At 41.6% G+C, this 288,358-nt stretch overlaps 3 protein-coding genes, 1 non-coding gene and 1 pseudogene across 17 annotated transcripts; 4 read left to right on the forward strand and 1 right to left on the reverse strand.

Annotated features, from left to right (window-relative positions):
* Positions 1-6,385: 6,385 nt before the first annotated feature.
* Positions 6,386-29,893, forward strand: PNISR (PNN interacting serine and arginine rich protein). 7 transcript variants are annotated; one of them, XM_036871289.1, is made up of 13 exons: positions 6,386-6,499; positions 12,606-12,686; positions 14,524-14,642; positions 16,084-16,272; positions 17,644-17,867; positions 19,348-19,519; positions 20,658-20,848; positions 23,531-23,668; positions 24,835-24,934; positions 25,667-25,720; positions 26,793-26,963; positions 28,218-29,304; positions 29,552-29,893. In XM_036871289.1, exons 3-13 carry the CDS (start codon positions 14,555-14,557, stop codon positions 29,580-29,582), a joined length of 2,445 nt encoding a protein of 814 aa, XP_036727184.1. In that variant the 5' UTR covers positions 6,386-6,499; positions 12,606-12,686; positions 14,524-14,554; the 3' UTR covers positions 29,583-29,893. The 7 variants fall into 7 exon arrangements, with proteins under 7 accessions (XP_036727184.1, XP_036727182.1, XP_036727186.1 ...); XM_036871290.1 differs by having other exon boundaries at positions 6,410-6,499; positions 14,528-14,642; XM_036871287.1 differs by lacking the exon at positions 12,606-12,686 and having other exon boundaries at positions 6,404-6,499.
* Positions 29,894-34,113: 4,220 nt separating this feature from the next.
* Positions 34,114-58,251, forward strand: COQ3 (coenzyme Q3, methyltransferase). The gene is made up of 7 exons (XM_036871030.1): positions 34,114-34,269; positions 42,929-43,055; positions 45,572-45,724; positions 48,107-48,206; positions 52,207-52,449; positions 55,835-55,994; positions 57,320-58,251. Exons 1-7 carry the CDS (start codon positions 34,161-34,163, stop codon positions 57,538-57,540), a joined length of 1,113 nt encoding a protein of 370 aa, XP_036726925.1. The 5' UTR covers positions 34,114-34,160; the 3' UTR covers positions 57,541-58,251.
* On the forward strand, positions 42,469-42,541 carry TRNAD-GUC. Its single transcript has one exon. It is a non-coding gene; the product is annotated as a tRNA-Asp (tRNA).
* FAXC (failed axon connections homolog, metaxin like GST domain containing) lies at positions 48,151-146,170 on the forward strand. 8 transcript variants are annotated; one of them, XM_036871023.1, is made up of 8 exons: positions 69,528-69,545; positions 70,310-70,431; positions 72,627-72,797; positions 75,596-75,731; positions 92,057-92,253; positions 101,203-101,426; positions 134,979-135,095; positions 145,277-146,170. In XM_036871023.1, exons 2-8 carry the CDS (start codon positions 70,325-70,327, stop codon positions 145,564-145,566), a joined length of 1,242 nt encoding a protein of 413 aa, XP_036726918.1. In that variant the 5' UTR covers positions 69,528-69,545; positions 70,310-70,324; the 3' UTR covers positions 145,567-146,170. The 8 variants fall into 8 exon arrangements, with proteins under 8 accessions (XP_036726922.1, XP_036726923.1, XP_036726918.1 ...); XM_036871022.1 differs by lacking the exon at positions 69,528-69,545 and adding an exon at positions 69,657-69,831; XM_036871027.1 differs by lacking the exons at positions 69,528-69,545; positions 70,310-70,431; positions 72,627-72,797 and adding exons at positions 48,151-48,206; positions 65,110-65,208.
* On the reverse strand, positions 119,355-119,773 carry LOC118904915 (annotated as a pseudogene).
* Positions 146,171-288,358: the final 142,188 nt, after the last annotated feature.

Raw genomic sequence — 288,358 nt, forward strand, 5'->3', positions numbered from 1 at the left:
TCATACATTTTTTAAAAATTGCACTCAGGCAGAAATATCTAAAATGTTTGCATTCCCATATGTATTAGAATAGGCTGGGTTATGCTGCAGTAACAAATAACTTCACATCCCAATGGCTTAGCACAACAAAAGTTAATTTCCTCCTCACCCAAAATCCACTGTGAATCTGGTCAATCTGCAAAAGCAACTGTTTTCCAACCGGTGACTCTGTAATCCTGGCTGATTGTCTTCTGGCTCTATCATTTTAACGCCAGGCCTCTTCACTGGCAGGGGAGGAGAACACCAAAGGTCTTGCACCAGCAATTAAATTCTTCATCTTGGATGCGTCACGCACAACCCAGTGGCCAGAAGTTGTCACACTGGCCCTGCCTAATTGCCAGGAAGGATGCGTAGGAAAGAGTAAGTCTCCCAGGGCTCAGAAGAAAAGGAGAATGGACTAGAAGTCTCTCACAGTCTACCCTCTGGTCACCAAATACTCAGCTCTTCTTTCTACACGTGGAACACAGCGACTCCCTTTTCAAGAGAAACAGCCCCAAAGGACCATCCGCCATTCCAGAGCCAGCCTCTTTGGAAGTGCTATGTCAGGTCTGGATGTTGCTCCCACTGGTCTGGAGACCCAGGAGCCAAAAGAATATGTTCTGTTTTCCACAAACTTACTGTACAGTGGTGAAACCAGTGGAACTATAACCACAATAAACACTCTAATTCAGAAAGGGGAAGAAGAATGGAGATACTGTCAATCTCTTACCCTGGGCATGGGGGATGTTCATTGTTGACCTTTCCTCTATTCCCTAAGAATTCCCTTCTCCACTGTTCTCTGTGACTCCAGACTTCACCCCTTGGAAGAATATTGATTGATTGATTGATTGATTGATTGATTGATTGATTGATTGATTGATATTGCTGTGTTGGGTCTTCGTTTCCGTGCGAGGGCTTTCTCTAGTTGCAGCAAGTGGGGACCACTCTTCATCGCCGTGCGCGGGCCTCTCACTATAGCGGCCTCTCTTGTTGCGGAGCACAAGCTCCAGATGCGCAGGCTCAGTAGTTGTGGCTCACGGGCCCAGCTGCTCCGTGGCATGTGGGATCTTCCCAGACCAGGGTTCGAACCCATGTCCCCTGCATTGGCAGGCAGATTCTCAACCACTGCGCCACCAGGGAAGCCCGAATCTTTTTTTTATTATCCTCCTTGGCTACATCTGAATGGCTGTTGAGGAATATGCCATCCTTGGAAGTTGCACAGCTTTTTTTCAATCTGTTTCCTAGATAATTGGGGGCTGAAGTTGTTTGTTTGTTTAAAGTTTGGAATAGTCACAATTTCTGTTAGCCAAGGCTTATGGTTTCTTTTCCAGTACAGCTCTTAAAAGCTTAGTAGGCCTCTTTGTTTCTGGTCAGATTTATATGCCAGTAACCATACCATTGTTTTTGAGACAAGTAGTTCTTGGGTTGGTTGTATTTCTTTGATTTCCTACCTCCCTACCTCTCTCCTGACCTTATGGCAGGTACCTTCTGTCTATAAGCTTTGATGGGAGAGCCATCCTCTTAACCACATTTCCACCCTTAGGTTTGTTTTTTTTTTTCCAAGTGAGAAAATAATTAAGGTTACCTTAATTACATCCTTAATTAACCCACTGAAAATTTCCAAAATAACTATGATGTTTACACCCTTAGTTATGATCTTTGCTGCAAGGCTGAGTTTTAATGATCCTTTGTCATTTAAAGGCTTTCTCAAGTTTATCTCCTACTGCTTGGAGTTGAAAAACACAAACATGTGAGGCTCAAATTCTGGTTGCCTCTATTCCCTCGTGTCAGCTTTTACAAATCAACCATTCCTCTCTGAGCTCCACTCTTTCTCATAATACCGTGCCAAATGCATCCAATAGTACCCAACACACTTATTTTTCAACTTCTTCCCCTAGCTCAAAAGTCAGTAGGTACATTTTCTGCCTCCCAGGTTATTGGGGGTGACAGTGATATTAAATTTTTTACCATTGCATAATGTGACGTCCCTGTTTCTAGCCTCCAATATTAGTTTCCTATGTATACCAACCAACCTCTAAGCTAATGCCACATATTTTCAGTTCTTTGAGCAGCACCCGACTCCTGTTACCAATATCTATATTTGTCAGGATAAATTAGGCTTATGCTTTATTAACAAATGTCTCCAGAATCTCAGCAACTTATTTTGTGGTCATTGCAAAGTCTTTCGCTGATTTGGGGCTCTTTCTGGCCACTGTTTCCCATAAGGCAACTCAGTGATCGTGGCTGACAGAGAATATACCAACCTGTAGCTGCCCCTTTATCTGCCTGTAGAATTCTTGGTTGATGTGACAATGCTTACAGTTCTTGTAAGCTTAGGTCCAGAAATAACTGTCATCACTTAACCCACAGCCCACTGGCCAGAAGTAATTCACTGAGTACTACCTAAACTTTAAGGAGGCTTAAACCTTCTATGTGCTGTAAGTCAGTGGAGAATCAGATATTGGTGAATACTAATAATGTCTACTACATCATACAAGTGACTTAAGTATAGAAACAGTAGTTTGAATCACAAAAGATTTTTAAGTAAGAATATGCCAGTCAGTGAACATAGTAGGTGTACCTTACTTTCTCCAATCTGGTCTAAATGGTCATTACAAGCATAAAGCCCAGTTTGGTCCATTGTTTTTTTGGTTTTTTTTCTTAACTTATTTTATTGAAGTATAGTTGATTTACAGTGTTGTCTTATTTTCTGCTGTACAGCATTCAGTTATATATTTGTGTAAATTCTTTTTCATTATGGTTTATTACAGGATACTGAATATAGGTTCCCTGTGCTATACAGTAGGATCTTGTTTATCCATTCTATATATAATAGTTTACATGGTCCATTGTTAAATAACTGAATTATTATTGTATGTCCTCATATTTCATTATGACACATATTCTCACTACTTTCTAGGAGATGCTTAAGTAAGAATTAAAAGAGTTGTAATTTATTAAGAATTTAAACAGTTGTTTTAAGAATTATTATTATTTAAGAATTAAGGGCTTCCCTGGTGGCGCAGTGATTGAGAATCTGCCTGCCAATGCAGGGGACACGGGTTCGAGCCTTGGTCTGGGAAGATCCCACATGCCGCGGAGCAACTGGGCCCGTGAGCCACAACTGCTGAGCCTGCGCATCTGGAGCCTGTGCTCCGCAACAAGAGAGGCCGCGATAGTGAGAGGCCCGCGCACCGCGATGAAGAGTGGCCCCCGCTTGCCAAAACTAGAGAAAGCCCTCGCACAGAAACGAAGACCCAACACAGCCATAAATAAAAAAATAAATAAATAAAATAAAAAAAAATTAAGAGTTGTAATTTTTAATAATTTGCTTGTAGCGTATTAGCTTTATATACTTTTTAATCCTCCATTGTAGTTCTATTGTGGTAAAGTAGATGTAACATAAAATTTACCGTTTTAACCATTTTTAGGTGTACAATTCAGTGGCACTAAGTACATTCACACTGTTGTACAAATATCACCATTTCTAGAACCCTGTCCTCATCCCAAACAGAAATTCAGTGCCCATTAAATAATAACTCCCTCTTCCTCTCGTCCTCCAACCCACAGCAACTGCTATCTGTCTCTATGAATTTGCCTATTCTAGGGACCTCATAAAAGTGAAATTATACAACATTTGTTCTTTTGTGTCTGTCTTGTTTCACTTAGCATAATCTTTTCAAGGCTTATCCATGTTGTAGCATGTATCAGAATTTCATTCCTTTTTAAGGCTGAATAATATTCGATGGTATGTATATACCACAGCTTTAAATAATTTTTAATCAGATAAGTTTCATATATACAGCATTATAATTCAACATCTGTATACACTACAAAGTGATCACTACCACAAGTCTAGTTACCATTAAATAATTTTTATTCTTAAATTTTAAGATGGATGTGATATGGAACGTCATAACACCTTAAAGGTTCAGATCTCAAGAAGTAGGAATATTTCTTAATTCTGTTTCTTTTCTACATCTCATTTAACTTTTTTCCACTTTACCTTAAGGATAACTTGTTTTCATAATAATGCAAAGTACTAACTTGAATATATCCTCCCCTTCAAACACTCTGCAACGAAGGCAAGTTAATAAAAAATTTAACTTACAAAGCGCCCTGATTGTTAGTCATAGACAGCAGATTGCTAAGACTGGCAAGATGGCAACTGTTAACTGCACTTTCTAATCAAGGTGCAGAATGACTAGACTGCAGCAGCTCGTGTACACGATAGCTGCTCAAACAGACACTTTAACACGAAAATACATTGCGAGAAAGTCTGGTGTTGAAATACATGTAAGTGCCTGATGTCTCCTTCGAATCCTAAAGTTACAGGGAAATCCTAGGTGAAAGTAATGAGGGAAAGGAAAATATGGGACTGTAAAACTCATTTCCTGGTCTGGCAAACAGTGATTGCTGAGAGTGCCTCATTAAACTGGCAGAAGGAACAAACGTGAGTTATTTAATAATTCTCTCATTCGACAAATGGAGAACTTTCTGTATGCTAAGCAGTACGCTGGCCAGCTGGAGAACAGAGACGGGAAAAACAAAAAACAAAAAACTACCAGAAAACTGCTTCAACTTTACTAGTGAAACAAGCAAACAAATACAAGATGATTATAGAAAGTAGGAACAATATGAAAGTTTCTCTAGGGCAATCAGGTTTCACAAGGAAGATAGAATGTTTCTCTGATTAGAATGTTTCTCAGAGAAATAAACTTGAAAATCAGGCCCTGGGCAAAAACTTGGAAAATGATCACAGAGCAAAATCAGAGACGACCACTGATAATCTGTGGTAAATGTCCTAGTTTTTGTTCCATAAAGTCATTTAAAAAATCATACTAGGGAATTCTCTGGCGGTCCAGTGGTTAGGACTCCGTCCTTTCACGGCCCAGGGTCCAGGTTCAATACCTGTTGGGGGAACTAAGATCCCACAAACCGCAGGGCTGGCCAAAAAAAACCCCAAAATAAATAAAAATTGCACTAGACTGTTGTGTCGTCCTTTTTTGTGTGTGTGTGCTTTTTTTTGTGAAATTAGGGAAAGGGTCAAAGGAACCAAATTTTCTTTTTGCCTCCAGTAATACTATGCACTCACATTATTGTGTTGATAGAGGTGTAATTAGTTATCGTTTCTCCCAAGATGAAGTTGTATTTTGTGGGCCACTTGGATTTGAGGACCAGCGAATCTTTAGCTATTGAGGACTTTGTTCTAACGCTGATGCAGGAGAATCTGGGTTTCAAGTGTTTCTTCAAGAAGACTGGATTTCATGCAAACAGGGTCTATTCTCACGTCTATCTTTATCTTCTTTATCCATCTAGATGTATTCGTAATATTTTATTTCTACTGTTATTTGCTATTTCTTTTGCACGATTCCCAATGAAACAATTTAGATACTTGGTGCGCAAAAGTTTCATGTTACTCTCTAGAAAGGCACTTTCCAATATTTATTTCCAGTATTTATTTTCCAATGTATCTTTGGAACATTTTTGTTTTCTTTGTAGCTTCTAGCCTGTAAATCGATACTTTAGATACCTGAACGTCGTTCATATTAAAACACCATGGAATCAAAGTATTCCATTCGAAGAACTGAATTGCATTAAGTCCTGTCGGGAGGCCATCTTGTGGTTGAGAGAACGGGGCAGCAGGACGGAAACGGGACATCTCCGCCACTTTACCCTAAAGGTCCCGGGGAAGGAACGAAACAACGGGAGTAGCCGGGTAAGGCAGAGCTGAGCAAGTGTCCCCGGAAGAGGGCGCTATGTTTTCGAGGTTAACAAAGAGTGACCGCTGCGGGGGACAGCTAAGGTCTCCGCTATAGCTACCATCTACACCGGTCACTTCACCAACGTCCGGTCTCCCTGGAGGCGGAGCCCTCGGAGGCGCTCCGTGAGACCCAAGTCGGGAGTATTCCGGAAGTTCGGGCCAGACTCTGGTCTGTGTGAAATACGGCTAAGGGCGCACCGAGCAACCCGCCGGAGTTGGTTCATTTGACCCTGGGGCCCCTCCGTAGTCTGAAAGGAGTGCCGCGAACTCAGCCACCTTTTCGGAAGGGAACATACTTCCCCTTGAAGGAGGATCACGTTGCTAAAGTAAAAATTTTGAGCGCGCTCTGTACAGAACACTTAAACTCTTGGCTTTCTGCCCGCTGTAAAGATAAAAGTGGGTCGGGCATGGCGCTGGCTACATTAAAAGGTAACGTACAGGAATGTCCAGACATTTGCATGGTGTTGACTAGATAGTCGAGGTGGTTTTGCCCATAACAAAAATGGCGTCGAAACATGTTAACCGGGTACAGTCACGTGGTCAAAGACCTGGCTGGGGGACAGTATGGCTTCAGATGACAAACGGATGTTATTATTCACTTCCGGGTGAGACTAATCGGGCGCCATCTTGTCTTGTTCGCGAAGAAGTAGAAGCATCGAAAGGGTTGGAGAGGTATTATAGGAACGGTGGCGACGCGGTGTTCCGGAATCAGAGTGGGTAAGTGGAGAACGATTAGGCGTGGGGACTTGCCGGGTCATTAGAACCTTCTTGGTTTCTTTGGAGAAGGTAGCATAACTTAAACACGTAGGCTGCGTACGCTGCTTGGCGCGACTGCTGGAACCTTATCTCCCTTAAAGCGGTGGCGTCCGCCTGACTTGGTGAATCACGGCGCTGCTCCCGGTTTAAAGGAAATGTTCGTATTAAAGAGAGTGCTCGCGATCTCTCCCTCTAACTGTGAGAGTTCCCTCTAGGAAGAGAAGGGAGTGATTGTTGGGCTCCCGACCGGCCGTTAAGCTCTGCGCGTGCGCAGTGGGAACCCCCCTTATGGGGAGGGGGTGCAGGGGAGCAGAGGAGGCGGGGGCCCGGACCTGGACATTCTCTGCTGTGCACCTCCGACTCCGCAGGCGCAGCGGAGGGCAACTGTGTCCTTTTAACTACAGTTAGGTTCCTTAGTTTGTATTATCCTCGTGTTTTTAAAGTCACAGACACTATGTGTTAAGTACGCTTTGGGAAAGAAGAAGGTAGCTTCCAACGTTTCAGTTTTATTATCCTGTGATGGATATTATTGTCATCTGAACATCATGGGTACTCGACACATTTTGGTTGTTGGTGGTTAATTCATAGAACAACAAAATAAACTTGGAATTTCTGATTTGAGTGCAGCAAGGTAAACGCAACAAAAACCAGAACCCTGAAGGTGTTTTGTAAGGTGTTACGTGGCGATAGGTAAGGTAACAGTAAATCAGTTCTTTTAAGATGGTCTTGATTGAGACTCTATGTTAAAATTTTGTTGTTGTTGTTGTTAATAGACTTTACTATTTTAGGACAGTTTTTGATTTACAGAAAAATTGAGCAGATAGTACAGAGTTACCATATAAACTACCCCCCAATCCCCCACAGAGAGTTTTTCCTATTGTTAACATATATTAGTATGGTACATGTACATTTGTCACATTGAATGGACCAATACTGACACACTGTTGTTATTTAAAGTCCATAGTTTATTCACATTTCCTGAGTTTAAACCTAATGTCCTTTTTCTAGCCCAAGATCCTATTTAGAACACCCTATGACATTTAATTGTCATGTGTCCTTAGTCTTCTTTGGTTGTGACAGTTTTTCAGGCTTGTTTTCTATGACTGTTACAGGCTGAAAATTCATACAGTGAAGACCTAACTTCAGTGCCTCAGAATATGACTGTATTTGGAGATAGGGTCTTTAAAGAAGTAAAATGGGGTCATTAGGGTAGGCCCTGTGTGCTATAATGGTGTCCTTATAAAAAAGAGCAGTACACAGAGGGAAGACCACATAAAGACAAAGGTAGGAGACAGCCATCTACAAGCCAAGAAGAGAGGCCCCAGAATGAAACCCACCCTGATGACAGTTTGATCTTGGACTTCTAGCCTCCAGAACTATAAGGAAATAAATTTCTGTGGTTTGAGCTACCCAGTCTGTGGTACTTTGTTAATGGCAGCCCTAGCAAAGTAATACAGTGACCTTGACAGTTTTGAGGGGTACTGGCCAGGGATATTGTAGGGTGATCTGCTATTGGAATTTGTCTGATGTTTTTCTCATGATAAGACTGGTATTAGGGGTTTTGAGGAAGAAGATCACAGAGGTAAAATGCCTTTTTCATCACATTCTATCAAGGCTACATACTATGAACATGACTTATCATGTTGATATTGACCTTGATCACCTGCTTGAGGTAGTGTTTGTCTAATTTCTCCACCGTGAAGTTACTCTCCTCTGTCCACTCCCTCCTTTCCATATGGTACTCTTTGGGAAGGAAGTCCCTTTGCACAAAGCACACTTAAGGAGTGGAGAGTTAAGCTCTCCCTCCTTTAGGGTGGAGTATCTACATAATTTATTTGGAATCCCTCCGCATGGAAGATTTGTCTCTTCCCTCCAATTTATTTATGTCAGTAAGGATTCAATAGATATTTATGTCATAATTTGTGTTATAATCCAGTACTACTTTATTTTGTTGCCCAGATTGTTCCAGTTTTGGACATTGGTAGCTCCTTCAGTTGTCTACTGTGCACCTTTGACATGCCCCCATCTTCCCCCTCCCCCTTTTTCTGAGCATCTTCTTACTTCCTGGCACTACAAGATGCTCCAGGCTCATTTTGTATATTTCTTGCCCCAGTTCTAAGAATCAGCTATTTCTCTAATGATCCCTGATTCCTTTCCTTTGTTAGAGAATGGTATTAGAACCAAGATAAGTGTTCTTGTCGCCACTGGGGGGTTGTTTCCTTTAGGCTTTTTACATTTCTTTTTCTTTTTTTTTTTTCTTCCAAATTTATTTTTCAATTATCACTTTTTTTTTGTATCTATAACCAAAGTATTCAATTCTCCAGTATTTTTTGACTACCTCTCTTCAGCTGCAGACTGCAAAGTATTTCAGTATATACTAAAATGCATGTCACATCAAGTATCAAAAAAGGTTACTACATTTCAAATAATTACAAGATTAACTTCGTTAGTGCCATTTCCACCTAATGTGAATTGATCCAAATGAATTCTTTTTGACTTTGAGATCCATTACCTGGAGTGTAAGACTGAAATGGCAGGGGAGAAGAGGATTGTTGCGTTTTGTGGTTTCTAAACTTTGTGTTTGATGTGAGAAACATTTCTCTCTCTCTCTTCTTTTCTTTCTTCTCTCTTCTGTCTCTGCTCTAGGGAAGGATCCTTCCTTGCCTCTTTCTAGTTTCTGTTGGTTCCCAGCAATCTTTGGCTTTCCTTGGCTGTAGACACTTTATTCCAGTCTCTGCTTCTGTAGTCATGTGGCATTCTTCCTGTCTTGTCTCTTCTTCTAAAAGCACTAATCATTACTGGATTAGTACCCGCTTTAATCCAGTATGACCTCATCTTAACTGGACTACGTTTGCCAAGACCCTATTTCCAAATAAGGTCATGTTCACAGTTAATGGGAGTGGGGGTAGGACTTCAGCATATCTTCTAGGGGGACACAATTCAATCCATAACACTAGTCAAATTCATAAACTAGATTTTTATAGCTCTGTGCGATAATGTGCATAATCTGATGCAAACCCTGGTTGTTGATCTTTCTGTTCTTCCCAAATCCCAATTGTTTCCAAGGAAATAGCAGTTAATTTAACCCTGTAAAGGGAAAGTCTTGTAGCCTGGCTCATCAATAATCACATTTCTCTAAACTTGAGAAATGGTGCTTAAGAATCTTTAAAATTAAGGCTAAAGGAAGAATGAATAAATTGGAATTGATTTTTGATGTTATAAAGTCAGAGTAGCAGTACTAGAGTGTCATCTTCATTGTTGAATGTTAATATATTTACTTGATAATAAATTTCAGTGAATGAGTAAAATATTTTACCACTTAATATGGGCAGAGCACTTTGGAGAATTCAAATAACTATTAAGACATTTCCTCTGCCCTCAAGAAGATTCTCGTTTGAGCCAAGACGAAACACGTGAAGTTTTTCATGACCAGCTTCCTGATTCTTCGTATCTTTAAAAATCTGTAGTAGATTTATTTTAAAAAATACACACTCATGGTTAAATAATTCAAAGAATATAGAAAGAGAATAAAAAATTAAAATTAACTCATCTCTGTTTTCCCTCTCCAGAGCTTACCAATTTTAAGAGGTTTTTGGTAATTTAGGAATTTTCTATACTAAATTGCGTTCTTCTTTAAAAAAAAGGAACTTCAAGTGGCATCATTATTCATCCTGTATCACATAATTTTTTTCACCATACAGTTCATAATACAGTTCGTACATCAGTGTATGTCAGCATATAAAAGTCTACCTTATTCATTTTAATGGCTGAATAGGAGTCCACTGTATGGTTCACTCTTATCTCACCTACTGCCCTTTGAGTGTCACTGAAAGCAGATGTTCACTGCTGCAGACATGCTGCAGGTTTTTGAGTTACATGGTGTGTATGCTCATCCATGGTTTTAAGTCCTTGAAGTGGAGTTGCTGGGTCAGAGGGAGGATTATTAACAATTTTGATAAAATACTTTAATGCTAACTTGTCTTCCAAAAAGACTGAACATTTGGTGTTTTACCTACGCCCTTGTTCAGCACACCCTCTGTAGCCAAATAAAGTTTCTCAACTGCAGATTTAATTGAAGCATTTTATTAAATAGCTTCTAACTTCTTACTTGCTTGAGTTTTACTGTTACCTTCTTTGCTGCGTTTTATTCTGCTCTGTTTCTCACAATTTCACATCCTTTCCATATTTTTCTCAGCCTAAGTGTATCAAACATTGTATTTGAATAATAGCTTCTATAAAAACTTTAGGGGGAAAAGAGCTTTGGAAAGCATAGTAAAACTAGAAGCGGTTGGTTTTAACAAACAGAAAAATGGCTACAAATAATACAGATCACTCTTGAAAATATGCAAGTAAAACCTCTTAGTGCGTAGGAAAACATGGAAGTTTTTGTTTTGTTTTAATAAAAGCTGCAACCTATGATATTGTGAGAAGTAGGGACATTCCAGAGATAAAATGAAATCTGGATAAGTCTTAGATTGCTTTAAGAGAAGAAAATGGAATTGAGTAGAAGTGGATTGGCTTGATCACCCGTCCCCACCCCCAGTTGTAAACTTGAGTGCTATCAAAAACAATACTGAGAAAGTCTTAGTGGTGATATGACCACTACTTATTGAAGCTTTCTGTGCCAAGTTTTTATATGTTTCCCATTTAATCCTCACAATAACCCTATGAGGTAGACATTTATTACATTCACCACTTTACAGATGAGAAAACCAAGGATTAGAGAGTAGTTAATTTGCCCATATTCACACAGCTAGTGTGTGGTATAGGCAGGCATCATGAACCAGGGCTTGCGTTCTTAAGTCTAGGTGACAAGTGGTAATCAGAAAACTTAAAAGAGGAATTGAAAACGTTGGCCATGATAACCATTAAACAGGAGTAAGTAAAAGAAACTTAGTTTAGAGTGATTTCTAGAAAAGTAAATCTATGTATTGGACATGATGATAGGGAGTCAGTATACATCATTTTCATCATTAAAGTGGTTTTATTGTGTGCACATCTATTTGCAACTCCAGTAGGCACTGCATAGAGCTAGTTATAATGCCTACATTGTATGAGTTTACAACCTACGACAGAAAAATCTATGCACTGAACTCTGATGTGCCATTAGAGCTTTGGAAAACATAGCAAGCTCTGCTTACACCAGCTTTTTTGGTTCTCCTGTATATAGGTTAACAGCTTTCTTATCATTAACCTTTAAAAGTAAACAGAGGGAAAGAAGAAGCTATAGACCATTCATTTATTCATTTGTTGTTTAGTGACTGCTGGTCACTTGCTTTAGGACAGCAAGAAGCTGTCTGGTACCTTTGGAAGGTAAAAAGATGAATACATTTGTCTTTCTATCAGCTTTAAAAAGGTCTTAATCTGGGTATTAATCTGGGGACTTCCCTGGTGGTCCAGTGGTTAAGACTTTGCCTTCCAGTGCAGGGGGTGCAGGTTTGATCCCTGTTGGGGGGCTAAGATCCCACATGCCTCATGGCCAAAAAACCAAAACATAAAAACAACAGAAGCAATGATGTAACAAATTCAATAAAGACTTTAAAAATGGTCCACATCAAAAAAAATCTAAAAAAAAAAAAAGTATTAATCTAATGGGAAGAAGATGAAACCGTTTGAGGGACAAATTGTTCTCACCTTGCTGATGTAATTTTTAAACTTAGAATTCCATAGAAAAATCTGAATTTATTACCTTATTTGTACCATTTAAGTTCATATCAGATGGAAGAAATCTTTTAAAATGTTTGTTGTTCCTTTTTTTCTCAGCATATATGACAATTCCTAAATTGCTTGACATTGTTTTGTATTGTTAATGAATTGTTCAAGTAAATAAAAAAGATATTTTTGAAAGAAAAATGTTTTTAAAGCTTTGCCTTCTCATTTCTGATGTACCTGTTTCCCTTAACTTTATAATGGTGAATCTTTTCTATTATAAAATTAATGGAAGAGAAAGTTCAAATTAATTTGGAGATGATCACACTTCCGTGTTGCATCTCTAGAATTTATTTTTATTAGTTCAAATAGCTCTTCATAATTTAAGTGCAAACATACACTTTTTTTTTTTTTTCAGGGCATAAGTAATCTTGCTGCTATGCTTCCAAGCTGTAGTTCTGAATCAACCTAAATTTTAAACAGAAGGTGAACCTCTGAGGTCAGTCAAAATTGCAGTTGGTATTTCTTCTGGGTGTTCCTCTTTATTTATTTGTTACCTTTTAATTAAAGTTAATTAAAGTTTTCAAGAGTGCTAATGAGTTATTGGTCTTTAAAGGGCTTTAAAGGTATAGTTGGAAAAGAGGAGAGGGAAAAAAGAAGAGAGAAAATCGGAAGAGAGATTAGAAAAAGAAGTATTTTTAGCTTGGAATTGATACCCAGTACAGTTGTTGGCCTCAAGTGTGGTACTATTTAGTGCCTATTTTGACATATTCTAATAATCCCATTATAATAGAATATATTAATACAGCTAGAAGATAAGTGCACTTGACTCATAAGTAACAAGGTATAACAAAGGAATGCATCTTTCCTAATTCACAGTGTTCTTCGATTGAGAGGTCAGGATCTGCCATTGACAGAACTATGTAACATTCTGAGAATGCTGCAAAGACTGTGGTTGCAAGCTCTAAGAGCCTGGATTGTAGTAGCCAATTGTCGTATTAAAGTTGGTGTCTGTTACTTCCTTAATATCTGGCTTTCCCACTTTCTGTGACACTGCAATAAATACTAAGGCGTAGTTTTGTATTGTTTTTAGAATAGAGGAAAGGGTCAGTCTGAAAGGATTCATTTAGTAAACATTTATTTAATGCCTGCTATGTGCTAAGCCCTGGGGTACAAAAATGAAGAAACATACTCTGCTTACTGTGTGTGTCATTGGTTCTTGAATAGGGTTGTATATCAGTGTTGGATGAAGTACAGAGATAAAATGACTGTAAGCATTTAAAACTTTTCATTATGGACGTTTTCAAACTAGTTTACAGATAAGTAAACTAGTGTGATGAACCTCCCTGCCCCCATGCTCATCACCTAGATTTAATAGGTATTAATGTATGTTTTTCCCCTCTACTTTTCCATGTTAATTATATGTTAAGAAACCTGGTCTTGGGTAGTTCCCTGTTGGCCTAGTGGTTAGGATTCCGGGCTTTCACTGCCATGACCGGGTTCAATCCCTGGTCGGAGAACTGAGGTCCCACAAGCTGCGCGATGCGCCCCCCCCCCCCACCAAAAAAAAGGAAAGAAAAGATACCTGGTCTTCTGGACTGTCTCACCTTCTAGATTTGTCTGATTGTTTCTTTTGATACTATTTGGCCAGTACCTTTGTCCCCTAATATATTCCTTTACACTGAAAGTGAGAGCCAAAAGCTCAGCTGGATTCAGGTAAACATTTTTGGTGAAAATATTCATAGTGATTCTGGGGACGTAATTTTGTATCTCGTGAGGAGACACTTAATAATCTGTAGGGATGATATTTCGGCAACCTTTGAATTTTTGATTTCCCATCAACTTTTCTTCTAAGACTGCCTGAATCAGCTGTTTTTATTAGGTTTGACAATATGGCACTTTTCTAAATCTTTTCTACCTTCTGCATTCATTAACTATAATTTATAAGTAAGAGTTTTCCTTCATTAGCTAGAGCTATTTGGTTACCCTCTTCAATGAGCCTTGGTTTGAGGGAGATTAAATCACTTTTTTTTTATAATCTTCAAAATAATTACATTTCCAGAGAGTTATATTGGGAAAAATTAGATTTTTTCCCCCTTTTGAGCTAAATTGAATAGAGCTGTGCTTGCCCCCGAACTCTTGACGTCAGCATTAACATGAAATTTTCTACTCTTGGTTGCCAACTAAAAAATTCCAGTTGCCTTTGGCAACCTTTTGAGCAGAATTTTAGAGCTCTGATCACATAAATGTATCATCATATAATAATTTCTGATGTGTGAGCTTTAACATTAAAGAACACTCATTCTCATTTTTAAACTATGTTTATTTTGTTGAAGACAGAAAATCAGATACACTTTAAAAGTCAGGATGTGGGATCAAGGAGGACAGCCTTGGCAGCAATGGCCCTTGAATCAACAACAATGGATGCAGTCATTCCAGCACCAGCAGGATCCAAGTAAGGAAACAAATTGAATTTGGGGAGCGGGGGAGGTGGTTGTATAGAGATGAGTGGGACATAGGCACTGGGATTAAGGGAGGTAGAGTTGGGATTGGTTTATTGGATCATTTTTATGGTCAGATTTTAATTTTTTCTTGTAAATAATCTTACCTAGCATACATATTAGGGAATGGACTTCCCTTTGGAAGATTTCCTCAAAGAGTAGAAAGCTTTATGTAGATTTTAATATTTTTAAAACTGATTTAGTTCTTGTTTTCTAAAGAAAGAGGAAAGTCTTTCTTAAATGTGTTGCTTAATCATACTTTTGTTAATTCGGAATCTTAAAATTCTATGTAGATCATAGTCAACTGATGGTATGCTCTATCATTTTTAAATTTCTCTTTAATATGGAATATTTCAAGCATATACAGATGTAGAAACGAGTATAGGGAGCCCCCATTTATTACTTAGCTCTAGCAGTGGTTAATTCGTAGCCAATCTTGTTTAACTGATATGACCCCTTCCACTGTCCTGCCTTTACTGGGTTAATCTTATCCTATTTCTTTTTTTTAATAGCTACATAGCATTCCGTTATAGGACTGTACTGTAATAAATCCACTTTTAGATGATAGATTGTCTGTGACTTTACTTTTTGAAGTCATTCCCATAATTTTGTGTATGTACCATTATTACTTGTGCAGTTATTTTCTTAGGAAAAAAAATCTAAGATCACATTGATAGATTGATAGATCACAGTTGTACATTTGAAAGTTTTAGATATACATTGTCAAGTTTAACTTCATTTTCATCAAAATGTATGAGAATGTATTTAATCTTTGCTAAACTGAGATGTAAAAAACTATCTTAATCTACTTTGTTTACTTTATTAGTAGAATTAGATCTTAAAATGTTAACTATAGATATTTGATGAAAGGAGGAACTTTAAGATAGCAGAAACAATGAATTTTGAATAAAGAATGGCTAAGAAGTTGTTAAGGAGATATATTTTGACTAGAGAAGGGAGTTAAAGATGCTAAAGAAGGGTGACTGAGAAGGAACAAGAATAGCTATCTATATTCACGTGAGGTATATAGGATCCAGAGTAGACCTGGATGGGACCTGTTAGAGAAAGAGTGAGGTTAATCATTTGTTTTTATAGTGGTTTAAAAAAGGGATAAGAGTTTTTAAAAATTCAGTAAACTTAAGGTGCAGGGAATAAATTTTCTTATGAGTTAATATTAGAAATTGATTAAGAGTGTTTTTGTGGATGTCTTAAGTAATTTTTATTATTTTGTAGCCTGAATATGGGTTATTTTTGTGTATTTTTTTCAACTATAACATTCTGTAATATTTAAAATCTCTAGTAAGGAATAACTGAGAAGCTTGTTTTACATAGAGGCACTGTTCTTTTAGCTCCTACATTCTGAATGCCAAATTCTGCTATGTTAAATTATGTTAGGCCAGATTGACTGGGCTGCATTGGCTCAAGCTTGGATTGCCCAAAGAGAAGCTTCAGGACAGCAAAGCATGGTAGAACAACCACCAGGAATGATGCCAAATGGACAAGATATGTCTACAATGGAGTCTGGTCCAAACAATCATGGGAATTTCCAAGGGGATTCGAACTTTAACAGAATGTGGCAACCAGGTTTGTTGTTTATGTTTTCCAAATTTTAGGACTATTTTTACAATAAAATGAGGATTAAAATTAAATTGTTTAATTTGCTTAGTTTTATGACTTCTTGAAATTAATGCTTCTTAAAGACTAGGCAGTTTCAATTAGATTTGACCTTGAAATTTTGTGGTTAAAATTATTCTATACTCATCTGCTAGCATTGTGGCACTCAGTTTGATTCTTTTCTTGGTTCTTCATTCCTAGGCTGACAGGGGCTGGGAACACTGGAAACCTCACTTGGCATCTAGGGAAGAGAGCATTCTATGTCTCTCTGTTGCAACCTCTGGCCTTTTCAGCAGCAGCACTGGCAGAGCAAAACATGTCTAGTCTCTAATTAAAGAAAAACTGTGTCACTATGTGACAAATTAGTCTGTCAAATATACTCTGCCCCTACCATCCACCCATCTCTCTCTTCCCTTTTTTTCAGATAGTGAAGATCTTCCATAAGTTTTTATCTGTTTATTTTTTTTGTTTGTTTGCTTTTTTACTTCACAGTATGATTAGGTTCCTTGATGCTAGTTCAGTTTTCTATGACTTGTGTTATTAATTATTTTTAACAGTCACTTCACATTTTTATAGGTGAATCTTACTTTGATTATGCTAGTGGTGAAGTCATAGCTCCTTTTCCTTATTAGTACTTATTATTGTTTCTCAATGTAAGAATGGAAAACTCAGGAAGTAATCCTGTAATATCACTTTTAAAAGAATAACGAATATTCTAATCTTTAATACTGGGAAGTAGTTCATTTCTAGTTTTCTGGAGTCTGTGCCAAATTTTCCCACATTTGAAAATGTTTTGGTTCCTAAGTTCATCAGTGATTCACCCTGGCATTCCCACTTCCCCAACTCTACTCTGCTGGTGTTCTTTGTGTCCCAGGCAAGTGATTTACCTCTGTGCCTCAATTTCCCTTCCTGAAATTGGCAAAAATAGTACCTGATTTCTCCCTACCTCACAGGGATGTTGTGAGGATAAATGTGTTCATGGAAGAAAGAAATTATATAAAAATCTCAAGGTATTATTTTCATGGTATTGTTACTGAGCAGAAATAGAAAAATTCAACAGAAAATTGCTTTGGATTTTGTTATGTTCATTAAAAATAATTTTGGGCATTTGGTTTCCATTTGTTTAGGCTATGAATTAGAGTGGAAGTTAGCTCATTCTAATTATTTATTAGATTAATTCATTGCTTATTTTTAAGATATGCAAAAGAAATTGGACCAAGAAGTCATAAATTTTTTAATCTGTTTCTTTACTGAAAAATGTAGCTTTCTTGAGATCTTAAAGATGTGTGCTGATTTTGTTATAACCCCTGTTGAATGTTTTTATGCCTAAATCCTGAATAGAATGGGGAATGCATCAGCAGCCCCCACACCCCCCTCCAGAGCAGCCATGGATGCCACCAACACCAGGCCCAATGGACATTGTTCCTCCTTCCGAAGACAGCAACAGTCAGGACAGTGGGGAATTTGCCCCTGACAACAGGCATATATTTAACCAGAACAATCACAACTTTGGTGGACCACCCGATAATTTTGCAGTGGGGCCAGTGAACCAGTTTGACTATCAGGTGAAAGATATTTTGTTGCTTTAATATTGTAGATGTGCACGTAATCCATTCTTTGGAGGTGTCTCATCAAGAGTACCTAAGATATGTGTTTCACTTTTCAGTCTTGTACAGATAAGCACATATTATGTCTCAAAAAAGTTATCAGTTTTTGAGTATTAAAATCATTAGGTTTTTATTTTCTGGTTTTTGATTTGCTTAGGAAAATGGTATAAAGGATTGTTAGGGAAAAATTTGGATAAAATGAAAAATGTGTAAGTGCAATAGCCATATGATGTTTTGTTTTCTAATTTATAATTTCAAGATGGTACCTTTAAATATTAAATAAAATTTAGAAAATGCACGGTAGTTGAATACATTATTTATCAAAAATAGATTATGGTTAAGACATGAATACAGTACATGAAGAACATAGATCATCTTCCTAAAGGCAATTCCTTCTGCTATGTAGAGTTGAGACATTTTCTAGTGTTGTCATTTTTTTTCCGTTCTGACATGACATGTTTATGGAATTGTACATAATTTTCTTTGTAGCATCTAATTCATTCCTAGGGACATAGAACTCTATGGGGAATAGTGTCATTAAGAGGGGCTATATTTTCTCTAATCACTCTGCCAGGGTCCACCCTTAAATTATAGTGCTAGGTGTCATTTTGAAATAATTGATTGCAATCGTTACCTTTAAACTGAGCTATCATTTAAAATTTTGGAAAAAACCCATATGTTATTTCACTAATTGTATGGATAATGGGCATAATCGTAAACAGTATTCACCTTGAGACAGTAATCCTCTTATTCATACACATTCAGATACTTTTTGTATATGAGTATTTGGTATACAGATAGGACAGTTTTTGTTTGTTTTGAAAAAAATGTAGTAGTGCGGAGCTTCTACTTACACAACATTTGCTTGGTAGATCCCCATGCTAACAAGGCAAAGAGCTCTGTTGGCATCTGGCTTAGAAAAGCCTCTGAAAATGGCAAAATTACAAAAAAAAAAATATAATGTAATGATGCAGTAGCTTTTATCTTAGCTTAAAATAGATATTTCTTGCAAGATGATAGAAATAAGTTCATAACTAGGAAGTTGGAATTGATTTAAAACTTTTTTTTCCTGTGATTTTCTAGTTACAGAAAAACTGACATTTATTTGATTTCTTGGTAGTGGAAGGATTAGTTTATAAATGGATTCAGAATGAAAAAGCTCATTTATATATCCTTTTTTATACTTCTTGAATGTAGTGTATTACCAGCTGGATTTTATATGGCTCTTTGCATTTACATAGGCAGAAAATCTTTATCTTTCTTAAGAAAAGTAAGCCTAGGTTCTTGGGGCTACAGAAATATCGGTGGATATTAGAACCATGGAATTCTTGGATTTGCTGCACACATGGATTTCTACTGTCCCAGTTCATAACACACGTGTGTCCCAGAGAGTATATTGTATTAATGTGAAGAAAAATAAACTGCAATACTCTTTCAGCATGGGGCTGCTTTTGGTCCACCGCAAGGTGGATTTCATCCTCCCTATTGGCAACCAGGACCTCCAGGACCTCCGGCACCTCCCCAGAATCGAAGAGAAAGGCCATCATCGTTCAGGGATCGGCAGCGCTCACCTATTGCACTTCCTGTGAAGCAGGAGCCGCCACAAATTGGTAGCTATTTAAGTTTAGTGAACCACAATTGGCATGATTTTTTGATCATGTAAAAAGGATGTTTTATTTTCTTAAATTGTTCTAATACTCTGATATGTTAGGAAACGATACTTTAAAATCCTATCATTTTATAGCCATAAACCTTAAAATTACAAAAAAGATGCTATCTAAAATCTTTAAGGTTTTGAATATTTTCCTTTAAAATGAATCTTTACCTTAAACTCCAGATTTTGTGATGAAATTGAAATTTACTGTGACCATAGCATGTTGATATTTCTTCAATGTTGATAGCTACATTATGCCAGTATATGATCAGTTCCCCCTTTAAAACCTCCTGTTTGTTCTCTCTCTATGGACTCTTTCCACTCTCAGTTCATCTGATAATACTGCTGTCAGATTAATTTCTTTATTTCACTTTCCATAGTTTTTGGCAGACAATTTTAATTTTTAAATAACATAATAGAACTAGTTTATTGCAACTGACAAGTTACATATTTATGTTCCTTTTTATCTGGAAATCCAAATCTAGCACTTAATGGACATTTAAGTCTTTCTTTCTTTTTTTATCACAAAGTAGACATTTTAGGAAGATTCTAACTTCTGTTTTAACTTAAGGAATAATATTAGTTCAAATGAATTCTTACTGTGAAGGCTTGTGGTTTTGTTTAATTCTGTTCTGTTTTCACATTTTAGGAAGCAGCATAGTATAACAGTTGGCTCTGAATTAGCCCACATCACTACTTATTGTCTTTGTAACCTTGAGCACATCACTTAATCTCTTTGAGCCTCCGTTTCCTCACTTAAAAAGAGATGGAGTAATAGTAGTGCTCTTTTAGGGCTTTTTGGGATTAAGTGAGATGATGGACTTCCCTAGTGCCTTGGCACATTATAAGCATTAAGGCAGTGTTCACTCTTGCTATTAAAAGTGATGATTTTAAAGAAAAGCGTTATGTTTAGTGGATTGTTTTTATTACCACTGCCTTGCTGGAGAATGATAGTATTTGTCACTAGCACTCAAACGGCACCAGCATTATTTTTTTTTAAGTTACGAAGATTGTAGAAATTTAAGAATAAGAAACTCATGCATTTACAATTTTTACTTAGCTGACTTATGAATATTTTGTTCCACGTGAAACAGATGCAGTAAAACGCAGGACTCTTCCAGCTTGGATTCGAGAAGGTCTTGAAAAAATGGAACGTGAAAAGCAGAAGAAGTTGGAGAAAGAAAGAATGGAACAACAACGTTCACAATTGTCCAAAAAAGAAAAGAAGGCTGCAGAAGATGCTGAAGGAGGAGATGGCCCTCGTTTACCTCAGAGAAGTAAATTTGTAAGTAGACACTCCTGACATAAAACTCCTTGTGACATCTGTGTGAAAAGTTAATTGACTTTTTCTGTCTTATTTGACTTGGTATGATAATCTCTAGGTCCATCCATGTTACTGTAAATGGCATTATTTCATCTTTTTTATGGCTGAGTAATATTCCATTGTGTGTATATGGAATATTACATATGCACGCCACGTCTTCTTTATTCATTCATCTGTCAGTGGCCATCTAGGTTACTTCCATGTCTTGGCTACTGTAAACAGTGCTACTGTGAACATCAGGGTACATGTATCTTTCTGAATTAGATTTCATCTTTTCTGGATATATGCCCAGGAGTGGGATTGCTGGATCATATGGTAACTCTATTTTTAGTTTTTTAAGGAACTTGCATACTGTTTTCCATAGTGGCTGCACCAATTTACATTTACAATTTACAAATATATCATTTATATGTGGAATCTAAAAAAAAAAAAGATACAAATGAACTTATTTATAAAACAGAATAGACTCACAGACATAGAAAAACTTATGGTTACCAAAGGGGAAAGGTGCGGGGAGGGATAAATTGGGAATTTGGGATTAACAGATACACACTACTATAAGTAAAATAAACAACAAGGACCTACTGTATAGCACAGGGAACTTTGTTCAATATCTTGTAATAACCTATAATGGAAAAGAATCTGAAAAAAATATATGTATACTGAATCACTTGCTGTACTCTGGAAACATTGTAAATCAACTATACTTCAATTTTTAAAAAGTATTGAAATAAATAGATATTAATTTAGCTTATAAAAAAGTATTAGAGTAATGTCCTTGAGATTACTTTCAGTAAGTATATTGGAGATTGTTTTTATGTATGTATTGTTGAGGGTAGTAAGGAGAAAGGGGACAGCAAATTTATAAAACATTTCATTCCAGAGAGAAGTTATTAATTGGGGTGCTAGATAATAGGTTTTACCTTGACAAACAAATCTGTGTTCTTTTGTTGTAGTACAGCTAACTCCCTAGTGATGGACTCTAAAACAAAACTATACTTACACCAAAGGATGTAATAACTTTCATAGTTTTTGACATAGGCACTGAAAGTAACAAAGTTTTAACTCTTTAAATCTCCATCAGTGGGCTTCCCTGGTGGCACAGTGGTTAAGAATCCGCCTGCCAATGCAGGGAGCATGGGTTCGAGCCCTGGTCCGGGAAGATCCCACATGCCGCGGAGCAACTAAGCCCGTGTGCCACAACTACTGAGCCTGCATTCTAGAGCCCGCGAGCCACAACTACTGAGCCCACGAGCCACAACTACTGAAGCCCACATGCCTAGAGCCCATGCTCCGCAACAAGAGAAGCCACCGCAATGAGAAGCCCACCTACCGCAGTGAAGAGTAGCCGCTGCTTGCTGCAACTAGAGAAAGTCCGCGTGCAACAATGAAGACCCAATGCAGTCAAAATAAATAAATATTAAAAAAAAAAAAAAAAAGAACTCCACCAGTTAGATGGCATGAGTGGCTTAGAAATTTTTTTGTTTAGCAACAGTATGCTCCTAGACGGTATGACAGCCACAGCACTGGCCAGTATGCAATTCAGGAAATGGTTCTTCCTCCCAAGGCCATTTTCTGCTTCAGAAATAAGTCTCAAGGACAGCAAATTAACTAGACTTAAGCAGATTGGCTTTGCTTAAATTCCATGAGTGCCATAAATTACTTTTATTTTTTAACAAAAGAACCATGCCGAAGATGTGATTTTATCCTGGGTGTTATACCGATAAGAAACAACAGGATGGCACTATTAACGTTTACCTTTAACAAAGAAAAAAAAATTTTTTTCAATCTTTACATGAAATAGTGGATTTTCAGGTTTGATGTTTTTTTTTAAGTGTCAAAAAAACTGTTTGGAGATTATCCTCCCTCTCCTCCCAGATGCCTTTGGACTTGTGTTACATGTATCTTCCCCTGGTTCAAATAGTCTTTCCATAGTTGTATTTAGGTGATCACCTTGTCTTTTACTTAGTAGGATTGTTAAGAATGACTATGGAATACTTCTTTGCTTAAAGAAGAGTCCCCTTTTTAAGGTATGCTATCTGGATACTGAAAACTTAAAACCATTCAGAGAGAAAAACTGCTGGTATTTCCTCTATCTGAAGTAGACCTCATTTCTTGCTTATCTGTCTGTTACGTAGCTAAAAAAAGCAAATTTCACTAGCCAGCTGAGATCTGGAAACTGACTTTAGATTTTTAAGTCACATGATTTTAGGTAAATAGCTTACATTTACAGCTGTAAAAGTTACACTGAATAATATGACTGTGGTGCATTTATCCAAAATTCTACACGCCACTCATGTCAGGACCATCATATATAATGGATATTAATTAAATCAGTCTCTGGGCCTGATGTGCTTCTAGTTATTTATAAAATAAGGTAAAACTTAACTAAGGGGAAAAAATGGAAAAATAATTGAAATTGATCCTCATAAGTCATCTTGTAATCTTAATATTTCCTCTCAGGTAACATTTTAAATTATCAAATGAAATCTATAGCACAAAAATGTAATTTAGAGAAATTTCATTTTTATATATCTGTTTCATAGACTTTAATTTGGGGTTTTAAAATAGAATATATAAGATAATTATTTTATATTATAAGCATGAATTTGGGCTACCCGAAAGTGCTATTACTTTTTTTAGGATAGTGATGAGGAAGATGAAGACACTGAAAATGTGGAGGCCGCAAGCAGTGGAAAAGTCACCAGAAGTCCATCTCCAGTTCCTCAAGAAGATCAAAGTGAACCAGAAATGACCGAAGAAGAGAAAGAGTATCAAATGGTAGAATGTTAAATTTCTTACCTTTACCATGTACAGGCTTAAAAAAAATTTTTTTTTAATTGAGGTATAATTGACATGCAACATTATATTATAGGGTTTATCTTGTTTATAATTTTTTTAAATTATTGGTTGGCTATCTTAAACTTGAGAGAGAACTTGTGAAACAGTTATAAAATGTATATTTGCTGGGTGATAATGTCTGCAAAATCCAAGTAACATAATACGAAATCACAGCTTATAAAGCAGTTATTTAAGCACATTTTAAATTAAACAGTGTTTTACTGCATGAGACCCAAGAGAACATTTATTATTTATTATTTTTCTAAAGTGTGTTTTTTGAATACTGAAAAAGATTAAAAGGCTGCATAGAAAAATAAATTTAGGAAGCACTGGATTGAACACAGTTAAACATATTTCTTCATTGCAAGAATTCTCAAAGCCTTCAGTGCCTATAATGTGTATTGTCAGTTTCTGAGATTGGGAATATAATGTGCTGCGTTTCTCGTATTGAAAGACCAGTGATATTTGAAATGTCTTTAGATGAAGCTGATTCAGTATACTCTTATTTTAGTAGATGAGTAATCTGAATCCCAGAGAGGCTCACATTTGAAACAGCTGTTGGTAGCCAAACCGATGCTAGAATCCAGCCCTTATTTCAAGTCTATTGTACGCTGTGCTATAGTAATCAAGAAAAAAAGGACTTCTTCTCACAGAATGGAATGACTGCCTTTTTGTTATTTTCCTTGTTTTTTTCCCCTCAAATTTTACTTTGAGCTGAGGGTTAATGTAAGTTCCTAAGTGACATAAGAAACTAGTATTGTGCTGCTTACTAATAATATTATTAAATGAAGGGATAGTTCTCTCAAAACACTTGTGGAAACTTATTAATAGGGACTTTAAAAAAATGTTTTGTCTCTAGAATTAGAATTCAGTTTCTCTACTGTACAGATAAATTCATATATATATTTTTTAATCCACATGATTTTAAAATTTTTAAAGTTTTGATAATACAGTAATTTTCAAGATACTCTATTCCTTGGAATAGCTGGTCTGATCTCTAAAAATGTTTTATAAAACGGCTTTGCCTTTTAATTTTTTTGAAAATGTCAAACTGTATCAGTAACTATAATAAATTAGAAAAAAACATATAAAATATCCTTCTGTAGATGTTGCTGACAAAAATGCTTCTGACTGAAATTCTACTGGATGTCACAGATGAAGAAATTTATTATGTAGCCAAAGATGCACACCGGAAAGCAACGAAAGGTATATTGTGGGTGTTCTTGGTTCTCTTTTTCTGGGGGTCTTTTGGTTTTGGTGGCTACTTTGGACTTTTTTTGTTGTCCTTGTTGAATTACTAGCAGATTTTCAATAGTCTCTTGCATGTTTTAACTCTTTGGGAAAGGTTAGATTTGTAGACACCGTATTAAAAACTATACAGATATTTTTGTTTTATCCAACCTACCTGAGCACAGATTAGCAATTTTGCTGTTGTTCTATAAAATGTATTGTGGAAAATTCTTGATGTTCAATTTCACCTGATTTTTTTATATATATATAGATACCATGGTATTGGTATATGATTTCTAATATAATTAGTTTGCCTAATGAATTATGAACCTTCAGAATTTTCACAGTTTACCACTTATAATTTTTACAGAAGCAGCTAATGTCCCCTCCCCCCCCATATTTTTAGTAACACTTAAAAAGTATATTGAAAGAAAAATTTAAATTATGGGCCATACCTCAAAAAAAAAAAAATACCACTGTACTGGTCAGCATTTTTCCTCATTATCAACCAATTTCAGCTCACATCAGAATTATAATTTCAAGGCCAGACATGCTACTGGTTTAAAATGAATGTTATGTTTTTAATGTTTCTTCTCTCCCCAAAAAGCAGCAATAGTAGTAGATTTAACAATACCATAGACTCTCATGACTATGAAATCGTGGCTATTTGTGTTAACATGTTGTTCCTGTTGTTGATGTGATACAAAGCTCCTGCAAAACAGCTGGCACAGTCCAGTGCACTGGCTTCCCTCACTGGACTCGGTAAGTGTTCTCCTTATTTGTGAGAGGGCCTTAAAGGGAAAAATCACACTTACCTTGTCTCTCTACGTGTTCTGTTTTGAAACTGTACTAGTCCTACACAGTTTATAAAATTTAGGTTTTAGGGTTATAGCCTCTAAAAGGTTTGCTTTTTTTTTTTTTTTTACTAAAGCATTCACAGTGGGATTATTATAAATGTGGTGGCTAATTCATAGTTTATTAGTACAAGTTATAATAGTTCATAATTTAGCCATGATAGCATTTAAGCTCACTTTCAGAATTATTACATACATGCCTTAGGGAAAAACCTATCCACTAATGCTCTTAAGGACCTTTATTTAGATTGTGTTGCAGCAAGTCAAGTTTTTACGTAGAGGAAAGGGTATCTTACAGCATGATAGTAGTGATGTGTTCGTAATTTGCAATTTGCATGATATATTATCAAGTATATAAGAGCTTGAATTTGCCTTTTCCACATCATCATTTCAAATTAATATTTGTGAGGGTCAACAGAAATGGGTAAAACCAAATGCCCATGTGATTTTGTTATGATTACTATTTAGATCACTTCAGGGTGGGGAGCAGTTTTAGCACCATACCATTTCTGTATCAGTGAGAATTACAGTATTCCAACTTTGTTAGGAAAAAAATATTTAGCATCCCTTGGATTTCTAAGCTTTGAACAATGAAAGAGTTAATTTTAGAAATATTTTCAGGATCTTCATAAATTTGAGTAAGGTAGTTTGAATTGATTATGCTTTAGTAAGGCTTTGTTACTGCCCTATTAAATGGCTTTGTTGGTTAGCATGCACAGTAAGACAATCATTTTCAAGATTCCCTTATGGTGAGAAACATATGAAATATTCTTGAAAGAATAAGATACTAAGTATCAGTTTTCTTTAGGATTCTGTGTTCTCCTTAAGCATTGTAATTTATACTCCTCCCCACCCCGAATAAGCATATTCTTCCAAGAAAAGGCAATGAAAAAAGAAATGAGCTTTCTTCTCGGGCCTGAAAAAGTTTTTAGTGCATGGAGTAAGTTTGACATATGATAGACTGGGCTTTATGCACACAGGTGGACTGGGCGGTTACGGATCAGGAGACAGTGAAGATGAGAGGAGCGACCGAGGCTCTGAGTCATCTGACACTGATGATGAGGAATTGCGGCACCGAATCCGGCAAAAGCAGGAAGCTTTTTGGAGAAAAGAAAAAGAACAGCAGCTGTTACATGATAAACAGATGGAAGGTATATCTTTTAGACTCAGTGTTTGTACAGTTCTGTTCATATTTCTTTTTATTTTATAACCAACTTAAAAATACCAAACGATAGAATCAAGGCTAGATTATAAATAATATGTGATGTAACTGAAACTAAGGTTTTTTGGCTCATTTGCAGTTTTTATCAAAGTTAAAGTCAAAACTGATTGTAAAAAGTTATAGTTTATAAAAGTTTTTTTGTTTTGGGAGACATTAGTTCCATTGGCTGTAAGTTAAGCTATTTAGTGTATTTTTATTTCTTATTAAAGTTCTTAACGGGACTACCCTGGTGGTCCAGTGGTTGAGACTTCACCTTCCAATGCAGGGGGTGCAGGTTTGATTCCTGGTCGGGGAGCTAAGATCCCATGTGCCTCAAGGCCAAAAACCCAAAACATAAAACAGAAGCAATATTGTAACAAATTCAATAAAGACTTTAAAAGTGGTCCACATCAAAAAATCTTTAAGAAAAAAAAAAGTTCTTAAAATGAAAAGACTTTTGAAAGGGGAAATATATTGTAAACTATTGAAAAGTAATTTGTAGCTAGCATATTTAAGGATAATAGAGGACTTTTTAGAAGGTTTTTTATGTAAAATGCTGTACATGTGTACAGTTCTTAGTTTATATAATGATACTAGGAATAATGAAAGAATATTTATTTAGAATTTCTTTTTTGAAAAATCTTATTTGGACTATTTGAGAATTACTTACTAAGAGTTAACAGCCAAAAATTTCATATAAATTACTTACTTACCTTCAAGTTGCCTTATTATACAAAAGGGAAATCTTTTCTTACTTGCTTTACTGTACCTCTACACTTTGGTACTCTATTGCTGTACTGTCCAGGAAGGCAGCTAACTGCATGTAGCTATTGAGCATTTCAAATGAAGCCAGCCCAAACTGAGATGTGCTGTAGGTATAAAATACACACTATATGTCAAAGACTTTACATTAAAAAAAAAAAAAAAAAAAGAGCAGAATATCTCAATATTCTTTTTAACATTACATGTTGAAATGATAATATTTTTTATATGTTGGGTTAATAAAATATGAAAATTAATTTCACCTGTTTCTTTTTACTTTTTAAATGTAGCTGTTAAAAAACCCTGAATTGCTTATTGCATTCTATTTCTGTTGAACAGTGCTGCTGTATTTTTGTAGTCTGGTAGCTTGAAATTTGGTAGCATGGGAGTTTTTTCATTGCACATTTGCCTTTCTTACTGTTTTTGTCTTTTTCTGTTTCAGAAGAAAAGCAACAAACAGAAAGGGTTACAAAAGAGATGAATGAATTTATCCATAAAGAGCAAAATAGTTTATCACTACTAGAAGCAAGAGAAACAGATGGTGATGTGGTTAATGAAAAGAAAAGGACTCCAAATGAAACTACGTCAGTTTTAGAACCAAAAAAAGAGCATAAAGAAAAAGAGAAACAAGGAAGGAGTAGATCAGGAAGTTCCAGTAGTGGTAGTTCCAGTAGCAATAGCAGAAGTAGTAGTACTAGTAGTACTGTCTCTAGCTCTTCGTACAGTTCTAGCTCAGGTAGTAGTCGCACTTCTTCCCGATCTTCTTCTCCTAAAAGAAAAAAGAGACATAGTAGGAGTAGATCGCCAACAATTAAAGCTCGGCGTAGTAGGAGTAGAAGTTACTCTCGCAGAATTAAAATAGAGAGCAATAGGGCTAGAGTAAAGATTAGAGATAGGAGGAGGTCTAATAGAACTAGCATTGAAAGAGAAAGACGAAGAAATCGAAGTCCTTCCCGAGAGAGACGTAGAAGTAGAAGTCGCTCAAGGGATAGGCGAACCAATCGGTCCAGTCGCAGTAGGAGTCGAGATAGGCGTAAAATTGATGATCAACGTGGAAATCTTAGTGGGAGCAGTCATAAGCATAAAGGTGAGGCTAAAGAACAAGAGAGGAAAAAAGAGAGGAGTCGAAGTATAGATAAAGATAGGAAAAAGAAAGACAAAGAAAGGGAGCGTGAACAGGATAAAAGAAAAGAGAAACAAAAAAGGGAAGAAAAAGATTTTAAGTTCAGTAGTCAGGATGATAGGTTAAAAAGGAAACGAGAAAGTGAAAGAACATTCTCTAGGAGTGGTTCTATATCTGTTAAAATCATAAGACATGATTCTAGACAGGATAGTAAAAAAAGTACTACCAAAGACAGTAAAAAACATTCAGGCTCTGATTCTAGTGGAAGGAGCAGTTCTGAATCTCCAGGAAGTAGCAAAGAAAAGAAGGCTAAGAAGCCTAAACATAGTCGGTCGCGATCCATGGAGAAATCTCAAAGGTCTGGTAAGAAGGCAAGCCGCAAACACAAGTCTAAGTCCCGATCAAGGTAGTATACTTTTTAAAGTATTTTGTCTGATTTAAAAAAAAAAAAAATTTGACTGAATTTATGCAAAGTTGAAAGTGTCCTTTCTCTCTCTCTCTTTAATAAACTCAGTTTGGTACTTGATAAATGATCATAGTCTTAAGTAATTTTAGAAATCCTATATAATATTATTTATTTGAAAATTGCAGATTCTTTAGTATAAAATACATTTTTATTTTTAAATTTTATCTTTTCCCTTTCTTTTTTTCAGATCAACAACCCCTCCCCGTCGTAAACGCTGAGGAATGATGTGGCAAGAATGCCATGATGTTTAAAAAATTCCATGAGTTTTAAGGGCTTGTCTCATTATAGAGGCACATTGTGGCTGTGTAGGTGAAACCAGAATTTTTTTTTTTTTTTAATCTGTAAATAGGTGTACTTTTTCCAAATGCTGCTCCAAGTTACTTAATAGGATTTCTTTGTATTACATTTTTTCAAAAAATAGTGCATAATAAGACTATAAACATGCCATTCTCTTTCAGCTGTAATGTTCTTAAAATTATTCTTGAATGTACTGTGATGTCAATAAAGCTCTTTAGTTCATTTTTGTTAACCTCTTGCACATTAATTTTATGATTTTAATCTAAGGAACGTACTTTTATAAAAAGGCAGCTGGAGTTTTGTATAACAGGTTTTAAAGGTACTTCCTCTCATCTCCCCCAAAGAAAATGGTTTTAAATTAATAGTTTGTCAAAATCTGTAAATTATACCATGGATTTTTGTCAAATTTCAACTATAAGGGTGTAGAAGAGGGCCAGAAATAGATCTTCACGTTCATTTGGAAGCATTTGACAGCTTTCTAAACTTTTCTTCCTGTTCTGGGGATTTTCAAGTAATATGTTCTCTGTGTGTATAAAGTATGGTTCACTCCTGTAAAATGAAAGTGCTGGAATCAATCAGAGCAGTGCACCGTTAGAATTATTTATAAGGAATGACTGTGTTTGACACTAGCAGCAGTGCAAGTCTGGAACTATATTCTGCAGTTTCCTACTTCTGTTTTAAAGCATATTTTAAACACTTTGGGGTTACTATAGAACTAAAACTCACAATTTGATATATTTATTTATATTTTTAAAGTGTAATATGACCTCAGCTCAGTGGAGGAATACTGTATTATTCAGGTTTGTGTCAGTTTCATAACATTAAAATGATCTGGTTTTGTCAGTTTCTTAAAATTATGATCAGTGAGTTGTCTAGCAGTTTAAGGCAGTCATAACTTACGAGTAAAATGAGGCTCTGCAGGCACTGAAATGCTCAACTGAAATGCTTTTAGGGTCTTTATATGATTACTCACTTATGCCACAATAGATAAATCTTTGAAAACAAATGCTTTTAAATTTTAATTTAAAAAGGAAAAAGCAGGTGCAGGTCACAAGAGTTTTAGAGTATGCCTTGTTACCAGCAGTAGTTCATTTTAAAGTAAGCCAGGTTTTTGCCAAGATCAGTGTTTCCTCAAAATGAAGGTAGAAATAGACTTGTAATAGTGTGCTCTTGTACCTCTACATAGGTTCTTAAATAATTTTGAGCAGTTACGCATTTATCTAGAGGAAATCAACTGTGAATAAATGCATGTTTACCAAAAATATTGTTTTACAGTGCATTTAGTTCTGATATTTATTAAGTTGACATTTCACACAATAACTTTTAAATAGTTTGGAATTCTATATAGTTTAGGCATCAGTCACATCTGAGATAAGTAAAGGAAAATGTGCAATATTTTTTATGTAGGTGAGCTAACACAGTATACCTAATTGCAGAATTATCTGATTAATTTGTAATAGATAAGTTGTATAACATTTTCATATCTAAAAATGTTTTTTAGATCAATCTCAAGTGAAATAATATTTTCAGAATAAAATTCTACAGAAAAAGTCTACTGGCTATGATATGCACATTTTTAAGCAAGATATGAACTAGAGCCAAAAGTAGCATTTGACAATTTGATTTACTCTGCCATAATATGCAAGCTTCCTATCTGTAGATATTTTTAAAAACATAGTCATGATGTATGTGATTATTAGTAAATACATCAGTATTATAATTAGATATTTGGGTTTTCAGTTTAGAGAATTCATCATTTCACTGACATTAATGGAGTATGTTTACCTTGAATGGTAAGATTTTATAAACAGGGCTTCCATGATTTGGGATGTGAATGCTAAGACTTATACGTAAGTTAATTAGATGTGTAATTTGGTTATGAAGCCTTTTCTAAAATGATACCACCAGAAAATTAATAGATTAATTTTTTGAGACAATCATTGGTCTGGATTGGTTAATAAAAACTGTCTTAAGAGGTTTTCTTTTCAAATATTTCTAGTGTATTAATCATACTTGTTTTTGTGGAATGGGGGTAAACCACACCATTAAGAGAATAAAATGTAATTTGGAAAGAGGTAATTATAAGATTTGTTTCAGGCCCCAAAATATAAATAAAGATTGGTGTGGAATTTCAGTGTATGTTTCCTGCCCTTGTAAAATGTCTTTTTAAAAAAGCATCTATTCCTAATGGTATAATACACAATAGGTGAACTTTCCAAACATCATCTTTTTTTTAATGTCTGAGTTACTTTGTTTCTTCAAAGGAAGACATGAAGTATATAAATAGTATTTTTAATTTATTGAAGTTTCTAAAATGTGCAAAGCATGGTTTAGTGGAAATAGTATTAGATTCATTGGCTTGTCCTGCCTCTGCTGTTTGATATATTTTGGGCAAATCAATCACAGTGGAACTCAGTTTCTTCAGCTGTATAAGGGTGGAATTAGATTATCTCTAAGGTCTTAAGTTCTTCAGTTTTAAGTAGAATTTGGTTGTAATGTCTAAACCTTATATGAGAAAATGGGCTTAAAATAACGTAATAGCCCTTAAAATAACTCGTGTGATGAGTTACATTGATACCATGAAGGTTTACTAGGTGTCATCCATAGAGGTTTCCTATAAAAACACATAAATTAAATCTGCCACATTCTGATTATGGTAATGTTAAGATAAAATTATCTTAAGTTACCAATTTATTGAATATATCGAATTTTGTAAATACAAAAATTTATCAGTTAAACCGAAGTGGATGTGGTAGTGTTATCATTTCAAAGAGGTAAAACTGTTAGCTGTAAGGGAGCACTTTACCCTTAACTTAAATGAAAAAAGTTTATATAAAATTATAAAATTGAATTTCGGGCTTCCCTGGTGGCGCAGTGGTTGAGAATCTGCCTGCCAATGCAGGGGACACGGGTTCGAGCCCTGGTCTGGGAAGATCCTACATGCCACGGAGCAACTGGGCCCGTGAGCCACAATTGCTGAGCCTGCGCGTCTGGAGCCTGTGCTCCGCAGCAAGAGAGGCCGCGATGGTGAGAGGCCCGCGCACCGCGATGAAGAGTGGTCCCTACTTGCCACAATTAGAGAAAGCCCTCGCACAGAAACGAAGACCCAACACAGTCATAAATAAATAAATAAATAAATAAAAGTACGTGAATTTCTTAAAAAAAATAAAATAAAATTGAATTTCAAAGTATTAAATAGATTTTTAGTTTTATAGCAAAATAAACTGTAGACTCTATAACACGTTTATGGGTGAGACTATGGGGATGATCTGAGGAATATCTCACAACAGCCATACATCGCATTATAGCTGCTGTTCCTCCAGTACAACTTGGGTTTAGGTGTCATTGGAAGAGCCTTTTATTGATATTTGTAGAGAAAAGTACTGCAAGCTAGTTTTGCTTATCTGAGCCAAACTAGTGGGTATTCAAGAGGCTTTTGTTTCCTATTGGTATTAAGGCAAATCACTGATTGCCTTTGTTGTTGAACTGAAAATGTAGTGGAGAGGCTCTGCAGCCCAGTGAGGGGAATCATTCAGAGAAAGTACATGTAAATCAAGCTCTTAGAACTTTAATCATACTTGCACTTTGCTTTTTCCTGGGATCTGTCACTCCAGCAGACATAACACATGCAAAATGTTCTTTTGTGCAGAGCTTTCTGCCTTCAGTTGGAGAGATGGTCATGCATCTTGAGAGAGGAGCTCTGAAGACAACTGAAAAATCTGCAACCACTCTTAGGAGGAGGTCAATATTTTACTAAGAAGCCATAAGAGAGAAAGACCATTACTGAGCAGTAAATTTGACTAATTCAAAGAACCCTTTACCAGTCTGATCCTGCCTGTTAAAAATGTATAATGATTTTGTTTGTCTTTGATGTTGGACATTTATCATTGTTCTTACCCAAGGAAAGGCTGTTACATATTTAGAAGTAAAATGTTAGGTTGCCTGTTCTAATCCTTAAGTGAAGTTTGCCTAGCCTGAGTGATTAACAGTTTCCTGCTATGTCATGTGTGCCCTGTCGGGAACATTATCAGGTCACTCACAGAAAACAAACTTTCAATTTAGACTTCTGGCCCTCTGACATTTGAGTGCCTTGAAATGGGAAACAATTCTCTTAGGGAAGAAGTGCTTCGGATCTTTTGTGATTGTAAGTTTTGGTCAGTGTCTTACAGGAGTGTCCTTGGGAGACATCTGTTAAATATGAAATAATTAGAGCTATACAGGAATAAAAGCTAGATCACATAGCTTGAAGTGGTATCATGACTGATGGCTACTTTGAGGTGGTCATACAGGAATAGACAGAGGATCTTGAAGTTAGTTTATGACAATAGAAACATTCTATAGTTTAACTGCATGCACAATTTGACATGTTGAGCGTGTAAGAGTAACTACAGTCACACATCTATAACACCCATCACTGCGACCATGATTAGTTTGGCTCTCGGAACCTTTCTGTTCGGGATGTTTTGCGGGAGGGACCGGAAGAGGTGGATCCTTTCGCGATGTGGGGAGGCCGCAAGCTGAGCTCCTCCGGGAGTCGGTTTTTAGGAGCGCATAGGTCGGCGTTCCGGGGCACACAGGCTGATTGTCCTCGCTTAACCACGTCGGCAGGTGAGTGTGTGCGTGGGGGTCGCTCGCACACAGCCCACGGCGCGGGCCGGCTGTTCTGCGCAGGCGCGGGCGAGGGCGGCGGGCTGTCTCGGAGCTCCGCGCGGGGTCAGCCAAAGACCTGTACGTTGGGTCCTGCGTCTCGCTGTCCGTTGAACGCTCGGCCTGGGCTCATACCGTCCCTTCCCCAGAGGCTGGGAAAAATAGCTGAGGACTAGCGGTCCGGGCCGAGGAGAGCGCAGCCTGCGGGCCGCCGCCATGTATCCAGTGACCTTTTGTCTTATTTTCGTTGAGCTCCTGCAGGAGCCGGCCACCACTGTGCCGGCTGGAGTCTCAAGGTCATGTGCCTTTTTCCTTTGCCCCGGCGGGAAAAGACACCAGCTGTCTCATTGGTCGCCTTTTATTTGTGTTTTGTTTGCACGTATCTTGCCATGTTTCAGAATTTAAGGCAGCAATATTATTTTTTTTTAATTTTTTATTTTATTTGTTTATTTCTTTATGGCTGTGTTGGGTCTTCGTTTCTGTGCGAGGGCTTTCTCTAATTGCGGCAAGTGGGGGCCACTCTTCATCGCGGTGCGCGGGCCTCTCGCTATCGCGGCCTCTCTTGTTGCGGAGCACAGGCTCCAGACGCGCAGGCTCAGTAATTGTGGCTCACAGGCCTATTTGCTCCGCGGCATGTGGGATCTTCCCAGACCAAGGCTCGAACCCATGTCCCCTAGCATTGGCAGGCAGATTCTCAACCACTGCGCCACCAGGGAAGCCCAGCAATATTACTTTTTGATGAATAGGTTAATTCAACACATTGTATTGGCAAATAAGATCAAGAAAGTAACACACCGAACCTGATGCTTGTAGAAGACAGTTTGATTATTTAACTCCCAATATTAACCAGAACATTAAATTCATTTATTACATGAAACTCATTTAACGAATACTGTTTGCCAGGCACTGGGAATTTTTAAAGAAGTGATACCTAAGGGTCTCTTTAAAAAAACGTCAGGATGGAACTAAGATCAGGTTATAAAGAGCAAAAACTGGGAAACTTAAAGGCCTCCAATAGAATTGACAAGTTGTGGGAGTTCCCTGGTAGCCTAGTGGTTAGGATCCCGGGATTTCACTGCGGTAGCCGGGGTTCAGTCCCTGGTAGAGGAACTGAGATTACGCAAGCTGTGTGGCCTGGCCAAAAAAAAAAACAAAAAAAAACAAAAGAAGAATCGATAAGCTGTTACTCTCAATAGAGTGAAAAATAGTGCAGCCAATAAACATGATTTAAATCAATGTGTAGCCACATGGAGAATGATTAGATGTAGTGTTAAGATTCTTAAGTTGCAGAAGACCTAAATAGACATTTCTCTGAGGAAGGCCTACAGATGGCCAACGGGCACATGAAAAGATGCTCAGTATTGCTAATTATTAGAGAAATGCAAATCTACAATGCGGTATCACCTCACACCAGTCAGAATAGCCATCATTAAAAAGTCTACAAATAATGCTGGAGAGGGTGTGGAGAAAAGGAAGGCTCCTACACTCTTGGTGGGAATGTAAATTGGTGCAGCCACTATGGAGAACGGTATGGAGGTTCCTTAAAAAACTAAAAATAGAGTTACCATATGATCTTGCATTCCCACTCCTGGGCATATACCTGGAGAAAACTCTAATTTGCAAAGATACATGCACCTCAGTGTTCATAGCAGCACTATTTACAATAGCCAAGACATGGGCGCAAACTAAGAGTCCTTTGACCGATGAATGGATATAGAAGACGTGGTATATATACACAGTGGAATATTACTCAGCCATAAAAAAGTGAAATAATGCCATTTGCAGCAACATGGATGGACCTAGAGATTATCATACTAAGTAAGTCAGACAGAGAAAGACAAATATATCATTTATATGTGAAATCTAAAAAAATGATATGAACGAACTTACTTACGAAACAGAAATAGACTCACAGACATAGAAAACAAACCTATGGTTACCAAAGGGGATAGTGGTGGTGGGGGAATAAATTAAATTATGAGTTTGGTATTAACATATACACACTAATATCTATAAAATAAACAAGAACCTACTGTATAGCACAGGGAACTCTATTCAATATCTTGTAATAACCTGTAATGGAAAAGAATCTGTCTGAATCACTTTTCTGTACACCTGAAACTAATGCAACATTGTAAATTAACTATACTTCAATTTTTAAAAAGGTAAAAAAAAAACCTTACAAATCAGTTTGTATTATGAACTTGGAGATATATAGTGAGAATAGAGATACATCAAAATTTTAACAGTGATTATCTGAGGTGGAGTTGGTGATCTGTCATTTTATCATTCGTTATATACTTTTCATAATTTTTTTCAGTAAATATGTCTTTTATAATCAGAAATTCGGAAAAAATACAGTATAAATATTTCCAAATTTTGGAAGTGAGCATAGAAGGAATAAATATTTGGGGTGAGGGAAACTTCTTAAACAAGATATTTAGGGAGCTGTCTTGAAGTTGTCCAGTTTTAGAAGAAGTTGGAGTGGCCAAAGGACCAGCTTGAGTATCTGTGAGGAGGTTTCTAGGAAACTGCGAGGTGTTCCTTGAAAAGTACAGTGTGGATGGAGGGCTGGAAAAGAGGGCAGAGAATGGCCAGGGATAAGACAGACTTTTTAGGCCATGACAAGTACACGAAAGACCATGTACACCTCCTGGGATTGACTTTATCTTCAGGACAGTGGGAAATTACAGAAGGAACAACATACTCAGACTTGTTTTTTAGAAATAACACTTGGCAGCTGTGTAAACAGTGGGACGGAGGCGGACAAGACTAGGCTCAGGGAGGCCTTAGAGTAATCCAGACAATAAATGATGAATGCTGGAACCACGCCGTTGGCACGGTAGAGGGCTCGTTCACTGTCAGCATGGTACCTGATAGGTGCTGATAAATGACTTTTTGAATAAATTAAGTGAAAAATGTCCCCATTCCTTTAAAATTTCAAATACCAGAATGATCACAGATTCGAGGTAAAGAAGGAATTGGTAGCATTCTATTAATACGAACTTGATGAGTTTCTCTCAGTTATGGTGAGGTGGATTTTAAGGCTCTTAAGAATTCTGGCCATACTGATGACTGAGGGACTAATTTTCCAGAAATAGGGGAGGTGAGAGGGAGATTGGGGTCATCACTGACCAGAGAGCAAGGACTGTGTTGAAATCTTTGAGGCTCAATTTCATGATAATACCTTACACAGTTGACCCTTGAACAACACAAGTTTGAACTGCACCAGTCCTCTTAAATGTGGGGAGTTTTCTACCAATAAATAAGTACTACAGTACTACACTGCCTGAGGTTGGTTGAATCCAAGGACGTGGAGTAGCAGATGTGGAGGGCCGACTGCAAGGTTATACCTGGATTTTTGACTGCACGCATGCCTTGGCGCTGCTAACCGCCACATTGTTCAAGGGTCAACTGTAAATCCTTATCTGTGTATCACAGTCTACATAATTCTCTGATATCTCATTTACCTACCTAAAGTCATCAGGGAGGTGATATTTGACCTGGATCTTAAAAAATAATACAGATAGAAATGGTGGAAGAGAGAATAACTTGAGCTAAAGCCTAGAAGCACAAACTTTTTTTCTGAGGATGTTAAAATGAATTTTGGCCAGGCTGTGAGGTCCTATTAAACAAAAAAAGAATTTTTAAAACATAAAAAGCTCAGGAGAAAAATGTTCAGAGACTATGAAAAGACAAGACATGAAATATAAATGACCATTTGTCTTAGTCCATTCCTACTGCTACAACAAAATATCACAGACTAGGTGGCTTGTAAACAAGAAAAATTTATTTCTCACAGTCCTGGCGATTGCAGAGGCCAAGATTCGGTGTCTGGTGAGTGCTCACTCCCTGGTTCATAAGTGAAGCCTTTTTGCTCTCTGGGGTCTCTTTTTATAAGGGCACTAAACCCAATCATGAGGGTTCCACCCTCAAGGCCTAATCCCTCTCAAAGACCCCCGCCTCCTAATACCATCCCCTTGAGGGTCAGGATTTCAACATGTGAATTTGGAGGATGGAGGAGACACAAATATTCAGACCATAGCACCATTAAACTTAAAAAAAGACACTTAACCTCACTCATGATAAATTAAAACTGTAGTGAGATACCATTTTCACCTATTGGATTAGCAAAGATAAAGTTTGATAATACACTGCATAGGTGACTATCAAAGTATTATCAGTGTGGGGAAACCAACACTAGAAACTCATAGTTTCTAGTGAGATTGCAAATTGGTTTAACATCTAAGAAAGTAATTACAAATTTATAAATACACATGCCAATTGACACAATTCTTGCGGTTTTACATACAGGTACTCTCAAAAATAAATTACCTATGTAATTCAATCTTATGTTTTCGGAATAGCAAAAAATTAGAAATAACTTAAATAAATGTACATTAATACGGCACTGCTTAAGGCAGAAATAGAGACACAGATGTAGAGAACAAACGTATGGACACCAAGGGGGGAAAGTGGCGGGGGGTGGTGGTGGTGGTGTGATGAATTGGGAGATTGGGATTGACATGTATACACTGATGTGTATAAAATGGATGACTAATAAGAACCTGCACTATAAAAATAAAATAAAATAAAATTCAAAAAAAAATAGGGCACTGCTTAAATAAATGACGAGTTACAGCCATACAATGGATTACCTTGCAAACCTAAAAAAAAGGAAGTTCTTTATGCTCTATTATGAAAAAAATCTCCAAGATACATTGATAGGTGGAAAGAGCAAGGTGCAGAACAATGAGTATACTGTGCTACATTTTGTATAAAATAAGAGAGAAATTGATACACAAAAATGAAATATGTATAAAATATCTGGAGGCTTACATGCAAATCTAGTAACATTGGTTGCCTGCAGAGAGGGAAGCTGGATACCTAGAGTCAGGGGGAGGAGAAGCACTTTGTAGTGTCCACTTTTATACTTTTTAATTAAAAATTTTTTATTTTGAAATAGACTCATAAGAATGTGCAAAAATAATACAGAGAATTTCCATATGCCCTTCACCCAATTCCTCAGTGATAACATCTTACATAACCATAATACATTGTCAGAGTCAGGAAATTGACGTTAGTATGATACCATCAACTAAACTACAGTCCTTCTTTGGATTTCACCACCTTTACATGCACTCATTGTGTGTGTGTGTGTGTGTGCGTGCGTGTGTGTGTGTTACCACACATAGAGATTTGTGTAATAACCACCACAATCAGGATATGGAACTGTTCCACAATCACAGCGAAACTCCTGGTAATACTCCTTTATAGTCAAACCCTACCACCAACCTTAAACCTTGATCTATTTTCCATTACATTATATTATTATTTCCATTATAATTTTGCCATTTCACAAGTGTTATGTAAGTGGAATCTTACAGTATATACCTTTTGAAAAAATATTTCTGCACTCAACATAAATACCCTTGAAATCCATCCAAGTTTTTGCATGTATCAGTAGTTCATTCCTCTTGATTTCTGAGTAGTATTTGATGATATGAATATGCCACAGTTTGTTTAACCATTCATCTATTGTAGGATATTTTGATTGATTCCAGTTTGGGGCTGTTATGGATAAAGTTGCTGTGAACGTTGATGTACAGGTTTTTGTGTGGATGTAAGTTTTCACTTCTCTGGGATAAATGCCCAGGAATGCACTTGCAAAGCTGCATGATAAATATATGTTTAACTTTATTAGAAACTGCTAAACTGCTTTTCATGGTGTCTGTACCATTTTACATTCCCACTAGCAATATATAAGAGATCTAGTTTTTTCATATCTTGGTCCACACCTGGTAATATCAGGGATGGTTAAATTTTAGCCAATTCGATAGGTATGTAGTGGCTTTCATTTGCATTCCTCTAATGGCTACTGCTATTTAACATCTCTTCGTGTGCTTATTTGCATCTGTATATCTTCTTTGATGAAATGTCTGTCTCTTTTTATACCCTTTTTATAATACCCACAGCCATTTTAAAATTGGATTGCTTATTTTGTTTTCCTGTGGGAGGTTTTTTGTTTTTCTGTTTCGTTTTACTTTTGAGTTTAAAGAGTATCTTTATATATTCCAGATACAAGTTCTTTATGGGATATATGTTTTACAGATATTTCCTCCCATTCTGTGACTTGACTTTTCTTTTTCTTAACAAGGTGTTTTGCCAAGCAAAAGTTTTAAACTTTGGTTAAATCCAATTTAATCAATATTTTCTTTTATGGATTGTGATTTTGGTGTCAGATGTGAGAACTCTGTGTGTAACCCTAAGTCAGGAAGATCTTCTATATTTTCTTCTAAAAGTTTTATAGTTTTGCATTTAGATCATTTTGAGTTCAGTTTTGTATAAGATGTGAGATTTCGGTCAAAATTTTCTTTTTTGTCGATGACGTCTAATTGTTTCAACACCATTTACTGAAAAGACCATTCTTCCTCCTTTGAACTGCTTTTGCACCATTGTCAAAAAATCAGTTGGGTGAATTTTTTTTTTTTTTCCCTCTCTCTGGACACTCTTGTTGCATTGATATTTCAGTCTGTCTCTCTTCCAGTACCACACTGTCTTGATTACTGTAGCTCTATGATAAGTCTTAAAATTGGGTATTTGATTTCTGCAATTTTATTCTCCTTTTTAACATTGTTATATCTATTCTGTCTCTTTTGATAGAAATTGTGTCAAACATATAGATCAGTTTGGGGAGGATTTACGTTGACTCTTCCAATCCATGAACACAGTATGTTTCATCATTTACTAGGTTGTCCTTGATTTCTTTCATCAGTGTTTTATATAAATTTTCAGCATACAGACTCTGAACGTATTTTGAGGGATTTATACAACAATGGAAGTATTCTTTCTTGTACTGATTTTAAATAATAGAGCATTTTGATTTTTGCTTTCCAGTTGTTCATTGTTAATGTATAGAAACAATTGACTTTTTTGTGTGTTGAATTTGTAGTCTATTACCTTGCTGAACCGACTTATTCCAGGAGCTTTTTATTTTTATTTTTTAAAGATTTCTTGGGATTTTCTACATAGACAATCATATCATCTGTAAATAGGGACCGTTTAATTTCTTCCTTTCCATTCTGTATGCCTTTTATTTCCTTTTCTTGCCTTATTGTACTGGCTAAGATTTTTAGTAGTACGTTGAATAGGAGTCATGAGAATTCTTGCCTTGTTCTTGACTTTAGGTGTAAAGCAATTAGTCTATCACCATTAAGTACTTTGTGAGCTATAGAATTTTTATGGGTGTTCTATCAGATTGAAGAATTTCTCTTCTATTCTTAGTTTGCTGAGAGTTTTTAGTCGTAAGTGGGTGTGGAGTTTGTCAAATGTTTTGTCCACATTAATTAGTAAGCTTATGTGTGTTCTTCTCTCAACTATTAATATGGTAGATTACATTGATTGATTTTCTACTCTTGAACTAGTGTTGCATAGCTAGAATAAATCCTACTTGGTTATGCTGTATTTTTCCTTTTATATGTTGCTGGATTCTGTTTACTAATTATTGAGAATTTTTGTGTCTGTTCATGAGAGAAATTGGTCTGTGGTTTTCTTTGCTGTGCCATCTTTGTCTGGTTTTTGTCTGTTTTTTGCCAGAGTAATTTGTCTTCTTGGTGGATTCTCTCTCTCTTTTTTTTTTAATTGAAGTATAGTTGATTTACATCTATATATGTAGATTTATATATAGATGTAAATCTATAGATTTACATCTGTATATGTAGGTTATTACATGTATATATAACCTATATATCCTATATATAACCTATATATCCTTTACAGGTTATTACAAGATATTGAATATAGTTTCCTATACTATATAGTAAATCCTTGCTGTTTTGTCTCTTTTAGCATAATGTAATGTCCCTGGTAGTTTTCTTTGCTCAAAGGTCTACTTTGTTTAAATGTTTGTTGAACAACTGAATGTTCTGCAGCAGAATAACTAGTTCATAAAGCAGGTCCCTGTGTAAGTTGGAACATATAAACTGGATGACTGTTTATTTTAGGAGATATATATGTCTAGAAGTGCACATTTTTTTTCCTCTGTAAAATGTGTTGAGCATACGTATAAATCCATTTCATGTAGCTAACATGAAAGTGACATAATTTGAACTGGTTTTGATAAATAATCTCAAAATTAACATTACCCTAGTTTGTGGGAATTCCCTGGTGGTCTAGTGGTTAGGACTCTGTGCTGTCACTGCTGAGGGCCCAGGTTTGATCCCTGGTTGGGGAACTAAGATCCCACAAGGTGCGTGGTGTGACAAAAAAAAAAAAATTACTCTAGTTTAAAAGGTAATGTAGTTTTAATTTGAATATCATTTTTTAATAATTTTGTGCAGCATAATGTGTATGTAAAAACAAATGGCATGAAAAACTTTACCATAGGCATTACTTATTTTTGATGATTATTATTTCAGAAATATCTGATTGGAGTTAGATGGCAGAATGCAAGATTTTTATTTTATAATTTAAAGTAAAATCCAAAATTAAGGGAAAAAACCCCTTTTGTTTATCAACTGTAATATAAGATTGCTGTATAAAATAGTTTCTTCAATTACATGCATTTCAGGGATTCATACTGTGCAATGCTTTCTCTAGACATTTAATTTTCTTTTTTCAGCTTATTCAAAAAATCAGCTCAGTTGGACTCTACAAATTAGACCATCGGTTTTCAGTGAATACAGAATCATGTGTTTCAAATCCTATAGCATGACTTTTGCCTGCCTGAATAGGATGAAAAGTTACAGGTAAGTTTATTCATTACTGTGGCAAATATTCACATAATTATGTGCAATAATAGTTTAGTATCGATTGTGTTTAATAAACTTTGTCAGTATAGCTCATGTGGTTTGATTAAGGTAGCTTTTATTTATTTAAATATTCTTATTTTTCCAACAACTTTTAAATTTGGGAAATTTCAAACCCACAGAAAATTTGTAATATAATATAAATCCAGTGCATGCCTTTCATCCATATTTAGCGATAGCTTTTATTTTTAATGCAAGACTATATTACTCAGAGAACTACTTTTTACTTCCTCATAATATCCTTATGACAGGACACAAATAACGCAGTGCTTAAATCGTAAATGATTTGGGTGCAACATAAATATAAGGTGGTTAAGTATACATTCTAGATAGTAAGATTGAATCAAAGTAATATCTTTATGTATTCATATATTAGAAACCAATTTCTAACTTTGTGAAAAATATTGCATTGGTTTAAGGTATGAGCTCTGTTTTCCAAGTGCATGCTCTACTTATAAATGAACTGGCTCTTTTAAGATTGGATGTCTGTAAAATCATTCTTAGTCAACTGAGCAACCACCTACTGTTAACTATTGTAAGTTAGTCCTTTTTAAAAAAATTTTATTTTATTTATTTATTTAATTTATTTTTGACTTCGTTGGGTCTTAGTTGTGGCATGTGGGACCTTTTGTTGCGGCACACAGGCTTCTCTCTAGTTGTGGCGTGCAGGGCTTTTTTTTTTCCTCTCTAGTTGTGGCGTGCAGGCTCCAGAGCACGTGGGCTCTCTAGTTGAGGCACATGGGCTCAGTAGTTGCGGCGAGGGGGCTTAGTTGCCCCGTGGCATGTGGGATCTTAGTTCCCTGACCAGAGATTGAACCCACATCCCCTGCGTTGGAAGGCAGATTCTTTACCACTGGACCACCAGGGAAGTCCCTGTAAGTTAGTCCTTGATTGCTGAGGCTTTGCATGAAGCATGATAAAGAGGGTAATATTCATAAGATAATATTAAAGAAGAGTGATATTTAACTCTTAAAAGGATATTAAGTAATCAATATAGAATGTACTCTATGTAGCTAAGAAAAACGTAGTAAAAATTTAAATGGCATTACCTTTGCTACCATAACAACCTATTCTCTTTTACCCAAGAGCTTCTGGAGGATTTTCCTATCATGTACTTTGACATGGGACCTGGTGTAGTGTCTGTCTGATCCCCATTTAGTCCCTGTTTGATTCCATTTGATTAAAAAAAATATTTACGTGAATTATATACTTTTCTGGGCCTTCTCCTTCAGATTATTTATTTGACAAATGTTTCCCGAGCACCGTGTTTTAGGAACTGTGCTTGTCACTAGGAATAAAATGGTAAGCAAGACAGCTTACGTTCTAATGGAGAGACATGATCAACTAATCACGTAGGCTCACAAAGAAGTACAGAGTTGTATAGGAGTTAAAATAGGAGAGTATTAGATGACGTTCCGTTTAAACTAAGGTCTAAAGGATGAGAAGGAATTAATTAGGTGTGTAGAGGAGGGAAGGGGGGATGCGAGAACAATGTTCCAGGCAGAGGGAATGACATATCCAAAGTATCTGGGGAATGATCAAGCATGGTCAATTCAAAGAACTTAGAGAAGGCCCACGTGGCTGGAGTGGGGAGGACGAGGAGAGTAGTGGGAAGTGACTTTGGAGAGGGAAGAAACTGGGGACCAAATAATTCAGAATATTTTATGCTATGCTAAGGATTTTGGTCTTTTTCCCACTGTCACTGGAAAGCCATGGAAGCATTTTAAGTGGGAAAATAGCATGATCGTATTTATATTTCAGAACAGTCACTTTGGGTGCATTGTGGGGAACAGATTAGAGGGGGATGAAGTCGTAAGCAGGCCAACTAATTAGAAGGCTAGGACAATAGTTCAGGCAAGAGATGACGGGAGCTTGGATTAGTATGATCAAGCAGTAGAAATGGAGAGAAGGCTGAGGCATCTGAGTTCAAATCCTGGCTCCACCACTTAATCTCTCTGAGCCTTCCTTTTCTTGTCTGTGCACTAGAGATAATAATAGTACCTACCTTATGGAGTTGCTGAGGATTAAAAAAGATGACATATGACATATAGGGATTTCTTAAACAAGCAGTACCTGGCGTTTAGTAAGTGTTCAGTAAATAGTTACTACTTCTACTACTACTACTACTACTACTACTACTATGTGACCCAAAAGACCAAGTTTTATAAAGTTTCATTTTTGTTGTAACTTACTTCGAAAGCAAATTAATTTGTTTCATCTGTGACTATATATATATATATATATATATATACACACACACACATATACATATATATATTTATTTACTTATAAGCAATGTGATTATAATAAAACTTGTTTTGAAGCATCAAAAATAAACGATACATGTATTTAGAATCTAATAAATTGCAAATTAGAATATCTTTCTACTTAATATATCCCATGTTACATTTTTTTAAATGGCAGTTTTTGCCTGGCTTTTCCTTCTGACCTCTTAGACTCCCTTGGACAAGACTGTACAGTACTTCCCGGACCACTGTAGACAGCAGCGAGGTGAAGACCTTCCTGGCCTTGGCGCACAGGTGGTGGGACGAGCAAGGAGTATATGCACCTCTTCACTCTATGAACGACCTGAGGGTGCCGTTCATTAGGTAACATTACAGAAATTCTAGGTCTTTTAAAATACAACTCTTTTCAATAATTCATTTTCTTTCGAGTTCATTTTTCTCTCGGTTTATGCCTAGGTTCAAAATGCTGCATTTTAAATTTGCTTTAGAAATTAGGGAGATTCTCTTCAATGTCCATTGTTTGATACTATTAATTTTTAAAAAAATATTTTTAAAAATTTTATTTATTTATTTATTTTTGGCTGCGTTGGGTCTTCATTGCTGCACATGGGCTTTCTCCAGTTGTGACGAGCAGGGGCTACTCTTCATTGCAGTGCACAGGCTTCTCATTACTGTGGCCTCTCTTGTTGCGGAGCATGGGCTCTAGGCGCGTGGGCTCAGTAGTTGTGGCTCGCCGGCTCTAGAGCGCAGGCTCAGTAGTTGTGGCTCACTGGCTCTAGAGCGCAGGCTCAGTAGTTGTGGCGCACGGGCTTAGTTGCTCCGCGGCATGTGAGATCTTCCCGGACCAGGGTTCGAACCCATGTCCCCTGCTCTGGCAGGCGGATTCTTAACCACTGTCCCACCAGGGAAGTCCCGAAACTATTAATTTTTTAATAGCATCACTCGAGTTCTACAATGTTTCATAAATTAACTTGAAGTATTTTTGGATATTATCAAATTAATTAGAATTAAATCCATATGAAAAGGAATTAGGGTCCTATGGCATCAAGGTCATTTTATAGCATCTTTGGCCTTTAGGCAGTTCTGATAAAGGGAATAGTACTGAGAAGGTTCAACAAATATTTTTTTGAGAACTTACCTTGTACAGAGCTTGGGGGCTAGAATCTGTAAAAGCTACTGAGATATTCATCATTCAAAACACAGTGTGCTTCAGGAACTTAGAGTTTGCCATGGGAGATAAAGGCAAGGGTTCATCAGACTCCACTTATCAAGACTCCACTTGTCAATTGTTCATTCGTTCTTCTGCCCATTTATTTATTTATTTATTAAACATTTTTGAGCAGCCGACATGGGCAAGGCACTGTGACAGACACAGAATATCAGATTCAGACTGCCCTCAAGGAACTTCCTGATTGGTTTTTGCTGGTTTTATCAGTGCAGCAAAAAGGAAAATATTGGCGCATTCTTATTACCACTGAATTAGTGGATCATTGAAACACTAAGGCAGAGAAAAGCAGAAATGTCGTTCTGTTAGGCTAGATCAGTGGTTCTCAAGGTTAGGCCTAGACTATAGCAACATCAGTATCACCTGCGATCTTGATAGAAATACAAAATCCTCAGGTCTCACACTGGACCTACTGCTTTGGGGGGTCAGCAGCCTGTGTCTTCCTTCCAGGTGATTGTGATGCGCGCTCAGCTTGAGAGCTACTCTATTCCAACTAATGTGATACTACTAGTTAGACATCACACTAAAAAAGACCATCCAGGGCAGTACAAATTATGGTTAGAAGCTTAGATTTTATTCTGATCATAATTAAAACCATTGAAAGGGAGCAATGTGATCTAAACTATGATATAAAGAAGTCATTTTGGCCAATGTGTGAAGAATGGATTGGATTTCATTTGAAATGGGTCCTTTCTGTATATTATAATGTTCTGAAATTATCTACTTAACCACTATCTAGGTTCTTCTTAGAAGTCAATTAATTTGAATAGCAATAAAAGATTTCCTAAGATGTCCTTATTATATATGACATTTATTTTAATATAAGTATAATTAGAATTTGTATGTAGTCCAACTTAAAAGTTTAGTTTACGATACTGTTAGCTATATATATCTGTGTGTGTATATGGGTGTGTATGTGTGTGTGCTTACATTTGTGTATGTGGTAAAATATTGCTATGATTATCTTAGAATTAAGTTTACTTGATTTGGATGCCTGTTTACATGATCATGAAAACACCATTAACTTAGAAGATGAAAAGTGACTCAGTTTAGAAGGGAATATAGGCAAATTCTGAAAATACAGATCTCCAGTCTGCTTCTATTAAACCCTGTAAAATAACCTGTTTGTTGCTGATATGAAATGGGTCTAGCAAGTACTAGCAACATAGCTAATAATACCTCAGGTGACATGATATCTCAAGTGAATAAAATTAGGTTAATCTAAACTAGATTATTTTTAAAGTTTTTCTTTAGATTATTACTAAAGTAATAGTTAAGTCATAATTATTACTAGATTATTTCAAGAACTTTACTTTAAACCTCTTGCTTCTGATTACTAAAAATATCTTATAAATTAAGCATAATGTCATTTTATGCTGAAAATAAAAAGTTTTTTTACCCCCAAAATCAATAGTCTATTTAAAAAGAGAGTTTAATATTTCTTTGGAAATAATGCACTTTTAAGACTTTATTGATAAAATTAATAATTTGTTTTTATATATTTTGAATTTTTTTAAAAGAGACAATCTTTTAAAAACAGTTGCTGATCACCAGCCAGGAAAACCTTTGTCTGGGATGAAGATTCTTGATGTTGGCTGTGGTGGTGGATTGTTAACGGAGGTAAGTGATTTACAACTTTCCTGGCATTTTTCTTTTTTTTTTTTAAAGGGAACTTTATTTTTATTTATTTATTTATTTATGGCTGTGTTGGGTCTTCGTTGCTGCGCGTGGCTTTCTGTAGTTGCAGTGAGCGGGGGCTAGTCTTCATTGCGGTGTGCGGGCTTCTCATTGCAGTGGATTCTTTTGTTGCGGAGCTTGGCCTCTAGGTGCACAGGCTTCAGTAGTTGTGGCATGCGGACTCAGTAGTAGTTGTGGCTCTCGGGCTGTAGAGCGCAGGCTCAGTAGTTGTGGTGCACGGGTTTAGTTGCTCCATGACATGTGGGATCTTCCTGGACCTGGGCTCGAACCTGTGTCCCCTGCATTGGCAGGCAGATTCTTAACCACTGTGCCACCAGGGAAGCCCAAACTTTCCTGGTATTTTTAACTGGGAAAAAAAAAATTGAGAAAAAGTGGGCTTATGCCTCTTTTATCCTTTTAACAAATAATATTGTTCATTTTTAAAACAGGAAGTATATAATGTTGTTTTTAATATTTTTATGATTATAAACTAGTACATGCTTTTTACTTTCTTAAAAATATATAAGTATTTCAGAAAATTATAGTGAGGAATTTTTTTTTTTTTTACACAAAAATGGGGCACTGGTAAAAATAAATAAATGGGACCTAATTAAACTTAAAAGCTTTTTCACAACAAAGGAAGCCATCATCAGAACAAAGAGATAACCTACTAAATGGGAGAAAGTATTTGCAAATGATATGATTGATAAGGGGTTAATATCCAAAATATATAAACAGCTCAGACAACTCAACATCAAAAAACGAACAACCAGGTCAAAAAACAAACAACCAGGGGCTTCCCTGGTGGCGCAGTGGTTGAGAGTCTGCCTGCTAATGCAGGGGACACGGGTTCGAGCCCTGGTCTGGGAAGATCCTACATGCCGCGGAGCAACTGGGCCCGTGAGCCACAACTACTGAGTCTGCGCGTCTGGAGCCTGTGCTCCGCAACAAGAGAGGCCGCGATAGTGAGAGGCCCGCGCACCGTGATGAAGAGTGGCCCCCGCTTGCCACAGCTAGAGAAAGCCCTCGCACAGAAACGAAGACCCAACACAGCCAAATAAATAAATAAATAATAATTTAAAAACAAACAAACAAACAAACAAACAAACAACCAGGTTAAAAAACGAGCAGAAGACCTGAGTGGACATTTTTCTAAAGAAGATATACAGATGGCCAATAGGCACATGAAAAGATGCTCAGCATTGCTAATCATCAGAGAAAGGCATATCAAAACCACAATTAGATATCACCTCACACCAGTCAGAATGGCTATCATTAAAAAGTCTACAAATAACAAATGCTGGGCTTCCCTGGTGGCGCAGTGGTTGAGAGTCTGCCTGCTAATGCGGGGGACGCGGGTTCGAGCCCTGGTCTGGGAAGATCCCACATGCCACGGAGCGGCTGGGCCCGTGAGCCACAACTACTGAGCCTGCGCGTCTGGAGCCTGTGCCCCGCAACGGGAGGGGCCGCGATAGTGAAAGGCCCGCGCACCGCGATGAAGAGCGGTCCCCGCACCGCGATGAAGAGTGGCCCCCACTTGCCGCAACTAGAGAAAGCCCTCGCACGAACCGAAGACCCAGCACAGCCAAAAATAAATACATAAATAACAAATGCTGATGACGATGTGGAGAAAACAGAACCCTAGTACACTGTTGGTGGGAATGTAAATTGGTGCAGCCACTACAGGAAACAGTATGGAGGTTCCTCAGAAAACTAAAAATAGAACTACCATATGACTGAGCAGTTCCACTCCTGGGTATACATCCGAAGAAAACAAAAAAACTAATTCGAAAAGATACACGCACCCCAATGTTCATAGCAGCACTATTTACAAGAGCCAAGATATGGAAGCAACCTAAGTGTCCATCAACAGATGAATGGGTAAAGAAGATTTGACACACACACACACACACACACTGGAATAATAGCCATAAAAAAGAATGAAAATTTTGCCATTTGCAACAATGTTGATGGACCTAGAAGGTATTACACTTAGTAAAATAAGTCAGACAAAGACAAATACTGTATGTTATCACTTATGTATGGAATCTTTTTTTTTTTTTTGTGATTTTTCAGGCTTTATTTATTATTTATTTTTTTCGGCTGTGTTGGGTCTTCATTGCTGCACACGGGCTTTCTCTAGTTGTGGCGAGTGGGGGGCTGCTCGTTGTTGCAGTGCGAGGGCTTCTGATTGCAGTGGCTTCTCTTGTTGTGGAGCACAGGCTCTGGGTGCATGGGCTTCGGTAGTTGTGGCTTGCGGGCCCTAGGGCGCAGGCTCAGTAGTTGTGGCTCGCGGGCTTAGTTGCTCCACGGCATGTGGGATCTTCCTGGACCAGGGCTCGAACCCGTGTACCCTGCACTGGCAGGTGGATTCTTAACCACTGTGCCACAAGGGAAGCCCTGGAATCTTAAAAATAAAGCAAACAAATGAATATAACAAAACAGAAACAGATTCACAGATACAGAGAACAAACCAGTGGTTGCCAGTGGGGAGAAGGAAGGGGACAGGGGCAAGATATGGGTAGGAGGATTAAGAGGTACAAACTACTATGCATAAAATAAATAAGCAACAAGGATATATTGTACAACACAGGGAAATATAGCCATTATTTTATAATAACTTTAAGTGGAGTATAATCTATAAAAGTATTGAATTACTATGGTGTACACCTGAAACTAATATAATATTGTAAATCAACTATACTTCAATTAAAAAAAAAAGCACTGGTCATTTGAATAGCTTTGGAAATTTTGTTGTCTCTTCTCTCCCAAGATATTAGGCAATTTCCGCTGGTTTAAATGCACTGATAAGCTGTCCTTTTGCACTTGCTTCAGTATGAAAACGTAACAGAATTTTGCCTGCTTTGGGGGCTCTCCCCTTCTTAGGTGCTCTAGAGTACTTCTCCCTGTGAACAATACTTGCTTTAGCTGACAGAATATTTATGCCCTACAGTTCTATTTTGTAATCTCCTATCAACACAATAACTTTTTGTTTAAATGCTGCATCATAATCTTTGCTTGAAAGATATTTTAAGCAAACAGTATAGGATACAAATGTAAGTGAAGATACAATGGTGTGTGTTACTGTCAAGGTCATAACAGCCAAGTTGACAGTGAGGTTAACAGAGGCCTTTGATACATAGTTAAGTTTCCATATGCACAGAAAATGTGTTCTTCATATGGCAGTGTGCTGGTTTCTCTTGACATCAATTATAAAATTTCAGGAAATGTAAAATATGTGAAAATACATCCCTTAGAATCAAGAATATGAGGTGTATCAAATTGTAAATTAGTACAATTTTACTGTATGTGTTCTATGATCTTCTCCGTGTATTATTACAGATCTATGTCTCTAAAGTTAAAATAATTTGATTTATACTTTTAACTTATTAACTAAAGAGTTATAAAATAAATGCTATGCAGTTTTGATCAAAATAAAGGCTGTGTTTAAAAACTCGGGCATGTCATGGGAAGTGACTGAATATAAAGGCTGAAAGAAGAATTAGCTACTAAGAATCGTTTTTAGTCAGTCACAAGAGAAACTATGGAGAAAAAAATGTGCTTTAGAGAATTTGAGTATTAGAAAATTTTGCTCTTTTTACAATGACATGTTACATTTATTGCACTTTAAATATGTTAATACTGTGCTATGTGCCTGTAAATATATCTAGAGAATGTAGACAAAAATTTCCTCACTATTCTTAAGCAGTTCTTGATAAGTTTTGTTGTTGTTGTGATTATTGTTCTCACTTTTAAGCTTTTTATTATGGAAATTATCAAACATGTACAAACTAGAGAAAATGGTATATTGAACTTTCGTGTACCCATAAATGATCTCCAACAATTATCACCTTGTGCCTAATCTTGTCTCCTTTTTGAGAAGCTTTTTATTGCTAACATGTGTTCTATTTTCTTCGAGGGTAATGATTTCTTATGCCATTAGCCTCTAGGGCGGCTTGGGGCTTCAGTTATTGGAATTGATCCTGTGAATGAGAACATTAAAACAGCACAGCACCATAAATCATTTGACCCAGTCCTGGATAAGAGGATAGAGTACAGAGCTTGTTCCCTGGAAAAGATTGTGGAAGAAACTGCAGAAACATTTGATGCTGTCATAGCTTCTGAAGTTGTAGAACATGTGATTGATCTAGAAACGTTTATACAGTGCTGCTGTCAAGTGTTAAAAGTAAGACTTACAGAGTTTACTTATTTGTTTTTTCTTTTGTGTATGTATCCATAGCAATAAATGTTTTATAAAACTTGAAACCAGGAAGACAGGATGAGGGGACAGCATCTCTACTGGAGATTACTTCTGCCTCTCAGCCTGCCCTCAATATCTGGGGTTTTCCACATCCAGTATCTTGATGTCCAGGGATCTTGAAAAATGTTGGTGCTGAACAGTGTAATACAAACAATAGATTTATAGTGGTATTTTTCTTTGGTATAGTCTGGATTAATTACCTAATAGGCATTGAATGACAATTACTAAGAAATTGACTTGGATTAATACTTAAAAATAAAAAACCATTATTAGCATAAATTGGTTAGCCAGCATTTGTTAAGTCACTCTGTATATGTGATATGTGTAACAGTTATCAGCTTATAAAAGAATATTTCATACAAATGATCTCATCAGATCTTACCTACAACCAGGTGAGGAAGGTAAGGCAGGCATTGTGACTTCCTTTGACCCAATGAAGATCAGAATCTGAGAGGTGTCAAAGGTCACATGGTCTCTAAGTCAAAGGTCACTAGGCACTTAAGTAGGGCTTAAGGCTACCTCTTTTTATTTGAAGTCTGGTTCTCTCCATTATATTATTATCTTTTTTTATAAATTTATTTATTTTATTTTTGGCTGTGTTGGGTCTTAGTTGCTGTGCGCGGGCTTTCTCTAGTTGCAGCGAGCAGGGGCTACCCTTCGATGCAGTGCTCAGGCTTCTCATTGTGGTGGCTTCGTTGCAGAGCACGGGCTCTAGGTGTGTGGGCTTCAGTAGTTGTGGCTCTCGGGCTCAGTAGTTGTGGCTCGCGGGCTCTAGAGTGCAGCCTCAGTAGTTATGGTGCATGGGCTTAGCTGCTCAGCGGCATGTGGGATCTTCCTGGACCAGGGCTCGAGCCTGTGTCCCCTGCATTGGCAGGCGGATTCTTAACCACTGCGCCACCAGGGAAGTCCCTACATTATTATGCTTATATAATTTGACACAGTCCTCTGAAGGTGGTTCCAAATTTTCTTTTAATAAATATTTCCAAAGTATTATTATTATTATTACTATATCAACTCTGTTGTTTATGTATTCAAGAGGTAACTCCCTAAGGTCAAGAGCTAAAGGAATTAAATGCTTAGCCTTTATCTAAATAGAGGTTTTAAAAAATACTTTTTGTTTTAAAATAATTTTAGATTTATAGAAGAGTTGGAAAGATATTACACAGTGTTCCCACTGTGAAGGGTGGTGAAGGGTGCCCTTCACCCAGTCTCCCCTACTGTTAACATTCTACATAATAAGGGTAGGAACTGGGGTGAGGCAGGTGTGGCAGAAAGTCAAAGGCGGCACTCGCTATTCTGCGCCAGTCCTGCATTTGCATGCCCCAGAGAGTGAGTGCCTCCTTGGATTTTGTGCCCTCAGTACTTCACTTGCCTCACGGTACTCCTAGCCCTGTATGTAGCCCATGGTATATTTCTCAAAACTACAAAATTAGTTGACATTATACTATTAACTACACTACAGACCCTGTTAAATTTTATTAGTGTTTCCACTAATGTCATTTTTCTGTTGCAGGATCCAATCCAGTATTCCATATTGCATTTAGTTGCCATGTCTCCGTAGTCTCCTTCAATGTGTATAGGTTTTTTTTTTTTAATGTGTATTTTGTTGTTTTTAATTTTATTTATTTATTTATTTTATTTACGGCTGTGTTGGGTCTTCATTTCTCTGCGAGGGCTTTCTCTAGTTAAGGCAAGTGGGGGCCACTCTTCATCGCGGTGCGCGGGCCTCTTACTATCGCGGCCTCTCTTGCTGCGGAGCACAGGCTCCAGACGCGCAGGCTCAGTAATTGTGGCTCACGGGCCCAGTTGCTCCGCGGCATGTGGGATCTTCCCAGACCAGGGCTCGAACCCGTGTCCCCTGCATTGGCAGGCAGATTCTCAACCACTGCGCCACCAGGGAAGCCCTGTATAGTTTCTTGGTGGTGTTTCCTCTTAAACAAATTGTATTAGGTGTACCTCCTATTTTCCAAGGAAAATTCCTTAATTATTTCTTTTTGTGTAGTGTCTCAGTCAGTGTGTATGGATGGAAGTTCTCACATATATTAGGGATACTGGCATCGTGGAATTTAAAACTAATTTTTGCTTTAATGGAAAGCCTATTTTAAAAAAAAAATGACCAATGCTCATCACTATTTCCTTAGAGTAAGATTTTATGAAACACAGATTAGATATTTATAAGTAATTTTTCCCTTAGCTCTACTGAGATATAATTGACACATAAGTGATTATTAATGAGATGTTTTAGAATACTAGAGTTTTACAGAGAAAAGTTATAATGTGTAATGAAGTAGTGTGTGATATTTTAGTTTTAAGGGCACATCCCAATATTTCAGGGCCTTCTCTTATCATTTTTATTTTTGGTTTAGAGTGGTATTTGAGATATTTTCATACATATATATCTTAATATGATTATTTTGGAAGGGGTCTTTGGCATTTTATCTCCATCAGGTGCTAATGAGAATGTGTGGAAGAGACATTAATGTTCTAGCCATTTGTGGGAGTAGATACAGGAAACACTATAAATATAGTCACTAAAAAATGGCAGACTAAACAATCCTGTAAGTGGTTTGCATTCACTGAAGTTCTTATCTTGATCTCTTTATATTCTTTATAGTAATGAAATCAAAACAAAACAAAACACTTTCATACCTTAATCATTAAGGCTTTTGTCGGAGGACACTTATTGGCCTTGCCAGCCTGCACAAACCATGGGGCAGTGTGCACTGTACCAAACAAGTTAGGCAGGCTCGGCACCCGAAAAGAAAGCAGTGTTGACACGTTAAGACGTCAATGTGGACATGTAACAAGGAAGAGCAGCCGGATCTCATTTCTATATTTTTATTATAACTTATTTGATATGTACCAAAGAATGTATATAATATAAACATAAATCATAGTAATGTACGATTTTAGGAGTTAGTTGTAAGCACTGTTGCGTAAATTCAGTACGCGCATCTGTAGTGGACTGCCCATAACAATGAACTTCCCGAGAGAAAAAAACCCACTATTTTGGTAGATTATATTTTATTCACACTTGTGGGTTTGTGTTTTGTTTCTGTTTTTTTTTTTGTTTTTTTTTTGGCCCCGCGGTGTGGGATCTTAGTTCCCCAACCAGGGATCGAACCTGTGCCCCCTGCCCTGGGAGCACGGAGTCTTAACCACTGGACCCCCCAGGGAAGTCCCCATATTTGTGTATCTTAACTGCACTTAAATTGTTTGGAAAGAAGGAGGAGGGTGGGGGAAGCCAAGCCTTTATCTAACTGATACTCCTAACATTTAAAATTTTACTTCTACCCATATTTTTTTTTAGCCCGGTGGTTCTTTATTCATTACTACAATCAACAAAACACAGCTGTCCTATGCCTTGGGAATTGTTTTTTCAGAGCAGATTGCAGGTATTGTACCAAAAGGTACTCATACATGGGAGAAGTTTGTTTCACCTGAAAAGCTAGAGAGCATTCTGGAATCAAGTAAGTATTAAAATTTTTTCCAATTTCCAAGGCCTAACTGAACTTTTAATGTGCCTATAATTATTAATCACATAACCTAGCACTTAATGAAATAGGCCACTATCCTTTGGATGTTGGTTTTCTCTCCTCAACTAGATCATAAACGCCTTGAAGTTAGGATTAAGTATTACATCCACTTTTCTCTCACCTGTGGCACCTAACCCAGGGCCAAGCAAATCATAGATGATCAATGAATACTTTTTGGCTGTTTAGTCCTCACCTGTTTAAGGATAAGGTACAAATGTCTTTTAGTTACACATCCTCAGTTTGTCCTATTGAGGCCGTGCTTGAATCAGCTTATTTTACGTATTACTTTTCCTGATTCCTTCATAGTCAGATATATTTTGAACTTCCTTGTCACTTTTTATGTAGTGTTTTATGCTAGTTATAGCATGCCTTATAGTACGGTTATTTTAGTGTTCTTTTTTTTAAAATTTATTTATTTATTTTTGGCTGTGTTGGGTCTTCGTTTCTGTGCGAGGGCTTTCTCTAGTTGTGGCAAGCGGGGGCCACTCTTCATCGCGGTGCGCGGGCCTCTCACTATCGCGGCCTCTCTTGTTGCGGAGCACAGGCTCTAGAGCGCAGGCTCAGTAGTTGTGGCTCACGGGCCTAGTTGCTCCGCGGCATGTGGGATCTTCCCAGACCAGGGCTCGAACCCGTGTCCCCTGCATTAGCAGGCAGATTCTCAACGACTGCGCCACCAGGGAAGCCCCTATTTTAGTGTTCTTAGCCTCTTTCTGGCTTGAAGGCAAGACTGTCTCCTTTTTGTGCTCCCCACAATGCCTAGCTCTGCTTTACACCTCGTGAGCACTTGATTTACCTGTTGAATTCCTGTCAAGTAATAACACTTGTCAGTTCATTTATTTGGCATTTGGTATTCCTCTTAGGCTCCTGTGTGTCTCATGCTTTTTGTTCATATAACAGTATATCAATAAACTTGATTTTACTTGGAATAATATTATCTGTCCAATGAAATGTGGTAATTTCTTCTCTGCAAGTAACTTTGTTGAAAATAGAGTAGAAAAAATATTTTAAAGATTGGAACAGTCAGTTGTTGGCAGGTGTTTTCTAAAAACAGCTAACATTTATTGAGTACTTACCAAATTCCAAATACCATGCTAGAGTTTATGTTCTGCTGCAGTAAAGAATGAGCTGTACGTGGCTACAAAGTATTTGTGCCTATTGAGTTAGGAATCCTTTTTTAATTTGGAGAGTTGCATGAGACTCTTGGCATGTGGAAGGTAAATATTTATTAAATATGCTCTGTCTGATATTTTTTTTCTCAGACGGTCTGTCAGTTCAAACTGTGGCAGGAATGCTCTACAACCCCTTCTCAGGTTACTGGCATTGGAGTGAAAACACCAGCCTTAATTATGCAGCTCATGCCGTGAAATCCAGCATCCAGGAACACCCAGCTCCTGCCGAGTTTGCTTTAAAGGAGGAAACAGAAGAGCTCAGAACTGAAACCTCCACCAACTCAGGTGTGCATGAAGAGCTGAAGAAATGAATTGTTTCTAAGGACTGTAGTAAAATGGCTTGAAAGTCTGATGTTTACAAATACACAAAATATACCATTTGTCTTTTGAGACAGGATCCTAAAGAAAAGAAAGTCAATAGAAAGGGCTAAAACCTTAGATAAAAGCTTTTGTTGTTTCATCTAATAGCTACCTTCAAGGGGTTAGTCTATGGATTAAAAAAAGTTTTGATGAGGTATTATGTGATCTAGGAGTTTAAGTTTCTCAGCCTTTGTTATATAAATAGGGTATACATATTTCACTTCATCTTACAGATTATATATTTTTCCCGCATGTATGCACATACATATATACTGTAATGTTTTAATTTAAGTAAATTTGTATCATCTAGGTTCTTCTTTATTTGGTTTTAGTTAAAGGCAGTTATGCTTCTGACTGGTTTTATTTTATACCAGTTATATTTAGGAAGATAAAATGTCTTTTTTCCTTTAAATTTTGGTTTTTGGAAAGCAAATTGATTGTTAAATATATACTGGGTTTGGTCAAACATTAGAATCAAGAATTTCAGATTATGTTGGACATTTTTCTCTGTACAGTTCTATAAATGTTTTGTGGTGCCTTTTTTTTTAAGTAGAAAAAATTTTTGAACTCAATTTAAGAGTTTAGTTATGGAAATTTTCTTTTTTGGCTAACATTTTGTAATTAGAAGGACTGACTTGAAATATACTTTCACGCCTCTTGAAGTATGTGATTTTTTGGCTTTTTCTGAAAGTCCAGAATGTATAAGGACTTTGATAGAGGGTGTTGACCAAATATGAGAAATATAGATTGAGCGCCTGTGACTCATATAGAAAGTCAGCTTTTAGTTTCTAGCCTTTCTCACCGTTTTTTTGTTTTTTTGTTTTTTTTTGGCTGCACCCCACTGGACCACCAGGGAATTCCCTAACCTTTCTCACTTTTAAGCTCATAAGCTTTCTGTATTTCTTTGTCAATGCCTGTTGGATTGGGCTCACCAAGCAAACAATTCCCAACCATCTTAGCTTATCATTTGCTTGTTCTCAGTGGCATTCCAGGGAGGAAACTGAAATTTAAAGGGTTAAAAGAAATTTTAACTTCAGTTGCTAATGTCTAGTTAGGACACTAAAAATCAGGAGTTCCCACTGGGTTTCATTTAAAAGTTTTATTCTTAGTCTGAATTCTAGTAGTTTTGTTACCAAAGCAAAGCTTCTTCATTCTATCTGTTGGGGAAAAAAAAAAGTGTTGGTATTAGAAATTAATCTAAATGGAAAACCAGAAACCATAAAACTCTTAGAAGAAAACATAGGTGGAATACTCTTTGACATAAATTGTAGCAATGTATTTTTTTTTTTTTTTTTGGTCTCCTAAAGCAAAGGAAACAAAAGCAAAAATAAATGAATGGAACCCAATTAAACTTAAAAACTTTTGCACAGCAAAGAAAACCAACAACAAAACAAAAAGACAACCTACTGAATGGGAAAAAGTATTTGCAAATGATATGATTGATAAGGGGTTAATATCCAAAATATATAAACAGCTCATACAACTCAACATCAAAAAAACAACCAGATTAAAAGATAGACAGATGACCTGAATAGACATTCTTCCAAAGAAGATATACAGATGGCCAATAGGCACATGAAAAGATGCTCAACATCACTAATCATCAGGGAAATGCAAATCAAAACCACAGTGAGGTATCAACTCCCATCTGTCAGAATGGCTATCATCAAAAAGTCTAGAAATAACAAGTGTTGGCAAGGATGTGGACAAAAGAGAACCCTTGTACACTGTTGGTGGGAATGTGAATTGGTGCAGCCACTACAAAAAAACAGTATGGAGATTCCTCAAAAAACTAAAAATAGAACTACCATATGACCCAGCAATTCCACTCCTGAGTATTTATCCAAAAAAAACAAAAACAAAAACACTAATTCAAAAAGATACGTGCACCACAATTTTACAATTGCCAAGATATGGAAGCAACCTAACTGCCCATCAACAGATGAATGGATAAAGAAGATGTTATTTATATATATATATTGGGTTGGGCAAAAAGTTCGTTCAGGTTTTTCCACCCGAACAGTTTTTTTTTTTGCCACCCCAACACACACACGCACACACGCACACACGCACACACGCACACACGCACACACACACACACACACACAATGGAATACTACTCAACCATAAAAAAGAATGAAATTTTGCCATTTGCAACAACATGGATATTGTTGGAGGGTCTTAGATGCTAAGTGAAATAAGACAGAAAGATACGGTGAAGGGGCAAGATACAAGAGATACAAACTACTATGAATAAAATAAGCTACAAGGATATATTGTACAGGGACTTTCCTGGTGGCACAGTGGTTAAGAGTCCTCCTGCCAATGCAGGGGAGGTGGGTTCGATCCCTGGTCCAGAAAGATCCCACAGGCCATGGAACAACTAAGCCTGTGCGCCACAAGTACTGAGCCTGCACTCTAGAGCCCGTGCGCCGCAACTACAAAAGCCGGCAAACCTAGAGCCCGTGCTCCGCAACAAGAGAAGCCATTGAAATGAGAAGTTCTTCCCCAAAACGAAGAGTAGCCCCTGCTCACCGCAACTAGAGAAAGCCCGTGCGCAGCAACGAAAACGCAATGCAGCCAAAAATAAATTAAAAAGTTAAAAAAAAAACGATTAATCTAAGGACTGTGTAATGAAATTGATTAAAAAGCAGCCCCCAAACAAAGGGCATTTATTTTAGAAAGAACACCCTAACTTTCAGTTATTAAAAATATACATTGTTAAGTGATGGAAATTCAGTATGATTCAGTAATAGCCCCATGAGGTAGGGACTACCGTCTACTCCATTTCACAGAGATGTTAAATGTATTCAGCCTCACACAAGTAGTAAGATGCAGACCCAGGCAGTCTGATTGCTGAGCTTGTGCACATCACCACTTTGATACTTGTACCTAGTATCTGTGCCATCATATGGTCATCGTGGTAGCATAACCACACACAACTGGATTATTATCACTTATTTGAATTGTCTGTATGCAAGGTAGCACCTTCAAAAGCATTTAAATCAAACAGCATCACAAAATCTAGAGTCTGGGCTATTTGCCTCAGTTCTCTTAGGGCTTCATTGCCTTTCTATGACTAAAACAATTACATGCTACTGATGGCAACTTAATAAAATGCTTTAAAGACCCCAAATAAAATTGTAGCCTTACTTTCTATTATAGTTACAGGTTTTACTACTGTATTAATTATAAATTGAAGAGAAGTATTGAATTCAAGTACTACACAACAAAAGTATCTCAGTCAAGCCAAAAAGTAAAAAATTTTGACATCATTTGAAATGTCTTTTTGATGTGTGCTAGGGACACTCACAAGGGCTTCTGTGCTACCGTTGACCTGGAATACACGATATTGAGAGGCATCAAGTAAAGATTTAGAGAGACTGCTCGGTAACGAGGCATAGGAAGAAGTCACGCTTACTGGAAATATTTTTTAAACCTGGATTGGCAAGGTCCCTGCAATTCTGTAAAACATATTTGTATAATTACAGGCTTACAGACATTGATCCAAAAATCTACGAATCCTAAGAAAATGTCAATGGAGAAATAAAATCGGAAACGAAACCAAATGAAAGTGTTAGAACAGTCAACACATAATTGCTTTTATTAACTTACAATATGACTCTATTAGAAGGGAGATTCTTACTTGACTATTACTAATGAGATGCAAAAGACATGCAAGTCTTCTCTGTATCAAAAAAAAAAAAAAACCAAAAATCCTGACACTGATGGTTTGCATGAAAATCAAGCAAAAGAATTTATTGTGAGATCAATAAACCTCTTGTATCCCAGCAAGAAAAGGATGCAGCACATATAAATGAGCCACTGTCTAGGAACTAAAAGGCACCAGTTGGAGCCAAAGGAAGAAAATATGTTCTCAAGATGATGTGAACAGAACTGAGAATGGGGTTGGAGAGTTACAAAGTAAATATGGACATGAGATGTTTCCACTCTGATAGATTTGAATCGTTGTTTCCTGTTGACAGGTGGGACCCAACGGACATAAAGTCACTGACATCATGTAAGATCTGCACTTGTCTTTCCGACTCTAAAACAGGCTCTGTATCTGGGGTCCTGATACAGGCTTCTGAGGTTCTAGGAGCTGCCTGAAATAGGGAACAAAATTTTGCGTGTGTGTGTATTTTTCTGCCGAGAATGTCCCATAGCTTTCATCAGAGTCTCAAAAGTTTCATGACCCCCCAAAAAGGTTAAAGGTGACTATAGTTAAAATACTGCAGTAGGGAAATAAAGAAATTCTGTCTTTACTTGACAGAATATGTCAGGAAAAGAAAAATGTGGTCACTCTGTCTTCTGCTTATACTTTGTAAAAGTGAACATGAAGGCTGTCAATAGCTGTGAAAGGTGAAAACTGGATCATGATTTAAATTGCCTCTTTTTGCTCATTCTTTTGATATTAAATTGAAGAGACATTCTGGGATTCTGTTTTTAGACTTAGTTTTGTCAGGATGGGATGGTAGAAGGCCAGTCTAGATTAATTAACAATCAGATTTATGCAACGTTTAAAGAATTTCAACTCATTAAAAAAAAAGGATTGATTTTATTATTTATGTATTTATTTATTTTTTGGTCACGCCCTTGGCAGTGAAAGCACAGAGTCCTAACCACTGGACCGCCAGGGAATTCCCAAAAGATTGATTTTAAATAGAGATAAACAGTTGGATTAGCCACCTAGGTAGCTGGCTAGGTGGATGGATGAATGAGAAATATGCAACCCAATGTTATCAAAGAGCCTAAGGGAACTGCCTTATGCAGTGGGATATCCCAGCAGCTCTCCTCCTCATCCCCATCTGCCCCCATCCTCACACACACCACCAGGTAGCACCCAGACTCACCACATAGTAACGAGGGCTTTGCGCTCTCAGGCCTCTGCTTGTTTACCTGAGCACCCACAGACCTGGCAGTTTTGCTCTCGTTTTTCCCTGAGAACCAATCAATGGATGCTGAACCTTAATTCTTCCAGAGGCAAATCTCTCTGTGCTCTTGAGATGACATCTTCCTCTGAGATCAATCAGTTCAGGCCCAGGTGACTGGTACTCCACAGACCTGCTGGGGCCAAATGTTTTTGACACTCTTGTAGCCTGATAAGGATCCCTGCAATCCCTAGTCGTTGCCCAAGATTCAGACACCCACACTGATCCTTTTCTATAATCTCTCCCTAAGACTGTTTCTTGAATTTGTCTTTCCTGACTCAACCTCCCACTTCTCCCTTCTACACTTTTTTTGCTGTGACCTCTATAAGCACCAGTTCATGATTTATCAACTACCCTACTTCTCAAGTCTGCATTGAAGTTTCCTTTACTTTCTACCTTAACTGAAACCTGGCTTTCCTCTGAGGATATGGTTTCACCTGCAGCCATTCTGAGAGGAAGTTTCATATTGTCTATGAACCTCAGAGTTGTGAGATGGGATTTGAGTCCTTTTCGCTCACTGCCATTATTCTTTTTTTTTTTTCTGCTTTTTAAAAATTCTTTTACAGAGGTGGACTCATACTACATATGAGGTTTTATAAATATACTGTTTCAAATTTATTTATTTATTTTAGGCCCCGCCATGTGGCATGTGGCACCTGGTTCCCTGACCAGGGATTAAACCTGCACACCCTGCATTGGGAGTGCGGAGTCTTAACCACTGGAAGTGGTTAAGTCTTAACCACTGGAAGGGTTCCCTTAACCACCAGGGAAGTCCCACTGCCATTACTCTTTTTTTTTTTTTTTAATATTTATTCATTTATTTGGCTGTGCCAGGTCTTAGCTGCGGCATGTGGGATCTTTAGTTGCAGCATGCAAACTCTCAGTTGTGCATGTGGGGGTATAGTTCCTTGACCAGGGATCGAACATGGGCCCCCTGCATTGGGAGCGAGGAGTCTTAAACACTGGACCACTGCCATTACTGCCATTACTCTTGAATAAAAGCTCTCATGTCTCCAAGCCTCATGTCTAGCTCTCCTAACCTCTACTCCCCGTTTATTGCCAAACTCCACTTCTGGCCACACCCCTCAATCACAGTGTCTTTGTTCTTACCTAAGTCCTCTCAGCTTCCTGAGTAACTCCAACGTCTATGTGGATGGTTTGTGCACTACGTCATCAGCAAGAGAACCTTGTCTCTAGAGGCTTCTACAATACCTTTATGGTCAACACTTGAGGTTACCTAAGAACATCTGAAGCCATAGATTGGAACATCCCACTGAGAGGAGAAGGCCTCCTTGAAACTATGATAGAAAACTAAGAAGCCATAGAAGAAAAAATTGAAAAATAGCAAGCTGGGGAAAATATTTGCAAACTAATTTACAGAAAAAGAATTCTCTTTCTCAATTAGGACCTCATATAAATCAATGAAAAATACTAATAACCCAGTGAAAAAAATGAACAGCTCATAGAAAAGTCAATACAAATGCATCTTTCAAAAAAATGTACTCAACCTCACATGTAATAAGAAACACAAATTTAAAACTACAATGAGATACTGCTTTCTCATTGACAATTAGGAAGGATCAAAATACTTAAGAATATGTGTGTAGGCTACGTATGAGAAAAGAGACACTTTCAGAACTACGGAGAGTGTATTGCTCTTTATGGAGAGCAATATGGCAACATCTATCACAATTACAATGCATGACTCTTTTGACCCAGAAATTCCAGTTCTATATATATATATGTATCTGTGGTGTTCTATGAAGAAAGAAAGAAAGGAAGGAAGAAAGGAAGAAAAGAGAAAGAAAGAAAGAAAAGAATCAAGAAGCTTGGAAGTTCTATGTTTAAGATAAAAAAGAAAGTAAGGTGCAGGACAGGCAGTTAAATGATACAATTTGTGTAAAAATAAATAGAAAATGCTTTAATAATGCATAGACTATCTCTGGGAATAAATACAGAAGCTGATGGTTGTATTTGTCTCTGGGGAGGGGTCTGGGGAACAGTTAGGAGGAGACTGTATCCTTTAGCGTCCCAGCAGGAAACTGAAGGCACATGCAAACTGGATATTTTGAGGACCATTTAATAAAAGGGCTATTTACAAAAATGCAGAACCCCAGGCCTAGCAACAGCAGGAAGCCATTACCAGCCCTCCGGCTGAAGGAGAAATGTGTGGACTTAGTTCCTGAAAACCACAGAGGGAGCCACGTGAAGAGAGACACAGCATGGGGCAACTCTGCAGGAAAAGATACTAAGGGTTTGTCATCCCTTCCTTACTCCCCTCCGGTCCTCCGATCTCCATCACAGGCAAGCTCCACGATGGCAGCTTGGGTACCCACAGCCACTGCTGTCCTTCACGAAGGTCAGCATCTGGGGCAAGGAGCAGGGTGCATCCGGAGGTGACATTGGTGTGTGTGGGGGGATATCTGGGTAGAAATTGACTTTTCATTGCATTCTTCTCTGTAGCTTTTGAATTTTGTACTGTGTTTATGTATTAATATTAAAAATAATGCATGTGATCTCTTTTTAAAAAGAATGGAGAAATATTTATTCCCCTCTCTGACGATCAACCTTTGCTTCCTCCTTTCACAGCCGAATTCATTGTGGGTGTTTTCTGCACTTACTATCCCACCTTCATTTTTCAAGCCTGGCTTCTGACCCCCTGACACTTGAAAGTGCTCACCTGCCAAGGTCAGTAATGTCTACGCTGCTGGGCTAAATTTATTTTACTTGACTTGTTAGGAGCATATGATGCGATTGATCCCATCTCACACTTTCTTGAGACACCCTCTTCCCTTGGCTTCTGTGGCCCTACACCTGTCCGGCTTCCCTCCTGGCCTCTCTTTCCTTCTCAGTTTCCTGGATGGTCCTCTCTTCCTCTGGCCATCCTCTAACTGTGGTGTTCTCAGGGCTCTGTCCTTGGCCCCTGTCTCTTCTCACTTAGCATTCACCCTCACATTCTCATGTCTACCCTTTAATGACCCCCACCTATCTCATTCCCAGGCCCAAAGCTCTTTTCTAAACCCACACATTCTGTTGCCATTGGGCATCTCCATTTAGGCATTCAATAGGCTGTTAGGGGCTGAACTGTGTCTCCCTAAAATCCATATGTTGAAGTCCTAATGGTCCAGTACCTAAAAATGTGACTGTGTTTGGAGGTAGTGCCTTCAAAGGGATAATTAAGGTAAAATGAGGTCATTAGGGTGGTTGTAATCCAATATGACTGATGCCCTTAGATAAAGAGGAGATTAGGACACAAATATACAGAGCAAAGACCACATAAAGACACAGGGAGAAGATGGCCATTAACAAGCTAAGGAGAGAGGCTTTAGAAGAAATCAACCCTGACAACAGCTTGATCTCAGACATCTAGCCTCCAGAACTGTGAGGAAATAAAATTCTGTTATTTAAGCCACCCAGTCTGTGGTACTTTGTTACAGCAGCCCTAGCACACTAATGCACTGCCCAAGCTGAAAATCTTCCAAACCCTTTCATGACCCACCTTCTTAATTGCCCCTCACTTATCTGAGCCTGGTTATTATTTGAATATCTTTTCTCAGCATCAAGTCAATCTTGAGGAAATGTTTTCTGAGTGTTGCATACTGATTAATAAAATGCCCAAGTCCAGTGGATCAGAAAGTAGATAGGCAAAGTCACCTTATGGTGACAACAAGCTTCCAGCTATAATGTTGGATATCTGGGTAGGGGAGTATTAGATCTCTTCTGCACAAGTCAAGCCAAGAAAGCAGAAGCTTTACAGTAAAATTCAGGGTAACATTATCAAGTAAACTGTTTATTTTTTGAATGATACAGAGATATTTTAATAAAGTAACATTAAATTTCATTATATAAAACCAGCAATAATGCTAACATCACATCCACCTTTTTTATTTTTTTATAGTATTTATTTGTTTATTTGGTTGCTCTGGGTCTCAGTTATGGGAGGCGGGCTCCTTAGTTGCGGCAGGCAGGCTCCTTAGTTGTGGCTCCAGGGCTCCTTAGTTGCAGCTCACCGGCTCCTTAGTTGCAGCACGTGGGCTCCTTAGTTGTGGCATGCATGTGGGATCTAGTTCCCGGACCAGGGATCAAACCCGGGCCCTCTGCATGGGGAGCGCAGAGTCTTATCCACTGTGCCACCAGTGAACCCCACATCCACTTATTACTACAAGAGGAGGATCTTAAATCTCTTAAGCTATATTTTGAAGCATGAAGTATAACATTCTTGTGAAAATGTTTTCCAGGATAAAAGAAACTTATAAAATATTTTATTCACTTGTTTATGCTCTTTGTGTTGGTTCGTGAAAAAAGGTGCCATGATATCACTACTCCCCCAGGATACTCTGTCTTCTCCCTCTTCTCCGTCTAACGCCCTACCCCCACCTCTCCGGCCCCGGGGCTTCCGCCCTCAGCTCCTATCACTTGAGCATCAGATCAACTTCTCATAAGGCATATGCATTATTCTCTGTTCTAATTGCTTTTCTTGAGTCTTGATTCATTTTCTTTCCATTTCTGATTCTACTGCTGCCCCAACCCTTTTATCTGTGTGTCTAGTGTCCAGACTCAGCAAGAATGGTGACTTAATTGGGTTGGTTAGGAACCATCCCACATGGGGTTCTGTCTCTTTGGGGCAGAGTTTTTGTTTTTATTTTCTTTTTTTTGTGTGCTTCATTTTTTTTTTTTCTCTTTTAAACATTTTTATTGGAGTATAATTGCTTTACAATAGTGTGTTAGTTTTTGCTTTATAACAAAGTGAATCAGCTATATGTACACATTTATCTCCTCCCTCCTGCATCTCCCTCCCACCCTCCCTATCCCACCCCTCTGTGTGGACACAGAGCACCGAGCTGAACTCCCTGTGCTATGCGGCTGCTTCCCACTAACTAGCTATTTTACACTGGGTAGTGTATATATGTACATGCCACTCTGGGGCAGAGTTTTTGATGCCCCTCATAAGCTAGTGTTCTAGACCACTGATAATCAAAGTGTGGTCTGGCTTCACCTGGAAGCTTGTTAGAAATGCAGAATCTCAGACCTCACCCCAGAACTCCTGAGTCAGAATTTGCATGTGAACAAGATCCCCAGTGATTCGCATACACAGTAATGTTTGAGAAACACTGATCTAATTGTCCCTTTTGATCATTGTGGCAGATTCCCAGATGATACGTATACAATGTTTGGGAAGCACTGATTTATTTGTCCCTTGTCATATCATTATGGCCAGGCTGCAGAGTGACATGACACAGGCATAGCCATATCTGCGTAAGGAATTTAGACCGGTCTAAATCTACCTTTCTCAAAAGGTGATAGCATAACAGGCAGGCGTTTGAGGCTTTGTAGTCATTGGATTTAGACGTGGTTCAGAAGACTGAGCCACAGACTGATGGCCTAAAGAAGAAATGCCATGAACAGCACTCCAGCAGTGGTACCTGGGATGAGAGCCATTGTCGGTGGTGGGAAGCCCAAAGGGCTGCTGGTGTGGGACTCATGGGGTTTGAATCCTGGCTCTACCCTTACCTAGCTCTGGGACTTGAGCTTGTTAACTTACCTCTCTGAGCCTCAGTCTTCTCATTTGTGAAATAGGGATGCCAATACTTATTTAACACAGGTTGTTTTGGCGAGTTACTGAAAAATGTATCATCACTAGACAGACAGGTGTTCAATAAATATTAGCCCCTTCCTTTTTTTTTTTTTTTTTCTCTTGTAATACCTCAATAGTTAGTAAAACAAGGTTCTTGAAAAAAAAATAATAACAAGATGCCTCTAGCTTGGAGCTAATGTCATGGTTGCGACGCCAAGGCTCTCAGAATTGGTGGTGGTGGTGGGAGGGGTGGAGTAAAGATGCTCACTCTGGCTCCCCAGGTCTTCATACCATCTCACTAGGTCCTCATGGCTGGACCTAGACACTCAGGCCAGTAATTAGGTACAAACGGATATTCTTTGAATACTGGCTCAACATTTAAAGAGAGCATAGGCTGATGCCATGGGGGAAGAACAATGGAGAATCCCTGGTGCCCTTGCTCCTTATCCCCTCTCTGCACAGGGCCTTTAGTTCGGATCCCAAACCTGTCCACTCTGCTTCCTATGCGGCCTCCTGCTCCCTCTCCCCGGAAGACAGTCTGGTGACCACCTCTGTCTCTCCAGCAGGCCCTTGGGTTCCACTCCTTGCAACCTGCTCGTGGAAGGTTCACTTCCAACCGCACACTCTGCTTCTTGCTGAGAGGTCCCATAAACGTCTGCAGGGGTGTTTGAGACCCCTCACGTGCTGGTGCTTGGGCGCCAGCCTGGCTGGCCCCTGCCCTTATCTGGTGGGGGCTGGCACCACGCCCCACATTATTAGCTGTAGGACCGCCCTCACTGCCTGTTCTAAGGGGCTGGGGCGGCAGGGGAAGTAGAAGGGCGTGTCCCCCTTCACTCCAATGTCCGCTCTCTACGCGAAAGCGTGGAGGCTTCTTATATCCATCCTTTCACCGTAAGAGTGATAACCGCCCCCCCCCCCCCGCCACTTCAATGTTTTTTCAATTCCTTCAAACGATTTTAAACTATCCATGCTCTTGCTAAAATGTGTGTGTACATCATACACTTGCATGAAGCACAGCCCTGTTCTTTGTACGTAGGAACTTTTAAAAATGAAGTTAAAGAGAAGAAAATTGATCACATACACACACACACATCCACGTTTGACAGATTTTCTGCACCGAAAAGGAAAGGAAAAACAACAACAACACCCCACATTCCCTGAGTTCCCTGATAATGATTTCCAAGGGGAAAGACTAGGACTTGGGCTGCGTCTGTCGGAGGGGAAATCGCTCTAGAGTACATTTTTGTTGTTATTTATCAAAGCAGACATCTCTCCGTGGGCACACTGCCGAGACTTAGGTAACTGTGTAATGTGATAAGTGTTTTTATGAGTTATGCAAAGACACAGCGCTTTCCTGGCGGCCGGAGCAACGTAATTCGCAACCTTGTCCGGGCCCCGGTTACCGGCTCGCGCGGGGCGGTGTCTCTGCCCGAGCTCCGCGCGGCCGCAGGTGAGTCCTGCGCGCGCCCTGCTCTCGCGCCTGCGGGAGGGGCTGGAGCGGAGGCGGAGGACGGGCTGGGGGGGGCGGTGGGGGACGGAGATCCGGGCCCGACTGCAGCTTCCTCCGGGGGGAGCCGCATTTCCAGCCACGTCCGCAGCCCTGCCCTCGCGCGCCGAGCCGTTCCCGGCCGTGCCGCCTGGAGGCGCGGAGCCCGCCCGGCTCGCCCAGCCCTGCAGCTCCGGCCGGGGCGGAGGCCGCCGGACCGCGGAGATGCGGGGCGGGGGCAGGGCGCGGGGTAGGTGACTTTATCCCGCCTCTGTTTCCCTGCCCCAGGGAGCAATGACATCACGCGGCCTTCTCCCGGCGCCGACACAAAGAGCGGCGCGGAGAGGCCGCTGCGGGGGGAGCCGGCGGCCGCCGCCGCTGCCGCCCCGGGCCCCGGGGCCCCGCCGGCCAGGCCCGCCGCCCGCGGCCCGCGCCCTCCGTCTTCCTCCGCCGCCGCCTCGGTCGCCGCCGCCCGCGCCGCCCGCACCGCCAGCGCGCCGCTGAGCCCGCGCCCGGCCGCGCCGGCCCCTTCCCATGCGGGCGGCGCGGGCCCTGGGAGGGGCGCCCGCAGCCAGCCGCGCAGCATGCACTGGGGGGTTGGCTTTGCCTCGTCCAGGCCGTGCGTGGTGGATCTGAGCTGGAACCAGAGCGTCTCCTTCTTCGGCTGGTGGGCCGGGTCCGAGGAGCCCTTCTCCTTTTGTGGGGACATCATCGCTTTCCCTTTGCAGGATTACGGTGGGATCATGGCAGGGCTGGGCTCCGATCCCTGGTGGAAGAAAACCCTTTACTTGACCGGGGGAGCTTTGCTGGCCGCAGCTGCGTATCTGCTCCACGAACTCCTGGTCATTAGGTGAGCCGGAGAGAGGGCCCCGCGCAGGGGCGCAGAGAGGGACACCTGGCCAGGGCAGGGTTGGCGCGAGGGGGGACCCGTGCCAGCCCCTCGGTCACAACGCCCAAACGCCCGAGTCCTGTCCTTCCCTTTCGCCAGAGGCAGTCCGTGGTCACCTGGCCGTGAGGGGCAGTTTGGAGTTGACAGGAGAATTAAACTGGTACTGGGAGGGAAAAACACTTGTCTCCCTATCATTCGGTGCTAAAAGCAAAAATTCTCTGGGCTGTTATGGAGCATAATAGTCTGTTATGAAGATCTTAACTGCAGTGTGTTTGCAACAATAGAATTAGGTCCTGCAGAAATACTAAGTTACATTTTTATGCAATGCCCTATTTGTTTATAGATGATAATGCTGGGATATTAACCACTAACCTCATCTTTTACTTAAAGGTTAGTTCTCCACTGTCCATCCCCAAGTGTCAACATCATCAAAAGGCTGAAATTGCAAAAGCTCCAGAGACCTCTGGGTCCCTGTTAGGGATGCACAGCGGAGTGTGCAATTTTGATGCAGCCTTAACCCGGTTATGTGCTAATCTGGTATCTAAAGCTAAGCACAAGCTTTAGGTTTAAATGCCATTGTTGTGCTAACAAGAGGAGATCCGAGGACTGAACTAGCACATGGGCCTGCATGGGAGTTGCCCCAGGCCCTAAACAGTTGCCTCTGCCGCCTGCCGCAGAATGTTTACAGGATTGACTTGGGAATACCAGAAAATGGAGGCCCCTGCTGTTGGTACATCCAGCCGGACATGAGATCTTTGTTTGAGTAGAATAATGCCATAGGCTGCCGGGACCAGTGGTTTGGCTAATTGATACGTCAATTTACGGTTAAAATTTCCATGCGTTTGAGCCCTCTGTCACTGGGGGGAGGACCAGGAAAGAGCAGTTTTCAATAGCTCAGAATGTCCCTCTTGGCCAATATTTTCTAAAGAGTGAGAAAATGTGTCTTCCTGTCTTCTTCCCGTGGGGGAATCCTACACAATAGGTTTATAAACAAAGACAGTGATAGGTGACCTTTAACAGGCCTGCAGGGATTCCAAGAGGACACTGTAGCAGCCTAACAGGTATTTTGAATATTTTTAGTCTCAGAGACTGGAAATCATTTAGGTCTGGGGAAATGTATTGTCTTTCATAATTGGGAAGTTTTATTTTAAGCTTATCATTGAATTCTCTCACTTAGCACAGTGTCTTGAATCTAGTTGAACCAAATTAAAAAAATTAAGTGAATTATTTCTTTAGATTATTTTGTATATTTTCCAGTTTTAGAACTCTACTTCAAGCTAGGTTTCAAGCCATATGGAAAACGAAAACATTTGTGCAGTGCTTGAAATGGTAACCCAGTTGTTCTGAAATTCATATTCCAGTCCAAAGCCTTTGGAGGATTCCGAACCATGTGGCTTCTCACCGGTCTTCCACTTTGAGGAGGGAGTGAGGCACAGCTTCACAGGACTGAGTCTCAAACTTGCTTAAATGACCTTGCAGAAATGGGGAGGCGGGTGGGGGAGCTCAGAGTTGACCTTGGGAGCAGGCCACGCCCTGGTAGATGTGGTCTCTGCGCCCAGAAGAGCCCGCTGCCCACTTGGACACTTATTTGAAAAAGTGTTTTTAATCCTTGGTTTATTCACTTTTGTTTCTTGACAGATGTTTACATTGAGTTGGGAAACCGTGTTGTAATGCAGATAATAAACAAATGGCTGCCTGTTTTTGAGCCCTTAATAGGGGGCTCTGCTTAGAAGTGCTTTACCTATGTGATTGCATTTAACCTTCGCAACTGCCAACTGCTGTTGAATGCTTGATCTCCATTTCTTAGATGAGGAAATTTAGGCTGATAGAGGTTAAGCAATTCACCCAAGATCCCGTAATAAGAGTAGTAGGATCCAGATTCAAATCTGAGAATGTGTGTCTGCGGAGCCCGCACTTCTACTACTTTCTCCTAACAAGTACCAATTCTGGAATAAGTTTTGATGGCGGAGAGGAAGAGAACTGGGGCATTGCTCAGGGAAGACAAGTCTGTGGCACAGACCTGAGTTTTTGACAACCGCTAGGGGCACAGAGGGAATAGGGGAAGAAGACCAAGGAAAATGCGGCACTGGGATTTGGAGGTTACGCGATAGAGACCTTCACTTGACGGGAAGTCTAAGTTTCAGTTGTCTGTGTAGTTTAGGCAAAACACAAAACAATCTGAAATATGTGGGATGGAAAATCCATCTTGAAATGGCTACGCTGTCTGAGTTCACTGGCAATCATATTCTTCACCACGGTACTTGGATTTCCTGCTGCGTAGACTTAATCTATGGGTACATCTCCAGAGTGGAAAGTAAAGTTGACAGGTAAGAATTATTTAGGAAGTTTAATTAATGAGTATAATAACCAAAGTAGGTATTTTGGATTTTACTCATATTTTTCCCATCACAGTATTTTTAAAGAAATAGAGTCCCAGCCCTTTACTTTATCCTCCCCTAGTGGAGAGAGCCTTGCAGCTCTCTTAAATTCAGTCCAGCATTTGGCAATGTGTTGTTTGTAAATTGAATGACCCAGGAATGGCTTGTTACCCATAGCTTGTTTGTACTTTAGGCACGTGGGCTCAGCCTGCCCTAGAAAACTTAGGGAATCAGAGCAGCCCATGGGTCATGTGATCTCTATAAACTAACAGCCCATCAGCCGTACACAGAGGCATGGTCATCTGTGATATCCTTCATCATGGGAGTAGGGGCTAGTCTTGCTGCTTGACAGGTGTTCTCTTAGACAGTCCTCACTATGAGGGCACTTTATAAAATATAGCTGTCCAGATTACCTGCTCCTCTGGTCCTCAATTACAGAGAGAGCTTCCTGACCTGGAGGGAGGGCTCTGGAGCCAGATTGGGTTCAAATTCACTCTGCCTTTAACCAACCATGTAACCTTGGACCTGAGAGTAAGCTTGGTTACTCAGTTTTCTCATCTGTGAAATGGAAATAATAATAGTAGCCTTCCTCACAGAGGTGATTACATGAATTAACACATGTGAAATGCTTAGCCAGAGTTCGACGTTATAGTGAGCATTCAATAAAAGTTGGCCATCATTAATTATTACAGACTTTCATCAGAAAGTTCCAGGCTTGCGTGGTCTGAGTCAAACCAGCTACTTTAATAAAATTAACTGAGGTATTGCCCATTTTTGGCGTAGTCGAAGTGCTTAAGAGCTTGGGAACTAGCGTTATTAACGACTTGATCTTAAATTGGTATTCCTTGGGCAAGTATTTAACCTCTCTGAGCTTCAGTTTCCTTGTCTACTGTAAAATATAAGTATGATATAATATTCTAAATTTAAACTATAGCAATATCCACTCTGTAGTGGTACTATCAGAATGAAATAATTTAATATGTATGATGTACACAAAGTCATTGGCATATGCTGGTCACATCCATTCTTATTATGACATGGCCCAAGTTAACCATCAGAATTAGATTGTTCTGGCCAGTGGAGCGGGGGATTTTACATTTATCTCCTCTCTTTCAGTTCTTAAATTTTTTGCCTGGCTAATTTACATGAAATTACCACTCTGAGTTGAATTACTTGACTGGACAAAGTCAGTTAATTGTCAAGTCTACAGTTTGCACTTTTTAGAAACATAGTCTAAGTGGCTTCTTAATTTTAGTATCTGACCTCCCAAACATTTCATCTAAGTGAAAACCTTTGTTTCATAGCAAGTATTGTCAGAAGGCAGCAAATTTCTGCAGGAAGTGGGCATCGTTGTGATGATGATATGAAGAGCTTGCCCTTGCTTGCTTGGGTACAAGGAAGTACACGAGGATTACATGAGGAACAGTGTGAGGGAACCAGAGGCTTAGGGAAGGCCAAGGGGGAAGAGGGAGGTTTATCTGACTGGGAAATGGTTGGGAAGAGTGAAAGATGGAAGTTGCAAAAGGTTCCCCAATGTGGTGTATGAGTGCCACTGTTTGGAATGAGATTTTGTAGTTTAAGGGGATAAGACCATGTCTCTTTGAATGAGAATAAAGTCCACCACTTAATGCTTGATAGCTCACCAAATGTTTACAGATATTATCTTATTTAGTTCTCGAGATAATTGAGGCAGAATTGGTACTGTCCTCACTTTCCAAATGAGAGAGGAGGAGAGGTCTTGGGTGATGTGGCCAATAGGAAGTAGGGCTTGCACTTGACCCCAGGTATCCAGAAGTGGAATCCAGCATTTGATCTCCTACATGGTGGCTACTGAAAAACTCTACCAGGGAAGTCCTCACCACCCAGAAAAGTAGCCAAAGGAAAAGATAGATGTGTGGCTGAGACAGAAGAAAGGGAAAAGGCAGGGGTACTGGGATATATGCTGTGTGGTGAAAGTGGGGAACCTGTGAAGGTAGAGAGGAGGAGAGAGCACCAGAAGCCAGGTTCCTTGGCACCACAGGTGAAAGGTCAGGTGAGGGCATGGATAGTTTGGAAGAGGGACCAGAATATTCAGAGTCTCAGATTCCCTGCAGACTTGAGTCGTGGCAGAGCAAATCTGCACTGTTTTTCCAAGGTCCTGTGGATGAATAGACTGTTTCATGGTACAGTCTCGTGGTCAAGAACATAGGCTCTGACTACATGGTTTAGTCCAAGTTCTGCCATTTACTAGTAATGGGACTTTGGGCAAGTTTATTCTCTGTGCCTCGGTTTCCTCATCTACAAAACATGGATAACGGTAGTACCTACCTCAAAAGGTTATTGTGAAGATTAAATGAGATAATACCCGTGAAACCCTCAGAACAATGCCTGATGTACAGTAAGCACAGAATATCTTTTTTTATCCTTCCAACTTGTCCCTGGCAGGTAGACATAGCCAGCTGGAGAAGAGGTGGACCTATACCAGAAAGTACACATCCTGCCCATAGGCCACAGGTACCAGAAAGAGGTTGACATGTAGTTACTCTCCTGAGCCCTTGCAGTTATGGTAATAGCAGAGTTTGTGAGGTTCTCTCATGTTTTGACCAAGCTTTCCCCCTCTAAGTGCTTGTTGGTGAGGTAAGCCCCTGTGACAAACAGACCTGCTTGTTCATTGAGGAGCTACAGCCCAGCAGGGGCCTCTAAGGAACTAAGGGAACTGCATGTGTAACACGTGGATTGTTCTTTTTTTTCTGTTTTGGTTTTGACAGGAAACAGCAAGAGATTGACTCCAAAGATGCTATTATTTTGCATCAGTTTGCAAGACCTAACAATGGTGTCCCCAGTTTATCTCCTTTCTGTTTGAAAATGGAAACTTATTTAAGGATGGCTGACTTACCCTATCAGGTACTTTTGTGCAAATATGTTTTATCCTCGTGGCAGCAACATTGGCTAGGGGGGAAGTACTTAATCTCACGGGGTGGGAAGGGCTCGGTCTTGGTGCCAGAGGGGTGGGTATGAAAGCAGCGGTGCCCAGTCCTTAGTAGATACTTAGGAGACTTGATTCCAGTCTGTTGATTTTTACATCCAATTTAACGAGTGATCACAAGGGCCTGGACTTCCGTAGCGTTCAGGGCCATGTTATTTTTTCCTGACATAGAGTATTCTTTGGTTAATAGTTTGGCCTATTGGGGACCTATAAATAAAGGTGAGCCTGACGTGGTTCTTTCCTTTAGGTTTCTATTTGTTGGAAGCATTATATTTATCTCTTATGAATCCTGGGGACAAACGTCCAGCAGGCCACCAAAGAGATGTTTGTAGATTTTGTGAGAGTTTTTCCTACTGCTTCGTTGTTCTGTTTGGGTGACTTTCAGGGAAGCACTTGCTCATTTCAGCCTTAGAGAGGGAACAGAGGAATGAATGCGTTTAAAATATAAATTTTTCTCTGAGTAGTGCTTGAGCTTTGTCTCACAAATTTGACAGGTTGCGTTTTCATTGTCATTCAATTATATTTTTTTAAAAAATTCCCTTATGTTTTTCTTTTTCACCTAAGTTCTAGTCATAGGCACTAAAAAAAGCTTTGATTTTTGTTATTGTTTTTTAATTTTATGGTCAAAGCAGGTAGTCTTTGTGATATTAATTCCTTGGAATTTACTGACATTTTAGCCTTGTGTATGGCTACTTGTTTATAAACGTTGAAAATAGAGACATATTCCCTGGGAGTAGAGCTCTCGCTTTATCTACTTGTTTGAGCATGTTTAGTGTATTGTTTAGACCTGTTATATCTTTGTTTTTTTAAATTTAGTTTTTTAAGTTAAAAAAATTATTTTATTTTATTTATTTATTTTTGGCTGCGTTGGGTCTTTGTTGCTGCACGCGGGCTTTCTCTAGTTGCAGCGAGCGGGGGCTACTCTTTGTTGTGGTGCGCGGGCTTCTCATTGCGGTTGGCTTCTCTTGCTGTGGAGCACGGGCTCTAGGCGCGCAGGCTCAGTAGTTGCGGCTTGCGGGCTCTAGAGCGCAGGCTCAGTTGTTGTGGCGCACAGGCTTAGTTGCTCCACAGCATGGCATCTTCCTGAACCAGGGCTTGAACCCGTGTCCCCTGCATTGGCAGGCGGATTCTTAACCGCTGCGCCACCAGGGAAGCGCCTCTCTTTATTTTTTGCCTGCCTCTTCTAGCAGTTTCTGGAAGGATTGGGTTAAAATATTCAAGTGTATTTGTTGATTTCTCTCTTTTCCTGTCATTCTGTCAGTTCTTGCTTTAGGTAAGAGTATGTATCTATTCGAGGTTATATTGTTAGGTCCATATAATATGAAAGATCACATCTTTTACTGTTTTATTTCTTTTTCTGGTATATAGTACCCATCTTTGTCCCTTATGATTTTTTTAACCTTGAATTCTGTATTATCAGATATTCAGATCGATTCTCCAGCTTTCTTTTGGTTCATATTTGTTTGGGATATCTTTCTTCATCCTCTTTCTCTATTATTATTACTTTTTTTTGGTGTTTGTCTCTTGTAGGCAATGTATTAGTTATAGCCAATCGGAGAGTCCTTAATTGGTGAGTTTAATCCATTTCACTTGCAATGATTATTTTATTAGGACATATTTCTAACATGTTATTTAATATTTTTCTCCTTACTATACTTTGTTTTTATTTTTTCTCATTTCCTGCTTTCTAATAGGTAAAAATATTTTTCTTGTCATTTAAAAACAAATTCTATTTTTGTTGTTAAATGGCGGTTGCTCTTAAGATCCAAATTTGTGTTTATTTATCCCCACTCACTTCTTATATGGGTCAAAATCTGTGCTTTCCCTCTAATACTACAAGTCTGTTAGTAGGTTTGCGTGAACCTTGGGTCTCTTTCTTCCCAGGGCTTATCCCAGGTGTGTTGCTGTTATTTAATATTTTAATTCTGGAATTTTGGAAATCCTTTCTCTTTTTATGGTCCTTTCTTAGGCCAGAAAACTTACTAAGTTATTTGACTAACTTTATTTCCCATATATCTTATCCTACAGGATTTATTTATCTTTTTATATGAGTACATCCTTGATGAATATTTTGAATGAGCCTTTATGGGGCAAACTTTCAGTGGCTTTGCTTGCCCAAGAACATCTTTATTATGCCACACATTTGATACTTCTATGTCCAAAGTTCGTTTCCTTCAGTGCTTTGAAAATATTACTCCATTGTCTTTTTGGTTTGCTGTTGCTATTGAAAAGTCTGATGTTAATCTGGCTCTTTTTTTTTTTTTTAATATATTTTTTTAAATTTTTATTTATTTATTTATTTATTTATGGCTGTGTTGGGTCTTCGTTTCTGTGCGAGGGCTTTCTCTAGCTGTGGCAAGCGGGGGCCACTCTTCATCGCGGTGCGCGGGCCTCTCACTATCGCGGCCTCTCTTGTTGCGGAGCACAGGCTCCAGACGCGCAGGCTCAGTAATTGTGGCTCACGGGCCCAGTTGCTCCGCGGCATGTGGGATCTTCCCAGACCAGGGCCCGAACCCGCGTCCCCTGCATTGGCAGGCAGACTCTCAACCACTGCGCCACCAGGGAAGCCCCAATCTGGCTCTTTTTCTTTCTCTCTGGAAGCTTTTAGAATTCACATTGAATCTCAACATTCTTTTTTTTTTTTTAATCTCAACATTCTTAAATGTCATCATAACTGGCTTGGTGTGGGTCTTCATGTATCTTGTTTGGTCCTTTATAAACTCTTTTCACCTGAAGTCTTTAATCTCTTTTTAATTCTAAGAAATTATCGATGTTCTTCACATGTTTCCTTTTTTAAAAAAAAAATTTATTTCTTATTTATTTATTTTTGGCTGCATTGGGTCTTCATCGCTGCTCACGCGCTTTCTCTAGTTGCAGTGAGCAGGGGCTACTCTTCGTCGTGGCACGTGGGCTTCTCATTGCGGTGGCTTCTCTTGTTGCGGAGCACAGGCTCTAGGCATGCGGGCTTCAGTAGTTGTGGCACGCGAGCTCAGTAGTTGTGGCTCGCGGGCTCTAGAGCGCAGGCTCAGTAGTTGTGGCGCACGGGCTTAGTTGCTCCTCGGCATGTGGGATCTTCCCGGACCAGGGCTTGAACCCGTGTCCCCTGCATTGGCAGGTGGATTCTTAACCACTGCGCCACCAGGGAAGCCCTCCTTTTCTTTTTTGTTTGTTTGTTTCCCCTTCTTCTTTTCTATTCCTGATTATCTGGATCCTGGAATCTCTGGTATTATTTTCTGTGTTTCTGAACCTATCTCTTTATTCTTTTCTTCTTCCTTCTTGGAGAATTCGTCTCTCTGAGCTTCCATTGCATCCCTCTGTTCTCTTCTTGTATCCATCCTATTATTTATCTCATCCATTGTGTTTAACTTCTACGTTTTTCTTCTTAATATTTTCCCTTGGTTTGTATTACAATCTCTTTCTTTATCCCTTGGAGGATATTTCTTATGCTAATTAAATTTTTCGGTCTGTCCCAATCATTCTGCCTCATGTTGTATATATTATCTATTGCCCTTCTCTTACAGTAACTGTACCCCTCAGGTGTCTAGTTATTTTGGTTTGAGGTCTCCTTTTACCAGGGGTGTCAGCTTCCCTGCCCAGGAGTTTGCACGGGGCAAAGGCTAAAGTTTAGGACACAGGTTGTGTACCTCTGAAGGAGTTTAAGAAAAGTAAGGAGGTGAGACCCAGGCATCCCCACACCACCGTGGTTCCTCCAGTTTGCTGCCACTTCTCCAAATGGCTCCCACTGGTCAGGGGTTCACCTTTAAGCTCTTACAAAGAAGCAGCATAGGGAGGGGGTGGTCTTCTTAGCAGGAAACAGAGCAGCTGGGAGGTTGGAGGGGGAAGGTTCCTCACCCAGCCAGGGTTTTGGCACCCTGTTAATGATATTACCCCCCAAGTCCCGCCTCCCCATGGCCTGTGCTTTCTGAGCTGGTTTCTGTACAGAAGAGGGCATGGGGGTGACAGTGAGGCTCCTAAGGCAGTGCTGGGACAGTTGAATGACATGCTCAGCTTGGTAAGTGGTCCTCTGGGAATATGGCACTGAATCTGGACTTCAGTTAGGGGATCTGACAGGCATGAGGTGTTTGGGGAACAGAAAAAGGGTCTTTATTTATGACGGGGAACTGGAATGCAAGGGGTCAGTCTGGACAGAGAAGCAGGGAGGTTATTCAGGACTTTCTAAGCCAGCAATGGAGGAGAAAATAGCAAAAGACCAGACAAGGCTTGAATCATCTACATACATTGGATCGGATTTGAGAGATCCTTGTTCAGCTCGGCATTGGCTGTCAGCACTTGAAGGTGTGTGTCACTGAGGGACTCACGTTGAAGGAAGAGACTGCTCACTGGTCACAACCGCTGCCTGCCTCTGGGCCGTTGTCACTCCCCACCAGATTGCTGCATTTAGCCAGGACAGCTTTGGGGCAATTAGGGCCCCAAACCTGAGTTTTGTGCGCTGCAGCCTCTGGTGGCTTTCTGGATCTCCTGTGCCCCCCGCCCTTGATGAAGTCCTCTTGCCGTTGGCAACGGCTGCAACAGCTGCCAGGCTGTGCTGCCCTTTCCTTTCTTGCCTTCAAGCCATCAAGCACTGATTGCCCCAGCCTTGTCTCTGCCAGCAGCCTAACACCTCTGGTCATGTTTCAGAGCATGATGCTGCACTGTTACGCAGTAACAGTGCATATACTGCTTTTAGTTAGTATAACTGGAACAACTGGATACACGCCTTGCTATGAAGCCTGGAGAGACTTTCCAGAAGGGGACTGCTTACCCCCTTCCAAAATTAGTATTGCTTGTTAAGTATATGTTTTAGGAAAGGAGTGTTTTTTCTTCTGTGAGGTCTCTATGGAAAAGAGATGAAGGGAGCATTCAGCAGGGTAGGTAACAGGAAAATGGTCCTATGGTTTAGAAAGGGATGCCCTGAGCCCCCGGGGAGGGGAGCGGGGGAGTGGGTGGCGTTGGGGTGGGGGGAGGGACGGTGCCTTGAGACCCGTGTGCCGTCAGCGAGGGTTTGTGTGCATGCAGGTGGTTCCTGGGAAGTGCTGGTGGGGCTCATCGCTTGGAGGATGAGTAGAGAGGTATTCTGTCATAGACCCAGGGAGCTCTACCCTCCGCCCCTTCTGTGCCCTGTACCTTTTAAAAAAAAATTAAAATGTCATCCTCCTAAGAGCACAACTTTATATTTGAAGCTTTTTTATTTTTTAACAAAAATGAGACGGGGTAAGTATTTGATGACCATTAGTAGGAACTCACAGGGGTTTTCTTAAAAAGCCTGATGTGTTGGTTAAAATCAGAATATAAATATTGGTGGGTCAATTTTTAAAAGTTTTCATTTTGTTATAATTATAGATTCATAGGAAGTTGCAAAAAAGAAGTCCTGCAGGAGTCCTGCAGATATGGCTAATTTTTTTCAGACCAAAAACGGATTTACCGTTTTCTTGTTTTTTGTTTTTTCCTGATTACATATAGATGACGTAAGGTCCTTATAAGAATTTCAAACACTACAGAAAAGTGTAACGGGAAAATGAAAATCGCCTGACATCCTACTCGCTGGAGATTATCATCACTAATTCTTCCGACCATCTTTCCATACTTGTCTTTAGACATACATACATAAAGACATCGTTTGCCATAACTGGTTGTATAAGAAGCATGTATTTGACACAATCATTCTTTTTAAATACGAGAAAGAAAAAAGAAGGAAAATGGCTCCTTTGGAACTCTCTGCTTTGGCTCTTGGCCCTAACTTCTTTTTTTTAAAATTTATTTATTTTATTTATGTATTTAATTTTTGAATTTTATTTAAAATTTTTTTATACAGCAGGTTCTTATTAGTCATCCATTTTATACACATCAGTGTATACATGTCAATCCCAGTCGCCCAATTCAGCACATCACCACCCCACCCCACCGCGGTTTTCCCCCCTTGGTGTCCATACGTTTGTTCTCTACATCTGTGTCTCAATTTCTGCCCTGCAAACCGGTTCATCTGTACCATTTTTCTAGGTTCCACATACATGCGTTAATATACGATATTTGTTTTTCTCTTTCTGACTTACTTCACTCTGTATGACAGTCTCTAGATCCATCCACGTCTCAATAAATGACCCAGTATTGTTCCTTCTTAGGGCTGAGTAGCATTCCATTGTATATATGTACCACAACTTCTTTATCCATTCGTCTGTCGATGGGCATTTAGGTTGCTTCCATGACCTGGCTATTGTAAATAGTGCTGCAATAAACATTGGGGTGCATGTGTATTTTTGAATTATGGTTTTCTCTGGGTATATGCCCAGTAGTGGGATTGCTGGATCATATGGTAATTCTATTTTTAGTTTTTAAAGGAACCTCCATACTGTTCTCCATAGTGGCTGTATCAGTTTACATTCCCACCAACAGGGCAAGAGGGTTCCCTTTTCTCCACACCCTCTCCAGCATTTGTTGTTTGTAGATTTTCTGATGATGCCCATTCTAACAGGAGTGAGGTGATACCTCATTGTAGTTTTGATTTGCATTTCTCTAATAATTAGTGATGTTGAGCATCTTTTCATGTGCTTCTTGGCCATCTGTATGTCTTCTTTGGAGAAATGTCTAGGTCTTCTGCCCATTTTTGGATTGGGTTGTTTGTTTTTTTAATATTGAGCTGCATGAGCTGTTTATATATTTTGGAGATTAATCCTTTGTCCGTTGATTCGTTTGCAAATATTTTCTCCCATTCTAAGGGTTGTCTTTTCGTCTTGTTTATGGTTTCCTTTGCTGTGCAAAAGCTTTGAAGTTTCATTAGGTCCCATTTGTTTATTTTTGTTTTTATTTCCATTACTCTAGGAGGTGGATCAAAAAAGATCTTGCTGTGGTTTATGTCAAAGAGTGTTCTTCCTATGTTTTCCTCTAAGAGTTTTATAGTGTCCAGTCTTACGTTTAGGTCTCTAATCCATTTTGAGTTTATTTTTGTGTATGGTGTTAGGGAGCATTCCAATTTCATTCTTTTACATGTAGCTGTCCAATTTTCCCAGCACCACTTATTGAAGAGACTGTCTTTTCTCCATTGTATATCCTTGCCTCCTTTGTCATAGATTAGTTGACCATAGGTGCGTGGGTTTATCTCTGGGCTTTCTATCTTGTTCCATTGATCTATGTTTCTGTTTTTGTGCCAGTACCATATTGTCTTGATTACTCTAGCTTTATAGTATAGTCTGAAGTCAGGGAGTCTGATTCCTCCAGCTCCGTTTTTTTCTCTCAAGACTGCTTTGGCTATTCGGGGTCTTTTGTGTCTCCATACAAATTTTAAGATTTTTTGTTCTAGTGCCATAAAAAATGCCATTGGTAATCTGATAAGGATTGCACTGAATCTGTAGATTGCTTTGGGTAGTATAGTCATTTTCACAATATTGATTCTTCCAATCCGGGAACATGGTATATCTGTCCATCTGTTGGTATCATCTTTAATTTCTTTCATCAGTGTCTTATAGTTTTCTGCATACAGGTCTTTTGTCTCCCTAGGTAGGTTTATTCCTAGGTATTTTATTCTTTTTGTTGCAATGGTCAATGGGAGTGTTTCCTTAATTTCTCTTTCAGATTTTTCATCATTAGTGTATAGGAATGCAAGAGATTTCTGTGCATTAATTTTGTATCCTACAATGTTACCAGATTCATTGATTAGCTCTAGTAGTTTTCTGGTGGCATCTTTACGATGCTCTATGTATAGTATCATGTCATCTGCAAACAGTGACAGTTTTACTACTTCTCCAATTTGTATTCCTTTTATTTCTTTTTCTTCTCTGATTGCCGTGGCTAGGACTTCCAAAACTATGTTGAATAATAGTGGCGAGAGTGGAAATCCTTGTCTTGTTCCTGATCTTAGAGGAAATGCTTTCAGTTTTTCACCATTGAGAATGATGTTTGCTGTGGGTTTGTCATATATGGCCTTTATTATGTTGAGGTAGGTTCCCTCTATGCCCACTTTCTGGAGAGTTTTTATCATAAATGGGTGTTGAATTTTGTCAAAAACTTTTTCTGCATCTATTGAGATGATCGTGTGTTTTTTCTCCTTCAGTTTGTTAATATGGTATATCACATTGATTGATTTGAGTATATTGAAGAATCCTTGCATCGCTGGGATAAATCCCACTTGATCATGGTGTATGATCCTTTTAATGTGTTGTTGGATTTTGTTTGCTAGTATTTTGTTGAGGATTTTTGCATCTATATTTATCAGTGATATTGGTCTGTAATTTTCTTTTTTTGTAGTATCTTTGTCTGGTTTTGGTATCAGGGTGATGGTGGCCTCATAGAATGAGTTTGGGAGTGTTCCTTCCTCTGCAATTTTTTGGAAGAGTTTGAGAAGGATGGGTGTTAGCACTTTTCTAAATGTTTGATAGAATTCACCTGTGAAGCCATCTGGTCCTGGACTTTTGTTTGTTGGAAGATTTTTAATCACAGTTTCAATTTCATTACTTGTGATTGGTCTGTTCATATTTTCTATTTCTTCCTGCTTCAGTCTTGGAAGGTTATACCTTTCTAAGAATTTGTCCATTTCTTCCAGGTTGTCCATTTTATTGGCATAGAGTTGCTTGTAGTAGTCTCTTAGGATGCTTTGTATTTCTGCGGTGTCTGTTGTAACTTCTCCTTTTTCATTTCTCATTTTATTGATTTGAGTCCTCTCCCTCTTTTTCTTGATGAGTCTGGCTAATGGTTTATCAATTTTGTTTATTTTCTCAAAGAACCAGCTTTTAGTTTTATTGATCTTTGCTATTGTTTTCTTTGTTTCTATTTCATTTATTTCTGCTCTGATTTTTATGATTTCTTTCCTTCTGCTAACTTTGGGTTTTGTTTGTTCTTCTTTCTCTGGTTCCTTTAGGTGTAAGGTTAGATTGATTATTTGAGATTTTTCTTGTTTCTTGAGGTAGGCTTGTATAGATATAAACTTCCCTCTTAGAACTGCTTTTGCTGCATCCCATAGGTTTTGGATCGTCGTGTTTTCATTGTCATTTGTCTCGAGGTATTTTTTGGTTTCCTCTTTGATCTCTTCAGTGATCTCTTGGTTATTTAGCAACGTATTGTTTAGCCTCCATGTGTTTGTGTTTTTTGTTTTTTTCCCTGTAATTCATTTCTAATCTCATAGCGTTGTGATCAGAAAAGATGCTTGATATGATTTCAATTTTCTTAAATTTACTGAGGCTTGATTTGTGACCCAATATGTGATCTATCCTGGAGAATGTTCCATGCGCACTTGAGAAGAAGGTGTAATCTGTTTTTGGATGGAATGTCCTATAAATATCAATTAAATCTATCTGGTCTATTGTGTCATTTAAAGCTTCTGTTTCCTTATTTATTTTCATTTTGGATGATCTGTCCATTGGTGTAAGTGAGGTGTTAAAGTCCCCCACTATTATTGTGTTACTGTCAATTTCCTCTTTTACAGCTGTTAGCAGTTGCCTTATGTATTGAGGTGTTCCTATGTTGGGTGCATATATATTTATAGTTGTTATATCTTCTTCTTGGATTGATCCCTGGATCATTATGTAGTGTCCTTCCTTGTCTCTTGTAACATTCTTTATTTTAAAGTCTGTTTTATCTGATATGAGTATTGCTACTCCAGCTTTCTTTTGATTTCCATTTGCATGGAATATCTTTTTCCATCCCGTCACTTTCAGTCATATGTGTCCCTAGGTCTGAAGTGGGTCTCTTGTAGACAGCATATATATGCGTCTTGTTTTTGTATCCATTCAGCAAGCCTGTGTCTTTTGGCTGGAGCATTTAATCCATTCACGTTTAAGGTAATTATCGATATTTATGTTCCTATGACCATTTTCTGAATTGTTTTGGGTTTCTTTTTGTACGTCCTTTTCTTCTCTTGTGTTTCCCACTTAGAGAGGTTCCTTTAGCATTTGTTGTAGAGCTGGTTTGGTGGTGCTGAATTCTCTTAGCTTTTGCTTGTCTGTAAAGCTTTTGATTTCTCCATCGAATCTGAATGAGATCCTTGCCGGGTAGAGTAATCTTGGTTGTAGGTTCTTCCCTTTCATCACTTTAAGTATATCATGCCACTCCCTTCTAGCTTGTAGAGTTTCTGCTGAGAAATCAGCTGTTAACCTTATGGGAGTTCCCTAGTATGTTATTTGTTGTTCTTCCCTTGCTGCTTTCAATAATTTTTCTTTGTCTTTAATTTTTGCCAGTTTGATTACTATGTGTCTCGATGTGTTTCTCCTTGGGTGTATCCTGTATGGGACTCGCTGTGCTTCCTGGACTTGGGTGGCTATTTCCTTTCCCATGTTAGGGAAGTTTTCGACTATAATCCCTTCAGATATTTTCTCAGGTCCTTTCTCTCTCTCTTCTCCTTCTGGGACCCCTATAATGCGAATGTTTTGCCTCCATCTCTTAGGCTGTCTTCATTTCTTTTCATTTTTTTTTCTTTATTCTGTTCCGCAGCAGTGAGTTCCACCATTCTGTCTTTCAGGTCACTTATCTGTTCTTCTGCCTCAGTTATTCTGCTGTTGATTCCTTCTAGTGTAGTTTTCATTTCAGTTATTGTATTGTTCATCTCTGTTTGTTTGTTCTTTAATTCTTCTAGGTCTTTGTTAAACATTTCTTGCATCTTCTCTATCTTTGCCTCCATTGTTTTTCCGGAGGTCCTGGATCATCCTCTCTATCATTATTCTGAATTCTTTTTCTGGAAGGTTGCCTATCTCCACTTCATTTAGTTGTTTTTCTGGGGTTTTATCTTGTTCCTTCATCTGGTACATAGCCCTCTGCCTTTTCATCTGTCTGTCTTTCTGTGAATGTGGTTTTTGTTCCACAGGCTGCAGGATTGTAGTTCTTCTTGCTTCTGCTGTCTGCCCTCTGGTGGATGAGGCTATCTAAGAGGCTTATGCAAGTTTCCTGATGGGAGGGACTGGTGGTGGGTAGAGCTCGTGTTGCTCTGGTGGGCAGAGCTCAGTAAAACTTTAATCCGCTTGACTGCTGATGGGTGGGGTGAGTTCCCTCCCTGTTGGTTGTTTGGCCTGAGGCAACCCAACACTGCAGCCTACCTGGGCTCTTTGGTGGGGCTAATGGCAGACTCTGGGAGGGCTCACGCCAAGGAGTACTTCCCAGAACTTCTGCTGCCAATATCCTTGTCCTCAGGGTGAGAAACAGCCACTCCCCGCCTCTGCAGGAGACCCTCCAACACTAGCAGGTAGGTCTGGTTCGGTCTCCTCTGGGGTCACTGCTCCTTCCCCTGGGTCCCGATGCGCACAGTACTTTGTGTGTGCCCTCCAAGAGTGGAGTCTCTGTTTCCCCCAGTTCTGTCGAAGTCCTGCAACAAATCCCAGTAGCCTTCAACATCTGATTCTCTAGGAATTCCTCCTCCCGTTGCCAGACCCCCAGGTTGGGAAGCCTGACGTGGGGCTCAGAACCTTCACTCCATTGGGTGGACTTCTGTGGTATAAGTGTTCTCCAGTTTGTGAGTCACCCACCCAGCGGTTATGGGAATTGATGTTACTGTGATTGTGCCTGTCCTACCATCTCATTGTGGCTTCTCCTTTGTCTTTGGATGTGGGGTATCTTTTTTGGTGAGTTCCAGTGTCTTCCTGTCGATGATTGTCCAGCAGCTAGTTGTGATTCTCGTGTTCTTGCAAGAGGGAGTGAGAGCACGTCCTTCTACTCTGCCATCTTGGTTCCAATCTCGCAATCCTCCCTTTCCTGAGCAAGGATTAAATTAGCCTTTTACATGTTAAGACTGAACAATCGTGATTTATTTAACATTTTGAATATAGAAGCTAAAAATAGGTATTGTGAGGTTATGAGGTTAGGAAACAGAAGCTGGCCTTTCCCCTAACTTCTGATGTTCTATTTATTTGCTGTTTTTTTTTCTATACACCACCCTCCCACACCACCTGCACAATCTTTTTGTTTCGGAATTTTTCTAAGCTACAGACAAGTTAAAAGAATAATACAACGAACATCCATATGCCCTTCACCTTGTTTCACCAATTGTTAACATGTTGCCTTCTTTCCTTTATTTCTCTTTATATATACTTTTATGAACAATTTTTTTTATGCAGCATTTGAACATAAGCTGTAAGAATCATGACGCTTCACCCCTCAATTCTTCAGTGTGCATCTTCAAAAAAGAAGGACATTCTTCTACAAAACTACTTGTAAAGGGAAATACTCGGATTTTTCCTCCCTGTGTAGGGAAAACCAGTTCCTTCCTACTGCGTGTTTCTCCCCATGAGTATCCTTTACCACTCACGTGAAACACTTCATTTCTGACACTTTTGGTCAGATGTGTGGAGGCTTTTCCCCGCACCAAGTGATTCACTGACACCAGCTGGACATCCTACAGTTTAATTCAATTCTGACGCTACCCAGAGATAGTGTCAGATCCCACAGCTTAAGGACTCAGTCCCACAAGACTGCCCCCCCAGACCCCCAGATGCTAGTTGCAAGCCCAGATTGTCACCTGTGCTTCTGACCAACCGACTGTAGATCAGAGGTTCTAAGACCCTTCCTTAGGTCTGATTAATTTGCTAGAGCAGCTCACAGAACTCAGGGAAACGATTACTTACATTTACCAGTTTATTAGAGGATATGATAAAAGATACAGATGAACAGCCAGATGAAGAGTGAGGTTTGGGAGGGTCCTGAGTGTAGGAGCTTCTGTCCCCGTGGAGTTGAGGGTGTCACCCTCCCAGTGTGAATGTGTTCACCAACCTGGAAGCTCTCCAAACCCGAGACTTTGGGGGTTTTGTGCAGGCTTCCTCCTGTAGACATGATCAGTTAATAACTCCATGTCCAACCCCTCTCTCCTCTCTGGAGGATGGGGGAGGGGTTTGAAAATGCTAAGCTTCTAATTGTGACTTGGTCTTTCTGGTGACCAGCTCATCCAGGAGCCCACTCAGAGTCACCTCCTTAGAGCAAAAGGTGCTCCTAGTGCTCTTAGCTTTTTATAAGGGCTTTAGGAGCTCTGTGCTGGGAACCAGGGGCAGAGACTAATGCCTCTATTTCTTATTCACAATAGCGGTTGCATGAATTTTTTTCAACGTGTTATAATCCACAAAAGTTGCTCAAATTATCTCAAATTTAGCCAGTGGGAGACCTTTCAAGATGGTTCCAGAGGTGCAGTGAATGTAATGGATATAAATTTAGCTGAAAAGTTTGGGGCACTGTGGCCAGTGTAGCATGTCAGTTTCCCAAGACTCTGGGATTTCTTTTAAGGCCTCAAGTTCTCCATTTTGAAATGGTGATGGTGATGTTAATACTTCTGATGAAGGCACTCTGTCAAACACTTGGTGTGCATTTTCTCATTTAATTCAAGCAACTGTTTTTATCCCCATTATATAGATGGGCCCAGGGGGGATTAAGGGAGACCAGGGAGGTCCAAGGTCACAGATTGACTAAATGAGGGAAGCAGATCTTTAAACCCAAAGCCTATTGCTTTCACTGCTGTGCTAATAATGTAGTGTAAGTGTAGATGCATTCAACTCATCTAGGACAGACTTGCAGGGGGAAACATCAGCTTGGAAAAGAGGTAAAGAGGATTTACCTCTTCATCTTTCTTCTCCAAATTACTTTCAGAAACTACTCTTGGTGGGCCAGTCAGACTCCAATTGCTTAGATAAAAATAGACCAGGAGTTCTTTAGTATATTTAAGGAAGTTAAGGAAAATTAAGTATTATTTTAAAATTATATATATTTATTTAAAAAGTAATATAACCACATTCAGAAAAATTGAAATTCATGGAAAAAGATCACCTGCCTCTCACACATAGTTTTGACAATTACTTTGGACATTTTTGTGTTTCTTTTTAAAAATATTTTTTGAATTCATCTAATTTTTAGATATACTCATATTATCTCTAAAATGTTGTCTCCTGCTTTTTTTATCCAGTAAGCAAAAAAAAAATTTTGATGATGAAAACCTACTAGAACTTTCATTCCCATAAGAGTTCATCACTGATTTTTATTATCCCAATTAAAAAGAATGGTCTAGATAAAAATGTACCAAGTCCTCAGGGAAGGAATGGACTAGAGGAAGGGCAGATGTATAAACAGTAATTCTGAAAGGGGAGGGGAATATACACTGCACAGTAGAAGCATGGAGGAACGGCAGATAATGGTTGTGCCTTGAGGAAATGGTTCACCAACAAGGTGAAATTTGAACTGAATTTTTTAGGATGGATAGGACTTGCAGAGGATGGGCAAAGGGATTCCTGTACAAGGTACAGGAGTGTACAAAGTCAGAGAGATGGCAGGACTTTGACTTGGTTAGGGGTGGGCAGTTGGAATTCAGGAAATCAGAGGCACTGGCAGCAGGGAGGCTGGGCAGGTGGGTGGTGACTAGATGGTATGGGCCTAGACCGCTTTGTGAAGGGGGTTAGACTAGACCTATAAAAGCCGTTGGGTAATTTTGAGCAGCAGAGGTCCTGCATCTCATTTGCACTACAGACAGTTCCCTCTGATGTCAGTGTGCAGGATAGAATCCATCTGTGAAGGACAAGAGTCTAGAAGGGGATGTGGAAGGAGGATATGGGTGGTATCAAGAGCAATCTGAAGCAGATACTATGTTATATGGTAAATTCACATCTTTAGTGGACAAATTTTAAAAATGTCAGATGTACTAGCAACTTTTAAAACTTGACATTTCGCAACATCAGGAGTAATGTCTAGGGCTGCCATGTATAGTTGTGCAGGTTGTTCACTGCACAACAGTGCCTGGACAAGGAGTGGGGGCAAAATCTGGACCCACCTCTTGCCAAGCTGTGAATCCTGGCATGGACTGTATCCACCCAGAGGAGGCTCTATTTTCCAAATTGCACAAAAACAATATGGCTAGCAGCAGCCCCAATAACTCCCTTTTCCAGGCTTAGGCCTAGAATGAATTTCTTTAGAATAATCAATGAGATAAGAAATCAAGACACCAGGAGTCAGAGAACAGTTGAAGTCCCCATTGTTCTCTACCAAATTCATTGTGTGTATCAATAGTTCATTCCTTTTTATGAACTATTGCTGAGTAGTATTCCATGGTAAGGTTATACCAGAATTTGTTTATTCATTTACCTCTTGATGAGCATTTGATTTTTTTTCCCTGTTTTTGACAATTGCAAATAAAGCTTCTATGAACATTTGTGTACAAGTCTTTGCACGGACATATGCTTTCTTTTCTCTTGGGTAAATACCTAGGCGTGAAATGGCTGGATTGAGTGGCAGGTGTGTACTTCACTTTTTAAGAAACTGTCACATAGTTTCAAAGTGGCTGTGCCGTTTTACTTTCCCACCAGCAATATTTGAGAGTTCAGTTTCCTCCACGGGAACCAACACTTGCTATTAGCCCACAGTATCTGAACTATCGACTTGTATGAAGTATGAGGAAGAGTTGGTAATAATCTGATTAATTTAGTCTGTGTAGACCACCCAAAAATGGATTCAGATTTAAAAATCAACTACTGTGAGAAAAGGGATTGAGTAAATGCAATCATTACCACAGAATCCCCTCCATCAGTGTGGTTAAGATCTTTTAATATAGTGAGAAGATGTTACTCTGTCATTCTCAGTGTCTATGAAGTGTGTGACTCCACCTCCACCTCCCCACCCAACCCCATTCTGGGATCAGAATCCCCTCTGAGACACTGTGAGCTTCTAGTGTGGGTGTGAATCAAAGGGAGCTTGTCAAAAACACAGATTTCTGGGCACTTTTCCCTGGATTCTGACCCAGTGATCTGGGCGGGGGCCCAGCAATCTGCATTTTCACAGGCACTGGAGTTGAGTCTGTTGGACACCCTTTGTTACACCTAACTTATAATTTCTGGGACCACTTGTTTGCAGTGTAGTGGTATTAAGCATTTTCAAGTGTAAGCTACTGGGTTTCAAGTGAGGTTTTTGATCAGTAGCCTGGTCAGTACAAGCCTTCTCATGGCTTATTTTTACTTTTTGCATTTTTGGGTTGTTCACATATTATAACTAGACTGACTCTTACGAGGATCAGGATCATTTCAACACTTCCCTTCCTCCCTGCTCTTTTTTTTTTTTTTTTTTTTAAAACAGTAAGCCAGAACCCATGATAAAATCTATGGGAGTAAAGTAATATTTTCATGTGAGACAAATCTTTTTTTTTAAGAGTAACTCCTTATTCCCTTAAGAGTTTATATGCTGAGTTCATTCACTTGAATAGTGCAGTCACTATCAAATATGCCATTGGAATATTTGTTTCTGTTAATCATACAGTGAAGTTTAAATAAAACATTGCTTTTCTCTTTTTAAAATTTACTTTGCTTAGAACTATTTTGGTGGAAAGCTCTCTGCTCAAGGGAAAATGCCTTGGATTGAATATAATCATGAAAAAGTTTCTGGGACAGAATTCATAATTGACTTTCTGGAAGAGAAACTTGGAGTGAATTTAAACAAAAACCTTGGTCCTCATGAAAGAGCCATCTCCAGGGCAGTGACTAAGATGGTGGAGGAGCATTTCTATTGGTGAGTCCCCGCGGGCACCTGGGTGGGTGTCCAGGGCCTGTCCCTATCATTTGGAGTAAGCTAAGTTGTTTCACTTTTCAGACACTCCCCCCCAACCCACCGCCTTTTCCAAAGTGTTCTACATTCTGACTGACTTAGGGGTCAAAGTTACGACTGTTAAGTTTCTAGGTGTCTAGAGCAGGGTTGACATTTTCTGTGGAGGCCCAGCTAGTGCATATTTTAGGCTTTTCGAGCCATATGTGTCTGTGGCAGCTACTTAACTCTGCAGTTTTCGTGCAAAAGCAGCCACAGATTGTACACACATGAATAAGTGTGACTGTGTTTCAGTAAAACAACAAAAGCACTGAAATTTGAATTTCATTTAATACGAAATACTATTCTTTTGATTTTTTTTCCTCAACCATTTACAAATATGAAAACTTCTTAGCCCATGGGCTATATAGTTGGCTGACCCCTGATCTAAGTCACTGAGGTGAGGGAGATATTTCAGTAGACTGGGCTTTTTACCAGTACAAACTGCTGAATTAAAGTGATAGTACATCAGATACCCAGAGGAGGGAACAGAAGACTAAGGCAGGACAGAAGTCTCAGGTGACATAAATTAAGCAAGCTTTGGCAGGGTATTGTCAGTTTTCCTTGGATGACAAGAGCTTCTCTATGATCCAGAAGTAAAGCATACTACTATTTTCTGAGCAACTTTGCCCGGATTGGCTGACTGCTAGCCTGTACTTTGCTCTGATTGGCTGACTCCTATCCTGTGCCTTGCCTTGATTGGCTGACTCCTAGCCCGTATTCCCTGAGTCCGAAGCATAACACACACTGTGTGGATGAGGTAGGTGCCCCTGTGCTGCCCCTGGCGTGCTGGCTGTGACATCGCCTGAGTTAAACAGACTTGGTTCTTCTTGCTTTACAAGCTCATTGATACGTGGGTTTCTTCTTTTTCTTTCATCCGTCTTCTGGAGTTTTAGCATCTTTCTATACACTCCAATAGATAAGAGACGTTTTCTCCCTGATTTCTGCACTTTATCTTGTTCCAAAGATTTAATAAAGAATTGCTGAGCCCACTTTTTTTGGCATTAATTGTTACTCCTGGGTTATTGCTCACCGAGTAGCTTTTTACCTCTTCCACCAAGAGATTCACTCACTGTGGGGTTGATTGTAGAAGGTTTTTTGCCACCACATTCCTATTTCATCCATTCAGCTCTCTTTCTAAATGGAAAACTTGTCTCTTGGATTTTGTGACCGTCTGTTTTTCTTTTTCTTTTTCCACTTTCAGTTCTTGCTCACTTTATTCCAGGGCTGACCTGAAGCAGCACTTTCTTCCCCTTCTCACTGCAGAGGGTGGGAGGAAGGAGGGAACCAGACAGAGAGTGGAGTCAGGGGTGCAGATCAGCCTGGGGGTGATCACAGACTCCGTGTGCCCAGAATGAACTCTGGTCTGTTCCTTATAATACCTGTGGAGAACTGATGACCCTTCCCTCTCAAAGAGTGCAGGGGTTGCAGTGTGGACCAAAATGCATGAGTACAGGTGACATGCTTAGTCTCAGGGAAAAGCCTTTGAGGAACAGAGTCGTCTCACCTGCTTGCCAGGTTCGAGTCCCCGCTTTGCAGCGATCAGGGAAATGAAGAACCAGCACAGGCACCCAAACCCTCGGTGCCTTCCCTTGCTGAGGCCCCCATCAAAGTGCTGCATCATTTAATGGATGGGCCCATTAATGTGGAGAGCTAGCACTTTGTCAGCTGCCTGAAAAGCCGAAAACCTTACATTTAAGTTGATATTTTTCTACACTCTTTGTTTTCTGTAGTGGTTCATAAAATTTATATTCCAGTTAGAAAGACTTTGATCCAGCTAGATTCCCAAGTACCACCCATCACTGCTTCTTGCTCTGGGTTTTAGTGACGTTTTATATATGTTTACTCTCTGGTAGAAGTTCATCTCCTGCTCTTCCCTTCCCTTCTCTTCCTAATGAGAGGATCCCTGCTAATGAGATGGGGTGTGGTGGGGAGGGGTGGGAGGGAGAGTTGGGAGGTGGTACCCTGGTGGGGAAGAATCTTAATTTTACAGACTACAAACCCCCAAGTGCTTGGGAAGTTGCTTAGGTCATTTGTAGATTCTTCTCTTTTTTTAATTAAAAAAATACTTTTTTGGGTTAGCTACTGTTTCTCATTTGTGTCTCAAGGGTTAATTTGAGGAACAGATAGTGAAGGTGGGAGGTCAGGTCTTGACTGAGATATAAATATCCAGTGAACTTTCAAAAAAAAAAAATCCAAATTCCTCCAATTTCTTTTAGTCTCTAGTAGCGGAAGGAAAAGCAAACTTTCTCTGTTTCATAAAGTTCCCAAACCTTTAGCCAACTTCTTGCTTTGGGGAGATCCTGAACAGGCTTTCCTGAGAGCTCTAAATCCCAGGGGAGAAAAGACACACCCGCCCCCCTCCCAGCCCCACACTGCCCGTGCAACCCATGGTAAGAAAATGTGTACCTGTGGAAACCAGGGGCCAGCATAGGGAACTGACCACAATATGTAGGAAAACATTACAAGTATGAGCTTTCCATGAGAGCTTGTTAAATTCTGACCATCAGTGTGCTCTAAGGTTGTGTTTGTACTTACAGAAGTGGAAGAGATGGAATCAATTGTTTGACTCAGTTGATTCAGTTATCTGGAGTTTTCAGATATGTTTATTTTGGTCTGAAACTTTAAAAATACTCCACTTCACATATGATTTTCTGAAAAGCAAAGACATTGGAAGGCTGTCATTATATAACATCACATAATTCTGAAGCTCTGAGTTAGGTCTGTTCAAATAAGCACACTCAGCTATAAAGTGGTTTTTCCTGAACTTGAAATCCATACGCTTGCATTATACAGCTATTATTGAAGATGAGGGAGATGGGTTTTCATTCCCTTTGTTCCACTGGATGCTCAAGTTAGATCTAATGCAGGGAAGCCGGTGTAAAGCGAAGTCTGATTACTGGAACGAAATTGAGTTTTGGTAACAGAAGCTATAGCTGCTTCTGTGTGACATACTGCCCCCTTGTGGACACTACTGAGTGTCTTGAGCGTCTTCCAACCCCATAGGGAAGTGTGCAGGGCACCGTTGTCAAACTATCTATAGCCATAACAGTTTTACCCATAAAAATATAGGGGTTAGAATAGAGGATTCAAATTCATTTTTAGGTTGGCCATAATTTTTAAATTTTGATTTTGGCTTTTGGTGAATGGGAGAGATGGGATGCTTTAATAAAATGACTTACCCAAGATCTCCTTCTCTAAAAGCCAAGGAGACACTCTCTCCCTGATTACAGCTCGATTGATGTGGTCCCTTCTCCTTTCTTTTTTTGTCCCCCTCCACCCCTACTTTTAGACGTAGTGAGGACCCCTGTTTGGAGAGGCTAATCTAATGCCTGTGAAACGTGGTGAAATTACAGAAGCATATCATATGCTCTCGCACCCTTGAGCATTTAGAGTACAAGTGAAAGATGGCAAGGATGTAGCATGACCCAGAAAAGGGCATTCTCATGGTTGGGAAGGCAATATGCTAAGACTCATTCGTCAAACAGTAGTTTGCCATGGTTTGCAGTTTCTCACATGTGTACTAGTAGTCATTTCTGCTATGGGCCAGGCCTCATGTTAGGTTATAATGAGGGATGTCTTCATTAAAACATCAGAGGTCTGCTTTTCTTTCCTGCCTTCCTAATCTGCTTTAAAAATGTTTGAGCAGGGTTTACTCTTCTGTTCTAAGATAATCAATACTGAAAAAAGAAAAAACCTCTTTGACCTCATTTTGTAGGAGAGACCAGATACATCAGTTGCGATAACGAAAATGAGTATCAACTTCCTGAGAGAGGCTCTCAGAATGAGAAATTATTTTAATTGCTCAGCCTGGTCTAGTTTCCAAATTGGCCTTCCCCGTCCTCTCCAGTTAATAATTCATGATTCCTTGTGCAGTGGGCCTCTTCCCAGTGTAGAGTGAAGAGGCAGATCCCAGAAGAGAATGGTGGCAGCCCCTTCTTGTTCCTTCTCCATAGGCATCTCTCTTTCCATTTTTCTGTGTAAATATTGTCAGCCCTTAGAAACACTACTTAGCAGAGGCTGGCTCAGAAGTGAAGGCTTTTCATTCAATTGATAATTCATTCTTTCAGCAGACTTAGTGAATGGATGACTACCAGTAGCTGGCACTGTGCTGGATGGGGGCGGGGAAGCAAGGTGACGAGATGCTGTCCCTGTCCTCAGATGGCTCACAGGACAGGGAGGCACCCAGCTTGCACAGTGGCCAACGCCAGGGGAGCGTTTGAAGAACCGAGGCCAGGCAACCAGCACCTGCTGGAGCGATGCGGGGAAAGCTTCCTGAGGAGATGGTGCCACAGCAGAATCTAGGGCCAATCAGGGTGGCAGGCGAAGGGGCCAGGTGGGAGGGGAAGATGAGGATGTCCAGGCAGAGGGGGCAGCAATCTGCCAAAGTTTAGAGGCAAGAAAGTGGTGTCTGGGGTGGGGGCATGTGTAATTCTGTGTGGTGGGTGCACGGGAGGTGATGCAGGTGTTGGGGTCAGGCTGTGGGGAGGGATGGGAGGCTGGCGTGCCAAGCTAAGCAGCTGTGGGGAGTTAATGAATGACTCTGAGAAGCAGTGAGGTACCGTTCAATTTGTGTCTTAGGAGGCTTTCTGTGGCTGCTTCGGGGGAAATGGATTTCCAGAGGGCCTTGAGGGGCTGTCAGGAGCCCTGCAAGGAGGCCACTGTCCTCAGGGTTGAGCAGTGGTGCAGCCTGCACTGCAGTGGTAACTGAGTTGGAGAAAAGGGCAAAGCCACAGGGTGACGGGCCGTCAGGAGTGAGGCGTGGGGAGCAGTGAACAGGAACTCCTGGGGTTCTTTCTGGTTTGGGTGAAGAGTAGCAGAATTGAAGGGAAGGAAGAGGATGAATCCAACTTTGGAAATGTTGGTCTGAGCTCCCGAAGCTCCTTCACATGGATCCGTGGACCTCAGGGCAGAGGTCTCGTGGGCAGTCCTCACTTTGAAATCATGAGTGTGAAAATTAGATCACCCCATGAGTGACGTGTAAGAAGGTGGAAGGAATAAAGAGAAAAATCTTGGCAACGTGGAAGAGGTGAGAGGAAAAGCAGTAGAGACGTAAGCTAAGGGAGAATTCTAAGAGGATGATAGTGTTGGCTGCTGCCGAGAGTTCAAGAAAGGTAAAGATGGAAAGAAAATGTATTTGAACTTTGCAATAAGAAGGGATTGTTGACTCAGACGAGAGTGGTTTCGGTGGAGTGGTGGGGATGGAAGACCCACCACGTGGAGAGTTTTCAGGAAGCTTGGGTGTGGGAGGACGTGGATTTGTGGTTGTTATGATATGGAAGCATGCATGAGTGATGTCTTTGACCTGTAGAAATTGACTTGACCTTGTCGTTTATACACACCTTATGGGGCTTGATCCTGGAAGAGCCTGCCTGGCCCTCATTTGCTTCTCTTCCCTGATACTGGTCTGTAATTTGGGGCACAGGGAGTGAAAGAGAGGAAAGAAATAGAGAGCAGGGTGGGAAAGAGAAGGGAAGAAGGCCAGACAGTTTCTGAGGTTACTTCTAGCTGCAAAATTCTGAATCAACCCAATGTTTCTTCTGTGCCCTGCATCCGACCTGCTAACGCAGGTGGAGAACCTTACACCATTGCATCGGGGCTGGGAGGTGTTTCTCTTCCCTGCTCAGCTGTGTGGCCCAGACAACAGCTGCCTCTTCCCTCCCCACCTGCTCCTCTAACCCGTCAGTCTTCTCAGACTCTCTTGCCAGTGCTGCGTCCTCGTCTTCTGCCTTTGCCCTCATTTCCTGCTCTCAGAGGAGACCAAGTTCATCAGGCGGGAACCTGGAACCTCTCTACAGCCCCTCACATCTCCATCTCACAGAGAGCGGTGTCCCTACTTCTCTCCAAGCTGGCCCTTCCAGCCTGGCCTTCTAGTCTTCTCACTTACCCTTGAACTAGGTTTCTCCCAAACCACTCCTTACCCTAGAGACTTTCTTAGGCGACCTCAGCTCCCCTCACAGCTTTGAAACTGCCACCGCCATGCCCCTGCCCGTAAATTCTTTATCTTGAGTCGAAACCTATCTTGTGAATTCTCAACCCTCGGGACGTCCTCCCTTGGAGGTTCCATGGAACCTTCAAATGCAACAGGTTAATTAATCTTTCATCACCTAAATCTGTCCCGCCTCGTGTATGTTGGCACTGGCTACCATCCACTCCAGCCATCAGCCTGGGAGATGGCTTCCTCTGTGGTTTCTCCACCTCCAGTCCTTTCCTCACCTTGCCACACATCTGAGTATGTTTCTCGTCTGCTTAAAACCTTTTGGTGGTTAAACTCTGCATTCTGAATAAATCTTAGCACCCTTTGCATCAGACCCCTCCTGACCCAATCCTTGCCCACCCTTCTAGCTTCAACTCTTACAGGCTCCCTCAGGCATCCCGGACCCCACCCGCCCGTCCTGAAGTTCTTGCAGTTCATAGAGCAGCCAGGGCTCTTCATGCACATGCCTTCTGCCTCTGCTTCATGCCTGGTGAACTCCTGCTCATTCTTCAAGATCAGTTGTGCTTGTGAGAAAGCCCGTGCAATTTGTCTACAAAGAATGTATTCTTTTTCACATCAACCTGTCCGTTTACAGCCACCATATTCCTCATTTTTATGCCTTAGATGCTTCCTGGATGCTATTATTACCTGGTCATACTTAACTTAGGATAATTTAGTTTTATTCTCAGATCACTGACTTCCAAAATAATCAAGGATGGTATAGGCCTTTTATTGTGAATTTAGATCTAGTACAGTTAGAATCAAAGTGCTGATTATTCTAAAGAAATGTGAAAATTGACACCCTCATTACTGCAGGTATAAAAAGAAGAGCAAATAGAAAAACGTTTTGTTTGCATGTTTATAAAGAATCTATTAGAATAAATGAAATCTTTTATATCAAAAGTGTTATTGACTCTCTACATATTAATTAGTCACCATTGCAATGTACTTTTTCCTCTTTTCAGTCCAAATTTCTTGCCTCCTCAATACTTTATTTTGAGATCCTTACAAAAAGAGGTACACAAATATTTCTAATAAGATTTGTAAGCATCTTTTAAAAAGTTAATAAAGAAGAGTTGTGGTTGTAGTACAGAGTATGTTGAAATTGGTTGTGGGACTTTTCAGTAAAAATCAGGAAGGCTTAAAAAAATGAGAGAAATCTTTTTTTTTTTTCTTATTTTCATACTCAGGAAAGAGCACTGAAAAGAATAGAACTATATAAAATGATCAAAATTTCAGGGCCTTCTTTTCCGCTTCTGTTTCTTTTTCTTGAGGTGGAAAGTAGCTACGGTTGGCTATCAACCCTTGCGTTCTCTCTGTAAAAAATATTTTCATTCCTCTGATGTTTTCCAAGTGACCATTACTGCTGTATCAACCAACAGTGGGAGTAGGGATGACTCCAGTACAGCTTTTATTGCTCACTGTGAGGAAAAGCTAAAACATCTTCTGCCTGTACGCCTACAGCTACGTTTTTCTTAGCCTTCAGTAGGAAAACCTTTTAATTTCTATCTACCAACACTATGAACCATAAAAACATTCCTGCGATTGCCCAGGTTCAGAGAACAACCTCAGCAAAGGCCTGGGTGTTGCAACCAGCATAGCACATGAGCAGGGAATAGCTGCTTAGCTGTCCACACATATACGCAGGAGCCCCTGGAAGGGTGGGTGTTTGCCAAGAGCACCACCCAGATGGGAAGACTGATCCAACTCAAGTTACTTTGGTGTTCATGCTCGCTCTAGGGTCCTGGAGAACAAACCGAAGCAGAGAGTTGCCTTTCTGGAGAATGAATCATTTATGTACTACTTATAATTTATATGGTTTATAGTAAACATAGACAGCTATACCTATTCCCTGATCCTGTCAAAAAGGCAAAAAGATTTCTTTTTAAAAAATCCTTTGATATCAGGAAATATAAAGTGCATACACAAAGTGTACAAGACAAAAATGTGCAGCTTAATTAATTAACACAGAGCATAAAAAAGAATAATGCCATCTGCAGTAACATGGATGGACCTAGAGATTATCCCACCAAGTGAACTAAGCCAGACAGAGAAAGACAAGTATCATATGATATCGCTTATATGTGAAATCTAAAAAAAATGATACAAATGAACTTATTTACAAAACAGAAATAGACTCGCAGACATAGAAAACAAACTTATGATTATCAAAGGGGAGGAGGGATAAATTAGGAGTTTGGGATTAAAATCACACACTACTATATATAAAATAGATAACCAACAAGGACCTACTGTATAGCACAGGGAACTATATTCAATATCTTGCAATAACCTATAATGGAAGAGAATGTAGAAAAAGAATATATGTATATAAGTATATATATATATTTATAAAACTGAATCACTTTGCTGTACACCTGAAACTAACACATTGTAAATCAACTATATTTCAATAAAAATTAAACAAAAAAACCCCACAGAGCGCAGACCTTTGTAACCATTACTTTGATCAAGAAAGAATGAAGCCAGCACCCCAGTCCTTGCCGCCTCCTTCCCGATGCCCCCCACCCCGCCACGTAGGTACTCACTGTCTTGTCTAAAAGCCTTTTAAAGTAGGTTTCTACTTGTTTTCTGTGGGGCTGCCTGAGAGAAAGCAGAAGCATGGCCTTGTGGGCTGGGGGATCTGCAGGCAGCTGCAGTTTGGTGGGATGGTAGCATGGCAAGCTCTCTGCATTTGTCACTGTTTCTCCCTCAGTCCCTAAATCCAGGCATGGACTAGAGTCTGTTGTAATACCTGCCGTGCAGACTGCTCTTTGGAAAAGCTGCAATGATTCAGTCCTCCAGAGTGTGCTAAATTCCCAACCCCTCACTGGAAATTGACTCTGTGGACCTGCTATGTATCTAACGCACAGTAGTAACTTGTTTCCACGCAATTGCAGGACCTTAGCTTATTGCCAGTGGGTGGACAATCTCAATGAGACCCGGAAGATGCTCTCTCTTAGTGGTGGCGGTCCCTTCAGTAACCTGCTGAGGTGGGTCGTGTGCCACATAACGAAAGGAATCGTGAAACGCGAGATGCACGGCCACGGCATTGGCCGCTTCTCAGAGGAAGAGATTTACATGCTGATGGAGAAGGACATGCGGTCTTTAGCAGGGCTTCTGGGTAACGTACCATGTCTTCTATTCTATATTTTCTATCCTTACTTTTTGCATGATTAGTAAAGCATTGTTAGTTTACTGACTTAAAGTTTTATTTTTGTTCGTTTCTTTGCTTCCACATGTAGGCTGCAGTCGCACCATTTAACCAAGTCCCCTAATTTTCAGGAGCACATGTCTCTCTTTTTAATCACTAGAGCATGACTGTTTCTAGTGTGGCGAGGCCTCGTGTAAAGAGAACATGGAACATGGTGTAGCATTACTAACTGGCTGTAAGTGATGCTGGCGTTTCTGAATGTGTTGTGAGCCAAGGGGGATTTTGAGCAAGGAAGCTCTTCTATTTATGAACAGGTCAGGGTAAAAGGCTGTTTATAAACACATCTGCTCAGAAGATTCGACTGGGTACTGTCAACATCAAGCTAAGAGAGATGCTGACCCAGCCCGAGTACACGTGTGACATTTGACATTTTCTCACCTCTTTCATTTCCCTTTGTAATCCGAGTCCTCCTCTTATTAGCATGTTTTAACTCTTCTGATTTTGTATTTACTGCACCCAGTGGGTTTAGCTGTGTTGGGAAGCCTCTCAAAGAGAAGCACAGAGCGGCATCTGTTCACGGGTGGGTGAGGACGCTGAGCCGGGTGACACGCGCTTGCTCACCTGGTCGGCTGGAGGTGGCTGGGCTGATGTGACTTTGTACTGGACAGAGTTTGCGTCTCAGCTCTGACAGATCACAAGCAGATCATTTGAATTCAGGAGCTTCAGTATGTGGAATGATGGCCTCTGCTGGGAACCACTAACGTATACGGAGCCTAGGTCATAGGACCTAGTCCTTCGGGGCTGCTGATTTTGTCTGGGGACAGTGGGTTTTCACTGACCCTCTCTCAGTACCCTCATATCTATTCTGGAGCACACTAGGTACTTCACCTCCTCCAGGAAGCGGGGGTTTGGGATTTGTTTTGTTGAAACCTACCTGGTGCCGAGGAACTGGGGGCTGTGCTGGGTGTTACCACCCCTGTGCAGGGTGACCCACTCTGATGGGCTCCTTCATGCTCTTCGCTCCACCTACTGGACCTGGAGTCCTCCCCTGAACCTGGCCTGCAGGGGGAGAGCCCAACAGGGCATGCAGCTCTTGGCCAGCTTTGTCATGTGGGGGGTTTGACGCCGCTGGGCTCCTGCTCTAAATAGACACTCAGGAGCTCTGCCTGGCTTGGAGGTTGACGCTGTCTGGACCTCCTGGTGCTTTGCGTCCCTGGGCCCAGGTGGGCCTGCCGGATGTAGGTATGATGCCTCGTTCCTTTGGAAACTCTCAGCCTCACACAGAGCAGGTGCACAGAGGGCCGTTTCCTCCTAGCAGTGGCGCTGTCTGCTCCTGGCTTCCTTCCCAGCTCATGCTGTTGGGAGCCCCAGAAAGCCAGGAGTGGAGACCCTGAAGTGATGACAGCTCATTTCTAACAACAGTGCTCGTTCCTTAACCAGAGCGGGCTGATCCTCTCCCTTCTAGAGCATTTTTGGTTGGGAGAACCTGGGGGCAGGGTGATAGCAATAATAACGATAACGCCAGTGTCTCTGTGGTATTTAATGACTCAGAAAAATGCTTCCACCCCAGTGACGGTGAGATGGGAGACAAATGAATCACTGGTAGCTAGGCTGTCAGTGGCAAGTATTCACAACAGCATCCCAAGTCCAGGTGGTTTTCTAGGATGAGAAACTGAGTGGGTTACTTGCAAAGCTGGATTTTACTAGAGTTATATTCTGTATGGGGGCCCAGGGAGCAGTCTTAGCTTTGAACTCTGTCACAGGAGAAGCACTTCTTCTGCATTTGGGGAGGGAGAGGCTCTGGGGCCGAACATCATAGTTTTTCTTACTAAATGAGGCAGAAAGCAGCTATTTCTCCCTTCACCCAGGGTTATAGCTTACTTTTAATGTCCAGCTGCCTAAGAGACTCAAAATGCAAAATGACTTTTTATTGAGCTATTTCAAGACTTGGGGAAATTGTCCAGGGATGTATTTGACTCATTAGGATAAATTAGTTATTGCTGTTTCAGTTCAACTAACTTCAGTGATTTGACACCATCTATGTGCCAGGAGCTGGGAGATTGAGTACAAAGATGAGTTAGAGCTTGTTCCCGCTCTCAGGTGCCTAGAGTCGAATGGGAGGGATGAACCTATAAGCCAGGAGCACGCAAATTACAGCCCATAGCTGGTGGCCTATTGTTGTTGTTGTTTTGTTTTTTTAAATGGCCTGTGAGCTAAGAATCATTTTTTTTTTTTTTAAAGTGCTTCTATAGCACCTTGGTTTGTTTTTTTTTTTGTAATTTTATTTTATTTATTTATTTATTTATTTATTTATTGCTGTGTTGGGTCTTTGTTTCTGTGCAAGGGCTTTCTCTAGTTGCGGCAAGTGGGGGCCACTCCTCATCGCGGTGCGCGGGCCTCTCACTATCGCGGCCTCTCTTTTTGCGGAGCACGGGCTCCAGACGTGCAGGCTCAGCAATTGTGGCTCATGGGCCCAGTTGCTCCGCGGCATGTGGGATCTTACCAGACCAGGGCTTGAACCTGTGTCCCCTGCATTGGCAGGCAGATTCTCAACGACTGCACCACCAGGGAAGCCCCAAGAATCATTTTTACATTATTAAAATGTAAGGAAAAAATCCAACAGAGATCAGATGTGGCCTGGAAAACCTACAGTTTTTACCATCCGACCCTCCATTGAAGAAGTGGTTACCACGCACAAGTGCACAAGTCAGGCTGCGGTAGGGCCCGTGATAGAGGTCTGTGCTCCCAGGGGCAAAGAGGCAGGAGAACCGTGCAGGGCTGTAGGAGAGGTGGCAGCTGTGTTGGCTCAAGAAAGTAAACAGTTGTCCCCATGCAGAAAATAAGGAAGGATCTCCCAGGCAAATCACGAGAAAAGGAGTCCTGGGTGAGGGGCATTTTGGGATCATGGTTGAAATGAAGATCCACAGGTAGTTGGGGCCATATTATAAAGGGTAATAATTATCATTCTCAGAGATGTATACTTTATCATACAGGAAACACAGAGGTGTTGCAGATTTCTGAGTATAAGAGAGAAAGAGCCATGTTTGTGATTTTAAAAAGTGGCTCTGTTGGTGTCTTAGAGGAGGGATTGGTCCAGAGGTGTAGCTGGTAAAGAGACTGAAGACAGGCAGCGAATATCTATGGATATAGTTTAAAAAATTCTAATTAAATTCAAATTAAAATAAAAAATTAAATTTAAACTAAATAGAAATCAGTTAAACAAAATTAGTGAATTTTAATTTTGGTGTATTAAAAAAACTCTACAGCCAGATCAAGTAGAAACTGAATAGAAAATATGATTTGATGATATAAAATATATTAACAACATCGATTATGAATGGCTAGGAGGAAATCATAATTTTCTCGGTACTGAAATGGCATTTGAAAATGAAATTCAGGATCCATTCCCGATAAAAACTCTTAGTAAAAGACTAGTTCCTTAACTTGAAAAAAGGGTGTCAAGCCAATAGCAAATGTCATATTTAATGTTGAGCCACTAGGAGCACCTCCAGTAAAATAAAGTACAGAACAAGGCTGCCCGCTCTCATGTTATTTAATGTACTTTTGGGAGAGCCTGACAACATAGTTGGACAACATGAAAAAATGATACCTTCATGTTGGAAAGGAGGAATCAAAATTATTATTTACTGAAATTAAGAGATTAAGTAGGGGCTTCCCTGGTGGCGCAGTGGTTGAGAGTCTGCCTGCCAATGCCGGGGACATGGGTTCGAGCCCTGGTCTGGGAAGATCCCACATGCCGCGGAGGGGCTGGGCCCGTGAGCCACAACTACTGAGCCTGCGCGTCTGGAGCCTGTGTTCCGCAACAAGAGAGGCCGCGACAGTGAGAGGCCCGCGCACCGCGATGAAGAGTGGCCCCCGCTTGCCGCAACTAGAGAAAGCCCTCGCACAGAAACGAAGACCCAACACAGCCAAAAATAAATAAATAAATAAATTTATTTAAAAAAAAATGTATGCTGGTCATCACTCCATGGCAGTATATAGCGATATTAAAAAAAAAAAAAAAAGAGATTAAGTAGCTAAAATAATGTAGAATCAACTAAAGTTATAACAGATAATGGGAGTGTCCAGTAAGTTTGCAAAGGTTACAAGCATGCAGACATCTATAGTTTTTTTGAGTATCCCAAATAAGCAATTAGAAAATATAATTTAAAAAATCCACTCACAATAGCAATAAAAATTTAAAATATTAGAAATAGAATTTGTCAGAAATATTTAGTACCTAGAGAAATAAAAATAAACAATCCTAGTAAGAGAGAGAAGGATTTTTAGAAAATGGAGGGTGTACCTTGATTGATTGATTGATTCACTCATTCGAGAGTGATGACCCAAGAGCCAGAGGCAAACCCCAGCTTCCTCACTAACTAGCTCTGAGACCCTGGGCACATTTCTTAACTTCTCTAGGCCTCAGTTTCCTTATGTTTGAAATGGGGACCATCACCACGAGAAGACAAGTAATACATGTAAAGTGCTCAGAACGGTGCCTGGCATGTTGGAAGCAATCAAACAACAAGCAAATTAAAGTACCAGGAGGAGAGGAAATTCAGGAAGGAGAGGTTCAAGGTGCTGTGAGAGCTGATAAGGGGGGTTGCCTAGTGGTCAGTGCTAGTCCCTGTTTAGTTCTGCGTGGTCCCCTGACCTCTCTTTTTTTTTTTTTTAATAAATTTATTTATTTATTTACTTATGGTTGAGTTGGGTCTTTGTTGCTGCGTCTGGGCTTTCTCTAGTTGTGGTGAGCGCAGGCTACTCTTCGTTGTGGTGCGCAGGCTTCTCATTGTGGTGGCTTCTCTTGATTCGGAGCACGGGCTTTAGGCGCGTGGGCTTCAGTAGTTGTGGCATGTGGGCTCAGTAGTTGTGGCTCACGGGCTCTAGAGCGCAGGCTCAGTAGTTGTGGCACACGGGCTTAGTTGCTCTGCGGCATGTGGGATCTTCCTGGACCAGGGCTCGAACCTGTGTCCCCTGCATTGGCAGGCAGATTCTTAACCACCGCGCCACCAGGGAAGCCCGACCCCTCTGTTTAAAGCAGAGATACCCTCCATGTAGTAAGTGCTTGATTGTCACCTCAGGCAAGAAGGGCACACATTGTCTATTTCCATCCTCCTCCCCAAAGGGTAAGAGTCCGAAGAGCATGAAAGATGTAAAAATTAAAAACAAATGGTTAGGTTTTAGGAAGCAGTGTGGGTGGAGGCAGGCAGCCTCGTGGCCGCACAGGAGGGAGTTCTGGAGTCAGATCCCTGGGCTCAGACCTTGGGCTCCACCACTTGCCAGCTGTGCAACTTCACATGAATAACTTAAGTTTTTTTCACCTGCAAAATGGGGGTTGGAACCTAGAGAGTGTGAGGACTAAAGGTGATAATTTATGCAATATACTTACTACGGTGTCTGGCACATAATAAATGCCAAGTAAGTATTAGCTATGACCATTATCACTTTTACAGATTTTTGTATGTAATACAGGTTCACTAGGAACATTGTTTTCTGGGGAAAAAAATGTTTGTGAAGAAAACCTTTTTTCTGATTTTTAAATTTATTAGTTAATTATAGAAATTTGAGGGACTTCCCTGGTGGTGCAGTGGTTAAGAATCCGCCTGCCAATGCAGGGGACACAGGTTCGAGCCCTGGTCCAGGAAGATCCCACATGCCACAGAGCAACTAAGTCCGTGCGCCACAACTACTGAGCCTGTGCTCTGGAGCCCACGAGCCACAACTACTGAAGCCCACGTGCTACAACTACTGAAGCCCGCATGCCTAGAGCCCGTGTTCCACAGAAGAAGCCACCGCAATGAGAAGCCTGCGCACCGCAACAAAGAGTAGCCCACGTTCACAGCAACTAGAGAAAGCCTGCGCGTAGCAACGAAGACCCAATGCAGCCAAAAATAAATAAATAATAAATTTATAACAAAAAAATTAAAAAAAATAAAAATATCAGAAAAGTATTTTAAGAAAAAGAAATTTGGTAAGGTTCCGAAAAGCATAGAGAAGGAAGATTAAGTCCTTAATCTTATAATGTACTGCTAACCACAGTTACCATTTTGGTGTGTATCTTTCCAATATTTTTATGCATAATTTTGAATCTTATATATGATTACCTGTATTATATATGTATGTGTATTTGTGTACACACACATATATAATTTTCCAACCTGTCTTTTCCCTGTTTAATATATTGCACATATTTTCCTCTATTATTAAGTATTCTATACCATGCAATTCTTTGCGCCTGGTATCACATTTGATGCCATAAAAGCTGACTAAGATTCATCAGTAAAACTCTGTTTTGCCCTCTGCCTCGCTCATATTTCTGTCCTATTATTATTAATCCTGAGTCTACAGGTATGCACATAAAGTGGAAGGAAAATAAGACAGAATGAACATAAGAAGTATGTAGCTGTATCCTTCATTAGCATAGAGATCCCCAGCTGTGGCCATTAGAGATGAGATTAAAGTAAGAATAGAGGATGGAATCTGGTATAAAGTAACAGCACCCATTTGGCTGATGAGGAAACCGAGGCACAGGAAGGTTGAGTGAGTTGTCCACAGCCGCACCAGTCGTAAAAAGTGGAGGCAGGAATCAAATCCAGGCTGTCTGACTCTAGTCCCCCGCTATTTTCTGGCCCAACAGCTACCCTGCAGTTCCTTGGGAGCTGAGACTTAAAGTGGAGTGTGTGTTATGTTATGTCAGGATGACTCCTTTAGAGCGTTGTCTGAAGTTGCCAGAACTTTCACTGGCAAGTTAAAATGTAATCTCCAAGGTAATTTTACAAGCTGTTTTTTATGGTGCTGATCTTGGAGGCTGAGAGCAGCACAAACTGTGGAGTCTCATCATTGATGTCCGTTTCCTGGGCTTTGTGAGTTGAAGTCACCCCCATCCTGAGGAGGCTGGCTCCCAACAGAGATGTGTTAAAACTCCAGGCTGAAGTGTACAAGTACTTGAGGAGAAAAGGTCTCTTTTTTAGGAACTGTTATTGAAAGAGCCAAGTAATAAAGTGGAATTTGTAAATGAAAGTGAGAAAAACAAGCTGATTTCCAGCAAACTATACTTGACTAATATAAAGTGAAATGCACTTTCCCCTCCTGGTCTGAAGCCTTTTGTTGAGTCATGAAAATGGCTTGGGGAGTCTTTATTTTTCAGAGTCCTTGTTGCCATTGGGTTGGCACATGTCAAAGAGCCAAATCTATTGGTTATTTTAATAAACACCAGTGTGTGATCTTGGCTATTTAATAAAGAGGAAAGGGATGCAAAGTAGTGCTTCCTTTCAAAGGCAGCAAAGTGAGTCACTTGCCACATGTGCTTCATGTCACCCTTTTCAGCATGTATAGTTACAGTGTGGTATAATTTTTCAGAATGACTGTATTTTGCTATTGAACTGAAAAATAAAATCATTTAAAATTTATTTATTTATTTGTTTATTTTTCAGGTTGTAAATAATTTCATTTTTTAAATATATAGATATTCAACTGATCACTTAGTTCTTTAGTTAAATAATATATAGAAGATTAAAACTGGCTTTGTGATTAGTAATAGAAAATCTCTAGCCCATTTTTAATCAGAAATGCCTTTGGGGTTCCATCCCTCCAGACTGAAAAACCTTGCTATGGAGCAGAAGTGGTGATGTGGTATATTAATTTTGTATGCTGCAACTTTACCGAATTCACTTGTGAACTCTCGTGGTTTTCTGGTGGCATCTTTAGGATTTTCCATGTATAGTATCATGTCATCTGCAAACAGTGACAGTTTTACTTCTTCCTTTCCAATTTGGATTTCTTTTATTTCTTTTTCTTCTCTGATTGCTGTGGCTAGGACTTCCAATACTTTGTTGAATAAAAGTGCTAAGAGTGGTCATCGTTGCCTTGTTCCTGATCTTAGGGGAAATGCTTTCAGCTTTTCACTGTTGAGTATGATGTTAGCAGTGGGTTTGTCACATATGGACTTTATTATAAGAGAGCTGGTCTCAGAGAGCTGGGACTCCAGAGCAGGAAGCTGGGCTCGGTAAGAAATAGATTGGGGGTCTTGTAGCTGCAGCACGGGAGCTGCTGTCTTTGGGGAGTGTGGCTTAGGTTGTTGCCAAACTTTTTCTGCATTTTAAAAAAATATTATTTATTTATTTATTTACTTTTGGCTGTGTTGGGTCTTCGTTGCTGCATGTGGGCTTTCTCTAGTTGCGGCGAGCGGGGGCTACTCTTCATTGCGGTGCATGGGCTTCTCATTGTGGTGGCTTCTCTTGTTGCAGAGCACGGGCTCTAGGCACGCGGGCTTCAGTAGTTGTGGCATGCGGGCTCAGTAGTTGTGGCTCGCGGCCTCTAGAGCGCAGGCTCAGTAGTTGTGGCTCACGGGCTTAGTTGCTCCACGGTATGTGGGATCTTCCGGGACCAGGGCTTGAACCCGTGTCCCCTGCATTGGCAGGTGGATTCTTAACCACTGTGCCACCAGGGAAGTCCTTTTTCTGCAGTTTTATGCTCCATGTCTTGTGGTTCTCAAGCTTCTCCTAGTCACAACGCAAGATTGCAATATGATGCTTTTGGAAAGCAGCTTTTGTCAGGTGGACCGGAATTAAGGGTTATTAAGGAAAGTTGAGGTGGCAGCTCCTTATGTGTGGGCATTGGGGGTGGGTTGAGGCTGGACCTGAGTTTCTTCTCTTGTCTCTAACTCACCCTCGGGTTCAGGCGGGGGAAACAGGCTGCAGGATGGGGGTGTCGGTGGTATTGATAGTTCAGACTGTTACAGAGGGTCTTAAAGAAGCCGTCCATTTACCTGATTGTGATGAAGCAGCACAGATGACTGAACTCTAATGTTTGTTTGCTTTTGACTGGACTTTTATAGAGCCTGCATGGTGATACAGCACTTACATCATGGGAAAAGCAAATGAATAATTGGCAACTAGAGTTGGTTTGGGAGACATAATCATATGGGGGAGAATAATAAAGGTACAGTTTCAGTTATGAGGCTCAGCTGGGCACTGTTGGTGGGCAATAAATAACTGCTGGACGAATGAAGGAAAGAATGAATGAATGTCAGGACACGTTTAGCAGGTAGCCAATGTGGCAGTCCAGGATCTGTGGATCTGAGAGTACTTTCTGAGCAAAAAACTGAAATTTGTGAATGCTTTTAAGAGGTAGGATCAGAAATAGTGCTGGGCTCTCTAGGTGGAAACTGCAATTTCCTATCAAAGAATGTTCTTTTTAGCCATGGCTAGAGACCTTAGGAGGGAGAGTATACTTGTAATAATTAGAATGCAGACGGAAAGATAATGCCTTTGACTTAGGACTGTATGAGTCTGACTGTATGGGCACACATGCCTTCAGCTCTTTGAGAGGGGCTGTGAGTAAGGTGGCGACAGCCCTGGCTGCTAGAACTGCCGCCTGAGGGAGATCTTGTAATATTTATAATAGCAACACTTGTGAGAAGTGCCACCCTGGAGAAGTACCAGGTGCAATGAGGACGTTTTTTGCAGGGGAAACTGACATGGTCAAGGCTACTTTGAGGGGATGACATTTAAGCTGGGCTCTGAAGATAAACGGGGGTTAGGCAGGCATGTGTGTGGGGAAGAGGAATCGGATGCGGCAGGGAGGAGATGAGCACGGAACATGGAAGGAACTTGGCCCGTGAAGGCTCTGAGTGGAAGAGCAGCTGGGGGCCTTCAAGGAATGAAAAGATGGCCAGTGTGTCTGGAAACTGTGTGAGAGCAGAGGTGTGGCATGAGGTGGAGGTAGGCAGGGGCTAGATCATACAGGCCTTCCACGTCACGTAAAGAACGCAGGCTTTGTTCGAAGAGCAGTGAAAGCCATAGGAGGTTGAAAGTAGGGGAGAGGCGGGACCTTATTTACGCGTAACGCTCTGGAGGGGCCGAGGGGGATTCGGGGCCCAGTGAGGAGGCTGGTGCAGTCCAGGAAAGGCAAGATGGCGTTTGGACTACGACCATGGCCATAGAGTTGGGCATAAAATTTAGTGATTTTAAATGTGTGTGTGGGCGTGGGAGGTGGTGATGGAGAGGGCAGGGGTGAGGAATAACCAAGTTCTCAACACGAAAATTGAGTAATAAGCAAAGTAGCCATTCCCAGAGCTGGGGATCACTGGAGAGAAGGGGAGGATCACGAATTTCACTTGTGGCTATGCCGAGTTCCAGATCCTGGGAGACAGGTGCCTGAGTGGAGAGGAAGTATATGAAAAAGGCAGCCTTTTGAGTTAGTGGAGAAAAGATAAATTAATTCAGTAAAATGGTGTTGGGACAGCTGGCTAACCATCTGGAACAAAATAAGTATAATCCAGACTTTGTCATATACCTGAATAAATTCCAAATGGATTAAGCACTTCAGTGTAAAAAATAAAACCCTAAAGATGCCAGGATAAAATACGGGAAACATTTATATAATGTTAACTTGGGAATATTTTTCTAATAATGGCACCAAAGGGAGAAACTATAAAAAGAAAGGTTGAATTGGTGGATTACGTGAGAAAAGGAAAACAAAAATCTCCATAAGTAAAGTTAAAATTGAAATGGTAGGTTGAAAAATGTTTGTGACATGTGACAAAACAATATTACTGAACTTGTGAAGAACTTCCGCAAGTCAGTAAGAAAAGTGAGTGCCTGAAAGGGAAAATTGGGCAAAAGACATAAAAAGGTAATTTGCAAAAATAATACAAATAATAAACACATGAAAAGTGTTCAACTTCTTTAGTAATCAAAGCAGTGCAAGTTAAAAAATCAGGCACCACTCTGTCAATCAAACTGGAAAAACCTTTTTTATTTTTTTAATAGTGTGAAGTAGCTGCAAGGGTGTGGAAGAGGCACTAACCTCCGTTGGTAGGAATAAAAACTAACACTTTCTGAAGTTGAGTTTCACAGTTTCAAAAGTCATAAAATTGTACATATTTATCAATACAGCCGGCTGTCTTTATCCGCCTGGGTTCCGCATCTGCAATTCAACCAAGCGTGGATCCTGTACTATGTTTAGGATCCGAGATTGGCTGAATCTGCGGATGCGGAACCTGCGGATATGGAGCGTCAAGTAATGGACTTGAGCATCCGCGGATTTTGATATCTGCGGGAGTCCTGGAACCGATACCCCGAGGTACGACTATTTACTAGATAATTAAGCCTGTTGGGGTTTTTCCTAAGAAAAATATTACAAAGATTTTTATCTATAAAGAAGATTATAATACTGAAACATTGAAATCTTATGGTTATTAATAGTATGGATTTTTTTTTTTTTGTCCAGAGTGCTTGGTTTTTGTTTGAGATGGTAACAGGAAACTTAAGTTACTAGGCACTCACAACTCTCTCTTTCCCCACCCTCCTCTGCCCCCCTTATATTGTCAACTTTCCCTTCTTTTAGGGCAGCTCAAGGTTTAACCATGGCAGAACACATAAAAATTGGTATATCCTTAGGTGCCCACTTGTGGATCGTTTGTGAGTAATTTGCATTTTTCTCTAGAAAGAGTGATGCATTTCATCAGTTCTCTTTGGTCACAGGCATACCCAAAGAAATTATTATTACTGCCAAGGGTGCTCTATAGAGCTGAGCAGAAAGCTGTAATGTCAGGAGATTGAGGTTCATGGTTTGTAAGAGAGCTCAGGACATTTAAAGGTTTTTTAAGGATACGAAGTTAAGTGACAGCAAGGATAAGGTCTTAACACTCAACTCATAATTTGCTTCTATATAGAAAGTTGAATTGAAATCTAAACTAGGTGAGAAGGTCAAAAGAGAGCATTTCAATATTTTTTAACAACTAAAGACTAACAAGCAAACTATTTGAACATTATTTTTGTATCGGTTATGCACCGGGTGCTATGTTAGGCTCTTGGGAAACAAAGACGAATAAAAATGGTGTTTACTTTTAGGAAGCTTATAATATAGCAGAGCTCACGTTTCTAGGCTCAGACAATATCCTTGGATGTGAAGAATTTCCCATGTGATCTTGGAACTCTGATTGTAATCTTTCAGAAATGAGGAGGCCAGGAAAAATGTCAGAAGATGGAGATAGGAAATCATCCCTGTTTCCAAAAGGGGATGGAGAAAGTAGATTCTCATAATTAAATAAAACACTAGAATGAGTTATTGAACAGATGGCTGGTTTTCTTGAAGGACTATTTTTGGTTCATTGTGAATAAATCATACCAAAAAGGACTGTAGTCATCCCTCGGTATCCACTGGGAATTGGTTCCAGGACCTGCCGCTGATACCAAAATGCTCAGATGCTCAAGTCCCATGGTTGGCCCTTTGTATCTGCGGGTTCCACATCACTGAATTCAACCAACCTCGGATCACATATGTATATAGTGTATTTATTGAAAAAAATCCGCGTATAAGTGGGCCTGCAGCAGTTAAAACTCATGCTGGGGCTTCCCTGGTGGCGCAGTGGTTGAGAATCTGCCTGCCAATGCAGAGGACACGGGTTCGAGCCCTGGTCTGGGAAGATCCCACATGCCGCGGAGCAGCTGGGCCCGTGAGCCACCACTACTGAGCCTGCGCGTCTGGAGCCTGTGCTCCGCAACAAGAGAGGCCGCGATAGTGAGAGGCCCGCGCACTGCGATGAAGAGCGGCCCCCACTTGCCACAACTAGAGAAAGCCCTCGCACAGAAACAAAGACCTAACACAGCCATAAATAAATAAATATTAAAAAAAAAAATCACAACCCTAAGAGGTACAGAAAATATTAAAAAAAAAAAAAAAAGTTGTTCAAGGATCAACTGTACAGTGTTTTCGTGACTTGCTGGACCTACTAATCGGATAGACGATCCCTTGATTTCTTCAGATCACTGGAGACCGTCTCTCATGATATGCTTGTGCAAGATGGCTGGTTTTTGCAGGGGGCTTCGTGGATGCATGTGGTGCCACCAAGGTTTCTGGAGAGGTCTGGTTGGGGGTGGGGAGAGGGAGCCCTTGATGGTTGGATCTTTCCCCCCTTTCTTCACCTAGAGCAGCTCCTGTGTTGTCTGGTTTTGTATTGGGAATCCCTTTCATTTTGTTTGATAGAGAACTTCTCCTACCAAAGAAAAAAGTTTGAAAGCCCCTGGATTAATTGGTGGTGGGTGCATGCTTGGTTGAGTATCTGTAACCGCCACAGTACCCATTAATGGACTGATATCACCTGAATCTCCAGGGACACTGCTCTTGACTTTTCTCCAAGACCTGTTGACAACTTCAAAGACAAGCTTAATGGTTTTTGAATGACTCCAGGGGGAAGGATAGCTAAAAATTGGACAGAAAAATCAGGAATCAAAGCTGTCAACCTTAACAAGAAGAAACCTAATAGGGATAAATGTCGAATTCTGTACTTAGGTCCCCAAATTGAATTGCACAGGGTGGGGAGAGGCATATGAAAAAAGATTTAAGAATTTTAGTTGATTTCGATCTCCGTATGTCACCAGCATGATGGGCTTCCAGAGGTGCTAATAAAAACCTAGCCTGTTTAAACAAAGCATAATGTCTCGGCTCAAAAGTTGTTTCCTCAAGGAAGCCTTTCTGGAACTTTCTCCCCGAGTGTGTCAGGCAAACCTGTTCCAGGTCTCCCAGGCCCCTGGTACTTTCTTCCCCAGAGCACTGCCTGTACATTGTCTGCATGGTGCGCTTGACTGTCTCCTCCGCTGGACGGGGCACCAGGCCTGGTGGGTTGGTTTCTGTCTCTAGGGCCTGAACAAACGCCTGGCACACGTTAGGCTTTCAGCAAGTGTTTGTTGAACAAAGGATGCAATTTTCAGTTCTGGGAGCCATCTTTTAAAAGGAATGTGGCCAAACCAGGGTATATTCAGAGAAGGGTAGTTAAGAAGGTGGTTAGTCTCAAAAAATTTTCCTATGAGGAATTTGAATATACTGGGCATGGATAATGTGGAAAAGTGCAGATATAAGGGTCATAAACTAGCTTTTTTCAAGTGTTGAAAGTGGGTAGTGACTTAGGCGTTGTTGCAGGTGTTGGGCATGTTTGGGCAGAGGAAAGGAGGACAGAGGGGGACTGGGGTGTGTATGAGGTGAAATAACAGATTGCAACTCAGGGTGAGACAGCACTGTAGAGCAGACCCATCCAAAGTTGGGAGGGCTTGTCCTATGATGTGGTCAGAGCTGCCGTTTTTTGGAGTCACGCCCTGAGGGTGAGGACCACCATCAGGATAGCTGAGGAGTCTTTTTTACAGGCAATACGATGTTTAAGTAGAAATGGTCTCTGGGGGTCCTTTCAGTTCTGATGATTTGGTGATTTTATATTCATTCTCTAGAGAGAAGAGCAGAGACAGTTTTCCAAGTTATAAAACGAGGCAGATTTATTCACTCGTGTTCTGGTTGATCTCTTGGATTGTGATTTATGTTTGGGCTGCCACTCATGCCTTCTGAAGGCACGATGCTTTAAATGATCTATGTTTACGCTATGTCCCTTGTTGTTAAATCTACTTTTTGAACAATGGTTGATTTCCAATAAACCTCTCTTCTAACCTTCTACTTCTTTTAAAGTGAGTTTTACTCAAGGGCTTTTGGACAGTAGGAAAAATTGTTTTTTATTTTTTAAGAGAGCTTGGGAATAGGCTATTTTAATAGCTGCTCTTCCTACCCTGTTTAATTACATCACGCAAACAGCACTGCATTCACATGAGGCATTCAGGCCGAGGCTGGGAGCCACCTGGCACGCACTAGCCATGCCCCAGGCCTCCCACTGTGAATGGCGGGGGGCGGGGGGGGGGTAAGTCTTCAGAACTAGAAGAGGCTGAGAAACATTAGGTTATATCTATGTACATATTAGCACATTTAGCATATGTTGAGTAACTGAACAGAGGGCAGAGGAGGAGAATAAAGATAGGAGTAATTAAACCTGTCAGTCTAACTAGGAAGAGAAAACCCACAGATAAAGAAGAAAATAATAGACACTAAAAGGAATGTTCTGGAACTGCAACGCAGTGTTTCCTAATGCAGGTTCTAAGCCCTTTCCAAATTACAGGGGCCTGTCTAGCACAGTGGTTCTCAGCCCTGGTTGCTCGTTAGGATCAGGTCTGGGAAGGGTATTTTTAAAACCCAGGAGGTGGTTGGAACATGTTTGTCATTTACTATAGGGCAGACAGAAGGGCTGGTGTGGGCGCTGGAAGGAGGACAGGTGGGTAGAGGGCCATGGAAGGGGCCACATGAGGGGACTGTCTTGGTTAGGGTGACCCTGGGTGGGTCTGTCTTCATGGTTCTTTCCATGTCACAGACCTATTACGCAGACTGCAGGGGTTTTCTTTGTGTGTGGATAAATTTTAGACCCTGTTTTTAACAGCATCCTGAAGATGTTGTAGTCTTACAGCACCCCTGAGAGCTAGTTATTTCACAGAAGGGAAAGCCAAACGAGGGTCAGAGAGACGAGGGAACTGGTCTCGGGCTGTGCAGCTAATGACAACGCATTTCTTTTGCTGCAGGACAACTTCTGTATATTTGCATTGGTGGTTTGCTAAAACCACCTGCAAGAAGAGTAATAATTTGACCTGGAAACCATAAATTCTATTTTTACCTGTATTGATTGGGTCCCCGTGAGTGCCTAAGCTTTTTTTACAACTTCATATCGGAATCCGATACTAACTGAAGTGAACTGATCTACTGTGAAAGATCCTTACATATTATTCAATAACTCTAAATGGCTTGCAATTGCTAATGGAGAGGACATTTAGATCAGATGCTCAGAGAGCAGCAACTCTTCTCTTCAGGCATCACATCCATTCCAGACTTCCAGAAAGAGGGAGCAATGGAGGCCTGGGGGCCTGGCCATCTTAAAGAACCAGGGATTGGGGGGGCCAAGCCCTGCTCATCCTAAAGTGTTTGCAGGACTTCCCTGGCGGTCCAGTAGTTATGGCTCCGTGCTTCCACTGCAGGGGGCACGGGTTCCATCCCTGGTCTGGGAGCTAAGATCCCACAGGCCGTGCAGTGCAGCCAAAATAAATAAATAAATAAATAAAGGGTTTGCATCCTTATGGGGACGAGGCAGTTGTGGCTCATTTCTTTTCCAGGTTCATTGTCACTATCTCAGTTGGTAAAAACATGTTGATTATTCACGAAAACAAAAAAAAATTACTTTTAGCAGATTAAAATGAAATGCTAATCAGTGCTGAGTTCTTGGAAATCTTTGTGGCTTATTTAGCAACACAAATTGGTTGATGTAATTCTGACAGAAGCAGTCTGGTTTTTGCTTTATCCTGGGGGTGTTCTAGCTGTTTCTTCCCTGAGAAAAGTGACTTTGTGTTTAAATTTTCAGGGTTCCAATTCCTGAATGATTAAAATAAAAGAAAAAAAAGAGTAAAAAGGTTCACAAGCTAGTGCCATGTAGACAATAGATTCTTAAATCTTATGTAGGTATGTATGTGTTAGGGATGAGCACAGAATGAGAAGTCTCAGTGCTTTTCCTGTGTCTCCAGATATGGAAACCCTCCGCATTTGTGTCGTGGGGTTGGGGAACTTTCCCTTTCCACTCCTCTCTAGTTCTTGTGGCTGGACTAACACACAAGACAGATTAACAGGAGAAAAAGAAATTTTCATTTGCGAACATGCAGGTCTCATAGAAATGGTACCTAAGAAGTGGTCAAGGAAGGGAGCTTTTATATTTTTTAGGCAAAGAAACAATATGTGAGGAATTGACAAGACAAAGAAACTTGGGTTTTGGGTGCTCAATTAGTGAAGAATCTAAACAGGGTTTGGGCTTGGGGTAGTCAATTAAAGACGTAAGGAGGTTTGTTTATACAGGCTTCTCAGCCCCGAATTCCCAGTCTCCGGGTGGTAAGGGTGTCCTTCTACTTCCAGAGGCAGGGAGTGCACCTTCCACGTTGGAGACTGATTTCCTGTTTTCAGGGAGACAGAGAGGAGGGTCAGAGTGTCCCTCTTGCACTGGCCATTTCTTAAGTGACTTTAATTCAGAATAATCAATATGCCACTCTGACATATTTTGGGTGGCCTGCCCTGCGTCCCAACAGTGTTCTTTTGGGCTGATTTGACTGGATAAAATTCATTGACTAGACTGCCTAACTCGGGAGGAATTATAATTAAATGGTGACTTGATGTATCCTAGTACATTAAGTCAGTTGCTTGGTCCTTGGTGAACCAATCAACATATCTTAGCCCACCTCGCTCCCACACTTGAGCATTGATGCCTCCGGACCTCAGGCTTCTTCCTTCTTCCCCTTCCCCCCACCCTATTATTTTATTTGCTCCTTCCCAAATTTACTTCCCTCCCGCTCAGCCCAGCCTGAGATCCATCAGGGAAGCTGCCATCTCCCCAGGGTCCTCCATCCCTCAGCCCAGCCCTCGTGGTCTGCACCCTGCAGCGCTCCGGGCAGCTGGGAGGCCTCCCTCTCCTCACTGCACTCAGTTCCACCCCCTCCACCCCTTCCCCTCGAATTCTCTCTTCCCTCTTTCAACCCTTATTTCTTTACAGCCTCCTTCTACGTACCATATAAGTCTTTCCTGTCTAAAAAAGATACCACTCCATACCTCATTATTTTGTAATAACCTATAAGGGAAAAGAATCTGAAAAAGAATATATATACATATATATATATATAACTGAGTCACTTTGCTGTACACCTGAAACTAACACAACATTGTAAATCAATTATACTTCAGTTTAAAAAAATACCACTCCACTTCTGTCCTGTCTCTTGCCTTCCCTTCACACAGAAGCTTTTTATGAAATGAATCAATAGTCATTCTCTTCACTTACCTCCCATTTACATCATGAATCACTGTATCCTGACCCCTGGCCCCCAACCCACCTGTCTGCAGAGTGCTCTTGAAAGGGTAAATAACACCCTGCCTTATTGCCAGATCTTATTAAAGCCAGGTCTTATTGCCTGCCTTATTACAAGACTTATTTTTATTTTGGCCTTTTAGTTATTAACTATTATTATTTTTCAAGAGCCAAGTTTTTTTATTTGTTCATTTCTTGCATTTGAAGTAGTCCTCAGTGACATCCTTGGCCAGACTGAGACTCTTTGCCTTGTCCTTGGTCCTTGGCCACCACGCAACTGCAGCGACCACTTTGCGGAGCTCCCCTCTCTTGTCAGCTTTACAGAGGCCCACTCATTCCCCTAGTTTCTTGTTGGCATCAACTTGAATCAGGTTGATTTGGTGCTCAGCACAAACAGCCTCCACCAGCTTGACCCACACAGGCTTATCACACAAAGATGGGTGCAAGCACACAAAGGTGGGCTTGGCGCTGGTCTAAGGCTTTGGCAGCTTCCCGAATTCCACGTGCGAGGCCATTGGTGGATGAGGGTGGTCTTCGGTACCTCCTGTAAAGTGTTGTTAACGTCCACTACACCTTCCAGCAGCAAATCAATGCCTTCCTCAGCCATGGCTGTGGGTTACAGGTGGAGCCGAACCTGGAGTACACCCTCCAGCTTGGTGGCAGCAGGGAAAGAGAACCTTTTATTTATTTTAGTTTTTTTTTTTTTTTTTCCAAACTTATTTATTTATTTATTTATTTATGGCTGTGTTGGGTCTTCGTTTCTGTGCGAGGGCTTTCTCTAGTTGCGGCAAGCGGGGGCCACTCTTCATCGCGGTGCACGGGCCTCTCACTATCGCGGCCTCTCTTGTTGCGGAGCACAGGCTCCAGACGCGCAGGCTCAGTAGTTGTGGCTCACGGGCCTAGCTGCTCCGCGGCATGTGGGATCTTCCCAGACCAGGGCTCGAACCCGTGTCCCCTGCATTGGCAGGCAGATTCTCAACCACTGCGCCGCCAGGGAAGCCCTTATTTTAGTTTTTAATTTTGGATTTTTAGAAGTAGGAAACTTTTACCTGAAGGAGAGACTTTGAGGCGTCTCTTCCCTGATGTAAGGCTGATGGGAACGACGTTTCTTGGGTGTGTTGAAGTGCAGAGGGTTCAGGCTTCCTCTTCCCCCGGAGGCTCCATCCTGCATTTCAGCTCTACAGATTTCCGGGCACGAGATGAGGAGGCATTAGTCTCCTGCTGTTTCAGGTGTCCCCCGATTGTTGGCTGGGTGGGTGCAACCTTCTAACACACGCAGGTGCATACTTTTCACGTATTAAGTCATTTACTGCTCACAATGATCCTGTCCATGGGGAGATTTAGGCACAAAGAGCTAACTTGTCTGGGAACACCCAGCTATCATGGATTTGAACTGAAGTAGTCTAGGAGAAGCCAGAAATCATTGCCGAACACTTTTTAGCCTTTATCTTACTCATTGGCTCTCTCTGACCCTCTTTCCCTGCTCTCCTTTTTAGGTTCCTTAAATGTTGATTGGTCTCAGAAGTCAAGCCCCCCACCCTCTATTCATCTCCTGAATCCAGCTGTTTTCTGTATCTTCACTTAGATGTCCCACAACCACGTGAGATTCAGCACATTCCCAAACAGAACTCCTCACCCTCCCACCAAACCAGCATCCCCTCCTGTGGCCTCTCTCTGTGAATGACACCATCCTTCATTCAGTTATTCAAGTTGGGTGCGAAAAGTCTTTCTAGATTGCTCCTTCTCTATTATCTTCCACCTGGCTTTCAAAGTCCTAGACTGCCTGGGCCCTGCCTTCTTTCCAATCTCATTTCTTAACCCTCACCCCTTGCCCACTCTGTGCCAGCCATCCTTGTCTTCTGTCCACTTCACAAACACACCAAGCTTATCCTGACCCTGGGGCACTTGTCTTAGCTGTTTCCCTTGCCTGGAATTCCCAGTCTCCAGATCTGTGCATCGGTAGATCCTTCTCGACATTCATGTCTCTGGGTAAATATCAGCTCCACAGAGAGGCCTTCCCTGACCACCCAGTCTAACATAGCTGTCAGTCACCCTCTATCACATCACCTTACTTTAATTCTCTGCATTGCATTTATCACTGGCTGATGCTTTCTTATTTATTGATTGATTTGTTTATCATCTCTCCATGGGACGTAAACTCCATGAGAGCAGTGACCTTGTCTGTTCTGTTAGTCCCAGGATCCCAGCACCCAGAGCTGTGTCTTGCATATAGTCAAAATAATATTGATAAGAGCTGACATTTGTGGAGCATTTCCAGTGTGCTTAGGCAAATAGTAGTACAATATATAATACCCTCATGCGGTAATATGTACTTTCTTAATGATATACATAGTGTGTATTATATATTAATTATATAACATACAATATAATACATATATTACACATATGATATATGTATACTATGTAATATAAAATACCTACTATATACAATATATATCATATGTACATATATATGTGTGTGTGTATGTATATCCTCATGGTAATATAATAACAATACCTATTCTCATATGGTTTGGTGAGAATTAAATGAGGCAGTATTAGTAACATCTTATTATGATTATGATTATCATTAGTATTATTATGCCTGGTTTGTAAATGAGGAAACTGCGGTACATAGTGGTTAACTAACTTCACAAGATCACGTGGCTGAGACGTGGTGGGGTCAGGCTTGGACCCAGGAGTCTGGCTGTAGAGCCAGATGCTCAGTAAGCTCACTGGGAGCTCACCGAACACCTTAACCTCTTAGCTCCTTTCTGCCCCACAACCATAGGAGGAGCGCCCAATGTCTGTTGCCTGGATTTTGCCACAGATTCTTAGCTGATGTCCCAACCTCCAGGCCTGCTTTTGAGTTCTACTAGCGTGGTCAATCTAAAACGTAAATCAGAACTGTTAGGCTCCCAGTTCTCTTAGACTAAGATCCAAACTCCTTTTCTTCATAAGCTGAATTCTCTTCACATCTCTGCCCATGTTTCCTACTTCTTCCCCATGTGCACCTTTATTCCTAACGCACCAGATTACCCTTGGGTCCCTGAACACACTGTGCTGTTTTGCAGCTTCATGCAAAACAGAGGCTGTTTCCCTTGCCTTGCTTAATTTGACAGATTCTTAAAGCTTGTTTCTATTACTTAGAAACTTTCTTAGTGTTCTCCCTAACCTACTCCAACCCCATGGGGCCGCCTACATTGGGTGTTCTCTTCTCTCCTGTTTCACTTTGTGCACAGTTCAATCATGGAAGTACTGTGTTGTACTCTTCTGGGCTCCTCCTATGCTCCCCTACCCCCCAACCTCCAGCCTTCCGTCAGCCTTTCCTGTGGACGTTATCATTTTGACTGGCTTCCCTCCAACCCTGGTACCTAAGAGAAGGCCTGGTAAATATTAGGCACTCAGTAACTATTTGCTGAAGGAATACTAACTTCCAAAAGGAATTTGAGGCAATCATATATAAGACAGAGCATTATAATATATTCAGTATTAATACAAACATTTCAGAAACCAACTAGAAAAAAATTACGTTCTTGGAAGGAGTTTATTCCTGGAATTGGGCACAATTTAACTTTGAGTTTTTTGGCTACCAAGATAAAAAGGGAGATGTGTGGGGGCAGTTTCATCTTTATTTTCTAGGAAAAGGAAAAGGTTCTTCAATTGAGACAAGTTTTTTCGTGGTCCTGAATTCTAGGAAGAGATTCTTCCATGGAAGGGAGATTGGATTTCCTTAAGGACAGTGTTTTTGAATGTAAACATTTGTAAAAAATTTTTCTTAATAAAAGCTCAAGGTTTAACGTTGAATTGCAGCTCCAAAGGCATTTGTTTGGGGTCCCACTTTAATACAGTGCCTGTATTTTTTATTTGGATTAATTTATTATAGGGGTGGAGCTTAGAGAGCCTAGAGATTTTGATAACTTACCCAACAACCATAGCCCAGGCACCTCTTATCAATAGATCCACTTTCCAATGTAAGTTATTTTTTGGGAGGGGAAGTGTGTGGGTTTAGGGCAAGCTTTGGTAAGTCCTGAGTCAACTATTTTACATTTGGGTCTTTGGTGACTACCAGGGGTTTAGCTTTTCCATGTTGTTCATTGAAGAGATTTCTTGCATTAGACACCAGGTGGTCCATCCACCTTTGGAGGATCTCTCATCAGAACTTAAGGGCCTGCACAACTACTGAGCCCGCGTGCCACAACTACTGAAACCCACGCGCCTAGAGCCCATGCTCCACAAGAGTAGCCACTGCAATGAGAAGCCCACGCACCACAACGAAGAGTACCCCCTGCTCGCCGCAACTAGAGAAAGCCCGCACGCAGCAACGAAGACCCAACACAGCCAAAAAAAAAAAAAGAAAAAAAAAAGAACTTAAGGGCCTGACTTGTGCTGCCTGGTTCGAAGGCCATCTTACCTTCATGAAACTGTGAGCTCCAGCAGTGTGGGGCAGGGCCACTATAGTTCTTCACAGACTATTAGCTCAAGCACCTATGTAAGCCCTGGCTGAGCCTCAGAGTTGTACATCCTAGAGTTCTGTGCCATCAAGTATTGGGAGGGATAATTTTGGTCTAAAAGATTTAAGGACAAAGTATTATAAAATAGTCTGCCTTCACTGAAAAATATATTTACTGAGCACCTGTTGGGCGCCGGGCACTGGTGGGTACCGGGGGTACAGTCTTAGTGCCCAGGTAGAGCTCACCATCTAGTATGATTTCTGTCTTCACTGATTTTACAATCTAGACAGAATCATAAGAGAACCATTCTGATGAGACTGTCAGGGCATCCATGTGCCAAATAAACTCCTAGGTAGCTGAGTTCGTTCACCTATTAGATGAGGATGATTTAGGATTGTCCATTTAAACATTGGGGGGTGTCTGCCAAATGTTATCATTTGAGATTTAGCATAGTCGATACAGTCTCGTCCCTTGGCCCCTTGTCAGTGAACAAGATCAGGTGTTTTTTTTGTTTGATTTTTCATTATGAAAATTTTCAAACACACAGAAAAGTAGAATAGTAGTCCAATGAACAGCTTTATAACCATCACCTCTATTCAATAGTTGTTAACATTTTGTCATATTTGCCTCAACTATGTTTTTTTCTTGATGCGGACGTATTTTAAAATTAGTTACAGATATCATGACATTTAACCTCCAAACACTTTTGAATGCAGCGCTGATATTTTCCTCATGTGATCAGCAGCCTCCAAGGTGGCCCCAGTGATCCCTGCCTCCCGGGATTCACCCTCTTGGGTAATCCCCTCCCATTGAGTGTAGGCTGGACTTATTGATTTGCTTCTCAGAAATAGAATATGGCAGAAGCAATGGGATGTCCCTTCCAAGATTAGGTTATGAAAAGATTGTAGCTTCTGTCTTGGGCATCCTCTCTCTCCTGTCCTTGATCTTTCACTTGCTCTGATGCAAGCCAGCATGGTTGTGAGCTGCTCTATGGAGAGGTCCACATGGCAAGGAACTCATCTCTGGCCAGGAGCCAGCAAGGACCTGAGGCCTGTTAACCATGTGAATGAGTTTGGAAACATCTTCCCCTAGTCAAGGCTTGAGATAACTGCAACCTGGCTGACATCTTTTTTTTTTTTTTTTTAATATTTGGGATTTTATTTTATCTTTTTAATTTTTAAAAATTGAAGTATGGTTTATTTACAATGTTGTGTTAATTTCTGCTGTACAGCAAAGTGACTCAGTTATACACATATACAAATTCTTTTTTATATTCTTTTCCATTATAATTTATCCCAGGATATTAAATATAATTCCCTGTACTATATAGTAGGACCTTGTTGTTTATCCATTCTATAGGTAATAGTTTGCATCTACTAACCCCAAACTCCCAGTCTGTCCCTCTCCCTCCCCCCTCCCCCTTGGCAACCACAAGTCTGTTCTCTATGTCTGTGAGTCTGCTTCTGTTTCATAGATGAGTTCATTTCTGCCGTATTTTAGATTCCACCTATAAGTGATATCATATGGTAGTTGTCTTTCTCTTTCTGACTTACTTCACTTAGTATGATAATCTCTAGTTGCATCCCTGGCTGACATCTTAATTGCAGCCTGTGAGAGACCCTGAGCCAGAGGCACCCAGCTAAAGCTGCCTGGATTCTTGACTCACAGAAACTGTGAGGTAGTAAATATTTGGCCTTTTTAAGCTGCTAAATTTTTGAGGAAATTTATTACACAGCTATCAATAACAAACACACCCACGTAGCTCCAATCCCATTAATCCTAGTAGGAGCCTCTTTGAGCAGCTGCTGAGCTGTGAAGGGTACAGCCAGGTTGTCAGGAGGGAAGAGTGCTTATCCTGCTATGATGGGCGGCAGGCATCAGGCAGCCAATTTCAGTTGCCTCAAGTTACATAGATAAAAGGTTTTACATCTTTTAGAAGTAGAATCTTATCTTCTGGTCTCTCACGAGACTATTATTACTACCCATTCTGATTTTAGCAGTGTTCTTGTCTTGGCTGTGAAGAAACCTGGATCTATTCCAAGATTGTAGAGCTTGGCACACAGGAGGTTTCTGTCTCTGGATTCAATGATCTTTGAGAAAGTAGTGTGCATTGGGGAGAGAGTTATGTGGGACATTCTTAACCATCTAATGGCCGGGATACATGAACAATAATGTTCAGTAGGGGAGTAATAAGGCCTCCCACAGAGTAGGAGCTAAAGACTCAGTCTTACACTCGGAAAGAAGCATCACACAGAATTCTATGTGCTATCCAGCATACTCATGGGTATATCATTTGAGAACGTATCAGATTCCCAATTTTTTTTTTTTTTTTTTGGCCATTCTCAGACCAGGGATCGAACCCAGGGCCCGGCAGTGAAAGCGCTGAGTCCTAACCACTGGACCACCAGGGAATTCCCCAGATTCGCATTTTTAAAGATGAGGTCAATAGCAGTTTGATTTCCTCCAAAAGGATCTATGCCTATTGTGTGAATCTGAGTAAGGTCCACCACTCTGGGCAGGTGCTAAACAGTTCTGGTGGTTAAAGGTTTGCACCAGTTTTTGGTGATTGCTCAGATGTTTGAAAATGGTTGAAGATCCTGGATTCCAGCTAAGGTGAAACCTGGAGTCCATAAAATGATGACAGATCCTCCAGAAATGTGGAGTCTGCTTGCAGGGCCCTGATGACCAGGCACAAAACCTGCCATTAGAATCTGCTACTATTCAACTTTCTTAAAAGAAGGATAAGTTCCTTATAAAAGGATTTGAATATAAATTTCAGCATGACATTGAATTCAGTCTGATGTGTTGTTTCATTAACTAAACCATATTTGGAGGCTACCAGATAGTCTTTATTTTTTTTTTTTTTTTTTTTTTTTTTTTTTTTTTTAATTTATTTATTTATTTATGGCTGTGTTGGGTCTTCGTTTCTGTGCGAGGGCTTTCTCCAGTTGCGGAGAGCCGGGGCCACTCTTCGTCGCAGTGCGCGGGCCTCTCACTGTCGTGGCCTCTCCCGTTGCGGAGCTCAGGCTCAGTAGTTGTGGCTCACGGGCTTAGTTGCTCCGCGGCATGTGGGATCCTCCCAGACCAGGGCTCGAACCCGTGTCTCCTGCATTGGCAGACAGATTCTCAACCACTGCGCCACCAGGGAAGCCAGATAGTCTTTATTGAATAAAGAGACAGAACAGCTGGTTCCTCTGATTGCCCAAATACAGAATAGCCAGGACAGAAATGAAATGAAGGGGAAAGCCTCTCTTGGGATGTAGTTTGAGTTGGGTGCTCTATATTCTTTACCCTCAGAAGGTGTACTTGGGAAAGTGAAACAGGGGAGACCCATAGAACTTTTATACCCCTCAAATCTCACTGTTTCAGTTGAATGTCTAGTCAGACTCAAAAGCAGCAATATTTCAGCAACTTCAAGAAAAGAGAGAAATAAGAAGGCCGATCATCAGTGAGTCAGTAATGCTGCGTCATCGTTAGAGATATTAGCTATGGTTCTTGAAGACTTCCAGAAGCTGCTGTTTAATGTTATTAAATTATAATACTAAGTGAGTCTGAGCAGGCATCTGCCTCCTCCTGAGAAATATTTTCCTAAACCGGATTTCCTGTGTGTGAAGTTTTTCCACAACTGGTACAAATCCTTTATCCAAATTTCCTAAAATTACAGTATATGTGCATGAATGCTTTGAGCGCATGGAGTTCAGAAGGTGCTCAGAAACATTAATAGGAGGACTGAAGTACAGAAGAGCAAGTGCAATCCCATCCTTATAGTGGGGAATGTATGTTCATCCTTGTCTCATCCATAGGGAGTTTTAAGAGCCGGGACATCAACAAAGAGAAGATTGGGAGGAAGAGGCGAGATGATTGGTATTGGTGGTCATTGGGGAAGGGGTCAAGATAGTTCATACTCTCTGGAAAAAATTTTCCTGTACGTTCTTCTAGAGAATTTTGTAGAAGATTGGAGGAGTATCTAGTTGCCTTCCAGAATGAAATCTGAGGAGGGATTAAATTTAGGGGCTTCTTCTGGTATCCCCCCACCCACCTTTATTTTTTCCCAGATTGTGAACCAGTTGGTGCAACCAGTAAATGTCAGAAAGTTGTCAAAGTTAATGGTTTTAATTCTGATATTTACTCATAAGGACCATTAATAACCTCATATATAAGATAGCACCACCCCCCTCATAGTTGAAAGAATCACATATTCAGTGATTTTAGAGTATGCTGGGAATATGAACACGAGCTCTTTAAAGGAAGTGGCCTGTCATATGACTTCTGACAAAGAGAGGTCTGACCAAGAGTGTAAGAGAGACTAGAACATAGATTTCCTTCAGCTTTGCCCTCTGGGAGTCACATGCAGGAAAAAGAGCTTCAAGGATGTGTTCTTTGAAGGTTGGCTGGTAAGATTACTGTGACCTGTGCTATCCTTGGGGAAAGTACTCAAAGTCTTTGTCTTTCAATTGTTCTTAAAGTCCCAGTTAATTAAAGGTTGAGAGAGGGACAATTAGAAATAGGAATGATATCAACATTGACTTCACTGGAATTATCTGCTTATAAATCCCATCAGTGCTCAAGTATAGGGAACACTAAGTAGGTGAAACGCGGAATTACTCTTAATTCTTAGATTAATAGAAAAATGAGTGCTTGAAAGTCTTTTGACTATTAATCTTTAATTTCTCTCTAGAACGATATTCTCCCCACAGCCAGTCTTTTCTCTTCTGCCACTTATAGCATTTGGAAATTTAGCTAAATGGCAGGAATGGAGCTGATAGTGGCCAGTAAAAGCTGGGAGCAGAATTAGTAAGGGAATAAGTGGATATAATTCAGAGGTTCATTTCTATAGCTACTTCCAGTGCTCTGAAACAAACATTCTACCCGCTATCGCATAGTGATATATGTGAACACAAGTCATCGGTTTTTACTTAGAAGTGTGTTAGTGGAGACTTACTTTCCTAGGGTGTTGTGCAAAATAAATATGGCCGTAAATTCTTTGTGTGATTCCAGAGGAAAGAACTGGGATCAATGGTAGATGTACCAAGGGGACATATTTTGTCTCAACGTAAGGAACTATCTAACCAGAGAATTGCCTGCCTTGCCCAGGAAATGAGGGAGAAGTCCCTAGAGAGGCTGCCGTTGGGGACTCTGGTAGGGAAATGGGAGAAGGGATTTCTACACTGCATGGGAGGTTAGACTGTTCCGCCCACAGCTGTAGTACTTGTTCTGTTATTGTCGATGAGTGTAAAATAATTCCTTATGTTAGAATAGCACCTTCTAGTTTGCAAAATGCTTTCACATTATTACATTTTTCAATCCTTATAATAGTTCTCTAATCTAAGAAAAGACAGATCAAACATACTTACGGCTATCAACACCTTAATTGATGATTTCTACTGTGATAGGTACCAGAGGGACAGAAAAGTAAAACAGAGGGTTACCTGCCCTCAAGGAGATTAAAAACTACTTGAGGAGATAGGACACACACATACATAAGACTGTGAGATGACGTGTGAATTACCTAATGAGTGATCTAGACCAGTGGCTCTTAAAGTGTCGTCCCTCGACCAGCAGCATCAGCATTACCTGAGATCTTGTTAGAAAGGCAGATTCTTGGGTGCCACTCCATACCTACTGAATCAGAAACTCCTGGCCTGGGGATGCGTGGGGGATAAATCAGTATTTTTAAAAAGCCCTCTAGGTGATGATGATGCATGCTCGAGTTTAAGACCACCGATCTACTCCAGTCTAGACCAGTGCTTCTCAAACTTTAGCGTGCATAAGAATCATCTGGAACAGCACTATTCAAAGTGTGGTGTAAGAACTGCAGGCTCTCCAGGGAATTTTTATGCCTCTAAAGTTTAAGAAACACTGACCTGGAAGCTTGTTGAAACACAGATTCTCTCCCAGTCTCACCCCCAGTTATTCTGATTTAGTAGATGGGACCTGAGCATTTGTGACGCTGATGCTGGCATCAGGCTATCCTCTGAGCAGCCCTGCTCTAAGCAGTTGTCCCTCTGGGGTTTGGCAGGGGAGTGGGCAATGAGAGGTGCTAGTGGACTGGACAGTGCAGGTAGCCTTCCTGGAGTGGAGGAGGGAGAACTTGATCTGAGTCATAAGGGAAGGGTTGGGTTAGACAAGTGGAGGTTGTTTGAGACAGGAAGGATGGGATGAAGGGTGGTGATGGGATGAGCTCCCGGCATATTTGACTGAAGTAGAGCATTCACATGAGGTAGACCTTGACTTGTCCTGCCAGGGCCTGGAGAGACCTATCTGCTGGCAGCTCTCGTGTACCCTCCCCAGGGAAGAGGCTGAGAGGCAGGCAGCAGGCAAACAGCCTAGACCAGGACTGCTTCCTCATTTGCGCTGTTTTGTGGTCCCTCCCTCTGGTGGGACTTTTAAGATCCATGTTGCTCTCTGTTTGTCCTCTCCTCATTCCTCGGTTTCCTTGCTCACTAAGCCATCTTGCTTCAACTCTGCAGCTTCCTTGTTCTCTGAGTTTGGTCTGAATCTTCAGGATTGGATTCCGGCCACTCTTCTCAGCCTCCGTGTTGATTTAGTTCTCCCTGGACAACTGTGTGGCTTTGCCCTCCATATGTGCCCTCCTCTCACTCAGCTAGCACCTCAGTCAGTTCTAATGGGGTGGGGGCAGGTAATGGGGTGAGGGACCTAGCTGACCTGTGCAGTCTTCTTCCACATGTTCTCATCTTTGTTGCATCCTGCTGTCTCCTGGTCAGCCCTGTGTTGCTGCCTGTGACAGAAGTGGAAGGCCATGTGGGAAGGGCCAGAGGTCAGGCTTGGAGGTCAGAATAAGCAGCCTTGAGTTCATGGGGCCACTTAAGGTCTTGACCCATGATCTATGATAAAGTCCGATCACAGCGAGCTCAAGTCTGGCATACAAAGAGCAAATATCCTTCAGGGCCCTAGAACATTCTTCTTATTCATGACTTAGTGCTCGCCACTCAAGTTTTGGTCATCCTTGGGTGCTTCAGTGGTTCCTCCATCTACAACATGATCTTCCTCACAGAGAAGAGCTGCTCAAACCACCCAGGAGAGGTAGGATCAGATTCTAGAAACACCCAGGACCAGCTATCGTTCTCCAGCCCTCAGTGGAGCCAACCCCTGCCCCCCTGCCATGGGCTCTCCTCAGGTCCATGTGGCCCCTCCCTCTGGCTGCTTGGTTGCCATCCTTGCATTTCCTCACTGGTCTCTGCTCCCTGGTGGCTGCTTGAAGACCCAGCCAGAGAGGTCTGTGAAATCAGCCTGGCCACCTGAAGTCACCCTGCCACTGCTGGGATGTGGGCTCACCCTCACAGTCAGGAGGGCCGAGCATCCTCAGAAAGGCTTCTGTGGTTTTGGAACCTGGCCTCTGGTGGACCATCCCTTAGGGAGTCCCATGTACCCTGGGTCCCTCACCTCCCAGTGTTTCTGATATTTTCAATCTTTATTTGCTCTCACCAATGGTTCATGGTCCACACACCAAATCTGGGCGCTGGCAGGGTGTTACAGGTGCTCAGATATCCCTCAGCTCCTTCTGTCCATCTCTACAGAAACTGGTGGGGTGGTTTACCTACTGAAAATGAGGCTTGAGTTGCCTCGTCACCCAAGCCTGCTGCTTCAGTGCCCTTCAGAAGTGCCCTTAGTGTTTTGTTTTTGCTAATACCCTCCAGTAATGAAAAATGGGCTCACTTGGTGAAGCCTGGGGGTGCTGCAGACTTGAGACTTTGGCTTGTCCTCTTCATCTCTAAGCAGAGTCTAATCTAAATTCAGTCTCCCTCTTAAAAATACTTCCTGCCAAGCTCAAAAGGCCAAATCTGGAACAATTTGAAGAGCAAAAAGAATAATGAGAGTACTGGATTATAGGCCATAGAATAAAATAAATATTGACAAGTGCACACTTAAATAAATAATGGAATACGTCAGTAAATGGGGGATGAAGGGAACAGTAGTATTTGGATCAATACATGTAGAAGGATTGAGAGAAATAGAAAATCCTGATTAGGCAAACACCACAGTAATAATTATTTCAGATGACATCTACTGAGGGATGTTAAAATTAGTGGGCCCAAGTTTGAGGAGAAACAGGATATTTATACAGTCTCAAAGTTTCTCTCCCAAGGCTATTAATTGCAAAAGGAAAAATAGTAACATTACAGTGAAGAAACCTTATAGACACCACCTTCACCGCATGGTCAAGGTTAACATCCCCAGTGATATGGACATATGGACATTGTGGACCCCCTGATATGATGCCCTGAGAAGGGTTATTAGGGTTCTCCAGAGAAACAAACCAATAGGAGATCTAGATATAGATATCTAGATCTATCCATGTCTATTTCTCTTATATAATAAAGTTATATTGACTCATACAACTATGGAGGCTGACAAGTCCCAAGATCTGCAGGGTGGGTTGGCAGGGTAGAGACCTGGGAGGGCTGATGGTGTAATTCCAGTATGAACTGCTTCAAGACCAAGGAAGAGCCAATGTTTCCATTTAAGTCTGAAGGCAGGAAAAAGCCCATGTCCCAGTTCAGAGGCAGTCAGGCAGGAGGAATTCTCTCTTACTCCAGGGAGAGTCAGCCCTACTGTCCAATAAGGCCTTCATCTAATTGGAGGAGGCCCACCCACATTAGGGAGAGCATTCTGCTTTACCCACTCTACCACTTAAATGTTAATCTCATCCAAAACACCCTCATAGAAACACCCAGAATAATGTTTGACCACATAACTTAGCACCCGTAGTCCAGTCAGGTTGACACACAAAATAACCATCACAGAAGGGTTCATAAAAATGCATGACTACTCTAATTATTAACAACCTTAGACAAACCCAAGTTGATGAACATTGAACAGAATAACTGACCAGTATTCTTTAAAAGTGTCAAGACTATGAAAGACAAGGCAAGACTGAGGAGGTTGGAGGAGACTAAGGCAACCTGATAACTAAATGCAGTGTGGGATCCTAGCTGGGATCCTGGAACAGAAAAGGATACTAGTTGAAAAACTAATAAAATTTGAATGAAGCCTATAGTGCAGTTAATTGTTTTATATTGATGTTAATTCTTTAGTTTTGGTAAACGTACTGTGGTTACCTAAGATGTTAATCTTAGCAGAAGCTGGTTGAAGGGTATACAGAAACTCTGCTATTTTTGCAACTTTTCTATAAGTCTAAAATTAATTAACTAAAAAATTTAACTAAAAAAGCTTAAAAAAAAGTTTCCTGCCATTGGGTACTCTGAGGATTTCTTAGTAACAGAGGGTATTTTTATATTCTTTAAATTTTTAACTGTCTTGTGTGTATATATACATATAATTGTGTATCTACCGTGAATGCTAAATTCTATCCTTTTTTTTGGCAAGTTCCTTTAAAAACCCTTAGACTTTTGTTCTTTTTTTCCTTCTATATTCTGTGTTCCCTCCTGACTAAAGCATCCTTTTGTAAATGTTCACAGCTCAACCCTCTTGCTGTTCCATGGAGGGTCTTTATCTCTGAGGTGGTGCTCCTCATGGCATATTGTACAGAGCAGAGGGCATCAGGCTGGGAGTCAGGAGACCCGGGTGCCAGCATTTTTAGTCTGGTTCTGTCACTAACTCAGTATCCTTCCAGTTTTAACATTCTGAGCCAAATGGCAAATTTGGGCTGAACGCTATAGGCATTAGTTGATGTATGGATTCAAATGATTATATTTAGTATTTTTTCCCTTTTATCAAGGTCTGAAGTGCTCTATTTTTAGATTTCCTAAGTTTTTATAAACTCATGTACATTTTTTCCTCTTGCCCCCCAAAGTCTTTGGAGTCTACAACAGAATTCACAATTTACTCTGGCATTTCCCTTAGACTCTTTCCTTTTAGCCATTTAAGGAAATCAACATTTTGGGGGGCCAGGAAGCCAGTGTAGCTCTCCTTTAACTTGTTTTCTCCTCTCTGAAACTGGGTCATATGTGTAAAAGTGAGATTTGAAAAAGGGCTGTCTGAACTGAAAACTTCTATTGCCCTGAGACGGCTTTGAAAGGAGGCTTCTGGTGGAAAGATGGATGGAATCTACCAGATGGAGAGAAGTGGGGGGCACATATGGGTTTTGGGGGGCAGGGAAAGGGGTGGGCACAGCATGAGCAGAGGCGTGGCAGTGGGAAGCATGAAGCATGCTGGGGAGCGGGGCTGTTCTGGGTCTGCTAGGGTAAAGGAGGATGTGGGATAAAGCTGGAACGTGGGCGGGAACAGAGTGCGATGAGCCTTGGATTCCAGGTTGAGTTTGGACTGTATTTCATAGCCCATTTCATAAACCACTGAAGGTCTTTGAGAAAGGGAGTGCCACAGTGAAAAGAGTGTCTTAGAGATTTAAGTATGGGTGGGATATGGAATGGACTGGAGAAACAGAGGGTCTCTCCTTATGAGTGCTGGTGTTTGATGAGTTAACCAGATACGGCGCTAAGTGCTTTACATGTGTTAGGTCATTTAATCCTCACAGTAGCCCTAAGAAATACCCTTAATATCATCCCCATTTTCCAGATGGGAAAACTGAAGCTTTGCGAGGTTAGTTAATGACCAGGCTTTCCGTAGTGAATAACAGTGGTGGCAGGATGTGAAGTAGGATGGATCCGTTTCCACTTGGGCTGCCTCTTTATCCTGCAACACAGTGGCCTGGAGACAACCTGGGCCAATTGTAGTAGGTAAGATGTGATAAGTCCAGGTGACAAGGCCTGAACTAGGTCAGCCGTGGTGGAAAAGGAGAGATGGGAGCGGCAATGTGAGACATCCCTGTATGGGAGCCTGATCGCAGGGCTGGGTCTGCAATTTTAAAGCTTCTCTTTATGTTTGTTCCCTGTTGGTGCTCAGTGGTGAGAACTTTGCCAAGACCATGGAGACCTCATGGAAAGCCTTGCCTCCAAACTTCCTAAGTAGCTTAGGCTTCTTGTTTTTCCCGAGGAAATGAATTAATTTAATAAAGTAAGTGCTGAGGCTGGGTGAGCTTGGCTGGGGTTACTAGAGATGGTTTAAGCAAACTTCCAGGTGTTCTCAAGCACCTCAAACTTTAATGGCTAGAGTTGGAGACAAGGAGGTGCCTCTGGAGGTCTGGGGGTGATCAGTTCTTCCTTTTTTCCATGAACCCCCTCTCTCATCCACTTATCTTGATATGTTTCCAGTTACTTCCCTGCTTTGCTGTTGTGTGGGTTGATATATCACAGAATTGTTTAATTTGCTTTACTTTTGTTTCTAGTTTTAAGTCAAAGGGGGTACATGCATTTGGTTTTGCAAAGCTTTTGATGTACACTTAAACGGGCGTATAATGGGCGCATGCTGAATGCTGTTGTGACGTAGTGGGACGGTGAGGGCCGGCCCAGTGACCTCTCTCTGCTGTCTCTGCTGCAGGTGATAAGAAGTACATCATGGGGCCCAAGCTTTCCACTCTTGACGCCACCGTCTTTGGACACTTGGCACAGGCAATGTGGACCTTACCAGGGACGAGACCTGAGCGGCTGATAAAAGGCAAGCCCTACGAAGCTCTTCAGGTTTTGGGAGTTGCTGGGGGGTGGACGGTGGGAGCAGCACAATGGAGAATTCTAGGCCAATGCCCCTGAGCTTGGCTGTGCTTTATGGAGGCGCCAGGCCGTGGTGTCTGGGGCCAGGGTCGGTTTCCTGTGCTCAGGATATGTAGAGGCTGAGGAGAGACCCGGCTTCTCACCTGCCGTCTTGCTCAGACCATGTTCTTAGCAAAGCTGACACAAATCCTGCTGTGTTCTACACCAGGGCTTTTCTTCCAGCTCCTAACGTAGTGGACTTAATACTTGTCGCTGAAACAGGGCTTGCATTCCCCCTAGTGCCCTTGTTTTGTTGGTCTTCCTTAATTTCCTTTGGACTGTGGTGGCTCACCAGTTTCTGGTTTATCCAGCACTGTGGCAGCCGTGGTCGGGTGGGACTGATGAGCTCACTGCCCATCTCACATGCTCCTTTTGAATCTGAACTGGTCTCAGATATTTCACACAAGCGTATAGGTACATAAGATTCTGTGTCATTTGAGTTCAAAGCACTCCCTTCTCCTATTCCAGTGGGGTGTCTGTAGATCATACACTGAGAGTAGTAGAGCTGGAAAGTTCAAGATAGTGGGAAAATGGGGAAAGTGTCAACAAATGCTTTGTAAGTCTAGTGCTATGTGAGGTGTTACTATTGATATTATTGTACATGCATTTTGGCCAAAGAAATGGTAGCTTTGTTGTGTGATCTTGATGTAAGGCCCATGAGAATTACAATTCTAAACTGGAGGGGTCGAAGTGGGATGAGTGGGACCGGAGCTAGAGGATGCACATATGTGTGGGGTAGGGATGGGGGTGGTTGCCAGGAGTAAAATTGGCAGTGGGGCAGGGAAAGTCAGCTCAACCTGGATTGATGTCAAGGGACCACATCTTCATGTGTGTATGTGTGTGTGTGTGTGTGCATGCGTGTGCGTTGGAGTGGGGTGGTGGGATATACATGGCAGCTGGGGCCTCTGGGAGAGGCTTCCTCTGCCTTGATGAATGGGAACCATTTTGAGTCATCTCTGGTTTTAAACAGTACCTAAGCAAGTGCCCGGGACCTGGGAATGTGGGCATCAAGGTTCCATATTTCGATTTGGGGAAGGGGATTGACAAGAGTTAATCAGGATTTTTATACCCCAGCTGAGAGACTGGAGGTGTACATGAGATCACCAGTGAATAACTTATAGAGTACTCTTAATTAATGTTGGATGGATGGATGGATGGATGGATGGAACCAAGCAAGGCAGAATCATACAAGAAACTGAGGCAGGTGAGCAGTCATGTGTGGTAGTCGTGGATGGGTAGGTGGGGAGGTTGGTGAAGGCTGTAGCTGTTTGTGTGTGTGTGTGTGTGTGTGTGTGTGTGTGTGTACTCATGTGCATGCCCAGAGATTCAGACCAGGCTAAAGGCAGTAGGAGTAACTCTCCAGATTGGTGGGGATGGGGCTCTAGATACATTACCAGACTTGGTTGGAATGGATCAGGCATTGACTGAAGGTCTTTTAGAACGATAGCTAGGTGGGGATAGGGATAGTATGGACTTATGTTTAATTTCCTAAATGATCAGCATGGAGGTGTTCCTTGTCTTGTGATGTGCTGGAAGTTATCTAAATTGAATATGTTATCATATTGGTGATGTTTGTAGCACTTAAAGTAGTTTCCCTTTATTTTAATCAGATTTTCCATGGTGGTCTAAAAGATAGTGATTCCTTTTCGTTCATCTAGGGCTGTGTTTTGTATTTACTCTTGCTTCCTGTTTCTTCGTACTCCCTCCTTCCCTACCACACCACCTTTACACACCTATGCGTACACACACACTCACATCTACTCATATGTTTCTATACCCACATGCCCTGTACACACTCACGTGTACACATACATTTACACTTCTACCCAAGCACATACACACACACACCCTATGCATACACACTCACACACACACCCTATGTGCACACACTCACACACACACTACAGTTGACAAACAACACAGGTTTGAACTGCATGGGTCACTTATACGTGGTTATTTTTCAGTAGTAATGACTACAGTATCACACAGTCCATGTTGGTTGAATCCACGAATGCAGAGGAACCTTGGATACAGGGGACAGACTATAAGTTCTATGCGAATTAACCCCCATGTTGTTCAAGGGTCAAGTGTATTGAGGCCATCTGTTATTTAGTCAGAAAGGTTTAGGTATCCAGTATCAGTAGAAATCTCAGATTGTACAGAATCCTTTCTCGAAGGAATGAAGCATCTTTTGTGAATTTATTTATGACTTGGCCCTTTCCTCTGTTACTTCCTGGAGGGACTTGAGGCATTTAGTGTTCTTTTTAAACAAATGATCAGTGTTTTTGGAGAATTGATTTTGAGTCCCATGCGGAGACGCCCACATTTGGGGGAATCTGATGCTGTCACCTGCAGGGCACTTTGGCACGTAGATGCAGATCCTTAAAATAAGCCGGTAGCTTCCAGCTCTCCGTGGGGATTGGAGGAGCACGAATCATTCAAGTCCACAGCAAGCCTCTAAAGCTCACTTCAGTCATTATTCTATGCCCCTTTCTAACCTTTTGATCGGAGCTGCTAATGCGGGCAGACTACTAATTTGATCTCAACTTCTTTCTCTGCCTTTGCTCTTTTTGTGGTGGAGACCTTCAGAGGAGAAGTAGAAACAAACAACCAAGAGTCTGGATAATTTAGAACTGGCTCACATCCCGGAGTGGAAGTGGCTTGGATCTGGCAGTTTTCTGCCTTAGCTTTGGAACAGCCAAGCCACTATTGTCCTTGCCATCTGTGTGAGTGTGTGTGTATCAAAATTAGCCTTTTGGTCCTAGATATTATTTAAAATAATCTAGCCACACAGGCTACTCCGGGAAACATCCAGAGTCATGAGAACTTTTCCTTAATTTAGGTGAGTAGGAGGACAGACTTTGAATATTCAGCAATTCTTAAAATATGCATAATATGTTTGTGTATGATATGAAATGTCATTTCCTTACTAGAGAAAATTTAGAAAAGATAGAAAAGTTTAAAAAAAATAAAATTAACTTGTGACCCCATCACCCGCAGAGAAATTCTGTTAATATTGTGTTATGTTTCCTTATCTTTTATCAAGTACATGTATATATGTATGTTTAAAAATTGGGATCATTATGTCGATATAGTTAAAACCTCCAGTTTTTTAAAAAAATTAATTTATTTATATTTGGCTGCGTTGGGTCTTCGTTGCTGCGCGTGGGCTTTCTCTAGTTGTGGCGAGCTGGGGCTGCTCCCCGTTGCGGTGCGCAGGCTTCTCACTGCGGAGGCTTGTCTTGTTGCGGAGCACAGGCTCTAGGTGTGCGGGCTTCAGTAGTTGTGGCACGCGGGCTCTAGAGTGCATGCTCAGTAGTTGTGGCGCACAGCCTTAGTTGTTTCGCGGCAGGTGGGATCTTCCCAGACCAGGGCTCGAACCCATGTTCCCTGCATTGGCAGGCAGATTCTCAACCACTGCACCACCAGGGAAGCCCTGCAGTTTTTAATTAACTATGTATTATGGCCATTTCCCTTGTCATTAAATATTCTTCAAAACAGTGTATTTAGTAGTTGCATAATATCCTATCCCATGGCTACATTGTAATTTATGTGATTAATCTTTTTCTGGACTTGTGGGTTGTTTCAAATAATTTTTACTAACATTCTATATTAACCACTGTGCCACCAGGGAAGTCCCGAATCTCAGTTTTATTATCAGCAAGTTTTTTTAATTAAAGTATAATTGACATACAGTATTATATTAATTTCAGGTGTACCACAGTCAATGTCTGTGTCCATTTTGAAATGATCACCACAATAAGTCTAGTTACTGTCATCATACAAAGTTAATACAATATTATTGACTATATTTCCCCATGGTGTACCTTATATCCCCATGACCTATTCTCTTTATAACTGCAAGTTTGTACCTCTCAACCTCCCCCATTCATGTCCCCACCCTCTGACCTCCCCTCTTCTCTGACAACCACCAGTCTGTTCTCTGTATCTGTGAGTCTGGTTTTGTTTTGCTTTTTTTGTTTGTTTTTAATTAAAAATTTTATTTTTAGTAGCAAGGATACTTTACTTTTTTAATTAATTTTTTTTATTGGAGTATAGTTGATTTACAATGCTGTGTTAGTTTCTGCTGTACAGCAAAGTGAGTCAGTTATACATACACTGCTTGTTTGTTTTTTAGATTCCACATATAAGTGAAATCTTATGATATTTGTCTTTCTCTGTCTGACTTATTTCACCTAGCGTAATACCCTCAAGTTACATCCATGTTGTCACAAATGGCAAGATTTCATTTTTTATGGCTATGTAATATTCCATACTATGTATGTTTATGTGTGTGTGTGTGTATCTTCTTTATCCATTCATCTATCAATGGACACTTTGGTTGCTTCCATATCCTGGCTATTATGCTGCAGTGAACATAGGGCTGCATGTATCTTTTTGAATTAGTGTTACTGTCTTCTTTAGTAAATACCCAGGAGTGGAATTGCTGGACCATATGGTAATTTTATTTTTAGTTTTTTGAGTAACCTCCATACTGTTTTCCATAGTGGCTGCACCAATTTACAATCCCACCAGCAGTGCACGAGGGTTCCCTTTTCTCCACATCCTCACCAACACTTGTTATTTCTTGTCGTTTTTAGCAACCCTCTTTTTTTTTTAATTTTTATTTATTTATTTATTTTTTTTAAACATCTTTATTGAAGTATAATTGCCTTACAATGGTGTGTTAGCTTCTGCTTTATAACAAAGTGAATCAGTTATACATATACAATATGTTCCCATTTCTCTTCCCTCTTGCATCTCCCTCCCTCCCACCCTCCCCATCCCACCCCTCTAGGTGGTCACAAAGCACCGAGCTGATCTTCCTGTGCTATGCGGCTGCTTCCCACTAGCTATCTATTTTACATTTGGTAGTGTATATATGTCCATGACACTCTCTTACCCTGTCTGTCATACAGAGTGAAGTAAGTCAGAAAGAGAAAAACAAATACAGTATGCCAACACATATATACGGAATCTAAGGAAAAAAAAAAAAAAGGCCATGAAGAACCTAGTGACAAGACGGGAATAAAGACACAGACCTACTAGAGAATGGACTTGTGACAGGGCAACCCTCTTAATGTGGAGTCACATTTGATATTTTGATCAGAGTATCCTTATTAGAGAATTGCATGTGGATTTGGCACTCTTTAAAATAGACATGGAGAATTGAAGAGCCTAGAAAAGTGAAAGTAAAGCACAAAAGGGAACCGGTTCTGCCACATAGCTGCTTGCCCTGGAGAGCGTTATCAAACCCAAAGAACCTAACACTGTTTTTCTGAATTTGTAAGGAACACAACCTTCTGTGTTTTAAGAAAAACAAACACTGTTCAGCAGCTCTTTTAGCAACAGTTATTTATTGTACGTGGATTATTTTTTTCTTGGCTTATTATTTGATAGATTAAAAGGTGGAAAAAATGCTGGATATCTTTGAAAAACATACACATATATGCCCACCCCATACTCTTACTGTTCTCCATTCAAAGTGTTTAGGAAGAGGTTGTGGGAGAATTCGGGTCTCAGGGAAGGGCTGGCTCAAATGATCTTTGCTGGTCTTTGTATCCTGAGATCTGTGAATTAGCTTCAGGGAGACTGGGGAAGGGGGTTGTCCTCATTACCGCATTCAAGTTTGCTAAGAACTTTTTTTTTTAATATTTTTAAAAAATTTTATTTACTTATTTATTTTTGGCTGCGTTGGGTCTTCATTGCTGTGCACGGGCTTTCTCTAGTTGTGGCGAGCGGGGGCTACTCTTCGTTGCAGAGCATGGGCGCTAGGTTGGTGGGCTTCTGTAGTTGTGGCACATGGGCTCAGTAGTTGTGGCTCGCGGGCTCTAGAGCACAGGCTCAGTAGTTGTGGCGCACGGGCTTAGTTGCTCCGCGACACGTGGGATCTTCCCGGACCAGAGCGCGAACCTGCGTCCCCTGCATTGGCAGGCGGATTCTTAACCACTGCGCCACCAGGGAAGCCCTGCTAAGAACTTTCCTGAAAAGGAAATGTTCAGCGCCCTTGCTGCCTGTGTGACACAGCGTTATAGGGAGCAACCAAGGACACAGCCAGCACCTACCACAGGCGTGGAGCCAGGAGGTGCCGAGTAAATACCTGGAAATCAAAAGAGTGTGTGTGAGCGCCAGCCCTAGGTTTTCCGGATATTGGCTGGTTAAGAACCCGGGGCTGGCAGTGGTGCTGGGAGGAATTGGAGAAATATAGGAAAATAAAAGGAGTCACTTTTTTCAAAGAGCCGTGGGGAATGTTTCCATTTGAGAAACTCCAAGAGAAAAGCTCTTTATTCTGTCTGGGAGTGTCCTTGGGGTAGAGGGCCATTTGGCTTTCTGATAAATATCCTCTCAAGTTGTCTGAGAATATCAGTAATCACTCATTAGTCATTTTACTAATTTATTTTATTGGATTTTTAAATTAAAAAGGTAATACATATTGTCACAATAAGTTGAATTAAACAGGTGTATTTTAAAAGATTTATTACCTTCCCCTCACCCATGTCCAGTGTCACTCCCATAGAAAACTAATATTAAGGATTTGGAGTGAACCCTTCTGTGTCTTTTTTTTTTCATATACAAATTTACATACATGTATATAGCTGTTTTGGTTTGTTTTTATTGTTTTAAAACTAAACAGTGGAATTGCATTATACACATTACTTTATAACTTGTTTTTTTCACTTAATAGAATATTATGTCTTTTTAACAGTTGCCCAATATTCTATAGAATTGATACACCAGAATTTATTCAGTCAATCCCTACTGATGGACATTCAGGTGTTTCCATCTTTCTTTTCTTTCTCTTTTTTTTATTGACATAATACTGCATTCGACATCCATGTTCATCTATCTTTACATACTGATGATTTTATTTTAGTAGAATAGAGTACTAAAAGTGGAGTCCTGAGCCAACAGGTAACTGAATTTAAAATTTCAATAGATAACATCAGATTACTTTCCTAAAAAGCTTATAGCAATTTATACTTCCACTAGCCATGTAGTATAATGCCTGACCCTCCACACTGGATGGTATTAGACTTTTTTACCAGTCTGATAGGTGACATTATCTGATTGTTGAGTACACTTTGAAAAAAACCCTGCAGTTTAAAAAAAATTATTTCACAAAGTTTACATCTTCAGTATAGACATTTATGTTAACATGGGCATCTCTCTCTCTCTCTCTCTCTCTCTCTCACACACACACACACACACACATATTACACACAGGCTGTTTCTACTGCCGACTTTTTTCATTCTTTTTGGCTGGTAGCACATTGAGTGGGTCAGCTGGTGGAGAATCTAGGAACAAGCAAGGATAGGCAAAACCAGATAAACGGAGAACTCAACTGTAAATTTTCACTCTTTGTTTCACTCTTTTTATCAGGGGCAGGATATGAGGATGGGCATGTGAGCTCGCAGCCCTTGCTTATCAAAAAGCACACCCTTTCTTCACTGTGTGATAGAGAGATCTCTTCTTCATGACAACCCATTATCTTTGAGTGACAACACCTGTCTCCTCAAAATTCTTGAGACTCCAGAAAGAATTACAGAAAAATATTCTGTAACAGGTAGTGGGAAGCTATTAATTCCCAGGCCAGGCTGTCAGCTCATCAGGAGAGAGGCAGAGTTCAGTCATGGTGAAGGGGATGGAGTCTGGAGACTGCTTGTGTCTGAATCCTGGCTCAGCCACTATATAGCTACGTGACCTTAGGCAAGTTAATTAACCTCTCTGTTGCTTCAGTTTTCCTATTACAGATGGAGATATTAATAGTTCCTGCCTCATAGGATTGTTGCCAGGACTAGAGATGGGAGTTAATATAATTCAACAATAAATAAAGCACTTCAAGTAGTGCCTGGTACACAGTAAGGCCTATATACATGTGTGCTATTATTAATTTTTATTATTGCAGACTGAAGGGGTTCTAATGTCACACAATCATGAAGGGGGCAGCTCTCCTGGAAGAAAGGTAAAGAAACAGGCTGTAGAGAGAATGGCTACAAAAGAAGTAGAGACAGTCATATATTGTGTAGATCCCATGGACATTGTGACTAGATTCTTACTTTCTGGGAATGGACTTGATTGAAGCAAACAGGGTTGTCCCCAGGGCCTGCTGTGAAGTGACCACAATTCATCTTTGATATTCCCTGCCCCCAATGGCCCCTTGCTGCTGCTTCTGCGTCTTTATCTAATTCTTGGTTACCAGCAATACCTGGTGAGGCGTTTTGTAACTGCTTCCCTGAGGGAGAAAATAAGGGAAAGTTTTGCATGCATCTGCCCAAAAAGGAGCAATGATGTTGGCTTCTTAGCTTCTGAGTGTGTACAGAAAGTCTTCAAGTTGGGGGCAATCAGAATGGACTCATATAAGTGTGAGTTGAACTGTTTTGATCTGAGAAGACTGAAAATGGTGACCTGGAACCAATACAAATCCACTGGTTTACAGGATCCATGAAGCAGGGGGATTTGCCTTATTATGTTTTGTAGTGGATGTATTTAAGCAGAACAGCAATCAAGTTCTGAAAAATTTTAGTGGGAAAATGCTTATAATGTTACAGGAAGTGACAGGTAATGATAATAATGACAATAAATAAATAGAAAAAAATACTGAAAGAAATCACACCAAAATGTTAATTGTGATTACCTTGGATTGGTGAGATTATAGGTGCTTTTGTTTTCTTCTTTATGTATATATATATATATATGTATTATGTATATTTATACCATTTCTATATACAGACTTCTCATTTTCCAAAATGAGCATATATTATTTTCTCTGATAGAAAATAAAATAGAGTTGTTACAGGCTATAACCACTAGAGCTGTTAATATGGAAACAGCCTAAATGGCTATAATAGGGGATTGGAAAAAAAAAAATGAAACTATGGTACATCTGTATAATGAAGTACTGTGCAATTATCAAGGTGGTCATGGACTGAAATTAAAAGGTTTACATTATATGTTGCTAAGTGAAGAAAGTAGCATAGGAAACAGAATATATAGTAAATGCTATATAGCAAATGTAAATATATGTAAATATATATATAAATATGTAAATTTCAGGAAGAGTTTAAGTGAAAATGTTATGGCAAATGGGATTATTGGTAATTCTTTTATTTTTTGCTTATCTGTATTTTCTAATTTCCTGCAATAAAACATGGATTACCTACACAATAAGTGAATGTTTATATAACTTTTAAAAAATAAACATCCAAAGAATATTCTTAGGGCAATAAAGTCCTATAAGAGACAGTGACAAATTATATGCTTATGAGGAGTGTTGCCATCTGGTGGATCAAAAGCAAAAACTCACCCTCTTTCTACTTTTTTCATTTGGAATTAGGAAATGAAAGCCATATACCGTGCCGTATTTCAGATGAATGCCTGGACAATTTTAGCAACTTAACAAAAATGTTCCTTTGATTCACAGGAAAAAGAAGTAGACCAATGACCAAGCCCAGCAAACCCAATAGTGGGTGCAGTGTTGAATTTTATTTAAAAAATAAAAAAAATCTCTGTTTTACTAAATATGTTTGCAGGCGTGCTCATCCATAAAGACAATTCTGAGTTACCTATTTTTTGGATGATTCAGGGCAAAATTTCCATCCTAACCTAATTTTTTTCAACTAGTTGGCATACTGACCAGCCCGTAATGACACTACAAATATTTGTGGAATGAAGGATCACTTCTGGCTGACTTAATCCAACTAACAGTTGGTGTGTTTTCATGGACTATAAATTAATTAGATATGAACCAGTCGAAGCACTAGTTCTCTTGATATGCAAACATAAAATAATAAAATACTTCACAAAGCCAAATGATGGTAGTTTAGCTGCCATTTTGGATAAGCTACCCCCTCACTTCTCACCACCATCGGACTCACCCCGAAATTTCATTCAGCCCATTCACTGAATTTAACTTTTCCCACTCACCTTTCTCCTTCTGTGTATAAAAATCTAAACATTTTGACAGTGCCTCTGTGGAAAAACATGGTTAATGCCTACTCTACCCCATCCTTCTAGTTTCCCAGAAAGCCAAGCGGCTGGTAGATTGTTGCCTTTGAGAACTAACCCTCGCTTTCCTCACCACCCTGCAGGTGAGCTGATCAATCTTGCCATGTACTGTGAGAGGATAAGGAGGAAATTCTGGCCTGAGTGGCACTATGATGATGACAACACCATCTATGAGTCCGAGGAGAGCTGTGAAGACAGCAAAACGCATACGCCCCTGCTGGACTTCAGCTCTTACTCAAGGACAGAGACCTTTGAAGATGAGGGAGCAGAGAACAGTTTTTCCAGAACCCCAGACACGGATTTCACTGGACACTCGCTCTTTGATTCTGATGTGGACTTGGATGACTACACAGACCATGAACAGTGCAAGTGACGTTCAGCCCCGCCGACCCTCCTCTGTTGGAGCTGCCATTCCCTGGGGTCAGTCCAGTTTCCCGGGTGGAAATCCATCCGCGCTGGGAGGAGATCTTCGTGCTTGACACAGTTCTCACAAGCTAACAGGACTAGAGCAGCCTTATTTCTTTTTTGTACAAACAAGACACAGAACCATTCCGATGGCTCCATTTAAAACAAACAGGCAAAAAAGAAAGTCAGCATGGTTCCTGAAATCCACTTTTGTTTTCATTAGAAAACTAAGATTGTGTGGTAGAGCAGGTGCAAGAGCAGGTTGTCCGCAGATGGTGTGTACATCGATCCCCTGCAACCCGAGGGCTTAGGTGCAAGATGGATTCTTGAACGTCCTTCATGCAGCAGGGTTCAAAGTCAGGAGAGATGTCATGAGAAGGAATGTAGGAGATAAATGTTCTGTGGTGGCTGCTTGTATTTCCTGTGTGTATATTGTATGTTGAGATATAAGTCAAATAAAATCCATAGATATTCAGTGAACACCTACTATGTGCAAAGCACTGTGCTAGGTGCTAGCCAGTATGAGTTTTATCCTAAGCCCTGCCAGTGGCTAGCTGTGTGATTCTGGGCAAGTCCCTTAATTCTTGTGTGCCTCATTTCCCTCACCTGTAAAGTGGGGGTAACAATAGTCCCCGCCTACCTACCTCACAGGGGTGTTGTGAGGATTTATGTGGTAACAAACCTCTCGGAAGAGGTGTGACATAAACACATTTTATTCTTTAATGTGCTTCGTGTGTGTGGAGATTGGAGGGCAAAGGAATTCCACATCCAGGCAACAGCGGCCACAGTCACTCGCCCAAGCGGAGCCAATGGAACACACACCAAGGCACAGTTAAGACTCTGTCATCATCCTCTTTGTGATCTTGCTTGAATCGAAATCTTTTGTTCAAAGAACCTTGGAAATGTTTCTACAGATCATCAACAGCTACAAACAGTCTTCAATTCTACTGTACATTTGCAGAGAAGCCTTTCTTTCGTTGCCTGAACGCACACTGGAACGTTGTCCTTTGTTGATTCTGGAGTGTTAAGTTGCCTACGTTTGGTTTACTTGGGGGGAATAAAGCTCAGGAATAGGATGGATTTAATAGTGGTGAAGGGGAAAGGATTTGATTGATTTTTGTAAGCAGAAGCTCGCCAACTTGTAATGTCTTTTTTGAAAACAAACCTTGCAAGATGTATTGGAAAGATGAAGTAGGAAGAGGATCGTTGTAACTGGTAGCAGAGCACTTTGTGCAGTGTAGACCCTATGCAGTTTTATTAGCGCAACTTTTCTGGTGTTCTCAGCCATTGTCCGGTGAGGGGAAGGCAACGCTGAGGAAAGTCTTAATGTTTCTTAAGGATTTTTCCTCCCCTCCCCGTCCTCTCTCTCCCTCCCCATAGAGCCCCTGAACTCTTGGGGTTACTGTGTTGACTGAGGCACTCCATCTCTGAAGACATAGTTTTGGTTGACTTAGAACATTTTCTAGTGAAATATAGGTTGAAGATCCTAGGGTGATGGCTGTGGATTTGGGCTTCTGACCACAACTGACTGGGGAAGGGTTATTCCTTATGGGGTTAAAGAGGAACTTCTTAAAAGACAGCGTCTTCTGGTAAGTTCACGTACTTTATTTGAAAAAGACTCTCTTTGAATATGGTTTTGACAAAATAGTCCTAAAATGCTGTGGATTCACAAAGAAGTAAAGGGGGAGAGTTTTTGAGGCTATTTTCCATTTAAGCAACAGGGTAGGGCATATGTAACTGGGAAGAAATGCTGAAATACCCTAAGCTAGACATTTCTATTGCACAGAAAACTCAGTTGTTAGTATCTTATTTTTTTTTTTTTTTTTTAAAGAAAGCTGCGTTTTTTTTTTTTTATAGCTACTTTATTTATTTATTTATTTATTTTTGGCTGTGTTGGGTCTTCGGTTCGTGCGAGGGCTTTCTTCAGTTGCGGCAAGCGGGGGCCACTCTTCATCGCGGTGCGGGGACCGCTCTTCATCGCAGTGCGCGGGCCTTTCACTATCGCGGCCCCTCCCGTTGCGGGGCACAGGCTCCAGACGCGCAGGCTCAGTAGTTGTGGCTCACGGGCCCAGCCGCTCCGTGGCATGTGGGATCCTCCCAGACCAGGGCTCGAACCCGTGTCCCCTGCATTAGCAGGCAGATTCTCAACCACTGCGCCACCAGGGAAGCCCTGTTAGTATCTTATTAAAGCCCTTCATCTTTTGAGAGGACTATTGGATGACTAAGAAGAATGTGTTGGAAGATGTATGAATGGATAAGCCTGTTTTGTTTCCAGCATCATTTGGACTGTTCGCCTCTCCTCTCTCTAGCTTAGTGAGTTCCAAGGCCAGCTGGTGGTAGTTCTGTGTGACAGGGAAACTCCTGGCCTGAAAATGTGAATGTAGTGAACAGGCAAACTGTGGACCAATCTCCACAAGGACTGAGTTCCCCTTTCCCCACCCTCAGCTGGAAAGAGTTGTGTTTGAAATTTTGTCTACAGTTTATTCTTCCTGTATATCACCAAGTGTGCTGTATCTTCACGCCAAGAATGATTAAGTTATGAGTATGTAGAAGTCACAGATATTTTTTATTGTGTGTTACTTGAAGGGCAAGTCCATGAAGAGCCAACATTCAAAGTGAAGTTGTAAGACCTTCCTTCATTCTCTTCAGGAGCCTCCCGCAGGGGCTTGAATGGACATTGCTGGAGTCCTGGGTACTCCCTGACAGCTCATGACTGGGTATTCAGTATTTTGTACGGGTAACTTGATTAGGAACCCTAGAGTAGACCGAGGTTTTACTTTCCCAAAGTTGGTTATGGAAACAAAATGACCAAGACAAAACCCACTGTGGAGTGGGTGACTGATGCACTCTTGATTGGGAAGGCTTTAATTTTATGTGCTTCATTCTAAAGCTATCCAGGTTTGAAGTGTTCTCCAAGTTGATGAACAGGTGCTACTTATAAGAAAAATAAGAAATTAGGGGATATTTTGGTCATCTGGCTTACTTGTTCAAGTTCTGTATTTCTTTTTACTGGAAGGTAACTTAAGGAAATGTGATCTTTAATGGTAGTAGATGCTTTTGGATGGACAGAAGACCCATGGGCTACCTGTTCTTTTTTTTTTTTTTACCTCTCATTGTAAAGTTAAATTCTGCCCTTCTCTCCACTTCCCTTTGCCTCAGCCCACCCCTGTCTCCACTCATCAGGATGAAGGAACAGCAGCGCCACGCTGTGCCCTGCATACCCCAGAGTAGATACAAGGATGATTTAAATTTACGCAGGAGTAAACTGTATTGTCGGAGGTTCCCATTTCTTGTTGTAACATCATGACTTGTGAATAGTGACACTACCAAGGCCACATGCTACCCAGCTGACTGATCACAGACTTAGAGCAACTGGACTTGAATCAGAACTGCAGTCTGGTCTTCACGTGAGCCCTGCCTGTGTGCACTGAGGTATGAGGATATGTGTTTGTGAAACAACTAGGGTTCAAGGAAAGGAAGCGTTAAGGATTATAGCCGTGGGGGTCTTACCCAGGTTATTTGAGAGAAAGTATAGACTCATAGAAATGGATAGCTGGGCCGTGGATTCGCTCTAGAAAGCCATATTTATTTGGAGGACAGGCCCGGAACGGAGGTCTTTCACCTTGCCTTTTACAGGGTTCTTCCCATTACATCATCTTGACTTGGATTCTTTTTAAAACCCACCCCCCAAGAGGTCACTCCATGTTCATAGAACCAGCACGTCCCTAGTCTCTCTCTGACAGTGCTTGGAATTCTCCACTCTTGTCCCCTGTATCTCTTCAGCCTGGTCTAGGCCAATTCAAAGGATCTTTCTTCGGTATCTACTCTGTGCAAGGCGCTGCTGGGCTCAGTGAATGATACCAAGAGGATATCCAAGTCACCAAGACTCTTCATTCTCGGATTATATCTTTTAAGGAATCCATGCCCATATGCTCTCTCACTGGATATTTACTCACTGGTGAGTTGATAACCACCTACCCTGTGCCTGGCCCTGGGATCCACACTGGATATAGAGGGGTGAACAGAACAGACATGGCACCCTGGTTTTAGGGTATTCTCTTTTACCTAAGCTTCTGTGTTAACCTCTTTTACGTGCTTAGCCACTTCCCTGATCCATTCCACTCATCATCACTAGATTAATATTTCTAAAAAGCTCTAATAGGGCACCGTATTGCTGCAGGCTGAGGTATTCCTTAGGGCCTGGTGTTCTCACCTCTTTCTTCACCTTGTTTCCTGGGGCTCCTCCACATGGTCTGTCCAGTGCATCCACGCTGGTCCATTTGCCATCGCCTAGACATGCCTCACGTGCCTGCGCTGTGCCTGTGCTCATGCCAGCCCTCTCCTGAAATGCCTGCCCTTCCTCTCCACTGGCGCAAGTCGTATGCACCTCGCAAGGCCCAACTTCGTCAGTTCTGCAGGAAGAGGTCTCATTATAATCTCCCCTTCCTCTAGAAACACAGCTCCCATCATTTCCTTCCCTGAAGGCTGCATGGGAAAGGTATGCCCAGAAAGTAGGCCGTACACTAGAAAGTAATGGTTTTTAATTTTTTTGTCTCCATTGATAATCTAATTCAAGTCCTATGCCCTAGTCCAAGAAAAATACGTATCTGCAGATATATGAAATTTTACATGTAAGTTCAGGAGATTTAGAGACATCTTGACATTATCCGTGGATTCCTTAGGGGGTTCATGGACTGCAGGTGAAGAAGCCTTCTTCTAAAGAGTCTTGAAAAGTCACTGTTGTTAGTGTTTGTTCTTGCTTGCTTTTATCACAGCCAGACAGGAGACAAATTGGAATGGGATGTGCAAGCAAAAGTGGTCTCTGTCATTATCCCCGCGGAGAGTGTGCTGAGTGACAGGGGAGGAGGGTAAGGCCTCTCACATTAGTTGAGAAAATATCTTTGTTTTGACAAGTGTGGCATTTTGAAAGTGACAGGGTTTCGTTGTCATCGTCATTGTCATCTCCCTTCTGACCACCCAAAAAGTTGATTTCGCAAAATCAGTTCAGGGCCAGGGGAGCTTCCCTTCAGCCCTGAAACCCACCACTTCTGCATGGGTAGGCTGGCCGACCTGGGCTTAAGGTGGGAGAGAAGACGCTGGATTTTCCTTACAGGAAAAAGTTCTGCACAGTCAGGTTTTTCTGCATTAATTAAGCAATTAATTAATTCATAGAACAGTTGAGTGTATTTTCAATAAAAGGATGGTGCCTTTTGTTGATAGGGAACAACTCAGGTTCTTCCTCTTCTTCTTGTCCTTCCTCTTCTCCTTTCTCCTCCCCCTCGCCCCCCCTTCTTCCTTTTTGTTTTCAGGGCAAAGCTCCTTTCGTATGACCCAGGATCCTTTGTTCTCCTTTATATGTAGTGCTGTTTAAGATGAACACAGACTGATGAAAGTACATTCAATGACAAATACTTCTTGAGTCTAAATGCTGAACTCTGGCAACCCATTTCTAACAGGTCCGGGGTCAATGGCTTGACCTTCCTTCACTTGCTTCTGGTGGTCTGGATGCAACCTGCAAAGCTCAAAAGGACCCCTTGGTGGGAGGGACCCCTCATCTGGCTGGCAGAACCCTTGCTAGTGCCAGGAGTAAATGCAAATGGATGTGAGGCTTTCCTCATTTAAATTTCTTACCAGAAATTTAGGTTTTTATTCTCTGACTTTAAAGAATATCTTAAAGATATTTAAGATTCTTTAGTCTTTAAGATAACTGGAACCAGCAACACATTGGCCTTGTGCCTTTGAGAAGGTTACAGAGAATATGAAAAATAGCGTAAAAGGAAGCAACTCACTGTTTTGGGGCTAACAGTGTGACCTTCTCAACCATTCTGGCTCTTGCCAAAGCAGGGAACTTGGCCCCAGACCAAAGCTTCTTTGAAGCTTCTGCTGCTGGCTAGACCATTAAGGTGGTCTCAATGTTCAAGAGGATTATTGCCCCTAATTGTCAAGTTTGTAGACAGTAAAGGGGACCGTTGCAATAATAAGACAACTTATGAATGTGGTCCAGCCAGCACCAACACTCTTGATTATTTCCGTGCGGAAACAAGTTATCTAGAGCAAAAGATTGGTACAGTACTTTTGGTGTTCCGTACACAAATAATTTCAGCAATTAACTTGATGGCCTTCTTGAATATTTTTCACTTGCTGTTATCCCTAATTACAGCTTTAAATATTTTGAAACAATTCACTATAGAGCAATATATATTTATGATGATATTTCATTTTATGAAAAGTAGTATTACTAAATGTGACCAATTCACCTCCTTCCCCCCACCCATTGGCAAGCATCCCCCCCCACCCCCCGCTTTTTTTTTCTGTTTTACTTTTAGCTCTAGAATAGAGTAACTTTTATTTATCAGTAAAATTTAAACCTTTTTTAGCATTAAAAAAAAAAAGTTACCCCATGGCTTTAAAAACAATAGGATTTAGCTCCTGAATTGTCAAGTTAATCAGCAGTGGCTAAACAGATAGCAGAGGGAATGTGATATAATTGGAGGCTAGAAAAGAGTAATGCTTTGGGTATTTACTATCTCCCTCCCTTAAAAAAATACAGCAACCTATGGACTTTTCTCTTTAATAGTTGTTCAGAATTGGAAGTGTTCCCTCATATTTTCTTCTAGCCGCCAACAAGAGATCACATTCGGCTTATTAAAACATCAACGATGTCCAAATGATTGTATTTTTACCTTTAACAAATTATATCTGAAATTTTTTGCAGCAATAAGACTAAAGATAATGCTCAACCTTTGGAGGGATCTCTGCTTCAGTAGGGGCAACATGTTTGTGTTACTTCTGTCAAAATGATTTTACCTCAAGTGATCAGTCTCACAGGATCATGCTTATTGTAAACATGTTTTTTTCCCAGCGATCTGTCTCCTGCTGAGTGTCTGACAACTCCACCGTTGATGAGGGTGACGGTTCCTCGATGGTGGTGACTGAAAAGATGAGGGTCCGAGTCCTTCATCCGGTGGTATTTGAATTTCACTGAGTGGGAGGAGAGGAGGAATGATGAACAGATACTGGGGCTTCAAGGAACCACGAGGTGTGGCTGTGTTAGAGATGCGTCAGGCACACTGAAAGTTTTCTGGGTGGTAGCATCTTACTAACACCATCCAAGGGACTACGGGTTTAAATCAAAAACAAATGCAGTCTGTAGGGAAGGATTGTCTGTGAATATCCTGTTGATCTTTGTCCTGGTTTCTGGCTTGTTCTCCCGGTTTGCCCCGCCTGAGGCTGGGCCTGGGAACTGGAGGAATGGTCCCTGATTCTGGAACTTCCTTCTCATCTCTCAAAAGTGTTTGTGGCATATAGTTTCCATTTTACGATAGAAAATGTACAGAGTATATTTGTATATTCGTTTTATAGAAGACCTTTAAATGTTTAGAGACACCCCAAAGCATTCCTATGTAGGCAGTGGTTTCCAAGCCTTTGTGCTCATTGACCTCATCAGTAAAACTATCTGAGCATGCCCTGAAGCTTAGTTATTTATAAACACACACACACTGCTCTACTGATATGTTATCTACATTAAAAACCATAGCAAACTTAGAAATTTACAAAGAATAGTCTCTACTCAATAGAGTTTAGAGTATGGGGCGAGGAAGGCTTAGGCGTAGCACCCAGAATGTAGCAGTTGGTTAAAGAATGCGTAGGTAACGTTGGTGGGAAAATGGATGTAAAATAGGCATGGACGCATGATTTTAGGTCAAGGTTATTCATTTATTCATTCAATCTTTTTTCTTTTTTGGCCATGCCGCACAGCATGCGGGATCTTAGTTCCCTGACCAGGGATGGAACCCGTGGCCCCTGCAGTGGAAGCGTGGAGTCCTAACCACTGGACCTCCAGGGAATTCCCCATTCATTCATTCTTAAAACATGCATTTTTGGTTAGGAGAAGAAAAGAGTGAATAACTAGATATGACATTTACAAGAGCTCTTTTAAATTCTGTTTTTGGGACCACTTGATCTAGAACGTCTTGTCAATTCCTGCAAGATTTCCCAGTACAGTGATTTAAGCAAAACAAGAAAAGAAAGGAGGAGAAAAATCCCCATTAATGCAGATGCTGGCTCTAATGCCTGAGAATTTCTGAATCTGAAAAGCAAGTTTTGGTAATTCCTGGTAATCATCATCTCACTGATTATGTGTCTTTTTTCTTTCCTTCTTTCTTTTAATAGATCTTTATTGGAGTATAATTGCTTCACAATACTTAGTTTCTGTTGTACAACAAAGTGAATCAACCATATGCATACGTATATCCCCATATCCCCTCCCTCTTGCGTCTCCCTCCCACCCTCCCTATCCCACCCTTCTAGGTGGTCACAAAGCACCGAGCTGATCTCCCTGTGCTATGCGGCTGCTTCCCACTAGCTATCTATTTTACATTTGGTAGTGTATATATGTCCATGCAACTCTCTCATTTCAACCCAGTTTACCCTTCCCCCTCCCCGTGTCCTTTCTTCTATTTGTTTATTACCCTGTGTCTCCAAATGTGTGGAAGATGTACAGATTTATTTTCAGATGTCTGAGATAGGAAGGACCAATGTTGGTGTGATTCAAACCCACGTTTCAGCTGCTTGGGGGCTGATGGGTGGACACTGCCTGGAAAACATTTACCTGCACCATCTGTTTTGCAAACACAATGAATAGCATCTTGCTGAATGAGGGCCTTGACGTGGAGGTGGCATTCCAGTGTTTATTTCTGGACCTATGAGTTACTTTAGCAGTTATTGTTAGTAGTTTATAAAGCCATATTTAAACTTGTACACTTGACTGTAAGATAGATTTGAATTGTGCACTATGTTGATTACTGTATATAAATGTGGAAATTCTGTATATTTGGTCTTAATGCTGTATGTATTTGATGTGTAAATGATAACTAACAGATATGAAATAGCTGGCTGTGAATGTCTTTATTCCAATTCACTTCTCTTTTGCAAATTTGAATGTTTAAACTTTACACCCATGGGGAAAATCTGAGATTTTTGCATCTAATATACTGTTAAGTGGTGGTCTCAGATGATTGGGAGAATATTTTAGTTGTAAGGCTCTTGTATAATTAGAACAGAGGTAATGAATTTTTTAGGCATATGACTTTCTGATAGAATTTTAAATGAACGTTTTTTAAGTAGAAAAACAGGTCTCTGGATTATGTTGTCTTTACTCTCCTGCCTTGGTTTCATGCCCAGTGTTCCCGTCGGAGCCCTGTAAGGACTGATGTCCACTGGCAGAGAGAAGAGAAAGGAGGTAGAGAGACTGGAACACATGTGAACCTTTACTGTGGCATCTGGGCCTGATGATAGACCAATTTTCCTTCTATATAAATTTGTCTCAATTAGTTTTCCCGACTGTTCAGTGAAGTAATTCTGATTCCCGTTTTGCAGATGAGGAAAGAGGCTTGGGGAGGTAAATTAGGACAACGTGGCTGAGATGCTCAAGTTACATATATTGGGATCAGAGATTCACAGCGAGGTTTTGGAAACACAAATCTTATTACTGTTTCACACACATGTGCCTGGCAAGGAACCGCGCAGGATAGCTGGGCCCGCGGGCATTTCAGGATGGGTAGAGACATTCGGGATGTTTGAAATCCGATCTACAAATTTGACCAACTATTATTCAAATGTTAGCTTCTTACCATTTAGAGCAAATTACATTAAAATCCCAAAATCCCAAACTCCCCCAAATATGGGAATATCTATTAAGTAACAAATGAGAGAACCCCCTAATCCCACATTCTAGAGATAATAGTTTGGTTTTTATCCTTTTAGAACTCCTTCTCTCTTGACCTATAAATCCTAACTATTCATCTCTGCTTATTTTTTTTTTAAATATTTATTTATTTATTTATTTATTTATTTATTTATTTATTTATTTATTTATTTATTTTGGCTGTGCCGGGTCTTAGTTGCGGCATGTGGGATCCTCAGTTGCAGCATGCATGTGGGATCTAGTTCCCCGACCAGGGATGGAACCCGGGCCCCCTGCATTGGGAGTACGAGGTCTTACCCACTGGACCACCAGGGAAGCCCCTTCAGCTCTGCTTATTAATAACACAGACGCCGATTGGAAATGCTTTGGGGCAAATCTATTGTATATCTACTTGTAGAACATGTGTGGGGTCTTGCCCTCAAGCTTGGTGTCTGTCCCTTTACGGAAGCTTTATTCTCCTTGCTTTCAGGAGGAAGGGGGTTGTTTGCCTTTCCAACGCGCAGTGCTCTCAAAAGTGTTAAGAGAAATACTTTGTGAACAGTTGTACCGGATATTGCATGAAGCCATTTTTCACATTTTTGTCCTTCTTTCCTTTTAGGGCAGAGACAGCATGGTCGGCCTCCTGTTCTCTCGGGCTGCCTGTGTTTTTTGTAGATGGTGCCACTGTAAGCACCCATTAAACGCTGCCCAGCTGGGCTGGTACCCATTAGCAACAGACTTTTAAAATCTGCCAAGGTTAAAGTAGCTTATCCTTCGGATGAAAGGGGACTTTGGAAAACAAAGAGGAAAGAGAACCAGATTCCTTCCTCACGGGAATGACTGCATTGCTGCCCCGTGTGCCTAAGAGGTACCTGGTCGGTTTCAGTGATGGTGTTCTTGTTGTGGAGACACGGGGGGCATCTCCGGGTGAGGGACCAGCAGGATTGGAGTTTACCTCCCTGGGTGTTTGGCCTGGGCAAGCACACTGGGTAACTCGTGCTCCGCACGGATCCAGGAAAACCCTGATTAAAACAGCATCCCAGGCAGCCTTGAAAGGGAGGCGACTTGAGGAAAGGTCTGAGTGTGGGAGACAGCGGCCCCAGGCCTCTTCCCAACCCTACCGTGTCCTCGGAAGCCCGGCTGCTGCTTCTCCGCCCTCACAAGGCTCCTCGGCTTCAGCTGGCGCATTCCAAGGAAAAGAGCAGAAATTTTAAGGGCTGCTCAGGGGTGTCAATAGTCCCGATTCACCGGTGGCACAGAAATGGGAAGTGGGGGTAAGTGGGGAGGAAGGACTCGGGGCCAGACTGTTTGGAAAGTCATCCCTTTAAGGGATGGTTTAAGGAGGGTTTCTGAGCAGGGGACTAATGTGAGGAGAGAATATTTAAATAAGATTCACTGATGACAGCCTGGATGCAGGGCTAGTCAGAGAAGAGGCTGCAGCGGAGCAGCTGGACCTGATCTCAGTGGCTCAGAGAGAAGTTACAGGTGGGAAATGAGGACAGGGAGGGGAAATGTGGGTGTGGGGAGAGTAGACCTTGCACAAGGACACACTGAGACCCCCGGATGCGGGGAGCCCCGGGGGAAGGTAACGCCGGGAGATCGGGTTCCTGATGCTGCTGCCGCCAGATATGGGAAAGATGGGGGAGGGGGAACTGATTTGAGGGAAAAGCAGCGTTTGGTTTTAGCCACCTTGAATTTGAGGAACCAGTAGGAGATGCAGGACTGGAACTTGTGAAGGGGTAAGAGCGAAAACACAGCCCCCGAAGGGATGGCTGAAGCAAACGGGCTGGAGAGAGAATCAAAGTTATTGGCACCTTGCATTTGCATAATGTATATCTTTGAGATACTGTTAGAGTCAGTAACACCCGGACCAGACCACATCACTTACTATCTTCGTTTACAAAATGAGAGTCTTATAGGTTGATCTTTAAGATAGCTTCTGGCTCAAATCTCCTTTTATCCTTCCCTGAGGCTGAAAACCACTTCTCTGCCAACACTGATTCTACCTCCTGCTTTGCTGATTCTCAAGCGCTAAAGAGAGGAGTTTTTTGACCAAATCAAATAGTAATAGCTAATTAATTAATATTGATAATATCAACTCTAACAATATAATTATAATGTAATATTATATATAATTATTATTCTATATTAATATTAATAATAGCTAATTAGTTAATTAGCACCATATTAATTACTGTGTACCAAGCGCTGTGTTCTTAGCAGCCTACTTCTATTTACTCATCTGCTCCTCACCACAACCCTGTGAGGTTCTGTCATTCGTCATCATCCTCATCACCACACCTTCATCCTCGTCATCTCCATCATCACCATCTCTAGTTTACAGATGAGGAAACCGAGGCAGAGAGAGGTTAAGTAACTTTCTCTAGTCTCTGCCAAGTGATTGGCAGAGCTGTGGTTTAAATGCAGAGAGTCTGAGTTTGAGTCCAGCTTTAACCTAAGTGTCCATCAACAGATGAATGGATAAAGAAGATGTGGCACATATATGCAATGGAATATTACTCAGCCATAAAAAGAAGGGAAATTGAGTTATTTGTAGTGAGGTGGATGGACCTAGAGTCTGTCATACCGAATGAAGTTAAGTCAGAAAGAGGAAAACAAATACCGTATGCTAACACATATATATGGAATCTAAAAAAAAAAAAAAATGGTTCTGAAGAACCTAGGGGCAGGACAGGAATAAAGATGCAGACATAGAGAATGGATTTGAGGACACGGGGAGGGGGAAGGGGAAGCTGGGACGAAGTGAGAGAGTGGCATGGACTTATATACACTACCAAATGTAAAATAGATAGCTAGTGGGATGCTGCTGCATAGCACAGGGAGATCAGCTCGGTGCTTTGTAACCACCTAGAGGGGTGGGATAGGGAGGGTGGGAGAGAGATGCAAGAGGGAGGGGATATGGGGATATATGTATACATAAAGCTGATTCACTTTGTTATACAGCAGAAACTGACACAACAATGTAAAGCAATTAGACTCCAATAAAGTTGTTAAAAAAAAATATCCATACTACAAAAAAGAAAAACAAAAAACAACCCAGCTTTGGGGACTTCCCTGGTGGTCCAGTAGTTAAGACTTAGCCTTCCAATACAGGGGATGCGGGTTTGATCCCTGGTTGGGGAGCGAGGATCCCACATGCCTTGCAGCCAAAAAACCAAAACATAAAGCGGGAGCAATATTGTAACAAATTCAATAAAGACAAAAAAAAAAGTGTAAAAAAAAAAAAAAGAGTCCAGCTTTTATACTACCGTCTACCACTAGCTCTACAGCACTGAAGAGGAAAAGGAGGCAGAGGTATGGAAAATGGGCTAAAATGGACACAAGTGCCTCTGTGGTGGCAGCGACAAGGTTTTGCTCAAGAGACACCATGCCAGTTGCTTGGAGGCAGGTGGTGTGGGCAGATTGGGTGTCTGTTCCTTACGTCTTAGCATCAGTGAAGTCAACCCCTTCTCTTTAAAAGCAGCCTCCCCAAGTCACTGGGCAGCTTTTCCCTGTGAGCGGAGCCCAGGAAACTACTTAGACAGAGCCCCGAGGATGGAGCACTCGGGGAACCCCACTCCCAAACACCTGTGGCTGTAGCTTCCTAAAACATTTGTTTTACTTCTTTGTTGCTGTTGATGGGTATTTACTCCCCAGGCAGGGCTCTGTAGCTGGCTGTAGGATGTCTTATTTCAGGTGTTGGATAACTTTAAGGGTTTAAGGCCTGCAGCAGCTGGCGGCCCTCAGGGGAGAGGCACACTGCAGCTCTCCCCATAGCTCGGTGCGTGTAGGAAATGATCAGTAAAGGTTGGTTACAGGAACGGACAGATTCTCAGGTAAAAGACAAATCAAACTGCAAAGAAATATCCAAAGTTTGAGGTTTGACAAGACAGACTGTGCAAAGGCAGCCCGTAAATTACTCATAGGACAAACCGCAGGTGACTGAAATATAGGGTAGTGATTTCTGGAGGCTCAATTGGTTTATGCAGTCCTCAGGATCCCTAGATGGAATTATAGCCCCATAATTCAAACAGCTCCCATTTCCTTGACACACAGATACCACGCATCTGAATCCCAAATCCTGCCCATGGTTGGCACTGCCTTCTTCTCCACCCCTGCACTCTTATGTTGCCCAATAAATTCTTTTGTTAGAGCCTCTGGTGTTAGGTACCTTCACCTGCTCTTTGTCTTACATTGTTTCTATGTATTATAGGATATTTAACTTATTAATGAGACTGCATACATTAAAACTCTGTGTATAGCTTTATTTTGGGGTTTTGGAAGCTTATGCCTTTTAGCTCTCACTTTTTGTATCCTATAGGAAGCAGAGCGAGGTTAGTGATGCATTCTTTGGATTTAGCTTGAACTCTGCACATAAAGATAGAGGGAGAATTTCCTGGTAGGTAGGAGATAAGTCTTCTTCTTTTACGTTTTTCTCCTCCTGCTCTAACTCTTTCTTTACATTAGGAATTTGAATTCATAGTAATATGCCATTGTTCTTAGCCCTATTTCCTATACTGTCTTATGAATATGTAACTAGTACCTTAAAAGCAGACATGTCAGGTATAATTATAAATTATTATTTTTTAAAATAACTGCCCCTGCAAAGCCACTCCACGGTGCTAGTATTTCCCCTAATGTTGGATGAAATTTTAGGCGAGTCTCATTGTTTCTCTGCTCACTCTTAGGCAATTGAAAGCTGGGGATCCCTCTAGTCCCTCAAAACAGTTGCAGTTCTGTTATTAATATGTACAGTCGGGCTTCCCTGGTGGCGCAGTGGTTGAGAATCCGCCTGCCAATGCAGGGGACGGGGGTTCGAGCCCTGGTCTGGGAAGATCCCACATGTCGTGGAGCAACTGGGCCCGTGAGCCACAACTACTGAGCCTGCGCGTCTGGAGCCTGTGCTCCGCAACAAGAGAGGCCGCGATAGTGAGAGGCCCGAGCACCGTGATGAAGAGTGGCCCCCACTTGCCGCAGCTGGAGAAAGCCCTCGCGCAGAAACGAAGACCCAACACAGCCATAAATAAATTAATTAATTTAAAAAAATGTACAGTCAAGGGCAATAATACAAATTCTGAATTGCATTTAACGCTGAAGCTGCTTCTCTGCTTAGCCAGAGTCTCCATCAGAAGAGGGGCATGGTCTTTTTTTTTTTTAAATAGTTGCTATTTTACACAGGGTCATCTGGGAAAGTTTTTTAATTTAATTTTATTTATTTATTTATTTTTTGGCTGCACTGGGTCTTCGTTGCTGCACGTGGGCTTTCTCTAGTGGCGAGCGGGGGCTACTCTTCGTTGCGGTGCGCGGACTCTAGGCACGAGGGCTTTGCGGGCTCAGTAGTTGTGGCTCGCGGACTCTAGAGCACAGGCTCAGTAGTTGTGGCGCACGGGCTTAGTTGCTCCACGGCATGTGGAATTTTCCCAGACCAGGGCGTGAACCCGGGTCCCCTGCATTGGCAGGCGGATTCTTAACGACTGTACCACCAGGGAATTCTGGGCATGGTTCTTTTATTTTCTTTATTCTATCAACTTCTCCCTCTCTCCTCCTTTCCCACCCCATAGATGCATTGGTCAGCTGCAGCTTCTGACCCTTCTAGGGATAGACCAGAGAAAGGCAGAGGAGTTTAGAGAGTTTAGAGGTCTAACTCGGCTGCCACCAAAATGGTTGTAGATATTTGCAGGTGTTTAAAGATGACTCTCTTGTGGGCACTTTCACGGGCCCTTTGGAGACCGCCTTAGTATCAGGAAATATTTCACCTGGATGTTCCCATGATACAGGCAAATGCCTCTCCTCTGGCTGAGCCCTTATGACTCTGCCGTTGCCCCACGGCTGGGGTTGGAATTCTAGCACTCTTCCAGAAGGCCTCATAAGCAAAGTCTCTTTTAGATGGTGCCATCATCTCTGTTTCTCTCTGTGCTAAAATGTAGACCTCTCCACCAAGCCCCACTCACAAAGCCTGAGGCAACTGGAAACTTCCCCTGCCCCCTTGCCCACCTCTGCTTATGTGTCTAAGACCCCACTGCAGAGTGGGATTAGTTGATGCCTACTGTCTTGGGGCCTCAGTGGAAGGTGAGGGTGCAGTCCTGTAAAATGTAGCATATACGTGTGAATGAGAACCAGATAATCATTTTTAGGTGAGTTTAATGGTCATGAGTCTGTGAATGTCCTCCACTGACGTCCTCACCTAAATGGGCAGCATTCTGGCGTCTCTTCTCAGGCTGGTTACGGGAGGCTCTTATCACAAGGGCTCAGGGAAGTTATAATGATTTGTGTTTTTATTATGCCTGTGTATAAGATTAGGGTTAATCTAAGACTTGTCAAAAATAGTAGAAATCCATGCTTTTAAAGTCTGGGTGTTACGTGCCGTCATGCCCCTGGTGACAGCAGGTACAACCAGGAACAAAAACCCACCTTAAGTGCTGAATTTGTTTAAAAAAAAAAGTTAAAACTTTCTGACATCTTAAAATTATAAATGATGAATTATAATAATAAGATGAGTGGAAAAGATTATAAGTGCAGATGAGTTCCTAGTAAGTGAAGCCAGCATGGGCAAGAGAGATCACTGATGACCGTGGGGAAGATGTGGACTCGAGCTTCTTCTGGGTGAATGGGTAGGATTCAGGCAAAAAACAGTGGAATGGGTGCTCCATTGGATTGCGGGTCTTCCAAAGTAGCACTCTATTTTATGACCCTTTCATTTTCACATCTAGCACAGAGCTGGGCACAAAATGTGTGACCATATATGTTTGTTCATAATGAACTGTGCGTATGTTGGAAATAGAGAGCAGCATGTTGACAGTGGAAAGGTCTTGTTGTAAGTAAGTGGCAAATGAGTCTGTAGTAGATCTGTGCAAGGGCATAGAGCATGGCGGGTACCAAGAGGAGGACTTTGGACTTTGTGTGGGATACAGTGAGGACTTTCCGGTGGGTGGAAGATTCGTTAAGATGATAAAGGAGGATTAATCCAGCAGCAGTGTGCATTAGAAGGGAAGAGCAGGACATCCTGTATATTTGTTCCTTCCTTTCTGTTCACATTGTTGCTCTCACCTTGAGTCCTTCTTGCTTCTTGTCAGAACTTCTTGCTCAGACACCTTTGGTGGCTCTTCCCCTTCTACAGAGTAGTCTCACCTCTTTAGCCTGCTTGTCAAGGACTTCCTGTACAGAGTTCCCCCACTCTCAGAAAGTACGAAAACTTTCATGAGCTGAAATGTTATAAAACAAAGAAGCAATTACCTTAGAACTCATCTTGCCAATGGACACGAAAAATAAAATGAGATAAAGCCCAGATGCTCACAGACACAGTTCAGAGTTATGGCGGCTTGATGCTGTGATGCCAAGTGTAGTTCCCAGGGAGCAACTTGGGGGGACCACGCCCCCTGCCTCTGTAACAGCTCACTGCAAAACAATCACTGGATGCTATTTTCTCTTTTCTCCTTTTTTTTTTTTTTTTGTAAAAGTGAAAATCCTTTTTGGATTTCTTTTGGTTAGTGGAGATAGGTAGGTCTTTCTTAAAAGTGAAGTCACACAAAACAAACGTTCAAAAACGGGGGGATTCCTATATTTTGGTCCTAATGATTTCATTTTCCTACTCTTCAATGTGAACGCCGTCCTTTACCCAGAGAGCTGATTTACTCAAAAATGTGTCAAACCCTTGGCCACTTTCATGCCTTGGCTCATGGGATTTCCATCCTGTCTGCTTGTCTGTGCCCTGAAACCCATGTATTATGGCCATATCAAGCTCATCCTTCTCTGCAAGTCTTCCTGCTCTGAGAAATGGCCCTTTCTTCTTCATTTCTGAAGCAATCCTTGTTCATCTGTTCACTGATCACCTAGCATATGCTCACATGCTCTCCTAGTCACCTCTTGCCGTAAACCATGTCCCACTTTCTAGATTATAAACTTCCAGAAATGACACCTGAGTTCTTGTGTTTTGTAAAATTTCCTCTGAGGCTTCGTGTTGTCCAAAATGGGGACAGTGGAAATAGAGGGGAAGAGACAGAAGCATGAATGATTTCAAAGGAAGAATTCACAGAATTTTGTGATTACTGCCTTATCTAAATCCTTCTTGGGGACTTATTTTTATTTGTATGCTGTTCAAACTCTTGAGATAATAGGTTCCATATACATCCATACTCCTGTGTAAAGAAATTCTTCCTTTTATTTGTCCTAAATTGCCCTTTATACTGATGATCCTATTTAAAGCATAAGGTCTATATGCCTTTTAAAGGTTAGGGCACTGTTTAGCCAGACGCCCAAATATTTATATACTGAGACCTACAGGAGTGTTGTCTGATTAATACCTGTCTTCTTGGGAAAGCTGTGAATAATGTCAACATGAACTACATTATTCCTGCTAAAAATTCATCCATTTAGTTTAACTTGCATGTAACTGACACCTGAAAGTCAGGAGTTGTTTGCTGAGCGCATTTGCAATACTGTTGTAGCTCATTCATAACAAATGGTGATGAAGTACCTTCAGCATACGAAATGGGAGCCTCAGCATAAATTGGAAATTTAGGGGCTCCTGGAAACCTTTAATATGCAATGAATGTAAACGGAAAATGCAATGGGTCTCAGAGAAATCCTTGTTTTGGGAAAAAAAAGACGCCTTTAGTAATAAAATTGAATTGGGTATTAAGACGACGGTATTAACCACATGCTTTATGTTAATGCCAGTGGAAATTTATCAAGATAGCTGAACAATAAAGAAGGTGGAGATGGGGGTATTAAATAGAGCTAGGAAGGGCTGGGGAAGGCAGAACCTCTCCGTCTTTTCATCTTTCTCTTTCCTCTTTTTTGATTTCTTCTTTTCTCTCCTGTTACATGGTTCTGTTTATGCTTTTTCTTCCCTCTTGAAAGCTTTTACTTCCCTCGGTCTTTCGTCAGCTTCTCCTCTTTCCTCTAACTGCAGATTCCTTTCTCCCCTCCCACTTCTTTCCTACTCTCTGTGAATCTACCCTCCCTCCACTTCAGATGATCTGTTGTCCCTCTGTTGTAAATTATGGAGGTTTGCAATGAGAGGGACCTTGAGACCATGTAGTTTAGTTTTCTCTTCTTACAGATGAGCCTGAAAAGCCCAAGAGAAATTAACTTGCTTGCTCAAGTCACCTAGATAGTGAGTGACAGGATCTACACAAGAGGTACCACATCTTAGTATTGAAAGGGACTGGAATGTCATCTATGACATTCTTCCATCTGATGCAGAAGCACTTTCTAAACTGTGTGGAAATATTTAGCTTGTTTGTGAATATATCCAGCAGGACTGAGAGCCCATCCCTAGGAAGATTGACCCTTGACTTGTCTCTAAGAATCTGGTGGCTTGACTGAGGTAATAGGCCTTGGAGTTATCCAGCTTGGTATGAGTGAGGGGAGAATAAGGAGAGGTTTAGATTTAGTTTCCAGAAGCTTCATAATGGAGAGTGGGGTGTTCTGATCTCCCAGTTTCATCACCCTGTGTTTCCACCATTCTCCCATTGGCTGCCTGCTTAGATGTAGGCCCTGGAAGAACTCAGACGGTTCTTAGGAATAATCAGACCCAAAGCTTCATTTGATAAATGAGAAAACAGAGAGGTTTTAACCTCTCACACAGCTAGTTAGGGCAGAGCCAAGGATTTGACTCCAGGTTTCCTGTTTCCCAGTTCAATTCTTTTTCTCCAGATCACCCTAACCCTGAAGCTAGAGGAGGTGTTTTTTTTTTTTTGAGAACTGTACTTCAAACTAGGGTGGGATCAAAGCTCACATTTATTTTAAAAAATAATTATTTCATAAAATTTCCAAAGATACAATTACTGTTATTAAATAAGAAAATATTTTATAATCAAATATATTATGTATTAGTAAAATATATTATTAAGAATAATTAATAAGTTACAAATATTTTATAAAAAATAAACAGCTATGGAATGACTCACAAGAGGCCAATTAACCGTCTAGTTGTGGGGTGGGGTAAAGTAGATCATGGAAAGCTGCAGGGAGGAGGTGACATTTACCCTGGGTTTTGAAGGATGAGTAGTAATTCACCAGGTAGTGGGGGTGGGAAGGACAGGGGAGACATCCCAGGGAGATCAGCATAAGTGATGAGTTAGGGGGCCATGTAGTAGGATGTTTGGAGGAGTGGCCAGAGAGGAGAGTAAGAAGGTGGTGGGACCAGGCTGTAAAGGGCCTTGTTTGCCTTGCCAAAATTTTTCAACAATATCTTATAGAAAAATTCTGTTCAAGAGCCCCTTCTGATGGACAGGGCCACGTCAGGGGGTGTGTTTTGGGGTGTCTGTGAGCTTAGTACGACTTTAGACAGCCTGTCTGCTGGTGGGTGGGGCTGTGTTTCTGTCTTGCTCATTGTTTGGCCTGAGGCATCCAGCACTGGAGCTTGCAGGCAGTTGGGTGGAGCTGGGTCTTGGTGCCCAGATGGGGACCTTGCAGAGCTCAAGCCGATTAATATTCCCTGGGGCCGGGAATTCTCTGGCGGTCCAGCATCCTGGCTCCAATCCCAGGGCCGCAGGCCTGACACCCCGCTGGGGGACCAAGACCCTGCAAGCCTAAAAAAAGGAAAAGAAAACACACAGTCAAACAAAACCCAAGACAAATAACAAAAACAAAAACTAACAAGCAAATAAACAAATAAGAAGGCCCCTTCTGTGATCTTGGAAATGTTTGACATTTGTATTGTCCAATATGGTAGCCACATGTGGCTACTGAGCACTTGAAATGTGGTTGGTACCATGGAGGGGCTTTAATTTTAATGGATTAAAATGTCAATTTAAATAGACACACGTGGCCAGTGGCTACCATATTGAATAGTGCAGCTCTACAATATGCGGGACCATAAGAGATGCTACGTAGGTGAGATGTATGTTTAGGGATTCCTCCATCTGAGGAATCATGACTATGAAGCTGCATTTATGCGATGCTAGGACAGTCAATCAAGTAGGAAAAAAATAAATTCATTGATCAATTTCTGCACAGACCAGCCTCAGAATGAAAACAACAGTGATCTTGGGATAGAGGATGCTCATAAAACAGGCATGAATTCTCACGGGATCAGAATGGATGCTGCTTTAAAACCACAACTCCAGCAATGGTATCAGTAGCCTTTGTATTGTGATATAACAATAAGGAGATGATAGCAAATAAAACACTGTTTTATTAAGGTTCCCCTCTTTCCTTAGATTATTAGACTATGCGGCTGCATTTCTATAAGATGTCTGAAATTTCATGTATACATTAAGAATATAATAATTAAAAAAAATTCATTCCGGTTTATTTATCCATCACTAGTTAAGTTGCAAGCAATGAGTCGGCAAGCGAGGGAATCTTCAATGTTTCATTAGCACAGGTAGTCCCCAGAGAGACAGCAACTTCAACACACATTCTGGATATATTCTAAGCTAGGGAGTATATCTTTCAACAATCCTAAAACAAAAACAATTTTTTGAGCTCCTGATGGGCTAAGGACTTGTTTGGCCCAGTGGGGATAGGACTGGGGCTGCCGTGGGTGTATAGCACCTGCTCCCCGCCCAGGCTGCCTTCAGTGTGGATTCACCTCCCCTCCAGCTCCCTGGAGCCTGGTTTGGTTTCATAGTTGATCTAGTCCAGGATTTCATAATGGGCCTAAGCCCCTGACTTTAGTAACCCTCAGGATTGGTCCTGGAATACCTCACCTTCCTAGCTCTTCCCCCCCCCCCCCCCCCATTACCCTTGGCTGGACCCAGGTTGGGCCAAGAGCCCAAATCCAGATTGTAGCACAGGAAAATTATAAACACTGTAAATCAGACGTTTTATTGTTTCTCCTCCTTCACCTTTTCCTCCAAGGCTAAAGGTATACCCAGACTTCCCTTGAGTACACTGAGCCTTGGCTAGAACTAGACCAATTTCCGGACACACATGGGATGGTCGGGAGCAAGCAAAGGTACAGTTTTTCCAGGTGCCTTGCAGAGGTGAGCAGAGCTTTTGGACACCAAGTGTATGTCCCTCCTTTTTGCCTGTGTCTCATCTTGGAAACTGGAGGGACAGGATACCAAGTCACCCACAAGAGGGCAGCAAATGATTTCCATTCTAGTTTTGTTTCCCTTCCGCAGAGCTTCTATTTAGTCAAGAAATAAATATTTGATGCTGTTGGGAGGAGCGGGACCTGGGGCTCATTTCCCTTCGCAGCTTTTGCACATTTTCCTGGGTATCCTTGTTAGTACAGCTTATCGCTGGAGTGTGGCAAGTCCTGGCTGGAGGTCCCCCGGCCCAGGCACGCAGGATGGGAGGCCTGTGGGGATGGGGCCTTGTCTCCACTCAGCTTTCGAGGTCAGGGTTTATCCCTGAGGAAAGGAACATCACAGCCCTGCATTTAGTAGAGTATTTATACATTACCTCGTTTCAACTTCCCTCGTTCTGAAAGATCCCTCAGATTGTGATAATTTGTGGACCAAGTTATCAGATGCTGCTCAGTTGCCAATTTACCTACACAGGAGACTGAACTCGGAGGGGGTGTCTGGAGGGCAGAGGTCTTTGCCTTGGTGGTCATCGTCAGGAATCCACCCTGCTGGTGATGAGGCGTGATAATTCCTGTGTTCCCACCACGTGAGGCGCAGACAAGCCTAGGCTGAACTGTGAGAGTGGCCCCAACCTGGCATCGTTTGATTACCTCCTTCTCTATGCCCCTCTCTTGTGGGAGGGGTTTTCTGTAGTCTCCAAATTCAAATCGAGGAATATTTATTAAGCACCTCCACTGGCAAGTCACTGGGTAGATGCTGAAATGGCCCTCAAATGACACTAATAATAACTTAATTATTAAGCGTGTATGCTTAGCTCATTTCATGACTGCCCTAAAAAACCCTGGCAGGTAGGTATTGTTCCCAGTTTGCAGATGAAGAAATTGAGGCTGGGAGAAGTGAAGCAGTTTGTCACTTAGCTGGTCAAGGGGAGGAACAGGAATTGGAACCCAGGCTTGGCCAACTCCAGGACCCTAACTGCACTGCTATATTGGTTTTCTTCCTAGAAAGGCCTTTAGTCTCAAAGACCTTGTAATTTACTGCAATGGGTTTTTAAACTTGGGTCTACATCAGAATCACTTAGGGAGCTTTTAAAAATCCCAACGCCAGGGTCTTATCCCAGGCCAGTTAAAGCAGAGTGTGTGTGTGTATGTGTGTGTGTGTGTGTGTGTGTGTGTGTGTGTGTGTCTTGGGTGGGGGGTGTACTAGGCATCAGCCTTTAGAAAATCTCCCCCAAGTGTCTCCCTGTGCAACCAGATTTGAGGAGCCCTAAACGGAGGGGGAGGGATGGGTGATATGAAGTCCAGGCACCAAAATAACGAGCAGAATATATTTGTTTTCGCTGGGATTGCCTGTCTGTGTTCCTGCAAAGATGGGTACCTGTGTCCAAAAGGAACTCCCAGTTAATAATGGTTATAATAACTAATATTGGTTTGAGTGCTTGCCCCTTGTGAGGCAGTTTTTAGATTGTCACCTATATTAACTCTTTTAGTCCTCACAAAAACCTAATGCAGGAAGTCCTACATTTTCATCGACTCTAAGAGGCCAGGGTTCCAAGATGCGTCGTCATCGTATGTACACTAAGAAATAAAGAAAAAACACCATCAGTTCATTGTAAGTCACCATAAATTATGATTTTTTTTTCAGAGATGTTAAAATGTGGGAAAACATGCATCTTAAAATTAATGGAATAAAAAGAAACGAAATTGAGTTATTTGTAGTGAGGTGGTTGGACCTAGAGTCTGTCATACAGAGTGAAGTAAGTCAGAAAGAGAAAAACAAATACCATACGCTAACACATATATATGGAATCTAAAAAAAAAAAAAAAAATGGTCACGAAGAACCTAGGGGCAGGGCAGGAATAAAGACGCAGACCTACTAGAGAATGGACTTGAGGACACGGGGAGGGGGAGGCGGAAGCTGGGACAAAGTGAGAGAGTGGCATGGACATATATACACTACCAAATGTAAAACTGATAGCTAGTGGGAAGCAGCCGCATAGCACAGGGAGATCAGCTCAGTGCTTTGTGACCACCTAGAGGGGTGGGATAGGGAGGGTGGGAGGGAGACGCAAGAGGGAAGAGATATGTGGATATATGCATATGTATAACTGATTCACTTTGTTATAAAGCAGAAAACTAACACACCATTGTAAAGCAATTATACTCCAATAAAGATGTAAAAAAAAAAATTAATGGAATGTGGTTGTATTTCCACTTATATATGAGGAAACAGAGGCGCAGAAAACTTCAGTACAGTGTCCAGGGTTGCTCGGCTAGGAAGCATTGTAAGCATTTACCATGTCATTAGTATTCTTCCTAGACATTTTTTTTTTTTTGGCCACACCGTGGGGCATGCAGGATCCTAGTTCCCCGACCAGGGATAGAACCCGTGTCCCCCCTGCAGTGGAAGCGTGGAGTCCTAACCACTGGATTGCCAGGGAATTCCCTTCCTAGACATAATTTTTTTTTTTAATTAATTATTTGTTTATTTATGGCTGTGTTGGGTCTCCGTTTCTGTGCGAGGGCTTTCTCTAGTTGTGGCAAGCAGGGACCACTCTTCATCGCGGTGCGTGGTCCTCTCACTATCGCGGCCTCTCTTGTTGCGGAGCACAGGCTCCAGACGCGCAGGCTCAGTAATTGTGGGTCATGGGCCTAGTTGGTCCGCGGCATGTGGGATCTTCCCAGACCAGGGCTCGAACCCGTGTCCCCTGCATTGGCAGGCAGATTCTCAACCACTGCGCCACCAGGGAAGCTCCATAATTTTTAATGGCAACAGTAAGTTTCATATAAATAAACCCTAATTACTTTAATTACTCCCCTAATTTTAGTTGATTGTATCTCAATGTAGGTTTTTATATGTGTCTTTTCCCAGGGCATTGCCAACCCTGCATTGGGTGCTGACTATTTTACAGCTGATAATTCAGTTAAGTCGTCCCCACTGGTGTGAGATAGATGCTGGGACAGTGCAGGCCTCCGGTAGAGCTTTCGCTTTTTCACCCGACTGGGTTGCTGATTGGCTACACATTGGCTGGTTTCATTATGCAGCATCTCTAGTCCTCTAGCTTCTGACTGGTCCTCCCCTCTGGACTGGGCCAGTTAGTCGCTCTTTGAGACTGACTGATAATGATTATACGGTAAATCAGGTCTTGGGTGCATTGCTTTTCCTGCAGTTTTGGCAAGTGAATGGAGGATTGCCACCTGAGGGTTGAGCACACTTGATGATCAGGAAAAAGCGTCTGGGGCTTTCTGATTGTGGGAGATCCAACCCTCTTTACTGCAAACCCCTGTAGACATTCCTCTTGTGTGATCCGTGAGGAGATGCTGGCACTTCTACGAGAAGCCTGACCCGTCTTTTGTCGAGTCTATCCTTTCCTTCAGCAGTGTGTTGCGGTTTGGAGTTCAGGCATTGATGAAAGCGACATAGTTCGTAGCTTATGGGGGAAGGTGGCAGGTTACCTCAGCTGGTTGAGGGTTTGGTTGGCGACACCTGAAAGCAGGTGTCTCACTCTGAAGAAAATCAGCCGGACGCCCACTTCCCTGTCCTTTCTCAATCGCCCTCTTTTAGCCAAGTGTTACAATGTTTGGTCCCCACGCACTGGGATGCAGGTGATGTATCAACTGACCGCTGGTCGGTCATCTGGAAGTTTTGGTTATTTTCTTTCACCCAAGGTAGATTTCTGGTAGGTAGGGCTAGCTTCTTGAGATCCCAAGACTATTTCTGATTTACCAGAACTGTGTGGTATCAGTTATTTATTATTGTGTAACAAACTTCCCCAAAACTTAGGGGCTTAAAACAACCACCGTTTTATTATTTCTCATTTGGTTCTGTAGGTTGACTGGGCTCTGGGCTCAGCGGAGCAGCTCTGCTTGTGTCACTTGGAGTCTTTTTCAAGGAAGCGCAGTCCGATTGTGCATAGACCTCGAGTCATGGGGAGGGCTACCCTAGCTACCCTCAGTGGGAGGGCTGAGCCTCCGTCCCTCTCCACAGAGTCTCAGGACCTCTTCTGTCCATGGGGTCTCTCCATCAGGAGAGTCAGATTACCTGCATGGTGACTCAGGGATCTCCAAACAGCAAAGGTGGAAGTTGCCAGGCTTTCTTAAGGCTTAGGCCTGGAACTGGTGTGGTGTCACTTCAGTTCGTTAGGGAGTCACAGTGCCAGTCTAGATGCAAGGGGAGCGGTTCATAAATGACTTTTTAAAATTTTTATTTTTTTATTGAAGTATAGTTGATTTACAATGTTGTGGTAGTTTCAGGGGTACAGCAAAGTTATATATATATGTAATTTTTTCAGATCCTTGTCCCTTAAAGGTTGTTACAAAATATTCAGTAGAGTTCCCTGTGCTATACAGTAGGTCTTTGTTGGTCATCTATTTTATATATAGTAGTGTGTATATGTTAATCCCAAACTCCTAATTTATCCCTCCCCCTCTTTCCACTTTGGTAACCATAATAAATGACATTTTTATGGAGAGAGTTACAAAGAATTTGAGGCCACTGTTACTCTGCCACTTATGTTCACATGTGGTGGTGATACCGGCGAAAGTAGGCTAAGAGAGGGATCTGACCCCAAGGGTTTTAGGGTGTGCAACTGCTTCCCTACTGTTGCTTTGATGAGGATGCCAGATGGGTCTTGTGTGCATTGGCAAATGTTTATTAGGAAGAAACAGGAAAGTGTAGTGGACAGATAGGGTGCCTGGTGGTCTTTCTGCGTTGGGCGTTGGCTGTCTCATCCAAGTACAGGAAGGAGAGTTGGGCACTTTTCCTAATGAAAACTGAATTCTTACCTCCAAGTTCAGCTATAATTTGTTTGTTGTCGTGTTTGCTCTGTTTTGGCCGGTGAAGCTCTTCTCTCAGTTGTTCGTGGTCTTGGAGAGCTCCCAGCAGAGCTGCTGCTGGGCTGAATGACAAGAGAGAGTCTAGCTCTCCCCGTGTGGACGTATCTCCTGGAGGACACGCCAGTGTCTTCGCTCCCTTTGTTAACTATAGCGCCTGGCATAGGGTAGACAAGCAATTGATTGGTTTCAGTCGAGTCACAGGTGTTATGAAGGAGACAGGGCAAACCTAGGTAAGGTCAGATAATGAAAAGCACAAGAGACAAAATAAAAGTACTATCTTCCTACACTCAGCCTCCTATATGGGCGGAGATGGGACAGGGTAGCAATAGGGACTTGAGGCTGAAATCAGGACAGAATCACTGAGAAAACCTTCAGGGATGTTAATCAAAAGAGGGAGGACTCGGGAGGGCCAAGTGGGTTGAGGAATGGAGAGACTATGACGTAGCACAGGCTTTTCAGACTTTTACGTGCAAGGAAACCACATGGAGGTCTTGAAAAAAGAGAAATGCTTCTTTAGTGGTTGGCATGGGGTCTGAGAGTCTGAGTTCCTAACAAGTGCCCAGGTATTGCTGATGCTGCCCTGTCCAAGGAAGATGGGGTGGAAAGGAGAAAAACGAGGCAAGTTTTCAGGATGGAGAAAAGTAGGTGAAGCTCGGAGGTGATGCAGAGGGCCCGGCTAAAGGAGCCCTTTCCTCTGGACGGCTCTTACCTTGGAAATTTTCTCTGTGAAAGGACATGTCCTTCCAGAAGGCAGGTGCGTGGGAGGCAATGGGGGGAACCATGTCAGGTTTTTGTCTGTTTATTTTGTGCCAAATAGACCTCAGATATTTTCTTAAACATTCCTCACCTGACACTCCTCTCCCTCAGGGGTGCTGGGATTCCATCTTTCCAGGTTACCTGTAAAATGGTCTCAGAGATTCCTTCTGGGGGAAATAGGGAATTTGCTAATTTTGAAACTGCTTTGAGATGTGGACAGATGCCATGATAGCCCACAACACATTTGAAGATCAAAGTGATGTTTGAAAAACCTCAGATGGTCAACAAAGATGAGAAATTCTTGAAAAATCTATATCTAAAGACTCTTCGCCATTTCAGGATATTATTTATTTTCATTCTTACCCGGCAAGACTTTCATTTTCCCAGTTCAATATGGTAAACATTTTAAGTAGTGTGGGGTTACTTCTAATTCTAAGAATATGCTTCTAGGCTCCCAGTAAAATCCTGTTCATCCTAGGAGCACTCAGTACTGACTGACTAAAGCGGAGATTATACCCAGGAAATGTCTGGCTTCTGCTGTAGCTGCACAGAGTTCAGTGTCTCCATTCCATCTGAGACACATGGGCCCAGGACCACCATGCCCTCCATGGTGAGAGCAGTTACGGACTGTAATGGGAAGTGAACACCTCTGCAGGTTTATGACCTCCAACCACCCCCCGTGACTATTCAGATAGACGATATCTCCTCTTATCACATCCGTTCTGTCATAACCTGGGAGGTAGTGGTCAGGGTCCAGATAAATGATACCACTGGAGTTCAATTGGTGATTTTTGTATCACAGTAGTGATTTCAGGTATATACTCCCAAGCTCTATGAAATGCAGCCTCATGTCTTTCCTGTAGAGGAACTGTTGATTTTTAACACTAATTTTCCAGATGATTGTTTTCCTTGGTCTTGTATTGCTGCAAACCACTCCCTAGAAAGCTAATATTGTATCTTCTTCTTCTTTTAAAGTGGTCCAGTTTAGATAAGGAAACATGCTTTCAGATTCTTACCCAAAGCCTATGCAAACCACTTAGGTTTAGAAAATTGGTCTGTTAATCTTACAGGGTCTGGGATATTCTTGGGCACTTACGTGGTTTCAGGTGGGTCAGAAATTGATGCAGTGTGTCCTTGGAACTACAGCATTGCCAGCCTGTAACTGCAAATACTGGGCAGTGTTACGAAAGGGATAGGAGAGGTACCTGGATGCTTTGAGCTCTGAAAAGGACTTCTGTTTCATTTCCATTTCAGCTTAAAGGTCAGTTCTCTCCAATGGCAAAGCTTGTCCTCTGGGGCTCACCTCGCCTCGATAAGAACAGTTTGCCTGCTTTCCAGGGGTGCCAGCTGAAGGCAGCCAGATCGGAGTGACGCTGTGTCTGCCCTGTCTGCTGAGCTTGAGCTGTGTGTGGTACTTGTGGTAGCCGGTGACAGAGACAGTAACAATGATATGCAGGTTGCTGGTGTGCATGGCTTGTCCGGGGAGAAAGCAATGATACCTGCTACCGTTTATTGTATGCTTACTGCCTGCTGGGCTCTGCGCATTCATTATATCATTAATTCCCTCAATAGCCCTGCGAGGTAGGCATTGTCATTCTCCAGCTTTCTGCCAGGGTGACACGGAAGGGCCTGTCAATACAGCTAGCTTGCAGTATCTTAGTTCCCTGACCAGGGATTGAACCCCCTCCAGTGGAAGCGTGGAGTCTTAACCACTGGACTGCCAGGGAAGTCCCCAACAGTGGTGAAAATTAATTGGGTTGGTCTCCACTTCCAACTTTATCCATCCCTTTAGTTTCTTTGTCCTGCCTCCCTAACCCTGCTTTGCTCTTTAGGGAATCCAAGAAGGGCGAGAGGGGAGGAGGAGGGGCAGAAAAAGAGGATGGTGTTAGTGGTTCAAGCTAGGACAAGCTCTCAAGGAAGTGGAAGTGAATGGAATAAAGTTGCTCTGTCTTGAGTTCCAGGCCCTGACACACATGAGAATTTTTTTCACGGGAAGGAGACATGAGTGGTCCAGCCAAATTCTTCTTTTTTTTTTTTAATTAATCAATTAATTAATTTATTTGTGGCTGTGTTGGGTCTTCGTTTCTGTGCAAGGGCTTTCTCTAGTTGTGGCAAGCAGGGGCCACTCTTCATCGCGGTGCGCGGTCCTCTCACTGTCGCGGCCTCTCTTGTTGTGGAGCACAGGCTCCAGACGCGCAGGCTCAGTAGTTGTGGCTTACGGGCCCAGCTGCTCCGCGGCATGTGGGATCTTCCCAGACCAGGGCTCGAACCCGTGTCCTGTACATTGGCAGGCAGACTCTCAACCACTGCGCCACCAGGGAAGCCCTCCAAATTCTTCTTTGAAAGAGCATGGAGGGCAGGGCTGGAGGAGTGGTTCCCTGGGGTGAGATCTCCTTGGCATCACTGCCAGCACCAAGGGTGCTGTGGTGTGGAAGATACAGGCATCTTCCATTAGTATATGGGGGTACTCTCCTACTCTCTAACGACAGACCAGTGACTGCCAGCTTATTAACATTCAGAATTCAGGCAGTTTTTTTTCACTTTTCTCAGTGCAGGGAGCCAGACTTTAGGGAAGCACTTCCTTTCCTTTGTTACCGACACTCCGCTCCAGGGGTAAGGCTGCTGCCGGATGGCGCTTCACAGAGCTGTGGGATGAGGTCCCACAGACCCTGGCTCTGGAAAGTCGAGTCTTCCTTCTGGAATCCTCCATTGCGGCTCTGGGTTTACAAGGCAGCTTGTCTCTCTTCTTTGAAACCAGGGTTATTTGCTAAGCAAAGGCAGCACTATCACATCTCACTGACGCTCCCAGAAAACCTCAGCAGCAAACGATCCCCTTAAGCAAGTGCGAGGGGCTGGAGGCAATGCTGGGGGCGCAATATATGGAATGGACTCCAATCAAAACGGCTGCTCAGCCTCAATGCCACCGCACGTCAGAGGACACCTTCAGAATGCTGATGTGGAGAAGGCTCCTCAGAACTGCAGGTGGGAGGATGGGAGAAGGGGCTGCCCTCCATGAGAGCAAGCTGCCTCCATCCCAGGGCACCAAGTCGGTGACCTCAGCTCTTCAGCTTTGCCTTTTTTGGCTGGAGAGAGGCTCAGCCACGGAGGCCAGCTTGGATGAGGGCGTAAGAGGACTGGACCTGGGCTGGAAAGGGAAGTGCCTTCTGCACACTGTGGCGCTTTGATTGCAGCAAGTGGTATATCCGTGAGTCCAAATGGACCCTTCCCATCAATTTTATCTTTTAATTAAAAAAATTGTTTTTTGGCTGAACGGCATGCAGGATCTCAGTTCCCCAACCAGGGATCGAACTCGTGCCCCCTGCAGTGGAAGCGCAGAGTCCTAACCACTGGACCGCCAGGAAAGCCCCTCCCATCAATTTTAATAGGTGGCAGAAGTCCCTGCTGCTCGAATGTATGGTCTCTGTTCTGATTTTGGAAGAAAAAATCCTTGGCTATTTTTCACATCATCTTTGCTCAGTCTTACCATTCCTGTCATCAGTTTATTCTAAATCAAAGGAATTCCCTTTCCTGATGGAAACCTGGGACAGGGCTCTTTGCACAGAAGAGAAGTCAAGGAATATTAGTGGCTGGTGGCGCTGGTGTTACCAGGTTACTAGTGTAATGGCGGCGCATAGAATTGGGACCACATGAGGATTCAAGCTCTCAACCACAACGCTGTTGGTCTGCTTTCAGATGACTGTTGGAAAGGTCCGTGGAATTTGATGTTTGCATTTTTCTGGAACTTCATCTCAGTTCTCCTTTCTCTTCACTGGCGTTATTAGGGTCCTCTTTGCTCCCCAGCTTGTCTGATTTCCAGCCACAGTTGTCTCTTCGCCCCAAGGCTGGGTCTTCCTGAACACACCTGTAGTGTCAGCTCTGCCCCGGGCTCAAGGACTAATCCCACTTGCAAGCAAGAGGGATTTAAGGAGTTTCAGGTTTGAGCATCAAGTGGCCTTTGGTGCTGGTACAGCTTTGACCTCATGCGCTGATTCTGATAACTGAAGTTGTGTGCCAGTCCTGAGACATCCATCTTACCCTGTGCCTTACGTCTGATAACTGAGCTTCTGTCTAGTACTCAAGACCCAATTGTTGGCATTTTCATTGGAGAGTTTAGTTTTTTTATTATTTGCCTGTTATAAATTATTGTTTCAGCAATCTGCCATTTATTTTTCTTTCTTCAGGGTGAGGGTTCTCTTCATTCTCTCTCCCTGAATACCTTCTATCTGCAGATGGATATCTCTGATACTGCCTGCCTGTCAAGGCTGCTGGGTTTCTCCTGTGTCCCTTTTATCCCCCGATTAGCTGCCTTTTTAGGTAGCATGCTGTCTCTTTTTGGACTCTGAATCTGAATGCCCATTCGTCCATGCATTCATCCACCCATCAACCTCCTATCCACCCTTTCATTCACCCATCTACCCATCCTCCCACCCACTCATCCATCCATCCACCCACCCATCCATCCATCCATCCATCCGTCCATCCAAGCATACCTCCTGTGTGTCAGGCATCATCTTCTCTGACTATACCCTTTAGAGACGATATTGCACCTGTCAGGCTGTGTTTCCTCCCAGCGCTTATAACTAGATCTCTCTTTCAACTCCATTGAGTGGATATAGGTGTGGGGCATTCTTCCCTGATGTCAGACCCTTCCAGCCGCTCTGTCTAGTTGTACTTTACTGAGATTTCTCATTTGCCCACATAAGCCAGAGGCTTCAATTCAGTTTTCTATTTTTTCTTTTATGATTCTGACACCATTATGAAAATATATAGTTTCACATTTCTAATCCAATTATTATGAACTCCATAGTATTCTTTGAACTTTATTAAGACTCTGGATCTGGTCAATGTAAACATAATTTTATTGTTTCAGATATGTTCAGATTCCTTCGAAGTTGTACAATTGGTTCATATTAATTCTACTCCTACTTTGGTCTTGATAAATTTTAATGTTGTATTCTTCTGAGAAATTTTGTGTCATTCTATCAAAATCTCTCATATTTTCAATACACTTATGGAAAACACTTATGGAAAAAACAAGGTGCAAAAGAATAAATGTCTTGCCCAACTCAGGCAACCTCAGAGAGTGACAAGCCTAGAGAGAAAGCCATTCCGTGTTCTCTCTTCAGACTCCTCAATGGGCAATTATTGCTCAGCTTTGCAAATGAATTGTTTAAAATTATTTCCTTTAAAGTGGCAGATTTGTTCTGCAAAACAGTAAAGTGGTAGAAAGAGTTAAATTAAGAAGACATAATAAAATTATTAGGTTTAAAGGAGTATGAAAAGACATCTAATAATTTGAAAATATGGTGCAGGAAAAATTTTTTTAACTTAGAGATTAGTGGCCTACACAGATGTAGACAACAAATGTATGGGCACCAAGGAGGGAAGTGGGGGGGGGTGGGATGAATTGGGAGATTGGGATTGACATATATACACTAATATGTATAAAATAGATAAGTAATAAGAACCTGCTGTATAGCACAGGGAACTCCACTTCGCTGTACAGTAGAAACTAACACAACATTATAAAACAACTATACCTCAATTAAAAAAAAATCAGTGACATAGATAATAAGTGAGTCCAAAAGCAAGCACTAAATGCAAATTAAGTGCTAAACTCAGCGAGTGGGTAGAATACATAAATCTCTCAGGGAGAGGAGATTGGGCCTTTTTGAGGAAGATTGTTGGAATCTGGGTGACATACTCAGGAAGGTCAGAGGTTCCAGGACAGGGGTGGAGACATTTAAAGACAAGCAGACCCCACCGGAATCCTGGACACTTTCATTTATGCTTCCAGACAGTGTTTTCTGAACGAGCACTTGAATAGTTCCTCTGGGCAAAGTCCTTAGATGTGGCAGCTGAAAGCCAGTCCTATTATCTCCACAGTCGTCCTTCTCGCTCTTAACTTTATAACAGTTCACTCGATTCCCAAATGAAATGTTTCTCACCCGTCAGAGTCTTTGATCTGGCATGTCAGCGTCACATCAGATTGCGTCACCTGCTCCCTTCTCTCCTTGCTATATCATCTTACTCTGTTTCTTCTGAACTGCATGTCCCTTCACATTTGGATGATTATGTTTGAAAACGCTGCCTCGACATTTTCCCTATTGTATCATGTGTCTCGTGCTCCCACTCTCTGTTGGAAATGAGAATGCACAGTTAAAAGAAACCCAAACATTTTAGTTAACAAGATAGGATGGAAACCTCCCAATGTGTACTACGCACTGGAATACGTCTGAAGAGACACCCTTAAGAAAAAGCACTCTTCTTTAAAGCATTGCATATAATTCATTTAGAGTAGTTAAAGTTTAGCAATCTCTAAATTCTGCATAGACTCTGATTGGTCCATTCTCTTCTGCATTTTGGCAAATTAAGACCTACCTGCTGAGTTACTTGGTTCTCTCTGCTCTTTATACAGCATAGTATATATTATTTATCATAGAATAGTATTACAGTATGTTGTATTGTTACTTAAGCATGATCACAATCATCTGGATCCTCATCAAATTTATAATAGGTCCCACTTATTAAGCACATACTGCATGGAGTAGCGGTTTTCAAGCGTGGGTGCACCTCAGAATCGCCTAGGAAGCTTTTAAAAATCCCAAGGCTGGGACTTCCCTGGTGGTCCAGTGGTTAAGACTCTGTGCTTCCACTGCAGGGGGCGTGGGTTCAATCCCTGGTCGGGGAACTAAGATCCTGCTAAGATCCTGCATGCCATGTGGCATGGCCAAAAAAAAAAAAAAAAGAAAAAATTCTCAAGGCTCAGGCCACACCTCCATATCAACTAAATGAGAATCTTGGGGGTGGGACCCAGTCATCAGTATTTAAAAAATTTCCTTGACAAGGTGTAGCCAGGTTTGAGAACCAGTGATGTAAAACCTCGCTCCTCAAAGCTTGGTCTGTGTACCAGCAGCATTGGTGTCACCTGGGAGCTTGTCGGAAACCTCATCCCAGACTTAATGAATCAGAATCTGCATTTTGTCAGGATCCCAAGAGGCTTCCTTATGCACCTTAACACTTGGGAAGCACTGATGGCCCCGGAAGGGCACGCTGCTAAGCATTTTAAGGCCGTTCATTCACAAACAATTTATTATGTTTCCATAATGTGCTGGACACTGGACAGGGCTTAAATTCATCGCTACCTGGCAAAGTAGTACTTGAGCATTATTTTATGAGGAAATTGAGGCTTAGCCAGGCTAAATATCTCAAAAGACACTCAGCCAGGATTTGAATCCAGGCCTCTGTTACTCTAAAACACAATTTCCGCCCGCAACACCAAGCAGCTTCTTAGTTCTTGGATATTTTCTACAGTAAATCAAATAAACAACACTCCCTAAATCTTTACGCTATTAATAACATCTTTAATCTATTTATCAAGAACAGAATTAAAGGCAGTTTCGCCTGGCAAAACATGTATTTCCTCGCAGGGAAACAGGAAGGTGATTAGTCGTTTGTTAGGCACTGATGCAGAAGGCAGGGGGCAGGACTAAAATATCCCCCTTTGGTTATGAGGGCGTCCCAGTGAGCCCCACTGAATACTCATTTTAAAGATGAAATATCCTCAATTTAGCTACATGGGGGCTCTAGTGTGCCAGACTTCGGGTAACAGGTCTGGAAGAACCAAAATTGCCTGTGGGGTAGCTTCGAGGAATTCAACATACATTCTTGTCATCTCACTCAGTTGCTTGCCTCAAGGGGATCATTCTGGGGTTAGTTGTTCGAAGATTTTGTGTAAGCAATTCACGGGGACTCTGGCAGCTAGGATGTGAGGGATATTTGATATGACTGAAAATGTGCTCAGCGATGTATATTGTATGTATGGATATTATTTCTGCTAAATAATGATAATGATCTGCCACTGTCATTCTCTTCCACAAGTTTAATTCTTGGCTATCTTGTGTCAGTTTCCTTCCCAAATTAGAGATGGTTTTAGTGGGACATTTCTAAGTTATATGAGATGTAATAAAATGGAATAGGTAAAATAAACCCTACCTTTTCCCTTAATCACAAGTATTTTTTTTCCTATCGTTAAAAACCATAAACATGCGACAGCTTTTCAAAATTACTGTTTAATATTGTAATCTATGGATACATCTTAATTTACTTCACCATCATCATACTTTGGCTACCTCACTTTTTTTCTATTTTATATGAACATTTTTCTCCACAAACTTTTGCTCACCATTTAGATCTTTTCCTTAGGATGTGTTTCCTAAGTGGAGATAGTGAGTTAGAGAGCATAAACATTAAACTCAGAAAGGGAAGGTATTCATTTACAATGAAAAAGATAATTATCAAAAAGACCACTCATCGACACATTCTTTCCTTGTCGTAGGAAAGTACAGATATTTTAAAGGTTCATGATCCATATTGTAAAGTTCCTTTCCAGAAGTTTATGCAAGTGTGCATCTGCACCAAAGAGGTGGCGTTTGAACACCAGCTGCCCCTGCAGGGCTTCTGATGGTGATCAGCCTGGTGGAAGAGTTGTCAGAATGGGAGCCGGTACAACAGGAAGCTAACCCAAGCTCTGCCGCTGGAGATGCATTGGAGACTTAAAATGGGGGGTCAGACTTTGTCTAGAGAATTAATTAAGCTTAATTAAAAGGAAAGTGATAGTTCTACTGAAACCGAAAGGGTCAGCTGCCTAGAGGAATGATGGTAGAGAATCTTTCAGGCAGAGGGAATAGCTTATGGGAGACATAGGAAGAGCTGGGGTTGAGAAGGATTACAGTCCAAATAAAGAAGTCCAAAGTGGCTGGAACAGAGAAAACAAGAGCGGTGCAGGCCGTGGCTGGACAGGTGGGTAAAGGCCAGATCATGTGGGTCTTGGAGGCCACGGTAGAGAGTCTGTGTCTTGTTCTAAGGACAGTGGGGAGCCACCTTAAGGTTTAAGCAGCAGAGGGATGTGATTATATTTGCATTTAAAAAAATCACTCTAGCTGAAGTGTAGCTAAGAGAGATGAGCAAGACTGGGGAGTGTGGAGTCCATGAGGAGGCTGCTGCAGTGGTCCAGGAAGGACAGGGTAGTGTCCGAACCAGGTGAGGATGGTGGAGGTAGAAGAAGGAGGAGAGGTCTCAGAGACATAGGAGACAGAATCAGTAGGATTTGGATGCAGGGGAGGGGGAGGAGGAAAGGGTGCATTCGCTAGAGGGTCCGCCTAGATGACGTGCAGAGTCCTTCGTACCTCTGAGGTGATATTCCATGAGCAGGGGGCATATGCAGGGTCACATGAATTTGAAATTTTGTTTTTGTTAAGAAACACACTTGGGGCTTCCCTGGTGGCACAGTGGTTAAGAATCTGCCTGCCAATGCAGGGGACACGGGTTCGAGCCCTGGCCCGGGAAGATCCCACGTGCCGTGGAGCGAATGAGCCCGTGTGCTGCAACTACTGAAGACCGTGCACCTGGAGCCCGTGCTCCGCAACAAGAGAAGCCACCGCAATGAGAAGCCCGCGCACTTCATAGAAGAGCGGCCCCCGCTCGCCACAACTAGAGAATGCCCGCATGCAGCAACGAAGACCCACAGCAGCCAAAAATAAAAATAAATAAATAAATTTTAAAAAAAGAAAAAGGAAAAGAAACACACTTAGCTCTAGGGAGAAAATGACAATCCTCAAACCCAGGAGGAATCCTCAAAACCAGGATAAAAATAAGCATAACAATGATAATATTTTTTTAATATTTAAGGCTTATTTATTTCCTTCTAAATAGCTTTATTAAGAGATAAATGACATTCAGTAAACTGCACATATTTAAAGACTACAACTTCAGGGCTTTCCTTGTGGCACAGTGGTTAAGAATCCGTCTGCCAATGCAGGGGACACGGGTTCGAGCCCTGGTCCGGGAAGATCCCACATGCCACGGAGCAACTAAGCCCGTGCGCCACAACTACTGAGCCTGCGCTCTAGAGCCCGTGAGCCACAACTACTGAGCCTGCGTGCCACAACTACTGAAGCCCATGCGCCTAGAGCCCTTGCTCCGCAACAAGAGAAGCCACCGCAATGAGAAGCCCGTGCACTGCAACGAAGAGTAGCCCCGGCTCACCGCAACTAGAGAAAGCCCGCGCGCAGCAACGAAGACCCAATGCAGCCATAAAAAAAAAAAAAAAAAAGGACTACAATTTCATAAGTTTTGACATATGTACACGGCCATAACACCATCATCGCAATCAAGATAGCGAACATACCCATCACCCCAAAATGTCTCCGGGTGTCCCTGGTGGTCCCTCCCTGCCACCCCATCCCCAGTCAAACACTGATCTCCTTTGGTTACTATAGATTAGTTTGCATTTTTTAGAGTTTCATATAAATGGAATCATACAATGTTGTACTCTTTGGGGGGGAAGTTCTGGCTTCTTTTATTCATGAAACTCTTCTATATACCTTATCTGATTATTTAAAAAATGACCCTTTATCAAGGAACGGATATTCAGAGAGGCTAAGTCCCAAGTTCTCCCAGCTGAACAGTGGCAGCATTGGTCTTGGAGGCCATGCCTTCCCTGTTGCCACACACAGCCTGGCTGGTGCACCCCTGCCCCCGTAGCACGCGTAGTCTCTGAGGTGCTTCATCTTCATGGCATGAGTCTAGGAGGCGGGGCCTAGCCCACGTCTCATGGGTTTGGAGGTTGGAATCAGGACCTGGTGAATCTGAAGATGAGCCCCTTACCTCCACGACAGTGTATCTGTGAAGAATTCCAGTGGCAGAGAAACAGACATGGGTGGCCTGAAGTTTTGTAGGATTTTCATTTGTGAAGGACACCAGAAGCCTGGGCTGGTGGAGACAGAAGGGATTAGAAGGGTGGGACACATTGTCTGCTCCCTTGGTTTTGAAACAGAACCCAGTGCAGACCTGGGTTCAGCGAAAGGTAGGGGGAGGGCTCTGGCTGCCCACCTCTGCCTCAACCATAGCAGCTCTGTTCTACCTATTCCATACATTGTGCTTCTGGGAAAGATTTTTTTTTTTTCGGCCATGCCATGCAGCACGCGGGATCTTAGTTCCCTGACCAGGGATCGAACCTGTGCCCCCTGCAGTGGAAGCACGGAGTCTTAACCACTGGACTGCCAGGGAAGTCCCCAAGACATTTTTTTTTTTTTGACAGGAGACCTTCGTTCTTTAAAAAGTCTGAAAAATCACTGATCTAGTTTAATATTCCATCTAGAGATGAGGAAACTGAGGTCTCGATAGAGCTGCCAGATAAATAGCAGGATGCTCAATCAAATCTGAATTTCAAATGTACAAAGAAAAAAATTTTAGTATATCAAAAATATTGCATGGGAATACATATTAAAAATTATTCATTTTTGCTAAATCTGACGACCCTAAGCCTAGAGAGCGTAACTGCCCTGCCCAAGAGAAGGTCAGGGCTGGAGTGTAGGAGAGGCTTATGTGGCTGATGCAAATGGGTAGCCTCCTGTCCGGATGTGGACCTTGGTCAGAACATGTTGTGTAGAAGTTCAGATCTTCACACGCTGGAGGGCTGAAAGTTGTTTGCAGCAGAGCCACACCCCTTTCCGGGCTGGAGTGAGGGAGGTTAGTGGAGACAGAGCCCTGGATGAAGCCAGTGGCCCTGCTGGTATCCCCCGTGCCTGCTTCCTCCCTTTCCAGCTGTGCCCTGGGGTCTGGGGATAGAGCAGCCCACGACACTTGGGGTGGTGGAGAGCCATGTACGGCTCCAGTACTGGCGCCTGCGGAAGGGGGCGCGCTGAGTCCTCGCCCTGAGAGCGCCCAGCTTTCTCTGGAGCAGGGAGAGAGGAGAGGAGTGCTGGGGGAGAGAAGGGGCTGAAAGTTAACAAGCAAAGTCACTCAAATGATCTCTTGTCTTACTCTTCCCTGACTCGGCCTCATTAACACAAGGAGGCTAATATTTGGCTCCGGAGCGAAGGCAGGACTGAAGCTCTCTCCAGTGACTCTGTTAAATGTCATAAATTGCGAGAGCGCAGCTTGAGGAGTTTGTAAATGGCATCTGAGCCCGAGGCCATCTAGTAATATTTATACTGTGGAAGTTCAGCCTTTTCCCCCTTTAGAAAAAGTTTCCGATTTGTTTCAGAGGATGTCCATCTTAATCACTGTTTCGGGCGCTCTAATGGGCAGGCTTCTCAGTTCCCGGCTGCCAGGGGAAGGGCGCGGAAGACGCAAGACTCCGCACTGCGGCTGGCTGCTCGGTGGCGCTCAGATTGCTGACCTTTATTCCGCCCGATGCCTTCTTTCTTTTTGGGGTACACTTAGGAAACAGATGTCTAGCTGTCGTGGGCCAAGAGAGTCATACTTATTTTTAGTCTATAAAATCCAAAGAATGAATTAAATATGCCTGTTTAACCATGTCCAAAGAGCGTGAAACTCCTCAGGTGGGTTGATGAATCTCACCAAAAATAAGAAAATAATAACATACCTAAAACTTATTACTTGCCAGGCCCCCTGTTCTAAGCTATATAATATATCATATTATATTAGCAGTATATATACATATATACTGTATATATTAGCTTAGATATATAAGCTATATAAATGTATGTATTTTGATATACATATATATTATATATACATACATGTATATATATTACCATGAGTTAGGCACTGTTATTATGCCCATTTTAAAGGCTGAGAAACTGAGGCTGGGGTCTTAACTGCTAATCTCTATTACACATCCAAGTAGAGGGTCATGCTAGCTGCTCACACTTAGGCTGGCTCCTGAACCCCATAGTCTGGCATTCTAGGCCCCTCAAAGTTTGTCCCTAACCTGTCTTTTCAGTCTTATTTTGCACAACTCATCTCTGGGTACAACTCAGATGTGGCCCTACTGTCCCTGAGGTCACCAGGCATACTCCTCCTCTGAGACTCTGGGTCTACTGGGCATGTTGTGAATGTTGGCTGCCCATCTCTTCATTAAAAAAAAAATTCCATCCACCCTTGGATCAGGTCCTACCTTCTACCCAGACGTCCTCATGGCCACTCCAGACCATCGAGATTTCTCTCTTGCTCTGAATTATTGGAGAACTGCTCCTCAGTCGGTTAAGCCTGGACAGCCTTGAAGTTGCTTTGTGCTGCCGCCCAAGTCTGATGCTGTTTCTTAATGACTCATCTCTTTGTCTTGTTCCCAAACTAGATTATAAGCTGCAGGAGGGAAGAGGCTTTGAATGAACATAATGGTCCCTTGGTCAGAGATACTGAAGGATAAGGGACTGAGTGCTTTGTGTTACACTTGCTGACTCTTAAAAGAACCACAAAAGAGGTAAGTGGTTCTCTTCATGGGCAGTTGGGATACTCCTGGTGTCTCTTGTAATAGGCAAGTTCCGAGATTTAATATTGGATATAAGCAGACACTTATGCATTTCTGGTCTTACCCAAATTCTATTTTCCTCAAATAATTCTATAAAGCCACAGTAAGATTTTAGAGTCACAGAAAGATAGGGTTCTTGCAGGAACAAAGAGTCAACGGTCAGAAGCAGCAGCCGCTCTGAGCAGGGCTTTCCCTTTCTTTCTGGGATGATGTGGGTGACCACGGGACTCAGGAGGAGTTAGCCTGGGGTATGTCAGTGTTATCCGTGTCATTGTCCTGTCAGCTGCCATGAGTTCCTGTTGATCGCCTCACTAAGTGCAGAGCACCGACTCTGGAAAGGCTCGAGCTCTGACTGCAGACGTAAGGGTGAAATCCAGCGATGCGAGCACTCACTTTGTGCCTAGTCACCGATGGTTCAGTAGATTCAGCTCATGCTTATTTTTATAATGTGAAAGTGAGCTCCGATGGGGGATTGAAAGGAAGAAAAAATTATGCTGAAGTGTTTTTGACTTTCACAAAATTTGAATTTTGCAGGACTTTTGCTAACTGAGCATTTGGGTGTCTTAAGGAGCATTTGTTATTTGTGCATCTGGGTGAGATAAACCAAAGGTGAACTCTTTTTTATTTATTTATTTATTTATTTTATTTTTGACTTTGTTGGGTCTTCGTTGTTGCGCGCGGGCTTTCTCTAGTTGTGGCGAGCGGGGGCTACTGTTTGTTGTGGTGCGCGGGCTTCTCACTGCAGTGGCTTCTCTTGTTGCGGAGCACGGGCTCTAGGCGCACAGGCTTCGGTAGTTGTGGCTCGCAGGCTTAGAAGGTGAACTCTTTCTGGAAATGTGTAAGCATTTTGTGCCTGTGCCCTTTGCGAGGTCTCCAAGCTCACATCCCTGGTTCTTCTGGCCTCCAGGCTTTTCCTCAACTTTCCTTATTGCCCAGAGAGAGCTGTTTGTCCTCATGATAAGGGGAGGAGACCTGCTGGGGACAGAGAGTGATGACTGCTTTTCTTTTGTGTTCATCCTAAAGATCGATAATCTGCATATCATTTCCACATTGGGCGTAAGGAGGAGTAATTATGAAATAATTAAATGTGCTAAGGGTGGCCAGGACTGTTAAAAGAGCAATTATGTAGCTAACTCCTCTGGCTGCCTTCACTCTGAGTCAAAATGAAATAATTTGAAACATAACATCAGGTTTCAGAGTGAACATTTCAGAGTCCTCTTCTGTTACTCACTGTTTACCTGTGTGTTTATCTGTTCATTTACTTAATGAACAGATACCAGTCTTAGGACGTCAAACCAGGGCAGAGACAAAGGGAATTCAAGACTGAGCCAAGGTAGGGCCATCCCTGCATTTGTTCATGCTGCTACTAGCAGCCTGCCAGCCTTTCAGCATCTAGTTCAAATACCACTTTGTCTTGAAAAAATTCTGTGATCTGAATTATCTTGAATCCCTCCCTGACCATAGTACCTCCACTTCTATAGTAGAACTCTGTAAAATCTGTCTTATTTTATGGCTTTTTGATAATAAACATAAGAAAAACCTTTCTAAAGTGCTTTGTAATTGATAAAGCATTTTCACATATCTTATCTCATTTTTATCCTCATAATAACCTGTTAACTATACAGAGTATTGCAAATTTATAGCTGAAGAAACTAAAGCTGACATGACTTAAAACTTTTAAACTCAAATGCCCATAGGAGCTAAGCAAATACAAACACAAAATAATCTCTTCAGGTATGTATCAGTCAGCATAAGCTAAAATATGGGCAGTAACAAAGTGATCCCCCAATCTTGGTGGCTTGTATCAACGAAGGGTTATTTCTCAATCAGGTTTTATGTTCATCGCAGGTTGACTGTGGTCCTGCTCCATATATCTTCACTCTGGGATCCAGGCTGAGCAGCAGGGGCATTGCTGGGAGTGAGGCCAGAGGTAATATGGTACAGCCGTGTGATGGCGTCTAAAGATCCTACATGGATTTGGTACACATCTCTTCTGCTCACTAATTAAAACATGTCCTTTTCCTCAGGCTTCTCTAGTAGATCTGTATGAACCAGGCATTCATCCTGAATTGGGGTTGGCCAACTGATTAATGCTCATGGGCCGGATCTGGCCCACTACTTGTTTTTGTATGGCTTGTGAGCGAAGAATGGTGTTTAGATCTGTAAAAGATTGAAAAAAATCAAAAGAAGAATAATATTTTGTGAGATGTGAAACTTACATGAAATTGAGATTGTAGTGTCTTTGACAATAAAGTTTTACTTAGACAAAACTACTCATTTGTGTATTGTCTATGGCTGCTGTCACGCTGCAATGGCAGAGATGAGTAGTGGTGGCAGACTGCATGGCTCACAAAGCCTAAACTATTTGCTGTCTGGCCCTTTACAGGAAAAGTTTGTTGCATCCTCTCCTGTATCATCGGTCAGAAATCAACTCGGCCAGGTAGGAGCTCAGACTAAGTCTCAGCTGCTTTTTTTCCTTTACAATCTCTATGGACAATGTGTTTGGAATCCAGGACCACTGCATACCTGGTGGGTGCTGTTCAAATCACTTCCAACCTAACTAGAGCCCCTGAACTTGTGTGATGTGGTGCCTTGCTCCCATCAGTGGATGTTAGGGTCTATATGTAGAAAGTTTCTTACTTGGAGCACTTTCAAAATGGCATATAAATTATAACTAATGTAAATATCCTAAGTGATATTAAAAAGCAAATGTTAGCCTGTGGGAAATCCTGGCAACAAATATGGTAGACCAAAGATGGATATTTTTAATGCATAAAGAGCTCTTAAAAATAAATAGGAAAAGATAAATACCATAATATAAACAATGAATAAAAGTTATAAATATTTAAGCAAATATCCAAACAGCATATGATAAAATGTCCAAGCTCACTAATAAACAAAGAAATGCCAATTAAAACAGTGTGCTCTCAATTTCACCTATTAAACTGGCAAAAATGTGGAAATGCCCCCTATTGGCAAAGGTACAAGGAATAGAGCATAGTCTACAAATATGTACAATTTTTGACGGGCGACTTGTTAATATAAACCAAAATCTTAAAAACATTCATACTCTCTGACTTTGTCTACTTCAAGGGATTTATCATAAGGAACTAATAAGTAGAGATGCACAAAGAGATTTATGCACGAGAACTTTTACTACTGATGTTATTTCTAATAGAGAAAATTAGAAACTACTTAAATATCCAACAGCAAATATTATACAACCATTAAAATTATGTTGTAGAAGAAAAATTAATGTCATGGGAAATTGTTTGAGATATTAAGTAAAATAAACAGAATACACACAGTCTATACAGAATGTTTCCATTTTTATAAAAAAACAAAAAACTAGGTGAGACAAATGTACATGCACAGAAAAAACACTGGGATATATTCACTAAAATGTTAATAGCAGTTATCTCTGAGTTAGTGGATAACGATTGATTTTAAGTTTTACCTTTGTGGTTTTCTGTACTTTTCTAATTTTCCACCATAAATATATACTTGGCAATCAGAAAAAAATTAAGCATGTTTGGACTGAGGAAACTTTGTACTTACAGGATTCTCATGACTATATTGAGGACCATATAATCCTCTTCATCACTTCCTTCAACTTGGAAGAAATCATTTTGGAATGACTTTTTAGGTGAATCATGAGCTTTGTCTTCCTTTTTTTTTTTTTTTAAAATATTTATTTATTTATTTATTTTTGGCTGTGTTGGGTCTTCGTTTCTGTGCGAGGGCTTTCTCTAGTTGCGGCGAGCGGGGGCCACTCTTCATCGCGGTGCGCGGGCCTCTCACTATCGCGACCTCTCTTGTTGCGGAGCACAGGCTCCAAACGCGCAGGCTCAGCAGTTGTGGCTCACGGGCCTAGTTGCTCCGCGGCATGTGGGATCTTCCCAGACCAGGGCTCGAACCCGTGTCCCCTGCATTGGCAGGCAGACTCTCAACCACTGCGCCACCAGGGAAGCCCTTGTCTTCCTTGATACTAGAAAATGTGTGAGTCCTGAGCACGCTGGAAAAGGAACATCCTGATTCAGTCTCTCTTACCTGGGTATTAAGATGCATTAAAGAGGAAATAGTTTGTTTGGATGCTCTGAGGTATTTAGAGAATTGCCCCAGCTCAACAGACTACTTTATTACAGCAGCTATGGCTTAAGACCGTTGGAAGCCAGGGTGCTTTCTGAGATGCAGTGGTCCAGCTTTGAACAGAAATGCTCTTCTAAATTGGGGTAGGACCTTGCAGCCTGTGGTTTTCATCGAGAGTCAGCATGCTTCCCCACCCCCTGAGATGAGTGGGCGCCTGCTCGCCCAGTCCAGGCACGCCTGAGCATCAGGGGGAGCGGCCTGATGGGGCCTCCCCTTGGAAAGGTTGCCGACTGCTACTCAAGAAAATTGCTTTTGTTCTCCAGCTCTTGTTACTGCTAGTCTGGCCCTGGGTGTCTGCGGTAAATGAAATTCTACGTAAAGTTTGGAGAAAGTTGAATACTTTTCTTGGGTCTGAGGCTAGAAATCTAGAAAGTTCTGGGCAAAAGCCTGTTCATTTTTATTTTGGAAGTCAGCTTTTGCTCGACCTCTTGGACATGGTGCCATCACAGAGTCGATTACCTGCTATCTCTGGTGTCGTGTCCTTTTTTGGGGATTCACACTGCCCTGGATCAGGGGCTCACAGGCAGATGGGGCAGATTGAGGGAAACTGGGAAGAGGCCAGGAACGGCTCTTGGTCTGCTTGCAGCAGCCGAGGGAGGCTTGGTTTGGCCAGAGCAAGAGAGATTCCAAGGCGCAGGGAAATAGCCTGGCAGAGTCAGTCATGCAGCCAGCAATGGGAATCCAAGACAAGGTAGCCGGGGGCCCCAGCAAAGAGGCAAATCCCAGCAGAAGGAGTTAGTCAGTGATCTGAATACCCAGTAAGCAGCCGGTCAGTGGGTAGCAGGGCACCAGACACCAGGTGAGGGTTCAGAGACGCTGGACACTTAGCACAAGAGAGTAGTATGGTCCAGCATTGGCCATGTGGTACGGCTGAAGGGGCATGGGCTTTGGGGTCAGACAGACCTGGATTTAATCCTGGCTTCACCACTGACTCACCATTGGTAAAGACCTCAGGTGTCTTACCTTTGAGCTAATGCCAACTAGCTCTGGGGGGTGTTGGGAGAATTAAGTAAGTTGGGATATATTGTATAATGCATTCAGAGCAGACACACAGAGGGACCTTCTTAAGTTCTATTGCCCCAGCTCAGGATTAGAACTGGGAGGGTCCCTGGGCTTGCAAGTGGAGAACCAGTTGTCCCAGCCAGGAGACCTGTTGTGCTGAGGCTGAAAGCCAGCCTGGGTCTCACACTTTTGATGGGAATTTTAGGAAAATATTCCCGCTGGATTTTTCTACTTTCTTTTCTAATGGCTTCTCTTTGGAAAGCCAAGGACTTTGATTTTATTTGATCATCATCTGAGATGATTAGAAGAAATGGGGGTGGTCTGAAAAGCAACTGAAGTTGGACTTGTGGAGAGAATTCCAAGATGCAGCAAGAAATTCCTGCAAAGAAATAAAATTATGAATGTCTGTGGAAAGGGACAATAAAAATGTAAAGATTATTGTTTATCTGACACATTGCTTTCCAATTTCAGTGAAAGAAAATGAGTATGGACCTATTCTTATGGTTTTAAACTCTTTGCAAATAATCTAAGAAGAGTTATTGAGGTCAATATTTTTTTTATTAGTTTGTAAAATTACTACCACTGTCACCCTTTCAGCACTGCATTAAGAAACTCCAGCTTTTCTATAGTCATGACATAATGCCCACTATGACATTCAGTGAAAATAAAATAAGGATGTTAACTCCTTGAACCTACAGGAATGTGCCACATTAACCTCTGCCTCACTGACTCATTAGCATAGTGCTTCTTGCTTCCTTGCAGGCTCTCAATAAAGGGTTGAACTGAAATGAATGAAGAACAACATTTTATTTTATAGCTTTATTGAGGTATAATTGATTTACAAGAAGCTGCATCTATGTAATGTATACAATTTGATGAGTTTGGACATATGCATACACCTGTGATGCCTTCACCACAATCAAGGTAATACACATACTCCCCACCTTCAAAAGTTTCCCAATAAACATCATTTTTAATTGAATGCTCCATTTATGCTCCATTCTAAGAAAACCCAAAGAACATTGAGATTACCAGACAGATACATAAGATGATGGTGGTTTGGATGTGAGGGAAGTTAAAATTCATACTACAAATGGTTTCTTATTTTACACAGTAAAAACAACTTTAAAGAGAAGGTTCCTGTGTTGAGTTAAAAATAAGATTCAGCTTTGGGAAATTCATCTTTGCATCCCATTTTGGGGATGTGTTTAGTTTCATGAACTAAGGAACATAGATACTTATTTTTCTATTAAAGTCATTTTTAAAAAAAGCTTGATTTGGACTTCCCTGGTGGTCCAGTGGTTAGGACTCCACACTTCCACTGCACGGGGCACGGGTTTGATCCCTGGCTGGGGAACTAAGATCCTGCATGCTGCATGGCCAAAAAAAAAAAGCAAGCTTGGGACTTCCCTGGTGGTGCAGTGGTTAAGAATCTGCCTGCCAATGCAGGGGACACGGGTTTGAGCCCTGGTCCAGGAAGATCCCACATGCTGCAGAGCAACTAAGCCCGTGCGCCACAACTACTGAGCCTGCGCTCTAGAGCCCATGAGCCACAACTACTGAGCCCGTGTGCCACAGCTACTGAAGCCCATGCGCCTAGAGCCCGTGCTCTGCAACAAGAGAAGCCACCACAATGAGAAGTCCGCACGCCACAACGGAGAGTAGCCCCCGCTCGCCACAACTAGAGAAAACCCACGCGCAGCAACAAAAACCCAACCCAGCCCAAAAAAAAAAGGTTGATTTCCCTGAGGTGTCAGAGAATATGTAGTCTCTGACCCTGATGAGAAAAGGAACTTTCCCAATTCTGCTATGGACCTAAAACCTGAATTCCTAAGACCGAGATTCTAAACCCTTCTCTAATTCACCCGCTGAAGCCTCTACCCCAAATCTGCGTCCTTACACATGTGGTGGAACAACAGTCCTAGGCACAGAAAGTCCCTGGACAGGACATGTCTGTGTGTCAGAGTCTCTTGGCCTCCCAGCACTGGTCATTCTTGGCGTGGGAGTTCTCTGCAGAGAGCTGAATGACCCTGTGGGTGCTGGGCTGTGGGGAGAGATTCTAGTTCTAGAGTAGCCAAGGGGCAGAGGCAAGACCTCAATATAATGGTGATACACTCAGAGAAGACGATTCCCAAACTATAAGGGAGGAAGTGGGTTATTTATGGTTCGGCTGTAAGATTCAGCCTTGTTTACATTGCCCTGATGTGTTTGTTTACCAATGCTGAGAGCCATGCCACTGACATATTTTGAAGCATCTTCCGTGGGTCATAAAGATTAACTGTAGTTCACCAGCAAGAGCACTTCATAATCAATATTGGAGGCCACTCAAAGACACAATTTTAGCCACAAAGACAAGGTAGAGTCAATCTGAGCCTGCCTCTTGGTCAAGCCAAATAGTTTGCCATTGAGATAGAGTAAGGTTCTTTATGCAGGGATTGAATTTTTTAAATGTCATCTATATTTCTAAAATTATTTCAAACTATCCACATTACATATTGATCCTATAGCACATTGATGTATAATCCAGCTCTCTCATACCTACCCTACTGCATTTCTCCCAGCCCCACTATGTGTATCCCGAGGTCCAGATTTGCTGAATTATTCACTGTTCCCTTTGTACAGTCTGTGGTTATTTGCCTCTGTGTCTTTGTTGAGGCTGTTCCTTCACCTGAAATATCCCTGCCCTCCGCAAGCCAAATACTGTCTTTTCTTTAAGACCCTGCAATGGGACTGAATATTTGTGTCTCCCCAAAATTTGTATGTTGAAACCTAATGCCCAACGTGACGGCATTAAGAGGTGGGGCCTTTGGGAGGTGATTAGGTCATAGGGGTAGAGCCCTCATGGATGGGATTAGTGCCCTTATAAAAGAGGTCTGACAGAGCTCCCTAGTCATTCCCATGTGCGGTTGCAGTGAGAAGATGGCTGTTTAGGAGCCAGGAAGTGGGTTCTCACCAGATAACAAATCTGCTGAGAACCAGCCTTGATCTTGGACTTCCCAGCCTCCAGATCTGTGAGAAAAAATGTTTGTTGTTTACCAGCCACCCAGTTTATGGTATTTTTGTTATAGCAGCCCAAACGGACTAAGACAGACCCTGCTCAAGTACTGATTCTCCATGACGACTTTCGGAGCGCAGGCTAGATGCCCCACCCCGTTCCCTTACCCCATCCAGAGGACCCGCAGATGGGTCCTGTAAACACTGGAACTTCCTCTGGGGAGTATTCTCCGGCCACAGGCTGGGGTTTGAGCTGCCAGGCAAAGAGAGTGAATGTCCTAGGAGCTACCTTCAACCCTGAGCGATGAGAGTTGAGGGAAGAACACTCCAGCTTCTTCCTCCCTCACTGCGATGATTCTGAGGTGTGTTCAGGCCTCCTCCAGTGGCTCCGCGTGGAGGTGAGCCCCAGCTGCTCATAATGGTAACCTACTCATTACAATACCTTGTTTTGGTCTTCCTCATTTTGCTGCCTTCTACTCCCTGTGCTTCCTGAGATCCTCTCCCCCACCAATAAACTACTTACACTCAGATCTTTGTCTCAGGGTCTGCTTTTGGGGAAATAAACTCCCAGACAACTTCCCCGATATTCCAAATGCCAGTAATGTCTTTCCATTCCCAGGACACATGCCACTCTACTTCTTCTTTTATCATTGCAACAATTATATTTTACCTTATCTTTGAGAAATTATATCCGTGACTTATCTCCTCTATTAACCTTTTTGAGGGCAGGATCCTCTGGTGAGCTCTCCTTTCATTTCCACACTGCCTCACACAGTACTTTTCACGGAATAGATATTCAATATCTATCTGTTGAATAAGTGAATAAGTGACTGATGAATGGATGAACGAATGAATGACAAAGCTCCTTGTGCTTTGTCCGTATCGGTGGAGACAGAACACATTCCGGAGGCTCTGCCTCCCCACTCTTTGCACATGGGAAGAACTCAAAAGGTGTCAGTGGCAGGAAAGAAAAGCATATTTGGCAGAAACAAAGCGATCCTCAGGAGGGGCCAGAGTGGTTTACCAGGCCCGTGCCCAGCTCGTGGTAACTTGATCCAATGGTATTCGAGAAGCCTGCATGTTCTGCAGACTCTAGAGGCCATTGGCAGCCAAACCCAGTTTGCTGGGGCCTCACAGAAACAGCCAGAACGGTCTGTCAGTCTGGGCTCTGTCCCTGTCTCTGTGAATGAGCCTCAGGACTGGCCGTTGGCAAGAGGGAGGCTTGCCTCCCTGACAGCTGTCAGCTGCCCATGCATGGTAGGAAACCAACTCAAGTGGCAGCCTATAAAATTCAGACTACTCTGAACCACTGAAGGGAAGCCTTAAAACCCCTCACATAGCGCCCTAGGGCCTGATCTCAGCCTGAAGAAACCCCTGTGGGGCTGGAGCTTGGCCGGACTCCCCTGGGATGCATGGGAGAGGGAGCCCAGAAAATTCTTTGGCTTTTGGGAGTGTTGAGGAGACACTGAGGCCCCAATTCAGACTCTCAGCTGCTGAAGTTTTTCATGCTGATGGACTGTGTTGATACCCAGGACCCAGGGTGGTAGAAGAGGTGACACCTACTTCCTGTGTGAAGGGAATTGCTTAGTGTGTTAGGACAAGACCTCACCAAGGGCACTGAGTGACCGTCCAACGTCACCTCTTGGCAAGGAGTGGACTTTGGGAGTTGAAATCACGGAGGGACGGTAGAAAAAGACAGACTTAGCTCTGATGCTCGTAAGCCCCGGGCCGTGTGCAAGTCACATAAAGACACTAAGCCACAGTTGCCTTCCCTGTTACTGGGAACAGTAATGATGACCTAGGACAATTAGGAGGATTGTGAGGGACAGGTATGTAAAGCACCTGGTCCACAGTAGCTACTCAAAGCCTATGTCCTTTCTTTTCAAGCTCTCCTCTCCCCTTTCCCCCATTTCTTTCTCATTTCTGTTGCACCTTGAAAGAATAATAAACTAGAAAGTATTCTTGAAGTATCTCGTATTTTATCCTTATCACTAACAAACTGTCAGTTGACTTGTGTGTTTTTTGAACACTGCAGAGACTCATGCAGGAACACGAACACTCCAGTCACTTGTCAAGGGCAGCCCCAGGCAGGGAGCCCCTTGTTTGAATTCTTCTCCCGGCCAGTCTAGATCCAGGGCTTTGGTGCCACCCTCTCCTCCCACCCCTTGTGCCTTGGCTGGGCCGGTTCTGCTCTGAGACCCCAAGCATCTACCTGAGAGATCTCCTGGGAAGCTGATGCTCCCAGGTACATCTGAGACATCTGAGGCAGGAAGCTTCTGAAAGTGGAAGAATTCAGAAGCAATCTGGTTGATGGAGATGGTCTTGCATATTCCTGCCTCCTGAAAGGAAGCAGAGAGGTATACTTAATTAAAAAAAAAAAAAAGAGAGAGACAAAATCCCCTGGGAGCATCCCACACAACTTAGAAAAGACCTTAAAGACATCGCAATTTCCCATGTTAAAAAAGCTTATAATTTAAATACCTACTTGATAACAGAGTAACAGAAATGTTACATAGATAATAAACTTTAACACTTTTATTTTTGTTGGGAGATTGGGAACAATGAGGGGAAAGTGAAAATTTGTAAGCCAAATCTGCTTTGTTAAGGAGAGAAAACAAGTTTAAAAAAGTCTCTTTTACGATACTTCCCTGGTAGCGCAGTGGTTAAGAACCCGCCTGCCAATGCAGGGCACACGGGTTCGAGCCCTGGTCCGGGAAGATCCCACATGCCGCGGAGCAGCTAAGGCCGTGCGCCACAACTACTGCGCTCTAGAGCCCGAGAGCCACAGCTACTGAGCCTGCGCGCCTAGAGCCCATGCTCCACAACAAGAGTAGCCACCGCAATGAGAAGCTCGTGCACCGCAACGAAGAGTAGCCCCCGCTCGCCGCGACTAGAGAAAGCCCGCGTGCAGCAACAAAGATCCAACGCAGCCAAAATAATAAATAAATAAAAAAATAAAAATCTCTTATTACAGGTAAGTGAGAACTCTCTTCTGTCACAGCTTTGTTTTTAATGTTGGTAGCTATACTTTCTATTACTTTATTAATTTCTCTATATCTTTTTAAAAGGATTCATATTTCAGTAGAGCAGCAAAAAGCTTTGTGTGTTTCTATAGGTCTCTGTCAATTATGCTGAGGTAAAATACATTTTGATATAAAGATTGTGTTATAGCTCTATCTTGTTATCCGCATCTACTAATCAAATGTTATGGGTTAGATTTGTGCATTTTACTGTCATAAAGTTCCAATGAAAATAATTATGTTGACATTCCAAATACTCTTTCTTACTTTGGACAGGGAAATGACCTTAAAATGTTTATGTAAAAGAAAGTGAGATGTCCAGAAAAAAATTATTCAATCTCTTCCAGTGTCATACATGTGAATTTAGTGATTGCTTAAAGCTATCTACCATCTTGAATGGGAGATGGATGTCTGTACCTGTGGTTGCCAAAGGGGCTTCGGGTGGTCTTGGGGGGAGGGCAGGAGGGGCTGGAGTGGGCATGCAGATAGATGGGCAGGGGCAGGGGGGATGTTTCCATGAAGGTCATTAGAAGGTCAAGCCAAGATGAGGGAAGCTTATGTCTCCACTGTTGTACAGAACCAAAGATAAGTGCAGCCTCATGCAGGAGGAGCTGTAGGGGGACCAGGTTGGTCCAGTCTAATCACATGGATTCTTAAGAGTGGAGAATCTTTCCTGGCCAAGCTCAGAGGGCAATGTGACTACAGAGAGATGCAGCATTGGTGGTTTTGAAAGATGAAGGAAGGAAGGGGCCACAAGTTAAGGAATGCAGGTGGCCTCTAGAAGCTGGAAAAGGCAAGGAAATGGATTCTCCTCTAGAGTCTCCAAAAGGAATGCAACCTTGCAGACACCTTGATTTTAACCCAGCGAGACCTGTATCAGACTTCTGACCTACAGCACTGTAAGAGAATAAATTGTGTTGTTTTAAGCCACCCAGGTTGCAGTAGTTTGTTACAGTAGCAATAGGAAACTAATACAGTAGTAGAGAACTAATAACTACAGATCTCTCAGAGTGGGTCCAGTTCTGGAACTCCTTAATCCAAACTCCTATATTATTAGACAGTCCCTCCTATATGAATACTTTCCCCATTAGCCTCCCATATTTCCAGACAATGTGACAGCATAAAATATTTAAGTCAAAACAAATAGACTTAATGAGTTGACTTATCTTGATTTTATAAACATTTTCTCATTGATCAAAGATAGTCTTTTTTTTTTGGCTGCGTTGGGTCTTCGTTGCTGCGTGTGGGCTTTCTCTAGTTGGAGCGAGAGGGACCTACTCTTCATTTGGGTGCATGGGCTTCTCATTGCGTTGGCTTCTTTTGTTGCGGAGCACGGGCCCTAGGCGTGCAGACTCAGTAGTTATGGCACACAGGCTTAGTTGCTATGCGGTATGTGGGATCTTCCCAGACCAGTGTTCGAACTTGTGTCCCTGCATTGGCAGGAGGATTCTTAACCACTGTGCCACCAGGGAAGTCCCTTTTTTTTTTTTTTTCCAATTCCGTTCACTCAGAATAGTCCCATCCAAATACACTTCTTCTGAAATGAGTTCACATGCATATCCCCTGCACATTCCCAGGGTTTTGTGCTCTAGGACCTTAGGAGATTAAGTTTTACGTGTTACCTTTTAGATGCCAAGATGGGTCACTGACACCTTAACAGACAAGGTTTAATTAAAGCTTAAATGAAAATGTACCAATGTGCTACTGAGAGTAAACCAGTCTTGGCTGAAGACAGCTCAGGACAGCTCTGATTCTGAGAGTCAATTAGGGATAGGAAAGAACTCAGGTACTGCAGAGCAGGGGATCATATTGACCCCAGTCTCACTGTGCTGCAGACACCACAGGATTGCTCTAGGAAGGGATCTCCCTTTGAAAGCAGCCATTAGGCAAAACATCCTAAAATAATTTTTAATTGAAGTGTAGTTGATTTACAATGATGTGTTAATTCTAGGTGTACAGCAAAGTGATTCAGATATATATATATATATATATATATATATATTCTTTTTCAGATTCTTTTCTAGTGTAGGTTATTACAAGGTATTGAATATAGTTCCCTGTGCTATCAGTAGGTCCTTGTTTTTTATCTGTATAATTATTGGTTTTTAGGATTAAAATAAACATTTATATTCAAAAGACTAAAAGTTTTTTTAAATAAATTTATTTATTTATTTATTTATTTATTTTTGGCTGTGTGGGGTCTTCGTTCCTGTGCGAGGACTTTCTTCAGCTGCGGCGAGCGGGGGCCACCCTTCATCGCGGTGCGCGGGCCTCTCAGTGTCGCGGCCTCTCTTGTTGCGGAGCACAGGCTCCAGATGCGCAGGCTCAGCAGTTGTGGCTCACGGGCCTAGTTGCTTCGCGGCATGTGGGATCTTCCCAGACCAGGGCTCAAACCCGTGTCCCCTGCATTGGCAGGCGGATTCTCAACCACTGCGCCACCAGGGAAGCCCAGACTAAAAGATTTTGAGAAGGTCACTGGGTCTGTCTTATTCCTTCCTAGAGTGTTCTTGCTGCTCCATCTTGCAGCTCAGGAAGGAAGAGGAGGCACAGCCATGCAGAGGCATCCACTTCCAAAGAGAAAAACAAATTAAATTTCCACTTTTCTACAGGTGAGAGGATCACAGCCACTGAATCACAAACTTTTTGAAACCACTGTTCCCTAGACCCTTTTCTACCTCAAAGCTTTCTGGAATCTCTAGACAAGAAGATACATGGAGGGCATACCATTCCATTCTGTTTCATTCCATTTCACTGAATTAAATTCATGTTTATTGAGCACCTGTTATCAGTCAAGCATTGTATCAAGAGTTGAGAAAACAAATCAGTAAGATACAATGTTTACCCTCAAAGGACTCACTGTTGAGCGGGGGGAGGGGGGGGGAACAGCAAACAAATTGCAGTTGAGAGGTTAGTGCTACAATAGGGGTAAATATAAAGGGTAGAGGACGCAGAGGAGGTGCCAAGCTGGGCTGGCTTCGTGGGCGTGGGACCTATGTAGCCGCACAGGGGCCCACACTTGGTTTCTGCTGTCCAGTCTTGACATTCTTAATAGTTTTTAAACAGAGGACGCTGCATTTTCATTTTGCATGAAACACTGCAATTGACGTAGTTGGTCTTGGTGGTGGGGTTGTCTTGGCGGCACCCTGTCCCTTCTATGCTGTACTCCCCTCTTGCTCAAGGACTATGGAATCACACCCCTTCTTGAGGCACTTCCTGGGGGAAGGGCCAAGGCAGCACTTTCTATGTGTCCCCAAGATTCCTGGTGCAGTGCCGGCCAAAAGCCCCTCATCCACCAGCTCATCTGGCCCTATTCTGGGGTATTCACAAAGGTGGATTTGGCATATCCTCTGCCTCAGGGGAAGCTCACATGCTAGAAGGTGGAGACCGGTGTACATACATAATCAACTACAGACTGATATGGCCAGTGCTAGAAGCAGGGATGTAGATGTTCTGGGAGCCCAGGGAAGGATGAGCAGGGATCACAGTGTGTATTGAACATTTATGACCTTTGTGTGTGGTTTCCTTCTCCTGCTTCTCTCGGCAGAAAGAGTAATTTTTTTTCTCATGATTTTATTTCCATGCATGAGGGTCCAGAGAAGGGAAGATTTGCTAGTGCAATTCTTGAAACTCAGAAAGGCACAAAACTTGGACTTGTTTGAGCAGAGGCCTTCTGTTCCTGAGATTGCACAGCGGGTCCTGGAAGCCCTACTCCACCAGACTGTGTGAATGGCTGTAGGTAACTCTATAGTCTGACAAACAGTCCTCTGTAGCCAACAGGGCCTTCATCATAAGGTCCTTCAACATATTTTCTAATAACTTTTCCCTGGGTAATCTTATCTTTTCCATAATATCTCCCTCCTCACTTGGAAATGTCTTGAGTGGTCCCTTTGCTAGAGGTGGAAGGATTTTAAAGAGGAATCTTCATCCAGTGCTCTCAGTTATAAAATGTTTTCGTTGGCCATCCAAAGAAACCATCTAGGGGAGATTTAGGTTTTTTTTCTCCCTCTCTGACAGAAGAATTGTAAACAAATGTCTAGATTAAAAGGTGGCTCCCAATAGAAAAACTGCTCTCTCTTGGTACTGAGCTCAGTAGAGGCGGGGCTCCTGTCCCGTTGATCTTTGTCTCTGCTGTGCCTAGCACAGTGCCAGACACCTGGTCGGGGGCTCAATCAACAGCTGGTGAAATGAAACAATAATAACGGAGTGAGAGTGAATGCTCTCTGGAACATGAGTATCCAAAAGCAATTTTGAAAAGTATAAGGGAGCTTCCACAGCTTAAGCTGCTGAAAAGTAGCCAACTATGGCAACGTCCTGGACTGTATCCAGGATCCAGGATTCTGGACTGTATCTACCTTTAAATACCACGGTTATGCCTCCTCGATGCCGAGCAATTGGATTAATTAATTTCAGCTGTCCCTGAATTGGCCAGTTGTGTACCGTTCACGTGGAGAGAGCTGGAGAAAGCTCCTTTTTCTCTTTCGTGACAGTGTAACCGAGCAGGACCCTATGGGGGCCTTCCGGGACAGACCCCTCCCCCATATCCTCTGTTGTAGCTCCTCTCTCAAGTACCTAGATAATAGTATCTCATGTATATTTCCTGAGTTTTTCAGATGCTGAAAACCACCGCCAAATGGAAGACATTAACTGCTTGATGATTCCGAGCGTGTAATCACGCCCCCAGACCTTCTGGCGCCTAAGGGTTGATCATGTTAACCTCCCTGTTACCTCACCATCAGCCAATCAGAGATCTGTGCACGAGCTGATCGCATGTCCTGCAACCCCCCTCCCTCACCTGGCCTTTACAAATGCTTTGCTGAAAGCCTTTGGGGAGTTGGGGGTTTTGAGGGCAGGAGCCACCCGTTCTCCTGGCATGGCCCTGCAGTAAACCTTTCTCTGCTCCAGACTCTGACATTTCGGTATTGTTTGGCCTCACTGTGTGTCGGGCACACAAGCTTGCATTTGGTAACAACAGAAATGGAGGCCTGAGCCGCTTTCCAGAAGATTTCCCAGCTGAGTTGATTCACCACATCGCATTAGCTTATTTAACCAAGTGCCCTTTCCACGCAGAAGCACCAAACCTGGAGTCACTCACAGCCAAGGCATGGACACGGCACATCTCTAACGGAGTGCCGAGCTCTCTCAGAGCCAAATCCCACCGCGTCACCGGGAGCTGGAGCCCATCTCCACGCACATCAATCTGCGTTTTGATTCCAGTCATGTTCTCCACCAGCCGAGGAAAGCGTTCAAGGTGAGCAGGAGCTCTGGGGAGCTGAACTTCTGCTCCTTATTCCTTTCGAGAAGACCTAGGGTTTCTCATAAAATAACACCTAGCATTTGTTTTATTTGATGAGGAGGGAGAAAGAAAGCAAAACCAGGTAAAACACAATACATTTAAAATAGAATATCTCTGTAGTTGAAAAGCTGAGATCAGACTCCTGCCCTGGGTGTCTTTCTCCTCCTTTGTGGGAGAGATAGCAGCTCACTGTTGATCAGATGACCACCATAGCCATTATTAGTATGTGTCAGTCCCACAGCTCCAGAAACGTGCCAAGTGACTTACTCTCAGGCTTTACAATTTATTAAAGAGAAAAATAATTCTTTGAAGCGAATTGACTTTTCATCTGGGAAGTGTCTACTGATCTCTGGTTCACTTAACTCAAGCAGCCAAAATACATGGCTCATTTTCACTCCTGAATTTGAGCACCTTTGTACACAACCTCCAAGTTTCAGAATTTAACACTTTGGTGAAAAGTAAAAGCCAGATACAGTTTTTGTGAAAATTCTTTAGCCTTTTATAAAGACATCCCTTTGTCTGGACTTGTAATATTGGTAGTTAGAGTGAATTAAAATTAAAAAGAGAGGAAATAGGTTAGAAGGAAGAAGAGAATGACTTGAGTTGGAAGCAAATGTTGTCACCTGCACTACCGCCGCTTAGATTACCTTGTGCTGTCTCCCCTCCGCCTGTCCATCCTCTACAACGATGGGCTCATGGAGGTGAGCATGTCTTCTCTTGCTTGAACTTGTTGATGGCTTTGCATTGCTACCCAGTGTCTGACACACAGTAGACAGAAAGCAAACACAAGTTGAATTTGTTTGTTGAGATTCCCATTTATGATACCCCTAGGCCTTAGGGAAGGAGGAGGGAAAGAGATTTTTGACTGATTACTAATAAGGTGGGATGTTTTCCCTATGCTTGTTGAACTGTTGTATTTGTGTGTGTGTGAATTTCCTGTATATTCCCTCATCTACTCTTCTGATGTGGTGGGTATACTTTTCTTTCTTGATCTCAACATATCTGTTTAAACAGATTCTGGTAAAAATGTGATAGGCCAGCTCTTAGCTCTCTTGGCCATGAATGTGCACTCGCGAGCACACACACACACACACACACACACACACACAGCTGTTCTGTGACCTTTGCTTTGCACCATCATTTGGTAAATTGTGCTTAAACTGCTTCACTAAAGAAGTCCTAGACTCATATTCTTTTCTTTAAAACCTTGCCTTTTCTCCCTGTCCCAGACCGAAAGCACACATTAGCAGTACTAATATTGTCTAGGCGTTTAAGTCTCACCAATGTAGTCTTTTTTATTTTATTTTTAAAGTTTATTTTATTGAAGTATAAAATAGTATTTTAAATACTATTATACTTTATACTTCAATAAAATACTTTAAAAAGTATTTTATTGAAGTATAGTTGATTTACAATGTTGTATTAATTTCTGCTGTACAGCAAAGTGATTCAGTTATACATATATATACATATATACATATATATAACATATATACAGTCATACATATATATACATTCTCTTTCATATTATTTTCCATTATGGTTTATCACAGGATATTGAATATAGCTCCCCGTGCTAGACAGTAGGACCTTATTGTTTATCCATCCTATATATAACAGTTTGCCTCTGCTAATTTAAACTCCCAATCCATCCCTTTCTCACTCCATCCTCCTCTTGGCAACCACAAGTCTGTTCTCTGATAGAGAACGTAGTCTTAAGTACAGAGTTTAAATAAATTCCTTCACTAGGGAGGCCTAAGCTGTGTTCTGGCATGAGCACTCTCCCCTTTGCTGGGGATCCTTTCCCAGGTCCCCGCTCTGCCCATTGGCCCGATCTGCAGTCTGTTCCTTTTCCCATCAGCCCTGAATGCAGCTGGGAATGAAGGATTAGGAAAGGAATTGATGTTCAGTGAATGCACTAAGGAGCACTTCCTGCACTCTCATCATTGGGCAACTGGTGCAGAAGACGCATTCCCTCCCCATGCCCCCGCCTCCACCCCTGAACTTGGCCAAGTTGGGTGGTTGTGCCATAGAGACAACATACACTTCAGTTATGAAAAAATACGAGGCCATAAGTGGTTAAGAATTTGAGGAAATGGTTTAGATAATAAGCGCCATAGGAATCAAAGAAAGGCGAAATCCGTGGGAACTAAAAGGATGGGGAAATATTGCTAGAGAAAATGGGACTTGACTTGGAATTTGAAGCGTGGCTAGTTTGGATTGCAAAGATGCTCCAGGTGAGAAGAGAGTCTGAAATCGGGTTTCTGTTGCAGAGAATGGGGAGGTAGGTGGATTCATTGGGTGGGTCTGGATATCATGTGGCCCGGGGGACAGGTAAAGCCTGAACTCTGGGCTGAGGACCTGCTGGGGACTTCCGAGCAGGGCCGGTGGGATCAGAGTTTCAGGAAGATGACTGCTGGCAACAGGGGGTTAGCAACGAAGAGGAAAGAGCCTGGACGGTGGGAAAACCTTCTCCGGGGCCCAGTAGTCCAGCCGTGCTGTTGGAGGAGGGTTTCATCTGAGGAGGGCAGCCAGAGTGGACAGGCTTGACCAGATACGGGGTCTGAGAACTGATTGCACATAGGTCAGAAGTTTAAAATGTGACTGTGTGGTGGGGTCCCTGACAGTGGCACGCAGAATAGGAGGGAACTCTGTGTCTGGTCTTCGGTGAAAGAACCAAAGAACTGGTTCAATTCTAAAGCTTTGAGGGAGAGTGTGCACTGGTCCTCTGAGGGCCAGGGCCTCTGTCTCTCAGTCACTTCCCTGCTTTCATGATCACCCAGGATTGCCTGGCTGTTTTGGTGCCACCCTGGGCTGTAGGAGATTTCATGAGGCCACCAAAGGGCCTGGGACTTCCATGCCAATCCTGGCACTGATTTGTCCTGCTGCTCCCATGCTTTCCTGGGAACTGGGTGTGTGTGATGAAGTACTTATCAGCCTAGACACAGCGTGTGGCTCTTTCCTCCTTGGGCATAGGGAACTCTGCATCACTCTGCTGTTTTCCGGAGCTCTGTTCAGGAAGAGCATAGGTTCCCTTTGCTCTCCATTTTTTCCAACCTATCATCATACTTCATGCTCTTCCCAGCACACACACACTCACACATACACACACACACACGATATGAATACGCTCTTTACTTCTCTGTGTCTCCTTCACCTCTTCCTTGATCCAGGCAAGAAGGTCTTTATCTAACCCTGGGGTAGGGTATGTGGGTGGCTTTGCTCTTCTTCACATCTCATCTTTCCAATTATTTTGCCTAAGTCAGGGCAGAGCATTTGAATCAAGAACTGACTCCTGTGTTTTCCACTTTTTGCTGTGTCATCTCTTCCCTGTGGTAATTAATAACACATCAGGAAGAGTAGGAGCAATAAGAAATATTACGGAAAAATCCTGACTAATAATTCAATATATGAAGCAAATCTGGGGATGGGAGTGTATCCTGCTATTTTACTTAAAATTCTATTTTCATTATTTTCCTGTCTTATCAAATATTTTTCTAAGACATAATTTTTTTCATGCATAATTTGTTTTTAATTTGGCTTTCCAGCATTTACCCATGCCCCCCATGCCATTGTTTTATTTTTCTTTTTTCTTTTTTTTTAACGTCTTTTTTTTTATACAGCAGGTTCTTATTAGTCATCAATTTTATACACATCAGTGTATACATGTCAATCCCAGTCACCCAATTCATCACACCACCACCCCACCCCCCCGCGATTTTCCCCCCTTGCTGTCCATACGTTTGTTCTCTACATCTGTGTCTCAATTTCTGCCCTGCAAACCAGTTCATCTGTACCATTTTTCTAGATTCCAAATATATGTGTTAATATACGATAGTTGTTTTTCTCTTTCTGACTTAACTTCACTCTGTATGACAGTCTCTAGATCCATCCACATCTCAACAAATGACCCAATTTCGTTCCTTTTTATGGCTGAGTAATATTCCATTGTATATATGTACCACAACTTCTTTATCCATTCGTCTGTCAATGGGCATTTAGGTTGCTTCCATGACCTGGCTACTGTAAATAGTGCTGCAATGAACATTGGGGTGCATGTGTCTTTTGAATTGTGGTTTTCTCTGGGTATATGCCCAGTAGTGGGATTGCTGGATCATATGGTAATTCTATTTTTAGTTTTTTAAGGAACCTCCATACTGTTCTCCATAGTGGCTGTATCAGTTTACATTCCCACCAACAGGGCAAGAGGGTTCCCTTTTCTCCACACCCTCTCCAGCATTTGTTGTTTGTAGATTTTCTGATGATGCCCATTCTAACCGGTGTGTAGGTGATACCTCATTGTAGTTTTGATTTGCATTTCTCTAATAATTAGTGATGTTGAGCAGCTTTTCATGTGCTTCTTGGCCATCTGTATGTCTTCTTTGGAGAAATGTCTATTTAGGTCTTCTGCCCATTTTTGGATTGGGTTGTTTGTTCTTTAATATTGAGCTGCATGAGCTGTTATATATTTTGGAGATTAATCCTTTGTCCATTGATTTGTTTGCAAATATTTTCTTCCATTCTGAGGGTTGTCTTTTCATCTTGTTTATGGTTTCCTTTGCTCTGCAAAAGCTTTGAAATTTCATTAGATCCCATTTGTTTATTTTTGTTTTTATTTCCATTACTCTAGGAGGTGGATCAAAAAAGATCTTGCTGTGATTTATGTCAAAGAGTGTTCTTCCTATGTTTTTCTCTAAGAGTTTTATAGTGTCTAGTCTTACATTTAGGTCTCTAATCCATTTTGAGTTTATTTTTGTGTATGGTGTTAGGGAGTGTTCTAATTTCATTCTTTTACATGTAGCTGTCCAGTTTTCCCAGCACAACTTATTGAAGAGACTGTCTTTTCTCCATTGTATATCCTTGCCTTCTTTGTCACAGATTAGTTGACCATACGTGCATGGGTTTACCTCTGAGCTTTCTATCTTGTTCCATTGATCTATGTTTCTGTTTTTGTGCCAGTACCATATTGTCTTGATTACTGTAGCTTTGTAGTATAGTCTGAAGTCAGGGAGTCTGATTCCTCCAGCTCCGTTTTTTTCCCTCAAGACTGCGTTGGCTATTCGGGGTCTTTTGTGTCTCCATACAAATTTTAAGATTTTTTGTTCTAGTTCCATAAAAAATGCCATTGGTAATTTGATAGGGATTGCATTGAATCTGTAGATTGCTTTGGGTAGTATAGTCATTTTCACAATATTGATTCTTCCAATCCAAGAACATGATCTATCTCTCCATCTGTTGGTATCATCTTTAATTTCTTTCATCAGTGTCTTATAGTTTTCTGCATACAGGTCTTTTGTCTCCCTAGGTAGGTTTATTCCTAGGTATTTTATTCTTTTTGTTGCAGTGGTAAATGGGAGTGTTTCCTTAATTGCTCTTTCAGATTTTTCATCATTAGTGTATAGTAATGCAAGAGATTTCTGTGCATTAACTTTGTATCCTGCAACTTTACCAAATTCATTGTTTAGCTCTAGTAGTTTTCTGGTGGCATCTTTAGGATTCTCTAAGTATAGTATCATGTCATCTGCAAACAGTGACAGTTTTACTTCTTCTTTTCCAATCTGTATTCCTTTTATTTCTTTTTCTTCTCTGATTGCCGAGGCTAGGACTTCCAAAACTATGTTGAGTGATAGCGGTGAGAGTGGACATTCTTGTCTTGTTCCTGATCTTAGAGGAAATGCTTTCAGTTTTTCACCATTGGGAATGATGTTTGCTGTGGGTTTGTCATATATGGCCTTTATTATGTTGAGGTAGGTTCCCCTATGCCCACTTTCTGGAGAGTTTTTATCATAAATGGGTGTTGAATTTTGTCAAAAGCTTTTTCTGCATCTATTGAGAATATCATAGGTTTTTATTCTTCAATTTGTTAATATGGTGTATCACATTGATTGATTTGCATATATTGAAGAATCCTTGCATCCCTGGGATAAATCCCCCTTGATCATGGTGTATGATCCTTTTAATGTGCTGTTGGATTCTGTTTGCTAGTATTTTGTTGAGGATTTTTGCATCTATATTCATCAGTGATATTGGTCTGTAATTTTCTTTTTTTGTAGTATCTTTGTCTGGTTTTGATATCAGGGTGATGGTGGCCTCATAGAATGAGTTTGGGAGTGTTCCTTCCTCCACAATTTTTTGGAAGAGTTTGAGAAGGATGGGTGTTAGCTCTTCTCTAAATGTTTGATAGAATTCACCTGTGAAGCCATCTGGTCCTGGACTTTTGTTTGTTGGAAAATTTTTAATCACAGTTTCAGTTTCATTACTTGTGATTGGTCTGTTCATATTTTCTATTTCTTCCTGGTTCAGTCTTGGAAGGTTATACCTTTCTAAGAATTTGTCCATTTCTTCCAGGTTATCCATTTTATTGGCATAGAGTTGCTTGTAGTAGTCTCTTAGGATGCTTTGTATTTCTGCGGTGTCTGTTGTAACTTCTCCTTTTTCATTTCTAATTTTATTGATTTGAGTCCTCTCCCTCTTTTTCTTGATGAGTCTGGCTAATGGTTTATCAATTTTGTTTATCTTCTCAAAGAACCAGCTTTTAGTTTTATTGATCTTTGCTATTGTTTTCTTTGTTTCTATTTCATTTATTTCTGCTCTGATCTTTATGATTTCTTTCCTTCTGCTAACTTTGGGTTTTGTTTGTTCTTCTTTCTCTACTTCCTTTAGGTGTAAGGTTAGATTGTTTACTTGAGATTTTTCTTGTTTCTTGAGGTAGGCTTGTATAGCTATAAACTTCCCTCTTAGAACTGCTTTGCTGCATCCCATAGGTTTTGGATCGTCGTGTTTTCATTGTCATTTGTCTCTAGGTATTTTTTGATTTCCTCTTTGATTTCTTTAGTGATCTCTTGGTTATTTAGTAACGTATTGTTTAGCCTCTGTGTGTTTGTGTTTTTTACGTTTTTTTCCCTGTAATTGATTTCTAATCTCATAGCATTGTGATCAGAAAAGATGCTTGATATGATTTCAATTTTCTTAAATTTACTGAGGCTTGATTTGTGACCCAAGATGTGTTCTATCCTGGAGAATGTTCCGTGCGCGCTTGAGAAGAAAGTGTAATCTGCTGTTTTTGGATCGAATGTCCTATAAATATCAATTAAATCTATCTGGTCTATTGTGTCATTTAAAGCTTCTGTTTCCCTATTTATTTTCATTTTGGATGATCTGTCCATTGGTGTAAGTGAGGTGTTTAAGTCCCCCACTATTACTGTGTTACTGTCGATTTCCTATTTTATAGCTGTTAGCAGTTGCCTTATGTATTGAGGTACTCCTATAATGGGTACATATATATTTATAATTGTTATATCTTCTTTTTGGATTGATCCCTTAATCATTATGTAGTGTCCTTCCTTGTCTCTTGTAACATTCTTTATTTTAAAGTCTATTTTATCTGATATGAGTATTGCTACTCCAGTTTTCTTTTGGTTTCCATTTGCATGGGATATCTTTTTCCATCCCCTCACTTTCAGTCTGTATGTGTCCCTAGGTCTGAAGTGGGTCTCTTGTAGACAGCATATATATGGGTCTTGTTTTTGTATCCATTCAGCAAGCTTGTGTCTTTTGGTTGGAGCATTTAATCCATTCATGTTTAAGGTAATTATCGATATGTATGTTCCTATGACCATTTTCTGAATTGTTTTGGGTTTCTTTTTGTACGTCCTTTTCTTCTCTTGTGTTTCCCACTTAGAGAAGTTCCTTTAGCATTTGTTGTAGAGCTGGTTTGGTAGTGCTGAATTCTCTTAGCTTTTGCTTGTCTGTAAAGCTTTTGATTTCTCCATCGACTCTGAATGAGATCCTTGCTGGGTAGAGTAATCTTGGTTGTAGGTTTTTCCCTTTCATCACTTTAAGTATATCATGCCACTCCCTTCTGGCTTGTAGGGTTTCTGCTGAGAAATCAGCTGTTAACCTTATGGGAGTTCCCTTGTATGTTATTTGTCGTTCTTCCCTTGCTGCTTTCAATAATTTTTCTTTGTCTTTAATTTTTGCCAGTTTGATTACTATGTGTCTCGACGTGTTTCTCCTTGGGTGTATCCTGTATGGGACTCGCTGTGCTTCCTGGACTTGGGTGGCTATTTCCTTTCCCATGTTAGGGAAGTTTTCGACTATAATCTCTTCAGATATTTTCTCAGGTCCTTTCTCTCTCTCTTCTCCTTCTGGGACCCCTATAAAGTGAATGTTTTGCCTCCATCTCTTAGGCTGTCTTCATTTCTTTTCATTCTTTTTTCTTTATTCTGTTCCGCAGCAGTGAGTTCCACCATTCTGTCTTTCAGGTCACTTATCTGTTCTTCTGCCTCAGTTATTCTGCTGTTGATTCCTTCTAGTGTAGTTTTCATTTCAGTTATTGTATTGTTCATCTCTGTTTGTTTGTTCTTTAATTCTTCTAGTTCTTTGTTAAACATTTCTTGCATCTTCTCGATCTTTGCCTCCATTGTTTTTCCGAGGTCCTGGATCATCTTCACTCTCATTATTCTGAATTCTTTTTCTGGAAGGTTGCCTATCTCCACTTCATTTAGTTGTTTTTCTGGGGTTTTATCTTGTTCCTTCATCTGGTACAGAGCCCTCTGCCTTTTCATCTTGTCTGTCTTTCTGTGAATGTGGTTTTTGTTCCACAGGCTCCAGGATTGTAGTTCTTCTTGCTTCTGCTGTCTGTCCTCTGGTGAATGAGGCTATCTAAGAGGATTGTGCAGGTTTCCTGATGGGAGGGACTGGTGGTGGGTAGAGCTGGGTGTTGCTCTGGTGGGCAGAGCTCAGTAAAACTTTAATCCGCTTGACTGCTGTTGGGTGGGGTTGGTTCCCTCCCGGTTGGTTGTTTGGCCTGAGGCAACCCAACACTTGAGCCTACCTGGACTCTTTAGTGGGGCTAATGGCGGACTCTGGGAGGGCTCACACCAAGGAGTACTTCCCAGAACTTCTGCTGCCAGTGTTTTTGTTCCCACAGTGAGCCACAGCCACCCCCCTCCTCTGCAGGAGACCCTCCAACACTAGCAGATGGGTCTGGTTCAGTCTCCCCTGGGTTCACTGCTCCTTCCCCTGGGTCCTGATGTGCACACTACTTTGTGTGTGCCCTCCAAGAGTGGAGTCTCTGTTTCCCCCAGTCCTGTCGAAGTCCTGCAATCAAATCCCACTAGCTTTCAAAGTCTGATTCTCTAGGAATTTCTCCTCCCCTTTCCAGACCCCCAGGTTGGGAAGCCTGACATGGGGCTCAGAACCTTCACTCCAGTGGGTGGACTTCTGTGGTATAAGTGTTCTCCAGTCTGTGAGTCACCCACTCATCAGTTATGGGATTTGATTTTGCTGTGATTGCGCCCCTCCTACCGTCTCACTGTGGCTTCTCCTTTGTCTTTGGATGTGGGGTATCTTTTTTGGTGAGTTCCAGTGTCTTCCTGTCGATGATTGTCCAGCAGCTAGTTGTGATTCTGGTGTTCTCACAAGAGGGAATGAGAGCACGTCCTTCTACTCCCCCATCTTGGTTCCAATCCTTTTTAAGGTCTTTATTGGAGTATAATTGCTTTACAATGGTGTGTTAGTTTCTGCTGTATAACAAAGTGAATCAGCTATACATATACATATATCCCCATATCCCCTCCCTCTTGCGGCTCCCTCCCACTCTCCCTATCCCACCCCGCTAGGTGGTCACAAAGCACCGAGCTGATCTCCCTGTGCTATGTGGCTGCTTCCCACTAGCTATCTATTTTACACTTGGTAGTGTATATATGTCCATGCCACTCTCTCACTTTGTCCCAGCTTCCCCTTCCCCCTCCCCATGTCCCCAAGTCCATTCTCTATGTCTGCATCTTTATTCCTGTAAGACATAATTTTTAATGGCTGCGTTATTTATTTAACTACCTTTCTGTTGTTAGGATTCATTGTGTCTTAGTCTGTTAAGGCTCCTGTAACAAAATACCACGGAATGGATGCCTTATATAGCAGAAATTTATTGTTCATAGTTCTGGAGGCTGGAGGTCTGAGGTCACAGTGCCAGCATGGTCAAGGAAGAGCCCTCTTCCAGATTGCAAACTTCTCTTTGTATCCTGACCTGGTGGAAGGAGGCTAGGGATCTCTCTGAGGCCTCTTTTATAAGAGCACTAATCCCATTCATGAGGGCTCCACCCTCATGACCTAATCACCTCCCAGAGGCCCCGCCTGCTAATACCATCACCTTTAGGGGTTAGGATTTCAGCATATGAATTTTAGGGAGACACAAACATTCAGATGATAGTACTTTTGTTTCCAAGGTTTTTTTCTTTTTTTCAATTTCAAGTAACTGAGTGATGAAAAACATTGCACATTCAGTCTTTGACTACATTTCTCTTTGTGTTCTTAACATGGATTCCTACAGAGGAATTGCAGAGTCAGAGCACATAAACGTTTGAAGGACTCTTGATAATTGTGTCTAAATTGCCTTCCAGCTAAGTGGTTCCAAACCCTGCAAACCACAGCACCTATTTATCCACACTGTCAGCAGCCTTATTATACTGAGTGTCATCAGTTCTTAGAATCTTCTCTATTTTGAGATTCCATCTTTCTGTGTAGTTTTAAGTGGAATGTCTTTATTTGTAGTGAGGTTGGATATTCAAAAACTATCGGGAAGCTCTCTGGAGAAGAGTGGGTTTGGGTTTGTAGGGGAAGAGGGCAAGCGCCTTGATAGACTCGGGAAGGGATTACAGTGGGTACCCAGGGAGGCAGGTGAGAATGTGGGGTGAGAAATGGGAAAATGAGACTTGGGCATGGCGGTAGGGTGGGAGGTCTTCCTGGGATGAGGGGATGGAGTCAGGACACCCAAACCTTCAATTACTTGCGAATCTCAGCGTAGTCACACTCACTTTTATTTGCAGCCACCGTATTAAAAAATAAAACCTCCCTGTTTTTTTTTCTAAGTAAACTAGAAGACAGGAAAACTGTGAGGCTGACATACAGCACATTCCAAGTGGGACCCATTTGCTGGGTAAGCAGTAGATCAGCACAAATTATGAGCATTTAGACGCGTTAACCTACTAATTGAGGGTAGGGTGAACACTAGATGATGCATTCTCCCTAGATGCCCTTGATCTTCCCCCTCCTGATTTCTGAAACGCCAATTAACACTCTCAGTCAATACCAGAAAACATATGGTGAGCATAAACACTACCCCATAAAGAATCTCACCCCTGCTCTTCACAGGACATTAACCGACCCATACTGGCACCCCTAGGGGGAGGCAACAGCATATTGTAATGGAAAAGTTACTCTCTTCCTATTTAACTTCCTATATGAGAAAAAGATCCTTTGGATGTCTAAGAACAATAAGAAAGTGGTGTGTGTGTGTGTGTTGGGTCTTTGTGTTCTATCCCTTTCTCATTCTCATGCACACGTGATGCTCTGACTGTTGTTGCTTTGGCATAAGGGCAGCCTAATTGCAAAGGTGGGGAGAGGAGTGAGTACATGGTGTTTTTTTTTTTTTTTTTTTTTTTATGGCTGTGTTGGGTCTTCGTTTCTGTGCGAGGGCTTTCTCTAGTTGCGGCAAGCGGGGGCCACTCTTCATCGCGGTGCGCGGGCCTCTCACTATCGCGGCCTCTCTTGTCGCGGAGCACAGGCTCCAGACGCGCAGGCTCAGTAGTTGTGGCTCACGGGCCTAGGTGCTCCGCGGCATGTGGGATCCTCCCAGACCAGGGCTCGAACCCGTGTCCCCTGCACTGGCAGGCAGACTCTCAACCACTGCGCCACCAGGGAAGCCCCTACATGGTGTATTTTGAGGATCATCCGAATAATTTCCCAAATGAAGTCTGAAATTTCACCATTGGTCAATCATCTCCCTGTGTCAAGTGGCGCCCCTTCCTCAGGGAGTGCCTGTGTCACGGGAAGACCTGGGGAGTCTCTTAGCATGGATTAGTTCATCACTTCACACTCTTTCCTCAAAGAAGAAGCCACCTGAGAAGCAGGGGTGCTCTGATGACCTCCCGGGGATGGATGGCAGCACTGGCCCTTTGGCCGAGGGCTCTGTGTAGACAGTGTTCTCTAGTGCAGGCCTTCCATTCTCCATCCTGAGCCGGTGGTTCCCAGGACTCGGGGACTTAGCTTTCCTGTTCTGCCTACCTGTGGTGGGCAGAATGATGGCTGCAAAGCCGTCCATGTCCTGAGCCCTGGAACCCATGAGTGTGTTAGATTACATGGCAAAGAGAATTAAGGTTGCAGATGGAATTAAGTTTGCTAATTAGCTGACCTTGAGTTGGGAAGAGTACACTCGATGATCCAGGCTCAATATAATCATAAGAGCTCTTACTAGTGGAAGAGGGAGACAGAAGAGAGAGGACCAGAGAGAAGGCTGAGTGAGAAGGGGTTGGCCTGATGTTGTTGGCTTTGAAGTTGCAGAAATGGGACCATGAGCCAAGGGATGCAGGTGGCCTCCGGGAACTGGGAAAATCAAGGCAGTGAATTCTCCCTGAGAGTCTCCAGAAGGAATGTACCCCGTGACGATACCTTGATTTTAGCCTAGTAAGACCCATTTTAAACCTCTGAGATCCAAAACTTTAAGACAATAAACTTGCGGTAATTTGTTACAGCAGCAAAAGGAAATGAATACAATGCCCAAGATATCTCTTCTCCTCCTGGGACCCCAGTAGGGACATTGACTGAGTTCCCAATGTCACAACCCATCTAAGGTTGTCCTTAGTCTCTTGGCTGGTATATGCTGGTTATTTGGTAGAAGCTTATAATTGCCAGGAATGGGACACCTGGGAAGATGCTGCAGAATATCTCTAAACCGGACAAGCTGGGTTAGTGAGGAGATGGGAAAGATACAGGATGATACTTTGAGACCCGATGCATTTTTAAACTCATAAATAGTATTTTTGTGGTCCCTGTTTAAATCATTCAGATCTACTGTCCACTTGAAATCCTCCTTGTGTTCTGTTCAGCCTAGGTAGTTACTCCAGGAGGTCTGTGCTATTCAGAATGTGAAGAATCATGAAAAGAAGGTTTTTGTCTTCAAAGCATTGGGCTGACTGGAAACATGTATTCATTTATTTATTCAATGCAAATTAACTTAAAGTTTTTGGTGTTTAAGCTGGCATAAGAATACATTTGTCTTGCTCAGGAAAGGAAAACTTGTGGGAATGTTCAGCTCAAGGACATGGGATCTGCCCTGAAGTACTTACCCTCTAGTTGAGGAACTGAGGCAGATTAAAAAAAAAAAAAAAACTCCTGACGCGTTATAAGGAAGATTGTGACAACTCCCCAAGAAAGGTATTAGCAGGGGGCAATGTGAGTTCAGACGATCAAAGACAAATGGATATGTTGGGACATTGGAACCGGTCTTTAAAATGGGACAGATCATTTATTGCAAAGGTTCATCTTTCTTTGAAAGGAATTTAGTATTCAGGGCAAGTTCGGTTTGAGAGACAAAAGTCTCAGTGCAGCCACAGGAGCAAACCAGCATTTACCCTGGGGGCCAGAAGAGCTAAACACATTTTTAAAATGGGTTTACTTTTTTCAGGTTTCCTGATAATGATGCAAGTGTACGATAGCAGCGTACTGTTCTTGAACAAAGGATTGGGGCTTTAAATACAAATGGTCAAAGTGTAACAGTGTCCTAAGGATGTGGATCATAGGAGGGCAATTCCAGAGCACTTACAACTGAGTTGCTTTGTTGTCGAAGCTCAAGTAATGAGCCAAGCAAGTATCTGTGAGTCATCCTACTTCTGTTTCCAAAACAGACTCACTGACCTGATTTAAGAGGCATTAAAAGGGACGAAGTTGACATTTGCAAATATATTTAACTTATTTGTCTTGCAGGCAGAGAACATGTTGGGACAACTTTCAACTGCATTATGTGTGGTCCAGGAGCTTTGATCTCTTTATGCTTGCTTTATGTTGAAAAAAAGCTTTGAACTATTCTGCAATAATGAATATAATAGACGCTTGTTGTAATGGGTTGGTATGAAATTGATTTGACTCTACCAAGGGTCAACTCTTGTCTCCTGATGAATCCCTCACGTGCTGTAAAAGCCTTTTGCCTCCCAGTAACCTAAGAGAAGAGTGTTAGTCATACTTCCTATTTTCAGCTCACGGAGGGATATTTTCCATTTGTTTCTCCTTCAAGTCTTTGATTAGATAGGGTATCTGTGCCAGAATGGCTGTACATTGGCCAGTACAAGTGGAGGTGACGTGATTCCCATGCATCTACCTCTATGTGATGTTTTTCAGTTGTAAATGAGCTTTTTGAGCGACGCTGGTGATTCTGACATGATGCTTTTGCTTATGACTGTTCCACTGATCAGGGAAACTAAAGCGAAACCTAAAAATAACAGTCTCTTGGATTTGTATTATCCATGGATCCCAGATAGGTTTAGTTTGATTTCACTTGCCACTTCAGAGCACATAAAAAGTAAATCTTGTGTTTGATCAGCTTGAGCATCCCTTGCTGAGCTCTTTGCCCAGGCTTTCCAAATTGGCTCAAAGAATTGGGAGCTCTACAGCCCCTGAGATCCCACCTTTGCTGGGCCTTGGGACTCAGAGCCAAGAGTTCCTGAAGGGAGGGGGGGGTGGCATGCACCAGGGGTCACTGTGACCCCTTGCCATTCTTCAGGAGACGGAACAAGCCTGGAGAGCATAGGTGTGCTTCCACTAAGCAGGGAGAACTTTCCTTTTTCTCCTTCTTCCTTTCCTGCCTCCCTCCTCGTCCTGGTCCTTTCATATTCCCAGGCTTCTGGCCGGGCGGCATCACCCTCTCACAAGTAGAGAGGGGTATTTGGGCACAGAGCGTTCGTGGTTCCAGGTTCCCATCCCCATCTACACTGAGACGGCCCTGTGTGGCATACAGGACTCTGCCTTGCTTTTGCCAAACACTTGTCTCTCTTCTGAGAAACGCTTATCCAATGGGATGGGTCATGTGCACCCACTGGATTTTACATCTTCTGAGTGAGACTAACTCTCTGTAGTTGGTGCCGTGTTGAGAAGGGGGTGAGGGCAAAGAGACGCGCCTGGGTAATAAGTGTCTCCCCTGTGCTGGGTGGGTGGCTGGGAATGTGTTTTTATGAGTTAGGGAGTGTGGCTGTAGACGTAAATGGTGAAGACTGGAATTCCAGCAATGAGACACTGGTCTTCAATAAACTCCAAGCAATCTCCTCTCACTGGATTGACTTTCACATCAGGGAGATCTGTTTGTGGCCTGAAATCCATTCACAGTGCTCCTTTAATGAGAAGAAGAGTGACCTGGGATGAGGGAGGCCTGTTTCGAGCACAGATAGCTATTATTACAATTTTAGATAACCCAGTCTAACAGAAGGCCATGTGATTGAAAGGAAAGATGATAAAATCTAAATATGAGCAGAGCCTGAGAATGCCCTCTTTCTTCTGGTACTGACTGTCTAGTTGTGCTCGTTATCTAAGCCTGTAATTAGGACGGCATTCAGAAAATATGAGGAAAGTTGGTATTCTTTTCATAACCCCCAAATCTTTGCCTTGCCGCATGAAACTTTTGGCTTCAGTTTCTCCCTGTTCATTAACCATGCCAAAATTTTTAATCTAACACCACTGTTAAAGAGTGGCAGGCTTCCAGGGAAATATATCAGCCAGGCTTATTAATTTCATGCCAAGTGCTGGAGGCGTGAATGTGGAGAACGCTGTTTGACTTTGGATAATAGGAATCAGGCAGCTTAAAGGCAAGGGATAAAGATCAGGAGCCCCGCGTCTCAGGAGGAGGAGCAGGTGCAAGCTTCAAGCAAGGCCTTCAGGCCCAAAGGGGCAGCCCGTGCTTAGAACAATCTGCAGTGCATTTTTTTTTTTTTTTTTTAATTTGGCGTGTGCCTCTCACAGCTTAACAGACCGCTGCTGCACAAAGAGGGGTAAACAGAGAAAGGGAAATTAAAAAGGGAAGTCCCAAGGTAGACAAAAACAAATTAGGGCAAACAAATTACACAGAGTCAACAAATAAACAAGGGAACATCTGTGAATATATTTCTTGGATTTTCTGATTCTGAATGCAACCTGAGACATGGTAGCGGGAGGTGAGGATTTTAATCTGGAGCAAAGTCCTTTTTGGAGGCAACGAGCGAGCTGATCACAAAAAAGAGGGAGAGGTACCTGATTCCTGGCAGGATGCTGCTGGGGGAGATCAGGGATCCTCCAGGGGCGCCGAGCAGCCTAGAGCAGTGACCCCGGGTGAGCTGGTCTCCTCTCTCCCTGCTGACCCTCTCTCTCCCTTGGAGGACTGTTGATGCTGTAGTTTGTGCTGAGCTTCACATAGGAAAGGGCTGTAGAAGTAGAAAGAGCTGGCAGTCCACTCACATCAGCAAGACAAAGTAAAGCAAGCCACATTCCGGTAGTGGATGTGTGCTCACCTAATCCATTTTCCATTTTCCACCTCTATTCCACAGTTACCTCTACCAGCCACTAGACACTTGCCAGGTGTTGGCTGAATAGTGGGACGTATTTGAGCTGCTCCTTCTGACAGTTTGGTTGCTACGGACACAATTTCCCTTTTACCCCAAGGCTGGTGAGATGGGCTCAAGGTTATAAAGGAAGTTCAGCATATTGCACGCTGTTAACCAAAAGTGGAAACAGCGTTACTGAATTTAGAGACTTACATGTCTTTATCTAGAAAGTGGAAATTGGTTTACAACATTGACCATGGCTCTTCTCACTGTGGAGAGCAGGCAGTTATAATACAGGAGTCAAGAAGTGATAAATATTTAATTTATTCATTGCATAAACTCAAATGATGCTCATATAATTTCTAAAACTTCTCCGTTTAGATTTTTTAAGCTTCGTGAAGTTTGAGGCTGCATAGGATCTGAACTACTCTTTTTTAATCTTACTGTTCTAAAAGCCCTATTTACCTATCCCATCTTTTATCTTCATCATGCAGGTGATAGTAACCTACTAGAAACATTCAACAAGGTGGAAACTTTTTTTTGGTAAATGCAAGAAGGAAATGAGTGCCCAGTTCTCTCACTATTCCTCACTTACATAATTTTGCTATATTGCTTTTTCATAAATGGGACAAAATAGGTGTGAGCTGTGCATTAGAAGAATTATACCAGACGTTGTTAATTCGCACACATAAGAACGGTACCACTATATTAGAAACAGTCTAGCGGTTAGGATTTGGTCTATGAAGTAAGCAGTGCAGGGAGTAACAGTAAGCAGAAAATCAACACTAATCAATAACTCATTCGATGGGTAGTGGGGACACCCAGGCACTTGACCTAGCTGAGGTGGGCATGTGATGTGACCTTTGTGGAAATATTTGATTTCTGTGCTGTAAAATGGGCAGAGGCATATTTGTTTCTTCCTAGTCTTTCAAGAAAAGGTAAGAAGTCCAGCCAGTCTCTATGAGACACTTTCAATTCTGGTCAGAAATTGGCTATAAAAATGCCAGCCTCCATTTATTATTAATTCTCAAGTTACAGGGCTGCAAGGGGCCTTATGAGGGCAACCTATTCTCACCCAGCTTGTGGTGCTTGTTATTTAGAATCTTAGAGAAGCGTGATGATGGATTATTCCAAATTCCTTTGTGTCAAGGTATTAAGATGAGGTACCCAATTACTATCAAAGCCCCACTAAAAACTCACCCTCGGATGCAAGAAATCAATATCATCAAATATTTATTGTGTGTCTGTTGGGTGCTTTGTGTTTCATTTGTAACTATTTACTGTGATTTAGAGCTCAGGTCTACAAGCTCTTGCTTATTTAGTAACTTTTCTCTGCATTCAGGTTTCTGGTTATTTTTAATCTTTAGATTTTTCTATAAGCTGAATATGCTTCTCTGGAAAGAATTTGTAAGAAATCCAGGTTTAATGCCAATTCTGGAGAGAAGGCATGGAAAAAACTGCAACTTCATAGGAAAAAATATCACTTCAAAGGCTACTGCTACAGTAAACCTGAAAGGATAAACAGAATATGGTTTGTAATATTGTCATGGCATCACTTACATGAGAAACCTGATTCTGAATTAAACTGCAGTATTTGTTGTCCTATAAATCTTATAGAAAATTATTTCACTGCAACAGACATACCTTGTTTCATTTTGCTTTGCTTTATCGCGCTTCACGGATATTGCATTTTTTACAGATTGGAGGTTTGTGGCCACCCTACATTGTCAGAGGGTGGTTAGAATTTTTTAACAATAAAGTATTTTTTAAGTTAAGCTGTGTACATTTTTAAAAGACATAATGATATTGCACATAATAGACTACAGTGTATTGTAAACACAACTTTTATATGCACTGGGAAACCAAAAAAAATCATGTGATTCACTTTATTGTGATATTCGCTTTATTGTGATGGTCTGGAACCAAACCAGCAATATCTCTCAGGTTTGCCTGTAATTATAGTTTTAAAAACATAATTTGAGTAGCCTTGATGCAACCTATGTTTACTCTGCTTGATGAAGTATCCAAACCAGCACTTAGTACATGCTACATAAATTCCATATCCCTTTAGGTCACTAGAGGTTATGGGGAGTGATATGCTTAATATGAACCATGGTGTACTTGAGGGGAATCTATTTGCTAGGATTTCAAAGCACTTCAATGATTTTGCCAATCAGCCTGTTAGTACTGTTTTTATCTAATTTCTCTGAATGGCTATGTACCTGGGAACTTGTTATTTTATCCATTATTCCATTTTAAAATTACAAATTAGAGCTGGAGGGAACTAGTAATGGTCCTTTTTTAATGTGTAGAAGTGCTTTGAAATCCTTGGAAGAATGGTGCTGTGGAAATTCAAGATGGTTATTAGTCTAATTAGCCAAATAATTGAATGAATCCAATTAGTTCTTAACTTTGTATTGCTTATAGCCTATTAAAAAGTAATTACCACTCCTGCTTTCGATTAAGATTGAGTAGCTAGTATCAGACTAACCGTCCTGCTAAAAGCAACTATAAAACAGATGTTTGAAGGCAACAAAGGGAAATCAAGGCAGCCAGGACTTGACAGGTCAAAGTTCCAAAGAGAAGGAAAACTCACTGAAGTGAGTCCTGCATTCACTATCAATTTTTCCTTATAGAGCAATTGCCAGTTGTAGGGCAGGGCACAGAGTCTGGACAGAAACTTTGCAGCAACTGTGCTCATTAGGCTGGGAGTCAAATATTAGAGTTCAAGATTCCCAGGGCAGCCAGGACTTGAGGATCTTAGAGATCTCAGAGGAAAGAGTGCTGTAGGATATTGAGCCCAGTATCCTGCCTGTAATTTCTCCTTGGGTCATTTATCACATCCTAAGAAGTACATGCTTGGAATGGGATGCTGATAAACTAAGTAGAAAGTAGATGCAAGAGGCTAAAAAGCTAAGCAGAGAGGGTGGTGTCACAGTGCTAAGGAGACTGAAATTGGAATTCAGGAAGAGGGGGGCTGGTAATGAGCTGTAGCTTTCAGTTGGGACTCCAGGAGGGCCAAGCACTGAGACAAGGGGAAATCAGAAATAGACTCACCTTACCTGGATCAGGATGATCTCCCAGTTCTCTGTCTTCCAGGAAAAAAAAATTAAATCCTCTCTGTGGAATTATACACAGACAGGATTTCTCACACATTAAAATAAGAGATTACCAGGCATAATAGGAAGCAGGACCAAAGGACTGAAAAAAACCCCAAAAAACAAAAAAACAAGGAAAAACTATAAAAGAAACAGACCCACAGGTGATTCAGATATTAGGGCTCTCAGACACAGGCATAGTTTAAAATAACTATGATTAATGTGCTCAACAAAATGGAGGAAACAATGGAAAATTTCACCAGAGAACAAGAACCTATACAAATGAATCAAATAGAAATTCTGTAACTGCAATTACAATGAACTGAATTTAATAATTCAAAGGTGGGTTTAATAGCAGATTAGAACACATGTAAAAGAGGATTATTGAACTGGAAGATAGGTCAGTAGAAAATATCCAGATTGGTGCACAGAGGGAGAAAAAGGATGAAAAATATGCAATATGAGATATATATGGAAATGATGAAAAACTCTAAATGTATGTAATTGGAGTCCTAGAAAGCAAAAAGAGGGAAAATGGGTCTGAAGTAATATTTGAAAATATATTGGCTGACAATTTTCATAAATCCATGGGACATCAAACCACAGATACAGAAGTTCTATGTATTATAATTAGGATAAATGCAAAGAAAACCATACTTAGACATATCACAATAAACTGAAGAAAAGACAAAATCAGAAACAAAAATTTAAAAGGAGTCAGAAAGAAAAGAAACATGCCCACGAGCAAAAATACGACTAACACCTGACTTTGATGAGAACTAATGGAAGCTAGATAAAAATAGAATGGCATCTGTTAAGTGGCAAAAGAAAGTAACTGTCAGCCTAGAATTTTCTACCAAGGAAACATTCTTTAAAATGAAGGTAAAATAAAAATGACACTTTGAGATAAACAAAAGCTGATGAAATTCATCTCTAGCATATGAACATCAAAAGAAATAATAACAGGAGTTCTTCAGGCAGAAGGAAAATGATCCCATGTGAATATTAATGAAATTAATATCAGATAAAGTAGATTTTCAGGCAAGAAGTGTTACTATAGAACAGGGCTACTCAATTCAGCACCACTGGAAATTTGGACTGGATAGTTCTTTGTTGGTGGTGAGGGGTGGCGGGAGGACTGTCCTGTGCACTGTAGGATGCTTATCAGCATCCCTGGTTCCTACTCACTAGACACAATGGGACCTGCCACCCCAAATTGTGACAACCAAAGTTGTCTCCAGACATTACCAGATGTCCCCAGCTGAGAAGCACTGTTACAGATTAAAAGAGACACTTCATAATGGTAAAAGAGTCAACTTACAAGGAAGATAAAACAATCATAAATTTAAGCTGTACTCTTCTTCCAACATAAGCATTAAGGTTATACATTTTTCTCTAAGCACGGTTTTACTTAAGTTTTATTGTGAACATTTCTTTGATTTGTGGATTAATTAGTATTATATTGCTTAATTTCCAAACGTTTGGTGATTTTCTAATTATTCTTCTGCTATGGATTTTCAGACAACAAAATTTAGTAAGCACATAAAAAATGGAAACAGAAAATTTACCTAACTGCATGTATGGACTATTGTATTGAACGACTGCAGATATACACTTTCTTTTCAAGTGAATGTGCAACATTTACCAAAATAGAGTATATGCGGGGTCATAAAACATCTTGACAAATTTGAAAAAATCAAAATCATACAGAGTATGTTCTCTGACCATAGTGGAATTAAGCAGAAATTTTAACAGAGTGAAGGAGAAAAAAAATGATCACCTCAATGAATTAAGAAACCACATTTGATAAAATTTAATACCAACTTATGAAAAAGTCCTTAGCAAGCTAGGAATAAAAAGTAACCTTCTTAATTATAAAAGGAATCAAACTCCCCTCCCTGCCAAATCAACAGCAAACATCACTCTTAATGATTAAAGAATGAAAATATTTCCCCAGATATCAGGAGTGAGGCAAGGAAGTCTACTACCACTACTTTTATTCATTATTGTACTGGAATTCCTAGCCAATGCAATGAGACAAAACAAAATATGTAAGTATTATATAGGAAGAAATAAAACTTTTTGTTTGCAGATGACAGGATTGTGTACACAGAGGTTTCAAAATATCTACAAATGAATTATTAGAATCAATAATAGTTAATTTAGTAAGGCCACTGTATACAGTAAAGTCAACATATAGAAATTAATTATATTTACATATATCAGCCACACCAAATTGGAAAGTAAAGTTTTAAAAAGATGCCATTTATACGAGCATCAAAAAATATTAAGTAGTCAGGGAATATGTAATAAATGCAAGGCCTCTACACAGAAAACTATAAAATATTATTGACAGAAATTAAAGAACTAAATAAAGGGAAGACTATAACACGCTCACGGATCTGAGGCTCAATATGGAAAAGATATCCGTTCTCCCCAGATTGATCTATAAATCTAATGTCATGTTAATAAAAATTCCAGCAGGTTTTAAAAAATGAAAAATGACAAATTGATTCTAAAATTTATATGTAAATGCAAGAGTTAAGAATAGTGAAGACAATCTTGAAGAACAAAGTTGGAGGCTGTAGACTTTCAGATACCAAGACTTCTTACAAAGACACAGTAGTTAACACTATTGGACCAAGAACAGACAAACTGACTAAAGGAATAGAATAGAAAGTCCAAAAACAGACCCACATATATCCCTGGCCACTGGATTTATGACAAATGTGCCACAGCTGTACAGGGCCAAAGGCTGTTTTCTTTCTTAAATAAATGGTGCTAGATCAATTGCATATAAATATGGAAAAAAAAGGACTTTGGCCCCTATCTCAGACCATACACAAATATCAATTCTTGATGGATCATAGACCTTAATGTGAAATAAATATTCTAGAAGACAACATTGGAGAATGTATTTAAGACCTGGGAATATGCAAAGATTCCTTAAATAGGACACAAAAAGAACTAACTATAAAGTGAAAGTTTGATAAACTGACTTCATTAAAATCAAAAATCTCTTTTCTTACCATTAAAGAGAGTGAAATGAGAAGCAGCAGAAGAAGATATTTACATTAGACAGGAGAAGATATTTACATCACAAATATCAAGGATTAGCACCTAGAATTTATTTTAAAAATTCTACAAATCAATAAGAAAAGAAGAAAATCCAATTAAAAATGGACAAAAGGCTCAAATCAGCCCTCTTCAAAAGGGAATATCTCACTAGTCAATATGCATACAAAAAGATCCTCATCATCAATAGCCATTAGAGAAATGCAAAATAATACCCTAATGAGTTATTCCCAACCACGATGAGAATGTTTAAAATTTTACAAATTAACAATACTAAGTGTTGTAGAGAATGTGGAGGACTGGAACTCATATATATTGTTGGGGGGAGTATGAATTGTTAAAATCAGTTTGGGAAACTGTTTGGCAATATCTTCTAAAGCTGAACATATGCATACCCTGTGCTGCAGCAATTCTACTCTTAGGTATATACCCAACAGAAATTCATAAATGTGTGTACCAAAAGGCATGTACAAGAATTTTTATAGCAGCATTATTCATAATTTCCCAAACTAGAAACAAACCATATGTCCATCAACAGTGGAATGGATAAATAAATTGTGGTATATTCATAAAAGGAATACTATACAGCAATGAAAAAGAATGACTTAACGATATCCACCACAACATAGATTCATCTCATGAACGTAATACCTGAGCAAAAGAAGCCAGACATAAAAGAGCACATGTGGTATGACTGCATTTATATAAAGTTCAAAACCAGGCAAAGCTCATCTATGGTGAATAGAAGTCAGAATTGCAGTCACACTTGAATGAGTTAATGTCTGGGAGGAGCTACGTGGGAGGCTTCTGGGACACTAGTAACGTATTTTGCTCTGGGTGCTAGTAACACAGGCTGTTCAGTTTGTAAAACCTCACTAGGTGTACCCTTAAAATTTCTGCATGCTGATGTATATCAATTGAAAATTTATGAAAATAATTACTATCCAATAATCTGGATAGACCATGGGCTGCTTCTCCAGGGTAGTGGAAAAGTACCTTCAGAAGACTGAATCATGCCAGGTTTTTTTTTTTTTTTTTAAACTTATTTATTATTTATTTTTTATATTTATTTTTGGCTGTGTTGGGTCTTCGTTTCCGTGCGAGGGCTTTCTCTAGTTGCGGCAAGCGGGGGCCACTCTTCATCACGGTGCGCGGGCCTCTCGCTATCGCAGCCTCTCTTGTTGTGGAGCACAGGCTCCAGACGCGCAGGCTCAGTAGTTGTGGCTCACGGGCCTAGTTGCTCCGCGGCATGTGGGATCTTCCCAGACCAGGGCTCGAACCCGTGTCCCCTGCATTGGCAGGCAGATTCTCAACCACTGTGCCACCAGGGAAGCCCCCATGTCAGGTTTTTAACTGCAGCCTTCTAAGAGGGAAGATTGTCCTCAAGTCCCTCTGATCCCTTGTTTACTGAAATTTACCTGGTGATTAGATAGTCATGCTAGATACAAGGGAAGATTTTTTTTCTTTTAACCGTTCAGACTGATCAGTTGAGTCTGGTTGTTTGAAGTGTTGTTTAAAGCTTCTTGAGACAAAAGACACACTTGGAAATAACAAACTCTTTTTACTACCTTCTCTCTAGAACTGGATGCTGAGACTGAATTGATAAAGCTTTTCTCATGCTTGGATTTTAAATCAAAGGAAAATTACTTCCAGTCTGGCATCTTTCAGGGCAAACAAAAGGAGACATGTGGGCAAGGCTAAGGGTGGTAAGCGTGGGACTGTGGATTGGGGATTGAGAAGGTCCAAGAGAGCAGGATTCAGAGCAGGTAGGAGAGAGAGAAAGGGAATGTCAGAGGCCGAGAGTTAAGAGGCAGCGAAGGAGCCTGGAGTGAATTGCCATTTGTTCATTTGGATATGTAAAGCACCTAAGGGAGAGGAAAACAGGTGCAATATGAATGCATTAATGAAATGAAAAATGAGGCTTGACCTATGAATAAATATTCAGAATAAAAGCATTTAAAAATGTATCTTGGTTTTAGGGCACTTACTCTGTCTGGCAGCTAATTCAAAGTTTTCATGGTCACACACACTCACATACATGGTTTGTTAGCTTCCTGTCTGCCTGAGACAAACTCACTGCGGTTCCCGGTGTCTGTGTGCCTCCTTCTCCCCGCTTTGCTGCTCAGTCTTGTTTCTCTTATGAACAGAGTCTGTCTAAATTGTATAAAACAAGATTCCTTATTTTATAGACTCAGGTGGTCAAATTATGTCACCAAAAATCATGAGCTAGACCTAAAGCCCAACAGCAATCCTAACGGCTGGTTGGTTGGTCCATTTTCTCCAGAAGAGCCTTCAATGTCAGCTGCATCAAAATCTCACCAGAAACCAATGAAAGAAAAGGATATTATAAGTTATTTCCCCCCTTAGAAACGTGGCTGGTGGCAGGTTGGGTGGAGACTCCCATTAGTTCATATCTGTGGGGAGTATCTCTGAAACACAAGGAAATAGGCTTTCAGAATGCTTTCCTCATCCTGGAGATGCGCAGGGACACCAGGAAATTGAATTCCACCCACAGCTGTCCCTCTGGCCTGAGACGTGAGCACAGAAGTGGGCCTTTCCACAGCTTAAAGGGCTCTACCCCTCAGCCCAAACATTGGAAAGTTTTCTTCTGACTCAGCGGGGACCCTTCTGTTAGGGACAAACTAAAATCCCTTAGGGCAGCCAGGCTTCCATCGTCCCACCTGGAGGCAGTACTCAGCCTTCTCCGTCTACAGGGATGCCCATAGCTGCCTCCCCTGTGCTTTGTCCCGTCTTATCCTACCTTCTCTGTGCTGGCCTTGAAGATGCTAGCCGGCCTCAGCCTCTTTAGAAGTTCAATCTCCTGAAGATTATAATAATTTTGATTTTTTCCTGCTGTTATTAGATAATATCTTTTTTTTTTTTTCTGCACCACACGGCTTGCAGGATCTCAGTTCCCTGACCAGGGATTGAACCTGGGCCACGGCAGTGAAAGCCCGGAATCCTAACCACTAGGCCACCAGGGAACTCACGCTTTTCTTTCTTTCTTTTTTTTTTAAATTAATTAATTTATTTATGGCTGTGTTGGGTCTTCGTTTCTGTGCGAGGGCCTTCTCCAGTTGTGACAAGCGGGGGCCACTCTTCATCGCGGTGCGCGGGCCTCTCACTATCGCGGCCTCTCTTGTTGTGGAGCACAGGCTCCAGACGTGCAGGCTCAGTAATTATGGCTCACGGGTCCAGCTGCTCCACGGCATGTGGGATCTTCCCAGACCAGGGCTCGAACCCGTGTCCCCTGCATTGGCAGGCAGATTCTCAACCACTGTGCCACCAGGGAAGCCCCACTCTTTTCTTAATAACATTAATAGTGATAGCCAACACATGTATTAAGTCATTTATATTTACAACAGCTCTATGAAGTAGGAACTGTTATTAGCCCCATCTCATAAAAGAGGAAGCTGAGTTACAGAGGTAAGTGACCTGCCCAGGGTCACCAGCTGGGAAGTGATGGAGCTGGCATTTGAACCGTTGCTCTTAACCACCATACTGCTTCTTTAAGAAGAGTCCTGAGCTTATCTTGATAAACTACAGGCCATGGAATCAGATAGGGCATAGATAATCTAGCCATAGATTTTGGAAAGCTTAACTGTCTCACTCCTGTATTGTTTGTTTGGTTGATTAATTCATTCATTCAATTAAACAATGAGAGTCCACTATGTGTCAGACATTGTGCTGGGTGTGGGGAATTCAGAGATGAATGAAACAGGGAACCCATCTTGTAGGAAAAGATGTATGTTTACAATTATTTACTAAATAATAGTACACATGTGAATGTGGAGAAAAGTACAGCAGACTTTTGAATCATCCAGGAAAAGGCAAAGGAAATCAGGGGAAGATTACAGAGTTGACATTTGAGTAATGCGTAGTAAGAAAATAAAACAGAACAAAGGCAATTATTCAAGAGATACATTTGCTGTATAAGAATGCAGACTGTACAGAGTGTATAGAATAAGAAGGGAAAAACTACCCCCCTTCCAGAGGGATCTTTTAAAAGTTTAATATGACATTTTTCTATATATTTACATAAATGTACACATATGCTAATACAGTTAGGACTAAAACAAAATGGGTGCATATTATACATACTGTCTGTATATTTCCCCCCACCCCAGCTTGATAATATCTTAGAGATTTTTCCATGTCATATCACATAGGTTCATCTCATTCTTTTAATTGTTGGCTAATAATTGATTAAATGGTTACAGCACAATTTATTTCCCATCATACTGCTAATGGGCATTTAGATTACAGTAGGACCCCCTTATCCGTGGTTTCACTTTCTGCAGTTTCAGTTACCTGCAGGCAACTGTGGTCCAAAAATATTAAATGTAAAATTCCAGAAATATACAATCGTAAGTTCTGAATTGTGTGCTGTTCTAAGTAGCGTGATGAAATCTCATTCCGTCTCATTGGGTCCTGCCTGGGATCCCCAGCCGTTGACGTTGTCTGCTCCTAACATCAACCATTGACATCATCATGACTCAGGGATTCAGGATCACTGGAGCCAGATGATCCTCCTTCTGACATATGGTCAGAAGATCGATAGTAGCTTAATGCTACATCTCGATGCTTACATCATTCACCTCACTTCATCTCATCAGGTAGGAATTTTATCATCTCATATTATCACAAGAGGAAGGGTGAGTACAGTACAACAAGATGTTTAGAGAGAGAGAGACCACATTCACATCACTTTTATTACAGTATATTGTTACAATTGTTCTACTTTATTCTTAGTTCTTGTTGTTAATCTTTTACCATGCCTAATTTATAAATTAAACTTTATCGTAGGTGTGTATGTATAGCAAAAAACACATAGTATATATAGGGTTCTGTACTATCTGCGGTTTCAGGCGTCCACTGGGGGTCTTGGAATGTATCCCCTGCAGATAAGGGGGGACTACTGTAGTATTCGAGACATCTACATGCCACACAGATCTCGGCAATGAGCTATCTGTAAGTTAAGTGATGGATGACATTATGTGTTTTGTCCTCTCCTCTCCTCTCTCCTCCCCTCCTCTCATCTCCTCTTCCATTCCCCTTCCCTCCCCTCTAGTTCTCTTTCTCTCTCTCCCTATCTTTGTCACTTTCATGTTAGCTAATTTAATGGTAGCTTAAGAAGGGATAGTTAGCCAGACCCCATTTTAACAAATATATTTTGACTGCTTCAACTGTAAGACACCTTAGCTGTTTCCTTTGTGCCTTGGCATTTGGATAAAACAATTTTTTGGTTTTTATTTTTTTATTTATTTATTTGCTGGTAAAGCCTCATGGCCCCAAATAAGCAGTGATCCCAGTGTTACTGGACTCTCAGTGTTGGCTGGACACTCTTGAGCCTCTCAGTTTCTCTTGCCTCCCAGTTTAGATTACCACTGAACTAGGTACTTAGAGTAGCAGTGTGAGAAGGGTGGAGTGATGTGGTACTGGGGTCAGTGGTGATGTGGCATTTTAAATAGAGGAAAAAAAAAGTGTGCAATGGGGGTAAAGACAGGAGGAACACAGTGCATGTGGAGAGTGTTGAATTGATGAGACTATCTTAGTCCTAAGAATCTGGGTTTTATTATTAGACCAGCTCCATTACCTATGCTACGTGTGAACTTTTACAGGTCACTGAGACACACTTCATTTTCCTCATCTGTAAAATGGGGACACTAAGAGTAGCTAGTTTATATGATTGTTGTACAGATTAAATGATATAATACATGCATGCTAAGGACTTAGCACGGAGTAAATGTCAATACTGTAACTGTTAGGTTCTGTTACTGCTATTATTACCATTCATGTTTAATTGTGAACTAAAATGCAGTTGGAGCCATAGGTGTGGTCAGAGGATGACCCATGGTCAGAGCCGTAGGTATGAGAAACCACCAAAAAGAGCAGGGACAGTGACATGACTGGATTTGTGTTGAAATGTCTGTCTGCTGTGCTTTGAAGAACAGCTTGAGTGCAAGAGACAAGGGACCCGGCTGTGGTGTGTTGGAGAGGGTATGTATCAGATGTGAGAGCCAATTGTTAGGTTTTCAGGAATTTTCTGAGTGGGTTATTGAACATGGATGTTATTAAATATTAAATTATATAAAGTTACTATTAAGTTATATTGAAAACAAAGACAATACATGTGCAAAGCGTATCGCTTCCTAATTATCTTACATTTTACCATTACCTATGCTCTTGAGGTTATCTATGTGCACTGTATCTGTATGGTGGAAACACGATATAATGGTGTGCTGCTGGGCTTCTCTCCCCAGCACTGTCATTGTGGTGTCGCACTGGTAGCTAGAAATGAGCCAGGGTGGGAGTATTTATACTATAGAAATCAGCAAATTCTACAAATCAGGGCCTTTACTAACCTCCCACTGGGCCAGAGCGACCCATTTGAAAGCTTTGGAGACAGTTCTGTAGAGAGATGTTGAGTGTTTGAATCTTAGCATTTGGAGTGGAGAGGAGACAGATTTGAGAGACACTTCAGTGTTAGAATGAGTAGGACGTACTGACTGACTTACTGAATGTGTGGGAAAAGAAGAAGAAGACTGAAGCCTGAGTGTGTGGCTTGAGCGACTCTTCCTTGCAGTCTGATGAATCGAGCTGCCCTATTGTGATCAGACTTATGGAAAGGCCCACATGGGACTGAAGGAGGCTCCTGGCAGATAAGCCAGCAAGGAACTGAGGCTCTCAGTCCAACAGCCTGCAAGGTGCTAGATCTTGCCAACAACCATGTGAGCTTGGAAGTGGATCCTTCCCCAGTTGAGCCTTCGGATAAGCTTTGGCTGACATCTGATTGCAGCCTCTTGAGGTAGAGGACCCAGCTAAGTTGTGCCCAAATTCCTGACACATCAAAACTATGTGATAATAAATGTGCGGTGCTTTGAGCTGCTAGGTTTGTGGTAATTTTGTTCTGCGGTGGTAGATAACAAATTCAAGGTCTTTGACTACTTACCTCTGGGGAGCACCTTTCTGCCCTGGGAGTTGAATTGACTGGAGCCTGGCCTTCAAGTCCACTGAGCAGAGTTCCACAGTGGAACCTGCAGTGGGGTTTGTTCTGGGTGACAGGTGAGTCGGCTCAGAGCTTGTCATGCTGGACTCTGCTTTTCCTGTGTGCACCGAGTGAAGCCTTCAGGCTCTGGAAAGTGGTCAGCGGTGCCCTATTGGGCAAATCTGGGTAAGAGTGATAGCTGACGTGAGTCCTGCACTGGCACGCAGAGCCACTCACCGATCCAGCATTGGCTGTGAAGAATTCCTCTCTGGTGATGAAGCCACGATCCTCCCTGTGTGGATGACCTCTGGGCTGGCCAGAATTCATGCTGGAAGATCTGCTCAATTTTCAGAGGTGGGAAGGGCCCTTAAGAGAAACATGGGTAATTTTTAACGTTAATTGTTTGACATGAGAAAGACCACATGCTACCAGATACTCTATTTTTTTTTTTGCTTTTCAGCAGAGAGGACTTAAAAAACTTTCATGAAGATTTTGTTTATTTAAATTGTGCAGCATAGAGGAAAACAGAGGGTATACATTTTGAGATGATACTAGTCATAAAGGGATCTTTGAATAGGATTTGGAAACTAACTGGCAAAACTGTGGGTCAGGATCTTACTCCTGACCCCTGAGGCTGAAGAGAAGTTGTGTTTTGACTTTGTGCCCCAGACATGAGGTTTAAGAAGGACCATTGTCAAAGCAGGAATCTACTAAAGAGACATCTTCCCAGACTCTCATTTTTAAAACAGCAGTCTAATTGCTTGTGGGAATTTAAATAGCAAAAAATGTAATTTATTTTAAAAACTAATTACCATCATTTAAAAGGCTCCTTCTGTAGGATGTCAAGCTGAACCCCTCATTTAAACGGACCCCTTAATAACACACCCATTGAATTTTTTTGCCTGAAACAGACTAATTTTAGATAAGTATTTTTAAAAGTAAGATTCATTTATTTATTCACGAAATATTTACTCTATGGCTACTTGGTGCCAGGCACTATTCTAGGCACTGTCTTTATTTCAGTGAGAAAGAAAAACAATAAGTAGACAACATATTATATAATATGATAATATAATGATATATTATCAATAAAATGTAAGTAACATATACAATATGATATTAATTTTGAGTAAAATATGTTTATGACATATAGTAAAATTAATCAGTATATTGGCAACAACTTTAATGGATTAATTAACAATAAATATAATTATAGTAATTAAATAACATAATGTCAGGTAGTGATAGATACCACTAAATTCATAAGCACACAAACTCTAAAAAATTTCTTCCTTTGTGGTATCATGCTGAAATGGAAAAAAAGATAATTTACTCTTCAGGAAAATAAAGACTATTAAATAAAGCCTCTTTCTCAAAGTGGGAAAAGGATGAAGAAACTTTTAAAGGTAGCTCTGGCAAGACATTTGGTGGCCGTGTATGTTAAGTAGGAATGCTTTGGCCTGCATGTGACAGGAAACTCAGTTTACAGTGGCTCATGTAACAAAGGGTCAGGGAAGCAGGCAGCTGCTAGAGTTGGTTCAGCAGCTTGACAATGTCACAGTAAGCTTTCCGTTGTACTTGTTGCCTCCTAGCCACAAAATGGCTGCTCCAACATCAGATATTGCACTTACCTTCAAAGCAGAAAGATGGGGAATTGGGCAAGGCCAGCTATATTTGCCTCTCTTATCAGGAAACCAAAAGCTTTCCCAGGACCATCCTCACCTCGGCAGACTTTTACTACATCTTATTGGACAGATCTATGTTACATGGTTAACCCGACTTATAGAAAAGCCTGGAAAAGTGCATACTTACTCATTCCATGTTCTATAGCGGAAAGGACCAAAGGAGCAAGAAGTTGGGTATGGATGTTGCATCAGCCAATCAGCAGGGTTTGCCACAGGAATCTCTGAGTTGGGGCCAAAAAATGCATTGACTTGTTCTCGAAGCTTTCCCTGCGTCCCATTCTTATCTTTTTTTTTTTAACTAATCTTTTTTTTTTTAACTAATCTTTTTTTTTTTTTAACGTTTTTACCATCCTTACCTTTTTATTTTTTATTTTTTTTATTTTATTTATGGCTGTGTTGGGTCTTCATTTCTGTGCGAGGGTTTTCTCTAGTTGCGGCAAGTGGGGGCCACTCTTCATCGCGGTGCGCAGGCCTCTCACTATCGCGGCCTCTCTTGCTGCGGAGTACTGGCTCCAGATGCGCAGGCTCAGCAATTGTTGCTCATGGGCCCAGTTGTTCCGCGGCATGTGGGATCTTCCCAGACTAGGGCTCGAACCCGTGTCCCCTGCATTGGCAGGCAGATTCTCAACCACTGTGCCACCAGGGAAGCCCCATCCTTACCTTTTGATGTGGGGAAACGCAGGAGCAGTTGGGTAGCATCAGCCTCAGGATGAACTGTATACTTATTTTGGTGAAGGGGTTTTGGAGAATCATAACGATGGCATAAAATGAGAGGTTTGGGTTTACAATGATAAACATAGCGGGGAATTGACAGTAATGGTCTGGCTCCGTGCTAGGGGTGAGGAAGACCGTGGATTAATGGGATTGTAAGAAACAAAACGAACTGCTACTCCTTGTCAGGAAAAGTGGAGGGAGGGATCATCTACTTTTAAGTCTGTATGATATGATACAGCAGAGGTGGTTCAAAGAAAACAACCGGTTGTGGGCAATACAGAAAGATGTGATTTGGATAAGAGAACCCGGTGCTGGGGGAAACCTGGTTGAAAGAGTTTTAATGTTGGGTTGAAGCTGGGACTATGTGGATATTGAGGGCTGGTGGAAGTAAAGCAGGAGAGATGCCACCCTTTTTTAGGCCATGGGCAGAACACCTGCTTGAGTACCAGGCTAGGAAACAAATACAGAAATACAAAAAGCAAAAGGCATCAGAGGATGTGTGGGTCACGCCCTATATGCCTTTAGAAACAAAGTAAGTGGAACAAATCCCACTATTATTCTTAGTAGAGTTAGATTTATATTGGTTCACTACATGCTCATTGAACTAGTTTGAAACAAACTTGGGTCACTGGCAAGGTCTGGCATGTGGGGATGATTCCCTAGTGTTTGCATGTAGGATGATCTTCGTTATTCAGAGATAATCTTTACCAGTTAGCCGAGAAAGTGTTTGTCATGTTGAAGGAACCCCATCCAAACTCTAGAGAGGTTTACTGACTGACATATAAGAGTGGTGACCATCAATCTCTGACTGGTGGGCACAGATACCTTGGTTGGAAAGTAGGCTCTTTCTTTGGAGGGATTACAGGTGTTTCGGCTCAGTTGATGAAGGTTAAATATGATCACCATTAGGAAAGTTAATCTCCTGGGTTCAGAAGTAGAATTTTAGGGCACTTTTGTAGGGTTATTGAAAGAATAAGCATTTTGAAGTATTAGAACAACTAATATGACGGGAACCCATGTGGCTTGCCTCATACTTTAAGAAACAGTCCAGCAACCATAAGAAAAAGTAATTTCAATCTTTACTTGTATCTCTTCAAGTATTAAAGAGAGATTACATTTATAATTTAGAGTACTACTTATTAAGATCTCCTTGAAAATTTCTAAATCTCTAAATCTCTAAGTTTCTAAATCTCTCTCTCTTTTTTAAAAAATTTATTTATTTTATTTATTTATTTTTGGCTGTGTTGGGTCTTTGTTGCTGCATGCAGGCTTTCTCTAGTTGCGTCGAGTGGGGGCTACTCTTCATTGCGGTGCGCAGGCTTCTCATTGCAGTGGCTTCTCTTGTTGTAGAGCACGGACGCACAGGCTTCAGTAGTTGTGGCTCGGGGGCTCTAGAGTGCAGGCTCAGTAGTTGTGGCGCACGGGCTTAGTTGCTCCGCAGCATGTGGGATATTCCCGGACTGGGGCTCGAACCCGTGTCCCCTGCATTGGCAGGCAGATTCTCAACCACTGCGCCACCAGGGAAGCCCCCTCTCTCTCTCTTTATCATGACTTTCTCCAACATTCAGGACGCTTTGTTCTTCTGTCTTCCTCATTTCTTGAGTTCTTCAGCATATATCAGGCAGATAAACTTAGGCTTCTTGTTTCATTTTGTTTTCCTACCCCATGGACTCTTTCCCTAGATTTTCTACAACCTAGGAAAGAGCAAGAACTGATCTAGCAAGTAAGTTTACATCCTCACCCCTTGAAATTTGGGATATTTGAATTTCTTTCAGCTTATAAGCCATGAGGAAAGTAAGACACTGAGAAATATTGCCTTGAGGCAGTGCCTTTGGTGATTTTATATGTCAAGAAACTGTACAAGGGCCTTAAAAATAGATATTCTGGCTTTGTCTGAATCTCTTGGCAGAAGGAATAACATCTTATGCTGGTGGGGTAGGGAACCGGAGCAGGGGGAGGGGAGAAGAGTTCGGTAACTTATCAAGTTCAAGACAATAAAAAAGTGCTTTATTTACTTAATTTGAACAGGAAAAGCTTAATATAAAGAATTATTGATTTCAGTAGGGGGTTGGAGCAATGAGGGATTAGCTAACAAGTGTAAAGAGAATCTGAAGAAATAGGAGTAGCAGATACCAGGAGCAGCTATCACCCCTCTTCTAGGGCTGAGAGAGAGCATCTCAGGAAGAACCCCGCCCCCCAACTCACCCCTCTGCGGGGGGCCTGAGTTCAAGACTTGTTGGCGGGGGCTCAGCGGATGCAGGGCAGTTGCTGAGGTGCTCTGTCGTCAGAGTGTGTTGGAAATCCTTCTTTCGGAATTCAGAAGAAAGCATCCACAGCGAGGTACAGCGTCTCAAAACTCACTGTGAAGCCACCTGAGGGGCTGCTGGGGGACTGGGCAGGAGCTCAGCACTGGAGAAGCCACGTGCGCTGCCCCTCATTTTATTTTTCTGCCAAGAAAGTACACTAGGTCTGAACTTGATGGTTTGTGAACCTCAACTTCTCCCTTGTTGAATAATCAAGCAGCTGCTTTCTGCCAGGTAACTTTTGAGTCTGTGGAGAAACAGCAAAAAAACTCATTGCAAACTGTTTTCATATGTGCACATTCATAGGGGTTTCCCTTTGGCTTGAGGTTTTAGACTCTGTTAAAATGCAAATACCCTACAGAAGAAGTGGCATTTTAAAGCTGTCATTTATACCTTAGTGTTCACGAAGGTACTGTCTCCTTTCCAGAGAGCAAGGTTTGATGTGATAGTTGGGGGTGGAAGGGAGATGAGATGATTCTGGACTTTGGAAAGGGATTCTCCCAACTGGAATGGACCCTGGGGTACCAGCCATGACTGAGCCCACTTCACAGTGTTTGGGACTTCTGTGCTGACTGAGTTCCATCCACACATCAAATGCAAAATCCACTTCCTTTGTAGAACATTTCCCTTATGTTTCTTCTCTTTTCTTACTTGCTTCGGGGAGGTTTATGGTTTGAAAAATTAAAGTGCGGATCTATTTTCATTACCAAAGGATTTGCAAAACTGAGCTGGGCCTGTCTGAGCTCACATTTGCATTTGCCATCCCGTAAGCTGATTTTCAATGCTGAGCAGCTATTTTAAATGTTTTCAAGAGCCTCCTTTTTAACTCTTTTCCTTACTTATGTTATCTAGTTCTGCAGTTAAAAAAATTCCATTGCATGGGGATATATGTATACATATAACTGATTCACTTTGTTATACAGCAGAAACTAACACAACAATGTAAAGCAATTATACTCCAATAAAGATGTTAAAAAAAAATTCCATTGCTGATTCCTGGTGGAAAATCCCCATACGAGATGCCAAGGAAATGACTGGGCGGTTGGAGCAAACATCCCAGGGGTGGCTTAGCCCGAAAGCCCTGCTGGGGGTGTGGCTGGCAGCAGATCTGGAGTCTCAGAGGATTTAGATGACTTCAAAGTTTCTTTATGGCTGGAGCAGTGATTGGCCCAGAGCTGGGACTCAAGAAATATTTGCTGACATGAATGGGATAAAGGAGGAAAAAAAAACTGCTGGGGAAATGAGGAATTATCCATTGTTCAATAATGCTAGGTGAGTGGCTTATTGGCTTCCCATTTCCTACAGGATAGACCCTGTGAAGTCCTCCATATGGCGTGACCCTTCCTAACGTGGCTCTGGCTTGCCTATCCAGCCAAATCTTCCCCCTCCCTGCTTCATATTTTGTGCTTTCACCTGAAATGCTGCTGAGGCTTCTTTGTGAGGCCTTCCTTGACTCTTCTAGGGTGTGGTTCTTCTCAGCTTTCACCACACCTTGTACATCCCCCATTAAAATAATGGTCATCCTGTTTTCATATACCATAATTTAATTATAACTTTTGCTTATCTGTCTCCCCATTAGACTAAAAATTGGTTGCTTCTGGGCATCATGTCTTTGTCTTTGAGCCCTTCACTATGTGTTTGTTGAATGAATACGTGAACTTGGAACCATAAACTACAAGCAGATCAGCAGAGCTGTATGTAAGTAGCCAGGATGCCTATGGCTATGGAGTTGGCTCCTGGGGCAGTTGGTGGTGAGCCCTGGTGCTTGGTAGTGAAAAGCCAGTCAAGGAGAATTATACAGCAGAAGGCCAACCCAGTGCTGATTCTAGGACCAATTGCTAGCCCCAGTCTAACTGTCTGTGAGAAAATGATTATGGTTGACTTTTTGTATTTTTTTTGTCCACCATTACTTGTGTAAGTTCATTTCCTTTTCAAATTTATTTTTCCTTTTTGGGTAGTAGCAGAAAACTTTATTTGTATGAACTCGTACTTGATAACCCAACCCTAAGAGAGAAAAAGGGGAAGGTCTCTGGTCAAAGCAGGGACAGAGCATGTAGAGCCTCCAAAACTGGTCCCCCTTCACTTCTGTGTGTGATAGACCCTCAGACTCCAAAGGAGCACAATTTGAAAATCACTGATTTGGATTAAGGAATAAAGTGAGCACATGGGAATAAATCATTTCCTGGTATATTAAGCAGAAACCCTTTGGCAACCAGGTTATATATTTACCAAGCCTTTCATATGACTCAAAACTCTGTAACTCCAAATCAGTTTTTACAGCTTAAAAATTGGTATTGAAATTGTTACTTGGGTTTAATTTTAGAAAACTCAGGTCAATCAATATGTATGACTTTTAAGTTTAATCCTTCCTTTGGGGATCACGGAAGCGCCTTCCGGCCCCAGTGCTCTTTGATTTTCTGATTGTGAAGGGCAAGGTGGGAAAGAAATAAACAAGGTCACGAGGTTTCAAGGGCTAGCTTTCTTGGCATGAATGAGTAATTGGAAAGCCAGCATAATCAAAGTAATTTCATCCATCATGTACGGAAAGGGAAATAGAATTCAGGTTATTAAGGTTGCATGAAACTGTGTTTTGAATGTATGTACATATTTCTTCCTAGGGGCTAGGTAACGTTTCCCATTTTTATTTCTAAAAGGAGTTATGGAAAAAGACAACTGAAAATAAAACAGGAGCTGCAGTCTCAGAGCAAAACTAGAATAATTCATTAAAGAAAAGAGTTTTAAGTTCTCTTTTAAAAGAACAACCTCGCAAACCAGAATACCTGTTTTTAGTTCCTGAAGGTCCCCTAGGCCATGATTCAGCAATGTTATTTGTGACTCCCGCCCAGGGTGGGAACCGGTCTTGAGAGGCTAACAAGAACCTTAGTTCTTAGTTCCTCAGACCCTTGGTCTGGAGGAAGGAATCACGTAACTGACTTTTGGCTTTCACAATTGCCTAGGTGTATGACCTTTTGGAGTTTGGGGAAAACAAACAAAATGGGGGAATCGAGGAAAAGAAAACCTCAATTGCAGGTAAGAGAGATGGAGAAGGAGCCAAGGAAGGCCAGATCCAGAAGGCAGAAGAGTGATTGCTAACTAGAAGGGCAAGGAGGGGTCTTCCTGAAAAAGAACCAGCAGGCAAAGGCTACAGATCTAGACTCAGTGTCAGAGAGGTGGTGTAGGATAGATTAAAAAAAAAAAATCCAGGTTGACTTTCACTAACCCATGGGGAATTGGACCTAAGTTATATTTGAAGCTTTGTTTATCTCATTCTTTTTAAAAATCATAAGATGGAGAATTTTTTTCCCCCACTGGCACAAAAGCTCAAAACTGTAAGAACTTTGTTTCTTTTGTTCACAGCTGTGTCTCTAGTACTTAAAGCAGTTGTAGTTGCTCAATAAAAAAATTCTTATGTAAACAAATAAATGAACTTTTTCCCTCTTTTCCCCCTCTTTCAATTTTTCTTCCTTTTTTTTCTTTTTTAAAAAAGAGATTGGTATCGGTAGAGAAAGTGCATTCCAGGAGCTATGATGGTTGCATTCTGGGGCAATTCGGGGTGGGTGGATGAGAAGAGTATGGTTGTATTTTCTCAGTGTTAAATGGGCCCAGACTGTTGAGCCTTCAGGGTTCTGCTTCATCCGTTATTATTCATAGTTGCTACTCTCTGGTATCAGCTGGTCTAATTACAGCAGCCTCCCCATTTTTCTCCTACTTACTGTTTAAGTTTGCTGCTTCTCCAAATCTAGGAAGAACTGAAGATTGTCTAAGAACATGTCACTAAGGCTGTTAAATCGTCAACCTCATTTTATATACATTTCTAAGTCATGGCCAAGGGCAAAAAGTCTCCATCTTTTTAAAAATTAATAAAGAAAAATAAAAAGAGGGAAAAAGAAAACCATACAGTTTTTTACATACATGTAATTCCATGTACGAGTACCAATTCTTTCCCTTGCATATCCACTTGAGACTAGTCCTGGTAGCATCCTTCAAAGCCCAAGTGCATTAATTCCATGAAGTCTTTCCCAATTAGTCTCATTTTAGTTCGCCTTCTCCGAACAGCTATGACATTAATTTTTTACTTAATCATGAATTATGGCATACAATTCCCTAATTGATGTTTGCGGATTTTTTTTTCCCAGCTATATTTTAATTTCCTCGAGGACAGAATCCTGCCTCATACAGTGTTAAGATATCTATCTCCTCGGCTCCCAAAACAATGCTCTGTGTATAGAGGGTACACGTTGGTTTGCCAATTTGTTCATCACACCAAATGCCCGGGGAGAGCTTCTACAAAATTTTTACCAAGCCAGGAAAGGACAGACTAGATTCTCTGGCCTGCCAAAACCCAGCATATACACTGGTCACCACAGCTTCCTAGTCTGTTATGTCTTTCAATTTGTTCCTGATAAGAAAGGAGAGTAGGGGAAACTTATCTTCTCCTTGAGAGAGGCAAAAATCATGTGTGGGACCATCTGACCCTCTAGCTTAGAAGTTAGTGTTTGGTCCTAAGTCAAGTAACTTTCCCTTTACTTGTTCTTGGAGTTTTCCAAAGAATAGTAACTTATCCTTAAAAAAAAAACAACCCAAAAAACAAAAACAAACAAAAAAACCCCCAACTCTGGGATCTAATAATACAAGAAGAACTTGCATTATTGTTATTTAACCGTTGCTATTAATAGTTATATATTTTGTATCTGTCCCCTGGGGACTGAAATGAACCCTAGACATCTTAATTACATATAATGTCACTCTCTCTAACCTGTTACGTTCCACAGGGTCCCTAAATTCTATGTAATGAGACTATTTCTGGCTTCTACATGTTTCTTCTTTCATCTCATATTATATCTGGGCTTGCAAAAGCAGGAAATTTAAACAGCACCAAAGTGAGAGAGAGAGAGAAAGAGAAAGAGAGACTTGGCATTGTTTCTAAAGACTGACAAGCTTCTTTTTGAAATTCTATTTTTCCAGCAAAAGTTTCAGATTCCCTTTGACTTTATTATTAATACCCTGAGGGTTCATGCATGATGATACAAAGGTGATGTAGCCAAAATATAATTGTGTTTGAAACTTTTTAGCTTAATTCCTCACTTTTCTAATCTGTAAGCCTCAAAATTATGAAAAAAATACCATGAATTTAATTTCCCTTGTTAATGTTATTTTCTCTTTAGTTACAAGATTAAAATCTAATATAGTACATCTGGGATTTTCTTTTCATTGAATTTGGACTATAGTATTTATGGGGAAATTGTCTTATTTATTTGGTGTAAGGTACATTGAAAACAGTAGAATATTAGAGCTATAAGCGGTTCTGGTTGCACGTTAGCATTACCTGCAGAGGTTTTAAAAAATATGGAGATTCTGTCCCAGTAGATCTGTGATGGGGCCCAGAAGTTTGGAATTCTAATATAACTGGTCTACCTATAGTTTGGAAACACTGGTTTAGATTTTACTTTGTGGGATTCCAAAAACTGGTATAAGATACTGATCAGAGAGAGCCAGGTTTTTTTTCCCCTGGATCTAAGTTACCTGTTGGTTTTAACTTCAGCACGTTTGGGGCTTATATTAATGACATAAAACAAATAGCATGCACTCTGAGTGCCCAGAAGCACTCCTGCCTGACTATTGTTAAAAATCATTGCAGCTCCTGAAGGTGTTTTTTATATACAACCATAGCGTAGGTAGCTGTTGTACTGGGAGAATCGTATTCAGATTTTCTTCTTGTTATTTTTCAGCAAAAGTAGTCAATTCAGTCTAGATAAAGTAGACCTGGTTTTGCCAATGAGGGAAGTGTGAATTGTTTAGATTTTTCAAAAACCTTGATATTTTATTTTATTTCTTTATTTTTAAACCTTGATATTTTAATAAATGTTCTAAGGGCTCTGGACAGGACACCTTGCAGGGAATGATTTTCTCAGAATAGCTGAGCTTCCAGATAACTGAGAGTTACTCAACAGCCACCATCTCATTCTTTCTCCTTTATGTTTTGGTGCCAGGCACATAGCTGCTCCTCAAGAAATACCGTTTAAAGAATAAGTGGATCAAGCCATAAGTCTCCTCTTATTGTTATTGTATGTTATGAATATCTCTGCCTTTTAGACTATGGCGAATGTAATTTAACTTTTTTTTATGATGGCTTATGCCATCGTGCTGAGCTCTAGTGCCCTCGGGGGTCTGTTGTAGTATGCAGAATGTTTTTATTCTACACTAAATGATCCTAAACTGCTGTGATTTTTACTTCTTTTGTTTGCCTTCTGTAGTTATTTTTTCCCCTGTTTCCATCCTTGCTGTTAAGCCATCAGCTGTCACTCGTTACTGTTATCGATGTGCCTCTTCTATCCTCTTTTTCTTTTAATTTGCTGCTCTTATTGGGCTGTTTATTTGGAAACCACATCACCAAGCCTATTAGAATTTCCAAAGAGGAAAAGTAGGCCTTGAGTAAGAACCCTAGGAAATCCTTTCCGATAAAGCTCACTAATGAAGGTGTGTTCTGTGGTGTAGACGGTGGCTGTTAGAGGTCTCTTTTGTTCATTTCTTGGTTCTCAGCTGTTTTCCAATAAAGCAAGTGCTGAGTAAACAAAGTGACAACGTGCCTTGAAAGAGGAGTGAGGTTCCCTCTACTCAATACTCTGTAATGACCTATATGGGAAAAGAATCTAAAAAAGGGTGGATATATGTATCTGTATAGCTGATTCACTTTGCTGGGCACCTGAAATTAACACGACATTATAAATCAACTAATACTCCAATAAAAATGAAAAAAAAAAAATAAAGAGGAGTGAGGTTCCCTTCTTCAACATTTCAACTTCTTATACTTCTTGGCAATTAGAGATGGTTGGCAAGCATTTCTGTCTCCAAGCCCCTCCTTTCAGAAGGGAATCAGCTTGAACCCAACAAAGCAGTTCAGGGCAGTTTGAGGTTGAGACCCAGTCTTCTTCGGCCCAAGGTGGTGGAAAGGGCTGGCTCCTCTACCTTCAAGCCTTTATGAAGCAGAGTGGAAGGGAGGGGAGAATTTCTAACCCTGTGAGGAAAGCAGGGCAGGTATCTCACCCTCATTTATTACTCTCATTTTACAGATGAGGAAAGTAAAGCACTGGCCATAACGTGGCCGCTGGGACTGAACTTTAAACTTCTGCTAACGTTAAATTCCACTCGTTATAATTGCTTTACCTCATGGGCATCTCGGCCCTCCCCTTATATGGTGGCTTTCAAGACTGGTGAGCATGTCCACTGGAAGCTTCCCCTTTCCTGGGTTTTTCGGGAAAAACTGCCTCTCCTCCTTCTCCTCCTCCCTCTCAGGCCCCTCCTTCTCAGTCTCACGGCAAACTCCCCTTCCCCTTCCTGTCATCTGAACACGGATGCATCCGAGAGCTTCATCCTTAGTCGTCTTCTTTCCTTTCTCCTTACGTTTGCCCTGGTGATCACAACCGATCACATGGCCCTGCCTGATTTGATTTGCTTCTTAAAAACAATGACAGTAACAACACAGAAGAAGACCCCCTGGAGCAGTTACCTAAGCACGTGGAGTCCCTGAGAGACCAGCAGGTGACTTCCTCAGGCCCCTTTCCCATCCGCCTCCTTCCATCCTCCGTGTTCGTTGGCTACCATGGTTACTCTGTCTCCTTTGGCTCCAGTCTTTGGCTCCCACTTTCTGTCTGGCCCTTCAGATGCGGCCTGTTTACCAGACTTGGCCCTTGGCTTTCCTTTGGCGTTAGGTCCTTATATCCAACAGAATTCTAGACCTGGCCACCTGAATGCCCTATAGCAAGTTATAGCAAACTCAACATGTCCAAAATAAAACTGGTTATCTACCATCTCAGCCAGTAACTTCTGAGTCATTCTTTCACTCACATCGGCTCCAACTCTACTTCCTGTCAATGCTTTCTTCTGAATATACTACGTATTTGTCTCCTGCTGTGGATATCTGTATTTTTTATATTGCTGCATGAAAAACTGCCACAAATTTAGAAGCTTAAGACAACACACATTTATTATCTCACAGTTTATATGGGTCAGGATGTCAGCTTGCTGCCTCCTACCTAGAGGAGCCTAGAGGCTCCTGCAGATCCTCGCCATGTGATCCTCTCATAGGCCTTCTCATAACAGAGTAGCTTGTTTCTTCAAGGCCAGCAGGAGGGTATCCCTGATGGTTCCAGTCTCTGACCTCTATATACTTTTTTTAAGGGCTCATCTGATTAGGTTGGGTCCATCCAGGATAATTTCCCCTTTGAGTACCTCACAGTCGACTGATTAGGGACTTCAATTACCTCTGCAAAATTCCTTCACCTTTGGTGTATCACAGAATGAAACCCATCATATTTTTAGTCCTCCCTCACACTCAAGGGAAGTGGGTTTCACAGGGAATGTGCACCTGTGGGTGGGAATTTTGGGGCCATCTCAGCATTCTGTCTGCCACAGTATCTCATGACCTCCTGCCTGAAAATTGTAGCCCCTTCCATATAGATCTTCCTGCCTCTTCCTATTCTAGTCTATCTAGCCTCAAATCCACCTTCTACACTATTAGCCCAGAGATCTTTCCAATGGGTAAATATGATCAAATAATTATCCAGCTCAACTCTTCAAATGTTTGCTAAAAAAAAGAAACAAACCTCAAATCCACAAAAAACCAAAATAGGATAAAACAGATTCTTTCAGGTAGCATATAAGACTCTTTATGATCAAACCCTTACTAGTTTCCAGACTCATCTCTTACTTCTTTCCTCCCAACATCAAATATTGTGCTTCAGCAAGCAAGCAAGCACACAAGCAAGCACACAAGCAAGCATGTATTTCCCTGAACACACGGTACTTTTTTCATTCCTCTAAGTCTTTGAATTGGCTGTTCCTCTACTTTCCTGAGATTCCATCCTCCAACGTGCACAATGATGGTCTGACTCACGAAGTGCAATGCATTTTTCAAATCTTACCTCCTTAATGACGTTTTTCCGACTCACCTGCTTTTTCTGCGCTCCACTGTACTTCCTCCACAACTGCACTGGTGCTGTCCTCTCTGGAGCCCAAGAAGGAGTGACACTTGTCAAGGTGTGTCTGTGATCTGCTGGGAGAGACCCCATAGAAATGTGTTGCCATTGAGGCTAAGGAACCTCCTGGGAAAAGAAGTCAGGCTCTGTCCTTTTCCAAGATTCAGGCAGGTTTGGTGATGTCTGCACAGCCAGTGGGGTGGCCTGGCTCAAGGCCTTGCCAAGGAGGTCAAGGAGCCTCTTGGAGGCTTGGATTTGTCTCCTGGCCAAACGCACATTGGCCTCATTCCGATGAGTCTGAATCCTGTGGGTCTGCAGGTGCTACTTCACTAAATTCTGTAAAATTTCTTTAGGGTCTACAACATGGTGAAACACAAACAGGAGAGGGTTATATCCTCTTAATCTGCCACAGACGGTAGGCTGGTCTTGACTAAGGAGATTTTGGACAAGGGAAAATGGGCGAGGGTAATAGAGGTGTGGAGGAACAGTGTGCACTGCCTTGGTCACAGAAGCAGCTCTGGTAGGGTGGCAGGGGAGACTCTGTCCTACAGGAGGAGTGGCAGCGTGTGTCTGATGGGAGAGGAAATGTTTGGGCCTCAGTGTGGGGATCCTCAGTGATGAAGCACACAGACAGTCAAACCGGGGGAAATTTTGTTGCATACCGATTCTCATTTTGAGCCGTAATTGTTATCATGTTTTGTCTCTTCACTAGACAGTATTCGTTTTTGGTGATAGACACTGAGTTCTCACTGCTTGGTATACCTGAAATTTAACATGCAGTGGATGAATGAATGAATGACTCTTTTCACCGTATGGAACTGAGCTCTTTGCACTCTTAGGAGCACTGTATGCATAGAACTTTGAAAACAGATTGGGCATGCGTATTTAGTGTTAGGTGAAAGCCTTTGGGAGGTCTACTGGATTGTCTATTGCAAACGTTAAAAATTGTCATACAGTAGTGTGTGTTCATGTGTTCCTGATAGAAAATAATAATTTTATCGGAAATAATAATAATAATATTTTATTATCTGTTTCAGAGATACTTAACCTCACTGGTCTGGCAGCTTATCCAAGGAAACTTCTTTTTCTCCTGTTCGCTACGGAGTGCATATTAGGCCACTGGAGGGAGAAGAGTGGACAACGTGGTGAGTAGTTTCAAAGTGGTTCTAGATGATTTGAAAACGACAGGCACAGATGATCTCCAAGGCCCCCTTTCTGCTTCATATGTCCCCGGCAGCTGTATCAAATTGATCCTATTTGACCATGAAACATGGAGTACTTGAAATCACCAGACTCTTCTATTCCTAGCCAGGGGAAGAAAAAACAAAAAGGAAAAAGGTTTCTCTTATTGGACTCAAAGTTTGGCAAGGTTACAGATGTGATCAGGAGCTCGGGACTGGATGTACAGAGACATTGGTCAGCAAAATTGTCTATGATTGAATGGCTGGTTCCAATGTAATTCCATTAGCCTCATTTCTTTCTTTCTTTTTTTTTTTTGTAGAAACAATTAGAAAATTCAAATGCTGTATTCGTAAATTGCATTTGGGATTTAATGGTGGTATTCTCTCCCCAACTGGAATGCCTCTGTGAGTTGCCCTCTAATTCCCATTTATTTTTCCTTTATGCTTGAGCCTAATTCACATGTGGCTCAGAATAAAAGCACTTTGTGCAATCTCTTAACTGTTAAATTTGTCATCCATAGAGGTCTTGGGGTCCTGACAGGATGCCACTCTTTTGACTGCTAATGTTAAAACAGGAGCTCTCAGGAAATGTGGCAAAAGGGCTAACATTTGAATGTAGCTGTTCTCTTAAAATATATATTTATATTTCAGTTATAGTCGTCTTGCTATTGACTTAAGCTATTTATTTTTTGATCTTGAATGGAATCTCCCAGTGCTTATCTCGAAGCTAATAAACATATTTATTATGTGTGTTTGTATTAAAACAGCATTATTTTCTAAATTATGTGAATTAGGTACAAAAACACAGGGAAATTTATTTACAAAGCACAAGATGCGGGAGATGTAGTTGGGAATTTGAATGTAGAATCATTTGCTCTTTATCCTCTTGTAGAGTCAATAAATAAAATGTTGCTGTTGTTGTTTGGTCAATTTATTGGAACTCTCCATATTTTACTTATTTGTTTTTACCGTATTTCTTTGTCAGAAGAATTGAGTTGGCTGTGGGTGTTTATTAGATTCTTGTTGACTTCATTTCAGGAATAGGTACTGATAGTTGCTCTCACCTAGAATTGGTCCATGTGAACTTTGGTTGGCTGAATCCCTTTGGCCCAACCAGGGAAACTTTCCAGAAATTAGGTCTAGCCAGGGTAAACATCATGTGAAATGAGCATGAAGAAGTAGCAGGTAAAGCCTACGTGATTGAGACTAAGTGAACTATATATCTATAAAGGAATACTCCAGTGAATAAGTATTTGTTGAGAATTCACAACATGTCCAGTACTGAGGGTATACATATGCTCTTCCTTCAGGAATCCAAAATATGCTGAAATTTGCATTCATTTTCACAATGAATGTGATATGGCACATATGTGACATATACATACATCAGTGCAAAGAATACGGCAGTTGGAATTAAATAGGGATTTCAAATTCTGACTTGGCTACTTATTCTGAGTTACCTTTGTTAAGTCATTCAATCAACATGAGACTCTTTTTCCATTTGAATTATATACTGATGACAATAAATACCTTCCCGGTTGTTGTCAGTGTTAGAGGTAATGTATATACAGTACATTGCACAGGGCCTGACCTATAAGGAAACTTAATGACAGATGATAACACGTAAACATGTATGAAGTGGGGTTTCATGATTTCAAATAGGCTGAGAACACAGATCCACGTTGTTTATGATTGCTGATATTGTCAGAGCCCTTCTTCCAATCATACACCTTGATGAAAATTTTCAGCAACAGCGTTCTTACAAAAGCAATCACACCCTAGCAAGCCAGGGAAATTCTCCTTAGATGATCCTCCATGTCTCCAAAGACGAGTAGTTGTGGCTCCTTGAGGTGCCAAACATTAATTCATACTTTTTTTTCTGAGAATTTGTGCTTTGTACAACCAGAAATCTCTGCACACTTGCCTTGCTGGGGGAGAAAGCGGGGTGGCCGTTCTCTGGGAGGGTAGGCTGGCTGAATCTCACCAAAGGCACGTCTTTCTTGGGAAGGAGCAGAGGACGTTTCCCCAATCCTTTTTGTCAACACAGTGGGAGTTATCTGAATTTCATTTGGGTATTACGTGCTGTGTGAGTTGGGTTTCTCTCTGTTAGAAGAGCTGCTGTTATTGGATTAAAACCACAGTTGTTGGGAAGCACTTAAGACTCCATGGGGGATTTCTCTAGCAAATAGCAGGGTCAGAGTTTTGTTTTTTTCTCTTTTCTAGTAACCCCACTCACCAGAGATTCCTGTTTTCGAGGTAACTATATCACATAGCTGAAGACCAAGGGGACGCAGAATTTCTTTCTTACTACCAAGGTACCAGACTAGTCAGCCCAGAAATTATCCAAAGCTTGATTTGGCTCTTGGCTGTGGGATGGGACCACAGCCTATTTGGGGACACAGAATTCAACCGTAGGGGAGAATTTCGTAAGCAACAACCTCCAGGTAAAGCCACACATTCTTATGTTGGGTAAAAAGGCCGCCTTATGAATATTAACTCACTCCCTGATTCTCCTGTGGTTTACATTCACTGTAGATTTTATCTTTCAAGACAGCCCCTGGCATTTACCAGAGTGACGTTCTCCTTTAGGTAAAAGCTGGAGGCCAATGCCAGAACCACTGGGATGTGCAGGGTGATACCCGCCTGCCCACTGGGCCGAGAAACCGAAAGCCTGCGTTCTAGCCCCAAACCTCGTCTGCCAGCGCTCAGCCAACAAATCTACCCGGTAAGGAGAAGTGCATTCGGATGACTTGAAAGTTTAGCATCTGCTTCTCTTTGGCCCCTGCTGCTTTAGAAAAATATTCGGAAGTTTCTACTGGATTTGGATGAGACAGAGAAGGTGTATTTTCCCCATCTCTAGAAACTTGCACCCCACTTGGGGAGCTTCATTTACATGCACATCGGGTGCCGTCTGACTGCCTCGGACTGTACCTTTGAGCGGATCCGATGGGATCTCCACATGCATGTAAATGAACCTCCCTTAGCCTGAGCCTTGCTCCAAAGAGGCAAAGAGCAGGCTTTTCTTGAAACTTGTTACCGCGACAATCTCAAACCAGACTCCCCAATAAGGAATTTTTTTTTTTCTTGCTTGTGTGTGTGCCAGGAGGATGCCACGTAACTTGGTTTTCCAGACCGAGGTAATTTATTTAAACATGGATTATTTGAAAAATGGGAAGGGATACAGGGCTTGATTTTAATCCCTGCTAACACAGAGAAAAGAATGCTCGTGTCACAACTCAGTGAGTGTAAAAATTAAAAAAGGCTGAGACTATTGTTTGAAAACAGGCAAAATAATTAAAATTATTATGGAATAATCACATATCACACAACAACCTCCCACTCTTCCGAGCAACAATCCAAAACAGCTCCTTCAAAGCGGGCCCAAGGGCAGAGGTTCTGTATATCATTCAAAGACCATCTGTCGTGCAATTCCTGTAGCGCCTTTGCACTATTCTGAGGGCAGGCTGAAATTTAGTCCTGGCAGTTCTCTTTCCATTTACTAACAAACAGCAGTGATGGCAGATAAATACGGCAAACAATAGGCGTTTGTAATGAACTGGAAAGGGATGGGGAGTTCTGCATCCAGCACCAGAATCAGAAGTTTCGGGTCCTGTGCTGGGCTCCTGAGACCCCCAGGGCTTGTTCTTGCCATGTGGCAGCTCAGACAGACATCTGCGGGCTGAGCAAGGTTTCCACGCGTTCAGCCAACCTGCTCAGGGCCTGATTTAAATAAAGTTCTTTTTTCTTAAAAAAATTAATAATCACAGAGACTCAAAGTTAGAGTTTTTTTTTGTTTTTTCCATCATTGCTGTTGGTCCAGGAAAGTCAAACATGGCACGTGGTTCCCAAAGTTGACTTTTTTTTTTTAAAAAATATTTATTTATTTATTTATGGCTGTGTTGGGTCTTCGTTTCCGTGCGAGGGTTTTCTCCAGTTGCGGCGAGCGGGGGCCACTCTCCATCGCGGTGCGCGGGCCTCTCACTATCGCGGCCTCTCTTGTTGCGGAGCACAGGCTCCAGACGTGCAGGCTCAGCAGTTGTGGCTCACGGGCCCAGCTGCTCCGCGGCATGTGGGATCTTCCCAGACCAGGGCTCGAACCCGTGTCCCCTGCATTGGCAGGCGGATTCTCAACCACTGCGCCACCAGGGAAGCCCCCCAAAGTTGACTTTTTAGTTTGCAGTCTGTACCTTTATTCAGAGGCCACGTCACCTTCCGTAACTCCCCTCGCTCTTGTCTTCTTGTATCCTGTCTCATTCTGTGGTTTTACAGGGCTGGTTAGAGCATAATCTCGATCGTGATGCTCCATGCGGTGTTAATTTTCCTTGTTTCAGAAGTATCAGTTTTGAGATTTGATTGTTTGATGTTGAATCAGGAAGGCAAGATATTGTTACATCAACCTTCAATAATTAACAGTTTTAAGTCACAAATTAGTAATACCTGAGAAACTCTAGATTAACGCTGTGGCTTTGAATGTTCAGAGCAAGCTAGAATTCTGACCCAAACCCTCTTTTAAAATCATTTGTTGGTCACTTTTCTGTGAACCGTATCTATGTACACACAAGCTCATAGGCTCCTTTACCCAGCTCTCCATACCCTATTTCTACCCCATTTCCTCCCCCCTCCCAATCTCTCTGTTTGTCTGTCTGTCACACCCCCACCCCCACACTCACAATTCATTAGGGAGAAGTTTCTGGAACACTTCCCAGCAGGTTCAAGAATGGATCACATAATGAGTGGAACAGTGTTATTTGCAATAGGCACAGAACTTTTAATAATTTAACTTCTAGTTGGAGTAATAAAAAGGTTGTTCCAGCTCATCTTGTAAACTTAGCACTTCATGCCACAGGGACCCTTGTCTATATTGATAAGGAGCCCATGTGGACCTTAAGTAGCAAGGCCGCCCTAGACATGTGAAGTGGGCTCTGGGGAGGGGTTGCATTTGTGTAGTCTGCGGTTCAGGCCACTGAGGAGCTGCAGTGGGTGGGTGTGGAGAAGTTCAGAGGCAAATCCCCGTCCTCCATTACTGAAACTCCAAAAAGGCAAGGAGCTGATATGGGGAGCTCTTCCCACACTGCCCCGACTTGGGTTCTCACTGACAATTCTGTCAGCATGGTGTGCTCAGCTTCTGTGCTAAAGCCCTAATGACACTCAGGTTGTAATTCATGCAGGTTTTTATTTCCACCACCACTTTGCAGCAAGCATAGTTTTAAACTCAAAACAACTGAGTGATTAAAAAAAAAAGTTCCACTTGGAAGCCTAGGATTTTAGAGTCGTAAGGGACTTTAGGGGATTATTTACTTTATAGGTGAGGCAAACTGAAACTTAGAAAAGTTAACATGATCTTCCCAAAGTCATTCAGTAGAGGAATAAGGACCATATTTGGGGCTTTCCAATCCTAGGTCAGTGCTTTTCGTCACACCACACTGTCCCTTTAGGTCTTGGTAGCATAGGTCCCTGAATCATACCGTGCTTGGTGATTTAAACTGACGTACAAGTGGAATTTGTGGAATCACAGGATTGGAAGACGCCGACCTTTAGACCAATCCGTGCCAGTATTACGATAGCATGGCGGACAATTGAGGCATCTCTTCAGTCTTTGTGAACTAATTGCCAGAGCCCTCTCACGTGTGCAGTCCTCTGTGTCATTTTAGTTGGTTCTGTATGTAACAGATCTGTTTACTTATCTGGCTGTTGGCAAATAACTATAATTCAGGTTACCTGACTTCTAGAACAGTTTTTTTTCCCTTTCCCTCTCCACCATTTTTTTTCCCCTACAGGGTGGGGAAGATCCCATTAGTTGGATACTTTTGCCATGTGTGATTTCTTCCCTGCCCAGTGGTGTGCTGGTGGTGCCACTCTTGAGAGCCAGTTTTTGTCAGGAATTTTGCAAGTTAGTTGTTAAATGGCTGACAGCTTTAAAAGGACGGCGGCAGATTATTTACACCACAGAAATTGGCAAACATTACAAGTCAGGGCAACCCCTCCCCAGAGGGCTGGTTGTTCAACATTTCCCAGCACACCATGGCTCCTGTCCTTACTTTCCTATCTTTCCTAAGACCAACAGGTGAATTAAAAGAAAAGTTAAAGCTCAGTACTTTTACTGCTGCTGGCTGTCCAGTGAGACAAAGGTAAACGACTCTACATATAGCAAATCTGTACTAACCAAACAATAATCTGACAGCATTATTGTTTTCATTACTGGTACTTGTAGCGGTGACTTCATTGGAGACACATAGAAATACTTATTTCTAGACCTTTCTAGAACCGTCTCACTGCTCATACAGACAATATTTCACAAGCCATATCCATGTATGCTGCCAGAAAGGAATTTGTTAGACTAGTGAATAAATTCAACACATCTCCATTTAATGTCTGTGGATTCTTACCCTCTCCCTGTTTCAGACGAGGAAATGAAGGCCCTGGATTATGCTGGCTCTTACTGGGCTTCCAGGGCACGTGCAGGCTTTGTCTCTGCCAGGATAAGTCAAACTGGAACGCGTGCCGAAGGCAGATGCTGCTAAAAACCATACAGGGAATCGAGCTACTCCAGTACCTCCTGGATGGTAGAGTCAAAACAGCGAAGAGAGAGTTTCAAGCTCAATGCCAGGTCGACGCCTAAGTCACCAAACCTGGTTAATAAATTAGCCATTTTGTGAAAACCTATGTGTGCACCTCTGGATAGTATTTTTTCTGGTGAGGCTTCCTCTTCTGTCCTCCTGTTTGAACTTGAGTGACTACAGTGGGTTATCTGAGCACCACTTTTCCTTGCAAGGGATCAAGTGTGAAATTTCTTTCCCTGTCCAAAACAGTGACTATCCTAACTGCTGACAATGTTTTGCACTGGAAAACATAGAATAGAGGAGAACTGAAATTTAGTTCTAGTCCGTTAGTGCTAGACCAGCCTCGTGACACTGGGCAAATGACCCAATCACTTAGAGCCTCGGTACACCCGTCCCTAAATGAGATTAAAACTACTGGATCTGTATATATACATATGACAGCAGGCTGGTAATTTTCTAATAACAACCACTTGGGATCCCCTCTTCCCATCATCCACATTTTCTTCATATAACTCATTTATTTTTACATCTCCCACACCTCTTTTAATATTCTAAATGAAGTGCTCTTCCTTTATAGCTATGATTCTTAAAGAGTGGTCTCCAGATCAGCAAGGCCAACATCACTTAGGAATTTGTTAGAAATGCAGTTCTCAGGCCTGACCCTGGATCGGCTGAATCAGAAACTCCTTACGTGGGGGCCTAGCAATCTGTGTTTTGACCAACTTTCCAGGTGATTCTGGTAGACAGTGTTAGGGAGTCAGATTGAGGGGTGAATGTGAGGAGTAGGATGACACGTGTGGGGAGAAGCCGTCTCAAAAATCCCTCTGGCGGTCAAGGCCAAAGTTTTCTCTAAAGCTGGGTACTTTTATCCAGTTTGCAAAAAGCATACCAGGTACCAGCTTGCAAAAGTGAAGAGTCTGAGATGACGATCGTTAATCGTAAAAGCAGTAATAATGTGTGTGTAGTGCTTTTTTTTTTTTTTAAAGTTAATTTATTTATTCATTTATTTTTTATATTTATTTTTGGCTGTGTTTGGTCTTCATTTCTGTGCGAGGGCTTTCTCTAGTTGTGGTGAGCGGGGGCCACTCTTCATCGCGGTGCACAGGCCTCTCACCATCGCGGCCTCTCTTGTTGCGGAGCACAGGCTCCAGACGCGCAGGCTCACTAGTTGTGGCTCACGGGCCCAGTTGCTCCGCGGCATGTGGGATCCTCCCAGACCAGGGCTCGAACCCGTGTCCCCTGCATTGGCAGGCAGATTCTCAACCACTGCGCCACCAGGGAAGCCCGTGTAGTGCTTTTTACGTTTCAGTATTTTTACCTCATTTTCTCAGTTGAGGCTTGGAGCTGGCAGCTAGAAGAGTGATGGTGAGAGGCTGTGATACTCTGCGTGGAGGCCTAGCATCTTAACAGGCTGATTTCCATTCAAGGAGCAATGTGGTCCCTGCTCCCAGGCCACATTCCCTGGAGTGTGGTGATGGGCAAAACGCCACCGGTGCCACACACAGATTCTGCTGCTCTCTCGGATTTGGATCAACAGTCTTTTCTGGGGAACTGTGGATCCAGCAGACCAATAATCACTTATCTCAACCAATGACAGATACCACAAGGGAAGTGATTTTCACATTTAAGTCACCCAAGTCCGTGACCAAACAAGTTACAGTGTAGATGGAAAAACTCTTGTTTCTGCAGCTCGTGGGTGAGAAGAGCCTGCTGACTGGGAATTATTTACACCGCAAGTCAGAAGGGGCTGCAGAATCGGGTGACATACGGCCCTCGGGCCTCTCACTCCTGTGATTGGCAGGTCACACTCTCTGGTTTTTTGACTAAGGCCTGTCACAGTTGAAAAGACAGCTAGAGAAATGGTTTTCACTTCACTGAGGGCGATGCCACAGGTCACCCAACGCTGCTACCCCAACAGTGAAATGCTGCAGTGCCTCTCCATTAAGGACCCTGCTCAGAGTAGTTTCACTCTGCTGTGTGTTCCTGCTGTATGAGAAGGTTGCCAGATGGATCAATGGAAAGAAGAGGAAACACTGTAACTTACACGTATTTGCCAAAGCTGACAAGACGATGTATTATTTATTTAACAGACTTACAGGGAAGTTAAAATCACAAGTGAGCAAATATGAGAAGGAAGTGTGTCCAAAATAGCTTGTTTTGGACAAGAATTAAGAAACAAACAAGAAAACACCACAGCAACATGCTGATGAAGTAGGAAATTTATAAGGAAGATCTAGAAACTCAAGAGTGTCTTTCAAGGGATAAATTTGATCTGATTTGATAGAATCTGAAGTACAGTTGGTGGCAAACCTCTGCAGAGTTTCCCTGGCTTGAACACATCACACAAAAGCATATATTCATTAATGCAAATACATATTTAATTGTCCTTAAAGTGAAGTTATATAGCATTTAGAAATGAATAAATGCATAGCCTTTGGGATTGTTCATGGTGACATCTCTCATTCATTGTGTGTGTGTGTGTCTGTGTGTGTGTGTGTGTGTGAGAGAGAGAGAGAGAGAGAGAGAGACAGAGACAGAGACAGAGAGAGAGAGAGAGAGGCCTCATTCTCATCAGTGATGGTCTTCTGTGGTTTCAGAGAAGTATGTGGTTCATTCTGGACATTTGATAGAATTTGAAATGGTAAGGAGCCTGGACCCTGTGTGCATTTTTCTAAGCAACACCTCCCTTCTCTCTTTCTGTTTTTTCCTTTCTTTAAAAAGTTTTTAAATCTTGAATTGGTGCTCAAACTCATCATGGGACGTGATTAGAAAAACAGAAAATAACGTCAAATCTGATAACACTGGCGAAACATATCTTTAAAGGGATTAAAAAATCTAAAACCGCATGAATGTATGTATCTAGCTTTCACATCTTTGCTGCACCCTATTTCAGAGAGCACATTGATTTTTGAGTGTCGTCCTTGGTGCAGCTGTCGAGATCAGGAGATACTGTGCAGTTTGTTCATCACAGGAAGGGCGGGTTCCCAGAATGGTTGAAGAGCAAATTGCACTGAGAGAAGTATATATTTGGTCAAAATAAAATAATTCTATGGAAATGAAGATTTCTCCTTTTGTCTCGCCTTGTCTGTCTGTGGTTTTTAAAACATTTTTCAACTCTTATTTTTCTTTCTCACAACTACTGACAAAAAAAATTAAACTTTGACTTCGATGTTTTAAACTTTCTGAGTGAGTTGATTGTACACATCATAATTAAAGACCAAACATTGGCTAATGTCCACCTGGTAAAAACCGATGGTGAATTAATTAAACAGAGTGCCTTTTATTCTGTATAATCAAAGCTAGTTAGTCATTTCTGCTATTATGTGAATAAATATGAAAACAGTTAATCTGAAATCCATAGGTAGGTTTAAATTTAATTCCTATTGTAGTTGACAATAGGGACCCAGGCTCAATCAGTGTTTTTTTTTTACAGTGAGACTTTTTTTTCAACTTAAAGTAACAAGTGATCATCCTTTATGTTAAAAGTTTGAACTATATCCACAATTCATGAATGATTGTTTCCTGCCATGGATGTTATGATTAGATGTTATTATAGTGGTTTTATATATGCATGTTTGATGATACCTGGTGATTTATAAGGTTTATCACCATCTGAAATCCACCCCCCACCCCCTTTAGTCAGTTGGTGGTCTTTATTCAGAATGTCCTTTGCTTGTTGTATTCCCAGCCTGGTCCATTAGTAGCTGTTTTTTCTTGTGTTTGTCCTTTCTCAGACATTTTGGTTTTGGCTGTTTGCACGTGAGGTCAAATGACAGAGAAATTAAACTGCCATCAAGTAAGCAAATGCCCCAGCTGACTTACCGAGTAAATTTGTTTTTGTGTAGTTGTGCACAATACAGCCTGACTGTAAGACATTGGAGGGAAGATGGTCTATACTTGTAAGAGATATATTTCACCTTGATCTTGAGTTCAAAGATCATTCAAGTTGTGGCTCGCTCTTTCCTTCAGCAAACCTGTGTGATCCAAAAGTAGGCAGACTGGGGTAGGTGGCGAATTCCATCACCTGCCCCTTTGGCTTTCATTCAATTAGCAACAAGGCCACTTTTGCCCATTTCTGCCATAGAGTTCAGAGGGCAGGTTAGATATTCACTTTGAAGGGTCTTAAAGAGTTGTGTACATGACACTCCAGTTTTTTCACCCTCTCGGGATATCTTTCATTCTGAATCTCTAAGCAAATTGGAATACGTTGAAACAGCTTTTGTCTAGTGAGTAGTGTTAAATAAAAATTATTAGCAATTCCTGACTTGTATTGATTTCAAATATTAAAAGCTCTGTAAGCCTTTGCTTTTTGGTTATATGTAACCACTCTATCTGTTTTGGTGAATAGTATACTGGTCTTCCAAATTCTGACCTAGTTCCTGAGATAGCTGATGATGTCTTTTTTCTCCGTTGGAAGAACTTTTTGAATAACAGTACGTGCATCTTAAAATATTTTTCTTACTACAGAATTAAAGTTTATTGTAGAAAATATATATTATCAAAAAGAAGACAATAAACATCACCTTTAATTTTACCTTCTACAGATAAGCACTCCATAATATGAGGAATTTACTTCTAGACATTTTCCTCTAAGCATATAAAAAAACGAATATTATTTCCTTATCAGAGCTTAAGGGGTTAAAAGGGAAAGAGGATTATTTCACTTCTTGCTTACATTTTCAGCTCCCTCAAGGTCCCCTCTTTAACAGACTGTCTCTGGAGTGATTCAGGATGCCGAAGCAGTTGATCACTGAATAAATCTTCCCTGACTCTGAAAATGTTACAGTATAATGCAGCGCACACAATGCAGGTTGCAGCTGAACTGCTCTGTGGCCAGAGATGATCTCTGGGTAAAGAAACTGCTTGGAATTACCCAGGGGAGTTTGCATTTCTGTAGCGAAATAGTGAGCACAGAAATGGAATTGAGTGACTTGCTCAATATTTTGGCCGTATAAACACTAAACACTGGCTGGGGGAGCGGAAGATAAAAGAAATCTCGGTATCTTTTGATTCAGGGAAGAGAAGGATACCTTATAAATGTCACTCATTTGGAGAGCCCCAGAAATGGGCATTTCAAATACATCATCAGACGGCTGGCAGGATGGAATGTCCTGGGAGCCCCATTTCTCTTGGTGCCACCGTGAACAAGAGAGCCGTAGCCATGTAGCATGAGGTAACGTCTGCTTCACAGAGCCTTGGAGCTTCAGATGTCGGCCTGTCCTCTGTGTCGATATTGGGATGTGAGAGGCGGGGTGGGCAGTTGCTGGGGAGGAACACTTCAAATAGATTTTCTGAGAGATTGGTTTTCTCAGCCTTCGGACAGTGAGAAATCAGTTCTTGCACTTGGATTTCAAGGAATATTTTCATGCCATTCTGACCATCAGAATCATTTTGAAACCTATCCCTCCAAACTGGGAGCTACTGGTCTTATTCAATTTTTGTATTTCCTGTGCTGAGGCAGGTGCCTGAAACATACTAGACGCCCAGTAAAAACTTACCGAATGAAGAAATGAGTGAATGTGTGTTGTTAGCAGTGGCTTAGGATTAGCTACAATGTGTGAAGGGCATGGCCATACACAGCAGAAGATCCTTTTGTGTACCGTCTCTGCTTCATGTACCAAGAAAAGTAAACCCTTAAGTACGGCCACTATGATCTAGTCCACGGAGGTTGCAAACTGTCAGTGTCGATTCAGTACAGAGACCCGTTTTCCAGGGGCGTGAGGTGGGGGAAGGGTGGCAGAGGTGGCTCAGAGTATTAAAAAATATTCTCAATGTAAATGCCTTTGGAAGAAATACTTACTTTCTTAGACACACACTTACTTGTGTTAAAAGACATTGTCCTATACCCCCATTTACTTGCCTTTCTTGTGAAGGCATGTGAACTTGACAGCCTTGGTGTGGTGCAAAGCTTCTCCGTAGACCGAAATGTACTGAATCTGACTCTCCAGGGGGAGGAGGATCAGGAATTTATAATTTCAAAAGCTCTCCAGATAATGTGGATACAGGTGGTCTGCGCACAGGCATTTGGGAACCAGTGGTATAGAGGAAGGGCTAATGTGGCTTTTCCATTTTTCTATAATTTATGGGAACCATTTAGTCTTAATGTCCAATTACTATGCAGTGCCATAACAATTACCACATGTATGTTGTTAAATGTGTGCCTGATTAACTTTATTACAGGTTGTATCTGAAATAGCAGTAACTGTACCTACATGGGGTCTCGGTCTTCAGAGATTTTATGAGCAGAATATTAGAAACATAAAGGGAGCACAGTTTAGGGCCAAACTTTATAAGTTTTTACATGTATCTCTGTGTGGAAAGTTAAGCTGTAAACACTTTGTTATCATTTTCTAAACATTATTTTTAATCTGTAGAATATCGTTGTTATCTCTTTCATGGTACTTGGACTTTCATTTCCTTTGTGATGAATTTGGGAGAAAGGAAAAAGATGATCTAAAAGTATGCAGAACAAGCAAAATTTTGTTGTGATGGCAGTCTCCCTGTTGATCTAATATCAGACCATACACCGGTACCCATCCACCTGCCTGGTGACTGGGGGACAGGGCCAAGAAAGCTTGAACCAGAAGCCATATTGAATTCAAAGATCCATTCCAAGGAAAGAAAGAACATTTTGCTCAGGACAGACTCTATGAATGACCGATGTGTCCCTCATTCTACCACAGAACTTTACCACACCAGAAATTGCTGACCACGACTTGTTTATAGCACCCATGACACCAGATATGACCTTTTCTGACAGTGGTCTTGAAGTCAAATTTCAGCCAATTACCACCATCTTGTCCCCTTCCAGTAAAAAAAGAGGGGGAAAAAAAGGCAAATTGAAAGGATTATATGGATGAAATAAGTATACAACAAAGCACATGTTTGGAGATGGGTCATTATTTTACCTAACTATTGAGGATGGTGGATGGAAAAGAAAGGTCCCTTCCCGAGTGCCACAGGGGATGGAACAATGATGTGGTCCTCACCTTCAAGAGTTCACAGTTTGTCAGGCTTCCTCTGGGTCTAACCATCACTGGAATCAGCAGGAACCTCACTTCCTGAGTCACTCGGCCACTCATTGACACCAGCCCCTTCAGGTTTAGTGAAGAGCCGAGCTCTGACATAAAGGAGCTGCTCTAGCTCCATTTCCACCTTGAGTGACCCCCAGGGAGGCCACGATGATTATTCAAGCCTGGGCTTTGGTGCTCAGGACCACCTGACTTCACATTCCAGCCTTAATACTAACTTCTGGTGCCATGCAGGGCTGGTTACTGCAGCCCCGTGAGCCTTGTTTCTGTAGGTGATAAACAAAGAGGACGATATCCACCTTGCAGTGTTGCTTTGAGGATTAAGTGAGCTTGTGTAGGTACAGTGCCCGTCACATGGTCATTACTGAGCAGTGCCATTTTCCTATGCGAGGGGCTGTGGAGCTGGCTTAGGGGGTCCGGACGCCACAATGGAGGGTTCAGACTCTGTTCCAGTGCGGAGGGACCAATGTGCCTTTCCAGGGGAGGGGATCTTCTGCAAATCAACCCTCTCCCCCAAGCCCCGAGGGTAACTGGGCAGTTGTCTGTAACCAGGAGCACTAATTTGGATCTGGGGACCAGGTCTTCCCAGAAACATGTTACCAGTCTCACAGTTGCACGCTCTGTTAAAGTGTCATACAGAGGCCTGGCTGGCGCCAAAAGGGGCCAAGAGCGTGCTGCTTTCTGCACGTGCGAGGGAGAAGTGGCGTCAAAAGGGCCAGAGACCGCTATGGGTCAAGGTTAGGAGGTGCTTTATGATTCTTTGAAGAACCTGCAGTTGTTTACGGCAGTGAATTTAAGGGGTAAAGCAGATTAGTCAGAGATATCTTACTGCACCGGGGCTGTCTTTTGAAAGACTGCTTTCCCCTCCCTTCCTCTTTCCTCCTCTCCTTGTGACCAAGGCTGTTGACCCAGAACCATACCCCTGCCCCTCCCTCTGGGGAAATGTTCAGCAAACCACCACCAGCCAGATCCTCTAGCTGTGCTCACAGCACAGGAATAAGAGAGTCTAACCACGAGGAAGCTGGTGCAAGCTGGTTCAGCTCCAAAAGTGGGACCAACCTTGCCCTGCAGCCCGTTAACGTCTCATTGTAATAGTAAGATCTCCGCCTGCCGTGCCGTGATGGTTTGACGGGCTGCTGACCAGATGCCAAAGGACCATACGAGGACAGAAAAGAGGTGGTGTCCCAGTTCCCGGAAGAACCCTGCCGATTCCCAGAAAACCAATACTTCTGCCTCCTTTCCATTAGCCTTGCCTTTAAACCTTGTCTCAATTGCACCCCGGCTGAGAAGTTGATTTTTGAACTAAGTTCCCGCTTCTCTATTCTCTGGCCTTCGAATAAAGCTTGCCCTGCTCGATCTCAGCTTTGGTTTCTTTTTTTGGCTGCGTGATTCAGAAGGTTAAAAAGAAACTCCCTGGCCAAGACAGGGGGGGGGTCTCCGCTCAGGCTAGGGCCCCAATGGGGGGGTTCATACCACCCAGTTGGTGGCACCTTCAGGGCTTAACAGAGCCTAATGCAAGCATCCCCTTGGCTGAAGGGCATCTCCTGATGCATCCCATCCACATTTGGTCTTGTTCTTTAGTTAATCCTCTGACACTTTGTCCTACCCGTGATTTGGTGTGATATTTGGCAATGTCTGCTAATTATTTAACACGTGTACTTCTTATCTCCTTTAAGGAGGAGTACACTTTAAGGATTGTAAGCTTCAGAAGGGCAGAGAAGAATTTTCCATTTCTTTTGTCATTCTTTCAGCTCCTAGTCAGGGGCCCTGTGCATACTGGTGAGTGTGGCAACAAATATCAGTTGCATAAACAAGTGCTCATGTTTCTAAAAGGCTGTCGGATGCAGTCAGTGAATTCTTATCATACGACAGATTGGAATTCATTGGGAAGGGGATGTTCCTTTATTCACTGTCCCGGTCACCTTAACTTAATGCAGAATATTCAACATGGTCGAACTTCACTTGCTAATCAAGGAAGGACGTCTGGAGTGATGAGTAGCACAGACCCAAAGTTATCCCTGGTTTTGTTTTCAAGAAGAGGTGTAACTTTTCAGACAATTCACTTCAGCGTTTACTGCTTCAGCTTCCTCATCTGAGTTGAGTGTTGAACAGATAATATCTAAGTTTCTGGTATTGTCTAAGACTTTGTTATCTTTAACTTAGTGTTTTAAGGTTTCTCTTATGATTATGACTGCTCCATGTATCTCCCATAGCTGTTTTGGAAGATGTAGAAGCTGAATTATTCATCTTTTAAAAAAATTACATTTCCAATGAACAGTTTTTTGTTGGTTTTGCTTACTTTTGATAAAATTACAAACAATTATCTGATAAAATGAAGGTTTTACCCAAGATGAGGATTCTAAAAAGGTATTTTTAAAAAATCAAGAATAACTTTCTAGTTATTTTTATGAAAAATATTTTATAGCATTTCTATAACTATATTTAAAAATTTTGTGTTTAATTTAAAAACTCAAAACTCAATGCTATAAAGCTGTGAAAAGTAGAGAGACTAAAAAAATCTAATATCTAAGTAAATTTTTTTTCTGGTAAAATTATAGGCAGTATTATGAATGTTCTGCCTGATTAACTTCCGATTACAACATTCTAATTGGAAAAGTCCTTCAGGTAAAATAGGACAAGTGGTAGTATAATAATAGGCTGAGAAACATGGCTTCATGGACACAGTCAGGCATCAAGTATTTAGCTGCTCCTGGGGTGTTGAGTTCTGGGCTGGAGACTTATAGGGAGACAATAAATTTTGGTAGATTCTGTCCTCAGGGCATACATTCTGATGTAGGACTTGTATTTCCTATATAGTATAATATCTATGTCTATATGTACCTATCTCTTTATTTCTATCAACTGAGTAAATAAATCCACCCAACCAAACTCTTACTTTAAAAAAACAAAACAAACAGACAACCCCCCCCAAAAAAAACATAAAACAGTAGTTTTGCAGTTTCTTTTCTAACATAATTTTCAAAGTTCTACTTACTCTGAAAATTTTACATTGGCTGTCTGCACTTGAACCCCAGTGACTGACATTCTGATAACTCCTGGCCTGCCCAGATTCTTTTTCTTAGCTGAAAACACAGCATTTGCCTGAAGACAACATCTCTGAGTTATTCTACGAATGTGACTTCCGTTAAAAACCAATCAGAAGGAAAACACAAAAAAGACACAAATAAATTATCCTGATTTCTTTTAGGCCCTGGACCTAAGTTTATTTTCAGGCCCCTCTCAACATTTTGTATTTATTTATGCAGAGTCTGCTTTGTTTTAAAAAGGACTTAGGGTTACTCTGTGTTCTCTATTTTTAGTTCCAGCGGAACTAATTTGACCAAATCCACCAGATAGTACAAAGTGGGTCCTATGTTGGAGATTTGGCAAATGCCCAACTGTCACTGAGAAATTAGAAGGGTGCTGAAAAGCCTTATGAACCTAGACTATTTTCCCCCTTTGACTTTCTCATGATCAGATTTCATTAGAATCACTTCTTAGGAATCTTCTGTAGACAGGCATTTTAACTGGGTGAAGATGTTACCTGGGAGAGGCGCCAAATAAACTAATCTGTGTTAATGTGTTATATATCTGATTAATTCATGGTTGCAAACACAGTGCCTCAGGGGCCAGGCCAGTAGCTTGCGAGAGGGCTGCTGACTGCGGTGGCGCTGGACAGGAGTGGCGGGCCAGCTGCGGCCCGGCCCCTGCGAGTGTGTAGGACTGAGGTCCAGGCAGCCGTTTGCCTTCCTTTTGAAAAGATTAATGCCTGAAATAGCCTGATTTTTAAAATGTTGATAATTAATTCAGAATTTCTGGAAACACTGCATGGTCTTACAAAACCTCTTTGGCCGCCCTGATTTGGGCCGGGCTCATGGGCCTCCAGTTTGCCACCTCTGGATTAGTGCATTAGTCGTGTTGTATCCTAATGGCAGGTCCAGAAGCAGGTGACTGTTCTAAATGTTCTGTGAGGGCATGAGTGGAGAAGGAGGTCTGGGGATAATACCCAATACCTGGGCATGGGATATGGGGGCGCTGGGCAGGGCTCGGGTCCCGTAGACCTGACTGCAGTCAAGTCTGAAGGAGGGTGAAGGGCTGAGGAGGGTTGGATGGGGGCCACATCCTCGTCTCTTCTGCCTGGAGTGAGACCCTGAGTGCCTTGGAGGCTTTTGTCAGCTTCAGTAAATGACACTCATTTTCCTTCGATGTGGAAGCTGCCCTTGTCCGGTGTTCAGAGAGCTCTGCGTCTTCTTTGGTTCTCAAGGTGCTCCTGAGCAGAGCAGATAGCAGGGCCCTATCAGTGAGCAAACAACCCCCGCTGTGAGGCTTGCCGGCTGCTTCTCAGCCAGAGGATTAGCGATGATTTAGAGGAACGCAGGAGGACACTTAGAAGAGTGTCTTCTTGGCACTGGAGTCAGCCAACAGCTGGCCTTCAGGAGGAAGGCAGTCCTTTAATTCAGGACCAAAAACATAATTTTTCAAACGGCTCCCCTGAGTCCACTGTGACAGTCTGGCATTTATGACAAGGAGACGCCTTCAGAGCCAGGTTCATTGTGAAAGCTCTTCACTGCGCTCCAGGCATGAGCCTTACTTGGGGGACAGGGGCACCCCACCAGGTGGCCTTGACAAGTGGGATTCTAACACAGAACCTGCTGGGGATGGTATGGGAGTTTGTGGGTAGAGGTGAGAGGGTGTAAGGAGTGCAAGATTATCTTGAACAAGATTAGCATTTGAGAAGTGGCTTGCTTTGTTTTACGTTTTTGGAAATACAGGACTGTATGAAACTTCCGGTTCTCCGTTTTATCCGCTTCCTGGGACGGCCATTAGGGGGAGCGCTGCTCTTGACTAAGATGCATAGATGGCTTAGTTCAGCGGGCATCTGAGATTTTCAGAGAACTCAGTCCTCATTTTCTTTTCTTTTTCATGCTATGCCTTTGTCCTGCAGCAACAAGTGATGACTTTAGGGTATTATTTCAGGAATGGATGTGAGAAGGCACTGGGGGTGAACAAAAGAGAAGTAGTTGGTGTTGATTTTGGTATTTCAGAACCAGAGGAAGTTCTGTTGGAAAAGTAGTGTGTGTGTGTGTGAATACGAGAGAGAAAAAGAGAAGAAGGGAGGGAGGAGGAAGAGGGAGAAAGAGAGGAAGAGAAATTCTTAGTTATTATGAGACAGACTGTATGTGACTTAAGTGAGTCTTACAGGGGCTTTTGGTTTTCATTGATAGGACCACTGCATTTCCTTGTCATAGACACTGATTAGACTCCTGAGTTAATCATCACAGAGCAGTTGACCAGCTGACCCATAGATCAGATGGAGCTGAGAACAATCCACGATGGAGGGCACTGCTCAACAGCAGATAAGTGAGTGGTTGGAGCGTTTGCACCCACAGCTAAGATTTTACATGGTCTCTTTCGGTTTGTGCTGCTGGCTGCAGTGCCTTGATTTAATTCCCAGTCAAGATGAGGATCTGGAAATACACGCAAGATCGGTAGCTGTTCTGCAGCTGCACACACAGAAACACCGTGCATGTTGCTTTTGTAATAAGGAGGAATCTAGTCTCCGACATTCTCTGCCTGGCTCCCTTCTTCCTCTTCAGCGTCATCTTCCTGTGCTTGTTGTGGACTCGCTACTGTTTCATTCTCACCAGTTAGCAGGGAATGGAAGAAAGAGGAAGTCCGTGAGGTCAACCATGTTAATTTACCAGCCTTTTTTCGTTACGCAAATAACAACAAACATCTTTGGCCAATATGAAATACAGATTTTGCGTATGGAATTTGATGATCCAGATAACCCTAGGTTTTCACTAACATGTATACGTATATTTCCTAAATAGCAATATCAGCAAAACATCACAGGCATTAAGGTGGGTAATAAGATTTCTTTAAAATGCTTAGGAGAGGGGCTTCCCTGGTGGCGCAGTGGTTAAGAATCCATCTGCCAATGCAGGGGACACGGGTTCGAGCCCTGGCCCGGGAAGATCCCACATGCCTCGGAGCAACTAAGCCCATGAGCCACAACTACTAAGCCTGCGCTCTAGAGCCCGCGAGCCACAACTACTGAAGCCCGCGCACCTAGAGCCTGTGCTCCGCAACAAGAGAAGCCACTGCAATGAGAAGCCCGCGCACCCCAACGAAGAGTAGCCCCCGCTCGCCACAACTAGAGAAAGCCCGTGCACAGCAACGAAGACCCAACGCAGCCAAAAATAAAATAAATAAATAAAATGAATAAATTTATTTAAAAAAAGAACTTAAAGTCATTTCAAAGCACTTTAATTGCCATGAAGTGATTCCACTTCCCACTTAACTTCTTCTGCCTCAAGGTCCCCTTTACTCAGACTGTCTAAGGCATGATTTAGGTTTTTGGAAGCTGCTGATAGTGGCATAAATCTGGCCAGCCAGGGAGGGTGCTATGGAACTGGCAGTACACTCTGCTGGCCAGTATGCCCTAATGTCACAGCAAACACTCCAGAATGAAGCAAGCAGGGACTGCTGGGCACCCTGACCAATGCAGACAGGTATATAGCTGCCCTGGTATCCACGAGGGACTGGTTCCAGGACTGCCCCAATACCAAAATCCTCGGATGCTCAGGATGCCTTATATAAAATGGCATAGCATTTACGTATAACCTACGCACATCCTCTGGTATACTTTAAATCATCTCTAGATTACTTATAATACCTAATACAATGTAAATGCTATGTAAATAGTTGTAAATACAATGTAAATGTTATATAAGTAGCTGTCTGTGTACATCAAATTCAAGTTTTGCTTTTTGGAACTTTCTGGAAATTTTCTTCTCCCGAATATTTTCGATCCATGGTTGATTGAATCTGTGGTTCTGGAACCCGCTGATAGGTAGCATCTACTGCATAAGGAAAGGAGAAAATGTTGGGTCACGTGTTTAATTTGGAGAGGTACAATTCAAGAGTAGTTTTGGCCCCAAGAGGGGCAATGCTAGAAAGGCCTTGGGCAGTGTTCCTCAAAGTGGGTTTTAGAAATTGACCAGTAGTGGGACTGCAGGCGTTTCAATCTCACCTCTGACCTACTGCACCAGAGCAAGGGAATGTTTGCTTGAAAAAGTGTCCTGGGTGATTCTTTGCACACCAGTGTTTGAGAACAACTGCTTTAGGGACCCCAGGGCCGCTCTTCTGAGAGGAGAGAATAAGGAAGGGAGGGTATGGGCCAACATACATCCCAGGCCCTTTCACCTGCATCCTCATGTATCCTCAAGCGAGAGTAATACCAGTGAAAGTATGGAAGCACAGAGAGGTTAAGCAAATTGTTCAAGGACACACAGCTGGTAAGAGGCTGAGCCAGCCCTTGGTTTGGAAGTTAGTGTTCTTTTCACTAAACCATGAAACGTAGAAGATTTTTCATTTCCTTGTCAAAGAGTCCCCAGACATCACTCATTATAACCAGGCATGAAAAGAGTTTAATTCCCATTTCTTTACATTTGTTCAGTTACTTCTCAGTCTCCTGAGAGGGGAATCTTGACATCTGCCAGCTGTGGAACGAACCCGAGCTGTCCCTCACACTTCAGAGCAGCCACCCTTTTCCCTGGGGCCATTCTGGAAACTTGGGAGAGAGGAAAGATGCATGCCCTCTCTCCAGGGAGAATTCAGACCCAACACTCCTGAAATTTTGTATTCTTCTAGCCAATGTGATGTAGCATGTCTCATACCAATCTTTGGTTTTCAATCATTTGTTGAAATAGAGATAAAGACACTTCTTAGGTGAATTTTAGGTGAAACTACTCTCTTTGGAGGTTTGGCAGGATTCACTATTTTTCAGAAGATTTTAATTTACAAAAGAAAAGCTCACTTTGAAAGGGGTTTTTCCAGGAGAATCTACCACCGGTCAAGGACCTGGCCTCTTATTTTTTGAGATCCTGATTTTAAAGCACCTGAGAAATGTTTCGTAGTGAAATCTTACCTACAGCCTTTGTCTTTCAGATCAAGAGTGGAATCAGCACAATTTAGTGAAAAGATTAGAGGCTCTGGAGGCAGACAGAAGCAAGCTATTGAGCAGTTTTGGGCCCTTGTTTCCTCAACCATTAAATAGAGATAATAAAACCAACCTCACAGAGAGGCTGTGATGATTAAATGAGATAAAGGGTGTGAAGGGCCAATCCCAGCATCTGGTGCGGAAGGCGTCAAATGCCACTTCCTTCCTTGTTTCTGGAAGGTCGAAGAGACAAGTGATGACCATGGGCTGGGAGCCAGCAGCAAGGGAAGCTGAGGTCAAGCACAGGTGGGGCTGTAGTGAAGGGCACCAGCTGACAGAGACCAAAATGTAGGTATTTCACCTTTACAAGACAAGGGCTGTGCTCATCTCAGCTTCTTTGGCTCCAAGCTCTGCAGCCAGGCCGTGCAACTCTTGAAGAGTGCTTTGCAGTGTGTAAAGCTCTGTCAAACTCACAGTTGATTCCTCGGGCTCTTTTTTTTTTTTTTTTAAAGATTGATTGATTGATTGATTGATTGCTATGTTGGGTCTTTGTTTCTGTGCTAGGACTTTCTCTAGTTGTGGCACGCGGGGGCCACTCTTCATCGCGGTGCGTGGGCTTCTCACTATCGTGGCCTCTCTTGTTGCGGAGCACAGGCTCCAGACGCGCAGGCTCAGTAGTTGTGGCTCACGGGCTTAGTTGCTCCGAGGCATGTGTGATCTTCCCAGACCAGGGCTCGAACCCGTGTCCCCTGCATTAGCAGGCAGATTCTCAACCACTGCGCCACCAGGGAAGCCCTCCTCGGGCTCTTATTCCAGCTTTGCCACTTATTCGTTGTGTGACTCTGGACAAGTTACTTTCTCAATTTCTTCCTCTGTAAAATGGAGGTAATAATGGTGCCTACTTTAAGGGTCATGGTCAGGATTAAAAGTGAAGTGCTTCCACAGTGCCTGGCATGCAGTAAGTGCTCCATAAATGCTATCTCCTTGCTTCCCATGCTGTGCAATGTTTACTTTTATTATCCACAGAATGCAGTTGGAAAAACTGCTTTAACTCACTGAGGTCCTCTTTCTCTCCTTGGGGCTGCAAAGTTAAGTAGGGGCAAAAGGCATCACTTAGCGTTTAAAGGAGGAAAAGTGTGAAGAAGAAAGGTCACTTGCTGATTAATGGACTACATTCTTCCAAGTCTTTTTTGTTAAGGCTAAATTTGCTTCTATGTCTATAAAAGGCCTATCTTTAACTCTCTTTCATAATTGTCCTACTAAGAAAACTCAAATTTCTCCTTAGCCAAGTTTTGTATCCTCCTTTGTCCCCTTAATAATTATATTGACACATCCAACAATGGCAGACCATCTTATTTTAGCCCCACCCTCCTGGTGAGAATGAGTAGAACAGGTGGACAAATGTCAACAATCATTTGTTTGCAGGCACTGGAAAACACTGAGACAGCAAGGTCTTGAGGGACCAAGATCCTGGAGGGAGGGGAAGTCCAGAGAGGTGAACCTGACATTGAATGCCGGGCACTTGCTTACTGAAGTGGCAGCTAGGAGGCCGAGGGGCTGAGCAGAAAGTGGTGGCTGAGGGCTGGGTAAAACCACAGCAGTCTTTCACAAGTGTTGGGGAATAGTTTGGGGTTCAGGACCCACCAGGAGAAGGAGCTCTGGAAAACACCCCAGGACTTCAGCTGGGTCCCCTTAAAACTCATCTTTCTACCTGATTTTCTTCCTTTCACCACTCAAGCTGCAATGAGTAGGTGTTTGTAATAGGTTAACCAAATCCCGCCATTCTTTTTAAAAAAAAATTTTTTTTAATTGGAGTGTAGCTGCTTTACACTGCTGTATCAGTTTCTGCTGTACAGCAAAGTGAGTCAGCCATACGTATACATATGTCCCCTCTTTTCTGGATTTCCTTCCCATTTAGGTCACCACAGGGCACCAAGTAGAGTTCCCTGTGCTATATAGTAGGTTCTCATTAGTTATCTATTTTACACATAGTAGGGTATATACAAATCCCACCATTCTAAACAACTGATAGGGGGCTGAAAAAAGCTACTATGTGGGTGAAGAGCAGGTGCTTCCTGGGGACAACAGCCCCTTCCTCTTAGCCTAATTGGCTGCAAGTTTTGGTAAATCAGAATCTCTTCATCAAATTGTGAGATCAGAAAGAGGTCAAATAGAAGTGCAAGATTTTTATTCAGGCACTGTAACGAAGTAAAAGTTTAGATTGAGTTGCCAACTGCTTAGATATTTGTGGGCTGTTCGTAGAGAGATATTGCAAACATTGTTAATTAAATAAAAGAGAAGTCATAATATAACTTACAATAATATGTTTCTGCAAACTGTGTTGTATATCTTAGGTTGAATATTTTCAGAATGCCATCTATTGGATACTTTCTTTCTGTGTTGGGATACTACAGGAAGATATATTTGAGCATAACTGGAAATTTCTAGATGTACAGTAGAATTGCTTTAGAATCCCAATGTTGAAAAGTATTTGGCTTAAGGTAGCATGCAGTTTTGTTTTATTGTCTTTCGTTTATGCACGAAAATTTGTTAGGACAGTGCTTTATCGGTTAGTGATTGGGGAAGATTTCAAGTCCAGGATGTGTTGCTTCTGGTAGAACAGATAAACTGCAAGTAAGTAAAATGCACCAACACATCTCTGTGTAATTTCCTGTGATTTGAGCATCTATTCAAATGAAATAAGCAAGGAAGATGCAGTGCTGACTTGAAGGCTTAAACATTAAAACAAATTTTTTATTTGGAAATAATTTCAAACTTACAGAAAACTTGCAAGAATTAGGATAGTATAAAGGACACCATAAAGTCTCTGGCCATATTTACCCATTGTTAACATTTTATCCCACTTGCTATATTATTTGTGCTCTCTTTACATGTACATATACTTATACTCTCCAATATGATATATGTAAATGTATATATGCTCAGACTAGTTTTTCTGGACCATTTAAGGGTAATTTACATATATTATGGTCCTTTATCCCTAAATACTTCTGAGTGTATTCTTAACACAGGGATATTTTCTTACATAACCACAGTACCACTATCAGCTTCAGGAAATTTAACGTTGTCACAATATTTTTGTCTAACCTAGCATCCACATTTTAATTTTGTTAATTGGCCCAATAGAGGCCATTATAGCATTTTCCCCCTCAATACAAGATCCAGTCTAGGGTCAAATATTGCAATTAGTTGTCATATCTCCTTAGCCTCCTTTAATCTAGAACATTTCCAGAGCCTTTCTTTGCCCTTTTGACATTGGCATTTTTAAGGAATACAGGCCTCCATCTTTTTTTAATGGAACATTTCTCATTTTGTCAGATGCTTCCTCCTGGTTGGAAGCAGGCTACGCATTCTCGGCCGAAATGTTCCCTGGGGGAAGTTGTGGTACATCCAGAGGCAAACCATGGGCACCTTCCCTCCTTGGTGATGTTACTTGTGGTCACTCAGTCAAGATACTTTCTGGTTTCTCCATTTTATAATTACCATATTTCCCCTTGCAACTAATAAGCAGTCTGTGGGTAGGCATTTTTTTTTTAGCATCTTTATTGGAGTATAATTGCTTTACAGTGGTGTGTTAGTTTCTGCTGTATAACAAAGTGAATCAGCTATACGTATACATATATCCCCATATCCCCATATCCCCTCCCTCTTGCATCTCCCTCCCGCCCTCCCTATCCCACCCCTCTAGGTGGTCACAAAGCACCGAGCTGATCTCCCTGTGCTATGCAGCTGCTTCCCACTAGCTATCTATTTTACCTTTGGTAGTGTATATATGTCCATGCCACTCTCTCACTTCGTTGTGGGTAGGCATTTTAAGACCATGCAAATATCTTGCCCAGCATGGAAATTTCCTTTAGATTTCGCATCCATGGATGATTCTTGCCTGATCCGATCTTCACTCTAATGATAATACGCAGGCTTTTCAATGGTAAATACTAGGCAGTGAGCAGGTCATTAGTTTTAGAATGTGTGTAGCCAATAGCCAGCGACAGCTTTGAAAGAGTAAAAGCCCTTTTTCTTTTCTTTACAGTCCAGGACACCAGATTGTGTGGAAGTTAAACCCGTTTTTCCTGGCCAGCTAACACCACTCTGAGATTTAGATGAACGGGCTACCTCTCTCCCCTTGCATTCCACCTGTCTTTCGCTGCCTGACCTCAGGCTTGGTGAGGGTGGCATTGATGGTGACTCATTACAGAGCTCAGAAATGAGTTTATTACCTGTTTTGTCTCCTCCTAGTCCCATCACAACGGATTGATCCACACCTGGGATTCTCAGGGTTTCCTTTGCTTAACTTCCTAGCTGGTTTCTCCTCCCTTGACCCCTCACCCTTGGGAAGGGAATGGGGTGGGCGGGCAGAAACACTGACTTGGCAAGTATTGACAGAACTGCGTGTAGACAGGATAAATAAGTACATAAATAAAAGGAGGCAGGCAGCCAGCTCGGAGGAGCTTGCAGTCCTGCCCCCTGCCGGGACTCTGCACTTTGGGGCCCCCAATTCGCACATTACAAGTACATAAGCAAGGAGATAGCGATGCCGCGCCTCTCTGCCTTGGGGGTGGTTGCTTTTCCTGTGGCAGAAACTATCTGTGCTCCCCAGTAAGTCCAGGAACAATCTCCACTTATTATACCAGCTCCAAACCCAGGACTGTTTACAGCCTCACACCGACCAGACACTAACCCTCACTCATTACTGTCACCGTGGGGATTGATCTGCACCATGCTCGCCTTGCATGGGGCCCACATTTTCACCCAGTAAAATCACATGTTGTTAACTCAACATATACAGCGAAAACAGCATGAGTAATAGAATCTTTAATCCTTATTTCTCAAAATTAGATTTCCATTTTATCCTTCTCCCCTTTCCTCTCTTTTAAAACAATTTCTTCTCAGCGCCAAGCAGAATAGATGTTGTCCAAACCTTAGCTCTCAGCAGCTTCTGTGGTATTTCCATTCCACTACCAATTTCGGGGTGGATTGATTGTGTTTCTTCCCCTGGTCACTTCACACGTGACTCGGGAGAAATTAACATCATCCCTGTCACAGGGAAAGAGATGGTCCCGTTGACACTGAGTACGGAAATGGAGTGAAAACGTCATGTCTGATTAAACTCCTATCTGTAATATCAGAGCATGAAGACACACTCACAGCCTGGCCCTTTTTCTCAGTCTTCCTCTCTAAATGGATTTATTGGGTTGGAATTATTTTTGGTATTAAATCAGAAACCAGCAATATTAAATCAGGTTCAAGGATGGAGTTTGTCAAAGACTGGTGTGGGGCATTAAGAAGCCTTTGTTAATATACGTAGTTTTGTTTTTTCTTTTCTTGAGATTTAATTTATAAACATTAAAACACAGAGATCTTAAGTGTACATGATGTATTTTGACAAATGTATGCAACTATGAAACCAACATTTAAATAATTATAAAGAATATTCACATTATCCCACAATGTTCTCTCTTCATCTTTTGTCAGTCTCCTTGTGGAGGAAACTAACTACTTCTCTGATGTTTTTCATTATATGTTACCTTTGCTTGTTCTTGAGAACACTTGTTAACTTATGGTGGAAGTCAATAAAATAGAAGACAAAGCCAAATTTGATTCCTTAAAACGTACAGCAAAATTCTCAAACCAAGGTTGAGGAAAGATGACAAAGCATAAGAGTTCAAGAGGGAACATTACTACAGATCCTACACATATCAAAAGAGTAATAAGAGAACATTATGAACCCCTTTATGCCAATAAATTCGATAAGCTAAATGAAAAATATACGTAGTTTTATACAGCATGCAGACAAATACACCTAAGGGTCGTACCAAGGAGCTTCAGCTTGTTAAATTTTCATTATTCCAGATGTAGGTAAGTAAAACCAAATGGACCGGACCTGCGTTGGCTGTTAGGATGGTCAGCCTGTGTACATTGACTGTCCCTTCTTCCTGAAGTTTTAGAAATGGTCACCCACATTTCTAAAGTACCACAGCTCTGAATACCTGAATACACACACATACACACTTTTGCGTACTATGGATAACTGGATTCCATGTGCAAATCCAGTCCTGACTCTGCCCCTATGTGCTAGGTAGCCCTGGCCAAGTTCCTCATTTCATCATCTGTAAACTAGGGACAATCATGAACCCTACCTTGCAAGGCTGTCCTAGGCACTGAATGTGTCAATGCATGTAAAGTGCTAGCATGGTGCCTGGCACATATACTAAACATGCAATAAATGTTAGTTGTTGTTATCAGAGAGGGAGTTTAGTAAAGAGTGGATGAATTCAGCTGTGGCTCAGATGATCCTGATCTGAAACCACAGTCTTAAAAAACAAAACAAAACCCAATTAAAAGCTCTAGCTAAAACCAGATTGATCTATATCAATTGTCAAGGTGGCCAAGATAATAGATTGGTTAGCCTGTGATCTATTCATTTCATGAATTTAAATCTATCTTAAGAATTTCTATAGAAATACCTTAACAATGTATCTCTCTTTACTGTCACCCCCAGATCTTAAAGAGATAGATGCAATATTTTCTCTTCCAGATGCTTCTTTCTTTGGATGGCTTATTTTTTAACAAATGAAAGCCTTGATTAATGTATTTGGAGAGATGAAAGCCTTCATTAATGAAAAGTTCTTAGTGGGAAATAAGTTGCAGCTCGCTACTGTGTGAGCCTTTCCATCGTACCAAGCAGGCCTTCCGAGTCCTGTGTATGAGGCTGCCTATGCACTGCGGCGGCCCTGGTCCTCCTGGCTGCAGCATTTGCTCCTGGCACACACCGTCACCTATGTCTCTTCCTCATTTTAGTGATAGATTATTTGTGTAGAAGGGAGAAGGGCATGTGAGCAGGTCTGGTGCCCGGGGCCAAGCAGAGCCCCCGAGGGCACCACTTCCGGGGGAGTGGGAGGCCGGCCATGGCCCGGCTTGTCTGTTCCTGCAACACGTTGTCACTCCAGCAACATCTATCACTTTGCACCGTCCAGGCATTTTTCAAGCACGAGCAAAATACCTTTGTCAGAAAAGCAGATGTTCCTATTCTCACTTTGTACAGAAGGAGATAAAGGTGGAAGAAAGGAAAAGATTCACCTCATCCCCAACCCTACCTGTGCTAGCACTGGCAGAGGAGCCAATTTCTGGACGTGGAAGGGGTCCATTTCTGCATTTTCCTCACCTGGTTGCCTAAGCCTTCCTTTGTGAGTTTATTACCTGTCACTCAGTTTACAACCAAGTGACAAAATGACCATGTCCAAAAAAATACCTTTACATGCGTATGGAGTCTTCTGAGTTGCAGTTTCAAAATCTCCTATGTGGCTCTGTTAGAGGAACAGGATCACTGAAGCATTCGGGACACGCACAAGTGTGTGCCCATGACCTTAGAGAGCTGGGTCCATCCATGAAGGTCCAAACAAGAGAAGATCCAAGAGGGGCCGGAACAAGATGGAGACAGCTGCCCATCCTGAGGTTCTGAGTTCCCCGAAGTTTGATAGTGTTACAGCATGATTGGTCACCTGTGGTGACTTCTCTGGTCTTTAGAGAGACGATGACTGTAAGGTCAGCCTTGGTCTCCTCATTTGCCTTATTATTATCACGTGTGCTCTCCCCTCCCCCTCTCGCCCTCCCTCCTTCCGGGAGCACAGGCCCCGCCCGGATGAGGTAAGTTGCCTCCCAGGACAGTGTGGAGCTCAGGGCTGCAGGGGCGCATTAGCAGACGGGCGGCCTCACGAGTGGCGCAGGACTTCAGTCCTAGCCCGTCCCGTTCAGACTCTGCAGCAGATTTAATGGCTGGGCATGTGATGTGTCATTGTCTAGCAATGTGTCATCTTCTCAGAAACTAAATTTGGTTTAAATGAGGGTAAAGTTTCTGTAGTTGTTGTCTAGGGTCTTGTCAAAGTGTCACTTTCCTGAAGTCAAGGAAGATGAATAAAATGGGAAATTCGTCCAGTTTTTATTAATTGGAGATACGTCCTCTCTGTATCCAGACCACCGCTCTCTCTCCCTCAGTGTACCTTGTCCCTATCCCTAGGGTCAGTGCCATCTGGCTTATAACTTCAAGGCCAGGGGCGAGGTCCATTGAAATGGAGCTGAATAGCACCTTACATGCGGATGTGATTATTCTGATGAAGTCCTAGTAGTGGCTCCTCTATGGTAAGGATGTAATAAGGTGAATTCTCCCTAACTTAAGTGAGTTTATATTTAGTTCTGTATCTTAACTCCATTTTGGAAGAGGGAAAAATAGGTACAGAAAATGTCAAAATTCTAAAAAATAGAATACAGTAGTTAAATAAGGGTTAAGTAGTTTAAAAAGTTAAATTCAGTGCTTGTTTCTGAGTTTGTAACGAATTTAGTGCATATCATGACTCTGTAGGTCAGAGGTGTGCTGAAATTCAGTTGGTCTTACTTTGGACCTCAGGAAACACCTTTTGAACAAAGGAAATTTGTCCTTTAACTATGCCTTAACAGCAAAGCATTTGTATTGATATTGCAAATATGGGTTAGTGCCAAATAGTCCCAGTAATGGCATTTGTGGCATGGTTTGGTGGACTGAAGAGTGTTATGTCAGGTGGTTAGTCAACTGATGCCCATGGGTTGAATTGATTTTTTGTGTGTGTGGGGTGTGTGAGCTGCATTAATTTAAACTCCCCTACGGTTTGTCCAGCTTTGATTTTCCATAAAACATGTGCTATTCCCTCATAAATTCAGTGAACCCTGTAAGGAAGGGTAAGCCGCTCAAAAGGTACAGAAGAGAGTCCAAGTTTACCCTTGGTGGGGTCACCTCTGTGGTGTTGTGTTGCCTCAAGATCTGGAATAAATGAAAGGATGCGACCAAGGCCAGTGCCTTGTAATTTTATCCAAACTGCTCATAGTGACAAGTCTCCGGAACCGTGAGTAAAATACAGCGCTCATGTAGGAAATAGGAGGTGGCAGTCCTTTTTTAAGGGACCTAATTTTAAATTCCTTCTTTGCCCAGCAGGGGACAGTCTGACACCAGAGTTGTTTATAAAAGGAGCGGAAAAAGAGCTCTCAATCTGTAGTCACTTAGCTGTCTTCACTGGAGGAAGAGCCCTCCAAACCCAGACAGATCTTGCTACCTTGGTGAATCAGACCTGTCACTCAAACATAATGTTAAGTGATATTAGCACAAAGGCAACCACTCGGCTGTTTTAAACTGTCTTAACTGCAGGTAAAAGAAAGATAACCTTAAGTCTCATGCATGAGCATCTCATACTTTGACAGATCCACGTGTCTCTACTTTCCAAGTGTGTGTACACTGCTTTATTTCCTCTCTTGGGAGTCTGTCCTTTAAGGTTAGGATGTTGGCCCCAGAGCCTTCACTGTTCAATCATTGCTCTGATGGGGGTTGTCACCATGGCAAGGGAAAGTTTCCCCACTCCTGCTGTCTTCTTGGTGGCTGAACCCAAGGTTGGACCCCTTTTCTAGTTAAAGACAAGATGGTTTCCAATGTGCAAAACTGTTTTTAGTTGTTAGAAACTTGAACATGTGCAGCACCTACTGATTCCTAGAAAACAAAATGGTCTATGTATAAACTTGAGTGTCTAGATTTGTATTGTCCAACACGGTAGCCACTAGCCACATGCGACTTTTAATTTAAATTCATTAAAACTAAATATGATTAAACATTCCCTTCCTTAGTCACACTAGAATATTTTATTTTATTTATTTATTTTTACACTAGACGCATTTTTTTAAACTTTTAATTTTATTTCATTATTTTTTATTAATTTAATTTATTTATCTATTTATTTATTGGCTGCACTGGGTCTTGGTTGCTGTGCGCGGGCTTTCTCTAGTTGTGGTGAGCAGGGGCTACTCTTCGTTGCGGTGCCCGGGCTTCTCATTGCGGTGGCTTCTCTTGTTGCGGACCACGGGCTGTAGAGCACAGGCTGAGTAGTTGTGGCACGTGGGCTTAGTTGCTCTGCAGCATGTGGATCTGGATCCCTTCCCGGACCAGGGATCGAACCCGTGTCCCCTGCATTGGCAGGCGGATTCTTAAGCACTGCGCCACCAGGGAAGTCCCCTAGACACATTTTAATGTTCGATAGCTATGGGTAGTGAGTGGCTATCGGATCGGACTGTGCAGATATAGAACGTTTCCATCATCTCAGAAAGTTCTGTTGAACTGAACTGGTCTAGAGGAAGTATTTGGGTTCTTATTCTGGGTCCTGAAATAGAACAAAACAAAAGATCCCCCCTCCATGCTACTATTTCCATTAGCCACTTCACCAGGGTAAGTGCTGGAAGGGGACTTTTCCTTTGTAGGGGGATCTAGTCCAGCTCTCTCTATATGGACTTAAACTATTGATAGTGTGGTGAAAAATGCCTGTGTCTACAGGGAGGGACAGTCCCTAAATGCCACCTTCTTTGTGACTGCTTTAGTGCAGTCAGCTAAAGATGGGCAGCAGAGAACACTGGGCTTTTTTATTAAAAAATAATTGGAAAGAAGAGAGAAATTAGATTGTAAGTGAGCCTCGTGCAGTCTGTTCTCAGGCAGCATTTCTTCCACCTGAAGTGTTAGAAAAGGAGACTGATCTTGGGAAAGAAAAAGGCCGTCAACCTGGTATACATTTTTGTAGTTCCTACAAACTCTTCGCCATGCTCATTTTTTTTTTTTTTTTTTTTACTTCTCTTCTAGTTCCTAATCAAAAACTAAGGTTTTTGTAACACTTGGACAGTGTTTAAATGAGAACACTTATTTAAAAGACCGGAAAACTGATTTCTAGGCTAACTGAAAAGAACTGAGAGAAGTACAATTAGTGTAATGATTAATGGCACTGCCTTTCTCTCTCAAAAATGTCCCAATTGGGGTGATAAATTATATGGTCATGTGTATGTTGTGTAACAAATCCTAAATGTTTACAAATTGACTAAATTTAGGAATATCGTTCTTTATATTTTAGTTTGAATTTTCCTCTGAACTGCCATGAAGCTGACTTTCAGTATCTCCAGGTCTGTTTTCCCCTCTCTGCTCTGATCAAAAATTTATCACCCCAGGAAGTCTCCCATCTCCTTTCAGACCCCATTCTTATTCCTTTTTCTTTTCCTGGGGCATCATTGTAAAACTCCAAGAGAGGATTCCGTGATTCTGTTTGGATTTACATACTTCTGAAAGAACATCAGTCTTGTCACCGTAAAACCGTGCTTTTGTTGTGATATGGAATTTTTTTTTTTTTTTTTTTTTTTTACCCACTTTAACCAGTCCTGTGCTTTTGTGCCGCAGTTTTTCCATGTGTTAAGCCGGGATGTCGATACTTGAAAACACCTCATAGGAATGTGATGGGGAGAAACGTGGTCTGTGTTTTCAAAAAAAAGTGCTTTGAAGTTGCTAGATGAAAGATATTGCCAGCATTCAAAGCATTACTTAAGAAAGACACCAAATTGTTTTACATATGTATATCGCTTAACATCTTGAAAACACAACTGTTCTGAAAATAATTTGCCCTTCCTGACTTATTATGAGCCGCCACACTAGTGACTGAGGAGAATATCCGTGGACACGCATGCCCTCATGAAGAGCTAGCTGTGCTGGTTATAGGGTCTTCCCTTTCCTCTCAAATACCTGCAGATAGAGAAAGAGGGGCAGATTTTGTCAGCGTACCCCAAGTCAGCAGCCTCTGATAGAAAGACAGCTGCCGAAAGCCTTGACTGGGGTGTGCTTGATTTCATTTGCATTTTGATTTCTGTGATTTCACTGAAGGCACAGATTGTGTCTGCCAAATATCCCTGGCCTACCAAGGGATGCCAGGTAGAACTGCCCAGAGCAGCTTGCCTTATGAGGACCGCCACGGCAGCACAACCAGTGCATCCCTAAACATTCAGTAATAAAAAAATCTGTTGTTCTTTGGTCGCCAGGATTTAACAAGCCTAATCCCTAGGAGAGGCGATAAAAATTCATTAATCTAATTAAATACTTCTTATTGCCAAAGTGACTTTGTTGAGTAGCTTTGCTGAAGGATAAGTGCAAAGTAAAATGGGGTCCCAGCAGAGAAACAAACGTTAGACTTGAGCAAGCTGGTGCATGCTTCATTAAACTCATAATTATCCTTTGGTTCTAAGTAGCTGCTAATATTTAATGAGTATCCAAGATAATTTAAAGAAAATGTTTACTAATGAGGTACAAACAGTGCCATGGAACACGGATACCTAGGGTGCCATAACCGTGTATCTTCCTGCTGAATCTTGTTCATTGGCTATTGGGAGGGAGACCGCAGGCATCGTGACAGGCGTTTGAACCCAGTGAAGTGCATTTGATGGTAAAAACACATTGCTAGAAGCCAAACGTGTCAAAAGTTCTAGAGACAGAGAGAATGCTGAAGAGATTTATTATTGGAATAAAGAGTTGGGGAAATAAGATTATCAAGAAAGGATCAAATGCCACACTATATGAGAAATAGTTGAAGGGCTTGGGTGTTTCTGATCTTTGTGGAGCTGCCCCATGGAAAACAACTAAATTTGTCCTCATGGACAAAGCACAAAATGAGGACCAATGGGTGGAAACACCAAGGAGGTAGATTTTTCTAATACTTATAACTGACTGAAAGTAGAATAGTCTTCTTTAAGGGGTGTTGAGGTCCTAAGCATTGGTTGGATGGCCATTTTGGGAAAATGATGAAGGGAATCTTTGGAAGTTTGCTAAATATTGCAATCCCCTCTCTCTATAGGAGAATTATATATCTCTTGACCCACTCAAGAGTGATCATATGACTTGTTTCGGCCATTGAGATGTGCGTAGATGTGACATCTGCCACTTCCAGGAAGAAGTTCTAAGAGAAAGGGCATGGTTTGCTATGTCTCTTTTCTGTTTGCCATACAACTGTCAAGGTGTGGTCAGCCTGGGCCCTGAATGAACATGGTGCCGAGCAGAACCACAGCTGACCTACAATAGACATGTAGCATGAGCAGAGACAAACCCTGGATGTGTTTTTTAAACATTGGGATTTCGGGGGTGTATATTACTATAGCATAATAGCCTATCCTGACTGATACAGATTATATTCTGGATGAAATGACCTTTAAAACTACTTCTGCAGCTGAGGTGTTATAAAGATTTTCATAAAAAACACTTAACTGTGTGATACCATCTACGGTATCTTTTACTTCTAGCTATTTAGTTCCTTTACTTCTTTTGTCACAGTTGAAGTGTAACTAACAGAGGTTATAAAGCCAGTGAAAAATTATGAATTGTCAAAATTACCCTTGAATAATGAAAACGTCCATAAACAGCAATATATATATATATCATCTTCTAAGTGTTAGGTATGCATTTATATAAAGTGGTTGGGTTGCCTTTAAGGATCATGTTGCATGACAGTACGTACCTTTCAGTTCTAGAATTTTGCACAGTGTAGCAGGATGCTTATACTTTGAGAGGTTCCAGGAAACCAAGGCCAAACTAACTGAGGAAATAGAAATTAACGTCTCCCATCTCATGCTAATTGGAACATATGCTGACTGAGTGGAATGGCAGGTGGAAACATCCCCATGACTGAATGTTCTCTCTTTGTCTGTACCCTCAGCTCCGTGCATTAAGTTGAATTCAGGTAAGTTATATGTGCTCACGCTGCCGGGCTGTTGTACTGCACTTCCTGCCTTTTTATTGCAGAGTGGGTGTTAGCAAGCAAGGCTAGACCCTGAATTCAAATTTCAGGTGGTCACAGGTTTTGGGAGATGACCAAATGTGGACACTATCCTTTAGTGTTTATTCCCTACCGGGGATTTTCTGGGGGGAGATGTAGCCTTAAATTGTCTCCTGGCCCCAATATGTACCAGTCCTCACCTTGGCCAGGAGCTGGCAGAGCAATGGGCTCAAATAGCAGGGCAGCAACATTTTGTTAGCCAAGTTCATCTGAGAATAAAGAAGAAAGGAGACAAAGAGGGAACAGACTATGGCACACAAAAAAACCTTTTTTGTTCCTGAAGGCAGTGGATTGAGAGTAAAGCTAAATCATTGCGGCCTAAGGATTCTGTGAACCATGCTTCCTCTTCTTGCCTACTCACTTTAAAAGGAGACAAGTGAAATAAAGAGATGAAGCACTGTACATATTCCCCTTCTTGGTAACAGAGCAAAGTCAGTGTGCTGGGCAAAGAGATGGTGATGGGAGAGAGGATAAAAGTGAGTGGCAGGATTAAAGGGAAGACAGGGAAGGCCAGATGTCTTCACGTCTTCTAGCACCAATGCACCAAAAAAGCCCAAACTTTTTGGCACAGATTAGACGAAACTGTTAAATAAACCAACAGCCTTGTGTCAATCATACCAATTGCACTTTCAAAACCTGTGGCTACTCAAGGATTAAGGCATCGGGTATTGCTATCAAATTCGAATCCCTGGAATTTGTACCTTATTTGGAAAAAGGGTCTTTGCAGATGTTTGTGGTAAGAATCTTGAGATGAGGAGATTATCCTGGATTATCTGAGTTAGTCCTACAGTGCCACCACAAATGTCCTTATAGGAGAGAGGCAAAGGGAGATAGGACAGACAGAAGAAGGGCTGTGACCATGGAGGCAGAGATTAGAAAGATGTGGCCACAAGTCAAGGAATGCTGGTAGCCACCGGAAGCTGGGAGATGCAAAGAACAAATTCTCCTTGGAGACTTGATTTCTGACTTCTGTCCTCTGGAACTTTCTGGAAACTTCTGTTGTTTTAAGCCACCCAATGCATGGCAATTTGTTACAGCAGCCCCAGAAAGCAAATCCAGATTTTAAATAAAAATGTGAGAGAATTCTTGGACCACCATTTCATGAATGTGGCTTTCTGGGCCTCCAGCCTCGTAGGAAACAGGCAGAGATTTCCACGAAGGTTTTGCTGAATCCTTGCTCTTAATCAAGGACTCTGGTTTCATTACAGAGAACCTCCTGCTCTGAAAGTTCATCCTCTGGGAAAAAGTGAGGTGCCCAATTCCTGAGGGTAATATTAAGCATAATCCGGATGGACCCTCATGATTCTGGTGGGCTGCTGGGTAGTGGGCTAGGGAGACCGACTTTGTACAAGAGGCAAATGGGTTGGGAATGGAAAACTTTTGATTTTTGCCACCTTGAGATGTCCTCTTCTACTGAAATGAATGTTTCTGGTTAAACTCTATATGCATGCAAATTTCAGCCTTTTGCAACCCAATGGGAGACTGGTTGCCTAATGTGGGAATTAGGGGGTCTATAAGCTGTAATGGTTTGGTTTCTGTTGCTTCACAAGAGGTGGAATCCTTGCTAATAATAGAAGCCTGGCAACATGACTTGATGATATTTTCAGAAGACTACATGTATATATATAAAGCTCATCAACAGGGATCAGGTAAGATGACTTCTTAATGGTACTTGCAAGGCTCACGACTGGGGGTGGTTTTAATGCAGGAAGAGTGTAATTTTAACAGCTGCCTTTCCTGCTTCTGAGAGCAGTTTTGCAGATGTGTTACCTATTGTGTGGCACAAAAGGTGCCAGCATAGTAACCAGTCATCAGTACGGAGTCAGGAGCTGCCTGTTCATATCCTGGAAATATAAGCACATGATAACGGCCTGAATACTTCATCCTGTAGACACAGTGAGATTCATAAAACTGTCTTTTAGCCATTTTAGAGTTGAATCTTTCTCACCCTCCAAAGCACTCCTTCAAAAACTAGCAGGCATTTTGCAGTTGAGCAGTGAGGCTGATACTTTTAAAACTGCTTTAAGGGGCATAGTAAATGGAAATAGCTGTCTTAACTTCAGACCAGCTGGGAACGCAATCTCCATTTTATATAAAATGAAATGATACCTGGTTAGCTTTATTTTTTAATACTCACCTTTATTTTTTTTTTCCTGAATTTTACGGATGCTATTGAAATATTCCACTTATAAAATTATACCCCCAACGTTAAGTTATGCAGAATGATTGTTTAAAGCTGTTAGAAACTTTCGCATTCTCAGTTCACTCTTAATTCACTTTTCTCCCTCCCTCTCCCCCACCCCCATCAGTAAATAGCTTTGCCCGTATCTATATTTGTAGCATGAAATGGAAATTTAAGGCAATTTTCTGGGTAATTGAAAATGTAAAACCTCATTCTACTCAGGAAATACTTTGTTTGGGCTAATTATCCAAATACTAGTTCCTTAAGTTCTCACTTTTTCAGTGATGACCATTTCAGTGCTACACACCCAAATTTCTTTCCACCTGCCTTCCATCCTGCAAATCAAAAAGTACTTGTGCTATATCTCATTCTCTTCAGCTCTTGCTCTCCATCTTCCAATGTGACACCTAGGATTTTTTTTGCTGGAAGAGATACTGCATTTTGTACTTAGTTTCCTGTGTTTGTTTAGAGAGAAAAGTCTTCACCTCTGAGCTTTTATTTTTAAAAATATACTCTATTTGGAGAAACTGTGTTATACATATATCCTGATATGGAGTAAAAAGCATGGGCAATCTACTCTCTGTTGTTTTAGATTTAAAAAAAAGTTTGGAAGCTTGGTTCTGAGCTTCCCCAATCTTTATATGTAATATATTTCTTAAGAAGCACGTCTTGGCTGGGAACATGTACATGAAAAAGATAGGTTTCAATCCCAGGCAAAGCAAGTGCTTTCCTTGGAAGCTGTCCAATGGTGAGGGATGGGGGAAGAAGCATTGTACACATTTCCTCTACCTTGAGTGAGAGAGTACGGTGATCCAGGCTGTAAAGAGTAAGATGAAATGAATTTCTGCAACATCTGTGGGTTGCAGAGACAAACTCACACCATTTGGAAGGAGGAAGTAGTTCAGGGTGCCTATGAGAAGAGCTTACCTATATTTACTCAAAAAGGACTACCATTCCTGAGTATGGATCTACTGGCTTTTGTTTTCTGGACATTCAGTTCTCCTGCATTACTTGAATTTTTACATTGACATATCCTTTCCCCACTGTTCTTGGACAGTCATTTGATTTCCAGCAGATCCTATGACAATTCCACCCTGTGCCATCAGCATGGACTGAAATGCATGCCTCATACACACCATACTATGCTTTCTGCTTTTGACTTTTTGATGTGGTTTTCTATTTCTTTTTTCTGATATGGAGAAAGCTTATTCTTTTTTATTCTTTAACAGCTTTATTGAGATACAATTAACATATCACATGATTCACCTATCTAAAATGTACAATTCAGTGTTTTTTAGTATGTTCCCAGGATTGTGTAACTGTCACCACAGTCAATTTTAGAATATTTTCATCTTCCCAAAAGAAACCACATATCCATTGGCAGTCACTTCCCATTTCCCCTCAACACTTCAGCCCTAGGCAACTACCAATCTACTTTTTGTCTGTATGGATTTGCCTATTCTGGACATTTTGTATAAATGGAATCATAAAATATGTGGTCTTTTGTGACTGGATTCTTTCACTTAGTATAATGTTTTCAAGGTTCATCCATGTTGTAGCATGTATCAGCAAGTTATTCCCTGTTGTAACTGAGTAATATTCCATTGTATGGATATAGATGTGGTTTTCTACTTATATGATCCCACATTTTGCGTGTTGTATGCAATACCCAGCAGAGTTTGGCACTTTGGGCAGAATTTTTCAGTATAGATTAAATCTCATCTTAGAAAGGTCGTTTTTTTAACCTGATTGACTTGGATTCATAATTTTTTGCACCTAGTCTTCCAGAGCACAGTTTTTGGTGAATAGTTTAAGTTAGTTAACATCTTGAGTCTATGATGCTTCTAGACTTCCAGATTATAGAATTCCCAGAAAAGCGAGAAATGCTATTCCCTGTCAGTTCTTTTCAAGCTACCTTAGGCAGGGCCGCATCAAGGAGAACAACCAGGTATAGCTAGATTTCACTATTACATTTAGATCGGAACTTTTTTGGGTCACTGACTTATTTGAGAAGCTGATTAGAGCTACGGATTCTTTCTCAGTTGGTATAATTTGCACATATAAACAACATTTTGTGTATTAAGCCATCTATGTACTTCCATGAATAACCCAGGTATTAGAGATATTGCATTACAAAATGTGAAATGAAAAGAACAGTCTATATTCTACACCTGTATTCTATATCTACATCTAGTGGCTCAAAAGTTATGACCAGAGAGTGATTCATTATCTAAGAGTTATCTTAGCTTAACAGACTGGGGGTGATAGGGATGGACCAAGGATTCCTGACCCTCTTTGTTTCACTTAAAGCAAAGGAAATGGCTATGCTACATTTAGTGAACATACAAATGTAATGTCCTAGCCAACTGGACCTTTGGTGAACCATTTTCTGTTTCTCTTGTTTTAAGAAAGATATTGATGGAAATTTCTACTTCCTTTGCTGTGGTTGATATTTTTATCTAATACTGGATACCAGGGGTGTTTGTGCCATAGAATATAAAGGCTGAGAAGAACAATCTGGAACATGGTATATAGAAATTTAAGATTGATTATTTCTATTATTTATCAATTCAACAAGTACTTTTGAGGACCCGTATGTGCCAGGCCCAGCTTGTTGCTGGGGATACTGTAATGAACAAGACCGAGATGACTTGGAATAAACTTTGTTATGTCCTTAAATAAATGGAGTGAGTTCTCCATGGGTAAGAAAAGTTGATTATGAGGAGCAAATATGTATTTTTAATTTTTTTTTTCTTTAAAAAAGGTCAGCAGCTGATTTCTGAATTAGATGAAACATGCTCTAGAAGAGCACTTGGGGAAACTGGGAGAGGGAGGCCCATGTGATGAATTTAATCGCCAAAGTGGTAATGAGTGACGGCAGGAATGGAGATTCCATGGTGCAGGTTATTAGTTAAGAGAAGCCAGCATAAAAAAGTGAGAGAAGGGAAGCCTTCCCCAAGTCTGGAAAATTACCCTACTTCTTGAATTGCGAGAGAAGCTTACAATTGTAATAAGTGATAAGGTGAGAAGCTTTTTGAAAGACCCGAGGAAAGTCTAGTGAATCAATTATCCCCACAGCCATAAAAGAGCCTCCTCCTTTGTAGACAAAGATGAGAAGAGCAATAAACGCGTGCAAGGAGCCGCCGCACCAGCTTCCAATAACATGCCTGCCTGGCTTATGGAAAAGGCTGACTGCAGGTGATAAAGCTGTCAAGGTGTAAAGGACACTTTCCAGGACTACAGAGGGGACACATGTGGTGCCAGGGCCTCTGGTCTGATGTACTTAGTGAAAAAAATAAGGAAAAGAAGATTTAAAAATTGCAAGGTGAGCAAAATGACATCAGTTGTTTTTCTGTATATAGTAAAAGTATGACTGGGAAGGCTCTTGTTATTAATGTTGTTATTAAAATTAGTTATATTTTCCCGGATTTCCTCTACCACTTGGTGTATGGGAGAGCTATTTTTAGAGGTGGGATGAAAATAAAGTAATGAATTACAAGTAAAAATCAGTGATAAAATTAGGTTTTAAGCCATATATTTATTATGTGTTTCAACAGCTGCTCACACGTTAGGTTGGCATCCTGAGAAGTTTAAAAATAACCAATTATGTCAAAGTAAAATATTTTTCCTTATTTTAGAAATGAAACATCTACATCACCTATAAATTACCTTACTCAGCAGTTTGGTACAACAACAGGGTCGCCAATTTTACAGGGGAAGAAATTCAGACTGGGAGGTATAGAGAACTTCTGTCAGCCAGGTTTGCCCAGCATCTTTTGTGCACGAGTTTTAAATTTTGATGGTTTCCTATATTGTGAGAATTGTTTTCTCAAGAGAGACTCCAAAACCCATATTTCCCAGCTGTTCTCTTCAGCTGGGGAACAGATATGTCACTTAGACTTTGTTATTCAGATGCATAAGAGTGAGACTTGAACGCAGAAGTGAGCAACACGAGGTGGTGTCCAGGTGAGAGGGATCCACTGCTCAGCATGGTGGTGAAGGCATCTGGTTCTCTAGATGT

This window comes from Balaenoptera musculus, chromosome 12 (genome assembly GCF_009873245.2).
Source record: "Balaenoptera musculus isolate JJ_BM4_2016_0621 chromosome 12, mBalMus1.pri.v3, whole genome shotgun sequence".
Classification (NCBI taxonomy): domain Eukaryota; kingdom Metazoa; phylum Chordata; class Mammalia; order Artiodactyla; family Balaenopteridae; genus Balaenoptera; species Balaenoptera musculus.

What these genes read in the sequence shown, in the direction of transcription:
- COQ3 (XM_036871030.1), top strand. Translation starts at nt 34,161, where the DNA reads ATGTGGGGAGGCCGCAAGCTGAGCTCCTCCGGGAGTCGGTTTTTAGGA. An exon ending in TCGCTTAACCACGTCGGCAG is followed by an intron (nt 34,270 to 42,928) that starts GTGAGTGTGTGC and finishes TTCTTTTTTCAG; the next exon opens with CTTATTCAAAAAATCAGCTC. An exon ending in GTGGTGGATTGTTAACGGAG is followed by an intron (nt 48,207 to 52,206) that starts GTAAGTGATTTA and finishes TTATGCCATTAG; the next exon opens with CCTCTAGGGCGGCTTGGGGC.
- PNISR (XM_036871289.1), top strand. Translation starts at nt 14,555, where the DNA reads ATGTGGGATCAAGGAGGACAGCCTTGGCAGCAATGGCCCTTGAATCAA. An exon ending in TACCTCAGAGAAGTAAATTT is followed by an intron (nt 20,849 to 23,530) that starts GTAAGTAGACAC and finishes TACTTTTTTTAG; the next exon opens with GATAGTGATGAGGAAGATGA. An exon ending in ACATGATAAACAGATGGAAG is followed by an intron (nt 26,964 to 28,217) that starts GTATATCTTTTA and finishes TTTCTGTTTCAG; the next exon opens with AAGAAAAGCAACAAACAGAA.
- FAXC (XM_036871021.1), top strand. Translation starts at nt 70,166, where the DNA reads ATGCACTGGGGGGTTGGCTTTGCCTCGTCCAGGCCGTGCGTGGTGGAT. An exon ending in CACGAACTCCTGGTCATTAG is followed by an intron (nt 70,432 to 72,626) that starts GTGAGCCGGAGA and finishes TTGTCTGTGTAG; the next exon opens with TTTAGGCAAAACACAAAACA. An exon ending in ACCTGAGCGGCTGATAAAAG is followed by an intron (nt 135,096 to 145,276) that starts GCAAGCCCTACG and finishes ACCACCCTGCAG; the next exon opens with GTGAGCTGATCAATCTTGCC.